This window comes from Bolinopsis microptera, chromosome 13, assembly GCF_026151205.1.
Source record: "Bolinopsis microptera isolate Bmic1 chromosome 13, MBARI_Bmic_1.0, whole genome shotgun sequence".
Lineage (NCBI taxonomy): Eukaryota > Metazoa > Ctenophora > Tentaculata > Lobata > Bolinopsidae > Bolinopsis > Bolinopsis microptera.
This window is the reverse complement of record NC_087084.1, coordinates 15,031,027-15,319,384: the sequence shown is the minus strand read 5'-3', so window position 1 is coordinate 15,319,384 and position 288,358 is coordinate 15,031,027. Positions and strand designations below refer to the sequence as shown.

The 288,358-nt window shown below is 38.8% G+C and overlaps 8 protein-coding genes, 4 long non-coding RNA genes and 4 other non-coding genes across 18 annotated transcripts; 14 read left to right on the top strand and 2 right to left on the bottom strand.

The window, feature by feature from the left end:
• The first annotated feature begins 60,598 nt into the window (after positions 1 to 60,598).
• On the top strand, positions 60,599 to 65,276 carry LOC134824837 (uncharacterized). Its single transcript, XM_063836813.1, has 2 exons — positions 60,599 to 60,830; positions 63,853 to 65,276. Exons 1-2 carry the CDS (start codon positions 60,599 to 60,601, stop codon positions 65,274 to 65,276), a joined length of 1,656 nt encoding a protein of 551 aa, XP_063692883.1.
• A 2,188-nt stretch (positions 65,277 to 67,464) lies between these two features.
• Positions 67,465 to 86,409, bottom strand: LOC134825172 (uncharacterized). The gene is made up of 17 exons (XM_063837323.1): positions 86,330 to 86,409; positions 85,976 to 86,113; positions 85,570 to 85,719; positions 85,257 to 85,398; positions 83,589 to 83,782; positions 83,291 to 83,392; positions 83,008 to 83,088; positions 82,605 to 82,662; positions 70,888 to 71,004; positions 70,626 to 70,762; positions 70,127 to 70,296; positions 69,801 to 69,894; positions 69,517 to 69,594; positions 68,713 to 68,833; positions 68,454 to 68,581; positions 68,252 to 68,333; positions 67,465 to 67,596 (listed from the first exon to the last, which is right to left on the bottom strand). Exons 1-17 carry the CDS (start codon positions 86,378 to 86,380, stop codon positions 67,499 to 67,501), a joined length of 1,941 nt encoding a protein of 646 aa, XP_063693393.1. The 5' UTR covers positions 86,381 to 86,409; the 3' UTR covers positions 67,465 to 67,498.
• Positions 72,260 to 72,378, top strand: LOC134825602 (5S ribosomal RNA). The gene has a single exon (XR_010161582.1). It is a non-coding gene; the product is annotated as a 5S ribosomal RNA (ribosomal RNA).
• Positions 74,519 to 74,637, top strand: LOC134825601 (5S ribosomal RNA). The gene has a single exon (XR_010161581.1). It is a non-coding gene; the product is annotated as a 5S ribosomal RNA (ribosomal RNA).
• LOC134825600 (5S ribosomal RNA) lies at positions 76,778 to 76,896 on the top strand. The gene has a single exon (XR_010161580.1). It is a non-coding gene; the product is annotated as a 5S ribosomal RNA (ribosomal RNA).
• On the top strand, positions 77,299 to 178,573 carry LOC134825173 (uncharacterized). Its single transcript, XR_010161498.1, has 3 exons — positions 77,299 to 77,329; positions 175,701 to 175,839; positions 177,771 to 178,573. It is a non-coding gene; the product is annotated as an uncharacterized LOC134825173 (long non-coding RNA).
• LOC134825599 (5S ribosomal RNA) lies at positions 77,632 to 77,750 on the top strand. The gene has a single exon (XR_010161579.1). It is a non-coding gene; the product is annotated as a 5S ribosomal RNA (ribosomal RNA).
• Positions 124,609 to 125,718, top strand: LOC134825496 (uncharacterized). Its single transcript, XR_010161550.1, has 4 exons — positions 124,609 to 124,631; positions 124,823 to 124,870; positions 125,110 to 125,178; positions 125,342 to 125,718. It is a non-coding gene; the product is annotated as an uncharacterized LOC134825496 (long non-coding RNA).
• Positions 130,820 to 139,237, bottom strand: LOC134825594 (uncharacterized). Its single transcript, XM_063837831.1, has 9 exons — positions 138,519 to 139,237; positions 138,330 to 138,403; positions 137,829 to 137,987; positions 136,441 to 136,532; positions 136,056 to 136,189; positions 135,532 to 135,566; positions 132,242 to 132,353; positions 131,622 to 131,732; positions 130,820 to 131,089 (listed from the first exon to the last, which is right to left on the bottom strand). The coding sequence occupies exons 1-9, from the start codon at positions 139,231 to 139,233 to the stop codon at positions 131,040 to 131,042; spliced, it is 1,482 nt and encodes a 493-aa protein (XP_063693901.1). The 5' UTR covers positions 139,234 to 139,237; the 3' UTR covers positions 130,820 to 131,039.
• A 3,240-nt stretch (positions 178,574 to 181,813) lies between the features above and the next one.
• On the top strand, positions 181,814 to 241,065 carry LOC134825516 (uncharacterized). 2 transcript variants are annotated; one of them, XR_010161557.1, is made up of 5 exons: positions 181,814 to 181,884; positions 184,247 to 184,322; positions 205,018 to 205,091; positions 236,377 to 236,452; positions 241,032 to 241,065. It is a non-coding gene; the product is annotated as an uncharacterized LOC134825516 (long non-coding RNA). The 2 variants fall into 2 exon arrangements; XR_010161558.1 differs by lacking the exons at positions 236,377 to 236,452; positions 241,032 to 241,065 and adding an exon at positions 207,977 to 208,024.
• Positions 193,477 to 197,721, top strand: LOC134825401 (ankyrin-1-like). Its single transcript, XM_063837579.1, has one exon. The coding sequence runs from the start codon at positions 193,477 to 193,479 to the stop codon at positions 197,719 to 197,721; it is 4,245 nt and encodes a 1,414-aa protein (XP_063693649.1).
• Positions 217,833 to 221,096, top strand: LOC134825400 (ankyrin repeat domain-containing protein 42-like). The gene is made up of 2 exons (XM_063837578.1): positions 217,833 to 217,931; positions 218,039 to 221,096. The coding sequence occupies exons 1-2, from the start codon at positions 217,833 to 217,835 to the stop codon at positions 220,262 to 220,264; spliced, it is 2,325 nt and encodes a 774-aa protein (XP_063693648.1). The 3' UTR covers positions 220,265 to 221,096.
• Positions 225,874 to 232,748, top strand: LOC134825399 (tumor necrosis factor ligand superfamily member 6-like; the record flags this gene model as incomplete). The annotated part of the gene is made up of 2 exons (XM_063837577.1): positions 225,874 to 225,939; positions 232,665 to 232,748. Coding segments are annotated over 2 exons (150 nt in total), but the record flags the coding sequence as incomplete, so codon positions are not given.
• Positions 241,066 to 241,890: 825 nt separating the features above from the next.
• On the top strand, positions 241,891 to 243,072 carry LOC134824836 (ankyrin-3-like). Its single transcript, XM_063836812.1, has 3 exons — positions 241,891 to 241,895; positions 242,018 to 242,878; positions 243,018 to 243,072. Exons 1-3 carry the CDS (start codon positions 241,891 to 241,893, stop codon positions 243,070 to 243,072), a joined length of 921 nt encoding a protein of 306 aa, XP_063692882.1.
• A 183-nt stretch (positions 243,073 to 243,255) lies between these two features.
• LOC134825515 (uncharacterized) lies at positions 243,256 to 248,338 on the top strand. Its single transcript, XR_010161556.1, has 5 exons — positions 243,256 to 245,366; positions 245,583 to 245,699; positions 245,921 to 246,033; positions 247,143 to 247,245; positions 247,537 to 248,338. It is a non-coding gene; the product is annotated as an uncharacterized LOC134825515 (long non-coding RNA).
• A 2,635-nt stretch (positions 248,339 to 250,973) lies between these two features.
• On the top strand, positions 250,974 to 284,584 carry LOC134825511 (uncharacterized). Of its 2 annotated transcripts, XR_010161555.1 has the most exons (8): positions 250,974 to 251,863; positions 252,366 to 252,439; positions 253,741 to 253,803; positions 277,600 to 281,517; positions 282,650 to 282,766; positions 282,989 to 283,101; positions 283,404 to 283,506; positions 283,789 to 284,584. XR_010161555.1 is itself a non-coding variant. In XM_063837736.1 (5 exons), exon 1 carries the CDS (start codon positions 277,616 to 277,618, stop codon positions 281,147 to 281,149), a length of 3,534 nt encoding a protein of 1,177 aa, XP_063693806.1. In that variant the 5' UTR covers positions 277,606 to 277,615; the 3' UTR covers positions 281,150 to 281,517; positions 282,650 to 282,766; positions 282,989 to 283,101; positions 283,404 to 283,506; positions 283,789 to 284,584. The 2 variants fall into 2 exon arrangements, 1 of the variants encoding a protein (XP_063693806.1); XM_063837736.1 differs by lacking the exons at positions 250,974 to 251,863; positions 252,366 to 252,439; positions 253,741 to 253,803 and having other exon boundaries at positions 277,606 to 281,517.
• The last annotated feature ends 3,774 nt before the right edge of the window (positions 284,585 to 288,358 follow it).

Genomic DNA, 288,358 nt, shown 5'->3' with positions numbered 1-288,358 from the left:
CTCGAGACTTTAGATCATGTAATGAACTTCTATACCATGATTGGCTTCAATCTCAATATGAGAGGAGTAGGTTTTACTGTCACTTGGCTTAAGTTTGTTGTAAACGAACACAGTTTGACAGGGTTGTAAATTATCTCTCTGTGGAATTTATTGCTTTGATCTTTTCTTCCATTTATATTTGATTATGGACGTTGCTAAAATTAAAAAACTAATCAATCTCTGTTTTAATATTTTTCTCAATTTTATGCCTTCCATTTCAGGTACATTACGCGTCATGTCCATTTTCCAATTTGTGAGACAATGAATCGTTTAGACTTAGATATAGGTCTTTTTGCATGCAAAAAGGCCTAGTACACGGCAAGGAAATGCACTTTATACTATATCAAGTTTATAATAACAGAATTTACCACATATAAGTCTCATACACCCCAACATCAACTACAATTTCAATAATCATATGTTTCTCTTATTCTCTCATCATGATTACTTTCTCCCAATTCTTCTTCTCCACGGTTGGTCCATGAACACCGTTTCACCTAGATTCTAATACTTTAATTCTCTCTAACTTCCTGACAGCCCACGTTATCTTTATACCATTTTTGCTGCTCCCACATTTCAAACTTTTCTTTGAAAATATTTCTCTCATGGTTTAAAGAAATGTTCTTCTCTGGTAAGGATGATTAGAGTCAAAGTATTCCTGCCGCCGCAGGCGTCTAGTATCTTATATATTCTTTGGGTTTTCTCTCTGCTACGTTGTGTTGATAAACTCTGTTAATCCTTCTATGCCTTAATTCTGGTCTCAACTCCCTTTGTGTCTACCTATACCAAATATGTCACAAGGTTCATTCTTTCAGTACCTAGTCCTCCATCACCTTATGATGTATATAAGATTTCAGAACGTCAATCCTTTGCATAACATACGAGGCAGCCTAGACATAATTGACCTAAATGAGGACTTGCTCTAAAAAATATATTTTCTTGCAACGGAAATCGTTCCGTCTTCACTCAATTGGAACTTCCGCATCTGTACGCACGAGAAGATTCATCCTCAAGATCCTATTAACCCTAAAAAGTTTAGGGTAAATGGAGGTTGGTGTGTTCTTTTGGCTGTTCGGTCTGATCTCGACGCAACTAAACCCGACTATACAGTAGCCTAGGTGCCAGAATTGCTTGCCGTTAATAATTTCTTTTCCTAAACAAAGAGATTATTGTATTCTGTACTTGTTCTAGAGTTAGGAACTCTGGGTTACCTATTCATGATGTATAGTTAGTTTTTTTCGATAAGCTAGTTTCAAATAGATAGACTCCCCTAAAATTATGTTATTGGTGTTTTAATCTCCCCTTACAGATGGCTTATCTTCATTCACAGTACCGTACCTATTGAGCAAATCCTTCATAGATTTTTCAGTGATCTTTCTCTTCCCAGTTGTTACTCATCACCCCACCCATAAAATGGTAATTCATTAGACATTTTTCAGTAATTATGTAACACCATCGATTATTGATTTTAGTCTGTGATTACTCATTCGTGTGCAAATTGATCATTTTCACTGTCTCTTTTTCAATTAAAAGATCACTTTTCCGTAGAAAACTCCTAAACTGTAAAATCTATATTTTTAAGAAAGCAACGGTGGACATGATAATCGTGAATTATGGCTCGATTAATTGGCAAGTATAGAAATGCTAGATTGTTCGTCTTGGAAGTTGTTAAAGACTGCATTAGAATTTAGTTGATATACATATCTAAAGTAATTTATTTATTATCGAGTCCTACCCCCGTGGTTCGATAGTGAACTTTTTTACTTTCATGCGGAAAAAGATTGACTCAGAGCTATTTAAAATTTCCTGGATCTATTACTGATGATGTTAAAGTTTGATTACTAGCCGTAAAGTTTATAAGAGGCTCTCATCAGCCAAATAAGAGATAATCTTTTAATAGTGTGATCCAGAGCTTTTAACTAAGATGTTTTGGTAACATGTTAAGTATAAATCTAACTCTCCTGTTTTCTAATGTGTTAGTTATTTGGACAGCTTCGGTCAATCCCAAAGATCAAGCTGAACTTTTCAATTCTTTCTTTTATAACCAGTTTCGGATTCCTTCACTTTTATGACACTGACATCTCTATGTCAATGATGTTGATTTGATATGACTTAGTTCATCGGGATGTTCGTAAGCTTCGCTTCAAATATTAATTCAAATTAAAGCCGGGACAGAATGGCATACACGGTAAAATTCTAAAAAATTTGTTCCGTAGGTTTTGCTTACCCTTAACAGCATTTTTCGTGGATCCTACAAAGCGGTTAACATTCCACAAGGAATGGAAACTTGCAAATGGTTTAGTCCCAATATTTATAGAAAGGTAATGAAAATGTGTAGGTTGAAAACTATAGACCCATATCCTTACTTGTTTAGTCATGGAAGTTTATTGGAGGCATTGTTAAACGTAAAACTGCTTTCTTTGGATACAAGTACCTCTTCTTGATCCAGGCAGCATGGTTTTCTAGGCACAAGTCGATGCACAACCAATATGGCTTGATTTTTATGATTAGCCTCGGGTATTGTCTCTTAACGAAACCATTATCAATCCCTGTTGTGTATTGTGATAGTTTTGATAAGGCACATTGGATTCTGTAAATCATGGATATTTCTGCATAAGCTTAAAGGGATTATATAACATTGTATGGTCACAATTTCAAATTTCTTACACCAATTACCTTCTAGCCGTTACCAAAGAGTGTTCAATTGGTTATGAGATGTCATCTACCCTCTCAGTTAATTCTGGTGTCCACAGGGGGTCTATCCTTGGTCCCATAATTTGTGTATTGTTTATCAATGATAGTCCTTTGGCCTTTCGGATAATACTGATTTTGTTTTGAATGCGAGATACAAATTATGGCCGTAAAAATCCATTCATTTCTCGATAATAACAATTTCAAAAGGATATAGATATCTCTTGGACTGGGGCATTTGAAAAATGCGGATTCATCAGCAAAATGTAAGTGATTATTGTTCAGGAAAACCCATCTTTATCTCCTCAATTCGCATATATTCTTGTTGGCTCTCCTCTTGTGTTGTACGAGTGAGAAAATAGATCTTGGTGTCGATGTTTCTACTATGCTCTGTTGGAATAGTCAGTGCGACAGAATTTATACTAAGCATGCCAACAACTTTGGTATGGTCAGAAGAGATGGCAATATTGTCATTGATCAGAAACGTCGCCGGGCGCTTTACCTCTCCTGGTTCTCGTAGCCAATTCGAAAATTGTTCCATAATTCTGGCGCCTTGTTATAAATACATCTTAGTGAGAAATAGATAGTCCACTAAAAGAGAGTATTAAAATTGATCTGTCTGAGGAGAGCCGCAGTTATCTCTCTGAGCAATTATGTCAAAAAGTGCAGCTTTGTTCGCCCATTCTCCATTGTCTCAAAAGGGTGACGTGAATGATCTTTATTTTTTTCCTACAAGTTTGAACAATTTAATTCTGTATGGCAGCCTCACATATCTCACTTTTACTATAGGGCACTTATCGCACTATGGGACGTTGCCACCTCGAACAGTCTGTCTTATTGTGTCATCAATTTTACTATGTTAAGTCAGAATTCACTCACCTGATGTACCTCAAATAGCCCACTGCAAAATCATTTTTTACAGAAATCCAAATACTGTCTGGAATTGGACTCCCTTTTCAGTATACGTTTGTGTCTACAAGTGTTTTCAAAGTTAGGTCACTAAGCATCTATGGAATGTTTTATTTGGATAGTGAAACAACAGCCTAGGCCTTAAGTTCTCTTTGCTCCATATTATTGTTATTTGTTTTTATGTAATTTTTTTATCTACATTCCACTTTACTTTAACATCACTCACACTGCACCGCACACCTACACATTAATGAACATATCAGACCGTACTATGGTCTGGAATTTGACGTATTGAAATACAAATTTTGTCTATATATCACAGTTATTCACATGGACTTTGTGTGTTATGAAATATTTTTCATTACTTTGTTGGATTTAGATTTATATTCGGGTAATGGGTCAAGTTAATGCGGGGGGAATAGTTACTATGGGTTTTACCGTGTTTGGATTGTTGCCATCAATATTTTAACAAGATGGGGGCAAATGATTTGATCGATTCTATTTTATATTCATCTATTGCTGTACTCTGTTAAATTTGAATGTATTATTAAATAAAAAAATATTTAAAACTGGACCGTCGACGAGTCCCAACTCGCGCGCGTCCTGATTAGGTTTATAAACCTACAAATTCCAAAGTATTCCCAAGTAAATTTTTAAAAATGATAAATGCAGTGTATGACTTTAAATACAATACAATGCTAAATATTGGTTCATCAATTCATGAAGTTTGAAACAAAGTATTTAAAACATGTGCAATTTGAGGAGTGTACTGCATTCTCAGGAAATATAAACCGCGCTTCTTTCAATAATCAGTAATAAGTTTTTTACCTCACTAAAATTTAATCCAGCAGGACGCATGCATGCGAAGTGACGACGTCAGAAGTCTCAATCTTTATTGTCAGTGTTATATTGATACAAGCGCGAGCAACAGAAATTGTCTCTGATTTTGATAATTTGGTACAAAAGTTGCCTCTAAGTAGTGAATAATGCAATTCCACCGGTGTAGCAAAATAACGTCGAGGTGTACAAGGATACAAGGCATACAAGGATACAAATGTGATAAATTATTTTATTGGAATTCACAATTGTTATTATTCTGATATAATTTAAGTTACACGCTTTCTAATCTTTACAATGTGTAGGGATAATATTAGAAATGTTATTATATAATGATATTTTCTTTTAAGTAAATCAATTTGTATGGTTCGCATGCATGCCTCGTGTTATGTGGGCTCCTGTGCATTGCAAGAGTGTAAAGACGGAAAAACATGTAATTTCTTGCTTAATAAATGATTTGATCTAATAGATATCAATATTTTACAGGACAACTATGTGATTGCAAATATTTTATGATTGAATTTAAACTGTATTTTCCATTTCAATTACACACGGACTTGATCTTTTAATTCTGCTTGACATTTGATTCTGGAGATTTATCCAGAAATTTCATATAAAATATGCTTTGGGAAAACCTTGCTGGGAATCGCTGTGAAAAACTTGAACTAAAGAAGATTTACCAACGGAAGCATCACCAAGAACGATCAACTTGGCTCTAAGAACTGTATTTTCCATCTATCTAACTGTAATATAACAGGTTAGCTGAATCCTAAGTGATTTTAATAACCTTTTGATTATTTTAGGTGCAGCCACAGGTACAATGGTGCCAACTATTTGATCCAACAGTATGTCATTTTGAATTATGCTCATTGTTTTAAATGTTATGTTTGTAATGCATACAATATGTCACATCATAGCGGAAGGGGGGGGGGGGGGGGGGGGGGGGCCAAAAGTATGTACACATACGTTGGGGCTTATTTTCACTGTTTTTAGATATTTTTAATGATTGGATCGAGTGATGAGTCAAATTGTAATGCATTGTGTTTGGCCTTTTGATATACACATGTCCTGAAAAACATTTGGTTGACACTAAAACATAGGGTTAATTTTAGCTTGTGTGTTGCTCTCTTATCAGTAGAATCGTTTACTTCAGAGCAGGGGTTTATTACCCGTACATATTATTACGCGCAGGTGCCACTGGTGGCTCGCCGACCAGAGACGCCCGGTGGCAAGCTGATCTGCATATATGACCTCCATATCTGAAAGCAGGTTGGAGTGCACTACGGAAAGCTTAGAAGCTTCTGTCACCTACTACTACTACTACTACTACTACGCTGCGCTCACCGTGTAGCCTTGTGATACAAGTTAAGTATATCATGGACGATATGGAATTATTAGAACGTTTGTCAGCTCGCTCTGTGTATGTGACTGAAGCGCATCATGACTTCCATACTTGGATTACAGAACTTGAAGAAGCCTCAAACTGTGATGAATCAGAGTTCTCAGCAGAACAATTTGAAAAACCAGGGAAACCGACTAAGAAAGTTATGTCAAAGTTATTGTACGGTGTGTACAGAGATATGAAACATTTTGTCAAAGAAGCTATCAAAATGAAAGAAGATGTGGAGGAGTTGAAGAGCTCTCTTATTTGGTCACAAAATTCGGTGATTAAACTGCAGAGTGAACTTCTTGAGGGCAATTGAAATCAGTTGGAATCTGTTCAGACCACCGTAAAATCTGCCAATCAGGAAAGTGTACAAGCTGAGATCAGGTCATACAGTAAAGCTGTTTCAAAGGTCCCGCCAGAAACTGCACTAACAGAGTGCTGTATAGAAAGAGGACTGCAGTAGGAATTTGGTCGTGTTTGGTTTAATGGATACAGATGATGAGAAACTATCTGATAAAGTAGACGAACTGTTTGAACAAATCGAAGTAAAACCACGTTATGAAGCTGTCAGAATTGGAAGGAGATCAGCCGACAAGACCAGACCTGTCAAAATATTGGTCACAAATAGCAACAATGTCCACGAGATATTATTGAAATCGAAGAAACTGAAACTGAGTCAGCACCACAGTTTTCATTTCTCCAGATCGGTCACCTGAGGAGCGAACCAAACACCATCTGCTGGTATTGGAAATGAAACAGAAGGCAAAGGACGATTTGAATAGACGCTATTAAATCAGAAGTGGTATTATTTGTTGTGAGGACAAGATCCTAGACTAATTTAAATTATTAACGACAATGTCATATTCATTTTCATACTAGTCTTTTTCACTCACCCTTTCGAGCCGCTCCGATATGATTAGAAGCTGGAACTTGTGCCGGCTGCTGATCATACGGGCGGGATATAAGCACATTATTTCATTTCATTTCATTTCATTTTACATGACGAGAATCGCCAGAAATTCCACCTTCGGTATCCTAGCCGAGTGAGTACTTGCAGTATATTAATTGACGATGTCAATTCATCTCAGCTCGGCGCGGCACAGTAGCGCATCTTTGTATCACGTTGCGACCCCCACGGTCGTTTCACCCTTTATCGTCCTGACGATACAGGGGAGCCGCGCACTTCGTGCGCGGCGGGTCATACAACGTGTGACAAGCGCATCTCGCCGATCTAGAGAGAAGCCTCATTGAGTGCGCGGCGCGGCACAGTAACGCATCGCGCTACAAGCAGTATACCATTCTGCTCATTTACAGGTCTCAAATAAGCATGGCTACGTTATATATTGATTTAATTTAGGAATTGTATATAATTATCTTTGACCAAGTTTAATTGTCACTGAGAATGCACTCCAGCACTTGGCGCGCGCGGCGGCTTTGATGTTAGCGGCTACAAGCTAGGCAGCTGTTACTGGGCCGCGCTCAGCCTGTCATTCCGCCGAATCTCTATAAACATATTATGTTTATGAACATAATAGCCTGAGGTCCCCAGGTAAGGAATGACAAGCTGATCGCCGCCCAGCAAAATGAATTCAGTCGTTTCCATTAATTTAAAGCCCAGCTACTAGTCTAGTACTTGTATTATTATTAATTGTAATATAATAGATACTCGTAAAATATTTGTTCCAAGACCATCGACGATTCCAATTCAGTTTTAGCTTTGAACTCGGCGCGCGCGTCTTGGTCATTGGTTAACGGGTGATACTCGTAAAATATTTGTTCCATATACCGTCGACGAGTCCAACTCGGCGCGCGTCCTGGTAGGTTGTAAACCTATTATACATTATACAAGGTCGTTGGTAGATTTTTAACATACAAGTGTGATTTGAAGTATTTGTATATGTAGCTTAAGCTAGCTAAAAGTAGTACATATTAATATTTTATATAATTATAATTTCATATGCAGCCGGTGCGGCTTAGTAATTTGTGACAGGCTTGTATAACGTTGTAGCGCGATGCACCACTGGGTCGCGCCGCGCATCAAATAATTCTTCGGTAGATCGGCGAGATGCACCACTGTTGACTGTGCCTCACCAAGCTGCGAAGGATTGACATCGTGAATCAAGTATAACGTTGTAACCCCCATTGTCGTTTCACTTGCACTATAAGTATAAAGTGGTATCGTGGCGAAAGCTACGATACCCAATACCACTTTGACTTAGGTCGACTGCAACGTATGAAAATACCGACCGTGCCTATAGTTTTAGTCGTTGTAAATTAATAACTTACCAAGACGCGAGGTGAGTTGGACTCTTCGACTGTCAATATTTTGTGTTTGGAACAAATGTTTTACGATGACACTGACAGTATCACCAGTTTTTATCAAACCATGCGCCTTCACGTACTACGTGGCACGTTTGTTTCCTTTGCGGGCAGGCACTACTGCGGGCATAAACTGTTCTGTGGTTATACTTGCAGCAGCCTGCAGCAAGAACCACACTGCACACACACCATGCGGCGCGGTGACCGTGGTGTGTGCAATTTGCAATTGCTGATGCTTGTGTGTTGTGTCAAACCGTATTGTGTACTGCACTTCCCGAGTGATGATGCTGCAAGGTATGAAGTTGACATATCATGTCACCTATCTTGACGGCAGTATGCAGTTACAACCAACAACATGAATTCATAATTACCTTATCGGACCTTATTGGAACGGACATTAATTGAACGCTGGAGGCCCTAGCGTTCATTTTAACGTCCGTTCAAATAAAGTCCGTCCGTTTAAGAGCCGTCCAAGTTAATATCTAAACACACCTACCTCGTTCTCCAAAATACCTCTTTTTCTGCAAAAAAGGACCATTGGTAACCTTTCACTTAACATTCTGCTTTGCAAAATGGTGCAGGTGTGAGGTGAACGGAAAAAATACACACTAAGTTATCATACTAAATAATTCGTATTAAACAACTAAACATTCGGTAAAAATAGAAAAAACAACAACGAAAAACTTCAAAAAAAATCAAAAACTGTAACTATCAAGAAGAACTATTAGCAGATTTAGCAGTGCAAGCGGCACAAATCTTAGACAAATGAGCTCTGACAGTCCTGTGCATTAGTCCGTATACCAGCACATTTAGAGCACTGTTCAGAAACAAGAAGCCGTGGGAACTTTTGATAAAGAGGTTGATTTTAGAGTCCGGGTCCTTGTCGTCACACGCGACGCCCCACATAACATAGAGGGTTCCTATCTCGTAGACTAGGTAGCACATGAAGAAGAAGGTGCACACCACCACGGCCGTCCTAGCCACTCTGATCTGGTATTTGTAAACCCTCATCTTCTTAGCAAGTTCCTTCTGTGCTGCCTCAATTGCGTTGTAATGTTTCTCTATAACATTAATACTGCTAGCTAGAATACCAGTTTTAGAGCCAGGTTCGGGACACTCCGCGAACTCGTCATCTTCTCCAGAGGTAAAGAAGTTAAACCTTCTCCTCTGCATGTTAGGATCTATTGAGTAGAGCTGAGGTTCAGTCATGTTGGGCAGGGTCTCCTCGCTACACTCCTCACCTATATTAACCGTGTCTGGGTACAGAGACAGGGTCTTCCTAGTGCTCGGTATTACCTCGCTACACTCCTTGTTACTACACTCGTCATTACACTCGTTGCTAACTCGAGAGCTGTTCGGGTACAGTCCAAATTTAGGTTGTTTGACCGGAGGTGAGCTACTGATATTGAGTTTGTAACCCTGAGGTTTGGTATCTACCGGGTACACAGACTCCTCACTGATCTGATGCTCAGCTGTGTGGTTCATGTTTATCCTGAACCCTGACCTGGATTGTTCTGAGATTCTGCTCTCTTGTTTCTTGTGTTCTCCTTCAGCGCTCTGCTCTTCAGAGGTTATCATGGCGAAGGAGGAGTCCTTCTCTTTAGACTTGTCACTAGGGTTACTGTTACTAGGGTAATTCTCGTTAAACTTGTCTTTACTCGCCCCCTCCTCCGGTGAGGAAGGTTTGCTGTCTTTATTCTTGTCGGACTTGGCCGACTTGAATATCTGTTTCTTACTGAAGTGCCTGCTGATTGTCCGTATTTTCTTTAGGTTAAATATTTTGGAGCAGATAAGGAAGTAGCAGATAGTGATGCAGATAAGAGGTATGAAGAAGGTGACCACCAGTTCAATTAGGAAGTACACCAGGAAGTGTGACATGTGTTTATGTGACCCGCTTCCTTGTTTGTGACAGAAGTCGGGGAAGGGAGTACAGGTTCGGAACTGAAATAGGATGCAAATATTAGAACTCAGTTAATATTGCCAACAAGGGTGCAAATATTAGAACTCAGTTAATGTTGTCAACAGAGTTCTTTTGTTAACTTTAGTCGGATAACTTACGGTGAACAATATTCAGGTAATAATAAATCAGGCTAACATTACCAGAATAATGTTAGAAACGTCTCACTACAACTCTGTAATTAAAACTTCGCACTAATAAACAATTAGTAATTACCCTGTTACCCTGGTAAAGTAACCCTAGTAACAGTAACCCTAGTAACAGTAACCCAAGTAACAGTAACCCTAGTAACAGTAACCCTAGTAACAGTAACCCAAGTAACAGTAACCCTAGTAACAGTAACCCTAGTAACAGTAACCCTAGTAACAGTAACCCTAGTAACAGTAACCCTAGTAACAGTAACCCTAGTAACAGTAACCCTAGTAACAGTAACCCTAGTAACAGTAACCCTAGTAACAGTAACCCTAGTAACAGTAACCCTAGTAACAGTAACCCTAGTAACAGTAACCCTAGTAACAGTAACCCTAGTAACAGTAACCCTAGTAACAGTAACCCTAGTAACGCACTAACAATTACCCTGTGGTCGTAAGAGTAAGGATTGTTGTCAGTAGTGATAACAGTGATAACACCAGGCAAAGCAGCTAAAAGGAAAGAGAGGATCCAGACAATTGTACAAGCTACCTGGGCGTACTGTCTCTTTACAGTCTTTAAATACCTGTGATAGGGTTAACTAATTAGTTAATTGTAGGAGAAAGAGTTGACAAAGAGACGGACAAGAAAATCATATTCATATTAAAACGTAGAATGGAATATAGCAGAAATTATGTTATGTAGCGAGCGAACTTATATTTCAACTGTAATATTGGTTGATACCAGTTTTGGCAATACGAGCCGATGTTAATTTCATCAAAATTAGTTAATTAGTTAATTAATTAATTAGTTAATTAGTTAATTAGTTAATTAGTTAATTAGTTAATTAGTTAATTAGTTAATTAGTTAATTAGTTAATTAGTTAATTAGTTAATTAGTTAATTAGTTAATTAGTTAATTAGTTAATTAGTTAATTAGTTAATTAGTTAATATGAGAAGAGTGGGGGACAGACAAGTAAGAAACCTACGTGGCCGCGTAGCAGGTAGCTACCATCCTGTCGAACCCCATCACCATAACCATGAAGATGTTAGCTTTTATAGTGGTCCAGAGAAGGAAGCTGGAGATACTGCAGAAAACCTTCAGCTGTAAGTGTAAGGGTTACTGTTACTAGGGTTACTATTAGTAACTGTTAGTTACTAAAAACTATTAGCTGTAAGTGTAAAAGTTAGACTACGGGACGGCTAGATAGGTCTGAAATCCAGTTAAAAGAAACATGGAACTTTAACAACGAATCTATTAACAGTTACTATTAGTAACTAACAGTTACTATTAGCAACTAACAGTTACTATTAGCAACTAACAGTTACTATTAGCAACTAACAGTTACTATTAGCAACTAACAGTTACTATCATCAACTAACAGTTACTATCAGCAACTAACAGTTACTATCAGCAACTAACAGTCACTATCAGCAACTAACAGTTACTATCAGCAACTATAGGTCAAAATAGCTTGTTTATGTTAAAAAGTGGTTCCTAACTTATCTAAACACGAGGAAGGGGAATATGGATTGTTTTTTAAATGAAATTATTAGACACGCATACATAAGTATTTTCAAAAAATCGATTTAGATATTTCAAAAAAATTTTAGGGTTTCAACAAATTTATTTTCATATTTAATACGTCCATAATACCGCAAAAATAGGTATTAAATTGTGAAAGAACCTCTATAGCTAACGTCAGAACTAATCGGCCGCGCAAATAATGTTTTTTGCAATCCACAATTTCGGCGTAAGATCGGCGACATGCTATTGCTAACCTGCCGGGTCCTCATGCTATTATTTATTTATATTTCTGTTCATAATCATATGACTAGATATTAGGCGGAATGACAGGTTACTGGGCGGCGCTCAGCCTGTCATTCCGCCAAATATTTATTATGTTTATGAACATAATAGCCTGGGGTCCCCAGGTAAAATTACAGGCTGAGCACGGCCCAGTAACGAAATTCACCACTGGGCCACGCCGCGCCCAGCTGCGAAAGATTGACATCGTGAATATAAAAAATCAACAGGGAGAATATCAATAACATGCCCCGTACCTGTCATGTCCTGCATAAACTAGCTCTTTCACTCTCCACCAGGTTCACCAGTTCTTCCAGTTCTAAAGCGTAAAGGAAATTAGAAATCTAGATCTAAGAAATTTGATGATATTACTACAAGTACAACATACAAATATGCCTATTTTGTCGTACCTAATTTTACCTCGAAAATTAGAAATTTTCAGAAAATGTGTTATTGGTCTGGTTTGGGGAGCGGCCTAGGGCGCTTTAATTATTCTTGCCCATCATCAGCCGCTTCCCCGGTCCCCGAGACTTCATCTTTACTTTCGTCTGGTTTTCCACTCTCTGTTCAATCACCAAGTTACTAGCTAGGTAACATGATAATCGAGCTGAGTTACAGTTTTCAACGTAACAACGATTTCGAGGATGGTTCAGACAAACCCTCGCTCTCACCCATCTGAGCAACAAACCAGTGCACTGCCAACTATGCTACCTCACACTTGCATGTTTATATCCAAGCAAAAGTTATCTTTATACTAACATTGTTTACAAAATATTTACTTGCACGCACGCACGGCTACCCAGCGACACACCGAGAACTAGCTCTACCTGTTGATTATACCGTATAAGGCGTGTAATTAGCTGTGCAAATATCACGTGCTAGATGCAGCTAGTGAAAGTGATAGAGACCGAGCTAGCTGCAGCTCTTAATTACGCCTTATATGGTCCGTAATGGCTCTGCATAATAGCTCAATATCACGCGCTATATATTCAACCAGTAAACGCGCTCAATCGATATCTCGTGACTGTCACGTGACAGCTATCCAAGGAAATTCTCTATATGGCGCCTCCGGTGTAAACTAGGAAAGAGCTAGTTTGAGCAATAAGTAGGCAGGACACTTCTCATTCTGCAGCTGCAGAGTTTGACATCTACCTGCCACTCGCTTTCACTTAAACAGCTCACAGCTGCTTAAGTTATCCGGACCTCGGATCGGATTGTGGAAACACCCTTTGCAGTTTGATAATGTTAGTCGGACTGACAGGAAACTTTTCGAAAATGCAGAAATCAACAAATTTCTCAACATCACGCAACCAGCTCGGTAGCTAAACATCTATAAATTTCAACTATTATAATAACTACATTTACAATTTCATCGTCAAAGATTTGAACTGTGGATTAGTAAATATCTGTCTTAAGCTGTCATAACATCCAAGCGAACATTCTAGAAGACACAGTATACTAGCTGTTTCATATTTGGCGGGAAATCATTATATCAGCTCATGGTTATTTATTACCACAAGTGCCAGTCGGAGCCGCGCACACGTGCACACTCGTACATTGAGCTACCTTACACCCGCTCGGAATCACTTCTTGTATTTTCTCTGTCAGCTGTTTCGTCTGCTCGATTGTCTGCTTGGTGACGGAGCCCCTGTGTCATGTATATAATATCATATGTGCAATTCTGTAAAGTGTAAACCGGCTGCTATTCATTTTCCCCAGGTGACAAGATGGAAACAGCAGTGAACATCTCCCAGTCCTGCAACCATTTCACTGCCTCCATGAAACTACACTTCCTTACAGCCAGGAGAGACGGAGAGTCTTGCAAACAGACTCTCGATAGTCTGTTGAAACTGCTGGAGGGTGAGGGACATTTTTGAACTTTGATGTCTGATTTTGGTTAAATTTGATGATAAAACTATAAAAGATCATCCTCTCGATGTATCTACCAAGAAATATGGCTACCATTACCGATATTCAACAGCCGTAGTTGCTTTCCGATTAATTAATTCATAAGGTAGCATAAAGTAACAATTTAGTGAACCTCCACTAACCGCCCTAGTTCATCTCTTAATTGATCAATTAACAAATTAACTAACTAACAAACTAATTAATAAATTAACAAATTAAATAACAAATTCTCAGGCACCTCACGTGAACGGAACCAGACGTACGGTCTAATAGTAGACGGCACGTCTCTAGCCACGTGTTTTAACACGTGTCCTGAACTGTTCCTCCGGACCACGTTGCTGTGCACCGCTGTTCTCTGCTGCAGACTTTCTCCTCTTCAGAAGGCTAAGGTTGGTGGGGTTGGGGTGGGGTTTATAGTGGGAGGTTGAGTGGGTTTTCACGAAAATAGGTTCAAGTTAAACCATCAAAAATATCGTGGTAGCTTCTTGACTAGATTCCCTTCTCCAGAAATGGACTGGTTTTTATTATCATTTAATTTTACGGTGTTCAAGACAAAATTATATAGTATGCTGGTACATGATCTGATGAAACTGATGAATAAAAATTATGCCCTCCTCTTCCTCCATTCTTATAATTCACCTCTCAGGTAGTAAGAATGGTAAAAGAACACAAAACAAATCCAGTAACACTGGCTATTGGAGATGGAGCTAACGATGTCAGTATGATCCTAGAGGCTAATGTTGGAGTCGGTCCAAGTTAATATCTAAACACACCTACCTCGTTCTCCAAAATACCTCTTTTTCTGCAAAAAAGGACCATTGGTAACCTTTCACTTAACATTCTGCTTTGCAAAATGGTGCAGGTGTGAGGTGAACGGAAAAAATACACACTAAGTTATCATACTAAATAATTCGTATTAAACAACTAAACATTCGGTACAAATAGAAAAAACAACAACGAAAAACTTCAAAAAAAATCAAAAACTGTAACTATCAAGATAAACTATTAGCAGATTTAGCAGTGCAAGCGGCACAAATCTTAGACAAATGAGCTCTGACAGTCCTGTGCATTAGTCCGTATACCAGCACATTCAGAGCACTGTTCAGAAACAAGAAGCCGTGGGAACTTTTGATAAAGAGGTTGATTTTAGAGTCCGGGTCCTTGTCGTCACACGCGACGCCCCACATAACATAGAGGGTTCCTATCTCGTAGACTAGGTAGCACATGAAGAAGAAGGTGCACACCACCACGGCCGTTCTAGCCACCCTGATCTGGTATTTGTAAACCCTCATCTTCTTAGCAAGTTCCTTCTGTGCTGCCTCAATCGCGTTGTAATGTTTCTCTATAACATTAATACTGCTAGCTAGAATACCAGTTTTAGAGCCAGGTTCGGGACACTCCGCTAACTCGTCATCTTCTCCAGAGGTAAAGAAGTTAAACCTTCTCCTCTGCATGTTAGGATCTATTGAGTAGAGCTGAGGTTCAGTCATGTTGGGCAGGGTCTCCTCGCTACACTCCTCACCTATGTTAACCGTGTCTGGGTACAGAGACAGGGTCTTCTTAGTGCTCGGTATTACCTCGCTACACTCCTTGTTACTACACTCGTCATTACACTCGTTGCTAACTCGAGGGCTGTTCGGGTACAGTCCAAATTTAGGTTGTTTGACCGGAGGTGAGCTACTGATATTGAGTTTGTAACCCTGAGGTTTGGTATCTACCGGGTACACAGACTCCTCACTGATCTGGTGCTCAGCTGTGTGGTTCATGTTTATCCTGAACCCTGACCTGGATTGTTCTGGGATCCTGCTCTCTTGTTTCTTGTGTTCTCCTTCAGCGCTCTGCTCTTCAGAGGTTATCATGGCGAAGGAGGAGTCCTTCTCTTTAGACTTGTCACTAGGGTTACTGTTACTAGGGTAATTCTCGTTAAACTTGTCTTTACTCGCCCCCTCCTCCGGTGAGGAAGGTTTGCTGTCTTTATTCTTGTCGGACTTGGCCGACTTGAATATCTGTTTCTTACTGAAGTGCCTGCTGATTGTCCGTATTTTCTTTAGGTTAAATATTTTGGAGCAGATAAGGAAGTAGCAGATAGTGATGCAGATAAGAGGTATGAAGAAGGTGACCACCAGTTCAATTAGGAAGTACACCAGGAAGTGTGACATGTGTTTATGTGACCCGCTTCCTTGTTTGTGACAGAAGTCGGGGAAGGGAGTACAGGTTCGGAACTGAAATAGGATGCAAATATTAGAACTCAGTTAATATTGCCAACAAGGGTGCAAATATTAGAACTCAGTTAATGTTGTCAACAGAGTTCTTTTGTTAACTTTAGTCGGATAACTTACGGTGAACAATATTCAGGTAATAATAAATCAGGCTAACATTACCAGAATAATGTTAGAAACGTCTCACTACAACTCTGTAATTAAAACTTCGCACTAATAAACAATTAGTAATTACCCTGTTACCCTGGTAAAGTAACCCTAGTAACAGTAACCCTAGTAACAGTAACCCAAGTAACAGTAACCCTAGTAACAGTAACCCTAGTAACAGTAACCCAAGTAACAGTAACCCTAGTAACAGTAACCCTAGTAACAGTAACCCTAGTAACAGTAACCCTAGTAACAGTAACCCTAGTAACAGTAACCCTAGTAACAGTAACCCTAGTAACAGTAACCCTAGTAACAGTAACCCTAGTAACAGTAACCCTAGTAACAGTAACCCTAGTAACAGTAACCCTAGTAACAGTAACCCTAGTAACAGTAACCCTAGTAACAGTAACCCTAGTAACAGTAACCCTAGTAACAGTAACCCTAGTAACAGTAACCCTAGTAACAGTAACCCTAGTAACAGTAACCCTAGTAACAGTAACCCTAGTAACGCACTAACAATTACCCTGTGGTCGTAAGAGTAAGGATTGTTGTCAGTAGTGATAACAGTGATAACACCAGGCAAAGCAGCTAAAAGGAAAGAGAGGATCCAGACAATTGTACAAGCTACCTGGGCGTACTGTCTCTTTACAGTCTTTAAATACCTGTGATAGGGTTAACTAATTAGTTAATTGTAGGAGAAAGAGTTGACAAAGAGACGGACAAGAAAATCATATTCATATTAAAACGTAGAATGGAATATAGCAGAAATTATGTTATGTAGCGAGCGAACTTATATTTCAACTGTAATATTGGTTGATACCAGTTTTGGCAATACGAGCCGATGTTAATTTCATCAAAATTAGTTAATTAGTTAATTAATTAATTAGTTAATTAGTTAATTAGTTAATTAGTTAATTAGTTAATTAGTTAATTAGTTAATTAGTTAATTAGTTAATATGAGAAGAGTGGGGGACAGACAAGTAAGAAACCTACGTGGCCGCGTAGCAGGTAGCTACCATCCTGTCGAACCCCATCACCATAACCATGAAGATGTTAGCTTTTATAGTGGTCCAGAGAAGGAAGCTGGAGATACTGCAGAAAACCTTCAGCTGTAAGTGTAAGGGTTACTGTTACTAGGGTTACTATTAGTAACTGTTAGTTACTAAAAACTATTAGCTGTAAGTGTAAAAGTTAGACTACGGGACGGCTAGATAGGTCTGAAATCCAGTTAAAAGAAACATGGAACTTTAACAACGAATCTATTAACAGTTACTATTAGTAACTAACAGTTACTATTAGCAACTAACAGTTACTATTAGCAACTAACAGTTACTATTAGCAACTAACAGTTACTATTAGCAACTAACAGTTACTATCATCAACTAACAGTTACTATCAGCAACTAACAGTTACTATCAGCAACTAACAGTCACTATCAGCAACTAACAGTTACTATCAGCAACTATAGGTCAAAATAGCTTGTTTATGTTAAAAAGTGGTTCCTAACTTATCTAAACACGAGGAAGGGGAATATGGATTGTTTTTTAAATGAAATTATTAGACACGCATACATAAGTATTTTCAAAAAATCGATTTAGATATTTCAAAAAAATTTTAGGGTTTCAACAAATTTATTTTCATATTTAATACGTCCATAATACCGCAAAAATAGGTATTAAATTGTGAAAGAACCTCTATAGCTAACGTCAGAACTAATCGGCCGCGCAAATAATGTTTTTTGCAATCCACAATTTCGGCGTAAGATCGGCGACATGCTATTGCTAACCTGCCGGGTCCTCATGCTATTATTTATTTATATTTCTGTTCATAATCATATGACTAGATATTAGGCGGAATGACAGGTTACTGGGCGGCGCTCAGCCTGTCATTCCGCCAAATATTTATTATGTTTATGAACATAATAGCCTGGGGTCCCCAGGTAAAATTACAGGCTGAGCACGGCCCAGTAACGAAATTCACCACTGAGCCACGCCGCGCCGAGCTGCGAAAGATTAACATCGTGTCGAATATAAAAAATCAACAGGGAGAATATCTCCTGCCATATAAACTAGCTCTTTCACTCTCCACCAGGTTCACCAGTTCTTCCAGTTCTAAAGCGTAAAGGAAATTAGAAATCTAGATCTAAGAAATTTGATGATATTACTACAAGTACAACATACAAATATGCCTATTTTGTCGCTAAAAATGTTTTACCTCAAAAATTAGGAATTTTCAGAAAATGTGTTATTGGTCTGGTTTGGGGAGCGGCCTAGGGCGCTTTAATTATTCTTGCCCATCATCAGCCGCTTCCCCGATCCCCGAGACTTCATCTTTACTTTCGTCTGGTTTTCCACTCTCTGTTCAATCACCAAGTTACTAGCTAGGTAACATGATGATCGAGCTGAGGTACAGTTTTCAACGTAACAACGATTTCGAGGATGGTTCAGACAAATCCTTGCTCTCACCCATCTGAGCAACAAACCAGTGCACTGCCAACTATGCTACCTCACACTTGCATGTTTATATCCAAGCAAAAGTTATCTTTATACTAACATTGTTTACAAAATATTTACTTGCACGCACGCACGGCTACCCAGCGACACACCGAGAACTAGCTCTACCTGTTGATTATACCGTATAAGGCGTGTAATTAGCTGTGCAAATATCACGTGCTAGATGCAGCTAGTGAAAGTGATAGAGACCGAGCTAGCTGCAGCTCTTAATTACGCCTTATATGGTCCGTAATGGCTCTGCATAATAGCTCAATATCACGCGCTATATATTCAACCAGTAAACGCGCTCAATCGATATCTCGTGACTGTCACGTGACAGCTATCCAAGGAAATTCTCTATATGGCGCCTCCGGTGTAAACTAGGAAAGAGCTAGTTTGAGCAATAAGTAGGCAGGACACTTGTCATTCTGCAGCTGCAGAGTTTGACATTTATCTGCCACTCGCTTTCACTTAAACAGCTCACAGCTGCTTAAGTTATCCGGACCTCGGACCGGATTGTGGGAACACTCTTCAGTTTGATAATGTTAGTCGGACTGACAGGAAACTTTTCGAAAATGCAGAAATCAACAAATTTCTCAACATCACGCAACCAGCTCGGTAGCTAAACATCTATAAATTTCAACTATTATAATAACTACATTTACAATTTCATCGTCAAAGATTTGAACTGTGGATTAGTAAATATCTGTCTTAAGCTGTCATAACATCCAAGCGAACATTCTAGAAGACACAGTATACTAGCTGTTTCATATTTGGCGGGAAATCATTATATCAGCTCATGGTTATTTATTACCACAAGTGCCAGTCGGAGCCGCGCACACGTGCACACTCGTACATTGAGCTACCTTACACCCGCTCGGAATCACTTCTTGTATTTTCTCTGTCAGCTGTTTCGTCTGCTCGATTGTCTGCTTGGTGACGGAGCCCCTGTGTCATGTATATAATATCATATGTGCAATTCTGTAAAGTGTAAACCGGCTGCTATTCATTTTCCCCAGGTGACAAGATGGAAACAGCAGTGAACATCTCCCAGTCCTGCAACCATTTCACTGCCTCCATGAAACTACACTTCCTTACAGCCAGGAGAGACGGAGAGTCTTGCAAACAGACTCTCGATAGTCTGTTGAAACTGCTGGAGGGTGAGGGACATTTTTGAACTTTGATGTCTGATTTTGGTTAAATTTGATGATAAAACTATAAAAGATCATCCTCTCGATGTATCTACCAAGAAATATGGCTACCATTACCGATATTCAACAGCCGTAGTTGCTTTCCGATTAATTAATTCATAAGGTAGCATAAAGTAACAATTTAGTGAACCTCCACTAACCGCCCTAGTTCATCTCTTAATTGATCAATTAACAAATTAACTAACTAACAAACTAATTAATAAATTAACAAATTAAATAACAAATTCTCAGGCACCTCACGTGAACGGAACCAGACGTACGGTCTAATAGTAGACGGCACGTCTCTAGCCACGTGTTTTAACACGTGTCCTGAACTGTTCCTCCGGACCACGTTGCTGTGCACCGCTGTTCTCTGCTGCAGACTTTCTCCTCTTCAGAAGGCTAAGGTTGGTGGGGTTGGGGTGGGGTTTATAGTGGGAGGTTGAGTGGGTTTTCACGAAAATAGGTTCAAGTTAAACCATCAAAAATATCGTGGTAGCTTCTTGACTAGATTCCCTTCTCCAGAAATGGACTGGTTTTTATTATCATTTAATTTTACGGTGTTTAAGACAAAATTATATAGTATGCTGGTACATGATCTGATGAAACTGATGAATAAAAATTATGCCCTCCTCTTCCTCCATTCTTATAATTCACCTCTCAGGTAGTAAGAATGGTAAAAGAACACAAAACAAATCCAGTAACACTGGCTATTGGAGATGGAGCTAACGATGTCAGTATGATCCTAGAGGCTAATGTTGGAGTCGGTCCAAGTTAATATCTAAACACACCTACCTCGTTCTCCAAAATACCTCTTTTTCTGCAAAAAAGGACCATTGGTAACCTTTCACTTAACATTCTGCTTTGCAAAATGGTGCAGGTGTGAGGTGAACGGAAAAAATACACACTAAGTTATCATACTAAATAATTCGTATTAAACAACTAAACATTCGGTACAAATAGAAAAAACAACAACGAAAAACTTCAAAAAAAATCAAAAACTGTAACTATCAAGATAAACTATTAGCAGATTTAGCAGTGCAAGCGGCACAAATCTTAGACAAATGAGCTCTGACAGTCCTGTGCATTAGTCCGTATACCAGCACATTCAGAGCACTGTTCAGAAACAAGAAGCCGTGGGAACTTTTGATAAAGAGGTTGATTTTAGAGTCCGGGTCCTTGTCGTCACACGCGACGCCCCACATAACATAGAGGGTTCCTATCTCGTAGACTAGGTAGCACATGAAGAAGAAGGTGCACACCACCACGGCCGTTCTAGCCACCCTGATCTGGTATTTGTAAACCCTCATCTTCTTAGCAAGTTCCTTCTGTGCTGCCTCAATCGCGTTGTAATGTTTCTCTATAACATTAATACTGCTAGCTAGAATACCAGTTTTAGAGCCAGGTTCGGGACACTCCGCTAACTCGTCATCTTCTCCAGAGGTAAAGAAGTTAAACCTTCTCCTCTGCATGTTAGGATCTATTGAGTAGAGCTGAGGTTCAGTCATGTTGGGCAGGGTCTCCTCGCTACACTCCTCACCTATATTAACCGTGTCTGGGTACAGAGACAGGGTCTTCTTAGTGCTCGGTATTACCTCGCTACACTCCTTGTTACTACACTCGTCATTACACTCGTTGCTAACTCGAGGGCTGTTCGGGTACAGTCCAAATTTAGGTTGTTTGACCGGAGGTGAGCTACTGATATTGAGTTTGTAACCCTGAGGTTTGGTATCTACCGGGTACACAGACTCCTCACTGATCTGGTGCTCAGCTGTGTGGTTCATGTTTATCCTGAACCCTGACCTGGATTGTTCTGGGATCCTGCTCTCTTGTTTCTTGTGTTCTCCTTCAGCGCTCTGCTCTTCAGAGGTTATCATGGCGAAGGAGGAGTCCTTCTCTTTAGACTTGTCACTAGGGTTACTGTTACTAGGGTAATTCTCGTTAAACTTGTCTTTACTCGCCCCCTCCTCCGGTGAGGAAGGTTTGCTGTCTTTATTCTTGTCGGACTTGGCCGACTTGAATATCTGTTTTTTACTGAAGTGCCTGCTGATTGTCCGTATTTTCTTTAGGTTAAATATTTTGGAGCAGATAAGGAAGTAGCAGATAGTGATGCAGATAAGAGGTATGAAGAAGGTGACCACCAGTTCAATTAGGAAGTACACCAGGAAGTGTGACATGTGTTTATGTGACCCGCTTCCTTGTTTGTGACAGAAGTCGGGGAAGGGAGTACAGGTTCGGAACTGAAATAGGATGCAAATATTAGAACTCAGTTAATATTGCCAACAAGGGTGCAAATATTAGAACTCAGTTAATGTTGTCAACAGAGTTCTTTTGTTAACTTTAGTCGGATAACTTACGGTGAACAATATTCAGGTAATAATAAATCAGGCTAACATTACCAGAATAATGTTAGAAACGTCTCACTACAACTCTGTAATTAAAACTTCGCACTAATAAACAATTAGTAATTACCCTGTTACCCTGGTAAAGTAACCCTAGTAACAGTAACCCTAGTAACAGTAACCCAAGTAACAGTAACCCTAGTAACAGTAACCCTAGTAACAGTAACCCAAGTAACAGTAACCCTAGTAACAGTAACCCTAGTAACAGTAACCCTAGTAACAGTAACCCTAGTAACAGTAACCCTAGTAACAGTAACCCTAGTAACAGTAACCCTAGTAACAGTAACCCTAGTAACAGTAACCCTAGTAACAGTAACCCTAGTAACAGTAACCCTAGTAACAGTAACCCTAGTAACAGTAACCCTAGTAACAGTAACCCTAGTAACAGTAACCCTAGTAACAGTAACCCTAGTAACAGTAACCCTAGTATCAGTAACCCTAGTAACAGTAACCCTAGTAACAGTAACCCTAGTAACAGTAACCCTAGTAACAGTAACCCTAGTAACGCACTAACAATTACCCTGTGGTCGTAAGAGTAAGGATTGTTGTCAGTAGTGATAACAGTGATAACACCAGGCAAAGCAGCTAAAAGGAAAGAGAGGATCCAGACAATTGTACAAGCTACCTGGGCGTACTGTCTCTTTACAGTCTTTAAATACCTGTGATAGGGTTAACTAATTAGTTAATTGTAGGAGAAAGAGTTGACAAAGAGACGGACAAGAAAATCATATTCATATTAAAACGTAGAATGGAATATAGCAGAAATTATGTTATGTAGCGAGCGAACTTATATTTCAACTGTAATATTGGTTGATACCAGTTTTGGCAATACGAGCCGATGTTAATTTCATCAAAATTAGTTAATTAGTTAATTAATTAATTAGTTAATTAGTTAATTAGTTAATTAGTTAATTAGTTAATTAGTTAATTAGTTAATTAGTTAATTAGTTAATTAGTTAATTAGTTAATTAGTTAATTAGTTAATTAGTTAATATGAGAAGAGTGGGGGACAGACAAGTAAGAAACCTACGTGGCCGCGTAGCAGGTAGCTACCATCCTGTCGAACCCCATCACCATAACCATGAAGATGTTAGCTTTTATAGTGGTCCAGAGAAGGAAGCTGGAGATACTGCAGAAAACCTTCAGCTGTAAGTGTAAGGGTTACTATTACTAGGGTTACTATTAGTAACTGTTAGTTACTAAAAACTATTAGCTGTAAGTGTAAAAGTTAGACTACGGGACGGCTAGATAGGTCTGAAATCCAGTTAAAAGAAACATGGAACTTTAACAACGAATCTATTAACAGTTACTATTAGTAACTAACAGTTACTATTAGCAACTAACAGTTACTATTAGCAACTAACAGTTACTATTAGCAACTAACAGTTACTATTAGCAACTAACAGTTACTATCATCAACTAACAGTTACTATCAGCAACTAACAGTTACTATCAGCAACTAACAGTCACTATCAGCAACTAACAGTTACTATCAGCAACTATAGGTCAAAATAGCTTGTTTATGTTAAAAAGTGGTTCCTAACTTATCTAAACACGAGGAAGGGGAATATGGATTGTTTTTTAAATGAAATTATTAGACACGCATACATAAGTATTTTCAAAAAATCGATTTAGATATTTCAAAAAAATTTTAGGGTTTCAACAAATTTATTTTCATATTTAATACGTCCATAATACCGCAAAAATAGGTATTAAATTGTGAAAGAACCTCTATAGCTAACGTCAGAACTAATCGGCCGCGCAAATAATGTTTTTTGCAATCCACAATTTCGGCGTAAGATCGGCGACATGCTATTGCTAACCTGCCGGGTCCTCATGCTATTATTTATTTATATTTCTGTTCATAATCATATGACTAGATATTAGGCGGAATGACAGGTTACTGGGCGGCGCTCAGCCTGTCATTCCGCCAAATATTTATTATGTTTATGAACATAATAGCCTGGGGTCCCCAGGTAAAATTACAGGCTGAGCACGGCCCAGTAACGAAATTCACCACTGAGCCACGCCGCGCCGAGCTGCGAAAGATTAACATCGTGAATATAAAAAATCAACAGGGAGAATATCTCCTGCCATATAAACTAGCTCTTTCACTCTCCACCAGGTTCACCAGTTCTTCCAGTTCTAAAGCGTAAAGGAAATTAGAAATCTAGATCTAAGAAATTTGATGATATTACTACAAGTACAACATACAAATATGCCTATTTTGTCGCTAAAAATGTTTTACCTCAAAAATTAGGAATTTTCAGAAAATGTGTTATTGGTCTGGTTTGGGGAGCGGCCTAGGGCGCTTTAATTATTCTTGCCCATCATCAGCCGCTTCCCCGGTCCCCGAGACTTCATCTTTACTTTCGTCTGGTTTTCCACTCTCTGTTCAATCACCAAGTTACTAGCTAGGTAACATGATAATCGAGCTGAGTTACAGTTTTCAACGTAACAACGATTTCGAGGATGGTTCAGACAAACCCTCGCTCTCACCCATCTGAGCAACAAACCAGTGCACTGCCAACTATGCTACCTCACACTTGCATGTTTATATCCAAGCAAAAGTTATCTTTATACTAACATTGTTTACAAAATATTTACTTGCACGCACGCACGGCTACCCAGCGACACACCGAGAACTAGCTCTACCTGTTGATTATACCGTATAAGGCGTGTAATTAGCTGTGCAAATATCACGTGCTAGATGCAGCTAGTGAAAGTGATAGAGACCGAGCTAGCTGCAGCTCTTAATTACGCCTTATATGGTCCGTAATGGCTCTGCATAATAGCTCAATATCACGCGCTATATATTCAACCAGTAAACGCGCTCAATCGATATCTCGTGACTGTCACGTGACAGCTATCCAAGGAAATTCTCTATATGGCGCCTCCGGTGTAAACTAGGAAAGAGCTAGTTTGAGCAATAAGTAGGCAGGACACTTGTCATTCTGCAGCTGCAGAGTTTGACATTTATCTGCCACTCGCTTTCACTTAAACAGCTCACAGCTGCTTAAGTTATCCGGACCTCGGACCGGATTGTGGGAACACTCTTCAGTTTGATAATGTTAGTCGGACTGACAGGAAACTTTTCGAAAATGCAGAAATCAACAAATTTCTCAACATCACGCAACCAGCTCGGTAGCTAAACATCTATAAATTTCAACTATTATAATAACTACATTTACAATTTCATCGTCAAAGATTTGAACTGTGGATTAGTAAATATCTGTCTTAAGCTGTCATAACATCCAAGCGAACATTCTAGAAGACACAGTATACTAGCTGTTTCATATTTGGCGGGAAATCATTATATCAGCTCATGGTTATTTATTACCACAAGTGCCAGTCGGAGCCGCGCACACGTGCACACTCGTACATTGAGCTACCTTACACCCGCTCGGAATCACTTCTTGTATTTTCTCTGTCAGCTGTTTCGTCTGCTCGATTGTCTGCTTGGTGACGGAGCCCCTGTGTCATGTATATAATATCATATGTGCAATTCTGTAAAGTGTAAACCGGCTGCTATTCATTTTCCCCAGGTGACAAGATGGAAACAGCAGTGAACATCTCCCAGTCCTGCAACCATTTCACTGCCTCCATGAAACTACACTTCCTTACAGCCAGGAGAGACGGAGAGTCTTGCAAACAGACTCTCGATAGTCTGTTGAAACTGCTGGAGGGTGAGGGACATTTTTGAACTTTGATGTCTGATTTTGGTTAAATTTGATGATAAAACTATAAAAGATCATCCTCTCGATGTATCTACCAAGAAATATGGCTACCATTACCGATATTCAACAGCCGTAGTTGCTTTCCGATTAATTAATTCATAAGGTAGCATAAAGTAACAATTTAGTGAACCTCCACTAACCGCCCTAGTTCATCTCTTAATTGATCAATTAACAAATTAACTAACTAACAAACTAATTAATAAATTAACAAATTAAATAACAAATTCTCAGGCACCTCACGTGAACGGAACCAGACGTACGGTCTAATAGTAGACGGCACGTCTCTAGCCACGTGTTTTAACACGTGTCCTGAACTGTTCCTCCGGACCACGTTGCTGTGCACCGCTGTTCTCTGCTGCAGACTTTCTCCTCTTCAGAAGGCTAAGGTTGGTGGGGTTGGGGTGGGGTTTATAGTGGGAGGTTGAGTGGGTTTTCACGAAAATAGGTTCAAGTTAAACCATCAAAAATATCGTGGTAGCTTCTTGACTAGATTCCCTTCTCCAGAAATGGACTGGTTTTTATTATCATTTAATTTTACGGTGTTCAAGACAAAATTATATAGTATGCTGGTACATGATCTGATGAAACTGATGAATAAAAATTATGCCCTCCTCTTCCTCCATTCTTATAATTCACCTCTCAGGTAGTAAGAATGGTAAAAGAACACAAAACAAATCCAGTAACACTGGCTATTGGAGATGGAGCTAACGATGTCAGTATGATCCTAGAGGCTAATGTTGGAGTCGGTCCAAGTTAATATCTAAACACACCTACCTCGTTCTCCAAAATACCTCTTTTTCTGCAAAAAAGGACCATTGGTAACCTTTCACTTAACATTCTGCTTTGCAAAATGGTGCAGGTGTGAGGTGAACGGAAAAAATACACACTAAGTTATCATACTAAATAATTCGTATTAAACAACTAAACATTCGGTACAAATAGAAAAAACAACAACGAAAAACTTCAAAAAAAATCAAAAACTGTAACTATCAAGATAAACTATTAGCAGATTTAGCAGTGCAAGCGGCACAAATCTTAGACAAATGAGCTCTGACAGTCCTGTGCATTAGTCCGTATACCAGCACATTCAGAGCACTGTTCAGAAACAAGAAGCCGTGGGAACTTTTGATAAAGAGGTTGATTTTAGAGTCCGGGTCCTTGTCGTCACACGCGACGCCCCACATAACATAGAGGGTTCCTATCTCGTAGACTAGGTAGCACATGAAGAAGAAGGTGCACACCACCACGGCCGTTCTAGCCACCCTGATCTGGTATTTGTAAACCCTCATCTTCTTAGCAAGTTCCTTCTGTGCTGCCTCAATCGCGTTGTAATGTTTCTCTATAACATTAATACTGCTAGCTAGAATACCAGTTTTAGAGCCAGGTTCGGGACACTCCGCGAACTCGTCATCTTCTCCAGAGGTAAAGAAGTTAAACCTTCTCCTCTGCATGTTAGGATCTATTGAGTAGAGCTGAGGTTCAGTCATGTTGGGCAGGGTCTCCTCGCTACACTCCTCACCTATGTTAACCGTGTCTGGGTACAGAGACAGGGTCTTCTTAGTGCTCGGTATTACCTCGCTACACTCCTTGTTACTACACTCGTCATTACACTCGTTGCTAACTCGAGAGCTGTTCGGGTACAGTCCAAATTTAGGTTGTTTGACCGGAGGTGAGCTACTGATATTGAGTTTGTAACCCTGAGGTTTGGTATCTACCGGGTACACAGACTCCTCACTGATCTGATGCTCAGCTGTGTGGTTCATGTTTATCCTGAACCCTGACCTGGATTGTTCTGAGATCCTGCTCTCTTGTTTCTTGTGTTCTCCCTCAGTGCTCTGCTCTTCAGAGGTTATCATGGCGAAGGAGGAGTCCTTCTCTTTAGACTTGTCACTAGGTTTACTGTTACTAGGGTAATTCTCGTTAAACTTGTCTTTACTCGCCCCCTCCTCCGGTGAGGAAGGTTTGCTGTCTTTATTCTTGTCGGACTTGGCCGACTTGAATATCTGTTTCTTACTGAAGTGCCTGCTGATTGTCCGTATTTTCTTTAGGTTGAATATTTTGGAGCAGATAAGGAAGTAGCAGATAGTGATGCAGATAAGAGGTATGAAGAAGGTGACCACCAGTTCAATTAGGAAGTACACCAGGAAGTGTGACATGTGTTTATGTGTCCCACTTCCTTGTTTGTGACAGAAGTCAGGGAAGGGAGTGCAGGTTCGGAACTGAAATAGGGTGCAAATATTAGAACTCAGTTAATATTGTCAACATATATATATATATATAAACAAAAGCTCTAAGAAACAGATAGTAAACAAAGTAAACATTTCTGTCCCCTAATCTTTCTCAAACAAAAGTCATGCAATTTGCATACTTCTCCATTTAACTCTATTCTGAGCAATTAACGTTAAATAGTCCAAATCACATAAATTATTTAACGATAATTTTCGGACACTAAGGTCGTGTAGAATCAGTGAGAAAAGGTTTGACTGCGGTCTTCCACGCCGCCCTTGAAGCTGTAAGGTGTTGACAGCAAAAACAAGCGACGAATAGGCTGGGCCATCTGTAGGCCCACGCAGTACATGTCCGAGCATCCTCCACCGACTACGAGCCACTTTAGCTGACAATGGTTCACTATTGCAGCGTTTATACAAGTTCTTGTTGGAGATGATGTGAGGGTATTTGTAATTCAAAATTGATCGCAGATGACGTCTGTGAGCAATATCTAGTTTTTCCAATACTGATTTAGGGGCAGCCCAGCAAGATGAATTGTACATTAAAACGGATACTACCAGAGCCTCATACAACAGAAGCCTCTTGCTCAGAGGGATCTTATGGTTCCAAGCTTTCTTGTATTTGTTAAACGCGGCATATCCCAGACATATCCTTCTAGAGATGTCCTCCTTACTACAAAGCATGGAGCCAAGCGTGATACTCTTTCTCCAGAGCTCGTTCCCTGCAATTGGCTTACCCTGATCGTCTTTAGCTCCCTTTTCAGCTAAGTACACATGAGTGAAATCAGTTTTGTCTTCGTTAACGAAGAGATTCCAATCTTTAAGGACTTCTGTTGCAATAGGCAACAGCTCCCTCAAATTGTCTTCATCTTCATCATTGAAGTCGATATCATCAGCATACTCACTGTCAAGTGGAAGACCAATATCGGTGATAGGTGGGTTAGGCCTATTCGTTGCAGTTTCAAGCCTGTTACGGAGGTCACGCAAGGCACCCGCTAAGACAAGTGTGAACAAGCATCCAGACAGACAGTCACCTTGGAATGCACCGAGAAAACTCTGGAATTCAGCAGACAGTGTACCGTTGATGTTGACTTTGAGCTTGGTGTTGGAAAGCAAAAGTCTTACCAAACGGACTTCGTCATCATCACAGCCACACTCAACAAGAAGATCGAGGATGGTAGATCGTCGTATAGTGTCAAAGGCACTAGACATGTCGATCCCCATACGATGGTATTCCCACCTCTTCCTCTGGACAACTGATAACATCACACGCTGGCACCATACAATGTCAGCACATGATCTACCCTGCTTGTAAGCACATTGCCATGGACCAGTGAAGGCATTGACTTTATTCTCAATTCTCTTCAAGGTTGCCATTGAAAGAATCTTTCTAACAGCATTTGAGAGAGTGAGGGGTCGTAGATTCTTCACTGGACCAATGGGCTTATTTGGCTTCTGTAAGGGGGTAATGTTTGCCTGTCCAATGGGGTCAAGGTAGGAATTGGTCTCGAAGCTTCTATTGATAATGTCTGCAAAACGTCTGTGTACTGATCCAGTAGAATACTTGAGAAGCTCATTAGGAATCCCATCTGGGCCGTTAGCTCGACCATTTTTGAGACTTCTAGCAGCTGATCCGATTTCTTCACTAGTGAATGGCTTAACTAGTGGGCGAGGAGGTCCTACAAAAGGTTCTAAAGGTGCTTCATCACGAGTAAGTTGTTGCTCAAGGTACTTAGCAACTACGTCAGCTTTACCAGTGTCTGTTGCAATATTGCACCCTTGCTCATCATGAACACCAATACTAGAAGGGGCTTTACTTTTAGGTAAGTTCAGGGTTCGAACAGCTTCAAACATTTTCTTACTATCTGTTGTTGAACTGATGGTATTACAGATAGCATCAGCAGCAGCTGATCGTATGTTAGAAAGTCTCTGCTTGATCTGATTGGTGAGGCAGTTAATAGATGATCTAAGTGAGGTTCTGTCTAAAGACTGGTTATCATTAAGCTGCTGTCTCAACAAGTAACGCTGGCTAGATAAGTTTTTCACCTCATCATCGTCGCTGCGATTACGTTTCCTGTGTCTGATGACACCAATTGACGATTTTGCAGCATCCTTTATGGACTCAAGTAAGCCATTCAAGTCTGAATTTGGATCCAGAGCAGAAACAGTGTTACTTAAGTTATCATCTAAGGATTGACGATATTTCACCTGAATGGTGGGGTTCGAGGTGAGTTCAGAGGTGTTGAACTTTAAGGATGACTTGGAGTTGCGTTTATAGCAAAGACAGATGTCCTTAAAGTCTACTCTAGTGACAACAAATCTGTGATCAGAGTATGTCAAGGTGCCTGCATAAGATCTAGAATCTTGTAGCATTGGCTTCGACCTACTTCGACACAGGATGAAATCGATCTGAGAATAGACCGGGATCGTCTTTTTACTATTTCGCCCGGCACTCCAGTCCTTCCTCCAGCCAGTGTAGGTGGTCGTATGTCGAGCAGGATGATAAAAACCAGTGTTGGAGGCAAAGAGGTCAAATTCTGATAACAAGTCTAACAAGTTTTCTCCCATATCGTTGCGCAAACCCATACCATGTTTACCCATGAAACGACCAAAACCAAAGTCCTTATCTGAAGCAGTCATTTTTCCCAACTTTGAATTAAAATCTCCCAAAACAAATATCTCAACATTAGCAGGGACGTTTAGAGCGTCCCTAACTTGGCCGTAAAAATTAATCAACAGTTGTTGATCATTTTCTGCAAGTTTCTTGTGTGGCCCATATACATTGACCACCCTACATTTGATAAATTTTCCAGATTTTGTAGGGAGTTCTAGGTCCAAAAAGCTTACTCGATCACTGATACTGTTCCAGCATACCACATAGTCAATAAATCGGGGACTGATAACAAAACCGAGTCCATAGTGCCGGCCATTTTTCTGCTCAAACAATAATAGTTTGTATCCGTTGCTAAGACTGCAAGAATCCGGTTTTACAACCTTAGTCTCCTGAATAGCGCAGATATCTATGCCGTACCGTAGACAATCGGTACCCAGTTGCTCCCGTTTGCTGTGGATGTCGTCTGGATCATCACAAGAACCGAGGCCACGTATGTTAAAGGTGGCGAAGCTGATGAGGAGTGTAGCAAACAGGGATCGTCCTGTAGCTGAGGTAAACATTACGGAGGGCGATGTTGTCGTCTCTCCGCCGCTGGCGTTACCCATACGGTCCATCTAAAAGTCAACAAAGTTATTTAATAGTCGGATATAATAAATCAGGCTAACATTACCAGAATAATGTTAGAAACGTCTCAATACAACTCTGTAATTAAAACTTCGCGCTAATAAACAGTAACCCTGGTAACAGTAACCCTAGTAACAGTAACCCTAGTAACAGTAACCCTAGTAACAGTAATCCTAGTAACAGTAACCCTAGTAACAGTAACCCTAGTAACAGTAACCCTAGTAACAGTAACCCTAGTAACAGTAACCCTAGTACCAGTAACCCTAGTAACAGTAACCCTAGTAACAGTAACCCTAGTAACAGTAACCCTAGTAACAGTAACCCTAGTACCAGTAACCCTAGTAACAGTAACCCTAGTAACAGTAACCCTAGTAACAGTAACCCTAGTAACAGTAACCCTAGTAACAGTAACCCTAGTAACAGTAACCCTAGTAACAGTAACCCTAGTAACAGTAACCCTAGTAACAATAACCATAGTAACAGTAACCCTAGTAACAATAACCATAGTAACAGTAACCTTAGTAACAGTAACCCTAGTAACAGTAACCCTAGTAACAATAACCATAGTAACAGTAACCTTAGTAACAGTAACCTTAGTAACAGTAACCCTAGTAACAGTAACCCTAGTAACAGTAACCCTAGTAACAGTAACCCTAGTAACAGTAACCCTAGTAACAGTAACCCTAGTAACAGTAACCCTAGTAACAGTAACCCTAGTAACAGTAACCCTAGTAACAGTAACCCTAGTAACAGTAACCCTAGTAACAGTAACCATAGTAACAGTAACCCTAGTAACAGTAACCCTAGTAACAGTAACCCTAGTAACAGTAACCCTAGTAACAGTAACCCTAGTAACAGTAACCCTAGTAACAGTAACCCTAGTAACAGTAACCCTAGTAACAGTAACCCTAGTAACAGTAACCCTAAGTAGATGGTAAGTTGTGAAAGCCCGTCATCAAGTAGCCCCCAGCCACTCACAGCACGCCCTCAGGTCACGTGACAGCACGTCACAAGGGTCACGTGACAGATCACATGTCATGTAACCATGTGACAAGCTCGTTAATTAAATGTCAAGGTCACGTGACAAGATAATTGACCAATAAGGAGTCAGAACGTCATGATGAATAAATTAATAATCTCGACTAAAGGATCTAAAGTCTGATTAAACGGTTGCCAAGCAGGTTCCTGTTATTTGATTACTGGTCACGTGTTTAGCTTAAGCATCATTTGACATGAATGTTATTTGAACCTCGAGATCACGTGACAGGAGTCACTTGATTACCCGTCAGAACGTCATGATGAATAATTCAATAATCCTGTCTAAAGGATCTAAAGTCAGATTAAACGGTTGCCAAGCAGGTTCCTGTTATTTGATTACTGGTCAAATGATTCTTCACGATTTACCCCGGTCCAGTCACCACTCCAAATAAGCAGAGGGTGACATAACGAAATGTGGTGTAGGGTTACCATCGCTCGACCTCCTGGAAATTACAAGTCTTATCATCAATTTTCTGACATTTAAGCAATAGCTACAGTATCTGAACCACATTTTCACCCTTTAAGATATAACAACTGTTAGGTAGCCTAATGGTTAGAACATCCGTCTTCTGCACAAAAGGTTCAGGGTTCAAAGTCGAGTCTAGGGAGTAGCTAAGGCTCCATACCATTCACTATTATTAACTATTAAATTTGCTTGTTATAAATTTGATAAATTTCGAGAGACAAATAAAACTACCGTTTAATTGATAATTTGTTGTTGTCAACATTATAATCATAAATTGAAATCATCAAGAGTAAGATTGGGTACATAAATCATTGTATAACAGTTGCACGTTAATGGTGTTCTAGTACAGGTAGTTAGTTCCACCAACTACTTATTCAGATAAAGTTTGAGAATCTTATCGACAATAGTTGTGTTTTCGTTCATCAGTTTGTTTACATCAGATAGACTTGTAGTGGTGATAACTGCATCCAATAGAGATCGTTCTTCCAAACTTAAAATATCTGTTAGGTCTTCTCCGCTGTCAATTAAACGCTGCTTCAAGACAACAAACAATTCGGTTTTCATCATGTATGAGAATAAAATGTCAAAACATTTATTTTGCTCTTTACACAATTTACTTTGTAACAGGACGTCTAGAGATTTAAGTAAACTCGATATCTTTTTACTGTTTGGTTGTTTGATTGGTACTCCTTTCCGCTTGCCTACGTGTTGCCAGTCAGTATCAGATTCTAACTCTTTAGCACTATATTCTTTGTTGGACTCATCATCGCTACTTGTTACACCACTAAATTCATCATCACCACTACCTGGTACATCAGAGTTAGAACCACCTTGCTGAGATTCTTCAGAAACTATTGTATCAGCATCTGAACATACAGAATCAGGACCCTCCATTTTAACATCAGTCACATCTGAGTTAGCTTTTGACAGCGGCAGTAGAATTGCAGAACTTTCATCTGACTCTCGGTTCTCTCGATGATACCTACTAATGTGTGAGGACAGACTATATTTATTGGCAAAAGACTTGTCACAGAATGAGCAGGTTACAGAATTCATAACTGCAGTACAAACGTTTTATAATGCTATGCAACAACCATTATATAGCAATAATCGCATAAAATCGCAAATAATCGCAAAATAATCGCATATAATCGCATATAATAGCATATAATAGCATATAATGGCATAAAATTGCAAATAATCGCATATAATTGCAAAATAATTCCACAAAATAGCATATAATAGCATATAATAGCATATAATCACATTTAATCACATATATAATCACGTATATTATCTCTTAAAATCACATTTTATTATTTATACTCGCAAATAATTGCATATAATTGCAAATAATCGCATATAGTAGCAGGGTGAATATGATCCAACTTACGCATTCAACCTATTAAAGATCTTTTCAAAGATTTATTTTCATGCTGATTGCCAAGCATCATCCTGGAGATGGAACTGTAACTCTTGAGTCTACCAAAGACTGCACCCAACATGTAGGAATACTTCCTAGTGGGGACTTTAAAGGACCACACCAGACAGGACAAGGAGATCATGGTAAATTCTACGTCAACTAGTCAGACGGAGATCATCTTCGAGATCTATCACTTTCTGGATTATCATTCATAACCAGTAGTCGGCGCACCATTGATTTCTGCTTTCAAATGATAACTGCTAATACTCTTGTCGATTTTATTGCACAGAAACCAGCATTTGACCGGGACCGGGACCGGGAATAGCTCAAAATTGTCAATCCCCGTCGATTACTGGTGCATGCAACTGGCCAGGTTTAGGTATCAGGTGATTTTTCCTGCAATTTGGTAGTTGTGAAACATCACCTTGGATTTCTGTTGTCACAAAACGTACCTTTTTAGACCTTTTCTCAAAGCATATAATAGCATATAATAGCATATAATCACATATAATAGCATATAATAGCATATAATAGCATATAATAGCATATAATCGCATATAATCGCATGTAATAGCATTCGATCACATATATAATCAATTGGGTGAGCGAAAATTGCCCCCCGACAATTGACCCCCCGATAATTGACCCCTCGACAATTGACCCCCCCGACAATGTAACTCAATACAACATCACCTCATACCATACTCCTCACGGTTCTCTTGATCTAGGAAGAATGCACCTTTGTTGTGGTGTGCCACACTCCACATGAATAGATTCTTGGAAAATTCAGATGCTCTCCCCATAGCTAGTGGCACAGACGGGAATCGAACCCGGGACCCTGTGAATGCGAGACATTTCACAAGCAGGCAGACTAACGAACTGTGCCACATAGCCATTTATAACTATAATGTATTATTTTAAACTGACAAGCTCGTAAATGAAATGTCAAGGTTACGTGACAAGTTAATTGACCAATAAGAAGCAAGTACGTTATAATAGCATCCGTCACGTGATATTCGTAACGATCTTGTTAAACATGTTCATATTTTCATTTTAACAGCGGTCCATCTGGAGCCTCAGGTTAGTGAGTTAACGGCAACTTTCCTATGCAGGACAATGCGGGTTCAAATCCCGCCTAGCCTACTTCTCCAGATGGATCGCTCTTTTAAAACATTTAATTTTATCTATTTAAACGTAACGACCATTGGTATTCATTTAAATGCGATTATAAAATATTATATGCTATTATATGCGATTATATGAATATATGTTGGAGATGGAACTATAACTCTTGAGTCTACCGAATGCGATTATATATGCTATTATATGCTATTATAAGCTATCATATGCGATTATATGATATTATATAATGCTATTATATGCGATTATATGATATTATATGCTATTATATGCAATTATATGCTGGCGATTGAACTGTAATTCTTGAGTCTACCGAATGCGATTGTATGTTATTATTATATGCTATTATATGCAATTATATGCTATTATATGCTATTATATGCTATTATATGCTATTATATGATATTATATGATATTATATGCTATTATTTGCGATTATTTTCAGTATTCATTCAGTATTCATTCAGTATTCATTCAGTATTCATTCAGTATTCATTCAGTATTCATTCAGTATTCATTCAGTATTTATTCAGTATTCATTCAGTATTCATTCAGTATTCATTCAGTATTCATTCAGTATTCATTCAGTATTCATTCAGTATCCATTCAGTATTCATTTAGTATTCATTCAGTATTCATTCAGTATTCGGCATTTATTCAGTATTTAGCGGATTTGTTCATGTGGAGTGTGGCACATCACAACAAAAGTACCTCCTTCCTAGATCAAGAGTATCGTGAGATTTGTCCATGTGGAGTGCGGCACACCACAACAAAAGTGCATTCTTCCTAGATCAAGAGAACCGTGAGGAGTATGGTATGAGGTGATGTTGTATTGAGTTACATTGTCGGGGGGGGGTCAATTGTCGAGGGGTCAATTATCGGGGGGTCAATTGTCGGGGGACAATTTTCGCCCACCCAATGGATTATATATGTGATCGAATGATATTACATGCGATTATATGCGATTATATGCTATTATATGCTATTATATGCTATTATATGCTATTATATGTGATTATATGCTATTATATGCTATTATATGCTTTGAGAAAAGGTCTAAAAAGGTACGTTTTGTGACAACAGAAACCCAAGGTGATGTTTCACAACTACCAAATTGCAGGAAAAATCACCTGATACCTAAACCTGGCCAGTTGCATGCACCAGTAATCGACCGGGATTGACAATTTTGAGCTATTCCCGGTCCCGGTCCCGGTCAAATGCTGGTTTCTGTGCAATAAAATCGACAAGAGTATTAGCAGTTATCATTTGAAAGCAGAAATCAATGGTGCGCCGACTACTGGTTATGAATGATAATCCAGAAAGTGATAGATCTCGAAGATGATCTCCGTCTGACTAGTTGACGTAGAATTTACCATGATCTCCTTGTCCTGTCTGGTGTGGTCCTTTAAAGTCCCCACTAGGAAGTATTCCTACATGTTGGGTGCAGTCTTTGGTAGACTCAAGAGTTACAGTTCCATCTCCAGGATGATGCTTGGCAATCAGCATGAAAATAAATCTTTGAAAAGATCTTTAATAGGTTGAATGCGTAAGTTGGATCATATTCACCCTGCTACTATATGCGATTATTTGCAATTATATGCAATTATTTGCGAGTATAAATAATAAAATGTGATTTTAAGAGATAATATACGTGATTATATATGTGATTAAATGTGATTATATGCTATTATATGCTATTATATGCTATTTTGTGGAATTATTTTGCAATTATATGCGATTATTTGCAATTTTATGCCATTATATGCTATTATATGCTATTATATGCGATTATATGCGATTATTTTGCGATTATTTGCGATTTTATGCGATTATTGCTATATAATGGTTGTTGCATAGCATTATAAAACGTTTGTACTGCAGTTATGAATTCTGTAACCTGCTCATTCTGTGACAAGTCTTTTGCCAATAAATATAGTCTGTCCTCACACATTAGTAGGTATCATCGAGAGAACCGAGAGTCAGATGAAAGTTCTGCAATTCTACTGCCGCTGTCAAAAGCTAACTCAGATGTGACTGATGTTAAAATGGAGGGTCCTGATTCTGTATGTTCAGATGCTGATACAATAGTTTCTGAAGAATCTCAGCAAGGTGGTTCTAACTCTGATGTACCAGGTAGTGGTGATGATGAATTTAGTGGTGTAACAAGTAGCGATGATGAGTCCAACAAAGAATATAGTGCTAAAGAGTTAGAATCTGATACTGACTGGCAACACGTAGGCAAGCGGAAAGGAGTACCAATCAAACAACCAAACAGTAAAAAGATATCGAGTTTACTTAAATCTCTAGACGTCCTGTTACAAAGTAAATTGTGTAAAGAGCAAAATAAATGTTTTGACATTTTATTCTCATACATGATGAAAACCGAATTGTTTGTTGTCTTGAAGCAGCGTTTAATTGACAGCGGAGAAGACCTAACAGATATTTTAAGTTTGGAAGAACGATCTCTATTGGATGCAGTTATCACCACTACAAGTCTATCTGATGTAAACAAACTGATGAACGAAAACACAACTATTGTCGATAAGATTCTCAAACTTTATCTGAATAAGTAGTTGGTGGAACTAACTACCTGTACTAGAACACCATTAACGTGCAACTGTTATACAATGATTTATGTACCCAATCTTACTCTTGATGATTTCAATTTATGATTATAATGTTGACAACAACAAATTATCAATTAAACGGTAGTTTTATTTGTCTCTCGAAATTTATCAAATTTATAACAAGCAAATTTAATAGTTAATAATAGTGAATGGTATGGAGCCTTAGCTACTCCCTAGACTCGACTTTGAACCCTGAACCTTTTGTGCAGAAGACGGATGTTCTAACCACTAGGCTACCTAACAGTTGTTATATCTTAAAGGGTGAAAATGTGGTTCAGATACTGTAGCTATTGCTTAAATGTCAGAAAATTGATGATAAGACTTGTAATTTCCAGGAGGTCGAGCGATGGTAACCCTACACCACATTTCGTTATGTCACCCTCTGCTTATTTGGAGTGGTGACTGGACCGGGGTAAATCGTGAAGAATCATTTGACCAGTAATCAAATAACAGGAACCTGCTTGGCAACCGTTTAATCTGACTTTAGATCCTTTAGACAGGATTATTGAATTATTCATCATGACGTTCTGACGGGTAATCAAGTGACTCCTGTCACGTGATCTCGAGGTTCAAATAACATTCATGTCAAATGATGCTTAAGCTAAACACGTGACCAGTAATCAAATAACAGGAACCTGCTTGGCAACCGTTTAATCAGACTTTAGATCCTTTAGTCGAGATTATTAATTTATTCATCATGACGTTCTGACTCCTTATTGGTCAATTATCTTGTCACGTGACCTTGACATTTAATTAACGAGCTTGTCACATGGTTACATGACATGTGATCTGTCACGTGACCCTTGTGACGTGCTGTCACGTGACCTGAGGGCGTGCTGTGAGTGGCTGGGGGCTACTTGATGACGGGCCTTCACAACTTACCATCTACTACCCTAGTAACAGTAACCCTAGTAACAGTAACCCTAGTAACAGTAACCCTAGTAACAGTAACCCTAGTAACAGTAACCCTAGTAACAGTAACCCTAGTAACAGTAACCCTAGTAACAGTAACCCTAGTTACAGTAACCCTAGTAACAGTAACCCTAGTAACAGTAACCCTAGTAACAGTAACCCTAGTAACAGTAACCCTAGTAACAGTAACCCTAGTAACAGTAACCCTAGTAACAGTAACCCTAGTAACAGTAACCCTAGTAACAGTAACCCTAGTAACAGTAACCCTAGTAACAGTAACCCTAGTAACAGTAACCCTAGTAACGCACTAACAATTACCCTGTGGTCGTAAGAGTAAGGATTGTTATCAGTAGTGATAACAGTAATAACACCAGGCAAAGCAGCTAAAAGGAAAGAGAGGATCCAGACAATTGTACAAGCTACCTGGGCGTACTGTCTTTTTACAGTCTTTAAATACCTGTGATAGGGTTAACTAATTAGTTAATTGTAGGAGAAAGAGTTGACAAAGAGACGGACAAGAAAATCATATTCATATTAAAACGTAGAATGGAATATATCAGAAATTATGTTATGTTTATGTAGCGAGCAAACTTATATTTCAACTGTAATATAATACGAGCCGATGTTAATTTCATCAAAATTAGTTAGTTAGTCAATTAGTTAATTAGTTAATTAGTTAATTAGTTAATTAGTTAATTAGTTAATTAGTTAATTAGTTAATTAGTTAGTTAGTCAATTAGTTAATTAGTTAATTAGATGATTAGTTAATTAGTTAATTAGTTAATTAGTTAATATGAGAAGAATGGGGGACAGACAAGTAAGAAACCTACGTGGCCGCGTAGCAGGTAGCTACCATCCTGTCGAACCCCATCACCATAACCATGAAGATGTTAGCTTTTATAGTGGTCCAGAGAAGGAAGCTGGAGATACTGCAGAAAACCTTCAGCTGTAAGTGTAAGGGTTACTATTACTAGGGTTACTATTAGTAACTGTTAGTTACTATAAACTGTAAGTGTAAGGGTTACTATTACTAGGGTTACTATTAGTAACTGTTAGTTACTATTAGCTGTAAGTGTAAGGGTTACTATTACTAGGATTACTATTAGTAACTGTTAGTTACTTTTAGCTGTAAGTGTAAGGGTTACTATTACTAGGATTACTATTAGTAACTGTTAGTTACTTTTAGCTGTAAGTGTAAGGGATGAAAGTTAGTCTTGAGAATGATCTCAAGAGCTAGATAGATAAAACCAGTTAAAAGAAACATGGAACTATTAACAGTTACTATCAGCAACTAACAGTTACTATTAGTACCTAACAGTTACTATTAGTAACTTACCGTAGTAGAAGGTTCAGCAGTAGGGTTGCCAGGGGTTTCACCCACTTGTGGAAAGTACCCCCACTCCTCATTCTGCAGTCCCAGAATGTAGAAGGGAACTTGTAGACTCAGTATTATATCAGCCACTGAGAGACTTATCAGGAATATCTGGGAGGGAGGTGGTCAAACTTAGTGAAATTTAGTGAAATTTAGCGAAATTTGGTGAAATTTGGTGAAATTTAGTGAAATTTAGTATAATTTAGTTATATCCTGAATCTCAAGAGAAGTGTCTGAGTTAGCTAACTTTAAGTTTAACACACTACTATATAACTTTAACACGCTACCTGTGTCACGTGATGCCCATATAAGGGTATACCTGTGTCAAGTTCTTGGGATGAGCGGGGAGCTTTAAACCCACTAAAGTTATCAAGACATTCCCCACAAGAGCAAGCAAGGCAACAATAGCCACTAATGTAGTGGAAGTGTCTGACATGGTCCAGTCTGCAGCGGGGTTGCTGTGTTATTGCACGTGCTGTGTTATTGCACGTGCTGTGTTATTGCACGTGCTGTGTTATTGCACGTGCTGTGTTGTTGCAAGGGTCATCAGCTGAGGGGGTGTGGCTTCGAACAACCTTTTATCTATTAATTAGAGGTTAATTAGCAATTAATTAGTGGTTATTTGCATTAACAAAACTAATAGAATAACTAATTTACATTAGAGTGAATATAGCAATGTGCTTTTAAAATAAATAGAATAACACAATACAAAATGATAAGAAACATAAATGTAATGCCACTACAAGCGTTATCTCATTAACCCAGCACTTCAGAAACTCAGAATATACGCCCGCAAACATTAATTATGCCTGTAGATCCGACGAGTACATTACCTAGGATCGCCGAATACATTACATAGACTTCAATGAGACTAAGGGACCCCATTAGTAATACACTAGCTACAAGCTGAACTCAATGAGTCTACAGCACCACTAGTAATACACTAGCTACAAGCTGAACTCAATGAGTCTACAGCACCACTAGTAATACACTAGCTACAAGTAGTAGTAAACCCGCGATGGGGTGGCATGTGCCTCAATAAAAATATTACAATCATTTATTATTATATCAATTTATCGTTAAATATTTCAAAAATATCAATAACGTATGGTTGATCCTTCACACTTGGTAAAATATATAAAAATAAAGTTAATCTACACTAAAGAATAAATAATCTATATTATATAAATCAACAATATTAACTCCCCATCTTCTTGTAGTCATTTATCAAAGCGGTAGAAATCCAAGTAATTTTAGTACGCGGTGCGCAAGGAATTTCGTTTTAAAAAATGTGTAGGCAAGATAAGCCTAAGTGTGGCAGTGAAAATTGAAAAATAAGTTGCAGAATAAATTGCAGTGACTGACTGTCAAATGCATTATCGCAGTTCATTTATTTGACTGCACTAACGTTTAGGATTCTTACAGCTGTTATATTTTGCTAATATTTTGTTTAAAAGTTGTAAAGGACAAAGTTCTTGTCCGTCCACGAAAGGTTTTCTAGGTCAAGTTTTTGTTTGTCCTGTAAGTAACGTACAATGTTGTCCTTGTATGAATTAATAAACTTATCTTGTAACTTAGGTACGTTGAAGGGAAGGATTTTATTTATTTCGTTTATCGTGTTGTTATATAATCGTGGTCCTACGTTAGAGATGCTATAATCGGTGATCCGTAATCTGTTGAACTTAATTTCAAAATACTTTGGATTTCTCCTTTCCGTTTGTCTAAGCGGTGATTTTTCAAATATACTACAGATACTCGATGGTGCTACTCCCATATAAACCTTGTGCATCAAAGTTAGACAGCTTTTAGCAATGAGATTAGGAAGAGCCAAAATTCCTATTTTGTTGAAGATGGATTTTGTGTGAGATGGTAGTTTACGTTTTTCTTTGTCGTAAAAATAGTTATGATATTCTGAATCAGTGGCGCGAATAGCTTTCTTTTGAGCAGAGAATAAAGACTGAATGGAATTTAAAGATTTAGTACCCCAAACAGTAGCGCAGTAATACAGGTGAGATTGAATTAAACTATTGTATAGCATTTTTTGAGCTTTATTCGGAATGGAACTTTTAAGTTTCATCATTACGCCTGCGTTTCTGGATATTTTAGTCTTTAACTGTTTAATGTGCTGGCTCCAGCTAAGTTTTGAGTCAATAATGACACCTAAAAATCGTTCATGTTCACTTTTCACTAGTCGCTGTCCTTCTATACTAATATTTATATCCTCTGGTAATCTGTTAGTGAATATCATGTATTTAGTTTTTCCTACATTAAGTTTAAGACCGTTGTTTTTAACCCATGTCTGTACAGTATTTAAAACTCTGTTTGCACGCATGTTCAGTTCAGTGTACGTGTCGGCAGAAACGATGATGTTTGCATCATCAGCGAAGAAAATATAATGGGCTATATCGCTTACATTTGCAAGGTCGTTTATGTAAATAATGAACAATATAGGACCAAGAATGGACCCTTGAGGAACTCCATGTTCCAATCCCATTTTTTCTGAACTGCAACCGTTGACGTGAACATACTGTTTCCGGTTAGTTAGATAAGACTCAAACCAGGATAAGCTAAGGCCTCTTACACCATAGTGCTCCAGCTTATGTAGCAGTATCTCACTGTCTACTAGGTCAAACGCCTTGGAGAAGTCAAGAAGCAGTAATGCTGACACTTGCTTCCTTTCTAGAGCTTTATGTAAGTTAAACTGAGCTTCAAGCAACGCATGTTCACAACTGTGACCCGATCTAAAACCAAATTGCGACGCATATAGAATATTACGTGATTTTAGGTGCTTTACTAAACGTGCATGCATTATTTTTTCGAATATCTTTGAGAAGCAGGACAAAAGTGAGATTGGTCTGTAGTTTGTAATTTCGCTGCGCGATCCTCCTCAAGCTGAACTCAATGAGTCTACAGCACCACTAGTAATACACTAGCTACAAGCTGAACTCAATGAGTCTACAGCACCACTAGTAATACACTAGCTACAAGCTGAACTCAATGAGTCTACAACACCACTTATAGTAATACACTAGCTACAAGCTGAACTCAATGAGTCTACAACACCACTTATAGTAATACACTAGCTACAAGCTGAACTCAATGAGTCTACAGCACCACTAGTAATACACTAGCTACAAGCTGAACTCAATGAGTCTACAGCACCACTAGTAATACACTAGCTACAAGCTGAACTCAATGAGTCTACAGCACCACTAGTAATACACTAGCTACAAGTTAAATTCCACTAGAGCACTAGAAATACACTAGTCTGGTTACCATGGTAACCACTATTCTGTTCTTAACGTTGTTAATATTCATGAGTTGTACGATTGTGAGGCCCATATTCAGATCAGCTATCCTATTATTAGACTGATATACTCGCTATGTATATAATACTGACTGCTCTCATTCGCCAAGATTACAGTTTTTAAGAGGCTCCCTGCTTACATTCATACTTTGGTTTGAGAATTTCAGACACCTGGCTGTATCCGCTGTAAGCATGTTAATGTCGACCAGTTCTTGACTGTCAGTCACTACTGGTACATGCTGGTCTGGTAACCATGGTAACTATAGTAACCCTAGTAACACTGGTACATGCTGGTCTGGTAACCATGGTAACCATGGTAACTATAGTAACCCTAGTAACACTGGTACATGCTGGTCTGGTAACCATGGTAACCATGGTAACTATAGTAACCCTAGTAACACTGGTACATGCTGGTCTGGTAACCATAGTAACCATGGTAACTATAGTAACCCTAGTAACACTGGTACATGCTGGTCTGGTAACCATGGTAACCATGGTAACTATAGTAACCCTAGTAACACTGGTACATGCTGGTCATGAATTAATCATAGTGGTCATTATTCAACTGTACCATCTACACTATGTAGTCTGGTAACCATGGTAACTATGGTAATGTAGTGCATTAAAATATATTATCTATGACAAGTAATATAATGCTACGCTCCAAATGAACAAACTAGCAGGTTGCATAATAAATGGGCGGTAGCTGGAGCTTTATATTTGCTCCTTCATCAACATTAGCGTCTCATATTTGTGTTTCTAAAGAGAGCCACACAGAGAGAGAGGTCACAGCTGTTACATACGAAAGCCTTGCGTCATGTCCGAGAGGTGAATCACCACCAACAAATTAAATTTCGGGTTGGTTGATTAAAAAATACTGAAAAACACTGAACAATACTGCAGAGTGCGCCTAGGAGAGACCTTCATTTGATAAAGTTTTAATTTAATCTGTAGGCCTAGTATTCAGCGAGGCCCTTTGTTATGCCACTGGATATGCCACCCTCGGTCCCTCTGAAGTTCTTTGAAAATGTCTGGAATTTAATTAATTCTCCAACTCTCTGTCTTTGTCTAATTTGTTGTTACAAATGAAAGCTTAGAAGAAGATTACCTTCATATGTGGCATAAATCCGTGATTACTAATCCCGCAGAAACCAACATTATTAAATAATTCCTATATCGTTATAGTAGTGTGTACTATAGTAGTTAAAGTTAAAGTTTTAAAGTAGAACAAAACCTTAACATTAGTTCCACCTCTTCTAATTCTAGTTCAGTAACCTCCGCAAGCAACCGTCTCTTCAATAAAGGTTATTTTGTGAGGAACAAATATAACGATCTAGAACAAATATAACGAGGCTGCAAGTGTAAAAATAAAGGAACCTCCGCAAGCATTCAGAACCTTCATCTCGTTCACATTTATCAGAGAAAGATACAATTCTAGTTCAATACCTCCGCAAGCAATCAGAGAAAGATAAAAAGCCACTGACGCTACAAATATTCGGAGTGTAAATTAAACTGACAGTGAAAATTGTAAAATAAGACTAGCCTTATCAGGAAACCATGGTAACTGCACCCTCAGTAACCATGGTAACTGCACCCTCAGTAACCAACAGTGTCATCGTACACTGTGTACTGCACCATCAGCCTACTGTGAGCATGTTACTTTCTTACCAACTGAATTATATGACAAATATTATTATTTAAGCTAAGTGCGTGCAGTCTACACAGTCTACACTGTCTACACTGTCTACAGTGTAGACTATGTCTAGAGTGATGCTCCATTAGTCAATACGAAACAAATCTCAGTCAACAGATCAAAATAATTTGCAGTTCTAATATTACATGACCAGTAGACCAGTAGAGAAGGAAGGGTTGAGAAATGTTATTTGACCTGTATAATTAACTATCAGCTGTGTGAGAGTAGTATAAAGGAGTGTGTAAAATGGTTAAAATCTATCAAAGAGATGTGATATAATACTAATAGCTTTATGTGCTCCTAGAAGCACTTTCACTTAACTGAGCCAGTACTACAGGGCATCTCATAATTGTAATTATACCGATTATTACAGAGGCAATGATAAGAGACAATTCTATAGAGAATTAATGATAATAATAGTGAGCCGTTTGGTGAAATATTCAATTCATTGAGGATATCGCTTTATAAGATTAAAGGGTCGTATATAATGCGTGTGCATTAGCACTTAGCAATATAGCTATAAATACCGCTAGAGCATATTTGATAAATATAATAACTGGGACGAGGCTTTTAACTCGCGAATAATATCCACAAGCGGGCTATATATAGGGTTATATATAGGGCTACATAATATAGCTTACATATAAAGGCTATAATATATGCCACCTATAAAAACACTGTATTTATCTCACAGACCATGTGTTTACACAGAAATGACCCTAATCAACCAGTGTTAAAAGAAGGACACGATATAGCGCTGAATAAAGAGCACAGGGGGAGGGGCCGGGGGGGGGGCCGGGGGGGAGGGGCCGGGGGGGGGAGGGGCCGGGGGGGGGGGGGGGGGGGGGGGGGGGGGGAGGGGCCGGGGGGGGGGGGGGGGCGGGGGGGGGGGGGGGGGCATGTTAAATAGGAGCCCCAGTGTACATTTACTCAACAGCTGTTTACTATTATACAGCAACTCTTTCGTAAAAATAGGACCACCAGTATATTGAAAACTCCGTTATTAATACCGCAATTAGAAAATGTCCTTACAATCAAATGATAATAATGATGAGCGGTTTCCCGGATAGCTCCTCATTTAACAACTGAAAGAGAAAGAGAAAGTGAAAGTGAAAGTTTCCTCCTCTGAGCGTATAACCTCCACCAAACAAAAAGCTACAATCTCAGACTGGGTCGTGATAAACGTTAAACCTGCTATATACGTACCGGTGTAATAATTTGAGACAAAATTTAGCGAGGTGGCTGAAAAGTGAGGTGCAACAGGTGGGGCCCGCCAGATCCCCCTTCTGTCGTGATCTAGGCAGGATATTTATTTCATCTTCTCCCTTATTTACCCCCCTCTTCATCTGACGGACATGTCAAGCCTCCCCCATTAAGCTATTAAGGTAAATTAGCAGCAGAGTTATAAAGCAGTCCGGAAAGATAACTTTGCGGAGGAGGAGATAACTTTGCGGAGGAGCAGGACACCTGACCCTGTGAAGTAGCTTGGGTGGAGTAACCACGCGTTATGCAGCCTTAATAAGTGGAACAAAGAGTGATACGGCACATTCGAGACACATCAGGATAAAGCTTTGCAGAGGGAGGGGGATATAACTTTGCAGAGGGGGATATAGCGGGTTTGGTGGCAGATGTTCGGAGAGACTGTCTTATAGAACTGTGTAAACAATAAACATGCTGTTTCAAGTTATGAGTCTCTTCACAGCTTAGCACACAAATTAGAAAATATACGAGTTGAACGTTTCTAGAACACATTAAATGATCAGACAGCAGTTTCACCGACTATTATTAGAGTCTCTATTACTAGGTGTGACGTCATGACACGTGGTGTGACGTCATGACACGTGGTGTGACGTCATGACACGTGGTCTATTACTAGGTGTTACAGCAGTTTCACCGACTATTTTGGGAGACCAGGTGCAGGATCATGAACGAATGAAAACTTGAATAAGATTTTGTCTCACTATTGCGAAATATTATTTCGTAAATCTTCAAAACATGGTGATCATTAATGTGACGAATAACTCTTAATGGGGGTTTTTATAAAAAATTTTAAAAAATTTTAAAAAAAGAAGAAGAATATACTTATATATACCACACAACTGTAAAACCCCTTGTAAATCCAAGCTCTATTGGCCAGCATTTCACAGTCGTGCTATTAATACAGTTGGGTTGTGCTAATGCTATAAATACAGCAACTACTTTAAGTTCAGAAATAACCTTATATTTTGGGAGTTACTATAAAGAAACTTTAACAAACTTGAATTGTATCCTCAACACTGGCTTATTCTAGGTAAACTATAGGTAAAAATATAATATTAATCATAAGCTCAAATGTACTAATCTTTGTATTCTAAATGGGGAAAAAGAAGAAACATTGTCAGTCAGTCGAGAAAATTGTCAGTCAGGCTATATGGCAGCTTTGTAGATGTTGTGACTATGCTAGTAGTGGTCCCAGGCTTGCGACTGGAATTGCGGTGTTAAATCGATTTAATGGTACCAACGATCCACCTCCCACTTGTTGTTTGGTACTTAGCATTAATAGTGTTAGCTGTAGCCATTTATAGCAAGAATCTTAAAACTAAAGGGGATGACAAGGAAAAGAGGAAGGAAAAAGAATAACGGAACAAACAATTAATTAAAGTATTTATAGGAGCATTAGATATTGTAATTACAAGCTTCAATAATATCTGATGATCTAGATTGTAACGATCTGGTTTTAACGATCTGCTAAGCGTTAAACTATAGTAATGTTATTCGCAGGGGTGTAGGAATGATTTTCTTCATGGGGGGGCCAAATTCTAAATTTTTTGGCGCTTCGCGCCAATGCCTGAATTTCGAGGGTAAGGAAAAAAGGAAATTGCAGCATGTGCGGTATCGCGATTTTTCACGTTTGCCGCGACAAATCGCAATTTTTCAGATCCTGGCCTCACGACAAATCGCGATTTTTTCAGTTCTCCACGTCAAATTGCACATTTTCCTTTAAATCTGAGGACCAAATTCGCGTATTTTCCTTCATATCTGTGGGCAAAATATCACGTTTTCTATAATTAGTATATGTAGGGGGTGCACGATAAAAATAAACTTGCCCGGATTTTCAAAATTTTTGTACTACTGTTTTCTAGAGACTGTGAGAATTTTCACAGTACCAAATTTGTCATACCTTTTTGGAATGATCAGTGAGTTTCGCCTAGGTGCCATATTTGATGGTGCGCGGCTTTAGCAAGCAAAATTAGGTGTAAAATTCGCGTAATTTGGCGAAATTCGTTGATTTTTGTCGTATTATTCTGTCATATCTTCGGTTCCTGGACATGAATCATGCTGAAAATTTGTCAGAACCTTTTAATCATACTTAACTACCGAACCTAATTTAGTTTGGAGAGATTGGCCTTGATTAAGAGGTCTAAAAATGATAAAATAGGTATAAATTCGTTGATAACTCAAATTCTGACCATCGAAATTGCTCAAACTAATTTAGGTTCAGTAGAACATAAGTGTTTACGTAAGCTGACCAAATTTCAACAAAATTGTTATATGGGAAGTATTATAACTTTTTGATTGTTTCCGAAATAATGTGCTGGCCGAAATACGAGCTAAAAAACCATTCAATGGTCAGCGCGCGCGTCTTACGGTCGATGGCACACTGCCTAGTATATGAAACCAATCAGTATCACATCCACAACCTTCCGAATGTAGGTGTACGGACTTCAAAAAACCGAAAAAAATATTTTTGGCTCAGAATGATCAGGGTAGCATGAAACATGAACAAAAGTAATTTCCAGAAAAACTTTGAAAAATTTTTACTTAGAAAATTTTCGGTCCGAGTCATTCTCGATATACGTACCTCTGAAAGCAGAGCTCCCGCTTCCGAGCTCGTATTGCGAAGGGGAGGCCTGCCTTCCGAGATCGCATGACAAAGGGGAACCCTCGAGTCCAAAATCGTATATCGAAGGGTAGGTGCGGACTTCGAAAACCGAAAAAAATATTTTCGGCTCAGAATGATCAGGGTAGCATGAAACATGAACAAAAGTAGTTTCCAAGAAAACTTTGAACATTTTTGACTTAGAAAATGTTCAGTCCGAGTCATTCTCGATACGTACCTCTGAAAGTAGAGCTCCTGCTTCCGAGCTCGTATTGCGAAGGGGAGGCCTGCCTTCCGAGATCGCATGACAAAGGGGAACCCTCGAGTCCAAAATCGTATATCGAACTTCGAAAACCGAACAAAATATTTTTAGCTCATAATGATCAGGGTAGTATGAAACATGAACAAAAGTAGTTTCTAAGAAAACTTTGAAAATTTTTGACTGAGAAAATGTTCAGTCCGAGTCATTCTCGATACGTACCTCTGAAAGTAGAGCTCCTGCTTCCGAGCTCGTATTGCGAAGGGGAGGCCTGCCTTCCGAGATCGCATGACAAAGGGGAACCCTCGAGTCCAAAATCGTATATCAAAGGGTAGGTGCGGACTTCGAAAACCGAAAAAAATATTTTCGGCTCAGAATGATCAGGGTAGCATGAAACATGAACAAAAGTAGTTTCCAAGAAAACTTTGAAAATTTTGGACATAGAAAATGTTCAGTCCGAGTCATTCTCGATACGTACCTCTGAAAGCAGAGCTCCCGCTTCTGAGCTTGTATTGCGAAGGGGAGGCCTGCCTTCCGAGATCGCATGACAAAGGGGAACCCTCGAGTCCAAAATCGTATATCGAAAGGTAGGTGCGGACTTCAAAAACCGAAAAAAAAATTTTCGGCTCAGAATGATCAGGGTAGCATGAAACATGAACAAAAGTAGTTTCCAAGAAAACTTTGAAAATTTTTGACATAGAAAATGTTCAGTCCGAGTCATTCTCGATACGTACCTCTGAAAGCAGAGCTCCCGCTTCTGAGCTTGTATTGCGAAGGGGAGGCCTGCCTTCCGAGATCGCATGACAAAGGGGAACCCTCGAGTCCAAAATCGTATATCGAAAGGTAGGTGCGGACTTCAAAAACCGAAAAAAAAATTTTCGGCTCAGAATGATCAGGGTAGCATGAAACATGAACAAAAGTAGTTTCCAAGAAAACTTTGAAAATTTTTGACATAGAAAATGTTCAGTCCGAGTCATTCTCGATACGTACCTCTGAAAGCAGAGCTCCCGCTTCCGAGCTCGTATTGCGAAGGGGAGGCCTGCCTTCCGAGATCGCATGACAAAGGGGAACCCTCGAGTCGCGTCGAAAATCGTATATCGAACTTCGAAAACCGAAAAAAATATTTTTTGCTCATAATGATCAGGGTAGTATGAAACATGAACAAAAGTAGTTTCCAAGAAAACTTAGAAAATTTTTGACTTCACTTAAAAAATTTTCGGGAAAAATTTTTTCCCAAAAATTTTTAGAAACCTAAACTAAAAAATTGGCCCTTTTTGGCCCCTTGCCCAGATTTCATGGGGGGGGCGATGGCCCCCCCTGCCCCCCCGCTTCCTACACCCCTGGTTATTCGGTGATAATGCGGCAAAATAACCATGCGAAATCACGCGAAAAATGGCAAACAACAAATAAATAGTGGACTGCTTCAACTAAACGTAGCCCTAAAAGACTAACCCACACAAAAGAAGCTAGTGGTTTACTGCACTCTCCAAATACACTAAAACCAGGACATTTTCTCCAGCTCCGAGAGAAAGAGAGAGAGAGAGAGAGAGAGAGAGAGAGAGAGAGAGAGAGAGAGAGAGAGAGAGAGAGAGAGAGAGAGAGAGAGAGAGAGAAAGAGAGAGAGAGAGAGAGAGAGAGAGAGAGAGAGAGAGAGAGAGAGAGAGAGAGAGAGAGAGAGAGAGAGAGAGAGAGAGAGAGAGAGAGAGAGAGAGAGAGAGAGAGAGAGAGAGAGAGAGATAGAAAGAGAGAGAGAGAGAGAGAAAGAGAGAGAGAGAGAGAGAGAGAGAGAGAGAGAGAGAGAGAGAGAGAGAGAGAGAGAGAGAGAGAGAGAGAGAGAGAGAAAGAGAGAGAGAGAGAGAAAGAGAAAGAGAACTCCAGGAGAGGGGAGAACCCCAGGATAGGGGGGGGGGGGATTGTTCATTGTTATAGTAGCTGAGAGAGAGAGAGAGAGAAAGAGAGCTACATATTAGCATTAACACACTGCTAAAGATGTGAGCAATGTTTATTTCCCCCTCCTCCACAACAATGCTTGTGTTATACAGATTATACAGGTGATATGCAGGTGTGGTGTGTTGTATAGACATGTTGAATGAAACCCTTTTCTGCCCAGAGAGGTGTAAAGAACAAAGCAGTGGACATTAACAACTAACAACGGCCCGTATATAACAGCAGCAAGATTTCGTAGCTTTTACACCCCCTTCTCTGTCACTGATATTGCAAAAGCTATTGTGTAGAAATTACATTAGCACCATTATATTTTGTCAGCCCTATCTCTAGAGGGCACAGCTGGGACTATGAAAGCTGGGACTATGAAAGCTGGGACTATGAAAGCTGGGACTATGAAAGCTGGGACTATGAAAGCTGGGACTATGAAAGCTGGGACTACGAAAGCTGGGACTATGAAAGCTGGGACTATGAAAGCTGGGACTATGAAAGCTGGGACCATGAAAGCTGGGACTATGAAAGCTGGGACTATGAAAGCTGGGACTATGAAAGCTGGGACTATGAAAGCTGGGACCATGAAAGCTGGGACTATGAAAGCTGGGACTATGAAAGCTGGGACTATGAAAGCTGGGACTATGAAAGATAGGACTATGAAAGCTGGGACTATGAAAGCTGGGACTATGAAAGCTGGGACTATGAAAGCTGGGACTATGAAAGCTGGGACTATGAAAGCTGGGACTATGAAAGCTGGGACTATGAAAGCTGGGACTATGAAAGCTGGGACTATGAAGGGGTGGAGGGGTGGAGGGGTGGAAGGGGTGGAGGGGTGGAAGGGGTGGAGGGGGTGGAGGTGGTGGAGGGGTGGAAGGGGTGGAGGGGTGGAAAGGGTGGAGGGGGTGGAGGGGTGGAGGGGTGGAGGGGTGGAGGTGGTGGAGGTGGTGGAGGTGGTGGAGTGGTGGAGGTGGCGGGGGGGGGGGGGGGTGGAGGTGGTGAAGGGGTGGAGGTGGTGGAGGTGGTGGAGGTGGTGGAGGGGTGGAAGTGGTGGAGGTGGCGGGGGTGGAGTGGGTGCAGGGGGGGGGAGGGGGTGGAGGGGTGGAGGGGGGAGGGGGGTGGAATGGGTGGAGGGGGGGATCTGAACAACTGGTTGGAAAATTCAAGGTGGCGCAATTATACTGCTAGTTATAGTAGTTAGTAGTAGTATTACTGCTTGTAGTAATGCTAGTAGTAGGAGTACATTATTAATATTAGTTGGGGTTGTATCAGTTTTAGATACTTTTAATTTAATTATGATAAAAGTATCATTAAGTATAATTCCCAAGTTATATTGATCATATGTACCTATTAATAAACTACACATTATTAAACACCTTATATTGAGATTGATTTAAGAGAGAGAGATTGATGTAAAGTGTAAACTAACGATGCTTAAATTGATTTTTCGAACGAACATTATTCATTATTAAATATTCCGCACTAAATCACTGATATTTCCTATAAAGCTATAACATTACACCACTTGGCAACAGCAACAGTAAACTATGTAAATATTACAAATCAGCTTACTGACGTCTCCTATAATAAGAAACCCATACATCCCCCGATAGAATACCAGGAATAATATTGTACCTGATATAACCAGGTTTCTGTCAGTGCGAGAAGTTTTAACATGGTAACCCTGGGAACCTATTAACAGGGACATTATGATTCTGACTATCTGCAGACGGCACCCTACAAATACACGGCACCCAACAGACGGCATCTTTCAAGTTAACAGCACCCTGCAGACGGCATCTTACAAGTTAACAGCACCCTGCAGACGGCATCTTACAAGTAAATGGCACCCAACAGACGGCATCCTACAAGTAAATGGCACCCAACAGACGGCATCCTACAAGTTAACGGCACCCTGCAGACGGCACCCTACAAGTAAACTGCACCCTGCAGACGGCATCCTACAAGTTAACGGCACCCTGCAGACGGCATCTTACAACAAATACACGGCACCCAACAAGTAAACGGCACCCTGCAGACGGCATCTTACAACAAATGTACACGGCACCCAACAGGCGGCATCTTACAACAAATACACGGCACCCAACAGACGGCATCTTACAACAAATACACGGCACCCAACAAGTAAACGGCACCCTGCAGACGGCATCTTACAAGTTAACGGCACCCTGCAGACGGCATCATACAACAAATACACGGCACCAACAGACGGCATCTTACAACAAATACACGGCACCAACAGACGGCATCATACAACAAATACACGGCACCAACAGACGGCATCATACAACAAATACACGGCACCAACAAATACACGGCACCAACAGACAGCATCATACAACAAATACACGGCACCAACAGACGGCATCTTACAACAAATACATGGCACCAACAGACGGCATGTCACAACAAATACACGGCACCCAGCAGACGGCATCTTACAACAAATATACGGCACCAACAGACGGCATCTTACAAGTACACGGTACCTGGTTTAGTGGGATCTGTTTTAGATTTGATGAATCAAAACTTAAGGGGCCGGTCAAATAAATGTATCGATGGGTGGCTCATTTCTAACTAAGTAACTAGAGCGAGAACAGCTCCACAATTACATTACAGATAACTAACTCCGCAAGCATTACAGATCAGCAGCGATAGGAGCACTTGAGGAACTATTTTTAGGTATTATTTTCAAAACAACAACTGAGTACAGGGTACACTGCATCTGTAGTCTATTTTTCGAGTTCAAATAGCAATTTATGCTCTTTTTGTGGTAAACATGCTGTAGTAGTATAGGTTTTGGTAAATAATAATCACGCTGGTGAGTGACTACTGACTAATCACGCTGGTGAGTGACTAATCACGCTGGTGAGTGACTAATCACGCTGGTGAGTGACTAATCACGCTGGTGAGTGACTAATCACGCTGGTGAGTGACTAATCACGCTGGTGAGTGACTAATCACGCTGGTGAGTGACTAATCACACTGGTGAGTGACTACAAAACTAGGAATATTATACTGATAATTGTGCTACAATCTTAGAAAAGAAAACGAAAGATTAATATTTTCACAGAAATATGGCTTCTTAGAAACGAGTTGCTACTCTTTTTTACATTTGGTGTAATAATCCAGCACCATTATTTGGAGAAACAGTTAATATCTCATAGTCACGTGATGGTTATTAGCATAGTCACGTGATGGTTATTAGCATAGTCACGTGATGGTTATTAGCATAGTCACGTGATGGTTGTTAGCATAGTCAGGTGATGGTTATTAGCATAGTCACGTGATGGTTGTTACCATAGTCACGTGATGGTTGTTAGCATAGTCACGTGATGGTTGTTAGCATAGTCACGTGATGGTTGTTACCATAGTCACGTGATGGTTGTTAGCATGGTCACGTGATGGTTGTTAGCATAATCACGTGATGGTTGTTAGCATGGTCACGTGATTGTTGTTAGCATAGTCACGTGATGGTTGTTACCATAGTCACGTGATGGTTGTTACCATAGTCACGTGATGGTTGTTACCATAGTCACGTGATGGTTGTTACCATAGTCACGTGATGGTTGTTACCATAGTCACGTGATGGTTGCTAGCATAGTCACGTGATGGTTGTTACCATAGTCACGTGATGGTTGTTAACATAGTCACGTGATGGTTGTTACCATAGTAACGTGATGGTTGTTACCATAGTCACGTGATGGTTTTTACCATAGTCACGTGATGGTTGTTACCATAATCACGTGATGGTTGTTACCATAGTCACGTGATGGTTGTTACCATAGTCACGTGATGGTTGTTACCATAGTCACGTGATGGTTGTTACCATAGTTACGTGATGGTTGTTACCATAGTCACGTGATGGTTGTTAGCATAGTCACGTGATGGTTGTTACCATAGTCACGTGATGGTTGTTAGCATAGTCACGTGATGGTTGTTACCATAGTCACGTGATGGTTGTTAGCATAGTCACGTGATGGTTGTTACCATAGTCACGTGATGGTTGTTAGCATGGTCACGTGATGGTTGTTAGCATAATCACGTGATGGTTGTTAGCATGGTCACGTGATTGTTGTTAGCATAGTCACGTGATGGTTGTTACCATAGTCACGTGATGGTTGTTACCATAGTCACGTGATGGTTGTTACCATAGTCACGTGATGGTTGTTACCATAGTCACGTGATGGTTGTTACCATAGTCACGTGATGGTTGCTAGCATAGTCACGTGATGGTTGTTACCATAGTCACGTGATGGTTGTTAACATAGTCACGTGATGGTTGTTACCATAGTAACGTGATGGTTGTTACCATAGTCACGTGATGGTTTTTACCATAGTCACGTGATGGTTGTTACCATAATCACGTGATGGTTGTTACCATAGTCACGTGATGGTTGTTACCATAGTCACGTGATGGTTGTTACCATAGTCACGTGATGGTTGTTACCATAGTTACGTGATGGTTGTTACCATAGTCACGTGATGGTTGCTAGCATAGTCAGGTGATGGTTGTTAGCATAGTCACGTGATGGTTGTTAGCATAGTCACGTGATGGTTGTTACCATAGTCACGTGATGGTTGTTACCATAGTCGCGTGATGGTTGTTACCATAGTCACGTGATGGTTGCTAGCATAGTCAGGTGATGGTTGTTAGCATAGTCACGTGATGGTTGTTACCATAGTCACCTGATGGTTGTTACCATATTCACGTGATGGTTGTTACCATAGTTACGTGATGGTTGTTAGCATAGTTACGTGATGGTTGTTATCATAGTCACGTGATGGTTGCTAGCATAGTCAGGTGATGGTTGTTACCATAGTCACGTGATGGTTGCTAGCATAGTCAGGTGATGGTTGTTACCATAGTTACGTGATGGTTGCTAGCATAGTCAGGTGATGGTTGTTAGCATAGTCACGTGATGGTTGTTACCATAGTCACGTGATGGTTGTTACCATAGTCACGTGATGGTTGTTACCATAGTCACGTGATGGTTGTTACCATAGTCACTGGTGATCCACCATCTCTCCCCCTCCTCCCGCCACTATCCTTCTATGTTAATATATAAAACTTGGAGCTGTCCTCTAGACGTTGTTTTAATACCTCTGCGACAAAGGACATTAACTGTCATGTGTAAAGAATAGAAAGACAAAAGGAGGGCAGGGACCTGCCGGGAGGGGGCTTTGTCTCTCGGACACTATATTATAATGTACATAATATAATTCTTACTTAGGGCACACATTCTATCAGCTTATACGTACGTGTGCTGGCAGAGGGGGGGGGGGGGGGGGTGAGGGGAGGGGAGGTGAGGGGAGGGGAGGGGAGGGGAGGTGAGGTGAGGTGAGGGGAGGGGAGGGGAAGTGAGGGGAAGGGAGGGGAAGGGAGGGGGGGGGGGGAGGGGAGGGGAGGGGAGGGGAGGGGAGGTGAGGTGAGGTGAGGTGAGGGGAGGTGAGGGGAGGGGAGGGGAGGGGAGGGGAGGGGAGGGGAGGGGAGGGGAGGGGAGGGGAGGGGAGGGGAGGGGAGGGGAGGGGAGGGGAGGAGAGGAGAAGTAAAAGTACCTAGATCAGTATGGTACGTACAAGTAAAGGTACTATACTAGTTGAGTAGTACTCTAGGAATTATAACAGGAGATTTAGCTGAGGCAAAATAACAAAGTTACTGAGAAGATCACTGAGCCTGTGGTCAGTGTGTAAATTTAGTTGCCCTCAAATTTTATTTTCTTATTTATTTAGGAAGGTTATCATAGATCGAGGTTATATATAACCTCGATTAATTAGTATAATATAATATATATATATATATATTATATATATATATATAATATATATATATATATATATATTATATTATACTAATTATAATTATAATTATACAGGATAGCTTGTCACATAACCATGACAACAATGTCAGAGTAACTGTGATTCCCACTAATTGTGGTAATGTTACTAAATTATGGATTTGTGTTCACAATGGTCACTAAAAGGATGAGTATCAGGGTGTACCACATAAAGTGTATAAAGTGTTACACGATATAAATATTACAATAGTCATTTATTCAATTTCAAACAACTCAACAATCCAACACTGAACCGATTGAACTGTTATTTTGAACAAGGAAAGGACAGTAGCGATCACGTACTGACCTCCTATTGGATGAGAGCCAAGACGCAGCTGCTCCAAACATAGTTTCTAGACTAGTAGGAGCTTTAAAATAGTCCATTACATAACACGTGACCATGAAAACATATCACGTGATAGTGAAACACGTGGTCCATAACCATGGCAACATATCACGTGATAGTGAAACACGTGGTCCGTAACCATGGCAACTGGGACGCTGCATCCTGAGCCAGACACAGGATCCTCTGTACAGGTTCTCAAGGCTAATGACAACATAAAAAGATGAAACGGCAAACTTACTTTATTAGGCGTAAATATAGCCAGCTGTATAGTGGTGATATGTGTAACATTTTATTTTCAGATAATTTGTTCTACACCTGCATGTCCTGAAGTTTACCATGGATAACAATATGCAATATACCAGGTAACTAAAGTATGACATATGCTTTATACATAATTATACATAATTATACATAATTATACATAATTAATATTCGAAAAGGGTATTATGACTAATGACCAATACAGGCTCGCCTTGGGGCACTGTGCTTCTGATCATTTTTTGCCTCGACTGTGCCCCAACTGTATTTGCCCCGACTATGCCCGAAGTAACTGTGACCCAGGAATTTCAATATTGTGCCCCAGGTGTGCCTAGCTAGATTACCAACTGGCCATCAAGTGCGTTAAAAATCTGACGCCAGAAATGCAATCATATAAATCATTTACTGATAACAGGAACAGAATAAAGCAAAACACGGAAACCAAGCTGATGTAAATATTGGCTGAAGTTGGCTACGTCTTGGTTACACACATACGGTTAATATCATAGTAGAAATAAGGGAACTTATTGCATTTCGTAGTACAATATTCATTGCACATAATACCAATTAGCCCATTCTCTCTGTCTACACGTGACGTTTATGGCCCACTGAGAGCCCGGATCGTCGTGCAGCGCGCACGTGCGATGATTTGACTTCCGGTAAACGTGGTATGCATACATTGTACATTTAATAGACACTGTGTGGGACATGGAACAGAAACAACCGGATATGTACCACGAACTTTTAGAATTTAATATTTATACTTATAAAGTATACTTATGAATTCATGTTGTTGGTTGTACTACCGGCCGTAAAAATAGGCGACATGATATGTTAACTTCATAACTTGCAGCATTATCACGCGGGAAGTGTACACAATACGGTTTGACACTTGCAGGTTTATTACCTACCAAGACGCGCGCCGAGTTGGACTCGTCGACAGTCTTGTATTTGGTCTAATATTTGAACAAATATTCTAAACAATGTATAGAACTAGAAATGATGAAGAAAATAAAGTCAATATTTTTATCAAACTATCGTGAATGAAAATTTAATAAAATCACATTCATAATCATCAGTATCTTCAGTAAAACTTCAAATCAACTCAAAACTTAATGAAACTTAAAAGCACTCCATCATTATAACATAGTTATACTCCTTCATAATATTATAACATAGTTTTAAAGTTTTAAAAACTGTATATATTTCCCCATAATTACAAACATAGGGGGGGGGGGGGGGGGGGTCCACGTTAAAAAAAGTTAAAAAAGTTAAACTAATTAATGTTAAATTTCAAAATTCAGACTTAGAAAGTTTAACTTTTTTAACATAAATTCAAATTTGGGTTGAAATTGCAATGGAGTGAATATTCTAGACTAGTTTACTTTTAGGTCATGCGTTGGTATTTTTGTTCATTAGTCATTACATGTAGGAATATAGGAATGCCCATGACAAGAGTAAAACAGTCATATAACATAGGTACAACCGATAAATAATTGATACATTTGATCATTACAATAATAAATTATAATTCATAGAAATATAAACAGCTGATTCATAAATAATTTTTAAAAAACAACAGATTCCATTCACAGTGTCAACACTGAAAATAGGGCTATGATAATCTATGTCATTAAATCTAGTGATACTAATCGTAATGAATTAATAACTGAATAAAATTCTAATGATGTTTCATAAAAGTTATCGCTTAAACAAAGAGTCACTGTGTCACGATATTATATTACAAAATTTAAAATAGTGTCTAATGATATTTCATAAAAGTTATCGCTCAAACAATGAGTCAATTTGTCACGATATTATATTACAAAGTTAAAAAGAGTCACGTCTAATGATGTTTCAATGTAAAAGTTATCGTTCAAACAATTTGTCAATATATTATATTACAAAATTAAAAAACAGTGTCAATGAAGTAAAAATTTTACAGGTGTTACTGTAATAACGTTAGGGGGGGTACCAATGGCATAAAATGGCATAAATGGCATACGTTTTATGGCATAAATGGAAATTTTTATTGGCCAATTCTCCATTATGCCATTTATGCCATTGGTACCCCCCCCCCTAACGTTAATAAAAGAACTTGAGGTTCTAATTTGAAGTTACTTATATCATTTAACCTGAATATAAAAGTCTATCATTAAAATAATTTTCACTATAGTGCAGCCGAGTCCTTATCGTCGTTCATATATTTTAGAACTTCACTTGTAATACGATTAACATCATATAATAATACGGTTGAGGAATCTTCATTATATCACGACATACATCATTATTCAGTAATGAAAATAGATGTTCCTCAATAATCTCTTCCTCGGACATTCCTGATGTCCCAAGACTAGGGAGGCTACCTCTTATGGCCAAACAACTGGCTAAAAAAAGCACAAATCCTTCAGTACTGATCCTGAGATCGCTGAACTGTCACTTGAACGCAAGCAGCTGATGATTGCGAATATGCAGAGAAAATTCCCGACCAACAGGAAGCATGTCAAGACCAACATCAACCAGCTGAGACGTAAGATTACAAAGAGACTCAGAGATATCAACAACCGCAGTGCTGACACACTCGTCGAAGAGGTAAACAACACAGACGACGCCCGGAGATACTTTGGAGCCTCTAAGATACTCGCCAAAGGATATGTTAGACCAGCTCTAACCGTCCACAACCCTGCTGGGAATATCGCAGGTACTAATTAGGAGAAAGCGAGGATTATTAAGGAGTACTTTGAAGCTGAGTTCAACGACGCTGATGAGCCTACCCTTTCTGCCTTCCTTGACCCCCCATCTAGCCTTAACAGTCCCATCACCGTTGGGGGGGGGGTCCAACCCGATCCATTCCGATCATTCCGATCCCGATTTTGGCCTCATCAACCCTCATATCGGAAAAATCGGGAAAATTTAAATCTTCCCTCTGAGGTTTCTAGGCGATATAGGTAGCTATTTCTGTACTTAAATATGACAAGAAATCGATTGGTGGTGGTCCCAGAACTCCAAAATGGTATCTTGTTCCAAACAAGAATCGTTTCGTCCGAAAAACAACACAATGTCGAATCAACTCTTGTTTGACAGAAACATCCACCCCGGTCCACAATTGAAAGAGGTACGGTTGGTAATAACAATCGTAACAAATAGCGAACGCTTTAGTAACTTTTGATTTAAATTGTCTCCACAATTTGTCTCCACAATTTGTAACAGGCTATCTGCAGAAATGGGTAGCACGGTTAATGACTATGGTCCTTTCTCAAACTTCCAATCCTCAGTTAGATACAAAGAATAGTCTACACAATTTTCAATAACATTAAAAGGGATGAAAATCACTTTATTTATCAAAATCTTTATTTATCATGTAACAACTTTTCCATAGTACTGGAGAGTAAAACTCTATTAAACAAAAAAATTCTCGAGCACATTTTGAGTCAGTAACAGTAACATGTCAATATGTTACAGACTCAAATGCGTTTAAAAACATTTTAGTAACAATAAATTGTGTAAACTGATGAGGAGGAGGAGGACTGAGGAGAAGGAGGACTGAGGAGGACAGAGGAGGAAGACTGAGGAGGACCAGGACGAGCACTAGGAGGATGAGGACGAGGACTAAGGACGAGGACTAGGAGGATAAGGAAGAGGACTAAGGACGATGAGGACGAGGAGGAGGACGACTGAGGAAGAGGACTGATTAGGAGGAGGACTGATTAGGAGGAGAAGGAAGAGAAGAAGGAGGAGAATGAGGAAGAGAACTGAGGAGGAGGAGGAGAAGGAGGAAGACTGAGGAGAAAGAGGAGGACCGAGAAGGACTGAGGAGGAGGACTGAAGAGGAGAGGGAGGACTGAGGAAGAGGAGCATGATTGGTGGAGGAAGACGAGAATGAGGAGAAGGAGGAGGACGAGAGCGAGGACGAGGAGGAAGACTGAGGAGGAGGACTGTTAAAAAGGAGAAGGACGAGGACTGAGGAGGAGGACTGAGGATGAGGAGAAGGAGGACTGGGGGAGGACTAAGGACGAGGAGGACTGAGGAGGAGGACTGAGGATGAGGAGGAGGACTGAGGATGAGGAGGAGGAGAAGGAGGACTGGGGAGGACTGAGGAAGAGGAGGACTGAGGAGGAGGACTGAGGATGAGGAGGAGGACTGAGGATGAGGAGGAGGAGAAGGAGGACTGGGGAGGACTGAGGAAGAGGAGGACTTAGGGAGGACTGAGGAGGAGGAGGACTGAGGAGAATGATGAGGAGGAGGACTGAGGATGAGGAGGAGGAGAAGGAGGACTGGGGAAGGACTGATGAGGAGGAGGACTGGGGGAGGACTGAGGAGCAGGAGGATGACTTAGGAGTAGGAGGAGAAGGAGGAGAAGGAGGAAAAGGATGAGAGGGAGGAGGAGGACTGAGGAGGAGGAGGAGGAGGACTTAGGAGTAGGAGGAGAAGAAGGAGAAGGAGGACTGGCGAGGAGGACTGACGAGTAGGAGGAAGAGGAGGACTGAGGAGGAACAAGATGAGGACTGAAGAGGATGAGGAGGATGAGAAGGAGGACTGGGGGAGGACTGAGGAAGAGGAGGACTTGGGGAGGAGGATGAGGAGGAGAAGACTGATGAGGACGAGGAGGACTGAGGAGGAAGACTGAGGAGGATGAGGACGAGGACTAAGGACGAGGACTAGGAGGATGAGGACAAGGGCTAATGAAGAGGAGGAGGACGACTGAGGAGGAGGACTGATTAGGAGGAGAATGAAAAGGAGAAGGAGGAGGAGGATGAGGAGGAGGACTGGGGGAGGACTCAGGAGGAAGAGGATGATGACTGAGGAGGAGGATGAGGACTCAGGAGGAGGACTCAGGAGGTGGACTCAGGAGGTGGAGGAGGATGAGAAGGACTCAGGAGGAGGAGGACGACTATGAGGAGGACTGAGGAGGACTGATGGGGAGGAGAAGGAGGATCAGGAGGAGAAATGAGGATCAGGAGGAGGAGAAGGAGAAGGAGAAGGAGGAGGACTGGGAGTAGGACTGAGGAGGAGAAGGGGATTGAGGAGGAAGGTGAGGAGGACTGAGGAGAAGGACGAGGACGAGGAGTCAGGAAGAGGACTGAAGAGGACTCAGGAGGAGAAGGACTCAGGAGGAGGAAGACTTAGGAGGAGGAGGAGGACATCTAAATGTTTTGTCTGTTTTTGTCCGTTTTTGTCCACCCTACTTTTTGTCTGTTTTGAAAATACAGGGTACCGAACGGACACAAAACATGATCCCCCAGCCAAGCATGTGTTACGATACAAATGTACTTGACTATACATTTAAGGTGCAGTGTACTAGTGATATTATGGTATGTTTAAAGACCGGACCACAAAATATAACCCGGTACCTAGTGTTGTACTAATACATAATAACAAGTAACAGGGATAAAATTAATGAGCAGAAACAATCGATCTCACGTCAAGAGGCCAAAGCACTCGGGTCTGGGAGTACATGACAACTCCAACTAGTAGTGAGCATACTAGCCCCTGCAGTGGAAAAACACATAAAACATACTATTGGAATGTCCAATTAGTTCGTTTTCTCATAACAATATAGCATATGTAGGGGTTCTGGTTGAATTATATCACTTCTGAGAGGTTTTAGAGATCGATTCTCTAAAATTTCTCAATTTTCCGATTTTTCCGATTTTTCCGATTCCGATTTTGGCCTCATCAACCCTCATATCGGACATCGGGTTGGACCCCCCCCACCGTTGCAGAGATAGAGAGAGCCATCAGTAAACTCAAGTCTGGTAAAGCAGTGGGTATTGATAAAGTTCCTGGCGAGGTCATGAAAGCCCTGAACAACCCCCTCCTTCATGAAGAGCTGGCTAATGTGTTCAACGAGTCTTTCGAGAAAAACATTCACATTGAAGCAATAGGAGCAGGCATCCTCACACCACTGGCTAAGCCTGGTAAAACTCATGGCCCAGTTAAGTCGATACGACCATTGCAATTGACCCTGCTGAATGTTTCTAGAAAGATCCTGTCACTGATAGTGCTAAACAGAATAGAGAGAGCTGTGGACAACTTCACCGGACCGTTCCAAGCTGCCTACAAAGCTGGCAGGAGCTGTGCCGACCTAGTTTGGGCACAGAGCATGCTCATATCTGTAGTAATGAAGAAGGAGTTTGAATGGAACAAAGTGAGTATCGACATGTTAGCTGCCTTCAATACCATCCGCAGAGGTACAACAATCAGACTACTAGAAGCTGCAGGATGCTCCAGAGACGACCTGAGGCTTGTACAATACCTCATGGCTAACACCACTCTAGTAGTCAGAGTGTGTTCTACTGACTCAGAGATGTTCTCTTTCAACATAGGAGCCTCCCAAGGAGACAGCACAGCTGGTAAATTGTTTACCCTCAATCTAGCTGGAGCTGTAGTGCACATAAGAGCAGTCCTCCCCTCAAGACCCAACCCTCCGATAGCCGATAACCACATGCCTCTTGAGTCCGGCTATTCAGACGATTTAGAGGAGATTGGTGAAGATATGGAGGAGTTACAGGATATCTTTCAGATCTCCAAGAATATTCTCAGTGAATGGAGTCTCTTTGTCAATGACACAAAGACAAAGTTTACCAGAGTGTATTTAGAAGAAGTTGGTGCCTGTGACGAGTGGGATAATGAACTAAGAGGAAAAGAGGAGTGGAGAAACGAGACGCTTCTTGGTACTAAGCTTGGATCAGAGCAGGATGTTACTAATAGAATAAATAAAGCTAACTCTGCCTTCTGGTCATTTGACAAGCTGTGGTGCCAGGGATCAGAGAGGAGTCAGATAACTGAGAAGAGAAAGATCAAACTCTACGACTCACTAGTAGTATCAGTGCTCCTGTACAACTGCTGCTGCTGGGCCGTACCTCAGCATGTTCTAGAGTCTGTAGATGTTCTTCAGAGGAAGCACCTCAAGCGCATCCTACACATATATTGGCCTAGCTCAATATCTAACAAGGCCCTCTACGCTCGTACCCAGACCAGGCCCCTTTCCGAGAGAGTGGAAAAGGCACGGTGGACAATGCTAGGTCATGTTCTACGCAGTGACAACGACACACCTGCCTACCAGTCTCTGTTATTTGCTACACTAGGATGTCAAACAGTGGACGAGTGGGTAGACACAGGACTAATTTGTATGATATTATTGTGAAAAAGGACCTATTTAAGAGACAAATTTATTTAAAAAATGAAGATGATTTTACCAACTTAGTGAACTTAGTAAGAGATAGAGTAGGATGGAGGAGTTTATTTACTTTGAGACATATTGAACGAATGAGTCTTCGTAAGCGTAAATAGGCCAGCACTTTGCTGAGCCTCTTTAGGTGCTCTTTTGTTTATAGATGTTATTATATTATATAACTGGCTAAATGGCTCTTTAGATTATGAGAGCATCTATGTTTTGAAACAGAACTTCGATCTGGTTGTTTCACTTTCACACACCCCAATAGGTTCTTTACCTGCTTTAAGACTTCAGGGACTTCATTTTCAATATCTTCCGCGCTATCAATTACATTTAGATATTTATTTGAATCCTGATTATTTTTTATTTCATTCAACGATCTATGCACAAGTTCCTCATCGTCACAACTTTTCAAATTGCTTGGACCTAGTGATCTAGTTAACTCTAGCATTACCGCAATGTGGGAAATAAAGGCAAAAGAATGCTTCACTGTCACATTTGCATGGACATAATTAGTAGACAGCTTTCCTTGTATTTTTGGAATAGATTGAATAGTTTCCGATGACAAGATTGGTTTCACTCTAGCTATTGGGCATGGCTGATGCACAGTATTCTGCACCACATCATCTGTACTCTTTGTTCCATTCTGACATTCCGGGGTAGGTAAAATACTCATCATCCGACGACGTCTTTTCTTAGATTTTAGTCTTAATACCCGCTCCATGGATCGCACAATTGATAACGTAGGACACCTGGATTTTTTTCCTCCGAAAATATTGTATATATTCTGTAGGCAAGCTTCCTCTAAAGAACACCCAAGTCTGAATAAAACCCGTTGAATTGCTTTGGCCTTGATAATCTGGCCAGGTACCATGTCGTTACACTTCCACAATTCAATTTCAAAATTCGTCCTGACCGTGCATCTATCTTTAATCGTTTCGGCATCGAGCGCCTTTCTTCCGGATTTCTCCTTACAAAGTTTGTTTTTCGGCGTGGAAGTGCCATCTTCTGTGGCGAATCTTGTAGAAAGTTTGTTTAAAACAGTCTCTTTCTTCGCAATCACAGGCTTATCACCTTTTCCATCGTGTACTGGCACTTGGCAGTCTAATTGTACTCAGAGAACTTGTTGGAGGAGCATTTCTAGAGTTCAATTTGTCCCGATTTCCCTGCTGATTCTCATTCTTGATTGCAGTTCCACCTTCAATGAGTCGTGTAGACAACTTGTTAAGTGCTGTTTCCTTCTTTGAATTTAACACTTTCTTGCTGCTGTTTATCTTATCAACATCAATTGGTCGTCCAATTGTGGATTTAGAATTGTCTACTGTGGGAGTTCTCGTGGTTAAATTATCAGTGTTAGCCCGCAAATGCTCCTTCTTCTTCAGACCCGTCGATGAAGATTTATCCATAATCGTCAATTTGCTTTGCACCGTCGGTTTCTTATCTTTGGAATCCTAAAAGTAGGGACAGCTCTCCTCTTGAATGAGTTGCTTGTTATTATCGCAGTAGTGATAACATCAGCAGATGATTCGTCTTCAGAATCATATTGAGTTCTAGGTTTTGATGAATCAGCAGCCCTTTTTGAAGTGTTGACAACAACTGATACGTCCTCAGTAGATGGTTCGGGTACAGGGATTACAGCTGGAGGAAGCTCCGGAGTATCAATACCTGATGATGTGTCCTCAGTAGATGGTTCGGGTACAGGGATTACAGCTACAGGAACCCTTCAAGCGAATGAGCGACTCTCCTGATGCCTTCGCTAAATTGCAACGTAAACATCTGTCGTATGTGAGACTTTCCATAACCCTTCCGCACTTACACCGCCAAGCCATATTCTTTTTTCGTATTATATGAATGATTATATTAGTAAATTATACAATTATGTGTATATATAGATACAAGGTGTTTTTTTTGTAGAGTTATCAAATCAGTTACAACTACAGAAAACAATTGCAAGAGCGAGGTACTACTAGTACTAAAGGTCAACACTCATAATTGAGTTTAATTTGGGTAATTATGTTAAAATTTGAACCGATTAGTCAGCCAAAATCTGATTTTTAATTTATGTTAAAAAAGTTTAAAAAGTTAAAGTAATTAATGTTAAATTCCAAAATCTCGATCTTAGAATTTAACTTTTTTAACGTGGACCCCCCCCAACATAAATGATCTTCAAATTAAAAACTTAAAATCGAAACTCAAAAGGGGCGGAGTTCCAGATCTCGTTTGAGTCTCAGAACTTTCTGGCACATCTCGCTATACGTACTCTTGTAGGTGGAGCATGTCTTCTCCAGACCTGAAGTAACCATGGTAACTAATTACTACAGACCTGAAGTAACCATGGTAACTAATAACTACAGACCTGAAGTAACCATGGTAACTAAATACTACAGACCTGAAGTAACCTTGGTAACTAATTACTACAGACCTGAAGTAACCATGCAATGGTAACTAATTACTACAGACCTAAAGTAACCATGGTAACTAATAACTACAGACCTGAAGTAACCATGGTAACCAATTACTATAGACCTGAAGTAACCATGGTAACCAATTACTATAGACCTGAAGTAACCATGGTAACTAATTACTACAGACCTGAAGTAACCGTGGTAACTAATTATTACAGACCTGGGGTAACAATGGTAACTAATTATTACAGACCTGAAGTAACCATGGTAACTAATTACTACAGACCTGAAGCAATATCTGAACCATTTAATTCTTGCTATTATGATTAGAGATTTCTACCAAAAATAGCGAATAATACCCGTGTATGTACTCTTATCTCTAAGTATGACAGACGTACAAATTACATGTAACATAATGAATGATTACTACAAGATGTAACCATGGTAACGATGGATAATTACCAGGGTTACCAGGGTTACCATGGTTACCAGGGTTACCAGGTTACCAGGGTTACCATGGTAACACAGCTGCTAACTAACCGGAGTACTTCTGTTCCCAGAAGTTAGTAGTCTTCTCAGTTAGATTCTTCTGTTTCGCAAGCTTTTCTTTCATCGCTGTAATCTGTACGAAGAAACATTAATGTTTATATGTCTATAAACCGTGTGAGGTGGTATATTTAAACTAAAGTGGAAAATACCAACCAACTATCAAATCAATAAAATCCAACAGATCTTAACTAACCTCTTCCTCCATCCGGGAGTTCTTACTCCGCAAACGTTTCACTTCGTTCTCGGTGTTCTCGAACTTTCGTTGTGTTTCACTGGCTAACTTGGTCAAGTTTGCAATATCTGGGGTTTTTTTTGTGGGACCTTGAGGTGGAAGAGAGTTAATTAACATCTTAAACAGAACAAATAACGCAAAAAAGTAGCAAAAAGGATAAAAACAAAAATGGTATCATTATTTTGAGAAGAGTTACGACCATGTAAAGCTATATACGTACTTCTGTACGGGTTGTTGCTGTTTTTAGTTTTGTAACAGAACGGTTTTAACGCATTCAAAGCATCGCACTGAAAGGAACGTATCTCGTTGATAACAAACACTTGGTTCTGTAGTTGTTTCACCTGGAGCAATGTATAATGTATATTGTATACATAATGTATAATGTATACATTAGGTATATCATTAGTGGCGTAACGTTGTCTGTTGGCGCCCCCCCCCCCCCCCCCCCCGCCGAAAAAAGCGCTCCCCTGTTGGCGCCCCCTCCCCTTTTGGTGCCCCTCCCTAAAATTGAACAAATTAGGTGATTTTAGAGAATACGCCAGTAAAATCTCTAAAAAAGTGTGTATCTAGAGCAAAACGCGCAGTTTTGCTAGTACTTTAGTTAAGTTTTCGAAATTGTCCCACATTCAAACCACGATTTGGCGCCCCCCTAAGACGGCGCCCCCCCCCCCCCCCCCCCCCGCACAGCAGGGTCAGCGGGGGCCTTCGTTACGCCACTGTATATCATATAGTATATTTACAGTTAACAGTAGGAAATCATATTCTTGAGGAGCGACTGTTTGATTGCACATAGAAAAGGGAAAAATAATTATAAAAAAATCAAAATAAAGTGCCGGCCAATGCAGCTGAAATATCGATGATCAATATCATTGATTTATCATGAACGAATGGCATAATGAAGGTACTGTTCCATTCCTTTACCCCGATACCCACGTAACCTAGGTAACCTACCTTGTTACCTAGTTACAAGGTAACCTAGGTAACCTAGGTAACCTAGGTAACCTAGGTAACTTAGGTAACCTACCTTGTTAATCAAGGTCTTATTGTGCTCCGCTACCACAAATAATTCCTTCTGTTTCTCTGCCATCAGTCCGCTGACGCCCTGTAGTATTCAATAAATAAGAAATAAAATGATAAATTTGATTCAAAATATAATAGATGGTAAAAAATAATAATCCTTAAACTTAAATAACCCAGGTAGTTACGTAGCTTCCTTAAGATGCCTTTAACCGATAAGAAGTAGTAAATGAACAATTAGAAAAATAAAAAACCTCCAGATCTAATCATCTAATTGTTTAATTATCTAACCTCGAGGTCAAAGAGACGTCGCGCCTTGTCGTCTAGTTTCTTTTGCAGTTCCTCTACTTTAGAACTGTTCTCTTTCTCGTTCCTTTCCAGCTCACTAGATATGGGTAGTCTCATTAACAAATCATAACTGAGACACAAATGGTTCATTTATAGTCACTGATCTAGTTTTCCTTTGAGTACAACCATGGTCAGCCCCCCCCCCCCCCCTTTTGCTCCTTTTGGTACACATTGAAGTCCAGCAACCCCACTCCGTTTCTTACGAAGCTCAGCATATGCTCTAAAAATTCCAAAGAATATTTATCAATTAATGAGCTTAATAATATTACATGTTGCGTCGTGACAGAACTGCCATCTTCTCGTTCAGCCTCTTCTCGATCTCAAACAGCTGTTTCTGAGAATCCCTGCGTTCCTCCTCACATCTCAGAGTTAAATCAGCTACTTTGGTTTCTGCAGCAGCTAGCTCCAGCTTCTGCCGCTCCCACTCGTCTCTGTATACCTGGGATAGGGTCATGAGTATTTTTGAATCTGAGAATTTGACCATCTTCGCCAGAAATACTCAAAAATGTCTCAAAAATCATTTTTGAACCTGAGAAATTCAGCATGGATTCCTCATTTTCTCAAAAATTTTCCACTCAAAAATAGTGATATACCAAATTATTCTTCAATATTCATATTAGTGCGATGTGGTCCAAAAATACTCAAATCAATTTTTGAGACTGAGTTTTTGCTTCTCCTGGAAACTTTTTTCAAAATACTAAAAAACTCCTCATGTCTGGGAATGTTCTAGTAGGGGGGGGGGGGGGGGGGGGGTCTTATAAAACTGACCTGATTATAAGACCGCTCGTTCTGACACTGCCTAACTTGACTCAGATATCTTCTGTTCCGCCTCTCGTGCTGGAATCTCAGGTATTTCTCCAGCATCAGCTCCCCTTCCAGTACCACTACTGCTGATTGGTTACTCTCTGCAAAAAGGTTGTTAAAGTAATACCACGTTTCTGTTACCCCCTTTATTTAAGAATTGTAAGTCCCTAAAAAGCTTTTCTACAAATCTTTTCTACAGCTTCCTCAAGAGAATTATCGTACCTACCAAAACTATCATTTTCAAATCGGTGGCTGTTTTTTCTGCGGTGGACCATTCCAGGAGAAGATACTAATGTCTTGTCCAAATATGTTGATATCAGACCGTCGCTTATCGTGTTAACTTCTGAAATTTTGAGGAGTTATAGATTCGAACATATCACACGGATAAACTTAAGAAAATCCAACGAACAATAATTCGTTTTCGAACATGGTAAGATCAATGAATCGAGGCTTAAGCATACCTTACAGAATCAGACAGATGATAATATGAGTAAACTGTGACCGACCGCACAAGGCACGCAGCAAGTCGGCCGCGCGCGCGGCGTGGGAAATGTTTATATTAGCTGTAAGTATTTACAATTTCAAAATGTTGCCGCGTCTTACGAATATGTTGACAATATTAATGTCCCACTGAGACCATTGGTCCGTTTTGCCAGAATGAAAATGAAGAACTTTAACTGAACTAAAAAGAAGAAATAGGTTCAGTTCTGCCAACAACATTTTAAATTCAGATTTTTCAATGGGATAAAATTGATTCATAATTCTTGTTCAAAATAGATCTTTTGAAATACTAAAATACTGAATGATTCGGCAAATCCTGCTAGAATGTGAAACACAAGCAAACATCTTTAGAAGAGAAATTTATAAATTCCGCTCCATTAGGGAGTTTTTTGAGAGGGTGACCCTTTTTTGGGCAACGTGACCCCTAAAATGGGCCCCCCATTTTATGGCCGGCCAAACTTGAGAAGAGGTCGGAACAGTGTGAAGAGCACTGTGATGAAGTGTGGGCAGCATCGAGCTGCATCTCCAACACGTCCAATTACATCCCTTTTAAGGTGGCTAATGGGAAAGCCATTATGGGTAACTGGTAACATGAGATGGTCAGGTGACCACTTTGGCGTTAAATCATGCTATCTTGTGACCTCACGTGTCTCATTACTTGCCGCTCTGGAGGGTAGCAAGGAAATATTCTACAGATCCGAGCAAGGAAAGAGCTAGGTTGACATACAAGTAGGCCTGGGACCACTCAATGGGCAGTTTTAATACTTTCAACACTACTATATAACAAATAATTTGAGGTAAGATTAAGTTCCAATGTGTAACTGGTTCTCTCCGGAGACCAGACCTCACATCTTTTGGTAAGCCTTCCACAAGGAGGGCTCTAATAAACGATGCAATGATAAAGATAAACAGAGCTCCCGATGTATCCCGACAGCCAGCTCCGAGTCAGGTCCTCTTAGCATGGTTTTGTGATCACAACCAAAAAGTAGCCAGCAATGTTGTTACAATCAAAGTGCTAATCGCCAGCCATAAACCTAATATTCGCAGGAACTGGGGAATTAATTATTAAATGTAGTGGCCGTAATTTCATAACTTTCGGATACGGCCATACTCGGTTGAATACACCCCATCTCGTTCGATCTGGGAAGTTAAGCAACTGCAGGCCGGGTTAGTACTTGGATGGGTGACCGCCTGGGAATTCCCGGTGCCGTATCCTTTTGCAAATGATTTGTTAATTTCCTCATTTTTTGAGAGGGTGACCCTTTTTTGGGCAACGTGACCCCTAAAATGGGCCCCCCATTTTATGGCCGGCCAAACTTGAGAAGAGGTCGGAACAGTGTGAAGAGCACTGTGATGAAGTGTGGGCAGCATCGAGCTGCATCTCCAACACGTCCAATTACATCCCTTTTAAGGTGGCTAATGGGAAAGCCATTATGGGTAACATGAGATGGTCAGGTGACCACTTTGGCGTTAAATCATGCTATCTTGTGACCTCACGTGTCTCATTACTTGCCGCTCTGGAGGGTAGCAAGGAAATATTCTACAGATCCGAGCAAGGAAAGAGCTAGGTTGACATACAAGTAGGCCTGGGACCACTCAATGGGCAGTTTTAATACTTTCAACACTACTATATAACAAATAATTTGAGGTAAGATTAAGTTCCAATGTGTAACTGGTTCTCTCCGGAGACCAGACTTCACATCTTTTGGTAAGCCTTCCACAAGGAGGGCTCTAATAAACGATGCAATAATATAGATACACAGAGCCTTCCCGATGTGTCCCGACAGCCAGCTCCGAGTCAGATCCTCTTAGCATGGTTTTGTGATCACAACCAAAAAGTAGCCAGCAATGTTGTTACAATCAAAGTGCTAATCGCCAGCCATAAACCTAATATTCGCAGGAACTGGGGAATTAATTATTAAATGTAGTGGCCGTAATTTCATGACTTTTTTTGAGAGGGTGACCCTTTTTTGGGCAACGTGACCCCTAAAATGGGCCCCCCATTTTAAGGCCGGCCAAACTTGAGAAGAGGTCGGAACAGTGTGAAGAGCACTGTGATGAAGTGTGGGCAGCATCGAGCTGCATCTCCAACACGTCCAATTACATCCCTTTTAAGGTGGCTAATGGGAAAGCCATTATGGGCAACATGAGATGGTCAGGTGACCACTTTGGCGTTAAATCATGCTATCTTGTGACCTCACGTGTCTCATTACTTGCCGCTCTGGAGGGTAGCAAGGAAACATTCTACAGATCCGAGCAAGGAAAGAGCTAGGTTGACATATAAGTAGGCCTGGGACCACTCAATGGGCAGTTTTAATACTTTCAACACTACTATATAACAAATAATTTGAGGTAAGATTAAGTTCCAATGTGTAACTGGTTCTCTCCGGAGACCAGACCTCACATCTTTTGGTAAGCCTTCCACAAGGAGGGCTCTAATAAACGATGCAATGATAAAGATAAACAGAGCTCCCGATGTATCCCGACAGCCAGCTCCGAGTCAGATCCTCTTAGCATGGTTTTGTGATCACAACCAAAAAGTAGCCAGCAATGTTGTTACAATCAAAGTGCTAATCGCCAGCCATAAACCTAATATTCGCAGGAACTGGGGAATTAATTATTAAATGTAGTGGCCGTAATTTCATGACTTTTTTTGAGAGGGTGACCCTTTTTTGGGCAACGTGACCCCTAAAATGGGCCCCCCATTTTAAGGCCGGCCAAACTTGAGAAGAGGTCGGAACAGTGTGAAGAGCACTGTGATGAAGTGTGGGCAGCATCGAGCTGCATCTCCAACACGTCCAATTACATCCCTTTTAAGGTGGCTAATGGGAAAGCCATTATGGGCAACATGAGATGGTCAGGTGACCACTTTGGCGTTAAATCATGCTATCTTGTGACCTCACGTGTCTCATTACTTGCCGCTCTGGAGGGTAGCAAGGAAACATTCTACAGATCCGAGCAAGGAAAGAGCTAGGTTGACATATAAGTAGGCCTGGGACCACTCAATGGGCAGTTTTAATACTTTCAACACTACTATATAACAAATAATTTGAGGTAAGATTAAGTTCCAATGTGTAACTGGTTCTCTCCGGAGACCAGACTTCACATCTTTTGGTAAGCCTTCCACAAGGAGGGCTCTAATAAACGATGCAATAATATAGATACACAGAGCCTTCCCGATGTGTCCCGACAGCCAGCTCCGAGTCAGATCCTCTTAGCATGGTTTTGTGATCACAACCAAAAAGTAGCCAGCAATGTTGTTACAATCAAAGTGCTAATCGCCAGCCATAAACCTAATATTCGCAGGAACTGGGGAATTAATTATTAAATGTAGTGGCCGTAATTTCATAACTTTCGGATACGGCCATACTCGGTTGAATACACCCCATCTCGTTCGATCTGGGAAGTTAAGCAACTGCAGGCCGGGTTAGTACTTGGATGGGTGACCGCCTGGGAATTCCCGGTGCCGTATCCTTTTGCAAATGATTTGTTAATTTCCTCATTTTTTGAGAGGGTGACCCTTTTTTGGGCAACGTGACCCCTAAAATGGGCCCCCCATTTTATGGCCGGCCAAACTTGAGAAGAGGTCGGAACAGTGTGAAGAGCACTGTGATGAAGTGTGGGCAGCATCGAGCTGCATCTCCAACACGTCCAATTACATCCCTTTTAAGGTGGCTAATGGGAAAGCCATTATGGGTAACATGAGATGGTCAGGTGACCACTTTGGCGTTAAATCATGCTATCTTGTGACCTCACGTGTCTCATTACTTGCCGCTCTGGAGGGTAGCAAGGAAATATTCTACAGATCCGAGCAAGGAAAGAGCTAGGTTGACATACAAGTAGGCCTGGGACCACTCAATGGGCAGTTTTAATACTTTCAACACTACTATATAACAAATAATTTGAGGTAAGATTAAGTTCCAATGTGTAACTGGTTCTCTCCGGAGACCAGACCTCACATCTTTTGGTAAGCCTTCCACAAGGAGGGCTCTAATAAACGATGCAATGATAAAGATAAACAGAGCTCCCGATGTATCCCGACAGCCAGCTCCGAGTCAGATCCTCTTAGCATGGTTTTGTGATCACAACCAAAAAGTAGCCAGCAATGTTGTTACAATCAAAGTGCTAATCGCCAGCCATAAACCTAATATTCGCAGGAACTGGGGAATTAATTATTAAATGTAGTGGCCGTAATTTCATGACTTTTTTTGAGAGGGTGACCCTTTTTTGGGCAACGTGACCCCTAAAATGGGCCCCCCATTTTAAGGCCGGCCAAACTTGAGAAGAGGTCGGAACAGTGTGAAGAGCACTGTGATGAAGTGTGGGCAGCATCGGGCTGCATCTCCAACACGTCCAATTACATCCCTTTTAAGGTGGCTAATGGGAAAGCCATTATGGGCAACATGAGATGGTCAGGTGACCACTTTGGCGTTAAATCATGCTATCTTGTGACCTCACGTGTCTCATTACTTGCCGCTCTGGAGGGTAGCAAGGAAACATTCTACAGATCCGAGCAAGGAAAGAGCTAGGTTGACATATAAGTAGGCCTGGGACCACTCAATGGGCAGTTTTAATACTTTCAACACTACTATATAACAAATAATTTGAGGTAAGATTAAGTTCCAATGTGTAACTGGTTCTCTCCGGAGACCAGACTTCACATCTTTTGGTAAGCCTTCCACAAGGAGGGCTCTAATAAACGATGCAATAATATAGATACACAGAGCCTTCCCGATGTGTCCCGACAGCCAGCTCCGAGTCAGATCCTCTTAGCATGGTTTTGTGATCACAACCAAAAAGTAGCCAGCAATGTTGTTACAATCAAAGTGCTAATCGCCAGCCATAAACCTAATATTCGCAGGAACTGGGGAATTAATTATTAAATGTAGTGGCCGTAATTTCATGACTTTTTTTGAGAGGGTGACCCTTTTTTGGGCAACGTGACCCCTAAAATGGGCCCCCCATTTTAAGGCCGGCCAAACTTGAGAAGAGGTCGGAACAGTGTGAAGAGCACTGTGATGAAGTGTGGGCAGCATCGAGCTGCATCTCCAACACGTCCAATTACATCCCTTTTAAGGTGGCTAATGGGAAAGCCATTATGGGCAACATGAGATGGTCAGGTGACCACTTTGGCGTTAAATCATGCTATCTTGTGACCTCACGTGTCTCATTACTTGCCGCTCTGGAGGGTAGCAAGGAAACATTCTACAGATCCGAGCAAGGAAAGAGCTAGGTTGACATATAAGTAGGCCTGGGACCACTCAATGGGCAGTTTTAATACTTTCAACACTACTATATAACAAATAATTTGAGGTAAGATTAAGTTCCAATGTGTAACTGGTTCTCTCCGGAGACCAGACTTCACATCTTTTGGTAAGCCTTCCACAAGGAGGGCTCTAATAAACGATGCAATAATATAGATACACAGAGCCTTCCCGATGTATCCCGACAGCCAGCTCCGAGTCAGGTCCTCTTAGCATGGTTTTGTGATCACAACCAAAAAGTAGCCAGCAATGTTGTTACAATCAAAGTGCTAATCGCCAGCCATAAACCTAATATTCGCAGGAACTGGGGAATTAATTATTAAATGTAGTGGCCGTAATTTCATAACTTTCGGATACGGCCATACTCGGTTGAATACACCCCATCTCGTTCGATCTGGGAAGTTAAGCAACTGCAGGCCGGGTTAGTACTTGGATGGGTGACCGCCTGGGAATTCCCGGTGCCGTATCCTTTTGCAAATGATTTGTTAATTTCCTAATTTTTTGAGAGGGTGACCCTTTTTTGGACAATGTGACCCCTAAAATGGGCCCCCCCATTCTATGGCCGGCTAAACTTGAGAAGAGGTCGGAACAGTGTGAAGAGCACTGTGATGAAGTGTGGGCAGCATCGAGCTGCATCTCCAACACGTCCAATTACATCCCTTTTAAGGTGGCTAATGGGAAAGCCATTATGGGCAACATGAGATGGTCAGGTGACCACTTTGGCGTTAAATCATGCTATCTTGTGACCTCACGTGTCTCATTACTTGCCGCTCTGGAGGGTAGCAAGGAAACATTCTACAGATCCGAGCAAGGAAAGAGCTAGGTTGACATATAAGTAGGCCTGGGACCACTCATTGGGCAGTTTTAAAACTTTCAACACTACTATATAACAAATAATTTGAGGTAAGATTAAGTTCCAATGTGTAAATGGTTCTCTCCGGAGACCAGACCTCACATCTTTTGGTAAGCCTTCCACAAGGAGGGCTCTAATAAACGATGCAATAATATAGATACACAGAGCCTTCCCGATGTATCCCGACAGCCAGCTCCGAGTCAGGTCCTCTTAGCATGGTTTTGTGATCACAACCAAAAAGTAGCCAGCAATGTTGTTACAATCAAAGTGCTAATCGCCAGCCATAAACCTAATATTCGCAGGAACTGGGGAATTAATTATTAAATGTAGTGGCCGTAATTTCATAACTTTCGGATACGGCCATACTCGGTTGAATACACCCCATCTCGTTCGATCTGGGAAGTTAAGCAACTGCAGGCCGGGTTAGTACTTGGATGGGTGACCGCCTGGGAATTCCCGGTGCCGTATCCTTTTGCAAATGATTTGTTAATTTCCTCATTTTTTGAGAGGGTGACCCTTTTTTGGGCAACGTGACCCCTAAAATGGGCCCCCCATTTTATGGCCGGCCAAACTTGAGAAGAGGTCGGAACAGTGTGAAGAGCACTGTGATGAAGTGTGGGCAGCATCGAGCTGCATCTCCAACACGTCCAATTACATCCCAAGAAAGTGAAACTCATTTTATATTTCTGCCTTTGGATTCATCACCTGACTCAGCAAGCCCACGGTAACATTCAGTTCCTCTTTCTTTATCCTGTTTTGAAACTGTCACTCTAATTTTATTCTGCGGCGCCGTAACTCAAGATTTCATCATCACCTGACTAAACAGTAAACAAGCTCAGTATCTCTTTCTTTATGCTCAGTTTCTCTTTCTTTATGCAGCCCTCTATTCGGAGGGGCAGATTAAGAAAGAGGAACTATGATTCTGCTGTTGTTCGAGGCGAGACATTACGGACGATTAGCAGATAGCAGCTCTGCAATGTCACGTGTTGCACACTGCACAGTGCACACGGTGAGAGTCAAGCACGTCACGTGGTGCACACGGTGAGAGTCAAGCACGTCACGTGGTGTGACGTCACGATTAGGGTTGTGCAGCAGATTAAGAAAGAGAAACTATTACCTTCATCGTGCATCAGGCATCTATATTCTATATTATATAAGATTAAGAAAGAGAAACATCAGGCGTCTATATTCTATATTATATAAGATTAAGAAAGAGAAACATCAGGCGTCTATATTCTATATTATATAAGATTAAGAAAGAGAAACATCAGGCGTCTATATTCTATATATAAGAAGGTTCAATCTGGTCAGTTTTATAAGTTCTCTCATATGTCATTGCCTGTCTTGCCTTACACAAGTTACAGGCCTTGTTACAGGTCTTATTATCTGTACACTCTTCTTTCACACACCATTTTATTTTCTTTTATGGAATGATTAAGGTTTTTATGCAATGGAGATTCGGAGAATGGTTTAATCGGTGGTTTTTATTTATCCTTAGTGATACTAGAGTACTAGACTAAAATAGCCTTTTGTCATTATTTATCATTAATTATAGCGGCGGGTTCTATCTGAAATACATACGTAATACTAATTATATCACAAAATGTTGCTCCCGGACAGAGTGTATTGAGGGAGGGAGTGTGGGAGGGAGCATATTGGCCTTCTTGCCATTTACCGGTCGCCCTGACATCATGCTTGGTGCTAACTGTCGGGACGCGGTGCTTTATACTTTTATAGGAAGTTCAATTGTGATACGTTAAAGTATGTTTAATGTTAAGTATGTTTAATATTAAGTGTGTTTAATGTTAAGTATGTTTAATGGTTAGGGTTAAGGTTAGTCTAAATTGTCTAAATTGGGTTCATTTGCCGATACACTAGTACTAGAATATTAGTCGTTACCAGTTTGCTAGATAGTATCATTTACTCATTTAGTGTTACTTACTTATGTTACTTATGTGATGCTTTAGCTGCGCTGCAGCAGGGCCATCAACTGAAATGACCACCCTTATGCTTTACTTCGGACAACCATGGCTTTATAGTCACGGCATGTAACCGGCACTTACAGGAAACCGAAGGATCAAGTCTAACGCCAGCGACGGTTAAGGTATTATACCACACTTTCTTCGCCCGAAGCTTCGCTGTATTGATCATGTACAGCTCCTCATTTAACCCTCACACACGATTTCTCGAGCATTCGGCTGAGTAGACCGGGGGGCTGCATAGGTCCAACGGAACCCTTAGCAGAGCGTCAACGACGCTCACCCCATGGCTAGCGGCACAGACGGGAATCGAACCTGGGACCCTGTGAATGCGAGGCATTTCACAAGCAAGCTGACTAACGAACTGCGCCACATAGCCATCATAGTGTCTGTGATGTTAGATGTACACCAAAACAACAAAATGCAATGTGTTGTTCAGCATATTTCCCACAATTAATCCAATCGTTACTACAATATTAAGTTCATTATAAATTAGAACTTAAGTTTATGCTGATTAACTTTAATAAGATAATGAATAATCATGTTAATGATTACCTAATAACTATAAAATACATATAACATATACATATAATTCTAGCAACAGCTTCAACCCAATCCAAGATGAGATCTATGCTTATTGCGCTATGCCTGGTTCTCACCGAAGGTAGCTAACTTAATGTGCTTTATTTTTCAGTTTATACAACATATTACTATCAATAACACTTGCTAATTGAGATAATAGTATCACTTATTTTATTATTAACTCGTCTGAACTTGATGAATGATTATCTCCAATTCCAACTAATCTACCTTGCAATGTTCCTCAAGCAACCAGCAAGAGCTTCATGTGCTACGATTTCTCATTTGACTCAAAAACGAGGGTGTTCGCCCAAGCAGTCAACCCCACAACTTGCCCAATAGAAACCGATCCTGTTTGCAACATGTTAGTTTATCATAATTGAATTTAAACTTGTTTTGAGATCTAATCTAAATTACACTAAAATCAGGGTGGACCAAAATTAACTCAATCTCTTCAGTCTAGTAGAAGTATTCTCACAGTATTCTCACAGTATTCTCACAGTATTCTCACAGTATTCTCACAGTATTCTCACAGTATTCTCACAGTATTCTCACAGTATTCTGACAGTATTCTCACAGTATTCTGACAGTATTCTCACAGTATTCTCACAGTATTCTCACAGTATTCTCACAGTATTCTCACAGTATTCTCACAGTATTCTCACAGTATTCTCACAGTATTCTCACAGTATTCTCACAGTATTCTCACAGTATTCTCACAGTATTCTCACAGCATTCTCACAGCATTCTCACAACTTATTCTCACAGTATTCTCACAGTATTCTCACAGTATTCTCACAGTATTCTCACAGTATTTTCACAGTCAGCTCAGGACAGTCTGTACAGTTTGTCATTGTTCACGATGAGACTGAATTTTATCAATATTCGTGATATGATAGATATCGCCGAAGTAACGTCTATGAATAGTAATTTTTCAAATTTCCATTAAGTTTAACATACTTGATACTGCACAATTTCAGTCCCGACATCACTGCCATGAACGACTATATCAGCCCCAACGCTGGATGTGGCCCCTGTGCAGCTAACAGCACATGTCATGAGTGTAAAGGAGATGGATGTAACTCTGCCACTACCATCACTACCTTCTTCCCCCTCCCCCTCTCCCTCGTCACTCTTATCTACAATCTTATCTACACTCTGGTATAAGGAGGACTCTATTATGATTCCGTTTGATTCAGCAATTTATAAATTTTTAATACGTACTTCTTTTAAGGCATAATGCCAATTGGCATAATGCCAATTGACAGTTTTATTAGCTTTAAAAGAGCTTTTTATCTGACTGATGGAATTCTTTTAATATTACAGAGAGATTGAGATAATTCTTTCTGTTATGACTGTAGAATCAAATTAGTGCTAGGATTAGAATTGATTTTGAAACTGAAATTGTGTTTGCTAAGTGACATATTGGTTTTTAATAAAGAGTTTGAATTGTTAAAATCCGATTACATTCCTTTTAAGGTGACTTATAAAAATTCCAATGTGAGCATCAATCAACATGAGATGGTCAGGTGACTACTTTGGCGTCTCACGTGTCAAACAGCTCCAAATGTATCCCCCGACAGCCGTGTCTTGATCAGTATGTGGTAGTTTCTCTTATATTATTAGGAGGTTTAGTTTTCTCTTATATTATTAGGAGGTTTAGTTTTCTCTTATATTATTAGGAGGTTTAGTTTTCTCTTATATTATTAGGAGGTTTAGTTTTCTCTTATATTATTAGGAGGTTTAGTTTTCTCTTATATTATTAGGAGGTTTAGTTTTCTCTTATATTATTAGGAGGTTTAGTTCTCTCTTATATTATTAGGAGGTTTAGTTTTCTCTTATATTATTAGGAGGTTTAGTTTTCTCTTATATTATTAGGAGGTTTAGTTTTCTCTTATATTATTAGGAGGTTTAGTTTTCTCTTATATTATTAGGAGGTTTAGTTTTCTCTTATATTATTAGGAGGTTTAGTTTTCTCTTATATTATTAGGAGGTTTAGTTTTCTCTTATTTTATTAGGAGGTTTAGTTTTCTCTTATATTATTAGGAGGTTTAGTTTTCTCTTATTTTATTAGGAGGTTTAGTTTTCTCTTATATTATTAGGAGGTTTAGTTTTCTCTTATATTATTAGGAGGTTTAGTTTTCTCTTATTTTATTAGGAGGTTTAGTTTTCTCTTATATTATTAGGAGGTTTAGTTCTCTCTTATATTATTAGGAGGGTCGCCGCTCTACACTCAGCAGGCTTAGTCCTACAGGTAGGGCTACATCCTGAACTGTATCTATGATAGTATGGTAACCTACACTTGTGTCCTACACTTGTGTCCTACACTTGTGTCCTACACTTGTGTCATACACTTGTGTCCTACACTTGTGTCCTACACTTGTGTCTAACACTTGTGTCCTATACTTGTGTCCTACACTAAACACTTGTGTCCTACACTTGTGTCCTACACTTGTGTCCTCCACTTGTGTCCTACACTTGTGTCCTACACTTGTGTCCTACACTTGTGTCCTACACTTGTGTCCTACACTTGTGTCCTACACTTGTGTCCTACACTTGTGTCCTACACCGGGGGAACTGTTGAGACCTCAGTAGACTTCACCTTTTGATGTGGCCTCAATGAAGGTAGGGTGGGCGCCAAAACGTCAGGATATGGTTATTGGTTACCGAATAGTTTGATTAATACTAATTACTAGGGCCCAATATTCGGCATTTGATAATAGAATATCTAACTAACCGGAATTTCAAGTTAAATGTAAGTTCTTACCGCTATTATTCTTAGAACTTGAAACTTCAGAGGTCTGACTAGCTATACTCCTATTCGCCTGAAATTATCAAACAGTAACAAAACTACACACTACACGTGCTACTACTACTATCAAACAGTTACCTAACAACAGTAATAGTACAACTACTATCAAACAGTAGTGTTACCCGGCCCAAACAGTTAGCAACAGGTATGTAACCATAGCAACAGGAATGTAACCATAGCAAACAGTTAGGTGAAAATTGAGAATTGAGATCCTGAATGAAAGCAGAACATTATTTTTGATACATTTATTTTCATTAAGTCTTTCTCTCAAATCATTTTTTGAATATTCTAAGTCCAATATTCTGAAGCAAGCAAAATGTTATTAAAAATACACTAAATTAAGTTAATTTTAACATACACTGTTACTATCGACAGATTCCCAACTTATATCGTGCATTTCCGTCACCTCGCCCTCTTTAACCCCGGCTATCATCCTCGCCTGAATAAAAAATAATAACAATGAAGGGCACACAATAACTAGAACCTTATTATTTTAATCTCTTTATATAGAGACTCTAGGTTATAGATTCGTTCTAGTATGTCATACTAGAACGAATCTATATGCTAGAGTGAGTAACAAGTAGGGTAACTAGTAGGGTAACTAGTAGGGTAACTATGGTAATTATGGTAACTATGGTAACCTCGTACAGGAGATCCAGTGTTTCTGTGTAGCAGCTCACCTCCCAGATTATATCATGTGATTCCCAGTCGGACATTGAGTGGGGACACTTCATGCCTTCCTCCTGCAACACAAATATTTCAAATACCTGCACATTCCGAAAACTAGGTATACAATTTACGGGTTCCAATATTGGAAGGTTTTAGATATTTGTCCCATCTGCAGGACTGGTTAGTTCTCTGGGATGTTTATTAAACTGTCGGAGAGCTACAGGAGGGGGGGGGTGTAGATTAACAGTGTTATATAACGAAATAACTGACACTAGCTTGAGTAGGAGGCTGCAAGAGGGCTGCATGCAGTTTCAGCATTGTCCCGTAAGTTAACACAAAGTGTCCAGTAGGAGTTCCCTCTTCCAGAGTCTGAGCCCAGGTCACTAGTTGTACTGGGTAGAGGCTGTACAGTGTTACCATGTAGTGGAAACAGATCCGCTGTATCAGCTCCCACGGTTTACCTCCTGGGGGAAACATGTTACCTCCTGGGGGAAACATTTATAGTGTAAAGCCGTAGTACATACATATTACATTACACTGAATCGAACTTACACAGTGTAATTTCCTCCAGTCTGCACCGCGCGCCTATATAAACGTACTCGGCGCAGACTGGAGGAAATTACACTGTGTAAGGCGTAAGCTCTAGTGTAATGTAATAAGTATGTACTACGGCTTAATTCATCATGTGATATGAATTTTGCTCTAAAGAAGTAGCCTAGCATTGTTTCCCTTCGTCCAAAATGCAATACACATGGTTTATAGTATGTAAGTATGTAAGTAGTGTATGTAATGCTATTTCTGTATTATGCATTATATCTTTTAAAACTCATATGAAATTTGACACTCGTCTTAATGAACCATTGTTGAAGCTTATCACAGCATATATATCACACTGATTATTCTAATTGTACATTACCTTTCTTCTGATAGGTAATGTATAGGAAAACAAATAAAACATTACCTTTCTTCTGATAGGTAATGTATAGGAAAACATTACCTTTCTTCTGATAGGTAATGTATAGGAAAACAAATAAAACATTACCTTTCTTCTGATAGGTAATGCATAGGAAAAAAAAAAACATTACCTTTCTTCTGATAGGTAATGTATAGGAAAACAAATAAAACATTACCTTTCTTCTGATAGGTAATGTAAAGGAAAACAAATAAAACATTACCTTTCTTCTGATAGGTAATGTATAGGAAAACAAATACAACATTACCTTTCTTCTGATAGGTAATGTATAGGAAAACATTACCTTTCTTCTGATAGGTAATGTATAGGAAAACAAATAAAACATTACCTTTCTTCTTCTGATAGGTAATGTATAGGAAAACAAATAAAACATTACCTTTCTTCTTCAATATGTAATGTATAGGAAAACAAATAAAACATTACCTTTCTTTTGATAGGTAATGTATAGTAAAACAAATAAAACATTACCTTTCTTCTTCAATATGTAATGCATAGGAAAACAAATAAAACATTACCTTTCTTCTGATAGGTAATGTATAGGAAAACATTACCTTTCTTCTGATAGGTAATGTATAGGAAAACAAATAAAACATTACCTTTCTTCTTCTGATAGGTAATGTATAGGAAAACAAATAAAACATTACCTTTCTTCTTCAATATGTAATGTATAGGAAAACAAATAAAACATTACCTTTCTTTTGATAGGTAATGTATAGTAAAACAAATAAAACATTACCTTTCTTCTTCAATATGTAATGCATAGGAAAACAAATAAAACATTACCTTTCTTCTGATAGGTAATGTATAGTAAAACAAATAAAACATTACCTTTCTTCTTCAATATGTAATGCATAGGAAAACAAATAAAACATTACCTTTCTTCTGATAGGTAATGTATAGGAAAACAAATAAAACATTACCTTTCTTCTGATAGGTAATGTATAGGAAAACAAATAAAACATTACCTTTCTTCTGATAAACAGTGAGAACTTGGTCTAGAAGAGAGAACAGTTCGTTTAGAGAGGCCTCCAGTCGCACAGGAGAAAGAGGGAGTAACATGGAAACAAACACCAGTCCTAGTGGCATACACTCCGCACTGTCTTCTGACTGAGGATATCTCAAACTTACATAGCTTGGAAATTTGCACAAATGTCTATCTATAAACTTTAGGACTTGGAAGCGTTTTGTAACTAACTTTACATGTTAGCCGATAGAATATGAATATAATAGGTTTACACAAGTTACACCCTTAATAATAACCCTGATAAACTAAAATACCTTGAAAGCAGCTAGCATATCATTGAGCATTGGGTGGCCGACAAATAGATACATCCAAGAAGGCTCCGGGTCACACCTCAGTAGAGTGGTGAGAAGAACCAGAGTAGGTTTCAGATTGTGAGAGGGTAACCGGACAAACTCAAGATACAACTGAAAACACGGTTATTTATTTATTATCGTCGTGTTATGTGGGATGTTGGTTCTACAGAACATCTTATCACATGATGTGTCAAACACCTACTGTCAATATTTTTATGATTGTTTTTAATTCTAAATATTGTATAATAAGATCCAAACTATCAGCACTGTTTATAATTTACCCAGTGTTTATAATTTACCCACACTCCACAGGCAGTAATCAGTTTAGTTCATTATTGTTATATAAAATTGCTGTGCTGTTTCTTACCGAATCATAAAGAAGCTGTGCTCTGCTTTCAGTGGCAAGAGATATGATGATGTGCATCACATTCTCAGAAAACGAAACATAATACTGCTCAATCAGCAAGATCAAAACTTGATCATTTTCTGATATGCTGCTATTAACCTGGAATACAGAAATATTTCAACCTAAATCATTTCTAAATATCCTGAGTTTCACTCACTAATGGTTGACCCAAAAATGAAACATTGTTAGTTAGAATTTGATATAATAACGTAACTACTCCCTGCTACTAGAGTGATGGGATCATATAACTACCATGATTATATAATATATAATTTTAGTACTTTAAAACATACAATACATGTAGGTAAAACATACAATCTGAATTGCAGCGTTTCTCTCCTTGATGTCCCTACTATCCAGCTGCATGATTATCTCATCTATTGGTAACTTCTCCATTTCCTGTTTGATGTTCACTTGTTGTCACCTTCAATTTTATTTGTACAATTACGAATTAGCTAAATAAACTAATCAGTTTGTGTATCTTTATGTGATGTTAGGAGAAGGGTAAGTTACATTTAGGTATGTTGTGTAAAAGATATACACTGGTAAAATCTCTAAAAAAGTGTGTTTTTAAATCAAAACGGGTAGTTTCGCAACATCAATAATAATCAGTTAAACAAAATATTTCAGTTAAACAAAAATTTCAATTTTATGCCATTTATTACAGAATAAACAAGTTAACAATAAATCGATTTGATATTTAAAGGACTCCTAATTCAATGTGTAGTATGGTTGTCACTCTGAATAGATTAGAATAGATTAGATATAGGTTGACGGGGCAAAGGAGTGTGCGTGCTGTTCGCTATTGCTCACACCAAACGGCAACCTAGTAAATGTTTTGTATGGACACTGGTCTCCATCACGATACAAAATTAGGATAGTAGAATTTATTGTAAAACAATTAGGAGTGGAGGTAGCGGTGTGGTGACAGCCCACTGATTTAGAGTTGTTTTTAAATGAGCATAATGGGTATATTTTTGGACCTAAAGCAAAGGCGCAGGCTGCAGTATGGCAACTTTAAAATTGGTTCTTTTCTAATAATTTATTAAATATCAGTTTAAAAATATATGAATCTGGGATCTGTTCAGTGTCCAGTCCTATACAAATTTGAAAAAGCCTCCTAAATTAAATATTATAAACGTCTCAATAATGGAAATAGTCACACAATTAAGAAATTTACCAAATTCTTAATATCTACCTAAGAGAAAAATACCTACCTAAATTAATTGCTACCTGTAATACACTAAATATTAGGTTAAATACATAGGTGGTGGAGTCAGCACAAATTTACCAAAATCAAATTGTTTAATAGGAGGAACCTGTGGGCCGAGAACACTGGATTAAATTTGTTGAAGGGGATTGTTTTCAAATGACAGCTGCATTATGTTATGTCACTTGAGGTCCATGCTGAATCATTATAAGCATGTTGCAGCTTTAGAAGTGCCTTTTTCAGGCAACTTTTAGCAAGGCTAATCTTGTAGGAGTAGTCAAAAAGCTTAAGTTTAGGTGCAATTGTGCTCCAAATTTTGGTGGATCTTGATACAAAGTCATTAGATGGGAGTTGTGAGATGAGAGTGGTTTCCTTTCTAGAAGATAGCTGATTATGCTGTTGCAGTGATGTTGAGCATCTGAGTTTTAGTACTTTCAAAACTTCCATAAATGTGTGATATGTATATAAATTTTTGAAAACCAGGATGTTTTGTTGCTTGAAAAGTGGTTTAAAGTGCTCTAGTTGGGAGAATGTATGGTCAAGTGCCTGGTTGTCAAACTGTCTTGTTCTTGCACATGTTAGGAACTTGTTTAGGTATGCCTCTTTATCACCAAAGAGGACACGTACCCAGTGCTTCTGAGGCAGCCAGATACTTGCTGTCCTAAAGAGTGCTGCATCACCCCAAACTGAGATACAATACAGTGTGTTGCTACACACTGTATAGCATGTGGATCAAGCGCGGTGCCGCGCCTAAGCAGCAAAAGAGTTATTTATTTTAAAATTTATTTTTGTATCTCAAAAATGATGTAAAGTTTTTAATATGACGTAGAATTAAAGCTATTTCCGTACAGCCTAAGTGCTAAGCATGCTCGTTAGAAAAACTATGAACAATGAACATAACATGCTAGCTTTCTTTATTTTTGTAAGTCGCGTCGGCTGACATCTTGGGTTGTACTGGATGTAACAAGTTTATTATCGGATGTCTACTTATATTTATTATGATATCATTATTCATTGTAATGGCAATAAAATTTAAATTTTGTTTTACTTAAAATTTTGTTTTACTTAATATGTAAGGTGGGATTCAATTAGTGTGTGGTAGAGGTCTTTATGGAGTTCCTTCGGTACAGAGTCCCTAATTCTATTTAAGGTTGCAGAGGCATAGTTTAATTTACGTTTAAGTGCTGTTATATGAGCCATGAGGCCACCGGGAAAGCTTTTTTTTTTTTTTTTTTTTTTTTTTTTTTTTTGTCGCGACACCCACTGACCACCGTCATATAGAGGTGGCGACCCTCCACTTGGGGAGCGTACTACTGGAGTCCATCCAGCTGCAATAAGCCCCTTCCCTGAGGGCCACTGGATGATAATACCTGTTAAGGTATCAGCCGAATCGGGGTTGCACCTCCGGAGATTTACTAACTTGGTCCCTAGGGAAGTTCTGGGTGGTTACCCTGGCCGCTCAACACCATGAAAGGATGACGCCCGTGCTGAGTACTGCTGGCTCTTGAGACTCGGTGAGACGTAGGTTGCTAATGGCGGTTGCGGGTGTGCTAACGATTGGATAGTGTGTTAGGTGGTGGGGAACTGTATTGATACTATCTGCCTTTTGGTGGCTGAGCTAAAACGTGAGGGTTTGTGGACACAGGAAATACAGGTTCTGATCCAGGGTCCATTTATGCCATTACACACATTACACACGTTTGGTGTGGTAACTACTATACAATACTCCCATTACACTCCCATATTGTAGCGATACTCCCATTACACTCCCACATTGTAGCGATACTCCCATTACACATTGTAGCGATACTCCCATTACACTCCCATATTGTAGCGATACTCCCATTCAGTGGCGTAACGTTACTTTGTGCCGCCCCCCTGCTAATTGAAATTTGCCGCCCCTATCCGGAGCCGGCTCGCTTCGCTTGCCGAGATTTGTCCGTCGCGTGAGGTTACAGTGTAGTGTGTATATTGTGTAATCAGTAATGTTTACCAACACGACGTCTAAGAAAACAAAGCAAATTAAATTTTGACCAAGACGCGCGCGTGTTAAACCCACGAAATATTAAAATCGAGCCGCGCATAGGCAGCAAAAATATACCATTATATCGACCTCTATTAATTTTGTGCGCGTTCGCGTTGGATAAAATTTATTCACGTGGTCTGCTGCTTGCCTTGTGATTGGAGGAAATTGCATGTCAGTCGATGATATCAATGCGAGACACCGATACACGACGCACGTGTAGTTATCAGAATGCTAATCGTTTGTTATCTTGGTTTTACCGTATGGCGTGTGCCCTAGAATGTACTTTACTACGTCTTGCGTCTACCGTCTGGGCTCTGGCGAGTGGCGTCTACGTCATACGTGTACATTGTTGATTGTTGATTGTTGATAATTGATTGTTGATTGTAATTGTGTAAACTGTAGGCTTGTTGTCACTTGTGACTTCTGAAATCTGAGTTCTGACTGCTCACTGCTGACTGCTGAGTGCAGAAACTAAGCCGTTATCTGATAAGTTCCATGCCTATGAGCTATCAGTTGACAGTAAACAGTTATCATTTATCGTTATCTGCTATCACTTAAAAGTTATCAATCTTAATCTTGAATCTTAAGTTTTAATTTAAGTAAATTGTTGATCAATTCTATATTAAGTATTTCAACAGCTCATTTAGATCTCGTATTATTAACGGTATAGTAAAGTGTAAACGGTTGTTAATCTTATAGATCAATAATCAATTCAATTGACTCCATTGTTAACCTGCTGCCTGCAGTGTGCAGATTGCCACGACTAACTGCTATGACTAGTTTTTAGTAATGAATTGCAATATTGTGAACTCGACCGTCGACGTTCAATTTTGTTGATTGATCATTGATCATTGATCGGAATTGCCTAAGGTCAGCGGTGCTTTCGCCTTTCAGCTTTGCGCTGGCCGGTTCACGAGTCACAGTATTAATGATGTTTTTGTATGACGTTTGTTGATAAGTTAGGTCTTAGCCCTTAGGATTTAATCCCTGAGGGCTGATTTGCATTTTGCATAGAATCTTACTGTCGCATGGATATTTTCAGAGTCCGCCGTCCGGTCAAATGGGAAACTGGAAGGACTGCAAGCGCTACTGTATTCTTGGTCACGTACCCACTTGGGCCACCCGACTTTCGTCTTCCAACGTGAACTTCGTAAGTTAATATTAGTAATAACGTTTATTCCTGTACTGATGTGCAATATCCTACCCTCGTACCCCTACTGAAGCATGTGTTAAAGTTAGCTTTAATGTAGTTGACTCATCACTTGACATAGATTTTTAAAGCATGTTGCATGACTGTTGTCCACCAATTTAATCTACATGTGTCATATGCGTACATTTTTGTTATAGTCTGTGATTTTCCGCGATAGCCAACATTCCGTCACTCATCACTCATGTGATATGTCCATTGTCCTACCGCCCGAGAGCCACTCTTTTTAGGTTTGAAAATTAGCAATACTATTATTATAAATTATTATAGTTTTCTCTTTGTTAGGAGAGCCGCTCTGACATTAGTAGCTAGTACCATTCTTGGTTATATAATAATTTGTTATTATTATTATTATTATTAACATGATAATAAGCTGCAGGCTGCTCACTACTCATCATCATGTATACAATATATCTAATTCGACAATCAATCGCATTGCAATTTGTAATTGACGACGACCAACCTCTTGATTGATTATTTTTTCACAACAGTTAACATGAAGCGTACTAAAGAATCTGGGGCAGCGTACAGAAACAAGAAGAAGAAGAAGGAGGAGTTTATGAAGTCCTATCCCAAGATAACAAGCTTCACTGCAACTGCAGGACCAGCGTTCCCTACTGCCGCAGAAGCCCGAGTAGCAGCACAAGACGTGTATTGGCGGGAGGAGAGCCGTCCCGATCCAGTCGAGGAACCAGATGAAGAGTTGGACTCTCTCCTATTTGAATCGGACGACGAAACAGGTAAGAAAATTACTGGAGGAACCCCAAAATAATAGGTCTTTACTAATTTACTGAAATAGTGACATGATTCTCTAAAACTCCTGTTAGTGCAAGATAGTACATATAATTGACTTGTTATCATAACTCATAACTAATTACTAACAAATAGTAATACGGAGTATGATACGATAATCAGTCTATTATCTCGTCGTGAATGGTGTGATCTTAGATATTACATCATAGATTGACTGCCACATCCTTAAATTTCTTTTCACAGAAACATCTTCATTTTTAGCTTGCTTTTTACAGTTGATCATGAAATCTGCGCCAGGTGAAGGAAGCAACGAAGTCGATGCTGTAGTGGAAGCTGCAGCTGCTCTATCACTGGAGGTGAACTGGCCGAGCGACAAGGAGCTGTTCAAAGACAGACAATGTCTCAGCATCGCTGACAAGCGGGCGATACTGCAACACGGACCTTGTCAACCCTCAACGTTGTCGAACTACTATGTTAGTAAGCAACAGAATGGACTCGAACTGCGAAGAAAATGGCTCTGCTATTCACCACTAGGCAAATATGCCTACTGCGAGACATGCTGGCTGTTCGGGGATAAAGCCAAATCACCGTGGGCAGACAAGATTCTTCCCAGTAAGAAGTATGGCATCTCCAAGAAGATGAAGACACATGAGACGTCCGAGAGCCACGCAGAGGCGCATAAAAATCGACTGCACTTCATCAAAAGCCCAGTCGATCTTCAAGAGCTGAAGATCATCGAGGAGAACGAAAAAAAGTGGACTCTGGTCGTCGAGCGGGTTATTGCCATCATAATAGCTGCTGCCTCTATGAACATTGGATTACGTGGACACAGAGAGGTTGTGGGGGATGGAGTTTGTGAGGGATCCAACTTCCTAGAGTTGGTCAAACTGCTTGCCCAGTTTGACGGTCTCCTGAAGCAAGTGATCGCCACGCCCAAGGGGAAGACTAAATATCTGAGCCCTGCGATCCAAAACGAGCTGATCTCCCTTATCGCCGAGGAAATGCGGATCTCCTTGGTATCGGATATCCTAAAGAGCCCCTACTTTTCGATTATCCTTGATTCGACAGTTGATCTGGGAAAGGTTCGTTCCATCTTTTGGTCAAATACATTTTGATTTCAAATTTGTTTATGTAATATGATTATGTCTGTACAGTGGACAATGGTTAAAAAAATACCGTTGCACCTTCCCTTTTCACTATGTTGTACATTTATTTCTTCCATCGGATGTGTATTAGAATCTAGAAGCTATTTTATTGACATATTTCCCTCACAGGTAGACCAATTAAGTTTGGTGGTGCGCTGGGTTTCCGTTCGAGACTCTCAAGTACAGGTGCATGAGACCTTCCTCGGATTCATCGCAATGTCATCTGGAAAAGCAGAGGCTATTGCTAATCTCGCTATTGAAGAACTCCAGAAGCTGGGAATCACGCTGGACAAACTTAGAGGACAGGGATTTGACGGAGCCAGTGTTATGTCGGGAGTTTATGGGGGAGTACAGACGATACTGAAGAACAGAACCACGAACCCTGTTCCCTTCGTGCACTGTTCGACCCACAATCTGTGTTTGGTGATAAAAGATGTTGTGGCTGCTACCAACCACACCAGTGATTTCTTCGACTGTCTGGGCCAGGTTTTTACGTTTGTTGGATCGAGCTCATTACGCTGGGAGGAGCTGAAGATGAACTCTCCGGGCTTAGACCTAAAAAAACTTTGCCCAACGAGGTGGTCGTCTCGTCATGAAAGCGTTCGGGCCATCAAGAATCGGCAGCCAGATATCATCAGACTTCTGACGAAGCTATCACTCACCAACTGCCGAACATCTGCGGGACTTTTGAGTAGAGTTAGAACTTTCGAGTTCACCATTACTCTGGTGTTTTGGGAGAAGCTGCTCTCCAAGGCACAGACTATTACTAACATGCTTCAGGCTAAAAACCTGGACATTGGAGTTGTGCCAGCTGCTCTCAGCAGCTTTACAAGATTTCTCCGAAATCTAGAGGGAAATTGGGATACTCTCATCGTAGAAGCTCAGCAGCAAGCCATCTATGCTGGGGCCGAGCAGTCATTCCAGCTCACCATGGCCCGGAACCTCTACAGATATTCTGGTCAACTTCGTGGCCAGAACTTACCAGAACCATCGAAGAAGGATTTGTTCAAGGTACAGATATTTCTTCCCACACTGAAGACATGTCGGGAACAAATCCTTCTTCGATTTGAGGGACACAACTCGATAGTGAGCAAGTTCGCGTGTTTGCAGCCCAAACACATACTGACGAAGAGTTGCACGGACCTCCGAATTGCTGCGAATGAGTTGGTAAAGATCTACCACAAGGACTTGCAGCCATCATTGGCAGACGAGTTAATTGACCTGAAGGAAGATTACGGGAGTGAGCTAAGGACCGAAGATGTGACAAGTCCTCTCCAGTTGGTCAACTTTATCTTCGAGAGAGACCTTCCGCTGTTGTGTCCGCAGTTGGTAGCAGCTTTGATGCTTTTCATAGCTATACCAGTCACTGTTGCATCGGCGGAACGGTCCTTCTCGAAGTTAAAGTTGATAAAAACCTATCTAAGGTCGACTATGTCACAATCTAGACTTAAGGATTTAGCTCTCATCTCAATTGAGAACAGTGAGGTTGACAAACTTGATCGCTCGAAGCTGGTACAAAAATTTGCCAGTGCAAAAGCAGGGCGCATCAAGCGTTTCCACTGAACATTTATTTATTTTTTTGTATTTTGTAAATTGTTGTAATTGGGTTGACTTGATCTGTGATCATGATGTTTATTTTACTTAACATAATTTATAAGTATGTTTCTATTTGTTCTACTACGATAACTAACATGGCCAGAGCTCAGGAGCCGGATTTAAAATTATTGAAAAGTCGCAAACTGCAAACCTCGAAGGTTAGAGTTCACACAATTACCGTCGTATAAACTTTAGTCACAACGCGCATCATTAGAAATTGGCCTCCGCGCTAAAGTTAAAACAATGAAAGTGTGGTATCGTTATCACTTTTTGCGCAACTTTCAGCGCGTGGTTAAGTTGCGCTATAAATTCGTGTGGAATTTTGGAGTAGTAGACACGTTCAACTAATTTCTTTACTTTTTTTTACTTCGGTATGAAGAGTCACGGGTCATCACCGGCTACAGGGGGCGGCAAAATTGTGTAATGGGGCGGAAAAATGCCGCCCCCCTAAGGTGCCGCCCCCCTGCTAGCAGGGTTAGCAGGGGCGGTCGTTACGCCACTGCTCCCATTACACATTGTAGCGATACTCCCATTACACATTGTAGCGATACTCCCATTACACATTGTGGCGATACTCCCATTACACTCCCATACTGTAGCGATACTCCCATTACACATAGTAGCGATACTCCCATTACACATTGTAGCGATACTCCCATTACACATTGTAGCGATACTCCCATTACACATTGTAGCGATACTCCCATTACACATTGTAGCGATATTCCAATTACACATTGTAGCGATACTCCCATTACACTCCCATATTGTAGCGATACTCCCATTACACATTGTAGCGATACTCCCATTACACATTGTAGCGATACTCCCATTACACAATGTAGCGATACTCCCATTACACTCTTCGAGGGGGCGGAAAATTTGCAAACAGGGGGGCAGCATAACCCAGCGGGCTAATTAATGTAGAGACTGGCAAGCAGAACGTCTACATTAACAAATGGTTTAATCCGGTTTGGCTTGTCATGATCGAATTACCGCACCGCGGCGTGAGGTTAGTGTCACGTGGGATTCAGGTGAGTGTTATTGGCGCTAGCGGGAAACAGTTCTGTGCGCGCACCCGCTGTTTATGACTGCGCGCCAATATTTGCTTATATCTGGGGCGTTAGTCGATCGCTGCCGGTAGGGTACTGGTACATAAGGGGGCCCACTAGCGCTGTCGGCTCTATAGTAACCCGAGGAGCTGGTGTATTCAAGGCCCACCATGGCTTTTGCGAGTTGCCTCGTGAGTTACCGGGAAAGCTGTTCGTCAATAACAACTTGAAGAAACTTTGTTGTTTTGGTTTTTTAATTAAGTAAAACAAAAATCTGAGAGGGGTGTGATGAGTGTAGGTGTACTGAGAGGTACCTTTACAAGATAAGATAACCAAACCTAGAATCTAGAACCAAACCAAACCTGCGCAAAAGTTTGAAACACGGTACTAATTACATAATTAGGAACAGCTCAATGAATTGATATTAAATCGATAAGTTATCACTTTATATGCACTTAAATCTTTTAAAATTGGCGAGTTTGCCTGAATATGGGCATACTATTATTCAAAAACATTTTTCATATGATATGGAGCAATTTAAATTTACCTAATTGTTTATATTTGACAATATAATCCAAAATACATAGCATAGATCCCAGCCTCAAAAATTTAGTATATAAGGCTTTCTACTTAGACTTACTTCCTATGCTTTGATTATATGTCCTTAGAAGGGTATTCTTCTAACAGTTTTTGACTGACTTGAATGTCCTGCACAGCAATGTGAAGCTTCTTTAAATTATTTTTATCCTTATTGTATTGCTGTGTAAATTTAATTATAATTCTAATCCTAATTTCTACTGATAGAGTAGGAAGTAAGTCACATTTTTCTCAAAAAAGGAAGTAAGTCCATCCAGTATAAAAAATAAACTCAATTATTTGGCAAATAGATCTTAAGGCTGAGCGTGACGAATTTAGCTTAAAACAGATTACTTAGTTCCTTGTTTCACTTTGTTATATGAATGACATATGCTATAGTGACGTAACATATATAGTGCAAAGAATTAGTAACTTGCGAGATGTGATTTAGTGATAATCGACGTTAACATTTTGCAGTTTACAGTTGCACAATGTTGGCGTCGATTGTTACTAACATTTATCTGAATTTAATACAAGTACATGTCACATATAAATTGGGTAGCTGAATGAAACTCGTGCCTCAAAATTTTCCGTTATTAGCATTGCAGTGTCCACGCCCTATACTGCGTTAACGACCGAAATTTTCCCAATATGCAATTATTATTTTGCTTCTAAAATTCTCTGATAATTATGGAAGCGCATGTGTGTCAAAAAAAATAATGATACACATGCGCTTCCTAGGTAGCGTATGTGTGTCAAAAAAATTTTTGATACACATGCGCTAGCAGGTTTATCATGTATATCATTAGGTGGCCCATGTGTGTCATTTTTGTAAAATTGCTGTAAAATCTCTATTTAATATTCTAATCGCTATCTTTATCTATTTATATATGTATTTTATCCTTATCTCTATTTTATCTTTAAACTCCTCTCCGCTCGCCTCCCGTGTGAAACGAGCGCGCCTGCACGCTGCAGTAGCGCGAAAGCACATGGTTAGGTTAAAGCGCGTGTACTGTTGCTGCACAGGCTATAATGTTAATTGACGATGTCAATTCATCGCATCTCGGCGAGGCACAGTAGCGCATTTCACCGATTTAGCGTTGCAAGAAGCATAATCAATAATTGAATGCGCGGCGCGGCACAGTAACGCATCGTGCTACAAGCTATAATATTTATAAACATACTCATTGGAGAATGTTGACCATTGTTAATGATCTGGCCCGGCGCGCGCTACTTCGTATCTCGTGCCGTCGGGCCATAACATTTCGAGAAGAAAGCGGCGCGCGCTAATTCGAAGAAATTTAGACGAGTAACATCCGTCAATGGAGAATGGAGCTATGGAGGAATGAAGCTGCCTGCTGCGCGTGCGGTAGAATGACAGGCTGAGCGCCGCCAAGTATTGCAAATTGAAGCGTGTACGCCGACGAATGACAGGCGAGCTCCTGTGTCCTGGGATCGTGCGCGAAGATCGAAATTAAATGCAATTCATGTATCAAGCCAACTGCCAAGTGCCAACAACAATGTGTTTATTGTTATAAATGATAATGGACTAACCCGTTTCGGGATACTTCGTAGCAACTAGCAAGCTTGCCGCGCATCGATCCAATAATGCTTTTCGTCGTAAGTGGTAAGGCCACCTTGTTTGTCGTTAGATATAGGCAAAATGCACCCAGCACCCCTGCGGACCTCGCTGCGCTGCTATGCAAAGTGAAAAAGCAACAACTCAATGGATGGTTAGTGGTTACCCGTACCGTAATGGGTGCTACATGCCTAGCATGAAATATTTACTTACTAACTTGTGCACTTAATTTGGCTTGAGGCTGAGCGCGGCCGAGTAAACTTCGAATCGAAAAAATTAAACGAGTAACATCCGTCAACTAATAGTTATATGTAATAATTAAAAACAAACTTTGCTTGTTTACCTGAACTTAGAATTTTATACAATTAATGTAAGATTAAAGTCGTGTTTTTACCAATTTCCCTGCACCATCCGGTAAATTTATTACCCTCAGCCCTTCGTTGTGGGCTGCGCGGTCGTATCGTGGCTTTCGCCACGGTATAGCGGGGGCGAAATGAAATACAAATGAGGATCGCGACGCGTGACTTGTAGGTTTATAACCTACCAGGACGCGCGCCGAGTTGGACTCGTCGACGGTCCTGATTAATATTTGAAGCAAATTGAAATATTTTACGACTACAAGTATCACCCGTTAAAGAAAGGATTGGAAATTGAACTCGCCGGTACGTCGACGGATGATGCTTGTCTAAATTTGTTCGAAGTAACACGAAAAACTTTCTTTTCGAAGCGAAATGTCTGAGTTACTGGGCGGCGCTCACAGCTCAGCCTGTGCCTTTTCAAATTCAATGTCATTCCGCAACCGTTTATCATTTACGAACGAATAAAAACAACGTCAATATTTTACATGTCACAGTTAGCTGCCAGTACGGCCCAGTTAATAAATTGTAAATTGTGCATCGCGCCGATCTAGCAAAAAACATTATTTGATGCGCTGATCAGTCTTCTAAGACTAATAATATAAAACATTGTTTCTTTTGTCCGTAATTGCCTGTACTGCGTGAGAATTACAAAATAATTACAGAACATTTACAAAATAAGAATAATGAAAAAGTAAACGTGTTTTCTCGGTTATAATTCATAATTATTTTTAGAATAACGCTTTATTGTTAATGCAATCATAGTGGTCAGCTTGTGATATGGCTATGACGCCTTTTTCTTACATGGTTATGAAATGGTTATGACATGGTTATGACATGGTTATGAGATGGTTATGACATGGTTATGACATGGTTATGATATGGTTATGACATGGTTATGACATGGTTATGACATAGTTATGACATGGTTATGACATGGTTATGACATGGTTATGACATGGTTATGACATGGTTATGACATGGTTATGACATGGTTATGACATGGTTATGACATGGTTATGACATGGTTATGACATGGTTATGACATGGTTACAACCAAAACTCCTTCAGACCAATTTTGAACCATTATGAGCACTTTCAGGATACAATTCATTTCCGTTCATTTCCGTTCATTCTATGAACCTGGGTCATTTTGTGCGACTTTCGATGACCTCTAGGCCTAGCTTATGACACTATCTATCATAGAAAACCGAATTGGGGTTTCCCAGCCCTTACGTAATAAGTTGTAAATTTAAATGACACACATGCGCCACCTATTGATTTACATGATAAACCTGCTAGCGCATGTGTGTCAAAAACAAAAGTGACAGACATGCGCTAGCAGGTTTATCATGTAAATCAATAGGTGGCGCATGTGTGTCATTTAAATTTGAGACTTATTACGTAAGGGCTGGGAACCCCCAATTCGGTTTTCTATGATAGATAGTGTCATAAGCTAGGCCTAGAGGTCATCGAAAGTAGCACAAAATGACCCAGGTTCATAGAATGAACGGAAATGAACGGAAATGAATTGTATCCTGAAAGTGCTCATAATGGTTCAAAATTGGTCTGAAGGAGTTTTGGTTGTAACCATGTCATAACCATGTCATAACCATGTCATAACCATGTCATAACCATGTCATAACAATGTCATAACCAATTTTGAACCATTATGAGCAATTTTGGGATACAATTCATTTCCGTTCATTTCCGTTCATTTCCGTTCATTTCCGTTCATTCTATGAACCTGGGTCATTTTGTGCGACTTTCGATGACCTCTAGTATATGGTATAGGCCTAACTTATGACACTATCTATCATAGAAAACCGAATTAGGGGTTCCCAGCCCTTACGTAATAAGTCTCAAATTGAAATGACACACATGCGCCACCTATTGATTTACATGATAAACCTGCTAGCGCATGTCTGTCACTTTTGTTTTTGACACACATGCGCTAGCAGGTTTATCATGTAAATCAATAGGTGGCGCATGTGTGTCATTTAAATTTGAGACTTATTACGTAAGGGCTGGGAACCCCCAATTCGGTTTTCTATGATAGATAGTGTCATAAGCTAGGCCTAGAGGTCATCGAAAGTCGCACAAAGTGACCCAGGTTCATAGAATGAACGGAAATGAACGGAAATGAACGGAAATGAACGGAAATGAATTGTATCCCAAAATTGCTCATAATGGTTCAAAATTGGTTATGACATTGTTATGACATGGTTATGAAATGGTTATGACATGGTTATGACATGGTTACAACCAAAACTCCTTCAGACCAATTTTGAAACATTATGAGCACTTTCAGGATACAATTCATTTCCGTTCATTTCCGTTCATTCTATGAACCTGGGTCATTTGGTGCGACTTTCGATGACCTCTAGGCCTAGCTTATGACACTATCTATCATAGAAAACCGAATTGGGGGTTCCCAGCCCTTACGTAATAAGTTTCAAATTGAAATGACACACATGCGCCACCTATTGATTTACATGATAAACCTGCTAGCGCATGTCTGTCACTTTTGTTTTTGACACATGTCATAACCATGTCATAACCATGTCATAACCATGTCATAACCATGTCATAACCATATCATAACCATGTCATAACCATGTCATAACCATGTCATAACCATGTCATAACCATGTAAGAAAAAGGCGTCATAGCCATGTCACAAGCTGACCACTATGATTGCATTATTAATAAAGCGTTATTCTAAAAATAATAATGAATTATAACCGAGAAAACACGTTTACTTTTTCATTATTCTTATTTTGTAAATGTGCTGTAATTATTTTGTAATTCTCACGCAGTACAGGCAATTACGGACAAAAGAAACAATGTTTTATATTATTAGTCTTAGAAGACTGATCAGCGCATCAAATAATGTTTTTTGCTAGATCGGCGCGATGCACAATTTATTAACTGGGCCGTACTGCCAGCTAACTGTGACATGTAAAATATTGACGTTGTTTTTATTCGTTCGTAAATGATAAACGGTTGCGGAATGACATTGAATTTGAAAAGGCACAGGCTGAGCTGTGAGCGCCGCCCAGTAACTCAGACATTTCGCTTCGAAAAGAAAGTTTTTCGTGTTACTTCGAACAAATTTAGACAAGCATCATCCGTCGACGTACCGGCGAGTTCAATTTCCAATCCTTTCTTTAACGGGTGATACTTGTAGTCGTAAAATATTTCAATTTGCTTCAAATATTAATCAGGACCGTCGACGAGTCCAACTCGGCGCGCGTCCTGGTAGGTTATAAACCTACAAGTCACGCGTCGCGATCCTCATTTGTATTTCATTTCGCCCCCGCTATACCGTGGCGAAAGCCACGATACGACCGCGCAGCCCACAACGAAGGGCTGAGGGTAATAAATTTACCGGATGGTGCAGGGAAATTGGTAAAAACACTACTTTAATCTTACATTAATTGTATAAAATTCTAAGTTCAGGAAAACAAGCAAAGTTTGTTTTTAATTATTACATATAACTATTAGTTTGTAGTTGACGGATGTTATTGTTACTCGTTTAATTTTTTCGATTCGAAGTTTACTCGGCCGCGCTCAGCCTCAAGCCAAATTAAGTGCACAAGTAAGTAAGTAAATATTTCATGCTAGGCATGTAGCACCTATTACGGTACGGGTAACCACTAACCATCCATTGAGTTGTTGCTTTTTCACTTTGCATAGCAGCGCAGCGAGGTCCGCAGGGGTGCTGGGTGCATTTTGCCTATATCTAACGACAAACAAGGTGGCCTTACCACTTACGACGAAAAGCATTATTGGATCGATGCGCGGCAAGCTTGCTAGTTGCTACGAAGTATCCCGAAACGGGTTAGTCCATTATCATTTATAAAAATAAACACATTGTTGTTGGCACTTGGCAGTTGGCTTGATACATGAATTGCATTTCGATCTTCGCGCACGATCCCAGGACACAAGAGCTCGCCTGTCATTCGTCGGCGTACACGCTTCAATATGCAATACTTGGCGGCGCTCAGCCTGTCATTCTACCGCACGCGCAGCAGGCAGCTTCATTCCTCCATAGCTCCATTCTCCAATGAGTATGTTTATAAATATTATAGCTTGTAGCACGATGCGTTACTGTGCCGCGCCGCGCATTCAATTATTGATTATGCTTCTTGCAACGCTAAATCGGTGAAATGCGCTACTGTGCCTCGCCGAGCTGCGATGAATTGACATCGTCAATTAACATTATAGCCTGTGCAGCAACAGTACACGCGCTTTAACCTAACCATGTGCTTTCGCGCCACTGCAGCGTGCAGGCGCGCTCGTTTCACACGGGAGGCGAGCGGAGAGGAGTTTAAAGATAAAATAGAGATAAGGATAAAATACATATATAAATAGATAAAGATAGCGATTAGAATATTAAATAGAGATTTTACAGCAATTTTACAAAAATGACACACATGGGCCACCTAATGATATACATGATAAACCTGCTAGCGCATGTGTATCAAAAAATTTTTTGACACACATACGCTACCTAGGAAGCGCATGTGTATCATTATTTTTTTTGACACACATGCGCTTCCATAGATAATTAATAATATATCGTGACATGTAATTGTAAGATAACAAACCTCGCGCGCGCGGCGCTTACATCTGCACCTGAGATTGTAGCGCGATGCACTACTGGGTCGCGCGCGCATCAAATAATGCTTCTCGGTAGATCGGCGAGATGCACCACTGTGCCTCACCGAGCTGCGAAGGATTGACATCGTGAATCAACACCTGAGAATCTCTCAGCAATGTGTGGCTGTCTGCGCGGCGGGCTGTGTATTGTGTATATAGCTGAATTTAAATTTATTTGTAAATGTATAATAATATTAAATATGTATTGATTGTTTTGTGGTAAATAAAAATTTTGTTTTACTAAAAAATTTTGTTTTACTGTTCGCAGTTTTATTTCGGGAGACGTGAAGTCTAAAATGAAAGCTAAATTCGTCAATTATTTGGCATAAAATGGTTATTTCTAAGCATATGGAAGGCAGAACGCTTTAATTTTTCTAACAAATTGAAATTTGACTAATTATTGATAAATCAACGTGTTTACTTTCACTATAGTGGTAGTATAGTTAAAATATCAGATTTAGATATTTATTTAGATAGAGCCAACAAATTGAATTGGCTACTTTTTGCTTTTACTACTACTACAAAAGTTTTTTATGGAATTTTCTAAGATTTTTTCCCTTCTCTTGCCGAAGGCAAAAAGATCGTAGGGAATAAGTAATCGGGTTTGGATATATGAGGTGGCCCGACGGTCCTGCGATGTCGACAAAAGTCTGCTCCTTCGCAATATAGACCACTCCCCCGACGCTCGGCATGTGTTAGTTAATTGCAGTATCCAACGCGAATTTCAACTGTCAAACGATGCCGTTCAAATTAAATTAGCCCAAAATTTGTGCGCGGCGTACTAAATATTCGATTACATGCAATCCTGTATGCTGTACGCGCGCAATGACAAATTACGATGAAAATATTGCAACTTTTTAACAACAAAATAATCCAATATCTAATTTTTATTAATCGATAAAATTAACTTTTCGTTGCAAATATTAATGGTTTAAGCAGGGAAAATTAATCGTGCGTAGTGTAACCGCGGCGAAATTCTTGTTATTGAATTTTATATTGAATTTTTATACAGGGTCATTGCTATATCATGAGTATATTGTTTGAATTTCTTTCTCGTTTACTTTCAATCTTACAACAACAAAAAAGCGGAGAAAAAACAAAAACGCAAAAGTCGTAATATCTCGAAATGGTGAATATGGACTTTCTGAGGAAACGGCAGGTTAGTCTAAAATCACTAGGTCACCAGCTTATATTCATAATTTTATATTATTCACTTGACTATTAATTGTTAATGGCAAATTGGACTGACCCGGTGCGCGCTAATTCGCGCCATATCTTAAACAATTATTTCAGAATGTGTGTTTTCTGTTTGTCTGTCTGCGTGTAATTTCCTTGACGGATGTTACTCGTCTAAATTTCTTCGAAGTAGCGCGCGCCGCTTTCTTCTCGAAATATTCTTCTCGAAATATGGCCCGATGGCAAGTGCTACGAAGTAGCGCGCGCCGGGCCAGACCATTAACAATGGTCAATGGTCAAGTAATTTCCTAGTGGCTTTATCAAGAAAACGATAAAGTTACGGGACTGGTTTTTTTCGGTATAGTGCCGAGAAAACTTTGATGAAGCTAAATGAAAAAGAAAGCTAAATGAATGAATAAAACTGGCCCTACTGCACTTCTAACATTTTATAAAAATCTCTTCTAAAATAAGTACGTATAAAGATGCATAACACAAAACACACAAACAAAATGTTTATAATCCATATATAATAAATTTCTATAGAACTTTTAAATTTCTATAAAACTAATAAACCTATATACATATATATTAATTTTGCACTTTCAACTGCTACTAACTGCTGCAATCGCGCGCAAGCATTGCGCGCGCCGTTTGCAGCAGTTAGTAGCAGTTAGTAGCAGTAAGCAGCAGTTAGCAGCAGTAAGTAGCAGTTAGTATCAGTTAGCAGCAGTTTCTTTGCACTTTGGTCCTCCTGTGCATTAACGGGTGATACTCATTACTCGTAAACAGTAAAATATTTGTTCCAAATATTACAAACAGGACTGTCGACGAGTCCAACTCAGCGCGCGTCCTGGTACGTAGGTTATAAACCTACAACCTGTGCACTAATGCGACATAATTTCCGAGCGGTTATAATTAAAAAACGGTAAGAGTTACGGGACTGGTTTTTTCGGTATAACTATAATGCCGAAAAAATTCTGACGAAGCCAATAAACAAATTTTTTAAAAATCAGCCGGTGGTAAATGGTTTAATTAATGGTTTTGTATCACTAATGCGACATAAAATGGCTCACTTTTTTCCCTCGTTGCTTTCTCTTTCATTTTTGTATGGTATATCATGTAGCGTTGGTACATGAATCATTTGCTCTAACCAGAGCCCTCTCGCTTGCAGTAGCGCGCGTCACGCCGTCACGCAGTACGCGTAGAATCATGTGTCATGGCTAGGCGAAATGAATTATAATTAAGTTAGCCCCGCAAGTAATACTTTAAGCTTATTAGGGGTGGAGGGCACTGATCGCGGTCTGTTTGTAGTTGTACTGTAGAGAGAGTTCATACTTTCATACGACATATGACAATGCATGTTTTCAAATATAATAGGTGGGTGTGGTACTACGGAGTTAGTAAGGGTTAATTTCTAAAACTATTTAAATATAAATGACCGGAAGCGGTTCAAGACGGGAGCTTGATGAGGTGTAATAGTCGTGGTACAGAGTGTACGGCCCTTATGATCATGGTATGACCTTTCAATATAGGGCTTTCACAACTGTCCGAAAAATTTGGTGGATATCGGAGTTGACATAGTTATCAAAATGGAGCAAAATACGCTGCTTTCAGCTGTAACATAATGTCTGATGGTTGGATATGCTTTGCTTTAAATTTTTCGGACACTTTCCTTGTAAGTCTATCAGTAAGCTAACCAATTTTTGTTAAAATTGGATCAAGGGAAGGTTACTCAATATGCATTTGTTTCAAGAATTTTGTGCTGGCCGAAATTAGCGCTAAAAAACCATCCTAGTACAGTCGGCACGCGCGGGTCACTGGCGCACTACTAGTACTATACCTAGTATTGGAACCCTCTAAAACTGCGATTTTACAATTTGTAACTTAGCGCGCGGCTTTTGTAGCGTATACGAATATACGTCACTTTTTTACAATGGGTATGTCATATGTAGTAATTAATAAAACAAATATTAATAAAACAAATATTTATTTTTACGGCACAATCAAACAATATCAATAATAAATAAATCAGGGGAGGTTTGAAGAGGTTTCAAGTGCCGAAGGCCACTGCTTATCTTTAGGATTTGAGAGTGACCTGTGCTTGAAACCCCCTCAACCATCCACTACGTCAATATACTTGTTATACAAATATAGAAAAATATAATAATCTAAAATTACTTATTGGTTTAGTTTGGTGACATAGGAGAGCCCAGTTGAGTTTTTGTTTATGTTTAGGTTTTAAATCATAGTTTAAAAGGTTAGCCATGTTTCATGGCAGAGAGAGATACCATGTGTGCAGAGCCGTACCGGATTTAGAATTTGAGATATAATATAAAGTAGTTACCATGTATTAGGGTCATCTCGATTTTGGAGGGATAGCAAGTGCTTTTTAAGGTTAGATTTAATAATACCTGACGAGGCTGACAAGTCTGAATTCTTGGAAGAACCCGGGATTATTATCCCATCTTCATTAGCATCACATATTTCGAATACATAGGGGCTGAGGTCATTCCAAATTTTCGTAGAGGTGTACAAATTAGCGTGACGTGCACTTGTCATACGTTGTATGACCCGTGCGTGGCTCCCCCTGTATCGTTGAAACTCTGTACTATAGTGTTACGACAGAATCCGCATAAAGTTAAAGTTGCAAACTAATATTTTGTATTCGGCCCAAAATGTTTTTACGAGGCGAACATTAATTGCTTTGAAAATAGATCCAGCCGGTAAGGTTTAATTGGGGGGGGGGGGGGGGGGGGGGGGGGGTTGAGAGAGAGAGCATGCTTGGGCATTTTCTTGTTCGACTGAGTCACAACTACAATTGTGAACGCCGAACGCCGCAAGTTTTGACCTCGCCGCCGCCGATTATGACAAAACGCGGCGGCGTGCATCACTGCTCTGATCTTTAACCAATTAGGGTTCACTTCACACGCCGGAGCCGGAGGTATCATAGTCTATTCTCCGTCACAAACACTTAAACACAAGGTCCTTGGCCAGGTAAGATTATTGGAAATGGAATCGCGCAGCTAGTACGCCTACACTGAATCAAGGGCAGTAAAGCTTTATGTTTCGTGAAAAATCATACTCATAGTCATAGTCAAGAGTGAAATGCGCGGCGCCGAATCTTAGTCCCAACAATTCACAGTTATTGTTATGGAGAGAGAGAGAGAGAGAGAGAGAGAGAGAGAGAGAGAGAGAGAGAGAGAGAGAGAAAGAGAGAGAGAGAGAGAGAGAGAGAGAGAGAGAGAGAGAGAGAGAGAGAGAGATAGATAGAGAGAGAGAGAGAGAGAGAGAGAGAGAGAGAGAGAGAGAGAGAGAGAGAGAGAGAGAGAGAGAGAGAGAGAGAGAGAGAGAGAGAGAGAGAGAGAGAGAGAGAGAGAGAGAGAGAGAGAGAGAGAGAGAGAGAGAGAGAGAGAGAGAGAGAGAGAGAGTACATTACTAACATGATATAGTTACAGAAACTCTACGTAAACAGTGACACGAGGATCAAAGTTCATGTCAGGGTGTCAGAATTATTGGGGTGTTTGAAATGTTATGTTTATTTTATGATGAAATCAATATTTTTCAACGGGTCATAACGGTACCTCTGAATATCGAAATTACAAAATACGCAAAATACATGCCAATCTTACTATGTATAAAGCGAAATGATATAGCTTAGCTTCATTTCATTTTGACACTGAACTGTTGATATTCGGTTACTAATTCATATCATCATATCATATCATTATGGAACATGCTCATGGGAATTAAATTATTTTATTCGCACTTGTTTCTCTTTCGACAAAGATGTGACGAAGTTAAATTTTAATAATTTTTTACATTTTTATTTTAAGAACACTCTTGCATATTATTTATTTATTTATTGTAAGATATTCCGACCAGAGCGCCAAAAATTCATCTTTTGATAAAACATAGAAATGGAGTAGAATCTTGCCGTCAACAGTCACATTATAGCGATATTTTTCTAAATGTATACTCATTCTCAATTTTGATGAAATATGAGTGCTGAGTTATATCATAACAGTGATTCCATTTTGAGAATACGGATGGTTTAAATTTTGAGTAAAACGACACCAAATTTCTCTGGTGAGTAGATAAACATTCCAATGATATTGATCCCAACGCGGCAATTGCACTTTTTACAAGTCACAGCTTTAGGAGAATCACATCATCATACCTATATGCTGTGAGATAACTTATATCAAACTGTATTTAAGACTGATCAGAGTCAGAATAATCATATTTCTTATCAGTTGCTTTTTTTTGTTAGGGAGTGTTCATACATTACGTTAGCAAAAAGATATATGTCGCCTAGCTATTATATGGTAGAATTAAACATTTATCAGATTTTGAGTAATTTATCACGTTTTTTCTTCTAAGTCGTTTTTCTTTTCTGATCTCTTCGAAAACGGCTGAACAGCTGTTGTTGCTGTTTACAAATGAACATGAATCATTATAAATATATATAATTTTACCAAAACCCATAATCATGGGTAGAGTGGACCGCTGCCAGTGTCTCTCTTTCCCAAACAAAAGGAAATGATATTAATTTGATTGACCGTTCTCAAATGCAAAATGATACCGAGAATGAAATCGGTCGCTCGCTTTTCCCATTCATTCACGGCTTACGAATTGTATAAATAAGTTTCGATTGATTACATCAATCAGATGCTGTAAAAATCTCTTTGGGCTGCGTTCGGGTCGATACCTAGTATTTCGGGGTAAGGGACAAGGGTGGTAGTTATAACTTATTGAATAAGCTGAAGTTTATTGAATCTTTATTGCCGAGTACAGCTGCCTTTGGGCAGTTCTTCTTAATCTATTACAATTGTAAATGAATGGGAAAAGCGAGCGACCGATTTCATTCTCGGTATCATTTTGCATTTGAGAACGGTCAATCAAATTAATATCATTTCCTTTTGTTTGGGAAAGAGAGACACTGGCAGCGGTCCACTCTACCCATGATTATGGGTTTTGGTAAAATATCATCTCTTTTTGATTATAATGTCAGGGTACTTTATAAAGTCGAAATATAAACTGATATCTTCATTAATAAGGAGGAAGTTTCAACGATTTCGAAATTTTTCCTTTAAAAACATTTCCTTGTGTTTAGGGAAGCATATTGGTCGATCACTGACTGAATATGCCACTTAATACTCATTCAAGTTGGCATTAAATTCATATATAATGATATTAAACTGTCGTGGCAAAGCAGAGTTTGTTGGAAATCACGAATGAGCAAAATTCTCACCTTTCGCACGTGCAAACTTTGAGCGGACGTTGCGTGCGCATCCAATATTGAATCGCCGTAAATTTTTGCATGCAATTGTTTTATATATAGTTTGATAAGCATGCAAAGTTTCAAAGTATTTCAAGAAGAACTGTAATCACAACGGCACTCTAAAGTTGACAGAAAATGACGAAAACAGCAATTTTCAGTAATTTTAGCAATTTTCTATCAATTTGGGCGTGTCCCCACGTGTGCAACTTTTCGATTTTCAACTTTAAAACTAGCCTAATGCACAATTTATACCTATAGGAAGCAGAAATGAGCTCCACAACTCAAGGCATGGCCCAACACCAGAGAATACTAAATCGCAAAATTGACGTTTTTATAAAATAATTCTTCAAAAAAGCACAAACTTCAATGACGAATATCTTTATGAAGGAGCAAGCTAGAAAAACTTTCCGGTAGATTTTCAGAATGCTTGAACAATTATCTAAGGTAAAAATTTCCTCAGATTTTGAATAAAATTACTCCTTAATGGTGTAAAATTAATTTTGAAAATTATTACTTTATCAAAAATCAAGTTTTAAAAACGGTTAACTTGATGACGTCATCAAGGGGTGTTTATGACGTCAAATAATTTTTTTATACAATGTAAACTAAAGTGTAAACAATTATTTGCAAGACCTGTGGTCGGAAATGGCTGTATCTTTTATACTTTTGAATCTATGGACACTTAAATACAGGTTACAATTGACTGGCAAAGCGTCTATCCCTGAATATATATATATATGTATGTATGTATGTATGTATGTATATATGTATATATGTATATATGTATGTATATATGTATCACGACAATCTATCGTAAAACAGGGGTTCTAGAAAACCCATTTCCCGATGCTCCTGAAACCTGAAACTTTTTTTGCAGTCGCTTTGGTCAACGTCTAGACGCCCTGAAAAATTTCAGATCTCTAACTCAATTTTAACATGGTTTTTAAGGCACCTGAATATGGCGATTTTGGGTTTTTTACCGAATTTCGTATAACAGTGCTGGCGAGTATTTTATGCAAATTTCTTAAAAATCTCAACATAACTATTTTTTATTCCTGTCATCTTTGACATCAAATTAGAATGTTTTGAACTAAAAATAAATCTGCTGAACGACTTCCGATTAGTCTTAATGCCTGGAAAACTCCTGCCGGGGGCGGCGGCCTTCGGCCGCCGCCTCCGGCCGGAGTGCACGCTTCGCGTGCACGAAAGAGGCTTCCAACGTGTACCAAAGGGGGTATAATAGTAAAGGGGGTACAATAGTAAAGGGGGTACATAGTACACCCCAAATAAAGACACCGCTCGTGCTTGCCAGCACTGTGATAACCATTTTGCTTTGTAACTTATAACGACGTATTTTTCAAGTTGAAGCTCTGAGTATCTTATTGTTGAATCCCTTAAGTTTATTGTTAATTTCTAGCCAACACCCTAGACCAAAAATTCTAGAAAGTAGAAATTTTAAACTTTTCACTTATACAACAGAGATAAAAAGTGCCGTAAAGTTTACATCCATGGTAAGTAGTGAACGGTTACGTATTAATATTGGGGAAAACTCATTAATTCATTGATGACGATTTTTCACTAAAATCATAATATGCAAGCGAGAGCGACTTTGAGTTTGCATGCTTTGTATCAAAGTTTAGTTAATTAGGAGTCCCACGGACTCAATGAATTGATGATACAAAATCTTATAGTTACACGTTAATTGTTGTAAAAAAACTTTAATGTTATATAATGATAATGTTCTATTTGTATTTGTTTAATTAAACTTAAATTGTCTGGTGAGCTCAGTAATTATCATTGTTGTGGGTAGAGGTCATTTTGTTGGTCTTGATTGATTGAGGATGTGAAAATATGACCAGGGGATAGTTTTACGTACTAATAGATTTGTTTTGGTCACGTGACACTGACAGGCTGATAAAACACGAATTCGATTGTGTAGTATAGGGCTCGGGTTAGGGTTAAGGTTTTGGTTAGGGTTATGGATAGCTTCGGGGTCATGATTAGAGTAAGGATTAGGGTTTATGTAAAGTGTAAACCATATTGTTCGGCTGCAAAACCACAAAAATCACAGTCACGTAATAATCTTTGGGCGAGCGAATTAGTAAGAGCCTATCAATCGATAACCATTAGATAAGGTACAAATACCTTACTGGGCCGCGCTCAGCCTGTCATTCCGCCTAATCTCTATGTTAATGAACATAATAGCCTGGGGTCCCCAGGTAACAAATACCTAGTTTAACCATTTCGGTCCCTTGAATGGAACAAATATCAACAGAGTATCGCAGTACACAGTCTATTCCCAGTTGTTCCCGCTGCTTAATATGCAAAAGAGTCATTTTGTTGGGCTCCGAACCCTCTGGTTGCCAGGCTAACTAGCAAGTAGCAACGTCAAAAAAACTCGTACCACCTAAAAAAGTAAAGTCACAATAAAACTTCAAAAAAAATAAAAACGTCAAAAAAAATAAAAATAAAAACGTAAAAAAAAACAAAACTCGTACGAACCACCTAAATTAAAAAAATAAAACTTCAGCGCAAAAGAAAGAGTTACTGGGGTAAAACACCAAACCGTGACCAGACTTCGCTATGTCTGTATAAGTGTGGTTGTAGTAGCCGTCGCGTAGGGCCATTATGATGCCAGCTATGTTTCCTTGCTTGTATGCTGGTATGCCCGTTATATATCGTTTCAAATTCCATCCAAGCTATACTCTGTTCCTCAATATACTCTGTTCCTCGATGCTCGATAAGTCGATATATTCTGTTATCGAAATACTACAACATTCAAGTAGAAGCGACAAAAGATGGTAATCTACTTAAAATTAGATATACATGATAGGCATCATAATTCCTTATTTCGTTTACGCTTTTACCATTAAATAAAAGAAGGTGATTTTGATGACGAATGATTCGCGAGGTCTTTGCTTCATGCTTAGTCTTACATTCATAAGAAACGGTTTTTGGATTGTTCATGTTCAATTGTTGAAGCTAATTTAACAAATTGTTTATATAAAATTTCCGATAAAGTTTTGGTGAAGGTAGTACTAGTATTAAGTAACAATCTTTACTTACATATTATATTTAGGAAAACTCTTTAAATTTACATCCAAGAGAACAAAAATTGGCAAATTTTGCCAGAGACATCGCAATCATTAAACTTAAAGTTTACTTATACTACCACCCCAAATTTTAAAACAATTATCAGTCTTCAACAAGATTACGCCTCAAGCACACCCCGTCCTGCAGTGGCGTACATTGGCGCCCCCTCCCCCGTTGAAAAAGCGCCCTCCACCTATGGCTATTGGCGCCCCCTCCCCCGCTGAAAAAGCGCCCCCGACCTATTGGCGCCCCCTCCCCTTTTGTCGTCCCTCCCTAAAATTGGACAAATTAGATGATTTTAGAGGATACGCCTGTAAAATCTCTAAACAATCTTGTTTCTAGAATTAAACGCGCAGTTTTGTTAGTACCGTAGTTTAGCTTAGTAGTTTAAATTGTCCCACATTCAAACGACGATTTGTCGACGGTGCCCTTCGTTACGCCACTGCCATTTTGAACTAGATAACGCCTCAAGCTCGACACAACCCAAGACCGTATTGTGGCAATTTAGTGTATTATATGACAAATTATCCCTCAACGTGACTCACGAGCTAACCGTGACCAGGGTTCCTCCATCACACTCTCAATTTATAATCGTCTTAACTTCTTAACCACTGATATATCAAGGTTTATCCCGGACTCATTGCTCATTTTGTCACGTGATACCGAAGCTGCGCTGTGTCTGAAAGACATGTCTGTATACTGAATACCAAGGTAGTGACCGAGACATAATATAATTCCTTTCAACTCCTGTTGTGCTCCCTACTACACCTTAACCTAACAGTAACACTACCAGGGTCCCAGCCAATCGATAAAACTTTAGTAATCAGCACTGCCGCTCACTTCACATAATCTGATAACCCTCCAATAAACCGCTTCAACCCGGGTACCGGACGTTGCTGTCACGTGACCTCCCAGCTGTGCTTTGATTGGACGTCAGATGAATTTAGGTTCTTCTACTAATCTCTTCCTAAAATAAACCAAACCTCCATGTTACTGCATAACATTTAGTCATCAAATATTATTCTGATAACATTTTCCGTGAGCCAGAAACAATTCTTGAACTGAAAGATAGCACCCTCGGTTCTTTAACCAAAATACCTTTCTGTGCGTATACTCCGTTTATGTTTTTTTGTTACAGTGTTCCCGGTCTGATATAATACACCTAAGAAAATGTTACTACCTTATCTCTCCTCTTACTCTCAGTCACTTTAGTTTAAGTTATATTGATATAATAAATTTAAATCTCATGATATTGTTATTATCTTAACAGTTACTATTGTAACTTAAGATTTTAAATTTGTATTCCTTGTATTCCTAAGATCGTTTCCTGCTCCTGAGAGTGTACAGAGCATCACGTGATTTGCTTTAACACGTTCTTTAGGTGGGTGACTATTTAAAACACAAACCCTCTACTCTGACCCCAACCCTAACCCTATCCCAATATCTAACCGATGATTTTATTTTTAGTCTGCATTTCTTATTATTATGTACAAAATGGCTGATCATCACAACAAAGTTTTCGCTGCACATCATATTGGAAAAAGTTTAATACAATGTTTTAGATGATCACGTACTCAGGACCAGTGGCGTAATGAAGGGCCCCGCTGATCCCGCTGTGCGGGGGGGGGGGGGGGGGGGGGGGGCGGGGGGTTGGGGGGGGGGGGGGGGGGGGGGGGGGGGGCGGGGGGCGCCGTCTTAGGGGGGCGCCAAATCGTCGTTTGAATGTTGGACAATTTCGAAAACTTAACTTAAGTACTAGCAAAACTGCGCGTTTTGCTCTAGAAACACACTTCTTTAGAGATTTTACCGGCGTATCCTCTAAAATCACCTAATTTGTTCAATTTTTTGGGAGGGGCACCAAAAGGGGAGGGGGCGCCAACAGGGGGGCGCTTTTTCGGCGGGGGGGGGGGGGGGCGCCAACAGGCAACGTTACGCCACTGCTCAGGACGTCACGTCTAGCTAAAACAAAAACACCATCACATGACGCATCATGTACCGTCTAGCTAGGGTCTTATTAGACTTCAATCCTTGACATGCCTATTATTACTCAATTCCAAATGAACAACATCTCATCGTAGAATATGATGCTGATCGCGTAAAGAGAATGCTTCCCGGAATCAGAATATTGAACAGACATTTTTTAAGGATTTCTTCGGATGTTGTAGATTTTTTAACAGATTTCGGCCTATTTATTTTGAACACTGAACAATCGGCCACATTTTTAACTTAATTTAATTTTAACCCGCCCATTGCACCTGCATGTTGCATATTTTGTTAAAATATAATTGTTTCACGAGTAGGTCCGCAAAAACTTAAGGATCTGCATTTTCGGACCTTATCAGTGTAGTGTAATATGGTAAGCTGGTTGCAGCAGGGTTTAGGCTTTTTAGATCTTGATTGATTGAGGAGCACTACCCGAAGGCATTACTCGGCACTAACGCCTTAAAATCTTTAATTACAATCAAATATAAATATATGCACACAATGTATAAAATATTAATAATGTATAAAATATGATTATGCTATTAGCAAATTTAAATAGTGCCATTAAGAATTTTAAATAACTCTTATCTCTTGACATAAATTTAGAACAGCGACACAGGGTCTGAAGAATGCGCGGTGATATTTTTAATATTTTAGAAGTTGTAAATGACAGTGAAATTGCGCGGTATCGATAGCATTGTAAAAAATGCTCGAAGCTATAGTCATAGTTCGTTATGAGGTTAAAGTTTTGTTGCTCGTTATTATGATCAACGTATGTTGTACCAAATTATTTAAATTTCTAAAAGTACGAAATTTGAGTTGTTCCAGTCCTTGTCATCCGGGTTAATATAAGTGCTTGTGCAGTAAGCACATGCTTGCTGACTGTAGACTTGAATGAATTTAGGAATTTGTCTTGTTGGCAAGTGGTGACGTATTTTATGTCCTTGTTAATAATGTTGACTGTTTGTTATATAACTTATATAAACGGTTAAATGGTACTGCAAAGAACTCAGGTTCTCTTCTAGGTGCGTTTAAGTTTGAAACAGTGAACATTCCTATAATATTTGGTGGCGCAGTGTTAGAATAAACTTTGTGCATTAAGCATAATATACATTTAGCTATCACGTTCGGTAAAGCTAATATTTCTAGTTTATTGAAAATTTCCTTTGTGTGTGAAGGTGTATTATTCAGATCTTTGTCATAAAAATAGCGGTGGTATTGGTTATCTTTTAGAATATTCTAGTATAAGTGTTAAATAACCGTTAGGATTAGTGTAAGATTAGATTAGATTAGTGTAATAGATTATGGATGGTTTTGCGGAGGTAGACACGTGTTAGTCAGGTTAGCTAGTTAAGTTAGGTTATTGGACAAACTGGGCCGCGCGGTGTCACGTGGTTCGCCATGTGATGTCACGTGACCCAGTGCTGTTAGTGTTTGCTTGCCCCGTTAGCGGCAGTTCTTCGAGGAGCATTTAACGGTAAGGTTGTAAAAGTTACCGCTTCCGAGAACAGTGTAGCGTGGCCTTCGGGTCACTAGTCTTGGTATATTGATCAAATAGTAATTTATTGCCATTCGAGACTTATTGTTCGAACACCCTGTTTCCTTTATTCTTACCTAACTTAGGACTCGATCAAGTCATTCGATCTTTTAAAGTCATACGGCACTCAGTAGCCAGTAAGAGCTAAAGTGAAATTGCAGAGCTTGAGAGCTAGAGATTTGCAGGTATTCGATATCGTACCCGTATATTTCTTTAAGTACCGTGTACGACACTTCTCTATCGTACCCTTGTACATTTTAATTACCCGTGTACGCCACTTCGTTACCGTACCTTTGTGAGCAGGCAGTGTTGACCATTGATACGCCCCAGGAGGACTGATCTGGTTGCCAACCTTATTTTACACTAAGTGGGCCATCCTATATTTCTGAAAATAGAAGAGACGTCGACTTTATTTTATATAAAAATATCTCAGTTATTTTGTAGGAAACGGTATAGAATGAACCTGGTATCTAGAAAATAGGATGGTGATGTAATTATATCGAAGTACCTGGTATATAGAGATGTTTCACTTTACGTTATATAAACACTGGGTACTGATATCTGGATATTATCCGGTTGGAAGAGACAAGGACAAGTGAAACAAGGAAGTTAGGAGTAAGGGCAAATTTTCGGCGTCAACGCCATCTTCAGGCTCAAATTATTTGTTATATAGTAGTGTTGAAAGTATTAAAAAAAGTTTTAATACTTTCAACACTACTATATAACAAATAATTTGAGCCTGAAGATGGCGTTGACGCCGAAAATTTGCCCTTACTCCTAACTTCCTTGTTTCACTTGTCCTTGTCTCTTCCAACCGGATAATATCCAGATATCAGTATTTCAATCATGAGACTAATAAACAGCGAACTACTCCGTTATTTGATATTTCTTAAACACTGGGTATTTACTAACTAAAATCACAGTGCTGGCAAGCACGACCGTTGCATTTATTGTGGGTATACTATGTACCCCATTTACTATTATACCCCCTTTACTATTATACCCCCTTTGGTACACGTTACAAGCCTCTTTCGTGCACGCGAAGCGTGCACTCCGGCCGGAGGCGGCGGCCGAAGGCCGCCGCCTCCGGCAGGAGTTTTTCAGGCATTAAGACTCATCGGAAGTCGTTCAGCAGATTTATTTTTAGTTCAAAACATTCTAATTTGATGTCAAAGATGACAGGAATAAAAAATAGTTATGTTGAGATTTTTAAGAAATTTGCATAAAATACTCGCCAGCACTGTTATACGAAATTCGGTAAAAAACCCAAAATCGCCATATTCAGGTGCCTTAAAAACCAGGTTAAAATTGAGTTAGAGATCTGAAATTTTTCAGGGCATCTAGACGTTGACTAAATCGACTGCAAAAAAAGTTTCAGGTTTCAGGAGCATCGGGAAATGGGTTTTCTAGAACCCCTGTTTTACGATAGATTGTCGTGATACATATATACATATATATATTCAGGGATAGACGCTTTGCCAGTCAATTGTAGCCTGTATTTAATTGTCCATAGATTCAAAAGTATAAAAGATACAGCCATTTCCGACCACAGGTCTTGAAAATAATTGTTTACACTTTAGTTTACATTGTATAAACAAATTATTTGACGTCATGAACACCCCTTGATGACGTCATCAAGTTAACAGTTTTTAAAACTTGATTTTTGACAAAGTAATAACTTTAAAAAATGATTTTACACCATTAAAAAGTAATTGTATTCAAAATCTGAGGAAATTTTTATCTTAGATAATTGTTCAAGCATTCTGAAAATCTACCGGAAAGTTTTTCTAGCTTGCTCCTTCATAAAGATATTCGTCGTTGAAGTTTGTGCTTTTTTAAAGAATTATTTTATAAAAAAGTCAATTTTGCGATTTAGTATTCTCTGGTGTTGGGCCATGCCTTGGGTTGTGGAGCTCAGTTCTGCTTCCTATAGGTATAAATTGTGCATTAGGCTTGTTTTAAAGTTGAAAATCAAAAAGTTGCACACGTGGGGACACGCCCAAATTAATAGAAAATTGCTAAAATCACTGAAAATTGCTGTTTTCGTCATTTTCTGTCAACTTTAGAGTGCCGTTGTGATTACAGTTCTTCTTGAAATACTTTGAAACTTTGCATGCTTATCAAACTATATATAAAACAATTACATGCAAAAATTTACGGCGATTCAATATTGGATGCGCACACAACGTTCGCTCAAAGTTTGCACGTGCGAAAGGTGAGAATTTTGCTCATTCGTGATTTCCAACAACTTCTGCTTTGCCACGACAGTTTAATGTCATTATATATGAATTTAATGCCAACTTGAATGAGTATTAAGTGGCATATTCAGTCAGTGATCGACCGATATGCTTACCTAAACACAAGGAAATATGTTTAAAGGAAAAAATTTCGAAATCGTTGAAACTTCCTCCTTATATTAATGAAGATATCAGTTTATATTTCGACTTTATAAAGTACCCTGACATTATAATCAAAAAGAGATGATATTTGACCAAAACCCATAATCATGGGTAGAGTGGACCGCTGCCAGTGTCTCTCTTTCCCAAACAAAAGGAAATGATATTAATTTGATTGACCGTTCTCAAATGCAAAATGATACCGAGAATGAAATCGGTCGCTCGCTTTTCCCATTCATTTACAATTGTAATAGATTAAGAAGAACTACCCAAAGGCAGCTGTACTCGGCAATAAAGATCCAATAAACTTCAGCTAATTCAATAAGTAATAACTACCACCCTTACCCCGAAATACTAGGTATCGACCCGAACGCAACCCAAAGAGATTTTTACAGCATCTGATTGATGTAATCAATCGAAACTTATTACAATTCGTAAGCCGTGAATGAATGGGAAAAGCGAGCGACCGATTTCATTCTCGGTATCATTTTGCATTTGAGAACGGTCAATCAAATTAATATCATTTCCTTTTGTTTGGGAAAGAGAGACACTGGCAGCGGTCCACTCTACCCATGATTATGGGTTTTGGTCAAATATGTGTATACTAATAATCACGACACATTTTTATTATCATACTTAATCTTAAAGTCGCTATGAGTTTTATGTTTCATTTAATCAAAACTTACCATTCAGGCTGGAAAATGTTATGAAAACTTATACATCGAAAACAGTGGACAAGTTTGCCAGCTGACTATTTTTTACATATTGTGAGTAGTAGAAAATGTATACCTTTTTAATTAAACATTCCTCATGTGCAATAAAACACATGCATTATTTGTCTACTATTTCATATTTCCAAAAGGAGATTTCTCAGTATCCTTTTAAAATGGTAATTATAGTGCGGTCCAGACTCTAGAGCTTGAGACTCTGGGGCAGCGCCCTACGAATTTAAGTATCGAGGGAAGGTTACCCAATTACAATATGCATTTTTTTCCAAGAATTTTGTGCTGGCCGAAATTAGCGCTAAAAAATCATCTTACCGTCGGCTTACTGTAAATGGCGCACTACCATTACCTACCTAGACCAAAAATTCTAGAAGGTAGACATTTTAAACTTTTCACTTAAACAACAAAGTTAAGTCATACGAAGTGCCGTAAAGTTTACATCCATGGTAATTCGTGAACGGTTGCTAATATCGGGGAAAATTTTGTAGTTTATAACCTACCGTACCAAAACGCGTGCCGAGTTGGACTCGTTGACGGAAGATGATTAATCACTCTACACTCGACTGTCACGTGACTTCTTCAACCCGTTCTCTAGCTGGCCCTGAACGACTATTCAAAACCCTGACCCTCTAATCTGATCCCAACGTGATCGAGACAGTTTTTCGCCAATATCTCGCCAGAGAGCATTTTTACCCTATGTCATGGGGGTGATTCAGAATCAGCGTCCGAAAATACATCGATTCAAGTTGGTTTCAACTGTCGGGGGCCCTTTTAGAACAATCTCGAAGATCGACTGTAGAGTGATTTAGCACGCTCGCTCGTTGACGGTCTAAATCTAATATTTGGAACAAATATTTTATTTTTACGAGTATATCTCACCCGTTAAGAAAAACTGCCAGTCACTTTTGGAAATAAATGTTGCTTTTTAAAGAATTATAAAAGACACTATTTGAGGCAACGAAAAATTCGCAACTTGTTTTAAAAGTACATTAAGTGCGTACTAACGAACTATGGCCGTTCGTATATCAAGGACCGCGAAGATCCTTGGTATATAAGCAACATTTGACAGAGCATTGTGTGGAGTGAGCTATGTGCCCATCCTTGGAGAACCCGGCGAATGTCCTTGCTGTACGGCAGTGTTCAACAAGGAACTGAAACCGAGGGGTTCCGTTCAGGCCCTTCGCACTTTGTTTCTGTCTAGTTCTAATGTACCGTCACAATAGTGACTTTAAATATATATATATTAATTTGAATAACCGTCCGCAAATGCAATATGATACTGATAATGAATCCGGTCGCCTTCTTTTTCCATTCATTTACAATTGTAATAGAAAACCCACTTCCCAATACACGACTTCCGATGAGACTTAATGCCTGGAAAATAGTAAAGGGGGTATAATAGTATAGAATGTATAACTTTTATAAGAGCCGCGGTCATCATGTCATGCTTGCCAGAATGACTGTGATAACCATGACATGATTTTATTATTATAATTATAGTCGCTATGACTTATGAGTTTTATGTTTCATCTAATCTCAACCAACAATTCAGGGTGGAAAACAGCTGCAGTGAAAAACAGTAGACAAATTTGCCAGCTCACTGTTTCAACATATTGTGAGTACCTATAGTAGAAGATTTATAATTTTTTAATTATACATTTCTCATGTGCAATAAAACCCATTTTATGCATTATTCGTCTACTATTTCCAAAAATATATTTCGCTGTGTCCTTTTGAAATGGTTATTCAAGTGCGGTCCAAACTCTAGAACCCGAGACTCTAGGGAAGCGACCTACAATCCAGGGCTCTAGGGCGTGGAGACTTGAATTGATAAATACATAAATACACATTAGTAACACAAGTATCAAGAGTAATTAGAATTTTTGAATTGTAGTCACATTTCTTAGTAGAAAGCCTGGTAACACAGTCAAATAGCTTTAAGTTTAAACAAACCGTGTTAATTAAAATCATTAATGGGACACATTGCACTGCACTATGAAAAGCAACACTGAACTGCAAAACACAGCTAGTGTAAAATAGAAGGCGGCAACCAGACTAGTCCTCCCGGGGCGTGCCAATGATAAACTTCGCCTGCTCACAAGTACTAGGTACACACTACACACTGCACTAATTTTTTTTTTTTTCCGAAGGTACCGCTCCCAACGGTCAAAGTGTAAAATTATTATATACAATACAATTTGAAAATATAAAGATAATATCAACACATATTACTAGTCCATCCTGGTATGAGGTTGATGTCGCTGTTCGTGTCGTCGCACCATTGGACTGCTCTTCCTCTGTGTCCTCGGATGGCGGCGAGGGTTGTGCGGAGGATTGAGAAGCGGAGTTTTCGGCGCACTGCACTAATTTAGTCGTTTAGCGACTAAAAACTATGATTACTCACGTATATTAAGTATCGAACACTAGTCTAACACGATAGATACAATATCTTAGTATCGTATGCGTAAATAGAAAGGGTACAATATCAAGTATTGTATAATAATGTGAATTACGAAGGTACAATAATTGGTATCGTACATGCAAATATAACCGCAAACCTCTACATTGTACAATGTACAAGCAGTACTTGCTGTGAAGGGGCGTAGGATACGATAACACAAGTAGGTATCATACATACATGTTACATGGCGAGATCTCCATCCAAAAGGATTAGTCTGCGTCGACTGCGTCATTACTTTGTATTATACAACTTCGGCGGGTAACATTTCTCCATCCCTTTCGGTCTGCAGCTAATCTTCTCATACAATCAATCGTGAGTCCATTACGATCCAATCTCTGCTCAGCATCCTCAATGAATACATCATTTAAGCTCTTCCTAGGCCTGCCTCTTGATCTCTTCCCATGCTTGGGTTTCCATTCAAGTAAATAGTTGGGCAACCGATCTTCAGGCATTCTACTGACATGTCCAAACACAAGTATCGCTCTACTCTAAATCTTATACACTTAGGTGTAGTATTACTTTCAATCGGTGACCGACAACTAGGAACCTCTCATTCCGGGCTCCCACAGGTATCACATCACATGGCCCAATCAGTGACGTATAATTTGTGATGTAATCCATATTATAACTATCCTAACAGCCGGACAACCAAGAACCTGGGTAGGGTTCAAATGACAGTTAAGAAGCTGTGTATTATGAAGTATATTAAGAAGTGTTTGAGCTTTCAATTCGATCTTACACGCAATTTAGTGCTGTAATGTACTTTCAATACGATCCAATGACTAGAATTCAATTACTAAACTACAGGGTGGCCCAAAAGTAACTGCCCACACGCAACCCTTTATTAACTCACGTAATTCTTCTTAGAATTGTACAGAAATTTCAGAGATTATAGATATGGGTCAAACTTAGAGTTAGATATCCTAAAAGTCCCGTCAAATTTAATTAAGGAAAACAAAATTTAAGTAAAACAAAATTTAAATTTTATTGCCATATTACAATGAATAATAATATCATAATAAACATACCTTACTCGGGAATATTATGACAGGGATAAAGTGGTGGGTTTTGGAAAATTCCGCCATATTTTTCCCGGTCAAAAATTTTACCGCAGTCATAATAAAACCCGCCGAGTCAGATTATGGGGTTCCAAGGGGGTGGTGATCATCATATTTTACCTGAAGTCTCATATTATGTGCTAGAGAAGACTTTTGAAGCAGTGGATGGAGGGCTGTAACTTTATTGGCTGTTGCTACCATAATTTCGTTATAAAAATCACAATTTGGTTATAGAAATCAGATTTCAGGATGGACCGTGATTCTCATTTCTCTTGTCCATGAATCAGTAAATCGTAGAGAATAAAACAGAAGAAGAAAACGAAAATAATAATAATATATGTATATATATTATAATAATAATATAACTGGTTAAAATTAATTAAAAAACAAACAAATGATATCAATAATGATAATGGAGGGGACATTAGCGATAATGAGAATGAGAATACGCTTTAATGAAGATTTGACTTATTATTACTTAGATTTATTTTCCTTTAAATAGACGTGTCTTTTTTTCTATTTCTGAGTAATATCAATAACTGTTAATTGAAATAACTTCTTTAACAAGTAACAAAAAACAGAAATTTCGGTTGAAAATTTGTTGACCTCTGAAAAAAAACTTGAAAGGTCGGCCACCGGTAAATTCATGACCGGGATAATTTGGCGGGTTTTGGGAAAGTCCGCTATATTTTTCCCCGTTTGTTTAATAAGTGTTGATAAATAAGTCAACCAAAGAATATTCTTTCCGCTTTTGTACCCCAACCTTAGTGCCTCAGCTCAACAAACACTTCACAAAGGGTTCACATAGTGTCTTGTCAGTACAACAGTTCGTTCCGCTGCGCAAGGGTCTGAATTCTGAATAAATTGTTTTTAACAAAAATTGAGGCTTTTCGTTGTAAATACAAAACTAGGTCTCCATGTTAAAATAACGTAATAACATAACGTAAACATTTGTATTAAAAAACTTTTTTAAATCTTTGATTAGCGAAATTCAATTTGCTTTACAAATGACCTAATAAGAAAATAGGTTGTTACTGTTCCCTGTGTTTAGATCTATCAGGGCAGGTTACCTCGATAACTCTATGGAGGCTTCAGGAGACTGAAGTTCAGGTCGTCATACATATTCACTAAGGGAAGCACGACTAGTCACTATTGAGATTTATTTATTAGATATCTAAGTTAAATGCCGTATCATCCATTAAGAGTCATTTAGCTGTAGTTTTGTTATTTAATTAGGCTTCAACTATAGTAATGACTCTTCCCTATTTTATTTCCCCCTTTAGCTTTCTGTCGGTCTGAATGAGAACTTTAGCCTGGCTGTATAAAATATAAAGGGTTTAGTAAATCCTTTGTGGTGATGCTATGGTTATTTAGCAACTTTTACTGTTTTCAAAACTGAGTAAACACCGGGTTCTTTAAATTGGAAAAATAAATCCCGTTCCTGAGTTGCAGTCACCCTCGCTGCTCCCGTTTGTAGAGAGCTCCTGCCTGAGTCCGAGCAAGTTCCTTTTCCACCACAGTTCCTTGAATTACTGGAAAGTGTTTGTTGTTTCTGATTGCAGTTGACCACTCATCTTTCGTCCCGTGCAGCTCACTGTAATATATCATATGAATCACGTGACCTGAGTAATTTTGGATTGTGTGATACAATAATTAATAACCGTTATTTTAACATTCTATCCTAACCCGAACCCTTCCAAGCAGACCAGCATCTAACATAATAAAAACCATTGCTATGCTCGGTGGACCCGAGTCTCAAATAATGAGTAACAATAGTATAAAGCTTCTACGTTATCTACCACGGCAGTTTTGTCAGGTTTGATGTCATCCTGCGTCACAACTACACACTTGTCAAATCATTGTTCTTGTAGCTTCCAGCTGGACACTCAGCTGAAAAATAAAGAAGTAGTAAGAAAATAATGTGATATAAAATATAGAAATGTGAATGATACCGAATGCCCTGAATTTATCCCCTGGTCCTAAAGTATAAAATCCTTACCACAAACCATCCCTCCCTGAGTTTCGTTCCTGGCCAGGGTCACAAGTTGTACACAAAGCTGCCCTTCTGAACGATCATATTATCAGGAACATCTTCACACGTGTTCATATCAAATTCTTGTAGCTTCCAGTGGACATGATTCGGAAAAATTGGAAGTCTTTAAACAGCAAATCGTTTGAATCACATATTGAAAAGTTATTTTAAAGTACAATTTATACCCTCGTTTTTTAAACAAGTGAAGCTCGTACTATTCTTTAACATTACGCACAATCATAATTGGTTAAAGGGGTCACAATTTGAGTATGTAAATAATCATAATTGAACAATGTAGCGAACAAGTTTTAACTAACCCTTCAAGCAACCAGCACTAATATAACTAAAACATTGCTTGCTCGGCAACTAAAGGCAGCTACACAATTTTAAAGGATGAGGAACGATTATTTCTCTTTACCTTACTCGGGATTATTACGACGGGTTTATTAACGACCGGGTTAAAATATGGTTCGGAAAAATATGGCGAAATTGCTCAAAACCCACCACATTTTCCGGTCGCCCATTTTACGGTGTCCAACCTTTCAATTTTAGATTCAAAAAATTTGTCTCAGATGTAAATTTCCTTATTAGAGATAAGCAAGTTTAGAAATTTTCGCATTGCTAAACTTGTGAAACAAGTCGAATTATCAATAATTGTTGAAAGTAGACAGAAATAATGACTCGTGGTTAATCACAGAGGACGTGGCTAAGTGAGTATTGTTTTGATTAAAACAATTGTTTTGATGAAGGAGTATCCAAGCAGCTCATATATAATGTTGACCTAGTACTTATGTTTGCTGGATAGTTTTCTGGGGACTGAGATTGTTTAACTGCAATAAATTGATCTTTGTTTTTCTGACTGATAGATGAATTTGCTCGATTAAATCAAACGTTTTTTCAGAGAAAAGGATGTTCAAGAGGAATGGTGTAAACGAATTATTGATTCTGAGTGAGTTTCCTTTTAAAAGAAGTTCATATCAACTCCCAACTAATATCAGATCTATTGAACTGAACTCGGGGGGGGGGGGAGGGGGGGTGGGGGTTACTTTTGTTGTGGGGGGGGGGGGGGCGGGGGGTTACTTCTGTTGTTGGGGGGGGGGGGCCGGGGGTTACATCTGCTTGTTGATAATATTACTCTCACGTTCAACACTTGTTTAAAAAACTCTATTTATATATCTTTACTTGCAGGTTTGCTCCCTTCTCAAGGATGAAATACGATTATATGCCATCACTTCACAACAATACTCAGTTTTCTAAGTGAGTATCATTTCCTAAGGTTGCTAAGGTTACCGGCCTAGGAGTTCGTAATATGAACGAGTTCCTGTTTTTATTAATTGTAGATGAAAAGGTCGAGTAAATTATTCACTGGCGAAAGGTGCAACATCATTTAAATTATTTGTTAACATCATATCACTTTCAGTGTGGACTATGGAACCAAATCGTTCAGAGAAAAGCCTGACGAGTTATTAGTTTCATCTCAGTTTAAAACTGTGTTCAAATCTATTCCGGAGTTCGACAACATTGGAGAGGCTTACAGCTGAATTACAAAATTATAAAATAGATGCTCTCAAATTATGTTTCTGCTGAGCTGATTTTCTTTAGTTTATTTCGCTGAAAAATTATCAGACTTAGTTTGTAAATAACTAAAATACAGTAATTTGAAAGATATTTTACATAAAAAAGCTCCATTGTCAAATTGTCTGAGAAGGACTTGATTGATGATTCCAAATTTGTAACAATTTTAACAGTGGATACTAAAGCTATATCAAGAAGAGATTTTTATGTACTGATACAATTAAAATGATTATTTCTTCTTCTTAAAGAATTCTGGTTGATTCGAAGATTAAAACTATCAAAAAGATGTCTTTGTGACAAAGTGGCAATTTCCGTAGCATCTGATTAAAATATCATAAACGTAAGACGCGATGATGAAATTTGTGAATATTGTGCGCGCTGTCATGACAACCGGCCGGATCAATGAATTAAATATATATTATGGTCCGTGAGGTGAACGATAATAAATCACTCTGCTGCACTATAACGTGATTAGTTTAACACGTTCCTTAAATATCTGTAATGAGCAGTTAATAACCATACCCTGTACTCTAACCCTAATCAGTTAAACTCTAGCATGTTATAAAATCTCGACTACACAATCGCATTTCGTCCGTGTAGTGGACTGCGCAGAACAAGTTCGCATTTTCGAAATGATTTGTGGGGCAACTTTTGGTCGAGCCGTAAAGTAAACCCCTTACCCTGACGAAAAATAGATAGAACATAATTTGGTTAAGTGTAGTTAAAAGTGTAAAAATGTATAATAAAGTGTACCTTTTTACTACACTTTATACTACTATACACCAAAAAAGGCAAAAGTGCACTGAAATTTAAAATCAGGATAACTGCATCTTGGTGACAGGTATAATATTGGGGGGGGGGGGGGGGGTGTCACGTCCGTCTATGTCCGCTTGTCTCATAGAATCCCAAAAAGGACTGGACATAGGCGGACATAGACGGACATAGGCGGACATAGACTATATAGACACAGTATTAATTAATATGAGTCGCATAGTTGAAATGTTTTCTTGGATAATTTCTAATGATCCGAACTGTCCCCATTCTCAGTTCGGATCAATACAGTGGCGTACATCTTCAAAAACTGAAAATGGGACAGAGATTGGGACAATATTATTTTGCAATTTTATTCGGGATTCTGACTCCCAGTACCTCATTTTGGTTTCATACCATCATCAACTAACTAACTAATTGGTTTCTGGCAAAAAGTTCATCCAATCTGTCAAATTTGGGTTCAGAAAATTTCATATTTGAAAATGGGACAACATTTTGAAAATACAACTTTTCGTTTTGTTAAGCTTTCTGCTGTAGGCTTCCTCCGACCGAAATCAAACTTCCACCACCTCAAACGTGTCATTTGCCATCTATAGTTGACTTAATAATTGGTTGCAGGTGAAAAAATCAGTCAAAATTATAAAATTTCGGTCCTGGAAATTTCATCTACAAAAACTGAAAATGGGACAGAGATTGGGACAATATGATTTTGCAATTTTATTCGGGATTTTAACTCCCAGTACCTCAATTTGGTTTTTATACCATCATCAATTAACTAACTAACTGGTTTCTGGGCAAAAAGTTCATCCAATCTGTCAAATTTGGGTTCAGAAAATATCATATTTGAAAATGGGACAGCATTTAGAAAATACAACTTTTCGTTTTGTTAAGCTTTCTGCTGTGGGCTTCCTCCGACCGAAATCAAACTTCCATCACCTCAATCGTGTCATTTGCCATCTATAGTTGACTTAATAATTGGTTGCAGGTGAAAAAATCAGTCAAAACTGTAAAATTTCGGTCCTGGAAATTTCATCTACAAAAAATGAAAATGGGACAGAGATTGGGACAATATGATTTTGCAATTTTATTCGGGATTTTGACTCCCAGTACCTCAATTTGGTTTCATACCATCATCAATTAACTAACTAACTGGTTTCTGGGCAAAAGATTCATCCAATCTGTCAAATTTGGGTTCAGAAAATTTCATATTTGAAATTGGGACAGCATTTTGAAAATACAACTTTTCGTTTTGTTAAGCTTTCTACTGTGGGCTTCCTCCGACCAAAATCAAACTTTCACCACCTCAATCGTGTCATTTGCCATCTATAGTTGACTTACTAATTGGTTGCAGGTGAAAAAATCAGTCAAAACTGTAAAATTTCGGTCCTGGAAATTTCATCTTCAAAAACTGAAAATGGGACAGAGATTGGGACAATATGATTTTGCAATTTTATTCGGGATTTTAACTCCCAGTACCTCAATTTGGTTTTTATACCATCATCAATTAACTAACTAACTGGTTTCTGGGCAAAAAGTTCATCCAATCTGTCAAATTTGGGTTCAGAAAATATCATATTTGAAATGGGACAGCATTTAGAAAATACAACTTTTCGTTTTGTTAAGCTTTCTGCTGTGGGCTTCCTCCGACCGAAATCAAACTTCCATCACCTCAATCGTGTCATTTGCCATCTATAGTTGACTTAATAATTGGTTGCAGGTGAAAAAATCAGTCAAACTGTAAAATTTCGGTCCTGGAAATTTCATCTACAAAAAATGAAAATGGGACAGAGATTGGGACAATATGATTTTGCAATTTTATTCGGGATTTTGACTCCCAGTACCTCAATTTGGTTTCATACCATCATCAATTAACTAACTAACTGGTTTTCTGGGCAAAAGATTCATCCAATCTGTCAAATTTGGGTTCAGAAAATTTCATATTTGAAATTGGGACAGCATTTTGAAAATACAACTTTTCGTTTTGTTAAGCTTTCTGCTGTGGGCTTCCTCCGACCGAAATCAAACTTCCACCACCTCAATCGTGTCATTTGCCATCTATAATTGACTTACTAATTGGTTGCAGGTGAAAAAATCAGTCAAAACTGTAAAATTTCGGTCCTGGAAATTTCATCTACAAAAAATGAAAATGGGACAGAGATTGGGACAATATGATTTTGCAATTTTATTCGGGATTTCGACTCCCAGTACCTCAATTTGGTTTCATACCATCATCAATTAACTAACTAACTGGTTTCTGGGCAAAAAGTTCATCCAATCTGTCAAATTTGGTTTCAGAAAATTTCATATTTGAAATTGAGACAGCATTTTGAAAATACAACTTTTCGTTTTGTTAAGCTTTCTGCTGTGGGCTTCCTCCGACCAAAATCAAACTTCCACCACCTCAATCGTGTCATTTGCCATCTATAGTTGACTTACTAATTGGTTGAAGGTGAAAAAATCAGTCAAAACTGTAAAATTTCGGTCCTGGAAATTTCATCTTCAAAAACTGAAAATGGGACAGAGATTGGGACAATATGATTTTGCAATTTTATTCGGGATTTCGACTCCCAGTACCTCAATTTGGTTTCATACCATCATCAATTAACTAACTAACTGGTTTCTAGACTAAAAGTTCATCCAATCTGTCAAATTTTGGTTCAGAAAATTTCATATTTGAAAATGGGACAGCATTTTGAAAATACAACTTTTCGTTTTGTTAAGCTTTCTGCTGTGGGCTTCCTTCGACCGGAAGCAAACTTCCACCACCTCAATCGTGTCTTTTGCCATCTATAGTTGACTTACTAATTGGTTGAAGGTGAAAAAATCAGTCAAAACTGTAAAATTTCGGTCCTGGAAATTTCATCTTCAAAAACTGAAATGGGACAGAGATTGGGACAATATGATTTTGCAATTTTATTCGGGATTTCGACTCCCAGTACCTCAATTTGGTTTCATACCATCATCAATTAACTAACTAACTGGTTTCTGGGCAAAAAGTTCATCCAATCTGTCAAATTTGGTTTCAGAAAATTTCATATTTGAAATTGAGACAGCATTTTGAAAATACAACTTTTCGTTTTGTTAAGCTTTCTGCTGTGGGCTTCCTCCGACCAAAATCAAACTTCCACCACCTCAATCGTGTCATTTGCCATCTATAGTTGACTTACTAATTGGTTGAAGGTGAAAAATCAGTCAAAACTGTAAAATTTCGGTCCTGGAAATTTCATCTTCAAAACTGAAAATGGGACAGAGATTGGGACAATATGATTTTGCAATTTTATTCGGGATTTCGACTCCCAGTACCTCAATTTGGTTTCATACCATCATCAATTAACTAACTAACTGGTTTCTAGACTAAAAGTTCATCCAATCTGTCAAATTTTGGTTCAGAAAATTTCATATTTGAAAATGGGACAGCATTTTGAAAATACAACTTTTCGTTTTGTTAAGCTTTCTGCTGTGGGCTTCCTTCGACCGGAAGCAAACTTCCACCACCTCAATCGTGTCTTTTGCCATCTATAGTTGACTTACTAATTGGTTGCAGGTGAAAAAATCAGTCACAAATGTAAAATTTCGGTCCTGGAAATTTCATCTTCAAAAACTGAAAATGGGACAGAGATTGGGACAATATGATTTTGCAATTTTATTCGGGATTTTGACTCCCAGTACCTCAATTTGGTTTCATACCATCATCAATTAACTAACTAACTGGTTTCTGGGCAAAAAGTTCATCCAATCTGTAAAATTTGGGTTCAGAAAATTTCATATTTGAAAATGGGACAGCATTTTGAAAATACAACTTTTCTTTTTGTTAAGCTTTCTGCTGTGGGCTTCCTCCGACCGAAATCAAACTTCCACCACCTCAATCGTGTCAATTGCCATCTATAATTGACTTACTAATTGGTTGCAGGTGAAAAAATCAGTCAAAACTGTAAAATTTCGGTCCTGGAAATTTCATCTTCAAAAACTGAAAATGGGACAGAGATTGGGACAATATGATTTTGCAATTATATTCGGGATTTTGACTCCCAGTACCTCAATTTGTTTCATACCATCATTTCGGACAAATCCGGCAAGGGGAGGGGGTGGTTTCTGAAAATCCGGACGCCCTGAAATTTTCGCAGAAAATAACGATAAAGTCCCATTTATTGCAACTCTTTGAATTTTACTTCAACTCTTTGAATTATATTAACAATGAATTTGAGTTGGTTTTATTTTTACTCTTAAAAGTAGCTGGAAATCCGGACGTCCGGGGGAGGGGGGATTGTTTTGAAAATTCGGACACACCCGGACAGGGGGAGGGGGGTGTCTTGAAAATCTGTGATTTTGGCGGACGTCCTAAAGTAGATGGCCCCTTACCTCATTAGTAAATACCAAAAACAACTGTGATAGAGCTACAAAACAATTTACTTCAATACTTTTACACGACATATTGTATGAACATGACCATCTATCTTAGTTACTAACTTAGTAAGCAGTAGTGATAATTAGAGGATATTTAGGAAGTAAAACAGGGTACATTGGTACAAGTAAGTAAGTAAAACCCTTGGGAGAAGAAAAAAGTTGTTTAAACGTATCATATAAAAACAAATAACTTAAAATTTACAAATTAAAAATGTACTAACGCTTGAACGGTTTTTAACTACAAATATTTAAGTTCTTTTAATTAAATAAACTTATTGGCAAACCCGGCCCTTTAAATTCCTCGCTATGACTAGTCCGCCCTAATAGTTGTTTCTATGGTAACCACTGTTGTTTGTTAACATTTCCCGTTATCTGAGGGGTATCTCGTGTAGAAACGTGACAACGACCACCGTGGTACCTGAGGTTGCTATGGTAACTAACTGAGGTTGCTATGGTAACTAACTGAGGTTGCTATGGTAACTAACTGAGGTTGCTATGGTAACTAACTGAGGTTGCTATGGTAACTAACTGAGGTTGCTATGGTAACTAACTGAGGTTGCTATGGTTACTATAAACTAACGGAGGTTGCTATGGTAACTAACTGAGGTTGCTATGGTAACTAACTGAGGTTGCTATGGTAACTAACTGAGGTTGCTATGGTAACTAACTGAGGTTGCTATGGTAACTAACTGAGGTTGCTATGGTAACTAACTGAGGTTGCTATGGTAACTAACTGAGGTTGCTATGGTAACTAACTGAGGTTTATATGGTAACTAACGGAGGTTGCTATGGTAACTAACTGAGGTTGCTATGGTAACTAACTGAGGTTGCTATGGTAACTAACTGAGGTTGCTATGGTAACTAACTGAGGTTTATATGGTAACTTGATTCATATGGGGTGATGATGCACAGATCACGTGACATATATAGTAAGGAGTAAGATAACTAACAGGGTGCTGTAACGTTAAAGTGTAGAGTGTGGTTCCCCGAGAAGGCGTATTGTTCCCACAGTTTGGGGGAGGTTTCCGCGTGCAGCATAAAGTTCTCCGCTATCTTCTCTCCTGAAATAGGGTATTATATAGTACTAATTACATCAGACACAATCAACCTGCTTAAATGGGGTTTCAATTGTAATATCTTCAAGATGACATGTCAGTCAGGGGTCGTTCAAATATTACGTTATCAGCCGAGGGGGGGGGTTACCATAGAGGGGGGGGGGGTTTCCATAGCAACCTCAGTTAGGGGGAGGGGGAGGTGGGTGGTTTCCAAATTAATACGCTAGTGTGAAATCGGGGGGGGGGGGGGGGGGGGTGGGTTTCCAAATGATTACGATAATTTAATTTTGACACAATAGCTATGTGAAAAAATGATTACGGGGGGGGGGGCGGGGGGTCAAATGGGCCAAAAATTAATATGTGAACGACCCCTCGTTGGAGAATAGAACAATTCACAGGTAAATGTTAAAACATCCAATATTGCACTAATCTGTAAATCAATGCAGTTTTAGTTGGTATTCCCGGATGTATACTAAGGCAGCCATACGTTGGTTGTTATGGTAACGATAACTCACCCTCTTCATTACATAGGTCCGCTGTCATGGTAAAACTATCTTCAGAGCGCACACTAACTATCCTCAAGTTGTCAGATACATGTAACGTAAATACTATACTACCAGGCGTCTTCTGAAAATATACCCACATTTCAATACGGTTAGTTCCCAGGCAACCCGGCCAAAACTTTCAGTCGAAATTGATTTGTTACAAATCTTCAGACAATTTGTTTCAAGGAAGATTATTATAAACTCCTTCCCTTGTAAATAACGCAGGGCAGGGAGTGGCAGGGCAGGGAGTGGCAGGGAATTGAGTGTACGTGCATTTCATGCTCCTCAAACGTCAAATTCGCGCAACATATGCATTAAACAGAGGTTCGCGCGTGAGTAGAACCTTTACGATGCGACAGTGTGACAAAAAGTCCCTAACCTACTTCTAACTATACCTTTAGGGAGTGTAGAATAAAAATTATAAGATAATTCTCAGTTGCGTTAGTTCCACAGTTCCACATAATATGTACTAACTAAATAAATCGAATAAAATCAAATAGATTAAAGGAATATCTGTTGGGCATATTTATATGTTTATAAACAACATAATGGTTCACATACTCCAGTAGCAGGGAGGTGTTGAGTGTGCACTTCACTGCATAGAGTTTTTTGCTACTGAATCGGGTTAAATAGGTCATTGGTAACTCAAATCACCGAGGGGGGAATTTTGTGTCGCTAGTCCCAACCCTGTGGAGCCACGCCCATATTTCATACCAGGTGCGTATATGGGAAATATGTATCTCAGCTTCTGAAGGTCTTAGAGACTCAAACTTGAGTTTAAAATGACCGCAATGCACATGTTTATATTGGTACTATGAAGGTCATGAAAGCCCAAAATGCTTATTTTTGGAAAAAATTCAGAAAAACCGATTTTCACTTGAGCATGAGTAAAAAATCTACTCTAGAAATTTTGTGAAAATCGAGTAAGCAGTTCACTGTCTACAAGATTTCTAAACACAGGGTCCTCTGTTAGGTCATTCTGAATCAGAATTGATAAAGTAAGCAAATTCTATAGGTAGTTTAAACCTTGTGTAGCCACGCCCATATTTCATATCATGTGCGTATATGGGAAATTTTTATCTCAGCTTCTGAAGGTCTTAGAGACTCAAAGTTGAGTTTAAAATGACCGCAATGCACATGTTTATATTGGTACTATGAAGGTCACGAAAGACCAAAATGCTTATTTTTGGAAAAAATTCAGAAAAACTGATTTTCACAAGCTAAAAATCTACTCTAGAAGTGAAATCGAGTGTGAAGTTCAGTGTCTACAACACAGGATCCTTTGTAAGATCATTCTGAATCAGAATTGATAAGGTACGCAAATTCTATTAGTAGTTTCAACCCTAGGGTGTAAAACTCCTAAATTACCCCCAGGCGCAAATATATGACTTTTCTATCTCGGCTTCTGAACGTTGTAGGGGCCTCTCTTTGAGCTCAAACTAACTACAATGGCCAAATTTATATACCGACTATATAGCAACATAAGGTCTATAGAGCTTAGTTTTTAGAAATTCATTAAAAACTGTTTTAACCTTCATGCATCATAAGATAGTAACATGATCAAACATGTACTTAATAATGATATCTCGGGCTAAAAAAGTCTTAGAGATATTTGCAGCACAGTAAAACGTTCAACAAGAACACATTCGGATAACATTTATGGATCAGCACATACCACCTAACTTTAATTTTGGTATAACTGCGAAAATACTCAGTTTCAGAAGCTCCTTCCAGCTATCTTAGGCTGCCTTGAGCCTTCAGCTCCCTCTCTGGGGCTCTCTCCAGTACTGCTCGGCTATTATGGCTAATCAACTTGAATCCAACCTCATGTAGCAGAATCTACTTCTAGCTACTTTCTGCTAACTCCATGTCAACTCTACCCAGCTACCACCATAAGTTATAATAATTTTAGATCTTGTAACCTCTGATATGAGTGCTACCTCCGCTGCATCCAACAATTTCCAGCTCATTAAGGAAGAGGAAATTTGCTGTTTCTGATGGTTGCTAGATAGGGCAAGAAGTAGTCCACTAGCCTAAGCTAAGATTGCTAGAAATAGTAGAAGTTGGAGGATTCTTGGTAGTAACTAAATAGAGGTAGCCGAAGTAGGTGAAAACAGCTGGAATTGGTGGTATAGTAGCTGGATAGAGGAAGAGGTAGCATTCATATCAGAGGTTGCTAGAAAGATCTAAAATTATAACGTACTGGTGGTAGCTGGGTAGAGACTTGAGATGATGCAATGAAGGTTAAAATAGTTTTTAATGAATTTCTAAAAACTAAGCTCTATAGACCCTAAGTTGCTTTGTGCTTTATAGTCGGTATATAAATGTGGCCATTGTAGTTAGTTTAAGCTCAAAGAGAGGCCCCTACTACGTCCAGAAGCCGAGATAGAAAAGTCATATATTTGCGCCTGGGGTAATTTAGGAGTCTTGCACCCTAGGGTTGAAACTACTAATAGAATTTGCGTACCTTATCAATTCTGATTCAGAATGATCTTACAAAGGATCCTGTGTTTATAAACGTTGTAGACACTGAACTTCACACTCGATTTCACTTAACTTCTAAAGTAGATTTTTCGCTTGTGAAAATCAGTTTTTCTGAATTTTTTCCAAAAATAAGCATTTTGGGCTTTCATGACCTTCATAGTACCAATATAAACATGTGCATTGCGGTCATTTTAAACTCAACTTTGAGTCTCTATGACCTTTAAAAGCTGAGATACATATTTCCCATATACGCACATGATATGAAATATGGGCGTGGCTCCACAAGGTTGAAACTACCTATAGAATTTGCTTACTTTATCAATTCTGATTCAGAATGACCTAACAGAGGACCCTGTGTTTAGAAATCTTGTAGACAGTGAACTGCTTACTCGATTTTCACAAAATTTCTAGAGTAGATTTTTTACTCATGCTCAAGTGAAAATCGGTTTTTCTGAATTTTTTCCAAAAATAAGCATTTTGGGCTTTCATGACCTTCATAGTACTAATATAAACATGTGCATTGCGGTCATTTTAAACTCAAGTTTGAGTCTCTAAGACCTTCAGAAGCTGAGATACATATTACCCATATACGCACCTGATATGAAATATGGGCGTGGCTCCACAGGGTTGGGACTAGCGACACAAAATCCCCCCCTCGATGATTTGAGTTACCAATGACCTATTTAACCCGATTCAGTAGCAAAAAACTCTATGCAGTGAAGTGCACACTCAACACCTCCCTGCTACTGGAGTAACATATATCTTAATAAACTCACAGCACTTCTTGTGATGTATCTCTTGTGCAGTGCAGCTGAAATTGTGAAAAATGTAACTTCTCTTTAATACCTCTCAGGGTTGTTGGAAGAAGTAACAAAGGTTTATATTCACTTAAACAAATTTCTAGAGAGAGATACACTGTAGATAGAGCGAGAGAGAGAGAGAGAGAGAGAGAGAGAGAGAGAGAGAGAGAGAGACAGAGAGAGAGAGAGAGAGAGAGAGAGAGAGAGAGAGAGAGAGAGAGAGAGAGAGAGAGAGAGAGAGAGAGAGAGAGAGAGAGAGAGAGAGAGAGAGAGAGAGAGAGAGAGAGAGAGAGAGAGAGAGAGAGAGAGAGAGAGAGCGAGAGAGAGAGAGCGAGAGAGAGAGAGAGAGAGAGAGAGAGAGAGAGAGAGAGAGAGAGAGAGAGAGAGAGAGAGAGAGAGAGAGAGAGAGAGAGAGAGAGAGAGAGAGAGAGAGAGAGAGAGAGAGAGAGAGAGAGAGAGAGAGAGAGAGAGAGAGAGAGAGAGAGAGAGAAGTTAAATACCGTTATCACAAGGAGGCGGGAGGGAAGGTGCATTAGCAAGACGCTGTACAGGAGGCGGGGGGACTGGGTGATGATAGTTCCACAATGCCGCGTAGTAGTAGGCAGGGTGCGGGGGCATCGCGGGTGGCATATACCTGGGCAGTGGACAAGATCATTATCAAAACAACAGTATTTAAAGGGAGGACCTATCTTATTGCCAGTCATACACTCTACAGATATGATCGGAGTATCAAGCGGTACAACTACTATATTTTTAAGAGAACAAGTTTTCGTAGTTCCATGTATTCTGAACTTTATTATCATTTAACCACAATGAATAAAATAGTTGTGATAAAATAGTTGTGATAAAATAGTACAATATATTAGTTATTAGAATAAATATTACCCATGAGGGTAGTAAGGAGGACAGCAGTTGCCATGACAACAGGGCATTGAACGTATCTCCTCACTAGATATCTCACTTGACTTACTCGACTCCTAAAAAGGGTTTGGTTTATATTAAAGTTAATAAGGACGTTCCATTAAAACATAGTATCAGGTTAGGATTACGGGGAATATTCCACTGTAGAATATTATTGGGGCACTGTAGAATTCCTCAGAGTTGTGTTATTGGAGCCGCAATTATTGGGGCCGCAATTATTGGGACAAGTTGTTCTCCCTCTCCTCAGCTTACCTGTAACACAGTTTCTGTAGAAGGAGCACTAGTAGCCCACTTACCTGTAACACAGTTTCTGTAGAAGGAGCACTAGTAGCCCACTTACCTGTAACACAGTTCCTGTAGAAGGAGCACTAGTAGCCCACTTACCTGTAACACAGTTTCTGTAGAAGGAGCACTAGTAGCCCACTTACCTGTAACACAGTTTCTGTAGAAGGAGCACTAGTAGCCCACTTACCTGTAACACAGTTTCTGTAGAAGGAGCACTAGTAGCCCACTTACCTGTAACACAGTGTCTGTAGAAGGAGCACTAGTAGCCCACTTACCTGTAACACAGTTTCTGTAGAAGGAGCACTAGTAGCCCACTTACCTGTAACACAGTTTCTGTAGAAGGAGCACTAGTAGCCCACTTACCTGTAACACAGTTTCTGTAGAAGGAGCACTAGTAGCCCACTTACCTGTAACACAGTTTCTGTAGAAGGAGCACTAGTAGCCCACTTACCTGTAACACAGTTTCTGTAGAAGGAGCACTAGTAGCCCACTTACCTGTAACACAGTTCCTGTAGAAGGAGCACTAGTAGCCCACTTACCTGTAACACAGTTTCTGTAGAAGGAGCACTAGTAGCCCACTTACCTGTAACACAGTGTCTGTAGAAGGAGCACTAGTAGCCCACTTACCTGTAACACAGTTCCTGTAGAAGGAGCACTAGTAGCCCACTTACCTGTAACACAGTTTCTGTAGAAGGAGCACTAGTAGCCCACTTACCTGTAGCACAGTTCCTGTAGAAGGAGCACTAGTAGCCCACTTACCTGTAACACAGTTTCTGTAGAAGGAGCACTAGTAGCCCACTTACCTGTAACACAGTTCCTGTAGAAGGAGCACTAGTAGCCCACTTACCTGTAACACAGTTTCTGTAGAAGGAGCACTAGTAGCCCACTTACCTGTAACACAGTTCCTGTAGAAGGAGCACTAGTAGCCCACTTACCTGTAACACAGTTTCTGTAGAAGGAGCACTAGTAGCCCACTTACCTGTAACACAGTTTCTGTAGAAGGAGCACTAGTAGCCCACTTACCTGTAACACAGTTTCTGTAGAAGGAGCACTAGTAGCCCACTTACCTGTAACACAGTTTCTGTAGAAGGAGCACTAGTAGCCCACTCCTCAGTCTCCTTTATAATCTCAGTTTTAGTTATGTCTGGTATTTTGTCGTACAGTTGTTTCAAATTCTCCAGCTCCACTCCCTCCCCACTTTTCAACTTAGCAAATACGTCCTCAGACTGAAAAAGGAAATGTCTTACGTAAAGCACAAACAGACAATCTCAAAGACAGAGATCATTTCATTGCAGCTTAGGGTAGAACATTTTTTATATAAAAGATGAAAATTAATACTTACTAGGTGGTAACTAGTGGTAACTAGGTGGTAACTAGGTGGTGACTAGTGCAGTGGTAACTAGGTGGTGACTAGGTGGTAACTAGGTGGTAACTAGTGGTAACTAGGTGGTGTCTTGTGGTAACTAGGTGGTAACTAGGTGGTAACTAGGTGGTAACTAGGTGGTAACTAGGTGGTAACTAGGTGGTAACTAGGTGGTAACTAGTAGTGTTAAAATTGGACTACTCACTTTGGGATTGTTAAGCTCCTGACTAATAACTTTCAGCTGGTCAATTAGCGGCGCATCTCTCACATGGTGCAAGTCTGAAATATTGAGTTGGGAGACATATTATTTTAACATTATTTCATAATCCATCTAACACTCTGGGGACATGTCATTTTTTAGAAATAATTATAGACTCAAAACTAAAGTTAATACCATTGGGATCATCTCCAGAATTGGAAGTAGCATTAGAGTCAGGTATCTTTCTATCTGTAATCAGTACGGTAGGTTCTGTTTTAACTTCAGATTCCTTGTTCCCAACTAGTCCCCCACTACCAGTTTTGGGATCTTTACCATTTTCAGAGAATATCTTAGAAAACCTAGGTTTATTAGAGTTCTTATGATGGTAGTGGCCATGAAACGGCTTCGATTTAGCAGTCTGGGAGTGATTTGATTGAGATTCCTTGGAGAGAAGCAAATTACCAGATGTAGGTTCTTGTAAAACAGCGGCTTTCTCTTTGATAACAGTTTCCCCATTATTTTGAGGGGGAACAAGACTAAGTTTTTGCAAATTCTCTGGTTGGATAACATCTGATTCCCCTTTCCTTGTTTGTTTTGCTTTTGAAGCATGGTTTTTTCTGGTACCAGAATGATACCTTGGTTCTCTATACTTAGGGGCCTGGTTAAATCGCTCACGATCGTTGCTTCTTTTATCTCTGCTGCGATCGCTAGAATAGCTGTCTTTGTCGGACCTGCGATCGCTAGAATAGCTGTCTTTGTCTGACCGATAAAAAGATTGTCTGTGGTTGCCCTGGTTACGGTTGCCCTGGTTACGGTCTACCCTGTTTGTCCTAGTTTGACCTTCACCCCTAGGCTCTTTTGCTTGCTTCATTTCTTGAAAATGGGATTCTGTTGCGTTGCCGTTAGACATAGTCACTAGTGAAAGAGTATGTTAATATCAAGGCAAAACCAATGGGATATCTCAAAAAATCAACATTATTCTCTGCAAAATGTGAAATAGAAAGGATTTATAAAGCAATAGCAGCAATAACAATAAAGTAATTTTGTATTAAAAGCTTTTCAGGTTCTGTACAGACAAGTATTATCAGTATAATATATTTGAAAGTCCTTCGACCAACAGACTACAATAACTGAGGTAGTATTTCTGATAAAAACTAGAGATTTTAGAGATTCTAGTATTTCTGATAAAAACTAGAGATTCTAGAGATTCTAGTATTTCTTATAAAAACTAGAGATACTAGATAAAAACGGGGGTGCTCAGCGGTAAGTGGTTGGGGCATTACATGATCACCAATTGGTATTCGGAGTAATGATTTAATTGATTTATTTGTTTAATTGAATGGTAAAAAATGGTGTAAAATGGTGAAAAATTGTGACTGATTTTTATGGTTAATCAGGTTTCCAAATTGTAAGATTTCGCCATTTTTCACCATTTTTTCGATGAGTATATTTGCCTTCTAGTTTTAGTTTTGACCTGGTGTTATCACTCTAAAACATTATTTCGTTATTAACTCAGATTTTAAGGATATAAAGAAACATGTGTTTCATTGTATTTAAAGTACGTCTAGGTTTTACAATTCGGAAACTCGATTCACAAAAACTATCAATCACCATTTTTCATCAAAACTAGTGCACATGGTGAGAAAGGTACATTGAAACTGGTAACTGTAAGTGAAAATGGCGAGAAAGATACATTGAAACTGGTAACATTTAGTGAATATGGCGAGAAAGGTACATCAATACTGGTAACTTTTAGTGAACACTGAACATGGTGAAACTGGTAACTATAAGTGAATATGGTGAGAAAGGTACATTGAAACTGGTAACTGTAAGTGAAAATGGCGAGAAAGATACATTGAAACTGGTAACATTTAGTGAATATGGCGAGAAAGGTACATCAATACTGGTAACTTTTAGTGAACACTGAACATGGTGAAACTGGTAACTATAAGTGAATATGGTGAGAAAGGTACATTGAAACTGGTAACTGTAAGTGAAAATGGCGAGAAAGATACATTGAAACTGGTAACATTTAGTGAATATGGCGAGAAAGGTACATTGATACTGGTAACTTTTGGTGAATTTGGCTAGTAAGGTACATCAAAAATAGTAACTTTTGGTGAATTTGGCTAGTAAGGTACATCAAAAATAGTAACTTTTGGTGAACTTGGCGAGTAAGGTACATCAAAACTAGTAACTTTTATTAAACTTGGCGAGTAAGATACATCAAAACTAGTAACTTTTGGTGAGCATGGAGAGTAAGTTACATCGAAACTGGTAACTTTTGGTGAACATGGCGAGTAAGATAAATAAAAACTAGTAATTTTTGGTGATCATGGTGAGAAAAGTACATCAATTTAGTACCTTTTGTGTGATCATGATGAGAAATGTACATCCAAACTGGTTACTTTTAGTGAACATGGCGAGTAAGGTACATCGGAACTGGTAATTTTTGGTGAACATGGCGAGTGAGATAAATATTTTAAACTTGTAATTAAACTTGATGATCATGGTGAGAAAAGTACACCAAAACTGGTTACTTATAGTGAACATGGCGATTAAGGTTCTTCAAAACTGAGCTCTTGGTATTGTCGTATAGTACCAGAAAACACATTATATAATATTTCAATTTGATATTTTGGAAAAAAACTAGAATGGGTGTAAAATGGTGTAAAATGGTGAAAAATTGTGACTGACCTTTAAGGTGAATCGGGTTACCAAATTGTTAAATTTCACCACTTTTCACCATTGGATACACCCCATGCTGTGAGTGTGCTTTGTAGCAGATCAAACCTGAATCGTGTTCTGATGTGATTTTTGACCTGGCTCTTAGCTTCTTTATTGTGGTCAGCTAGCCTAAGTGCTAAGTATGCTCGTTAGAAAAACTATGAACAATGAACATAACATGCTAGCTTTCTTTATTTTTGTAAGTCGCGTCGGCTGACATCTTGGGTTGTACTGGATGTAACAAGTTTATTATCAATGAAAAATGAAACAATAAGTTTTATTTTACATTCCTTTCATAAATAAAATAAGAGCTTAAACCACGAATTAGTTAACTAGAAATAAACTTGAGGAAATATTCTTTAGTGGTTGTATATAATTATTTTAAAAACTTTATTTGTTAGTAATTTTATTATGGAAAGTGGTTGAATTTAGTGAGACAAGGTCAGTTTCTCTATTGTCTCAGAAAAATTTCTACTTTACAGTAGGCAATGCTGAGTGGCAGGAATGACGGACCAAAACGCTTGGGGCTAACAATGGCCCATTTACAAACCACTTCAGACATGGCAATGATGTTATTTATGCTTAATACGTCTGAAACTGACCCTACTCAACTTCTAACATTCTATAAAAATCTCTTCTAAAATAGGTATGAAAATGCATAACACAAAACACACAAACAAAATGTTCATAATCCTTCTATAAAAAAATTCTATAGAACTTTTAAATTTCTATAAAACTAATAAACCTATATTATATATTCATTTTGCACCCAGAGAAAGATGTGATTACAGAGGTAGTTTCGATATTATGTTCATGACAAGGTATGGGGCTGCTGCAAGTTATATTTTGCTAAGATATTACCGCTTTTTCAAGCTTAAGTAATCTAGGCAAGGTCAATTTTAAAGTTTTTGAATTTTGTCGAACGCTGTTTAAGGCTAAGTTCCAGTCATTTGGTTCTCCTTCCTTTTGAGTGTGAGTGATGGTGATTCTTATGGATGATTTGAGGTGATTGGGCTTATAACAGGTGAATGTAGTTAGCATGAGATTTTGTCGTACTGTATTCCATATTGTCCCTGCTCTGTATATATATATTTTTAAAAAATTCTAACATCCTTACACCTTGCCTCTTGAAGGAATGAAGCTGCAGTGTTTCTTATGGCATTGTGGCGCATGAAAACGTATCCACCTAATTTACAATCAAGTGCGTGGTAGACACTGTTCATATTTCCGCAGGCACATTTAGAGGGCCCTCCTTGGATCTTCCAACCGTAGCGTATGCATATATATGCTGTCTTGGAACTCTTGCTTGTTTAGAACATAGTTGAGGTCCTTTAGAGGTAATGCTGTGAGCCATGTTGATGCTGCCTTTTCTCTTGCTTGGTTTAAGCGGTTCTTAAGATGATCTGACCCATTATAGAGCATCTTGAACCTTTGGGATAAAAAACTCTTCTTTCTGTTTCCTCAGTTCTTCTTTCTTTTCTTTCATCTTGCCCATATCCAGCTTGGTCATTGGTGATATCCTGGTCACTGAGTATGCATATTCACAAGATGCTATCCTGACGGTATTCAATGAAACTAATAAAATCAATGAAACTAATAAAATCAATGTTTTAGCTCATTTTACAAAGTCAAATATTTAAAACAATTAAAATTGTATAGTGCTCAATTTGTAAATGACTAGTTGATCTTTGCTATTGGAAGTTTGCCAAGGACTGGCAGCTAGCGGGGCAAGGAATGCACGGGCTTAGGGGCTTTTGTGCACACCAGAACACTAGCTCGGTACATTTTTGGAAACTAGAAGGACTGAAAACTAAAATTGTTTTTGATGGAGGTTGAGGCATGTTTTTGAGAGGGACTGTATAATAGCATGTGGTAACAACAGGCCTTTACTTTAATAGGATGAAGTTTTGGTTTTAGGACAGGGAGAAGGCATTAAGAAAATTTGCTCTTTGTTAACAAGGCAGAGGATAAGCAATGTTGGTTATAATATGTATCAATATCTAGATCTTCGTTTATCAATTTTCACTAAATATTTTTTAAATTTTAATAGGGAGGGTAATTCATCAACTTTATTAAGTACCTATCAAAAATAAATCTTATCAATGTAATAGTTCAAAAATCATAAATCATAATCCTAAGTTAAAAACACTTTCTCACTACACTGCGCTCACACACGTTAGTAAGGCAAAGGAAAATGCCACCCAGCTAATTTTCAATTTCAAGATAATCATTTTGGATGTGTGGACCCTAGGGTAGACTTGGTGTCAAAATTTAAATTAGAGCATTCGAAATCTTTGTTTGTCCAATCAAGATCAGCATGGTTATGCTGGTTGAAGAGCAGTGATTGCTTCATCCTATTGATGATACCTAGGCCTCCACATCGAACAGGGAGTTAAAGAGTTCAAGGATATCTTTGTCATGCTGGTTGAGAGGGCAACCGAGGAGGGCTGGAATGAGCACATGATCTTGCTCTCAAGTGGGACAAAGTGCTCTCCAATGTCTGTTATAGTAGGGAAAAAAATAACTTTTTTTACTTTACTTTGTGGTTTTTCGGTTGCTACATCTGCTAGTTGTTCAATATATAATATAAACTATCCATTTTTCGACTTTTCCTTTGATGTAATCTTCCCTGAATTCTTTTGAGCCTACAACAGCACCAAGATGGTGTTCTCCGGATGTCGTGATCTTAACTCCCATGTTTTCAAATAGTGTCTAAGCTTCGTTTAGTTCTTCGGGATTTTTGACAATCAGAATTGTCTTTTTAGCGTTGGAATGGTACCCATATCTTGGGCCTATTTCACAAAGTCTATTCCACCAATAAAGCAATTGGATGAAGCTTCCACATGAAGAGCTGTTGTCAATCCAAACAATTTGAATTGCAGTAAAAAAAAAGAAAAAAAAGGGGGGACCCCCGACCCATGTAGCTGAGACACCTCACAGCAAGTAGACCAAAGTGGCTCTTGCTTGTGATCGGTGCATCAACGACCCGCCGAAGCGGTGGGTTGGGAGTCCCCCCTGGGATCATTTTGGGATCATTTAAATTGCAGCAATCTAATCAAATTGCAGCGGCACACACTTACTATATAATAATAATAATAATTATTGTAGTAGTGTAGGATTGTTTGAATTTCTTTTTGCTAGGTTTTATAATATTTATTTGTATAATTTGTGATTGTTTCTCCCGGTTTTCTTCCCTTGCGTAGCAAGCCCTGTCTCTTGTAAAAACAACCTCGAAAGATTTGTAGATACACATAGTCTCTACACCTTTACCCTCTGGTCCCTAGGGTCAGCTGATCCCGGGCCAGAGGAAAACTACCGACTGCCAAGGTTTGACGCCTATGCAGTCGAGACCTCTTATTGAGACCCTTTATAATAATAATTTGTTTGCTTTCTTTTTGCTTTCTTTTTGCTAGGTTTTATAATATTTATTTGTATAATTTGTGATTGTTTCTCCCGGTTTTCTTCCCTTGCGTAGCAAGCCCTGTCTCTTGTAAAAACAACCTCGAAAGATTTGTAGATACACATAGTCTCTACACCTTTACCCTCTGGTCCCTAGGGTCAGCTGATCCCGGGCCAGAGGAAAACTACCGACTGCCAAGGTTTGACGCCTAGGCAGTCGAGACCTCTTATTGAGACCCTTTATAATAATAAATACAACATTTATAAACCGCCTTATAGCTAAATCATATAACTCGATATAATTTAATCCTGGAGATAAACTCCAGTGCTTTCTAAAGCGGCTCTTACATTAACTGAGCTTAGTTTAATTGAAAATTAGACATGACAAGTTCATTTTACCTATGTAAATGCAAAATCAATCAAATGCTAGAGAAAAGAAGTATGTTTTAAGTTTGGTCTTGAAAGATGTAACTGACTCAGCTGATCTTATGTCGTATGGCAAGGAATTAAATACTTTAACTGCACAGTGACTAAAAGCTTTCTCTGTGTTTACATAGTTAGGAGAGGGCGGAAAACTAAGGTAAAAACAATCATTATCAAGACGTACATTTTTAAAACTTTGCTGCCTAGGAGATATCAACTCTTTTAAGTAAGGAGGAGCTATATTATTTAAACACTTGTAGGCAAGTAGGGCAATCTTAAAATCCATTCTAAATCTAACTGGTAGAAAATGAACTTTCTTAAGTAGTGGAGTAGTGTGTGCCTTTCTTCCTCTCTCGAAAATAAATCTTACAGCAGAATTTTGCACCTTCTGTAAACGACTTAAATCATAAGAGCTCAGTCCAAAATATACGCTATTGCAATAATCAATTCTAGAGAGTACTAGAGCATGAACAAGCTGAATCTTAAGGTTAAAAGACAGTTTTGATGCAATAAACCACAAATTTCTGATCTGAATATTACATGCTTGAACCACTGACGTAATCTGATCACTCATTGAAAGATAACTGTCCAAATACAGCCCAAGACTCTTCACAGTTCCACTAACAACATGTGGCTCTTGATCCTTAACAATCTGTAGAGAGGCTGGAATATTTTTTGAGTCAAATTTAGAGGATATAACGATGACTTCAGTCTTAGAAGAATTCAGTTGAAGGAAATTGTTTGTCATCCATTTCTTGATATCAGACATACAGTGTTCCATATTGTGCTCTAGCTGTGATGGGTCATCAGAATCAAGAGTGAAATACAGCTGGGTGTCATCAGCATACAAATGAATACAGCACCCATGCATACTTGCAATGTTCTCAAGATCTTTGGTGTACAATATGAATAGCAGGGGGCCAAGGATTGAACCTTGTGGCACACCTATCTCAAGAACAGTTGATGAGGAAGACGAATCCTTGACTTTGACACAAAATGAACGGTTAGCCAAGTAGGACCTGATCCATGTAAGAGCAATGCCTGTAATGCCATAAGCAGATCTTAGCTTCTTGATTAATCTTGGGTGATTGACAGTATCAAAGGCAGCACTCAAATCTAGAAGTAAAAGAACAACTTTAGTTTTCTTGTCAATAGTTATCAAGATGTCGTTATGGATTCTGGTTGTTGCAGTTTCACAGCTATGAAACTTCCTATAGCCGGACTGAACTTTAGAAAGCAAGTTGTTATCCTCAAGATAACTGGTGAGCTGTATAGATACACACTTCTCAATGATTTTTGACAAGAAGGAGAGATTGCTAATAGGCCTATAGTTAGATAGAGATTCACCGTCAAGGCCACGTTTCTTCAAACTTGGACGAATGAGAGCCTCCTTAAGTTTTATAGGAAACTCACCTTTAACTAATGATTCATTGACTATAAATGAGATCAGAGGAAGGAGTTCTGGGAGACACTTGATGAGAATCTTTGTAGGTATGGGGTCAAGATCACAGAATTTGTTAGACATATTCTTTATGATGCTTACTAGTTCTTCATCAGACACATGACGGAATTGTACTATCTTTGGGCTATTAGAAAGAGGAACAAATTCATCTGAGTTAGGAGAATCTTGGAATTGTTGTTCTAAATAAATGTTGTTGTATAAACAGGATTAAACAGGATTAAACAGGATTAAACATAAATTTGTCAATGAGAGCCCTAACACTCACGTCTTGACTATACATCAATATAATAGAAATAAATAAATAAATAAATAATGTGCAAGAGTTTTCTTAAAATAAAAATTTAAAAATCATAAAAATTTAACTTCGTCACATCTTTTGTTGAAAGAGAAACAAGTGCAAATAAAATAATTTAATTCCCATGAACATGTTCCAAAATGATATGATATGGTGATCGTGATATAAAATGAAATGAAGCTCGACTTGACCGTCACGTGTCCGCAGAGGAGTTCTGTTGAGGTGTAGCGGGGACTTTACAGCTGGACTTCAGCAGATCCTTCTTAGTGACTTCCTTCTTCGGGAAACGCCTGTTGTTTGCTCTCACCAAGAACCTCGCTGTCTCTCTTATGAGGCTGGCATCTGTGAATAGCCCCTCTAAGTTAGCGAAAAGACAGGTTTTGGCTCTCTGACTAAAGCGGTGTCGGTAGTCTTCATACAGGGAGCAGGTCCGGGGGACGTGTACCTCATCTTCGATGATGGGGTCGAAGAATGGCATTTCTGCGAAATTTTCGAGCATGTCCATGTCCTCTGTTGAGCAAGCTTTACATATCCGAGGTACGATCTGGTTTCTTTTGTGGGTTCCATGACGTCCTGTCTCAATATTGAAATTGTGTGAGCTTGATCTGAATTGAGCCAGCTTTTTGGATTCAGCGTGCGACAGATTCATATTGAGGTACTGCTCATAGCCAAAACTCATCTTTATGTAGTCGACCTTTGATTTAAAGAACTGTGCAAAGTTGTTAGCACTCTCAAGATTTGAAGAGCAAGAAGGTGTAGTAGTACTAACTTTTTCTTTATTGAGCAACTTATTAACGATGGAATAAGTCTTTTTAGCATCACCTGCACTATCTTGTAACCTTGTTTTGTAGAAGTGATCTCTTGTGGATACAATGACTGAGGATGCTCTCTCTGATGCTTTATATTACTACCGTGATTGTACTATAGACTGAAAATCTCTCAAATCGATTTTGGGCGCTTTTAACCATTTGTTGTAATGTTGTAGAGCGATTTCTAGAGAAGTGGTCCACATAACAGGGGTCCGAAAAAGCCGTACAGGCATTTGGGTCCTCATCCTTGTCACTAGTCTCAATTGGATTCAGTTTACACAAAACATGAACATTTACAATTTAGACGTACACATTGACACGATATTTATTGAAAAGCAATTAAAAGTATTAAATAGTGAAACAAATTTTTTAGTGAAACAAATTCAAAATTTTATCCTTTATTTTACAATCATAATACAATAAAATTTATAAGCCTCCGTTTTGAAAGTTTTAAATTTTAATATATTCACATTTCTATTTAAAATTCAATTTTATGTATAAGTCAATAACTGGCCGCTTGTAGGTTTACAACCTACCAGGACGCCGCGCGCGCCGAGTTGGACTCGTCGACGGTCCAATGGAACAAATATTTTACGACTATCACCCGTTAACTGGCCGCCAATACGAGCGTGCGCAGCTTGGGCCGCGCCGCAAAGGAATTGATGCGTGTAGGGGCTGGAGTACGCTTGTTTATAAATTAATTAAATATTTAGAATATTGACGATATATTATGATCTAATAATACATTTTATAAAGCTGGCTTTGGATTTGGGTAAAATTATATTTTATTTTTAAAAACCACGGATAGTTTTTAATTTACTTTGTCGTATAACTATAAACAAGTTAATCCTGTTTTCAAGAATGCGCGGCTTTGGTGGCCAGTTATTGATTTATACATAAAATTGAATTTTAAAATTAAATAGAAATATGGATATATTAAAATTTAAAACTGTCAAACATTATAATATTATAAAATTAAAAATATTATTATATTATGATTGTAAAGATAACATTTTTAATTTTGAATTTGTTCCACTAAAATTTGTTTCACTTTTTAAATACTAAATATCTCGATTTAATTTAATTTATAAATTTTTTAATCGGAACGAATTAATTAATATTTAATAATTTATTCGGTAGTTTAGTCTGATATTGATATTGATATTGATTATATTGATATTGTATTTATTGAATGAAGCTTCCTTTAGCTCTTATCTAGACACATATAATATTACTTCTTTTAATTTAACAAAGGGACTTGGAGTATAAACGACTAATTTAGCATAAATTTCTATCCAACCAAGAATTCAGAGGCAAAGGTGGGTGCGTAAACTTTATGGTCTGCACTCTCCGATCCTGTATCACCCTGGAATCTTTTCGACGTATCTTTGTAAAAGGTATATACCTTCTAGTCAATCTCTTGCTACTCCAAGTCCCCTAGGATATCTGATCTAAAGTTTGTGCTAGTTATATATATGAATATTTTTTATTGAATTTCGTATTGAATTTGTATATAGGGTCACTGCTATATTATGTGTATATTGTTTGAATTTTTGATAACATGTTATATATATGAATTGCTTCTGCATAGGCATCTGCATCAAGCATACTCTTAAAATATACTCGAATGGAGTAAATGCTTATCATGCTAGCAGCACTGCGTATGCTCCACAGAAGAATCAATACATATTGAATTATAAATATCCGATAATTCCATTGAGTTTTAAACTATTTTCACAACTACAATTAAATACATTTATTGAGGACCCCTAGTGGGAATTAACACCTCAATCAAATGTAGCAACCATTACAGGTTGTATGTCGATGTAAATGGTTGTTGCATGATAGTTTATTTTAAAGTAAATGTGCAGGAGCTGCATTTGCACTCAATATCTGTGTTTTGGTGACCCTCAGGTCCTTTGGTTACATACATTTTGTCCGAGACAATTTCAACTTTGACAATCCATGCTTAGAGGACAATATTATATTTAACTAATTCATTGTGTAAACTTGTATGTAATTGACTGATTTGAAAGATTTCAATAAAAAAAAGACATCCTAAAGACTATCAGACATCGTTTTTAAGAGCTGTTAACTCCCATCTATCACCTATCACCCATCTATCACCTAAAGAATATCAGACACCACTCATTCCCATCTTCTGAATTGCTGCAAAGGTACTGTAATCAACAACTAAATAACTATAAACAGTAGCATCGGTTTTAGACTCTATCCTGAATTCTTTGCATTATTGTGTTTATTTGAACTATGTCCGGTATCCCAATCAGAAATTACAGCCTTCGTGACAGACCTAACAGTGCAAAAGCAAAATGTTCTACCTGTGTATCACTAAGTCTTGAAAACGACAATTTGAGGAGACAAATTGCTCGTCTAACCAAACTTACCCAAGGCTCAGGCCATGACAAAATTGCGGTTCCATTCTCTTGCGGGGACAATGTTCTTATCTCTGAACATGAATCAGAAACTCAAAACTGTGAAGTTAGCAGTGTGACTGAACTTAATAGCAACCCATCTCTTGTGAATTCTTCTGATGTTAACAAACAATCTTCAACCAGTGTTAACGTTGTGGGTAAGTCCATCAATCCATATCATGATTTGAGTCGAGGTGTATTCAGGTTTGTCGATACTCTCAAGTTGGATATGGAAACACAATACACACAAACGTTCAACAATAGGGCTGTAGCATACTATGGGGATTTCCCATATGCCTACAATGGAGGCTTCCATAACACAAGGCCGTTAAATGACAATCCCTTATTAAAGTCTATTTTAGAACGTTTACGCTCACAGTTCCCAAGTCTTAAATTTAACAGCGCCATGATCACCAAGTATGAAAATGGCAAGCAAGGAATACCATTCCATTCAGATGATGAGAGGTCCATATCACCAGGCTCCATGATTTCCACCATATCGTTAGGAGCAACAAGAGTCCTCAGTTTTAGGTCTAAAAGCAAAGTCCACGTTGCCAATCTTACTCTCTCCCATGGCGACATAATGATTATGACCAGAAAATCTCAGGACAGCTTTGAACACAGCCTTATTCAGGACCATACTGATGACATGAGAATTAGCATTACTCTGCGCCAGATTGATGGCAGTGCAACCTTGTCTGCTCCACCCGATACCTCAAGTAAGCCTTTCGTTACTGTAAGAGAAACTGAACCCTCAATCAAAGGGAAATCATCACCCAACAAAATCACTCATAAGAGCACCGTACCCCCTGCTTCAGTCAAAAGCAAATCCCTTGCTGTGTATGTTAGCTCAAGCATGTTCTCCAAGTTAGATGCTACAAAACTATCCTCTGCTCATCAAGAAGCACATGTATTTCACTATCCTAGTGGCATTGCAAACGGTATCAATGAACGCTTCCACTCAGATGAAAGAAAGAGGTCAATTGATGCAAATAATGTGAAGACCATCGTACTCATGTGTGGAACTAATGATGTGGACTTAATCCTAGAGAGTCCTCGACACATGAGGAATAGATTATTGTCACCCGATGAGTTCACAGGAAAAGCAAAGGCCCTTGATAACACCAATCGCTCTATTGATAATCTGATCCAGTCACTTCACTCGTGGGCTCCAGCTGCAAAAATTAAGATCATAAACATTTTACCAAGAGAAAGTTTTGCTAGAAATAAAGTGATAAATGACATCAATATCTTTTTATCTAAGATTCCTTCCAAATACTCGTTTGTTAGCTTTATACCCACAGAGATTAATCGATTTTTGTTTAGTGATAGATCTGGATTTAGGAAATCATCTTGTTTTAGTAGATTTGGGGAAGACAATGTGCATCTAAACAGCGATGGTATCTTTAAACTAGCAAAGCACATCAAGTACCATGCCCACCATTGAAATCGACATGACATTTCCACCTGAATATTTATTTTGATTTCAAGTTTAAAACTTTTCTATTGAAAATATTTACAGGCGGATAATTTTCACCTGATTTTAGTTTAATCAGACACAACGACTAACACGTTTTGTGAAATGACAAATATTCACAACTCAGCTGACAAATTTCATAACCTTTGCATTGGTCACTGTAACATTCAAGGTGGTCTCCTAAATTTAGCTAAAAGTAATGAACTTACTCAACTCATTCGAGATCATAAGCTAGACATACTGTCCCTAAATGAGATGAATCTTAATGATACTATTGACACAGACACCATAAATATTCCTTCCTCCTTCAACATTATGCGATGCGACAGGCCAAACAGTTCTAGGGGTGGTTGTGGCTTAATGATAAACAAAAAACTAGCTTACACAGAATTAGTTATGGATAGTAAGCTTGATAACATTGAAGCATTATGGGTGAAGCTTAAGAATAGCAAGATCAATGTTTGCTGCTTCTATCGCTCTGGAAATTATTGCAGTGTTGATAACTTTATTGAGTACATTCATTTTTGCATTATTAAAGTCTATTTTAGAACGTTTACGCTCACAGTTCCCAAGTCTTAAATTTAACAGCGCCATGATCACCAAGTATGAAAATGGCAAGCAAGGAATACCATTCCATTCAGATGATGAGAGGTCCATATCACCAGGCTCCATGATTTCCACCATATCGTTAGGAGCAACAAGAGTCCTCAGTTTTAGGTCTAAAAGCAAAGTCCACGTTGCCAATCTTACTCTCTCCCATGGCGACATAATGATTATGACCAGAAAATCTCAGGACAGCTTTGAACACAGCCTTATTCAGGACCATACTGATGACATGAGAATTAGCATTACTCTGCGCCAGATTGATGGCAGTGCAACCTTGTCTGCTCCACCCGATACCTCAAGTAAGCCTTTCGTTACTGTAAGAGAAACTGAACCCTCAATCAAAGGGAAATCATCACCCAACAAAATCACTCATAAGAGCACCGTACCCCCTGCTTCAGTCAAAAGCAAATCCCTTGCTGTGTATGTTAGCTCAAGCATGTTCTCCAAGTTAGATGCTACAAAACTATCCTCTGCTCATCAAGAAGCACATGTATTTCACTATCCTAGTGGCATTGCAAACGGTATCAATGAACGCTTCCACTCAGATGAAAGAAAGAGGTCAATTGATGCAAATAATGTGAAGACCATCGTACTCATGTGTGGAACTAATGATGTGGACTTAATCCTAGAGAGTCCTCGACACATGAGGAATAGATTATTGTCACCCGATGAGTTCACAGGAAAAGCAAAGGCCCTTGATAACACCAATCGCTCTATTGATAATCTGATCCAGTCACTTCACTCGTGGGCTCCAGCTGCAAAAATTAAGATCATAAACATTTTACCAAGAGAAAGTTTTGCTAGAAATAAAGTGATAAATGACATCAATATCTTTTTATCTAAGATTCCTTCCAAATACTCGTTTGTTAGCTTTATACCCACAGAGATTAATCGATTTTTGTTTAGTGATAGATCTGGATTTAGGAAATCATCTTGTTTTAGTAGATTTGGGGAAGACAATGTGCATCTAAACAGCGATGGTATCTTTAAACTAGCAAAGCACATCAAGTACCATGCCCACCATTGAAATCGACATGACATTTCCACCTGAATATTTATTTTGATTTCAAGTTTAAAACTTTTCTATTGAAAATATTTACAGGCGGATAATTTTCACCTGATTTTAGTTTAATCAGACACAACGACTAACACGTTTTGTGAAATGACAAATATTCACAACTCAGCTGACAAATTTCATAACCTTTGCATTGGTCACTGTAACATTCAAGGTGGTCTCCTAAATTTAGCTAAAAGTAATGAACTTACTCAACTCATTCGAGATCATAAGCTAGACATACTGTCCCTAAATGAGATGAATCTTAATGATACTATTGACACAGACACCATAAATATTCCTTCCTCCTTCAACATTATGCGATGCGACAGGCCAAACAGTTCTAGGGGTGGTTGTGGCTTAATGATAAACAAAAAACTAGCTTACACAGAATTAGTTATGGATAGTAAGCTTGATAACATTGAAGCATTATGGGTGAAGCTTAAGAATAGCAAGATCAATGTTTGCTGCTTCTATCGCTCTGGAAATTATTGCAGTGTTGATAACTTTATTGAGTACATTCATTTTTGCATGAAAAAATTGAACGGGAAAAAGGTTATCTGGATTGGGGATATAAACATTGACCAGAATAATATCTCATCCACCCAGTACAAAAAATTAGATATGACCTTGAGATGTTACAATCTAGTTCAAACCATTCAAGGGATAACTAGAGTTGCTAAACGTGGAGACAATTTTACCCAGACTACTATTGATGTAATATTCACTAACTGTTATGCAGATTTTGTTCAATCTTCTGTTCTTGATGAACGTATTGGGGATCATCAAGCTATTATGTGTGAGATAGATTGTAAAGTACCTATAGCTCCTAAATTTGAAAAAGTTGAAATTAGAAATCATTGTAAACGTAATGTTAAACAATTCTTAGACTATCTAGATACCTGTTCTGATTACAGTCCACTATTGGAAAGTACAGATGTTGAAGCTATCACTGCTGGCCTTTGTCATCATATTGAACAGGCATATGCAACCTTCTTCCCTTGCAAGACCATAGAAAGGCATGAAAAGTTCATACATAAACCTTCTACTGAACTTTTAAATGCCATTAATCATACACATTTTCTTCTAAAGAAATTCCGTAAAAAGAAGGATAAGAGGGACAATGGAAATTGCAATAAATGTGGTACATGTAGCAAATGTATAAAGTGTAATGAGGCCTGGGATTGCTACAAGATTCAGAGAAATATTAGAAATAAATTAGCTAAAACCTGCAAAAAGGCTAATGTAATCGATGATCTACAAGTTAAAAGTGCCAAGAATGATCTTAAAGGGGTATGGAAAACTATCAAACTGGCATCAAATATGACCCCTGGTACAACTAATTGTCAAACTATCAATGAGAATGATCCTGAGCTATTTAACTTTCATTTTGCAAATGTTGGATCAAGATTACAAAATCAGGCCCCCAATATTGAAAGAGTTAGTTTTACTGATTTTTTACCTCCTAGAACTTCTAACATCTCATTTGATAGATTCCAAGAAATAAATGAAACTGATATCCTAATGTATGTCGAAACACTCAAGAATGACAAGGCCTCATACGACGATGTGCCTCTATTTTTACTTAAGCAAGCTGTACCACACATAGTTGAGCCACTGACCCATATTGTCAATTTGAGCCTTAATACAGGTGTTGTACCAACCCTTTGTAAAAAAGCTAGAGTAACTCCCATCCATAAGGCAGGAATGAAAGATGATCCTAATAATTACAGGCCAATATCCATCCTTCCACTTGTAGGAAAACTTATAGAATACTTTGTCGGCAAGCAACTCACCGATTACATGGAAGAGAACAAACTTTTCATCCGGCATCAATATGGCTTTCGGAAAAATCACTCCACAACTTATTTGATGTACGATCTGATGGACGAAATATATATGAGTAAATCTAAGTCTTATAAACCAGGAATCATCTTTCTTGATCTTAAGAAGGCCTTTGACACAGTGAATCATGAAATATTGCTTCAAAAATTGGCATATTATGGAATTGGTGGCATTGCTTTAACCTGGTTTAAGAACTTCTTATCTTGTAGATATCAATGCACAAGGATCAATGGCAAAATAAGCTCATTTTTAGAAGTTCTGAGTGGTGTACCACAAGGAAGCATCATTGGGCCTATATTATTTAGTATCTTCATAAATGACATCATTTATGCCTGTAACCTATCTAAGCCCTTTCTATTTGCAGATGATGGTGCACTATTCTTTGATCAAACCTGCAGAAGCACATTTATAAACATGAAAATAGAACTTATGACAATCTTTAAATGGCTCAGTGTAAATAAATTATCACTCAATGAAACGAAGACTGAATTCCTATTGTTTGACTCTGTTGATCAACATGATGAATTAACCATTGAATGTAATGAGGTAACTTTCACAATCAAGGAGTGCAAAGAGACAAAATATCTTGGCCTCATTCTAGATAGTAAATTAAACTTCAAAAGCCATGTAGATTATATTATTAAGAAGGTCATGAAGAGAATTGGTGCCATGTATAGAAGTAAAGCACTGCTACCCATTAAATATAGGAAAATGTTTGCCAATGCACTCATGTTGCCACAATTCGATTATTTAGACACGATCTATTGTAGAGCTGGCAAGACAAAACTTGCTGAACTTGACACTCTGTACAAAAAGGTAGCCAAAATAGCTCTCAACGTTCCACAAACAGAGAGCAGCCTTAATGTTTATAGAGACATGAAATGGTTACCACTCCATCTTAGACGACGACTCCATCTGTCAAATTATATGTTTAGAATCATCCATGACAATTGTCCTACAAACTTTATGAACAAATTTAGTTACATATCAGGAGGTAGTAGGAGCGGCGAAAGCTGCAACTTATATGTTAATAGATCAACATCACATAAAAACTTTCAATACTTGGGGGCAAAATGTTGGAATAATGTTCCAACAGATCTACGAAATCTGCCCGATGTTAAAAGCTTAAGTGATTCGTATAAGAAACAGCTACTCTCATCTATAACAACAGACCCTAATTATACCGTCGACAATTCATATGACAAATTTTACACTGCAATCATAGTCGACGATAACTAAGTATCTTCTAATTCTTTTAAATCTGAGGCATATATAATTGATGTATCGAAAGGATTTTCCCTTTTTTTACCACCTTACCATTTTGATTGATTTTGCACATGACTGACATGTTTTAACTGGAGGAAGGGTTCGCACAGTGGTAGTTTTATAAACCACTTTTAATTTATTGACCTATTATACCTAGTGGTAGTTTATAGACCACATTTAATTTATTTACTTATTATACTTAGTATTTATTTTTGGTGACTGTATCACCCAGTTTTAACATTTGATAATTGTACAGTTTATTGACGACACATTGACTGAATGTTATTTTATATTCTAATTTATATTCTAGATATTTTATTTATTTTTCAACAGACGACAACTTCCTGTTTTTTCTTCTATATTAGTTACTCATATCTCTTTTACAGACTTTTTTACAAGGACATTGACAGATGATACTCACATTAGGCATTCATTATTGCATCTAAATTATTTCACTTGCATTAGGTTTAAAAATTTATTCTCTGGTTAACAGATTTCAAATGTTTAATTAATTTGTAGTATGACAGTAAGGTATATAAGAAGTTATTTAATTTTGCTTGGGCTATTATATTGACTATTGAGGTTTAATGATGATATGGAATTTGAATTCTATATTAATTTACACTATGTGGTTGGGGCATTTTGCATAGTAAATATGGTTACTACTCCTATATATCATATTATTTGATTGGTATTCGATTTCTGATTATTTCTCTAGGAATATGATTATTATATCTCAATTTGGCTTTAGGTAGGGTGCCCCGCTAAAAGAACTGGATTCTTCCAGGAAGCATCCCGTGCACAGACCTTGGTCTACATATATATTAAATTATTAACCATTCATTCTGTATGTGCACGAAAATTTATTTCAATTCAATTAATAATCATTAAAAGTTGCTTTGTAAAATCAAAAACGAAAAGCCGTACACTGAAAGTTGTATGCTGAACGCGCGCGGTCTCATAACCAGTTCTTTCTTGTGGATAATAAAGTCATTATTAGCCATTAGGCACCACATTCCATGATCAATGATCATAAGGTCTGAACACCGACTATTAACCCTCATCACACCCTTCTCGAACCACTTTCCATTTTTATTTAAATCTTTATAGAAATTAACCCTTGTTAACTCCGCAGCACACCCGCCAATTATATTTGAAAACACGCACAACATTGTCGTATGAACTCTCTCTCTCTGCAGTCCAAACAGTCCCCAAACACTATCAGTCCCCCCTCTAGCTCTCCTAATAAGCTTATGGTATAACGTTACAGCGAATCTTCCCGGGCTAACCCAATTATGAGAGACGAGCCCCGTAACTCTTGCCGTTCTGCTCAAGCCATTTTATGTAACATTTGTGGTACAAAACCATCAATTAAACCACTTACCACCTGCCGATTTTAAAAAAATTCACCATTTGACTTCCTCATAGTTTTGTCGGCACTATACCGAAAAAACCGGCCCCATAACTCTTACCGTTTTTTGATTAAGCCGCTCGGAAATTACACAGACGAACAGAAAACACACATTCTGGGATTATTAAGGTGATGTATGACTTTTTAGTGAACCAACTTTGCTGGTAGCGTGGCTGGCGTGAACCCATATAGGGGGGGGGGGGGGTGTCACGTCCGTCTATGTCCGCTTGTCTGATAGAATCCAAAAAGGACAGGACATAGGCGGACATAGGCGGACATAGGCGGACATAGGCGGACATAGGCGGACATAGACGGACATAGGCGGACATAGACGGACATATACGGACATTAGCGGACATTAATGGACACCTAAATTGCTAAACAAAATGTTCAATTTTTGCTGTTATATGGGGGATCATGTTTTTTGTCCGGTACCCTATATTTTCAAAACGGACAAAAAATAGAGCGGACAAAAACGGACAAAAATGGAAATAACATTTAGATGCTGAGGAGGACTGAGGAGGACTGAGGACTGAGGAGGAAGAGGAGGAGGATGAAGAGGAGGAGGGAGGAGGAGGATGAGGACCCTCCTGGGTCCTCCTCCTCCTCTTCATCCTCCTCCTCTTCCTCCTCGGTCCTCAGTCCTCCTCCTCAGTCCTCCTCCTCATCCTTCTCATCAGTCCTCCTCCTCCTCAGTCCTCTCCCAGTCCCCCTCCTTCTCCTCCTCCTCCTCCTCAGTTCTCCTCAGTCCTCCTTCTCATTTCTCCTAAGTCCTCCTGAGTCCTCCTCCTCCTCTTCCTCAGTGGCGTAACGTTGCCTGTTGGCGCCCCCCTGCCGAAAAAAGCGCCCCCCTGTTGGCGCCCCCTCCCCTTTTGGTGCCCCTCCCTAAAATTGAACAAATTAGGCGATTATAAAGAATACGCCGGTAAAATCTCTTAAAAAGTGTGTATCTAGAGCAAAACGCGCAGTTTTGCTAGTACTTTAGTTAAGTTTTCGAAATTGTCCCACATTCAAACGACGATTTGGCGCCCCCCTAAGACTGCGCCCCCCTGCACAGCGGGGTCAGCAGGGCCTTTCGTTACGCCACTGCTCTTCCTCCTGAGTCCTCCTCCTGAGTCCTCCTCCTGAGTCCTCCTCCTGAGTCCTCCTCCTCCTCCCTCTCAGTCATCCTCCTCAGTCATTCTCCTCAGCCATCCTCCTCAGCCATCCTCCTCAGCCATCCTCCTCAGCCATCCTCCTCAGTACTCCTCAGTCCTCCTCCTTCTCAGGCATCGTCAGTCCTCCTCCTCAGTCCTCCTCAGTCCTCCTCCTCCTCCTGGGTCCTCCTCCTCCTGGGTCCTCCTCCTGGGTCTTCCTGATCCTCCCCAGTCCTCTTCCTCCTCCCCTCCTCAGTCCTCCTCCTACTCCTCCTCCTCCTTCTCAGTCCTCCTCATCAGTCCTTAACAGTCCTCCTCCCCAGTCCTCCTCCTCCTCCTGAGTCCTCCTCCTGGGTCCTCCTCCTGGGTCCTCCTCCTCCTCTTCATCCTCCTCCTCTTCCTCCTCAGTCCTCAGTCCTCCTCAGTCCTCCTCAGTCCTCCTCCTCATCCTTCTCCTCAGTCCTCCATCCTCCTCCTCAGTCCTCCCCCAGTCCCCCTCCTCCTCCTCCTGTTCAGTTCTCCTCCTCCTCCTCAGTCCTCCTCCTTCTCAGTCTTTCTCAGTCCTCCTCCTCCTGAGTCCTCCTCCTCTTCCCTCTCAGTCATCCTCCTCAGCCATCATCCTCAGTCCTCCTCCTCAGTCCTCCTCCTCAGTCCTCCTCCTCCTGGGTCCTCCTCCTCCTCTTCATCCTCCTCCTCTTCCTCCTCGGTCCTCAGTCCTCCTCCTCAGTCCTCCTCCTCATCCTTCTCATCAGTCCTCCTCCTCCTCAGTCCTCTCCCAGTCCCCCTCCTTCTCCTCCTCCTCCTCCTCAGTTCTCCTCAGTCCTCCTTCTCATTTCTCCTAAGTCCTCCTGAGTCCTCCTCCTCCTCTTCCTCCTGAGTCCTCCTCCTGAGTCCTCCTCCTGAGTCCTCCTCCTCCTCCCTCTCAGTCATCCTCCTCAGTCATTCTCCTCAGCCATCCTCCTCAGCCATCCTCCTCAGCCATCCTCCTCAGTACTCCTCAGTCCTCCTCCTTCTCAGGCATCGTCAGTCCTCCTCCTCAGTCCTCCTCAGTCCTCCTCCTCCTCCTGGGTCCTCCTCCTCCTGGGTCCTCCTCCTGGGTCTTCCTGATCCTCCCCAGTCCTCTTCCTCCTCCCCTCCTCAGTCCTCCTCCTACTCCTCCTCCTCCTTCTCAGTCCTCCTCATCAGTCCTTAACAGTCCTCCTCCCCAGTCCTCCTCCTCCTCCTGAGTCCTCCTCCTGGGTCCTCCTCCTGGGTCCTCCTCCTCCTCTTCATCCTCCTCCTCTTCCTCCTCAGTCCTCAGTCCTCCTCAGTCCTCCTCCTCATCCTTCTCCTCAGTCCTCCATCCTCCTCCTCAGTCCTCCCCCAGTCCCCCTCCTCCTCCTCCTGTTCAGTTCTCCTCCTCCTCCTCAGTCCTCCTCCTTCTCAGTCTTTCTCAGTCCTCCTCCTCCTCCTGAGTCCTCCTCCTCTTCCCTCTCAGTCATCCTCCTCAGCCATCATCCTCAGTCCTCCTCCTCAGTCCTCCTCCTCAGTCCTCCTCCTCCTGGGTCCTCCTCCTCCTCTTCATCCTCCTCCTCTTCCTCCTCGGTCCTCAGTCCTCCTCCTCAGTCCTCCTCCTCATCCTTCTCATCAGTCCTCCTCCTCCTCAGTCCTCTCCCAGTCCCCCTCCTTCTCCTCCTCCTCCTCAGTTCTCCTCAGTCCTCCTTCTCATTTCTCCTAAGTCCTCCTGAGTCCTCCTCCTCCTCTTCCTCCTGAGTCCTCCTCCTGAGTCCTCCTCCTGAGTCCTCCTCCTCCTCCCTCTCAGTCATCCTCCTCAGTCATTCTCCTCAGCCATCCTCCTCAGCCATCCTCCTCAGCCATCCTCCTCAGTACTCCTCAGTCCTCCTCCTTCTCAGGCATCGTCAGTCCTCCTCCTCAGTCCTCCTCAGTCCTCCTCCTCCTGGGTCCTCCTCCTCGGACATAGACGGACATAGGCGGACATAGACGGACATATACGGACATTAGCGGACATTAATGGACACCTAAATTGCTAAATAAAATGTTCAATTTTTGCTGTTATATGGGGGATCATGTTTTTTGTCCGGTACCCTATATTTTCAAAACGGACAAAAAATAGAGCGGACAAAAACGGACAAAAATGGAAATAACATTTAGATGCTTCCTCCTCCTACTCTTCCTCCTCCTCCTCCTGGGTCTTCCTGATCTTCCTCAGTCCTCTTCCTCCTCCCCTCCTCAGTCCTCCTCCTACTCCTCCTCCTCCTCCTCAGTCCTCCTCATCAGTCCTTAACAGTCCTCCTCCCCAGTCCTCCTCCTCCTCCTGAGTCCTCCTCCTGGGTCCTCCTCCTGGGTCCTCCTCCTCCTCTTCATCCTCCTCCTCTTCCTCCTCAGTCCTCAGTCCTCCTCAGTCCTCCTCAGTCCTCCTCCTCATCCTTCTCCTCAGTCCTCCATCCTCCTCCTCAGTCCTCCCCCAGTCCCCCTCCTCCTCCTCCTGTTCAGTTCTCCTCCTCCTCCTCAGTCCTCCTCCTTCTCAGTCTTTCTCAGTCCTCCTCCTCCTCCTGAGTCCTCCTCCTCTTCCCTCTCAGTCATCCTCCTCAGCCATCATCCTCAGTCCTCCTCCTCAGTCCTCCTCCTCAGTCCTCCTCCTCCTGGGTCCTCCTCCTCCTCTTCATCCTCCTCCTCTTCCTCCTCGGTCCTCAGTCCTCCTCCTCAGTCCTCCTCCTCATCCTTCTCATCAGTCCTCCTCCTCCTCAGTCCTCTCCCAGTCCCCCTCCTTCTCCTCCTCCTCCTCCTCAGTTCTCCTCAGTCCTCCTTCTCATTTCTCCTAAGTCCTCCTGAGTCCTCCTCCTCCTCTTCCTCCTGAGTCCTCCTCCTGAGTCCTCCTCCTGAGTCCTCCTCCTCCTCCCTCTCAGTCATCCTCCTCAGTCATTCTCCTCAGCCATCCTCCTCAGCCATCCTCCTCAGCCATCCTCCTCAGTACTCCTCAGTCCTCCTCCTTCTCAGGCATCGTCAGTCCTCCTCCTCAGTCCTCCTCAGTCCTCCTCCTCCTCCTGGGTCCTCCTCCTCCTGGGTCCTCCTCCTGTGTCTTCCTGATCCTCCCCAGTCCTCTTCCTCCTCCCCTCCTCAGTCCTCCTCCTACTCCTCCTCCTCGTCCTCAGTTCTCCTCATCAGTCCTCAACAGTCCTTCTCCTCCTCAGTCCTTCTCCTCCTCCTCCTCCCTCTCAGTCATCCTCCTCAGCAATCCTCCTCAGCCATCCTCCTCAGTCCTCCTCCTTCTCAGTCCTCCTCAGTCCTCCTCCTGAGTCCTCTTCCTCCTGAGTCATCCTCCTCAGTTCTCCTCCTCCTCCTCCTAGGTCCTCCTTCTGGGTCCTCCTCCTCCTCCTGGGTCTTCCTGATCCTCCTCCTCCCTCTCAGTCATCCTCCTCAGTCATCCTCCTCAGCCATCCTCCTCAGCCATCCTCCTCAGTACTCTTCAGTCTTCCTCCTTCTCAGTCCTCCTCAGTCCTCCTCCTGAGTCCTCCTCCTCCTGAGTCATCCTCTTGAGTCCTCCTACTCTTCCTCCTGGGTCCTCCTCCTGGGTCTTCCTGATCTTCCTCAGTCCTCTTCCTCCTCCCCTCCTCAGTCCTCCTCCTACTCCTCCTCCTCCTCCTCAGTCCTCCTCATCAGTTCTCAACAGTCCTGCTCCTCCCCAGTCCTCCTCCTCCTCCTCCGCCTCCTGGGGCCTTTTCCTGGGTCCCTATATAATTTGATATAATAAGTTAAAGCTATTAATAGCTTTAGTGTGATTAATAAGTCGTTTGTTTTGTACAAAATTATAATACATAGAAGTTGCGAAAAATTCTCAAAATGTTTGTCCGCTAATGTCCACCAATGTCCACTAATGTCCACCAATGTCCGTACGAGTCCGCCAATGTCCGTCTGGGTCCGCAAATGTCCCGCCTCCGAGTCCGCCAATGTCCGTCCGAGTCCGCCAATGTCCGTCCGTGTCCGCCAATGTCCGCCAATGTCCGTCCGAGTCCGCCAATGTCCGTCCGTGTCCGCCAATGTCCAAAAAAACACGTCCGTTGTCTCATAGAATCCAAAAAGGACAGGACATAGGCGGACATAGACGGACATGACACCCCCCCCCCCCCCCCCCCCCATATACTGTGGAATGGACTCCCTTTACAGGTAAGACAGATTGTGTCTACTAGTCTTTTCAAAGCTGAGGTCACTAAGCATCTCTGGAAATGTTTATTGGATAGTGAAACAACAGTCTAGCCTAGTCTCTTTGCTCCCCATATAATTATTATTTTTGTTTTATTAATTTTTTTAATCTACCTTCCTATACTTTCAACATCATATCACACTTCACCCGCACACCTTCTCACACATTAATGACCATTTCAGACCTGTATCTAATGTATCTGGAATTTGACGTATTGAAATACCAATTTTGACTCTATATCCACAGTTATTCACCATGGATTTGTTTGTTATTAAATAGTTTTTCATAAATTTTTGGATTTAGATTAATTCGATGTAATGGGTCCAAGTTACTGCGGACATAGTTCACTATGTGTTTACCGTGTTTGGGTGCCCATCATATTTTACAGATGGGGGCGATATTTTGAACGATTCTATTTTATATTCATCTATTGCTGTACTCTGTAAAATTTGAAAAGTATTTAATAAAAAAAATTCATTGAACCATGTCAGACCCCCTTAAAAAAATTTTATTTTGGTTAAAAAAATTTATAATTATTTTTCAGAACCGACACGTATTGTAAAAGTAAACTAAACTTTTTTGACCCGCGGCGAAACCCGTGTTCTAACTAAAAATGTGTTTTATTTTTACAATTTTTTTAAAGCGTATTTTTATTACTACCCCCATCCTACCACAAACAAACCAACTACTAACAATACCAAGAAAACATACAACACCAAACCTAACACCAACACAAGTACTCCAACTAAAACAACCAACAAACCCTAAACAAACAAGCACCCTACAAGAGTCAACACCTACAACAACAACACACACCGAACACACCAACACCTACCAAACCTAACAACTACAACACACACCCAATACCAAACACCCAACCAACACAACCCCCACAACATCACACCCCAAGGACCTAAACACAACATTAACAACAACAAAGACCTAAACACTAACAAAACAACACGGGCCTAGCCAACAACAAACACAAGAAACTACAACACGCAAAACACCTACACAACCACAAACTACCACACACAACTAAACTACAAAACCCCACCCAAACCACAAACCATCACCCCAAACAAATTACAACCTACACACAAACAAGACAACAAAAACAACAACTTAACCTACACACAACCAAGGCCTACACACTACCCAAGGCCCCCACCTAAACCAAACACACACACACACTATCAACACCACAACGCACCCATACACAAACGCAAACCCACAACCAGACACACCTACCAAAACACAACAGTCACACATTACAACCAAATACCACATAGGGGCACCAAAAACACAACCACACACAAGCACCTATACCCAACAACAAACACTACCACAACACCACACAAAACAACCAACCAACCACATAACTACAGCCTACCACAACCAAACACACACAACCCATTAACCAACACCACCACACACAGCACAACGAACAAACAAATAAACCCAACCACCCCACAAAACCAATACAAACAAATAGCATAATACCACACACCCCACCACAAAACACCAACAACAGCACCCACTACCACAACTACAACCATACACAAACCCACTTACCAAAAGCCACGCCAATATGAGCAAGAAGTACAAAAATACCCACCCTACCAACCCCCAACCACTAAACAACACCCACATACCTACAACCACACACAAAGCACAACACAACAACACAAATACCCGCAACCAAACCATAAACCACACTACCAACACCCCATCAACAAACCATACCACACCACACCACGCAAAACGACATTACATACACACAAAACTAACAAATCCCCAAACACCTATACAACCCTTAACCCTGAAAACCAACACTAACCTTACCAACACCCCACATCACACCACCACCAAAACCACAACCAACTAACCCCCAAAAAACACCACACCCATAAACAAACCTACCACTTAACAACCCACCACAACCAAACAACACACCACCTAAACAAACCAAACACAACATACTAAAAAACCAGCACAACAAACACACACCACACAAACAACATTACACCCCAACCAGCACAACACAAAAACACACCAACAAACCACTACTAAATACCACCCCCAACACCCAACAAACACAAACACAACTACCTAACCACTACCCAACTACACAAAAAACGCCCCACACAAGCCTTAAAAACCAAAAACAACCAACCCACACACCCACCAAAAACCAAATACCCCAACACCCACAAAACACCACACAACACCACACAACCACACCCTACAACCCCCACAACACCCCACAACCAACCACCCATACAAACCACCAAATAACAAACACCCTACTACAACAGGGCCCGAACACACAAAGCACAACCACTACCCACCACAACAATTAAAATTACCACCATCACACAACAACACACACAACACCACACACACAAAAACAACCAAACACCTACACACAGCGACAACAAACACACCCCACACAGACAAGACACAACTCCCAAAACACCACACCCACAACTTAAAAACTAAATAACACCACCACACACAACCAACCACACCCACAATACCTAAACCAACCCCCCACACCACTACACCACATAAACAAACACACACCAAAACAATACTACAAAGACAAAACTAAACACTATACTACAACAAACAGCAAACACTACCATACCACAGAGCACACCAACCATTAACACCACGTACACACACACACACCTAACTAGAACACCAACACCCTCACAAACAAAACAGACACAAAACACACACAACCACCACCACTATAAACTACCCCAACACGCACAATAAACAACAAAACAACCACTACCTAACAACTAACACAGGCCAACCACAAACACCGACACACAACACTAACCCCTTAACACAAACCCACAATACCTTAACCCAACACAACTAAACACCAAAACACAACAAACCAACAACCACACCTCACTAAAACTCCCCCCCACAAAACAAACCTAACAACACACAACAAACAACCCACACAACAACCAGTAACCCTAAACACATACACTAAAACATACCCATACCACACAAACTAACACCAGAACCAGCAACATACCCCTACAGAAACAATACAGCAGCACCACTTATAACCACCCCCCACCCATACAGACTAACAACTACCAACCTCAGCCCACAACAACACACCCACACACCGCCTAAACCCAATAATACAACCACCCCACAAAAAAAAAAAAAAAAAACCAAAACAACGCAACCGATAAACACATACACACGAACAAACCAACCACACCCACCCTACCACACAACCAAACCCACAAGCCAATTAACAAGCAAGTCCCACTACACCCAACCACAGACACAACCAAACAAAACACTTACACAACAACCACAACCACACCAACAACACCACACACAACGCAGCCAAAAACGCCAAAACCACACCAACACCCAGCCACACACAACCACCAACTACACCAACACCACCAACACCACACACCACAACAAAGACCCAATACCAACCAAACCGAAACCTAACCCACACGAGCTTACCCACAACCCAAACCACATCCACACAACACACGCATAAAAACGCAGCGAATAATAAACCGTACCTAAAACCCTAAAAAACCTACCCACAACACACACCACTACCTACAACCAACACTAGCCCAAACCCAACAAATACCCACCGACCACCCAACAAAAACACAGACGCATTACACAAAACTCTTAACAACAACAAACATAACCCTACCCATCAAAACACACACCACCGAATAAAACACAAGCAGTAAGCGGACACAAAACAACAAAAAACACTTACAGAACACCCCAACCCCCACAAACAACCACATACACAACAACCACCAACAACACCAACTCCAATACAAAAGCACACGAAACCCACAATACCAACCAACACACCAGACCACTAAACCACACACACCCCCAACGACACAACAACACCCAACCCCCCAACTAACCACCCAGACACATAAACATTAGACACACAAAAACTCTACCTGACTAACCCACCAAACAAAGCCTAACCACCACAGATACCAAAACCCCAACCACCAAACAACACATTAACCAAACCAACAAAAAACACAACCTAATATAAAACCGACACAAACCACAACTCCAACCTATACACCCACACAAACATACACCAAACAACCCACTACATATACTAACCAACCAAACACACTACCCTAAATTAACCCACAAAACAAAACCTTACACTAACCCACACACACCTACCCAAGCTACCAGCAACCCTAAACACCACCCCACCAGGGTAACTAAACCCCGAACAAACCCCGCAAAAGACAACAAACCACAACCAAAACACACCAACACAACACCCGCGACCCCAACCAACCACCACAACTAACCACAACAAACAAGCAAACCAACAATTAATAACCCAACCACACCATATAACACCCCTACAAACACCACACCCACAAACACTACACAAACAACATAACAACAACTACACAACAAACACACACAAAGACCCCAGAACACCCAAACCCTAAAACAAAACCACCCACGAAAAAACACCCACCTACCACCCCAAACACACCACCATAACAACCCCCTAACCCCAACACCCCACCCTACCAACCACAATTACTTAAAACCACCACCACCCAACAACCCTAACCACCCAACTACTTACCCATAATTACACACCACAACCCCCAACATTACACCTACCTACACTACCAACATTACACAAAAACACAACACAACACAACAACACAACAACACAAAACAATTCCACATAACACCAAATACTTACCACAAGCCTACACAAACCATTGAAATTTTTTATACACCAAATTGACCAAACATACACCACCACACTAACCACACACACACACCAACCCAAATCCTAAAACAACAAAAACAACAAACAAGTACCGTTACCACACACAAACCTATAACTACACCACAAACCCCCACCCTAAAACACAAAAAACCCCAACATAAACCATACACACCAAACAAAAAAAAAAAACAAACACATATGCAGCCCCAAACACCCCACACCAACCCCCATTACACCTACCAAACCACCTACTAATTAAACACAACAAAACCCAACACAGCCCACAACAACCCATAGAAACCCCCCACAACATACAACCCACCACCAACCCATAACACACCAACAACAACCTACACACACATTACAACAACGCGAAAACCACCACCCCCGCACCCCTACCACTAACAACAGACCCACTACCATCGACAAACACCAACACAAAACTACAACCCAACACCCTACACAAAAAACAACACCCACAAACCCATAAATTAACCACCAATAGCCACACACACACACCCAAGAACACCACATACAACACACCACCAACATAAACAGTACGCTAACTCCAACCAACACACACAAACCCACTACCCAAAATGGTAATCTGTAGTTCGATCACCTGTGGTCGACTACCTGTGATCACGTGACACCGCCAACTAGTCAACCAGATTCACAAAAACGAATATAAATCACGTGACACTGCCTTAATGACCAATCAGAGGCTCTCTTTTACACCACGTGACAACTGTGTAGAATAGATATTTTTTGCAGCAATATAAATCACGTGACACTGTCTTAATGACCAATCAGAGGCTCTCTTTTACACCACGTGACAACTGTGCAGAATAGATATTTTTTGCAGCCAAATCAGCACATACATTACTACTGCGGCTTTATCAAGAAAACGATAAAGTTACGGGACTGGTTTTTTTCGGTATAGTGCCAAGAAAACTCTGATGAAGCTAAATGAAAAAGAAAGCTGAATGAATGAATAAAACTGACCCTACTGCACTTCTAACATTTTATAAAAATCTCTTCTAAAATAGGTATAAAGATGCATAACGAACACAAAACACACAAACAAAATTGTATTTCACTTATAATCCATATATAATAAATTTCTATAGAACTTTTAAATTTCTATAAAACTAATAAACCTATATACATATATATTAATTTTGCACTTTCAACTGCTACTAACTGCTGCAATCGCGCGCAAGCATTGCGCGCGCCGTTTGCAGCAGTTAGTAGCAGTTAGTAGCAGTTAGTAGCAGTAAGCAGCAGTTAGCAGCAGTTAGTATCAGTTAGCAGCAGTTTCTTTGCACTTTGGTCCTCCTGTGCATTAACGGGTGATACTCATTACTCGTAAAATATTTGTTCCAAATATTACAAACAGGACTGTCGACGAGTCCAACTCAGCGCGCGTCCTGGTCACAGGGGGAGCTAAAACCAGGTTTATGAAAGCCAAGCTTTGCATACGAATATATGTAATTCAATTATGCATAATGGCAGGCAAAATGCAGCGATTTAATTGGACGAGAGCAACTGTTGGCGACGTTTGACTACAAATGGCAGCGTTTGATCGAAAACCTTGTTCCAGCCCCCCTGTGTGGTAGGTTATAAACCTACAACCTGTGCACTAATGCGACATAATTTCCGAGCGGTTATAATTAAAAAACGGTAAGAGTTACGGGACTGGTTTTCTCGGTACAACTTTGTCATACGTTGTATGACCCGCCGCGCACGAAGTGCGCGGCTCCCCCTGTGAAACGACCGTGGGGGTCGCAACGTGATACAAGTACAACTATAATGCCGAAAAAATTCTGACGAAGCCAATAAACAAATTTTTAAAAAATCAGCCGGTGGTAAATGGTTTAATTAATGGTTTTGTATCACTAATGCAACATAAAATGGCTCACTTTTTTCCCTCGTTGCTTTCTCTTTCATTTCTGTATGGTATATCATGTAGCGTTGGTACATGAATCATTTGCTCTAACCAGTAGGGAGTGCACGATAAAAATAAACTTGCTCGGATTTTCAAAATTTTTGTACCATTGTTTTTAGAGACTGTGAGAATTTTCACAGTACCAAATTTTGTATACCTTTTTGGAATGTTCAGTGAGTTTTGCCTAAGTGCCATATTTGATGGTGCGCGGCTTTAGCCAGCAAAATTAGGTGTAAAAGTCGCGTAATTTGACGAAATTCGTTGATTTTTGTCGTATTATTCTGTCATATCTTCGCTTCCTGATCATGAATCATGCTGAAAATTTGTCAGAACCTTCCAATCATACTTACCTACCGAACCTAATTTAGTTGGGAGAGATTGGTCTTGATGAAGAGGTCTCAAAATGACAAAATAGGTATAAATTCGTTGATAACTCGAATTCTGACCATCAAAATTGCTCAAACTAAATTAGGTTCAGTAGAACATAAGTGTTTACGTAAGCTGACCAAATTTCAACAAAATTGTTATATGGGAAGTATTATAACTTTTCGATTGTTTCCAAAATAATGTGCTGGCCGAAATAAGAGCTAAAAAACCATTCAATGGTCAGCGCGCGCGTCTTACTGTCGATGGCGCACCGCCTATAACCAGAGCCCTCTCGCTTGCAGTAGCGCGCGTCACGCAGTACGCGTAGAATCATGGCTAGGTGAAATGAATTATAATTAAGTTAGCCCCGCAAGTAATACTAAGCTTATTAGGGGTGGAGTTGTATCACGTGGTGACCCCCACTGTCGCTTCACTATAGTATCGTCTTCGACGATACAGGGGGAGCCGCGCACTTCGTGCGCGGCGGGTCATACAACGTATGACAAGGGTGGAGGGCACTGATCGCGGTTTGTTTGTAGTTGTACTGTAGAGAGAGTTGATCATACTTTCATACGACATATGACAATGCATGTTTTCAAATATAATAGGTGGGTGTGGTACTACGGAGTTAGTAAGGGTTAATTTCTAAAACTATTTAAATATAAATGGCCGGAAGCGGTTCAAGACGGGAGCTTGATGAGGTGTAATAGTCGTTGTACAGAGTGTACGGCCCTTATGATCATGGTATGACCTTTCAATAGGGCTTTCACAACTGTCCGAAAAATTTGGTGGATATCGGAGTTGACATAGTTATCAAAATGGGGCAAAATACGCTGCTTTCAGCTGTAACATAATGACATAATGTCTGATGGTTGGATATGCTTTAAATTTTTCGGACACTTTCCTTGTAAGTCTATCAGTAAGCTAACCAATTTTTGTTAAAATTGGATCAAGGGAAGGTTACTCAATATGCATTTGTTTCAAGAATTTTGTGCTGGCCGAAATTAGCGCTAAAAAACCATCCTACAGTCGGCACGCGCGGGTCACTGTCGATGGCGCACTACTAGTACTATACCTAGTATATATTGGAACCCTCTAAAACTGCGATTTTACAATTTGTAACTTAGCGCGCGGCTTTTGTAGCGTATACGAATATACGTCACTTTTTTACAATGGGTATGTTGCATATGTAGTAATTAATAAAACAAATATTAATAAAACAAATATTTATTTTTACGGCACAATCAAACAATATCAATAATAAATAAATCAGGGGAGGTTTGAAAAGGTTTCAAGTGCCGAAGGCCACTACTTATTTTTAGGATTTGAGAGTGACCTGTGCTTGAAACCCCCTCAACCATCCACTACGTCAATATACTTGTTATACAAATTGAAATATAGAAAAATATAATAATCTAAAATTACTTATTGGTTTAGTTTGGTGACATAGGAGAGCCCAGTTGAGTTTTAGTTTATGTTTAGGTTTTAAATCATAGTTTAAAAGGTTAGCCATGTTTCATGGCAGAGAGAGATATCATGTGTGCAGAGCCGTACCGGATTTAGAATTTGAGATATAATATAAAGTAGTTACCATGTATTAGGGTCATCTCGATTTTGGAGGGATAGCAAGTGCTTTTTAAGGTTAGATTTAATAATACCTGACGAGGCTGACAAGTCTGAATTCTTGGAAGAACCCGGGATTATTATCCCATCTTCATTAGCATCACATATTTCGAATACATAGGGGCTGAGGTCATTCCAAATTTTCGTAGAGGTGTACAAATTAGCGTGACGTGCACTTGTCATACGTTGTATGACCCGTGCGTGGCTCCCCCTGTAGTAGAGGCTCTTACGGGCATTGTCTGCTCGATACGCTAGGGACCCCAGATACACCTTACTAGACGTATTTTTGACCGTAGAATCGATTGAAAGTGGTTTTAAAATGATTGGACTGATTGTTCTGGGGTAAAATTGCAAAAAACCGATTTTTGGGCCAAAAATAGGCCAAAAAAACCATGTTTTTTGATATTTTGAGCAAGTTAATTTTGTTGGTATGTCGGCAAAACTTGCATGAAGATAGCTAAAAGACAGCCGCACAAGATTGTGTAAAAATAAAACAAATCCCTCTATTTGTTCTGAGGTAAAAATCCAAAAAAGTGGTAAAAATTTTGACTTTTTTGCGCGCAATTTATTTTTGGTACTTATATGCTATATTTTGAAAATTTTTAAACTTATATCTTGTAATAACAATTAATTAAAGTATATTTAATATAATTTTGACCAAAAAATTCATGTTTAATGGAACCAAAATTTTAGGTGCGCCGCGCATATTTTCGAATATTTACACCGTGGTATGAAAATCGAGCGCTAAACCAAATAATGTCATATTTTCACAATAATATTTAGGTTGTTTTTTAGTGTTATCGTCGCATTTCGAAGCTCCTTTTCACCCTATTTGGTTATCTTTTTAATGTGTAATTTGATTACTAACTATGTTTTCATGTATTCTCTTTGATGTGGAGTACCCATTCATACTATTTCCTATCGTTTTTATCATATGCTTTTTTCTCTAGAGTCGGCTCTATTTGTGACATACCTCTTATCTTCTACATAGTTTATCGTGGTTTGTTGATACTGAATTGGTTTAATTGATACTATACGATTACTCTGTTAGAAATGTATAGTAAGATGTGACGGAATAAGAGGAACTAAAATATTTAAATGGGTTGTGGCCATTTCAAAATATTCGATGAGGTTATATTTTTTAAATTGAAGGTCTTTCACCAAATATGACTTGAATAGTTTTTCGACAAAGTTTTTAGAAGAGCTTTAATGATTTCAAAGAATTAGCAAATTGATTGTACGTCTTAGAAGCTACTACAGAGAGGCTACCTACACCAAACATAAATCCGACATATCTTGCAGATAAGTTGGAGCCAATCCTAGTATGGATTTGTGAGATTTTGTAGTGAGATTTTGAATTCAATCCTCTTCTCTATATCCATTATCCAACCAGTAAAGATTGATCAGTTCATCCTCAAGATGGTAATGTTTATATTGCCTATCAACAGCTTTGGCTACGGCATTTTGTAGTAACTGGACCTGATAGGATACAAGGATACAAGGATACATTTATCCTGAAATAAACATTGACATCATCGGCAAGTAATGGCCTCAAAAATTATGGTCCCTTCAAGATCAAAATCAACAATAATGTTTAAATTTATAAGATAAGTAGGAATAATAATTTTAGCCAGTCTCGCCTCTAGTTATACTCTCTACAAGCTGACTATCTTATTGTTCCTAATACTATGAAACTTGTCAGGCCCTGTAGTTCGTTTCAGTCTCAGTTCTTCTACAAGCTTTTTATAAGCTTTTCGTTCCGTGGCAGTCCTATCAGGGCAGATGTAAACTGAGCTGTTCCCCTCCTTTGAGCGTAGTGTACTGGTGTTTCTGATCACTGGTGTTGCATGGTCAGAACTGCTCAATGTGAACTTTACTGGTCTGGATACATTTTCTTTCGGAGCTCCAATACAGCAGCAGTCCCTGACTAAAGGCTTCTCACTAATTTCATTCAGAACCTCCTCAACATTACTCAGCAGTTGCTCGTTCTCTGATTCTGATAGACCATAAATGATTACGTTCTTGCTTCACTCAATCTGGTTTTCTACTTTTTTAACTGCAGCGTGGATCTTCTTCGGGGCGAAAGCAGCATTGATGCTTTTTCTAACGACTGAAGAGTAGCTTTTTACTCCGTTTGCACGGTATTCTGCATTGATTTGAGCTGTTTGTTGCTTTTTTCAATAGCCTTATTCTGAAGATCGATGATAATACTCTGATCTGAAATCTTCTCACTTTTCAACTTGTCAATTTCTTCTGCAAGAGGTATCGCCTTCCTTAGCCAGGTGATACTGAACTGGTCCAATATACAACAAACAGTTTCCAAGCATTCGCATGGTTTCTCTTTCGTTACTGATCTCTTGTTCATCAAATTGCAAGATTGAATTTCCTCGTACATTTTCTTGTTGATTTCACTACAAATCTCGTCTAAAACACTCCCTGGCTTTTAATAGTAGGCACAAACATTACTAATGTTTTATGAGCGATTTCCACACCATCTCATTGAGCAATACTATATTACTATTAGACCGAAAGACTTTAATTTGAGTTTTAGAATTATTTATATTAGTTTTAGAATCATGTACATTAGCTGCAGATAGTATTTAAACGGGTGGGCAACAATTGACCCCCCGACAATTGACCCCCGACAATTTTCCCCCGACAATTGACCCCCCAACAATTATCCCCCCGACAATTGACCCCCGACAATTAGCCCCCCTAACCCTAACCCTGACCCTGACCCTGACCCTGACCCTGACCCTGACCCTGACCCTGACCCTGACCCTGACCCTGACCCTGACCCTGACCCTGACCCTGACCCTGACCCTGACCCTGACCCTGACCCTGACCCTGACCCTGACCCTAACCCGATCAATTGATCCCTGTGTAATTACATGGGGGGTCAATTGTCAGGGGGTCACTTGTCGGGGGGTCAATTTTCGGGCGGTCAATTGTTGGGGGGTCAATTGTCGGGCGGTCAATTGTCGTACTAAGCCCTAGATTTCGTGACAATTGACCCCAGTGTAATTACATAGGGGGTCAATTGTCGGGGGTCAATTGTCGTACTAAACCCTAGATTTCGAGACAATTGACCCCAGTTTAACTACATAGGGGGTCAATTGTCGGGAAGTCAATTGTCAGGGGGTCAATTGTCGCGGTACCTATTTAAACATCCAGTTCTTTGTCCTCAAGAAACAATTTCTCGGTTGATTGACGAAGGTTTTGACTTAATCTGAAGAACAGAAATATGTTCATATTTTCATCAGCTGCTATGAAGATATCATGAACACTATCTTAATAACAAGTGAAATATGATCTCTTTTGTAAGCATATTGTCCAGGACAATTGAGGTCATCATTACATGCTCATTGCTCCTGTAGCCTTCTCTTTTAATTAGTTTTCCCAAGGTTTGACACTGGTCTGTAGTTTTTCAAGACATCTGGAAAATGATCTTCATCGATTGGGGATAACTGGTGTGATGTAAAAAAATAATTGTGGCTTATGATACCAGGGAAATGTAGGTGTCAGCTAAACCCTCGATTTTATGTTTAAATACATTGTATTTATCATAAATATCATATCATATATATATACAGTTACACTGTGTAGTGTTATCCTTTATTAAATAATTGTGGACACTGGCTGATAATCAGTGAAGGCAGAATCGTGGATTATACCTGATAACTACTGGTGGTGTTATGGCTATTAGAGGGTTGTTAGAGGACTGGGCTATTACCGTAACAGCTGCCTACTAGCCTGGTGTTAGAGGGTTGTTAAGATTTTTGGGAGCACAGATACTTAATAGTAATATATCTTGTTTGGATGTTTGAACTTTTCGATTTGTATCTCGAAAGTTATGTTTAACTTCCCCACGCAGTGTTTTAAATGTATGATATTGTAAGATGTATAATGTCATTATTTTATAGCTCCTCAAAGGATATTGTTCTTATCCACGTAGGAATCAAGTGCTCATTTTGATTGAGGTGGCAATTTGAAGTTGCAGCCCAAGATTTTATTGATTTTAATGTGGTCTATTCTTGATAAAAATATATTGCGCTACTCTTCGTTTAAACTACTTTAGCTTTAAACTGTTTAGGAGATGATTTGAAGCGGTGCTACAATCTACAGTGGTCGGTGGACAAGTGTGATGGACACCAGAGCCAGATGCTTTAGTTCACACTATGACTGTGACTGATGTACCTCTGCAACAAACTGACTGTCTTACTTGTAACCTGGTTAGTTAATATTAGTTATTCTTAATTGTGTACCTTCAAGCTTTCCTCCACAATTACAACCAACTTAGAAGCAATGATTTATTGTCAGTATTTTTTATTATTGAACAGACTGAGCCTTGTGCTCGTATTACCTTAGGGCCAATAAATTTGGTTGACAATAAATTTGGTTACCATAATTTTGAAAATTTTTAGTCTACAACAATTTTAGTCACATTTTTCGACTTTTTGAAACCATTTTCCATTCCATTTATTTGATTTTTCCATTATTCACAATTAAGAATGATTTCACAAACGTCGTAAGCATTACTTTAAAGTACAGGGGATCTTCGATATTAAGCAGGTTTGGTGGGATTAAATTCTAAAATCAAGGTCTTATAACTCGATAACACGTTGCCATGGCCCCATAGCAACCACAATCAGTGCCCTAGCAACCGAGGCAAATTTGGTTGATTTACCTAACTAATCCTTGGTACTGTTTCACAATTTTAACTTCAATCATCGTCAATTCACTAGCTCACTGTTCATGCAGGTCTCTCCAAAGTAAATTCCAAGGAAAAAGTTATGGTTTGGTGTGCCATCAGCCATATAGGACCATGGAATAAATTGCCCATATTTCTTCGAGAAAAATATAACTCAAAATTAGCCATTAAACCTTAGAACTACCAATAACTTTTCACAAAATCAAGTTTAGACAAGTCATTTGTCTAAACTGCAGTTTACTTTTGTAGTAGCTGATCCTAGTCGGCAATCCTAGCTCTAGTGGATAAAGAGTTATTCAAAAGTACATCCTTGCAATATTTTTGAACACCCTGTAGTCTGTACGCTCCGAAATCTGATTTAATACTTCAACTCTGATATCATCTAGTGCAATGCGATATGCTAATATTTGATTGTAGGAGACTCTCACTTCGTCCCCAAAAATGAAATATGATGGACCCACTCACAAGAGCGAAAAAAGATACACATTACTGTAATGTTTATAAAACACTTTTATGTGCTCGTGCAATGTGTTTATTTTCAAAAACTGTAACATCGCTCAATCAAAGCCTTATCAGCACAACACGCACAATCACATAATATATCATCAACTTGATCTCAGCGCATCATAATAACAACCACTCGCAAGGACTGTTACCGCTCACTTCAGACACACACACACACACCCACTACACAGTACCACACACAGTCTGCACAGAGCTCACTGAGCTTTTCCGCAGTATTTTAAAAGTACTTACTTGTACGATACTTTGAAAAGTACGTATGATACATACTTCTCATCTTAGGAGCTCAGCAATCAATTCTAAACGGCTAGCTGATTTTGATAAAATAACATCGTGATCCGGCGTGATCAATTATTTTAATTGAAGTACAACGGCTGCACCCCTGACTTTTTAACTAAAGATAAGAGACGTATATATTAGGACATTTGTAATCTGATAAAATTTAAAGTTTTGGTGTGTGAATTAAAGCTTGGTGTGAGAATTAGTGTGGAAATAAAAGAGATATTTATTTTATTACCTATATCATATATCTTAATTAAGTGACAGTATTATTATTTTAACTACAGATTATATTATTTCAGTTAGTATCGACATGAATGTTACGATTGCAGTTTTATTTATTTTTATATTATATTGTATTCAATAAACCGGTTTCAAAGCCCTTTAGTGTGGCCCTCGGGTCTTTAAAACATAATAGGTGAGGTCACGTGGTACCGACATGCTTCAGAGGACAGAAAGAGACTCAGAATTTTAACCACAAGTCTAGATTCTTTTCATAAATATAGACTTGTGGTTACAATTCTGAGTGTTTCATACTATTATATCACAGAATTATCCTGCTGTTGAAATATTGACAGAAAGGAAAGGTGTTTAGAAGTCGAATTGCTACAACTTCAGAATTCAGATTGCATAACAATTGTATAACTTCAGATTGGAGGACGGTCTAGGGAAGGATATAGGAATTAAGCTTACTTCACAGCTATACTCTACAAAAGTACCTTCAGCGAATAGGACGTCAACATCCATCTTGTTTATATCAATGATTGTGGACATTACTTTTGTATTCTTTGTAATTTAATTCTCTGACGTTGTATTCTCTTAATACATTGCGTTTGCTAGAATTCTTGTGTGTAAGCTTTAGAACTCTAGATGTCAAACACAGATTTACGGCCAAGTGTCAACCCGGGGTTTGAAGCACGTTATACCAGTTTCAACTTTTATCAGACTGATCCATCGATTCAGCTATGACATTTTTAGTTCTGATTAAACAAATGGTTTTTATTACATTGTTAATTACATTAAAATACAGTTTGATGTTTAAAACGGGGCATATGAAAGTTTTTTATCTTGTAAAACCTCGCCTAATCGACGAAGTTACAGTCAGATCGAAAATTAGAAATAGCTTATTTTTAAAAGCAGCTGAAAGATTCGTTGGAATTTATTACACTGACCATGACATAAGATCCAAATTCCAAACTGGGTGTTAGGGAAATGCAGCGGACTAAATGTTATTTTACATCTTCCCCGTCACTGATCACTGTCACATTTAAAGCTGCAAATGGTGTATTTGTTATGCCAACTAACACCAGAACAAACAGAGAACTTGTTAAAGTTCAAATTTAGCCCCGTAAAACTCAATGTATGTTATGTAACGGCTAATGTAATGTTCTTACAGGATCGTTGACATATTACGTAATCACGTCCTGAACAACGTTTAATTTGACCCCCCCCCCCCCCCCCCCCCCTCTCGGTGATTCCGTATTATGTGAACGACCGCTAATATGCTTACATCGAGGTAGTTCTTACTGATTTATAGCAACATTTATCATAGCAGCTTGTTTTTAAATCACTGTTTCTTATGATACAAGTTCCGTTACCATTCGTATCACACATAGTAATAAATGACGTATAGTAGTATTACTCGTCGGGAAAACCCTGGTTCTTTTTGTAGTAATTGTGCGGAACGCGCTTGCGCCGAATCAAAAATATGTGTGAAAGTTTTTCTTGCGCGCATTTACTGTGACATAATGTGTCACGTGATAATCTGAAACTTTGAATAGTCATAACACCAAGAGATAGGCAACAGAGGTAAATCTGGCTCCGTAATATCGTCAAGTAGGTATCTAGGAGTTTTGTGAATATTTTGAAATCAAATTCGAGCGGGTATTTTGTGATTTAGCGAGGTGCGCGGAAAAAAAGCAAATAACCGTCAGCACATGGCCATACAGCCTCCATAGTGGCATCTGAGATCGGCTATCGATGCGGCACTACTTACTAGTCCATAAATCAATCATCCCAGGAGCCTAGGGGCTCCAGCAGAAGAGTGCCTTATTTGCCCGTAAGAGCCTCTACTACTGTATCGTTGAAACTCTGTACTATAGTGTTACGACAGAATCCGCATAAAGTTAAAGTTGCAAACTTATATTTTGTATTCGGCCCAAAATGTTTTTACGAGGCGAACATTAATTGCTTTTAAAATAGATCCAGCCGGTAAGGTTTAATTGGGGGGGGGGGGGGGGGGGGGGGGGGGGGGGGGGGGGGGGGGGGGAGAGCATGCTTGGGCATTTTCTTGTTAGACTGAGTCACAACTACAATTGTGAACGCCGAACGCCGCAAGTTTTGGCCTCGCCGCCGCCGATTATGACAAAACGCGGCGGCGTGCATCACTGCTCTGATCTTTAACCAATTAGGGTTAACTTCACACGCCGGAGCCGGAGGTATCATAGTCTATTCTCCGTCACAAACACTTAAACACAAGGTCCAATGTCCATCCAATATCCAATATCAGTATTGTACGTCTGACTATTCGTATATAGGAATGTAAAATTGGCCAGGTAAGATTATTGGAAATGGAATCGCGCAGCTAGTACGCCTACACTGAATCAAGGGCAGTAAAGCCTTATGTTTCGTGAAAATCATACTCATAGTCAAGAGTGAAATGCGCGGCGCCGAATCTTAGTCCAAACAATTCACAGTTATTGTTATGGAATTTGACCAAAACCATAATCATATGTCTCTCTTAGAGAGAGAGAGAGAGAGAGAGAGAGAGAGAGAGAGAGAGAGAGAGAGAGAGAGAGAGAGAGAGAGAGAGAGAGAGAGAGAGAGAGAGAGAGAGAGAGAGAGAGAGAGAGAGAGAGGAGAGAGAGAGAGAGAGAGAGAGAGAGAGAGAGAGAGAGAGAGAGAGAGAGAGAGAGAGAGAGAGAGAGAGAGAGAGAGAGAGAGAGAGAGAGAGAGAGAGAGAGAGAGAGAGAGAGAGGAGAGAGAGAGAGAGAGAGAGAGAGAGAGAGAGAGAGAGAGAGAGAGAGAGAGAGAGAGAGAGGAGAGAGAGAGAGAGAGAGAGAGGAGAGAGAGAGAGAGAGAGAGAGAGAGAGAGAGAGGAGAGAGAGAGAGAGAGAGAGAGAGAGAGAGAGAGAGAGAGAGAGAGAGGAGAGAGAGAGAGAGAGAGAGAGAGAGAGAGAGAGAGAGAGAGAGAGAGAGAGAGAGAGAGAGAGAGAGAGAGAGAGAGAGAGAGAGAGAGAGAGAGAGAGAGAGAGAGAGAGAGAGAGAGAGAGAGAGAGAGAGAGAGAGAGAGAGAGAGAGAGAGAGAGAGAGAGAGAGAGGAGAGAGAGAGAGAGAGAGAGAGAGAGAGAGAGAGAGAGAGAGAGAGAGAGAGAGAGAGAGAGAGAGGAGAGAGAGAGAGAGAGAGAGAGAGAGAGGAGAGAGAGAGGAGAGAGAGAGAGAGAGAGAGAGAGAGAGAGAGAGATCTTTATATTACTTTATTAGGAATAATGACTCCCACGTGGCACAAGGATGATTCCCACGTGCTACATTTCTTCCCATTCACAGTGACGCAATACCAAAACGTGTCACAGATATTTGCCCACGTGCCACATTAAATTTATATATTCTCGTTCCTATAATGCACATGACTTGTCGTGGGTCGGTGACCCTCTCTTTGTCACTCCGTTATTTTCTGTTTTTTCTTTTCCGTTATATAGTCCGATCTATAACGTCACTAGTTACATTAAGACAATAATTATAGCTGTACCATGTTTTCATTGTATTTTTTACGATTTAATGAGTTGAGCACACGTTCCGTATGTTAGCTGCAGTTCAGGGCTCGATCAGTTAAACTAAATTATCTGCGCCGGATAGGTATCTCATATCTAATTTTTGGAAAGTGGTCCGGTTTCCAAAAATGTGGTCGGATATTTAAGTAATAATCATTATATATTACAATTACCAATTAACATTAACATAAATGAAATATTGTCTCTGTCTTGTCTCCGAAATTATAGCGCTAGAAACCAGGCAGCAGCTAAGCCTAAACTAGAGCGGTATTTGGAAACCTGTTTATCTGTTAGTTATTTCTAGTGACGATTGGGTTAATCAGTTGTCGTTTCAAAGTTAATTAGGTAGACTATGATTGGGTTTTAAATTATTTTCCCGAGCTACCATGTCTAGGAAAAGTCCAAGTTGGGTTCATTCATCCGGTATTATAGGACAAATTATCCCTCAACTTGACTCACGAGCTAACCGTGACCAGGGTTCCTCCATCACACTCTCAATTCTTGGTTGACGATGTCAACCCATCGAGATGGTTGCTCTGCGAAGCAGAGCAACGATCGGCGAAGCAAGAATGCTAGTTCGCGCGGCGCGTCGAAGCGGCGAAGTCCTCCAATCTCAATTCATGATCCTCGTAACCACTGAACTTCATTCAGTAACCCGATGTTAATCAAGGTTTATCCTGGACTCATTTTGTCACGTGATACCGAAGCTGCGCTGTGTTTGAAACACGTGTCTGTATACTGAGTACCAAGGCCTAGTGACCGAGACATAATATAATTCCTTTCGACGTGTCTCTTGTTTTGCTCCCTATCTACCAGGGTCCCAGCCAATTGATAAAACTTTAGTAATCATTAATATAATAATATGATATCTTAAAGTCGCTATGAGTTTTATGTTTCATTTAATCAAAACTTACCATTCAGGGGGGAAAATGTTATGAAAACTTATACAGCGAAAACAGTGGACAAGTTTGCCAGCTGACTATTTTTTACATATTGTGAGTAGTAGAAATGTATATCTTTTTAATTAAACATTCCTCATGTGCAATAAAACACATGCATTATTTGTCTACTATTTCATATTTCCAAAAAGATATTTCTCGCTCAGTATCCTTTTAAAATAATAATCTTACTATATATAATTATAAAGCGAGACGATATATATGGATGGATCCGTACCATTTTACTGACACCAGAGCATCAACTTTAACGCGACTTTCCGCAAAAACCGTAAAAGATAGGATTTTAGAGCCCAAAATTTGGACCCCCAAGTGGTGTTAAAAACGCGAATTAAATAGGCAATAATTATTTTAGTCTATTGAGTCTTGACACCATTTTATGGTTAAACGGGTTCCTTCTAGTAACACTAAAGGGTGGAGCGAAACAAGGGTAGTTACTAGGGTAGTTACTAGGGTAGTTACTAGGGTAGTTACTAGGGTAGTCACTAGGGTGGTTACTAGGGTAGTTACTAGGGTAGTTACTGGGGTAGTTACTAGGGTGGTTACTAGGGTAGTTACTAGGGTAGTTACTAGGGTAGTTACTAGGGTAGTTACTAGGGTGGTTACTAGGGTAGTTACTAGGGTAGTTACTGGGATAGTTACTAGGGTTGTTACTAGGGTAGTTACTGGGGTAGTTACTAGGGTAGTTACTAGGGTGGTTACTAGGGTAGTTACTGGGGTAGTTACTAGGGTAGTTACTGGGGTAATTACTAGGGTGGTTACTAGGGTAGTTACTAGGGTGGTTACTAGGGTAGTTACTGGGGCAGTTACTAGGGTAGTTACTAGGGTGGTTGCTAGGGCTGTTACTACTTTACTAGGGTATCCAACAGCCTCAGCAGCAATAACACTAAAGTTTTCTCCTTCCTAAAAGCTTATTGTGGCGTATCTATCAGTGCTTGTCGTGTCAGAGTATTTGGAGGCCCTGAAATCTGTAAATACGTACATAATTTATATAATTACATGTGTTTTAGGCTCCCGTTTGCAAAAACATGGATCTTGTCGATCTCCCCTTACTCTCTCTCCCACACTCCCTTTCTTTACACACATGCTGACCACACCCTCTTTTAGTGTAGTACTGACTAGAGACTCTAGAAGTAGAGCAGCGCCCTACGAATTAATATGGTTACCCAATTACAATATGCTGGCAGAAATTAGCGCTAAAAATTCATCTTACAGTCGGTTTACTGTTAATGGCGCACTACCATTACCTACCTAGACCAAAACTTCTAGAAGGTAGACATTTTAAACTTTTCACTTAAACAACAAAGTTAAGTCATATCATACGAGGTGCCGTAAAGTTTACATCCATGGTAATTCGTGAACGGTTGCTAATATCGGGGAAAATTTTGTAGTTTATAACCTACCGTAACAGAACGCATGCCGAGTTAGACTCGTTGACGGATGATGATTAATCACTTTACACTCGACTGTCACGTGACTTCTTCAACCCGTTCTCTAGCTGGCCCTGAACGACTATTCAAAACCCTGACCCTCTAATCTGATCCCAACCCTAACCCTAACCCAATCCTTAACAAAAGCATATGCTGAAACCTTAACAGTTAACCCTAACGAGAAATTAGACTAACTTCCTTTTACGGTCATATCACGTGATCGAGACAGTTTTTCGCCAATATCTGTCCAGGGAGCATTTTAACCCAAGTCAGGGGGGTGATTCGGAATCAGGGTCCGAAAATACATCGATTCAAGTTGGTTTCAACTGTCGGGGGCACTTTTAGAACAATCTCGAAGATCGACTGTAGAGTGATTTAGCACGCTCGCTCGTTGACGGTCTAAATCTAATATTTGGAACAAATATTTTACGAGTATATCACCCGTTTAGGGAAACTGCCAGCTAGTCAATTTTGGAAATAAATGTTGCTTTTTAAAGATTTATAAAAGACACTATTTGAGGCGACGAAAAGTTCGCAATTTGCTTTAAAAGTACGTAACGTGCGTACTAACCAACTATGGCCGTTCGTATATCAAGGACCGCGAAGATATATATATATATAATATATATATATATATATATATATATATATATATATATATTAATTTGAATAACCGTCCGCAAATGCAATATGATACTGATAATGAATCCGGTCGCTCGCTTTTTCCATTCATTTACAATTGTAATAGAAAACCCACTTCCCAATACACGACTTCCGATGAGACTTAATGCCTGGAAAATAGTAAAGGGGGTATAATAGTATAGAATGTATAACTATTATAAGAGCCGCGGTCATCAGGTCATGCTTGCCAGAATGACTGTGATAACCATGACATGATTTTATTATTATAATTATAGTCGCTATGACTTATGAGTTTTATGTTTCATCTAATCTCAACTAACATGATTCAGGGTGGACATCCTATGAAAACAGCTGCAGTGAAAAACAGTAGACAAATTTGCCAGCTCAGTACGGTTTTAACAAATTGTGAGTAGTAGAAGATTTATAATTTTTTAATTATACATTCCTCATGTGCAATAAAACCAATTTTATGCATTATTCGTCTACTATTTCCAAAAATATATTTTCCTTTTGAAATGGTAATTTAAGTGCGGTCCAAACTCTATAGAACCCGAGACTCTAGGGAAGCGACCTACAAACCAGGGCTCTAGGGCGTGGAGACTTGAATTGATAAATACATAAATACACATTAGTTATACAAGTATCAAGAGTAATTAGAATTTTTGAATTGAAATCATATCTCTTGGTAGAACTAGAAAGCCTGGTAACACAGTCAAATAGCTTTAAGTTTAAACAAACCGTGTTCATTCTCATCATTTTACTTTACATTACGCATCAACATTTTTGCTCTCTAATCTTTTCACAAGTGCACTGACTTGCTGATAAGAAACTGCTTGATTTTATCATGTCCGGCCATCTTAACAAGTCGACCTCTGCTGCTAACAAGACTCCTGCTTCTAAGAAGACTCCTGCTAGGAAGAACAGTATCACTAAACCCGCTGCCTCCGGGTCACCCTCAGACACGGAGGCACCCTCCCTCGGTATGTTGGGCTTTGGTGTGCCATCAATTTACACGTTTTGCGCTAAGACATGTTTAAACGTTTTACCTACCCTCTCCAAAGAAGATATTGATTTCGAGTACAACAGGCTCCGTCTTATTGACTCCACATTTAATGGCAAGGCCACTAAGCCTGACACCAAACAAGCCGCCATTAAACAGTATCTAACACGTCAAATAGTCGTTGATTTAGATCAATCCATGAATAGTCTAACTGCGGCTGCCAACTTACTTTCATGTACTGTTCAAAATTCTTAGCGATGTCTTAGTAAAATGGGTAGATAACAACGGATTAGCTCTAAATCTTAAAAAAACGAATTATATGATCTTTTCTCGGCAAAGAAACCTTATTTATCGCGATGTAGTAATTTCTGGTGTCACAATCGAAAGAAAAACAGAAGCCCGTTTCTTAGGAGTTATAATAGATAACAAACTGAACTGGTCGCAACATATTTCTGCCATGAAAATGAAAATGGCCAGATACATTGGAGTCATGTACAAACTTAAAAAATATTTGCCTCTGGAAGCACGTTTACAAATATATCACAGCTTTGTGCAGTCTCACCTTAATTACTGCTCCCTCGTCTGGGGTTTTGCTGCCAAATCCCATATAGAAACACTATTTGTAAAACAAAAAATGGGTCTTAGAGCAATACTACCAGGTTTTGTTAATTACTGGTACAAAGATGGTACACCACCAGCAAGTACCAAGTCTGGTTTCTATGTACACAAAATATTGACAGTTCATAGTATCATCGTAAAGAACGCATTAGTTTTTATACATAAGCTGAAAAACTTTCCAAGTTTAGTGCCTCCCTCTATAAAGAAAACAATACCTAACAGTGCACCAATATTTAACGTCGCCAATCCGGATTCAAGTCTTACAACTACATGGTCAGATGAATATGGTAAATACCCTTACAATAATTCAGTATTCTACAAAGGTCCACTACTAGCAATAAACAGATATAGTGTCGCAGCAACTTCCTTGCCAAGTCTATTCAACCTTAACATCTACAAAAGGTGCATAAAAAACATGCTCATTGATCAACAAAACGAGGGCATTGCAGACGAATGGCCCAACTTTATGTTATACAATATAACGGGACTAAGGAAATCAGAGCGCAACATCAACCGCAATGCTAATAATATCTCTGTCTCATAAGCACGCCATCACAGAATCAATTTCACTGCATACCATCTCAGTTACACTGCCATCAATTCGCCAGCAATAACGGCATGACGCTATGCGAATATGATAATTTTAACTAAAGGCAACTTTATATGTGCTCAGCTATGCTTTGTTCGACAAGCTCCATGATATACATATTAATCGTTTTAATGAGATCTAATCTTTAGTGAGTTTTGAGTTTGAATTGATAACACTTATTATATATATTATTTTTTGAGTAAACATTGGCTGGTACTTCGGGCCGGTCCCCAACAAAAAAAAAAAATTAAAATCATTAATGGGACACATTGCACTGCACTATGAAAAGCAACACTGAACTGCAAAACACAGCTAGTGTAAAATAGAAGGCGGCAACCAGAGTCCAGACTATTCCTTCCGGGGCGTGCCAATGATAAACTTTGCCTGCTCACAAGTACTACACACTACACACTGCACTAATTTAGTCTTTAAGCGACTAAAAACTATAATTACTCACGATAATTAAGTATCGAACACTAGTCTAACACGATAGATACAATATCGTAGTGTAAATAGTAGTATCGTATGCGTAAATAGAAAGGGTACAATATCAAGTATTGTATAATAATGTGAATTACGAAGGTACAATAATTGGTATTTGGTATCGTACACAAATATAACCGCAAACATCTACAAGCAGTACTTGCTGTGAAGGGGCGTAGGATACGATAACACAAGTATCGCTCTACTCTAAATCTTATACACAATTAGGTGTAGTATTACTTTCAATTCGATCTTACACGCAATTTAGTGCTGTAATACTTTCAATACGATCCAATGAATTATATCGAATTCGATTCCTAAACTACAGGGTGGCCCAAAAGTAACTGCCCACACGCAACCCTTTATTAACTCACGTAATTCTTCTTAGAATTGCACAGAAATTTCAGAGATTAGATAGGTACTAGTAGGAACCCGTATTATAATATAACCCTAAACGGTGTCAAGACTCAAGATACTAAAATAATTATTACCTATTTAATTGGCGTTTTTGGCACCACTTGGGGGTCCAAATTTTCGGCTCTAAAATCATTATTCCTTGGCCAATTTTTTATTTTTTCATGCTGATTTCGAGGCCATTAAAGCATTTGACCCAGCCAAAAAAGTTTCAGTTGTACCTATATCTTTTACGGTTTTTGCAGAAAGTCGCGTTAAAGTTGATGCCGTGGTGTCAGTAAAATGGCACAGATATATATTGTCTCGCTTTATATATAGTAAGATGGGTCAAACTTAGATTTCCTGAAAGTTTCGTCAAATTTGATAAATTACAGTGGGTGTGGCACGCCACTCCCTTTTTTTCACTATTGTCACCATAACGTGGAAAACGCTTCAGCTAGGAACTTCAAAATTTCTAGACACATTTAGCTTGATAATTGAAGTGCTTTCCCGAAATTTCAAGTTAGTTGTTCACAATTTAATCAAGTTATGACCCTTTTAAGAACTTGTAGATACGTGATCCAGCACTAAATCAGTGATATCTTAACTCAATCAATGCCCTGATTGGCACTGCTTATAGGACAGCAACCGAAGTAAAGCGCTATAAGTATAACGCAAATTTCTTCGGTTTTAAGGAACGTCAATATCAGTATTCACTCAAATTGATCAGATCGTCATCCACCAACAGGCTCGTTACCGCCTAATGAGTCTCATTGTTGCTCGCTAGCGAATAGTCCCGATGAGATTACTGATTAAAGTTATTAAAGGGTTGCATGTGGGCAGTTACACAACACTGAACTGTAAAACACAACACTAAACTATAAAACACAACACTGAACTGTAAATCACAACACTGAACTAAAAACACAACACTGAACTGTAAATCACAACACTGAACTATAAAACACAACACTGAACTGTAAATCACAACACTTAACTGTAAAACACAACACTGAACTGTAAAACACAACACTGAACTGTAAAACACAACACTAAACTATAAAACACAGCACTGAACTGTAAATCATAGCACTGAACTGTAAATCATAACACTGAACTGTAAAACACAACACTGAACTGTAAAACACAACACTGAACTGTATAACACAACACTTAACTGTAAATCACAACACTGAACTGTAAAACACAACACTGAACTGTAAAACACAACACTGAACTGTAAAACACAACACTGAACTGTAAAACACAACACTGAACTGTAAAACACAACACTTAACTGTAAATCACAACACTGAACTGTAAAACACAACACTGAACTGTAAAACACAACACTGAACTGTAAATCACAACACTGAACTGTAAAACACGACACTGAACTGTAAAACACAACACTGAACTGTAAAACACAACACTGCACTGTAAACACAACACTGAACAGTAAAACACAACACTGAACTGTGAAACACAACACTGAACTGTAAAACACAACACTTAACTGCAAATCACAACACTGAACTGAAAAACACAACACTGAACTGTAAATCACAACACTAAACTATAAAACACAGCACTGAACTGTAAATCATAGCACTGAACTGTAAATCATAACGCTGAACTGTAAAACACAGCACTGAAATGTAAAACACAACACTGAACTGTAAAACACAGCACTGAACTGTAAAACACAACACTGAACTGTAAAACACAACACTGAACTGTAAAACACAGCACTGAACTGCAAATCACAACACTGAACTGTAAAACACAACACTGAACTATAAAACACAACACTAAACTATACAGGCATGGATCCAGCTGAGAATTTTTGGGGGGTTGAAGTGGCGCGAAGCGCCACCGAAGCAGCCACGGCAGGGGTTCGGGGGCGCAGCCCCCGAAAATTTTTGGGGTTTTTTCGCGCTATATATGTCGATTGCTGTTTCCATTAAGGGATTTCTTCTGTAATCTGTTTCTAGAGTAAAACAACAATGTTAATTAACAGTTCAATCTCAACCATTTTAGAATATAGGGTTACAAAAAAAAAACAGTTAAATTATTTCAAAACCACTCTTCTGGGTTTTTCTGCAAATTTGTCTATAACTTTACTAATGTCTATTTCCTTCGTCAAAACCTTTTCATGGCTAAGTAGGACCAGGTCACTTGTTCTACCATCTGAGAGTTTGGATCTCTTAGCTGTCTTCACTCTATTCATAGTGCTGAAAGACCTCTCAGCTTCGCAGCTCGTGGGGGCAATGGTTCTCTTCAGATCCATAAGCTTCATGATGTTAGGGGTGCTGGCAGGATTTGGTAGAATGTCTGCCATTTGCATTTTCAAGCACTCAGCCCTTAGTATCGAGGGCCTGATCCCTAGAACGCTATAGTGCTCAATCAAGGCATTCAAGATGTCAAAATTGAGCCAATCAGATGAAGAAGGGTCAAGTCCGCTCAGTCCTTTCAATAACTCCATGTTGCTAGCACTGAACCTCTCGGAGAGGTATCTGCCCACGATCCCGCACACCTGCTTTGTCTTCTTCTTAATCCTAGTTTGGGTTGTCTCTGAGTCAGCAGTTGATTTTGCACAGAAGTCAGTGAGAAAACATGCTCTAAAATGCTCTAAAATGCTTTCCTCAATTTTGTTTTTAGAAAATTCTGGGGGGGTGATCACCCCCCTTCACACCCCCCCTGGATCCATGCCTGAAACTATAAAACACAGCACTGAACTGTAAATCATAGCACTGAACTGTAAATCATAACACTGAACTGTAAAACACAGCACTGAACTGTAAAACACAACACTGAACTGTAAAACATAACACTGAACTGTAAAACACAACACGGAACTGTAAAACACAACACTGAACTGTAAATCACAACACTAAACTATAAAACACAGCACTGAACTGTAAATCATAGCACTGAACTGTAAATCATAACACTGAACTGTAAAACACAGCACTGAAATGTAAAACACAACACTGAACTGTAAAACACAGCACTGAACTGTAAAACACAACACTGAACTGTAAAACACAACACTGAACTGTAAAACACAACACTGAACTGTAAATCACAACACTAAACTATAAAACACAGCACTGAACTGTAAAACACAGCACTGAACTGTAAAACACAACACTGAACTGAAAAACACAACACTGAACTGTAAATCACAACACTAAACTATAAAACACAGCACTGAACTGTAAATCATAGCACTGAACTGTAAATCATAACACTGAACTGTAAAACACAGCACTGAAATGTAAAACACAACACTGAACTGTAAAACACAACACTGAACTGTAAAACACAACACTGAACTGTAAAACACAACACTGAACTGTATAACACAACACTGAACTGTAAAACACAGCACTGAACTGTAAATCATAACACTGAACTGTAAAACACAGCACTGAACTGTAAAACACAACACTGAACTGTAAAACACAACACTGAACTGTAAAACACAACACTGAACTGTAAAACACAACACGGAACTGTAAAACACAACACTGAACTGTAAAACACAGCACTGAACTGTAAATCATAGCACTGAACTGTAAAACACAACACTGAACTGTAAAACACAACACTGAACTGTAAACACAACACTGAACTGTAAATCACAACACTAAACTGTATAACACAACACTGAACTGTAAAACACAACACTGAACTGTAAAACATAGCACTGAACTGTAAAACACAACACTGAACTGTAAAACACAGCACTAAACTGTAAAACACAACACTGAACTGTAAAACACAACACTGAACTGTAAATCACAACACTGAACTGTAAAACACAACACTGAACTGTAAAACACAACACTGAACTGTAAATCACAACACTGAACTGTTTAACACAACACTGAACTGTAAAACACAACACTGAACTGTAAAACACAACACTGAATTGTAAAACACAACACTGAATTGTAAAACACAACACTGCACTGTAAAACACAACACTGAACTGTAAAACACAACACTGAACTGTAAAACACAACACTGAACTGTAAAACACAACACTTAACTGCAAATCACAACACTGAACTGAAAAACACAACACTGAACTGTAAATCACAACACTAAACTATAAAACACAGCACTGAACTGTAAATCATAGCACTGAACTGTAAATCATAACACTGAACTGTAAAACACAGCACTGAAATGTAAAACACAACACTGAACTGTAAAACACAACACTGAACTGTAAAACACAACACGGAACTGTAAAACACAACACTTAACTGTAAAACACAACACTGAACTATAAAACACAGCACTGAACTGTAAAACACAACACTGAACTATAAAACACAGCACTGAACTGTAAAACATAGCACTGAACTGTAAAACACAGCACTGAACTGTAAAACACAACACTAAACTATAAAACACAGCACTGAACTGTAAATCATAGCACTGAACTGTAAAACACAACACGGAACTGTAAAACACAACACTGAACTGTAAAACACAACACTGAACTGTAAAACACAACACTGAACTGTAAATCATAGCACTGAACTGTAAAACACAACACTGAACTGTAAAACACAACACTGAACTGCAAATCACAACACTAAACTATAAAACACAGCACTGAACTGTAAATCATAGCACTGAACTGTAAATCATAACACTGAACTGTAAAACACAACACGGAACTGTAAAACACAACACTGAACTGTATAACACAACACTGAACTGTAAACACAGCACTGAACTGTAAATCACAACACTGAACTGTAAAACACAACACTGAACTGTAAATCATAGCACTGAACTGTAAATCATAACACTGAACTGTAAAACACAGCACTGAACTGTAAAACACAACACTGAACTGTAAATCACAACACTGAACTGTAAAACACAGCACTGAACTGTAAAACACAGCACTAAACTATAAAACACAGCACTGAACTGTAAATCATAGCACTGAACTGTAAATCATAACACTGAACTGTAAAACACAGCACTGAAATGTAAAACACAACACTGAACTGTAAAACACAGCACTGAACTGTAAAACACAACACTGAACTGTAAAACACAACACTGAACTGTAAAACACAACACTGAACTGTAAACACAGCACTGAACTGTAAAACACAGCACTAAACTATAAAACACAGCACTGAACTGTAAAACACAACACTGAACTGTAAAACACAGCACTGGACTGTAAAACACAACACTGAACTGTAAATCACAACACTGAACTGTAAATCACAACACTGAACTGTAAAACACAACACTGCACTGTAAAACACAACACTTAACTGCAAATCACAACACTGAACTGAAAAACACAACACTGAACTGTAAATCACAACACTAAACTATAAAACACAGCACTGAACTGTAAATCATAGCACTGAACTGTAAATCATAACACTGAACTGTAAAACACAGCACTGAAATGTAAAACACAACACTGAACTGTAAAACACAACACTGAACTGTAAAACACAACACGGAACTGTAAAACACAACACTTAACTGTAAAACACAACACTGAACTATAAAACACAGCACTGAACTGTAAAACACAACACTGAACTATAAAACACAGCACTGAACTGTAAAACATAGCACTGAACTGTAAAACACAGCACTGAACTGTAAAACACAACACTAAACTATAAAACACAGCACTGAACTGTAAATCATAGCACTGAACTGTAAAACACAACACGGAACTGTAAAACACAACACTGAACTGTAAAACACAACACTGAACTGTAAAACACAACACTGAACTGTAAATCATAGCACTGAACTGTAAAACACAACACTGAACTGTAAAACACAACACTGAACTGCAAATCACAACACTAAACTATAAAACACAGCACTGAACTGTAAATCATAGCACTGAACTGTAAATCATAACACTGAACTGTAAAACACAACACGGAACTGTAAAACACAACACTGAACTGTATAACACAACACTGAACTGTAAACACAGCACTGAACTGTAAATCACAACACTGAACTGTAAAACACAACACTGAACTGTAAATCATAGCACTGAACTGTAAATCATAACACTGAACTGTAAAACACAGCACTGAACTGTAAAACACAACACTGAACTGTAAATCAGTAAATCACAACACTGAACTGTAAAACACAGCACTGAACTGTAAAACACAGCACTAAACTATAAAACACAGCACTGAACTGTAAATCATAGCACTGAACTGTAAATCATAACACTGAACTGTAAAACACAGCACTGAAATGTAAAACACAACACTGAACTGTAAAACACAGCACTGAACTGTAAAACACAACACTGAACTGTAAAACACAACACTGAACTGTAAAACACAACACTGAACTGTAAAACATAGCACTTAACTGTAAAACATAGCACTGAACTGTACAACACAGTTACTGACTACTAACATTTCTCTAGGTAACTACCAGTAAAGATGTTTTACCAGAGCACTGAACTGTACGTAGCAGCTAAGCAGGGTAACACAGATGTTGTAAAAGAGCTGTTAACACACCCTGATATTGATGTTAATAAGGGGGGTGAGTCAGGTACACCACTGTACATAGCAGCTAAGCAGGGTAACACAGATGTTGTAAAAGAGCTGTTAACACACCCTGATATTGATGTTAATAAGGGGGGTGAGTTAGGTACACCACTGTACATAGCAGCTAAGCAGGGTAACACAGATGTTGTAAAAGAGCTGTTAACACACCCTGATATTGATGTTAATAAGGGTGGTGAGTTAGGTACACCACTGTACATAGCAGCTAAGCAGGGTAACACAGATGTTGTAAAAGAGCTGTTAACACACCCTGATATTGATGTTAATAAGGGGGGTGAGTCAGGTACACCACTGTACATAGCAGCTAAGCAGGGTAACACAGATGTTGTAAGAGAGCTGTTAACACACAGTGATATTGATGTTAATGAGGGGGATGAGTCAGGTACACCACTGTACAGAGCAGCTGATTGGGGTCGCACAGAGGTTGTAAAAGAGCTGTTAACACACCGTGATATTGATGTTAATAAGGGGGATGAGTCAAGTACACCACTGTACAGAGCAGCTAAGTGGGGTTGCACAGAGGTTGTAAAAGAGCTGTTAACACACAGTAATATTGATGTTAACAAGGGTGGTGAGTTAGGTACAGCACTGTACGGAGCAGCTGAGAAGGGTCACACAGATGTTGTAAAAGAGCTGTTAACACACCGTAATATTGATGTTAATAAGGGTGGTGAGTTAGGTACACCACTGTACATAGCAGCTCTGCTGGGTCACACAGACGTTGTAAAAGAGCTGTTAACACACCGTGATATTGATGTTAACGAGGAGGGTGAGTGGGGTACACCACTGTGTATAGCAGCTGAGAAGGGTCGCACAGATGTTGTAAAAGAGCTGTTAACACACCGTGATATTGATGTTAATAAGGAGGGTGAGTTAGGTACACCACTGTACATAGCAGCTGATCAGGGTCACACAGTAATTGTAAAAGAGCTGTTAACACACCGTGATATTGATGTTAATAAGGGGGATGAGTTAGGTACACCACTGTACAGAGCAGCTAAGTGGGGTTGCACAGAGGTTGTAAAAGAGCTGTTAACACACAGTAATATTGATGTTAACAAGGGTGGTGAGTTAGGTACAGCACTGTACGGAGCAGCTGAGAAGGGTCACACAGATGTTGTAAAAGAGCTGTTAACACACCGTAATATTGATGTTAATAAGGGGGATGAGTCAAGTACACCACTGTACATAGCAGCTAAGCAGGGTAACACAGATGTTGTAAAAGAGCTGTTAACACACCGTGATATTGATGTTAACGAGGAGGGTGAGTTAGGTACACCACTGTACATAGCAGCTGCTAGGCGTAACAAAGACGTTGTAAAACAGCTGTTAACACACCGTGATATTGATGTTAATAAGGGTGGTGAGTTAGGTACACCACTGTACATAACAGCTAGAGAGGGTCACGCAGAAGTTGTGGAAGAGCTGTTAACACACCGTGATATTGATGTTAATAAGGAGGATGCGTCAGGTACACCACTGTCCATAGCAGCTGAGAAGGGTCACACAGAGGTTGTAAAAGAGCTGTTAACACACCGTGATATTGCTGTTAACGAGGAGGGTGAGTTAGGTACACCACTGTACATAGCAGCTGCTAGGCGTAACAAAGACGTTGTAAAACAGCTGTTAACACACCGTGATATTGATGTTAATAAGGGTGGTGAGTTAGGTACACCACTGTACATAACAGCTAGAGAGGGTCACGCAGAAGTTGTGAAAGAGCTGTTAACACACCGTGATATTGATGTTAATAAGGAGGATGCGTCAGGTACACCACTGTCCATAGCAGCTGAGAAGGGTCACACAGAGGTTGTAAAAGAGCTGTTAACACACCGTGATATTGATGTTAATAAGGGTGGTGAGTTAGGTACACCACTGTACATAACAGCTAGAGAGGGTCACACAGAGGTTGTAAAAGAGCTGTTAACACACAGTGATATTGATGTTAATAAGGAGGATGCGTCAGGTACACCACTGTACATAGCAGCTGATCGGGGTCACACAGAGGTTGTAAAAGAGCTGTTAACACACAGTAATATTGCTGTTAACAAGGTGGGTAAATATGGTACACCACTGTACAGAGCAGCTGTAAAGTATCACACAGAGGTTGTAAAAGAGCTGTTAACACACAATAAAATTGATGTTAACGAGGAGGGTAAGTGGGGTACACCACTGTGTGTAGCAGCTGAGAAGGGTAACGCAGATGTTGTAAAAGAGCTGTTAACACACAGTAATATTGATGTTAAATTGGAGAATAAGGAAGGTGACACTCCCCTCCTGAAAGCTGCTAGGATGGGTTATTTGGACATTGTGAAACAAATGTGCCAAGTCGATGGCGTGGATAAGAACCACGTTAATAATTTAGGTTATACCCCCTTTCTCGCTGCTGCTGAGCAAGGTCATGCTTATATAGTTAAATACCTTCACCAATTAGGCTGTGTCAATATGGAGCAAGTGGATAACAACCTGGCAATATATGTGTTCTGTAAAAGCTCCGTATTCAAAACACTTGTTGAAATCTTCATAAATCCAGACGTTCATGACACACAGTTATCAAGTTTATTGAATGTATTGTACGTAAGTTTGCAGGCTAACATCAAATGTGACTGTGGTGAGGTCGAGTCTCCAGATCCCATCTATGTAAGCCTTCCAAATGAGGTCGAGTCTCCAGACAGTCCAAAGAAATCCAAAGAAGCAAAGAAGTCTAAAGAAGCGATCGAAAAAGACGCTTTTAAAAAGTTTCTTCGAGAAACATTGGGAGGGGCTGTTTTCGAAAGATTTTCCGCCAAAATAGATAGAATTTCAGATGAAGGATATGAAGGAGACATTGATGCAAAACTTGTAGCAAAAAGTATTGCTAAAACCTATTCGAAGAAGAACGATCAAGGATGCTGCGCTCCCATAGAAAATGTTAAAGAGGACATCGAAAAGTGTCTGTTTTCTGCATGCATAAGCAAGTTTTCGCACAAGTGTAGAGTTCGAGGAAGCTTTGACTATTTTACTTGCTTATTTGCAATATTTATTTATATCTCCGACATTGCTTCTGATGTTTATGTAGGCTTCAAAACGCTAAAAGGTTTTTCTTCCAGATTAGGGATACTAATGCTAGTCCTTGTTTTTGTGACGTTGTTCCACGAGAATATCCGCTCATCAATTTCAACATTTGCTACTGGGATAGAGCAACTCCGAACAAATCTTGGAAAATTCACATTAACAACAGAAGATTGGAAAGGTTCTGAACTAAACTATGAATGGTCGTGGCCATTTAAATATCTAGGACGATTCTTTTGGCCGTTCAAAGTAAAAGGACGTACATCAATATTAACATCTGTTAGAGCCGCATTTCTCAACGTACTCTCGATATTTTGGCTCCGTCCAGTTGTTGATCGTCTGCAATTTCTCACGCACTCACCTTCTAAATTACGAGTCATCTATAGGCAGCAGGCCAAAGACAAATCTCTTGCCCAATACTATATGATAACGGAACAGATTCCTGAGCTTCTTATCCAGTTTTACATTTTTCAGATCTACTTCAACATTTTGATGAAAGATGGGGATATCACAAGCTCTGGATGTACGGACTATCATAGTTTCGATTACGATTCAAGGGATTTTGAGTGTGTCGAAAACCTACTGAGATTAAAGATATGCGCGTCATGGGTGGAAGTATATTCAATGATAGTGCCGTTTGTGAAGATTCCCAACAGCGTGATCGGTTTGGAAGTGATACTCCATCCAGCAACACCAAAGATGTCTACTGTTGCTCTCGTGCTATTGTATATAGCTTACGTTCTGATGATTCCTGCTAGACTCTTCCTATTTGCAGCAGTAATGCACTCAGTCCCCAATCACTTCTATTTTGTTGGATATCTTGGATTGTCAACTTTAGTTTGGTTTGTTGTTAATAAGATCACGATAAGTAGAGCAAGCAAGCCTGAGAAAAGACCAAGTTCAAAGGATAAAGAAGAAGATCTTACGATACTACGACGTATTGGTGATATGTGGTCTCTCCTGCTATTCAGTTTTAGAGATGTTATTGTCATTTCGCTACGTCGACCGAATGCATATCTTATTTCCCCCTCAGAAGTAGGCTACAAAACTTTAAGGAACCAGGAATAGAATAAAAGGAGGTTGATGTCCTCATATCTATCACTACATGTTTTTTGTCGAGGGAGTTGTTATAGGCGCGGTTTATGTTGGAGAATAAACTTCCCCTGCGGAGAAAAGACAATACTGATATCTTCAAATACCCGGGATGGGCTCTACCTTATACTACTAATTATTTCAAATCTACCCTTCATAACTTTGCTTTTCTACATTTTCCAGGGTCATTATAACGAAATTTAAAAAAACTTCCGAATGAAGTCAAGCTTTATGGTGGATATGGGTTAATAATTGTCGGTTACATGGCATGGGTTCTTTATTCTCCAGGGGCATGATATAGGCCTGATGGAGCCGTAAATGGGTGCATCATCGTTTTTGTGGATCTTGATGATTATATTTCTTGTAGAAGCTATTATTGGTTTTAAGATATGTTTAGAGAATGCAAAGCTTCCGAAAAACATGGGCGAGTATGGAAGAAGGAACAGCTTCCGCCTGGCTGTCCGAATCTCTTATTTCAAAAAGTCCTTGCTCTCTAAATCTTTATGGTTGCAGATGTGTATAGGACTACTTTGATCCCTTGGTTCAACCCACTGCCACTATTCAAAACTCATGTACTCATCGTGTTGTGGTAAAATGTAACGGAATACGCCAGCATACTTATAGCCAAACATTACGCAGGACAGAGGAAAATACATGTGATATTTGAAGTCAGAGCAGAATGTAGAAGCTGACATTACACCAGCAGAAGACGAACACGCGGGGTATTCAAGACTCGCATGTATAGTTTAAAAGCTTTATTATGTATTTTATTTATGTCTGTTATAGGTATTTTTGGTAAGTATTTAATGGATGCCTATCGTTTATCATTCAAATGTTTCAAGATCCCACCTTGAAGAAGACACAACCTGTCTTATATAAGGTTGAGAACCCGGTGTTCACTTCTTTCAATCAGAAGTGCTTTCTATATATGGAAACCAATTTTATTACTTTTTCACGGATACAAAGATTATATTTTTATCCTTTCACCTTAATTTATTATCATTAGTCTCTTTTATACACTTTCTTTTATACCTTCTCAAACTCATACACTATCCATACACGGGACTTCTTTAAAGACAACAACCTCCGCAAAGAACTCCAAGAATCGCTACATTTGAGTTGCAAAGGAACAGGTTAATTTTAATTTTCGATGTTTAATGATCCTAAGATTCGTTACAAATTGCACTTTTAAGGATAGTTACTTTGTTTCAGTTCTTCAAAATGTTACGAGTTCATCGTAGGGTTTTTTTAATTTTAAGTATTCTATAAATACGGGGTTTTCACTAAATAGCAAAAGGGGACTAGCCCGTAGAAGTCAGGAAATAACCTTGTTTGATCGATTGTTGTTTCTCACTGGCGAGGAGCAGTGAAAAGCAGTGATGAGGAGCAGTTTACTTGTGGTTAGTTTGGTCGCTATGGTTAACCCTAGACACTCACGTTTAATTGAGAATCCTGTTGAGACACCTGCACTAATTTGGTAAATTGAGATTAAAGTGGGTGATCATGTGACACGTATATATCGACTGTTTTAAATATTTTAAAATAAGTGTCCAGTACAAGGGTTTATCTAGAAACGTTTGTTATCCTCTTGTAAATTGGAAACCATGTCGTCATAAGAGATTTCTATTATTATCTGAATGATTATAAAGACATTTGCCTATGCATAAATATAGCTTAATATGTATCTATACAATAACATCTCAGGAGATGTGACTGAAAGACACGTGATGCCCATATAAGGACACTTATCTTCCAAATCAGCTCCATCATTATCTCCTGTACTCCTTCACTGATACTGCAGGTTGAAATTATGGTTATGTTGAATTAATCAGCATCTACGTATTGCTTTCAATGATATTACATTCAGTGAAAAATCAATTTGGTACTCGGGATACAATATATCCCTGTATGGGCATCACGTGCCAGTGGGATACATGAGATCGCTATATAGGGTTAACCATGGTTACCATGGTTTACTGTTGTTGTTCCAATACGAGCACCACCACCATGTTGCACTTTTAAAATTAATGTTTGATAAAGCCTAAGTGTTTGTAATAGGAGATGGTCGATAATTTACCCGTATAATATATTATACCCTTACTGTTTCAGAGAAGAAAGCGGTGTGTTTATATCCCTATATGGGCATCAAAGTGTTTGTGAGTCAAGAACTTCTTTTTGTGTTGGAGCTAACTTCACTTCCTCATTAAACAAAAGGTGAGTTTCAATTTTAGCGGATTATACTTGATACAACCGCACAGAAAAACTAATGCTATAAAGTCATCATTGTAATCATTTTAACTTTAATAAAATTCTTCATTTTAATCAATGCAATCAATGAATGTAATAAGTTAAATTCCTTTCAATTTTTCAATTTAATTTTTAGCCGTTCTGATGAAAACTTCGTATTGTGGCAAAATAACGATTTTTGCCGAAAACTCGCGACGTTGAGGTTTGTCCGATCATTTACCTATATAAAAAATACCTAACTTCCCTTACTTTTTCAGAGAAGAAAGCGGTGTTTGCGAGTCAAGAACTTTTTTTGTGTTGGAGCTAACTTCACTTTCTCATTGAACAAAAGGTGAGTTTTCAATTTTAGCAGTATTTTACTTGATACAACCACCACAGAAAGCTATTCTATATATCATCTTTCTAATTATTTAAACTTTAATCAATGTCATCATCAACATTTAATCAATTAAATGCAATCAATGAATGTAATAGGTTAAATCCTTTTCAATTTCATTTTTAGCCTTTCTGGTGAAAAACTTTACATCGTGGCAAAATAATAATTTTCTGTCTGAAAATGTTGAGTTTGTCCAGATTAGTACTGTAGTTTTGAACAACAAACCTGTTAAACTTTATTTTCCTCAGGTTATGAGCGCTGCCAACTCTAACATCCTTCCAAAGAATACACTGCCACCCTTTCCACTCCTCTTCATCATCCCTTCCGTTCCCTCCTAAGTAGATTAACCTCTGTGAAAAAGACAGTTGTTCCTGGTTCCATCATCTTAAGTAAAATATATCTGCATTAGCTGATTGGGCGATTTATTATATATTCCGTCCTGGTTACACGATCTTAAAAATTAAAATGTGGGGGTAAATCATAATAGTTGAGAATTGAGGTTAGTCTAGAACAATGATCATTTTGCTATACGTTTTTATTGTAGCTGTAAGTCTAGATGTGAGTTTAACATATATTCTATGTTTTTATAATCCAGCCTGCATGCTGTAGTCATATGTACGCCCAGTAAAAAATGTTACTTTTTACTATTAATAATCACTCTGATTATGTTCGTAATTTCTACGCTTTCAGCTGTGTTTCAGCTATGGTTATGTAACCTCAAATTACTTTCGTCAAATTATGACCTCAATGAATGTATTATTGCCAAACTATCCCTATAGGGTTTTATTGGAAAAACTTCCGTACTAGTTTGCCTTAAAATAAACCTTTTAGTTATGTGAGGGAAATTCTTTTTCTGATATGTTAGTAAAAGTGGTTGTGTGTTTCATTTTATTAACCGTTTTTTAAATTTGACGATCATAATCAGACTATATCAGGGCATTTTAAAAAACAGCGATTCAGTTGTTTATTAGTAATTTTATTTGCAAAGCTATTTTAATTTTGCGGTTTTTGATAATGTGTTAAAATCCACAGGGTTGTTATAAATTTAACTACTTCAACGTTGTTTTTTTTTATGGCTTGGTATAATGACCTTCAGAACTAATATACATAATAGTTTTCTTTGTAATACAAACTTAAATTACTAGAGCGAGATAATAACGAAAATTAAGTATTTCCGAGAATTTTTCAAAATAATACGTTAATTGCTTTGAGCCATCAGAATGTTTTAAAGACTAAGCGGTATGCAAAATATTATGAATAAAAATTATAATATGATTACAAATCACTTGGAAGTTCTTTTTTCAAATGTGAAATAACAAACCAAAAAACATACAATGTCTTCTGGCTGCTCTTGGGAACCATAACACTAAGGGGCGTTGTTTTCACGGAAATTTTATTAACCCCCTTGCCCCTCCGCTATTATTTTTGAACACATAGCTATATTGTGTCCAAAATTACACTGAGCTGTATTCAATTTTGGGAAACCACTCCCCTGGGCTGATTACGTAGGATGTGTGAAGTCGTTTGTGAGCAGTGGTACGACCAACGGACTTATGCGTGGTTTTCTAGATCTGTTGGTTTAGCGTTCGTTCTGTTGGACGTGGTCTAGGTTGTACGTAACGATGTGTCTTGGTTTATTGGTGTATTGTTGGCATATGATTTGTGTTTATCTTTGGGTGAGGGGCAATCACAATTACATGAGAGTCTGATGAAATGGAGGCCAGATGTGATGGGCCCGTAGCGGGCGGGGGATATGAATTGTGGGGGTCAGGCGGGATAGGGTTTCCTTGAGGAGAGAAGAGACGAAGAGAGAAGAGCAGAGAGAGAGGAGGAGCAAGGTTGCGCGCAGGAGAGCAGCGAGAGAGGAGAGAGAGAAGGCAAGAGGGAAGGAAGAGAGAGAGAGGCGAAGAGAGTCCAGAAAAGCGAAAGAACGAAAGAAAGAAAGAAAGAAAGAAAAAAAGCAAGAAACGAAAAAGAAACAGAACAGACAAGAAATAGCAGCAAAGAAAGAACAGAAAGAAAAAGAAGAGAAAGAAAGAAACGAAAGAAAGAAGCACGGAAAGGAAGAATAACGAACAAGAAAGAAAGCAGCAAGAAATCAAAAGAACGAAGATAGATTAGGACCGACCGACGAGAACGAAGGAAAACGAACGAACCTAAAAGAACAGAAAAGACAAAGAAAAAGCAAGAAAGAAATGTAACGCCCTACCCGGCAGCTAACTGCACACGCGCCTCCCAGACAGCACGCATAGAAAGTAAGCGAACGAGACTCAGACAAGCCAGAGAAAGAGCAACGAGAGCGCGAGGAGCGCGCCGCGAGCGTGGAGAACGAGCGAGAAGGGAAAGCGAAGAAAGACGGCGACAACGCGTGAGCGAGAGAGAGATCGAGAGCGGCTATGCGAGAGGCGCTCGCGAGCTAGCTCGCGCGCGCGACGAAGCCGGATCTAGAACGAGCTCTCTCCTCCTCTCTCTCTCTCTCTCTCTCTCTCTCTCTCTCTCTCTCTCTCTCTCTCTCTCTCTCTCTCTCTCTCTCTCTCTCTCTCTCTCTCTCTCTCTCTCTCTCTCTCTCTCTCTCTCTCTCTCTCTCTCTCTCTCTCTCTCTCTCTCTCTCTCTCTCTCTCTCTCTCTCTCTCTCTCTCTCTCTCTCTCTCTCTCTCTCTCTCTCTCTCTCTCTCTCTCTCTCTCTCCTCTCTCTCTCTCTCTCTCTCTCTCTCTCTCTCTCTCTCTCTCTCTCTCTCTCTCTCTCTCTCTCTCTCTCTCTCTCTCTCTCTCTCTCTCTCTCTCTCTCTCTCTCTCTCTCTCTCTCTCTCTCTCTCTCTCTCTCTCTCTCTCTCTCTCTCTCTCTCTCTCTCTCTCTCTCTCTCTCTCCTCTCTCTCTCTCTCTCTCTCTCTCTCTCTCTCTCTCTCTCTCTCTCTCTCTCTCTCTCTCTCTCTCTCTCTCTCTCTCTCTCTCTCTCTCTCTCTCTCTCTCTCTCTCTCTCTCTCTCTCTCTCTCTCTCTCTCTCTCTCTCTCTCTCTCTCTCTCTCTCTCTCTCTCTCTCTCTCTCTCTCTCTCTCTCTCTCTCTCTCTCTCTCTCTCTCTCTCTCTCTCTCTCTCTCTCTCTCTCTCTCTCTCTCTCTCTCTCTCTCTCTCTTTGAATATGCTCGTTATTATGATCAACGTATGTTGTACCAAATTATTTAAATTTCTAAAAGTACGAAATTTGAGTTGTTCCAGTCCTTGTCATCCGGGTTAATATATATAAGTGCTTGTGCAGTAAGCACATGCTTGCTGACTGTAGACTTGAATGAATTTAGGAATTTGTCTTGTAGGCAAGTGGTGACGTATTTTATGTCCTTGTTAATAATGTTGACTGTTTTGTTATATAACTTAGGCCCAATGTAAGAAATGCTCTTGTCTGAATTACATAAACGGTTAAATGGTACTGCAAAGAACTCAGGTTCTCTTCTAGGTGCGTTTAAGTTTGAAACAGTGAACATTCCTATAATATTTGGTGGTGCAGTGTTAGAATAAACTTTGTGTATTAAGCATAATATACATTTAGCTATGATCACGTTCGGTAAAGCTAATATTTCTAGTTTATTGAAAATTTCCTTTGTGTGTGAAGGTGTACTATTCAGATCTTTGTCATAAAAATAGCGGTGGTATTGGTTATCTTTTAGAATATTCTAGTATAAGTGTTTAATAACCGTAAGGATTAGTGTAAGATTAGATTAGATTAGTGTAATAGATTATGGATGGTTTTGCGGAGGTAGACACGTGTTAGTCAGGTTAGCTAGTTAAGTTAGGTTATTGGACAGACTGGGCCGCGCGGTGTCACCTGGTTCGCCATGTGATGTCACGTGACCCAGTGCTGTTAGTGTTTGCTTGCCCCGTTAGCGGCAGTTCTTTGAGGAGCATTTAACGGTAAGGTTGTAAAAGTTACCGCTTCCGAGAACAGTGTAGCGTGGCCTTCGAGTCACTAGTCTTGGTATATTGATCAAATAGTAATTTATTGCCATTCGAGACTTATTGTTCGAACACCCTGTTTCCTTTGTTCTTACCTAACTTAGGACTCGATCAAGTCATTCGATCTTTTAAAGTCATACGGCACTCAGTAGCCAGTAAGAGCTAAAGTGAAATTGCAGAGCTTGAGAGCTAGAGATTTGCAGGTATTCGTGTACGAGACTTCGATATCGTACCCGTATATTTCTTTAAGTACCGTGTACGACACTTCTCTATCGTACCCTTGTACATTTTAATTACCCGTGTACGCCACTTCGTTACCGTACCTTTGTGAGCAGGCAGTGTTGACCATTGGTACGCCCCAGGAGGACTGATCTGGTTGCCAACCTTATTTTACACTAAGTGGGCAATCCTATATTTCTGAAAATAGAAGAGACGTCGACTTTATTTTATATAAAAATATCTCAGTTATTTTGTAGGAAACGGTATAGAATGAACCTGGTATCTAGAAAATAGGATGGTGATGTAATTATATCGAAGTACCTGGTTATATAGAGATGTTTCACTTTACGTTATATAAACACTGGGTATTTACTAAATAAAATATGTGTATACTAATAATCACGACACATTTTTATTATCATACTTAATCATAAAGTCGCTAGGAGTTTTATGTTTCATTTAATCAAAACTTACCATTCAGGGAGGAAAATGTTATGAAAACTTATACAGCGAAAACAGTGGACAAGTTTGCCAGCTGACTATTTTTTACATATTGTGAGTAGTAGAAAATGTATACCTTTTTAATTAAACATTCCTCATGTGCAATAAAACACATGCATTATTTGTCTACTATTTCATATTTCCAAAAGGAGATTTCTCAGTATCCTTTTAAAATGGTAATTATAGTGCAGTCCAGACTCTAGAGCTTGAGACTCTGCGGCAGCGCCCTACGAATTTAAGTATCGAGGGAAGGTTACCCAATTACAATATGCATTTTTTTCCAAGAATTTTGTGCTGGCCGAAATTAGCGCTAAAAAATCATCTTACCGTCGGCTTACTGTAAATGGCGCACTACCATTACCTACCTAGACCAAAAATTCTAGAAGGTAGACATTTTAAACTTTTCACTTAAACAACAAAGTTAAGTCATACGAAGTGCCGTAAAGTTTACATCCATGGTAATTCGTGAACGGTTGCTAATATCGGGGAACATTTTGTAGTTTATAACCTACCGTACCAAAACGCATGCCGAGTTGGACTCGTTGACGGAAGATGATTAATCACTCTACACTCGACTGTCACGTGACTTCTTCAACCCGTTCTCTAGCTGGCCCTGAACGACTATTCAAAACCCTGACCCTCTAATCTGATCCCAACGTGATCGAGACAGTTTTTCGCCAATATCTCGCCAGAGAGCATTTTAACCCTATGTCATGGGGGTGATTCGGAATCAGCGTCCGAAAATACATCGATTCAAGTTGGTTTCAACTGTCGGGGGCCCTTTTAGAACAATCTCGAAGATCGACTGTAGAGTGATTCAGCACGCTCGCTCGTTGACGGTCTAAATCTAATATTGGGAACAAATATTTTATTTTTACGAGTATATCTCACCCGTTAAGAAAAACTGCCAGTCACTTTTGGAAATGAATGTTGCTTTTTAAAGAATTATAAAAGACACTATTTGAAGCAACGAAAAATTCGCAACTTGCTTTAAGGGGGGGGGACAATGGATATTTTTTTGTGAAACTTGATTTCGAGATAGCAGTTGACCAACAAACTAGGACCAGTGACCGAACTTTTGAGGGGGTCCCGGACCCCAACCGCCAAACGGTGCCCGCGGGGCAGCCACGCCCATATTTGGTCCAAATTAGGCCCAATTTAGCCAAATACCCTGAACATGCCCAAAACCCAGATTTTAGGTGCTCTACTTGTAGCTAGTGGTCTCTTGAACTCGTATATTAAATTTCATCAAGATTGGACAAAAAATGACTGAGTTATGAGCCAAAAACCATATGCCCATATTTGGGCATATGCACCAAATTTGGTAGATTTCGTCCCATAAATTGGTCAAATATCAATATTTTTGAATGAAACTTACTTTATATGAAAGGTAAGCCTAAACTACATATTCTCTATAAGTTATAGCTTTATATCTGTTTAAATGTGGATACTAAGGCGAAAAAACCACAAAAAAATGAACTAAATTGCCCGTATCTTGGTTCGCGATATTCGCGGAATTGATCTCATTAAAATTGTAACAACTCAATCAGTTTTCAAAATTTTTCCATGATATTCTTGGAATCGACTCGAAATCGCATTTCCACCTTATTTTGAGAACAGATTTTTGATTTAGGCCTCAAAAAAAATTTGGCGGCCAAATTCTGAATTTTTCCGGGAAAATTTTGGAATTTGGCCGCCAAATTTTTTTGGAGGCCTAAATCAAAAATCTGTTCTCAAAATAAGGTGGAAATGCGATTTCGAGTCGATTCCGAAAATTTCATGGAAAAATTTTGAAAACTGATTGAGTTGTTACAATTTTAATGAGATCAATTCCGCGAATATCGCGAACCAAGATACGGGCAATTTAGTTCTTTTTTTGTGGTTTTTTCGCCTTAATATCCACATTTAAACAGATATAAAGCTATAACTTATAGAGAATATGTAGTTTAGGCTTACCTTTCATATAAAGTAAGTTTCATTCAAAAATATTGATATTTGACCAATTTATGGGACGAAATCTACCAAATTTGGTGCGTTTGACCAAATATGGGCATATGGTTTTTGGCTCATAACTCAGTCATTTTTTGTCCAATCTTGATGAAATTTAATATACGAGTTCAAGAGACCACTAGCTACAAGTAGAGCACCTAAAATCTGGGTTTTGGGCATGTTCAGGGTATTTGGCTAAATTGGGCCTAATTTGGACCAAATATGGGCGTGGCTGCCCCGCGGGCACCGTTTGGCGGTTGGGGTCCGGGACCACCTCAAAAGTTCGGTCACTGGTCCTAGTTTGTTGGTCAACTGCTATCTCGAAATCAAGTTTCACAAAAAAATATCCATTGTCCCCCCCCCTTAAAAGTACATTAAGTGCGTTAAGTGCCATATTACTAACGAACTATGGCCGTTCGTATATCAAGGACCGCGAAGATCCTTGGTATATAAGCAACATTTGACAGAGCATTGTGTGGAGTGAGCTATGTGCCCATCCTTGGAGAACCCGGCGAATGTCCTTGCTGTACGGCAGTGTTAAACAAGGAACTGAAACCGAGGGGTTCCGTTCAGGCCCTTCACACTTTGTTTCTGTCTAGTTCTAATGTACCGTCACAATAGTGACTTTAAATATATATATATTAATTTGAATAACCGTCCGCAAATGCAATATGATACTGATAATGAATCCGGTCGCTCGCTTTTTCCATTCATTTACAATTGTAATAGAAAACCCACTTCCCAATACACGACTTCCGATGAGACTTAATGCCTGGAAAATAGTAAAGGGGGTATAATAGTATAGAATGTATAACTATTATAAGAGCCGCGGTCATCAGGTCATGCTTGCCAGAATGACTGTGATAACCATGACATGATTTTATTATTTTAATTATAGTCGCTATGACTTATGAGTTTTATGTTTCATCTAATCTCAACCAACAATTCAGGGTGGAAAACAGCTGCAGTGAAAAACAGTAGACAAATTTGCCAGCTCACTGTTTTAACATATTGTGAGTAGTAGAAGATTTATAATTTTTTAATTATACATTTCTCATGTGCAATAAAACCCATTTTATGCATTATTCGTCAACTATTTCCAAAAATATATTTCGCTGTGTCCTTTTGAAATGGTTATTTAAGTGCGGTCCAAACTCTAGAACCCGAGACTCTAGGGAAGCGACCTACAAACCAGGGCTCTAGGGCGTGGAGACTTGAATTGATAAATACATAAATACACATTAGTTATACAAGTATCAAGAGTAATTAGAATTTTTGAATTGTAGTCACATTTCTTAGTAGAAAGCCTGGTAACACAGTCAAATAGCTTTAAGTTTAAACAAACCAGAGTTGAAAAATACGTATTTTACGAATTTTATAAAATATCAAAAATACGTTAAATACGGCGTATTTTATTTTCGTTGAATAAAATACGTAAAAAGTGTTATTGTACCATTGATAGCTCCAATAAAGTAATAAGTACTATTGCTTTATATAAATTTACGATTTTATCAAAACTCGCGTAGCTCTGTCGTTTTTCACCTCGCATATGACTTCAGAGTACTGGGCACGTGCTATACCAAAGCATTAAAGCGTTGAAGTTAAATAGAAATGTGTCTGAAAAAAATGCAAACGAATGACATAACTTTAGTCTTTGAATGAAATTTCAAGAAAAACGTATTCTAACGTATTTTTGACGTATTTTATTTCTAAGCAAAAATACGCAAAATACGGCGTATTTAAAAAAAATTTCTCACGTATTTTTCAACTCTGAAACAAACCGTGTTAATTGAAATCATTAATGGGACATATTGCACTGCACTATGAAAAGCAACACTGAACTGCAAAACACAGCTAGTGTAAAATAGAAGGCGGCAACCAGACTAGTCCTCCCGGGGCGTGCCAATGATAAACTTTGCCTGCTCACAAGTACTACACACTACACACTGCACTAATTTAGTCGTTTAGCGACTAAAAACTATAATTACTCACGTATATTAAGTATCGAACACTAGTCTAACACGATAGATACAATATCTTAGTATCGTATGCGTAAATAGAAAGGGTACAATATCAAGTATTGTATAATAATGTGAATTACGAAGGTACAATAATTGGTATCGTACACAAATATAACCGCAAACCTCTACATTGTACAATGTACAAGCAGTACTTGCTGTGAAGGGGCGTAGGATACGATAACACAAGTATCGCTCTACTCTAAATCTTATACACTTAGGTGTAGTATTACTTTCAATCGGTGACCGACAACTAGGAACCTCTCATTCCGGGCTCCCACAGGTATCACATCACATGGCCCAATCAGTGACGTATCATTTGTGATGTGATCCATATTATAACCATCCTAATTACAGCCGGACAACCAAGAACCTGGGTAGGGTTCAAATGACAGTTAAGAAGCTGTGTATTATGAAGTATATTAAGAAGTGTTTGAGCTTTCAATTCGATCTTACACGCAATTTAGTGCTGTAATGTACTTTCAATACGATCCAATGACTAGAATTCGATTACTAAACTACAGGGTGGCCCAAAAGTAACTGCCCACACGCAACCCTTTATTAACTCACGTAATTCTTCTTAGAATTGTACAGAAATTTCAGAGATTATAGATATGGGTCAAACTTAGAGTTAGATATCCTAAAAGTCCCGTCAAATTTAATTAAGTAAAACAAAATTTAAGTAAAACAAAATTTAAATTTTATTGCCATATTACAATGAATAATAATATCATAATAAACATAGTTAAACTTAAACATCCGATAATAAACTCATGAATATTGGATATGCTAACGAAATGTAAAATAAGCTTTTTACTATATGGACACGTTCATTTGAGTTTGAGGATATTGGTATACAAAAATAATAGCGTTTTCGACGATAGTGGCTTAATTTTGACATCTATTAACCTAGCACGTTCAGAAGTTCTGAACATTAGCCACGTAACACATACTCCCATATGCACTGCTCAGAAAGAAAATCTATTGTTGTTAAGCACTATAATGTTTCAAATGTCACATTTTGTGTGACTTAGTTAACTGTAGTTGTCTACAGTCTAATTATCATTCCTTGGTCTGAAATATAGTAGATTAGGTCAATCTAACAATTATGATACAACATTGGTTAAAGGGCATGGATCGAACGGTAACAAGGCAATATTTGGGTAACTTTGTCACAGTCAGAATACCATACCTCTATTCTACTGTGAGGTGTCCTCAAAACCCTTTTATTTTTTAACTCATTATTTGATGGTTGATGTACCCATCATATCGCTAAAATATGTTGTTTTGAATAGTTAGCTAATACAGGCACTTGGTTATTGGGAAATGAGGTTAATCCTGTCACAATATATGGAATTTTAAATTTTGGGCGAATTATTTATATCTGATTTTGATTTGAAAGGCGGGAAAACTTTATATGATGACAATGCAGTTGATGCAAGTTAAGATCAGTTGATGTTTACATTGTCACAAAAAATGATACGAAATCGTAAATAGGTTAAAAACAATGATTATAGAATGAAATAGTCTCTTATAATAACTCTTATAATAACTGATGTGACAAAGTAAACATTTCTTGCCCCTATTTTGAAGATCTATATATTCTGTAACTCTATTAGAATTCAACATTCTTTCAGAACAAATTGTTAGAATATTGTTCAGAACATCAGAGCTCAAGTTTAACAATTTTAGGTTAAATTTGTCAAAGTCACTAAAAATGTGACAAAATTAACTTTTCCTGCCCCAACAATTTCAAGATAGTGTGTAAAAATTAGCATAAGCTGATTTATTGCCTATATTAATCGATCCAAACTACGAAAAAGATCTGTTAATGTGATGACGATTACCTAACTCTAATAATAACTGATGTGACAAAGTAAACATGTCTTGTCCCTATTTTGAAGAACTATACCTCTATTAAAATACTATGTAACTTTATCATCAAAACAATTTCGATAAACTAGTTATTTTGCCAGCAAGGAGCTAACAGAGTTATAATACTGAGTGGAGTTGGGTTAGAAACATATAAGAGATACGATGATTTAACTTGTAGAAGCTTTCAATAAACATGTGTTAATCGTCGTCAGCTGAATGTGATGGGGTGGACAATGCTTATATGTGATTGAGTGGTGTCAGGGATGGAGGGTGGGGGAGGTGTGGGTGGGAAAGTGAAAATTACAGTACAATGTCAATAAAAATTTAGTCTTCTGTTGAGGTTGAGAAGGAAATGCCAGATGGTCTGGAATTTAAGGATTTGGCAATTATAGGAAGAATGGGGTCCCAGAGGGAACTACATTTGGGTGCGCGGTCTGTTCTGTTCATGGCTGGTTGTCGTATTTGTATAGCTGCGTGTTCTGTGAGGTCAAGTTGGGAGCGTGAGGTGAGGGATTTGAGGACTTCGATGTTGTTCCAGGAGATGGTGTGGCCGGTGGTCAGGGCATGATGTGCAGGGGCTGATTTGATTCTGTCTGTGGATTCGTCGATGGCGTTGTTGAGTCTGTAACATCGTTCGTGTTCTTTCATGCGGTGAATCAAAGGTCTGTAGGTCTGTCCGGTGTATTTGGAGGGGCACTGTGAGCAGGAAATTTCGTAGATGGTGTTGGGAGTGAGGTGAGTAGGGGGTGTGGTCTTCGTTTTGGTGAGGAGGTTGCGGAGGGAGGTGGCAGAGGAGTGGGTGACTTTGATGTCGTGTTGTCCGAGTATCTTGGAGATGGGTTTGGATAGGGAGGGATGGAAGGGAAGAGAAACACTAAGGGCATGTTCACGGGTCTGTCGGTTGAATGAGGCTAGGGATTGGTGGCGAGAGGGGTTGGTGAATTTCCGTTGTACTTCGTCCATGATGGTGGTGATGCGGTGAGGAGGGAAGCCGTTCTGGAGGCAAACGTGTCGTACACTCGTACTGTCTGGAGTTCGTCGTCAAGGTGTTGGGGTGAGCAGATGTTGTGGGCTCTTCTGGTCAGTGATCGGATGACTGCGTTCTTAGATGAGTTGGTGGTGCAGGAGGAGTACTTGGTGTAGAGGTTGGTGTGGGTGGGTTTTCTGTAGACTGATGTGGATTTGTCAGGGTGGATGAGAACGTCAAGGAAGGGTATAGTTCCGTCTGTAGAGGGATGTTCTTGGGTAAAGTTGAGGTCTTCAGTAAGGGAATTAAGGAATGTAAGGAAGGATTCTGCGTGGTTTCTGTCTCTGAAAGATCCAAGGCCGTCGTCGACGAAGTGGGAGTAAGTGTTCGGAGGGTCAGGACATGAGGATAAAGCTAAGGTCTCGATTTCAGCTAGGCGGATTTCAGCAAGTTCAACAATGAGGGGGGATCCCATTGTGCCACCTTCGTCTTGGGAGTAGAAGGAGCCGTTGAATTCAAGGTATGAGTTGTCAAGGCAAAAGTTGATTAGGGAACCTATGGTGGTGGTGGTGAGTTATAATAATTTTTTTGTGACGAAATTACCCTAATTTTGACCATGTTGCGGTAGTTTAATTGTGACACTGTTAACATATTACACCCGATAATGATTTATGTGACTGGCGCATGGTACTAGCAGTGTTGTTTGATCCATAGTACGTAATATAAGGGGTTTAAGCTGGTATATCATTATTTGTTCAATTTCACACATGTTCAGATATCATCAAGATTATGTGACAAAGTAAACTTGTTTGTGCCTTCTGTGTTTTAATTCCTTACGACTATATGCAATATAATAACAATTCCTAGCACTTCCAGGCCATCAAATAAACCTACACTACTCAGCATTGCTTATCAGGGTGCCCTAAACATTCTTCACATATTTTCTTAAATGTGTGACAGAGTAAACCTGAGTGCACCATCTAACGAAAAAAGTCGTCAAATAAGTAGGTAATGGTCATATGTAGTATGTACCCATCCAATCAACTGGACACTCAAAAATTTGGTCAAAAACGGCAGCAAGGGGTCCATATTTACTCCGTCACATGTTTATAGTGTGACAATGTAACCATTCCCGTGCCGGCCGTATTTAAGCGATATCTTATCACCTGATTAAGATATCGTTATGTGACAAAGTTAGCCTAGAGGATGAGGAGATTATCCTAACCATCAAGGGTTTGTGTAATTTCATAGTGTGACAAATTCAACTACACTGTGCCTTTTAATAGGGTCACTTATATTTACCAATATCCTCAAACTCAAATGAACGTGTCCATATAGTAGTGAACTACTTAACTCGAAGATTCGTCTCAATCATACATTTTTATCAGCGCAATTCAAAATTTAAATAAAAATTCTAAAGCAGAAGTGAACGTTATTCAAAAAATATATTTCCTCAACTGATTTGTTTTTTAAATGTTTAAATTTTATAAATAAATAGTCCATAATGTCTTGTTTCACTTATACCCGAAATACTATTTCTAAAGCACCACCCCAAGCCTGATAGCAGCTGCAAGCACAAACATATAAATTGTTTAAAGATTTTCACACCATATTATTGAATAAATTGCATATTAGGATGTAAAAGTTTTAATATGTAATACATAACACATAATATATAATATAATACACGTTAATTAAAAGTAAAATGTCTAGTATTTGTGTTTGATTGTTATTATTAACTATTGATTAAGTTACGTTAGATTGAAATATTTGCTTAAAACATTTGCCTTAACCGTCGCTGGCCTTAGGAACGATCCTTCGGCTTCTTGTAAAGCTCTTCCTTGAAAGTGCTGGTTTACATTGTAATGCAGGTACCTAATGCCGAAGTAAAATAACAAAGGTGGTCGACTCATTCGATGGCCTTGTTGCGTCGCAACGAATCCTCATAAGATAAGATAAGATAGTTTGTGTGTTCTTATAGGCACATGTCATTTCCATCAAAGTTGAGTTCTGACCATTCATCAGTGTTTCCAGCTTTTTGAGCATTGAGTAGCATATTTTTAATGCGACCTTTAACAAGTGCAATTGGGGACGAGAAGTCAATCTTACTAGAAGGTTTAAGGAATTTATTCCACATATTCGAGGATTTATATACAAACAAATTGGTTGCAGCGGGGTTAATAAAGTAGTTATCACGTCGGGGTGACTTTTGAAATAAATTGTACATCAGTATTGGAGTGTGAAGTTTGAATATTTTAAACATTTCAAGTAGACAGTGGTACTTATACAAATTATGCACGCAGAGTATTTTGTTTCTGCTGAGAAGGGGTTTACTTGATTCTCGTTTATAGAAGTCGGCTCCAAGTTTTTGGGATCCAATTGGGCGGGTTCTAGCACATGTTTTGAACTTATTACTGTACGCCTCTTGATCACCAAATAGAATATGAGTGCACTTTTTTTGAATTTTAAATATTGGTTCAAGCCTATTGTTCGATATGCCTCCCCACACTGAGATCCCATATCCTAGATGAGATTCGAAGAGGGTGTGGTAGAGGTCATTATACAGCTCTTTAGGTATACATCTTCTCATACGGCAGAGTTTACCGACTTCACACTTTAATTTAGAACTAAGATATGCAGTATGAGGTTTCCAGTTAAGGTTTTTATCTATAATAACGCCGAGGAATTTAGTTTCATCAACACGTTTAATGACTGTGTTATTCAACGTTAAAATAAGATCATTACTACTACTACTACTACTAGTTACATCCTTCTTTCCTGGTGTAAAGTGAATGTAACAGCATTTCTTGATGTTAATGTGGAGAAGATTGCATTTCATATAATTGTAAACAAAATTCATTATAGTATTAGCTTTTTGGTAGAGATTCTGGACAGATTTGTCGACTACAAATATATTGGTGTCATCAGCGAAAAGTATAAATTTTCCTAGGTCTGATGAGTTATAGATATCGTTTATACTTTATGTAAATTATAAACAGTAGCGGTCCTAAAACACATTTGTGGTACTCCACAAATAACAGGTAGTTTATCAGATTCCTCACCTAAAACTGAAACGTACTGCTGTCTGTTAGACTTCCAATAAGCTCGTTTGCGTTACCTCTTATACCATATTTGTCAAGTTTTATGAGGAGTTTATCGTGACTGATAGTGTCAAATCCCTTTGATAAGTCGATAAAGATACCTAAAACATGTTGCTTTTCCTTTATATGGGAGTTTACATAGTCAACTGAGTAATTAAGGGCGTGGTTAGTTGAGTGACTCTTCCTAAAACCAAACTGGTTCTCAAACAAAACGTTCTGCGACACAAGAAAAAATGTACAAACGGGAATAGATTACTTTCTCAAACAACTTTCCGAACACAGCTAGGGTAGATACTGGCCTATAGTTTTCGAGATATTCTGTACCGTATTTTTTTGTATATAGGGCTAATTTTACCAATTTTCAGTCGGTCTGGAAAAGTTCCATTTCTCATGTGTTCATTAAATAATACTGACAGGAGTGGGCTTATAATCTTAGACGTTCGTTTGATGACGTGAATAGGGTTAGGGATGTCACTAACTTTTCCATTTTTGAGTTCGCTAATGATTTTCTCTATTTCTTCTGGTGTACAATCGCTGAGAAATATAATTGAGGTATTTGGCCTTGGTAAGTAGTCCGTAAAGCATTGAATTGGATTTAGTCTAATTTGACCGGTTGTACTGTATGATTCATTCAACTTAATTAATTACAGTGGGTGTGGCACGCCACTCCCTTTTTTTCATCATTGTCGCCATAAAGTGGGAACGTTTCCAGCTAAGAACTTCAAAATTTCTAGACACATTTGGCTTGATAATTGAAGTGCTTTCCCGAAATTTCAAGTTAGTTGTTCACAATTTAACCGAGTTGTGACCCTTTTAAGAACTTGATTAAAGTTATTAAAGGGTTGCATGTGGGCAGTTACACAACACTGAACTGTAAAACACAACACTGAACTGTAAAACAGAACACTGAACTGTAAATCACAACACTGAACTGAAAAACACAACACTGAACTGTAAAACACAACACAGAACTGTAAATCACAACACTGAACTGAAAAACACAACACTGAACTGTAAATCACAACACTGAACTATAAAACACAACACTGAACTGTATAACACAACACTGAACTGTAAATCATAACACTGAACTGTAAATCACAACACTGAACTGTGAAACACAACACTGAACTGTAAATCCCAACACTGAACTGTAAAACACAACACTTAACTGTAAATCACAACACTGAACTGTAAAACACAACACTGAACTGTAAAACACAACACTGAACTGTAAAACACAACACTGAACTGTAAATCACAACACTGAACTGAAAAACACAACACTTAACTGTAAATCACAACACTAAACTGTATAACACAACACTGAACTGTATAACACAACACTGAACTGTAAATCATAACACTGAACTGTAAAACACAACACTGAACTGTATAACACAACACTGAACTGTATAACACAACACTGAACTGTAAAACACAAAACTGAACTGTAAAACACAGCACTGAACTGTAAATCATAGCACTGAACTGTAAAACACAACACTGAACTGTACATCACAACACTGAACTGTAAAACACAACACTTAACTGTAAATCACAACACTGAACTGTAAATCACAGCACTTAACTGCAAATCACAACACTGAACTGTAAAACACAACACTGAAATGTAAAACACAACACTGAACTGTAAAACACTACACTGAACTGTAAAACACAACACTGAACTGTAAAACACAACACTGCACTGTAAATCACAACACTGAACTGTAAAACACAGCACTTAACTGTGAAACAAAACACTGAAATGTAAAACACAACACTGAACTGTAAAACATAACACTGAACTGTAAAACACAACACTGAACTGTAAATCACAGCACTGAACTGTAAAACACAACACTGAACCGTAAAACAAAACACTGAACTGTAAAACACAACACTTAACTGTAAAACACAACACTGAACTGTAAAACACAACACTGAACTGTAAAACACAACACTGCACTGTAAATCACAACACTGCATTGTAAAACACAACACTGAACTGTAAAACACAACAATGAACTGTAAAACACAACACTGAACTGTATAACACAACACTGAACTGTATAACACAACACTGAACTGTAAATCACAACACTGCACTGTAAAACACAACACTGAACTGTAAAACATAACACTGAACTGTAAAATACAACACTGAACTGTAAATCACAACACTGAACTGTAAAACACAACACTGAACTGTAAAACATAACACTGAACTGTAAATCACAACACTTAACTGTAAAACACAACACTGAACTGTAAAACACAACACTGAACTGTAAAACACAACACTGAACTGTATAACACAACACTTAACTGTAAAACACAACACTGAACTGTAAAACACAACACTGAACTGTAAAACACAATACTGCACTGTAAATCACAACACTGAACTATAAAACACAACACTGAACTGTATAACACAACACTTAACTGTAAATCACAACACTGAACTGTAAAACACAACACTGAAATGTAAAACACAACACTGAACTGTAAAACATAGCACTGAACTGTAAAACACAACACTGAACTGTAAATCACAGCACTGAACTGTAAAACACAACACTGAACTGTATAACACAACACTGAAATGTAAAACACAACACTGAACTGTAAAACATAACACTGAACTGTAAAACACAACACTGAACTGTAAATCACAGCACTGAACTGTAAAACACAACACTGAACTGTAAAACACAACACTGAACTGTAAAACACTACACTGAACTGTAAAACACAATACTTATCTGTAAAACATAGCACTGAACTGTACAACACAGTTACTGACTACTAACATTTCTCTAGGTAACTACCAGTAAAGATGTCTGACCAGAGCACTGAACTGTACATAGCAGCTTGGCAGGGTCACACAGACGTTGTAAAAGAGCTGTTAACACACAGTGATATTGCTGTTAACAAGGTGGGTAAGTATGGTACACCACTGTACATACTTACATAGCAGCTAGAGAGGGGCACACAGAGGTTGTAAAAGAGCTGTTAACACACCGTGATATTGATGTTAATAAGAGGGGTGAGTTAGGTACACCACTGTACATAGCAGCTGATCAGGGTCGCACAGAGGTTGTAAAAGAGCTGTTAACACACCGTGATATTGCTGTTAATAAGGCGGATGAGTCAAGTACACCACTGTACAGAGCAGCTCAGTGGGGTCACACAGAGGTTGTAAAAGAGCTGTTATCACAACGTGATATTGCTGTTAATAAGGGGGATGAGTCATGTACACCACTGTACATAGCAGCTCAGCAGGGTCACACAGACGTTGTAAAAGAGCTGTTATCACACCGTGATATTGCTGTTAATAAGGGGGATGAGTCAAGTACACCACTGTACAAAGCAGCTAAGAAGGGGCACACAGAGGTTGTAAAAGAGCTGTTAACACACCGTGATATTGATGTTAATAAGAGGGGTGAGTTAGGTACACCACTGTACATAGCAGCTGATCAGGGTCGCACAGAGGTTGTAAAAGAGCTGTTAACACACCGTGATATTGCTGTTAATAAGGTGGATGCGTCAGGTACACCACTGTCCATAGCAGCTGAGAAGGGTAACACAGAGGTTGTAAAAGAGCTGTTAAAACACAGTGATATTGATGTTAACTGGGAGGGTAAGTTAGGTACACCACTGTATGTAGCAGACGAGGAGGGTCACACAGATGTTGTAAAAGAACTGTTAACACACAGTAATATTAATGTTAAATTGGAGAATAAGAAAGGTGATACTCCTCTCCTGATAGCTGCTAGGATGGGTTATTTGGACATTGTGAAACAAATGTGCCAAGTCGATGGCGTGGATAAGAACCACGTTAATAATTTAGGTTATACCCCCTTTCTCGCTGCTGCTGAGCAAGGTCATGCTTATATAGTTAAATACCTTCACGAATTAGGCTGTGTCAATATGGAGCAAGTGGATAACAACCAGGCAATATATGTGTTCTGTAAAAGTTCAGTCTTCAAAACACTTGTTGACATCTTCGTAGATCTACACGATAATGACACAAAGATATCAAGTTTATTGAATGTATTGTACGTAAGTTTGCAGGCTAACATCAAATGTGACTGTGGTGCGGTCGAGTCTCCAGACAGTCCAAAGAAATCCAAAGAAGCAAAGAAGTCTAAAGAAGCGTTCGAAAAGGACGCTTTTAAAAAGGTTCTTCGAGAAACATTGGGAGAGGCTGTTTTCGAAAGATTTTCCGCCCAAATAGATAGAATTTCTGATGAAAGATATGAAGGAGACATTGACGCAAAACTTGTAGCAAAATGTATTGCTAAAACCTATTTGAAGGAGAACGATCAAGGATGCTGCGCTCCCATAGAAAATATTAAAGAGGACATCGAAAAGTGTCTGTTTTCTGCATGCATTAGCAAGTTTTCGCACAAGTGTACTGTTCGAGGAAGCTTTGACTATTTTACCTGCTTATTTGCAATATTAATTCATATCTCCGACATTGCTTCTGATGTTTATGTAGGCTTCAAAACGCTAAAAGGTTTTTCTTCCAGATTAGGGATACTAATGCTAGTCATTGTTTTTGTGACGTTGTTCCACGAGAATATCCGCTCTTCAATTTCAACATTTGCTACTGGGATAGAGCAACTCCGGACAAATCTTGGAAAAGTCACATTTACACCAGAAGATTGGAAAGGTTCTGAACTAAACTATGGGCATGAATTGTGGGTGCCATTTAAATATCTAGGACGATTCTTTTGGCCGTTCAAAGTAATAGGACATTCATCAATATCAACATCTGTTAGAGCCGGATTTTTCAACGTACTCTCGATATTTTGGCTCCGTCCAGTTGTTGATCGTCTGCAATTTCTCACGCACTCACCTTCTAAATTACGAGTCATCTATAGGCAGCAGGCCAAAGACAAATCTCTTGCCCAATACTATATGATAACGGAACAGATTCCTGAGCTTCTTATCCAGTTTTACATTTTTCAGATCTACTTCAACATTTTGAGGAAAGATGGGGACTTCAGAAGCTCTGGATGTACGGACTATCATAGTTTCGATTACGATTCAGGGGATTTTGTGTGTGTCGAAAACCTACTGAGATTAAACGATATGCGCGTCATGGGTGGAAGTATATTCAATGATAGTACCGTTTGTGAAGATTCCCAACAGCGTGATCGGTTTGGAAGTGATACTTCGGAAACTCCATCCAGCAACACCAAAGATGTCTACTGTTGCTCTCGTGCTATTGTATATAGCTTATGTTCTGATGATCCCTTCTAGACTCTTCCTATTTGCAGCAGTAATGCACTCAGTCCCCAATCACTTCTATTTTGTTGGATATCTTGGACTAATAACTTTGATTTGGCTTGTTGTTAATAAGATCACGATAAGTAGAGCAAGCAAGCCTGAGAAAAGACCAAGTTCAAAGGATAAAGAAGAAGATCTTACGATATTACGACGTATAGAAATGGTGACGTATAGTATCGGTGATATGTGGTCTCTCCTGCTATTCAGTTTTAGAGATGTTATTGTCATTTCGCTACGTCGACCGAATGCATATCTTATTTCCCCCTCAGAAGTAGGCTACACAACTTTAAGGACCTGGAAAGAGATGATGGTCATATCAACCTACATGTTTGTCGAGGGAGTTATAGGTGCGGTTTATGTTGAGAATAACTACCCCTGCGGTAGGAATACTGATATCTTCAAATACCAGGGATGGCTCTACCTAACACTACTAATTATTTCAACTACCCTCATAACTTTGCTTTCTTACATTTTCCAGGTCAATAAAACGAACTTTAAAAACTTCCGAATGAAGTCAGCCTTTATCTGTGGATATGGGTTAATAATGTGGTACATGGCAGGTTCTTTAATCTCCAGGACAAGATTTAGCCTGATGGAGCCGAAATGGGTGATCATCGTATTAGTGATCCTGATGATTATCTTTCTTGTAGCAGCTATATTGTTTAAGACAGTTTAGCGAAGCAAAGCTTCCGAAAAATGGGCAGTATGAAGAACAAGCTTCCGCCTGCTGTCCAATCTCTTATTTCAAAAAGTCTTGCTTTAAATCTATCTGTTGCAGATGTAAGACTACTTCTGATCCCTTGTCAACCCTGCCACTATCAACTCAGACTCATCGTTGTGAAAATGAAATGGAACGTAGCACACTTCTAGCAAATATACAGGAAGAGGAAATCAGTGATATTGAAGCTCAGAATGTAGAAGCTGACATTACACCAGCAGAAGACGAACACGGGGTATTCCAAGACTCGCATGTATAGTTTAAAAGCTTTATTATGTATTTTATTATTATGTTTTATTTATTATTTGTAATTATTAAATGATGCCTATCGTATCATTCAAAAGTTTCAAGAACCCACCTGAAGAAGACACAACAGATCTAATCTAAGGATGAGAACCGGTGTTCACAACTTTCATCAGAAGTGCTTTCTCTATAAAGGAAACAATTCCATACTTTTCACGGATACAAAGATGATATTTTTATCCTTTCACCTTAATCTTATTATCATTAATTCTCTTTTTATACTTTCTTTATCCTTCTCAACTCAACACTATCCAACCCGACTCTTTAAAGACAAAAACCTCCGCAAGCAACTCAAGAATCGCTACATTTGAGTTCTCAAATAACAGGTAATTTTAATTTTCGTTCATTACCACTTGCTTTTAATGATCCTAAGATTCGTTACAAATTGCGCTTTAGGTTACTTACTTTGTTTCGTTTTTCAAAATGATACGTGTTCACGTAGGGTTTTTTAAGTATTCTATAATTCCGGTATTTACTAAATAGCAAAAGGGACAAGCCAGTAGAATGTCAGGAAATAACCTTGTTTTATCTAATTTGTTTCTCACTAGGCGAGGATCAGTGAAATGCAGTGATCAGGAGCAGTTTACTTGGGGTTTAGTTGGTCGCTATGGTAACCCTAGACACTCACGTTTAATTGATCCTGTTGAGACACCTGCTACTAATTTGGTAAAGTGAGATTAAGTGGGTGATCACGTGTATACTATATATCGACTGTTTTAAATAATTTAAAATAAGTTCCTGTACAAGTTATCTAGAAACGTTTTGTTAGCCCTTGTAAATTGGAAACATGCTTTCATAAAGATTTCTATTATTATCATGATTATAAAGACATTTCCTATTGCATAAATATAGCTTAATTATGGTATCTATACAATAACATCTCAGAGATGTGACTGAAAGGCGACTGAAAGACACGTGGATGCCCATATAGGACACTTATCTTCCAAATCACCTCCACAGTATCTCCTGTACTCCTCACTGATACTTCGAGGTTGAAATTATTGGTTATGTTGAATTAATCACATCTACATATTGCTTCAATGTATTAGATTCAGTGAAAAAACAATATGGTAGATACAATAGTGTCACCCCTGGGATATGGGCAATTCACGTGCCATTAGTATACCATGAGAACCTCTATATAGTAACCAATTGTACCATGGTTACTGTTGTTGTTCCAATACGGGAGCACACACCACCATGTTGCCCTTTTCCATTAATGATTTGGAAACGCCTAAGGTGTTTGTAATAGGAGATGGTCCGATCATTTACTCCTTATACACATATCTACCCTTACAGTTACAGGAGCAGACCCGCGTGATATTACGACTCCCTATAAGTGTCTCACGTGATAGTTAGTCAAGACCTTCTTTATATTGTAGTTTGGCGCTAGACTAGTGCACATCCCTCAATGAACAACAGGTAGTTTCAATTTTAGCGGTCTAAACACTAGATCCAACCGCAAGTAAAAACTAATTGTATAGAAAACCTCATAGTACTCCATATTACCTATATCCTCCCCATCTTCTTTTTACTCCATACAGATCAATTGAATTTGATAAGTTTACATATCCTTATCAATTTTTCAATTTACTTTTTAAGCCGTTCTGAGGACAACTTCGTCATAGTAGGCAAAAAAACTACTAGTTGCCGAAAAACCGGTCGCGACATTTGCTTTGTCCCTGAACATTACCTATATAAAAAATACCCTAACTTCCCTTACTTTTCAGAGAACCAGCGGTGTTTGCCCGATGTCAAGAACTTCTTTTTTGTGTTAGAGCTAACTCACTTCCTCATTTAACAAAAGGTGAGGTTACAATTTTTAGCAGATTAACGTTGCCTCACCCACAACTAGAAAAAACTAATGCAACATAAAATCAACTTTCTACTTATTTAAACTTGTAATCAATGTACCTCATCACCATTAATCAAGTTCAATGCCATCAATAATTAATAATTCAAGATCACTTTTCAAATTCATTTTTTAAGCCTTATCAGTTGAAGAACCTTATAACACTCGTTGCAACATCAAAATTTTCTCTGTTCTTAAAGAATGTTTAGTTTGTCCAGATTAGTACTGTAGTTTTTGAACAACAACCTGTTAAACTTTATTTTCCTCAGTTATGAGCGCTGCCAACTTTAACATCCTTCCAAAGAATACACTGCCACCCTTTCCACTCCTCTTCATCATCCCTTCCGTTCCCTCCTAAGAAGATTAACCTCTGTGAAAAAGACAGTTGTTCCTGGTTCCATCATCTTAAGTAAAATATATCTGCATTAGCTGATTGTGCGATATATTCCGTCTGGTTACACGATATTAAAAATTAAATGTGGGGTAAATCAATAATAGTCTGAGAATTGAGTTGTCAGAACAATGAACATTTAGCTATACGTTTTTATTGTAAGTCTAGCTGTGAGTTAACAAATCTTACTAAGTTTTTAAATCCAGCTGCACTGCTGTAGTCAGTAGTTACCGTCCAGTAAAAATTTCAAACTTTTTATTCAATATCACGTCAGATATTGTGTTCCGTCTATCAACTTTTATCAGCTGATTCATCTAGGTTAAAAAAAAAAAAAAAAAAAAAAAAAAACAAAAAATGTAACCGTCGAATTAACTATGCGTCAAATTACCTAATTCCGTTATTAATTGGCCCGCAAGCTATCCTATAGGGTTATATTGGAAACTTCCAGTCACTATTTTGCCTTTAAATTCAACACTATTCGTCAATGTTAGAAAATTTTCTAACTGATAAGTTAGTTAAAAAGTGTTAAACCGATTTCAAAATAGACGCGCTCATAATCAGACTATGATTCATGTGCAATTATAAACAACAAGCGATTCAGTTTATTATTAATTTTATTTGCAAAGCTATTTTAAGTTTTGCGGTTTAGATAATTTTTTAAACCACGCGTGTGTGTTATAAAATTTAAACTACATCAACGTTGTTTTTTAATTGCTTGGAAATCATGCCCATCAGGACTAATAAACATAATAGTTTTCTTTGTATATACAAACTTAAAATTACTAGAGCGAGGAGTAATAACGAAAAATTTAAGTATTTTCCGCGAATTATTTCAAAATAATACTTTAATTGCATTGAGCCCTCAGAATTTATAAAGCCTAAGGCGGTATGCAAATAAATTACTGAATCCCACCCTAATATTCCTACAAATCACTTGGAAATACATTACCAATCGACGGACTAACAAACCCAAAACACAAGATGTCTACATTCTTTCTCTTTAGAAACCAAACACCCCTAATGGTGCCGTTCACTGTAACAAATAACCCGGGGACCGCGCATTCCCCACTCGCACTTAATTTTTGACCCAGCTCTCTATATCACAACACAATACCCTACGCTGTCCTCATATGGTCACACCCCCACCCCCGAACGTGCGCTTACGTTTAAGTGAAGCGTGACCGACCCCTTACAGTGACTCTTTTGAAACTATAACGAATTACACTTACATTAGAATTCACTATTCCTGTGTTACTTTTATAATTATTATCTTTTTTAGAGTTCAATCTCAGACCTAATTGAGTCTATCTGGCTAAAACACTAGTTGACTAGTTTCACTGTAAGTAGACCCTCTCGTCTCTCTCTCTCGTTCTCTCTGGACGAGTTCGGGGTCTCGGTCCCTCCGGGTCTCGGGGTCTCTCGGACTCCCGGGGGGCGTGTCGTCGGTCGTCCGGACTCTGTCGTTTTGCTCTCTGTCGGGTCGGGGGTACGTCGAACGAATCCTTCGTCTCCGGTCGATACTCTCGTCTAGGCTCTCTCTGTCGTATCTCTCCACCCTCCCTCCCGTCCCTCCTCCCGTGCCCTCCCTCCCTCCCTCCCTCCCTCACCTCCCTCCCTCCGTTTTATCTTGTCCTCCCTCTCCTCCCCTCCCTCCCTCCTCCCTCCCTCCTCCCTCCCGCCTCCCGGCTCCTCCCTTCCCCCCTCCTCCCCTCCTTTCCCCCCTCCCTTTCCCTCCGTCCCTCCCTCCCTCCCTTCCCTCCCCCTCCTTTTCCTCCCTTTCCCTCCTCCTTCCCTCCCCCCTTCCCTCCCTCCCCCCCCCTCCCCCCCTCCCTCCCTCCCCCTCTTCTCTCCCCCCTCCCTCCCTCCCTCCCCTCCCTCGCCTCCCTCCTCCTCCTCCTCCTCCCTCCCCCTTCCCTCCTCCTCTTCCCTCCTCCCTCCTTCTGTCCCCTTTTCCCTTCCCTCTCCCCCCTCGCCTCTCCCCACCGCCCCCTCCTCCTCCTTCCCCCCCATCCCTTCCTCTCCTTCCCCCGGTTCCTCCTTCCCTCATTTCTTTCCGTAAGTCCTCCCTGTTCCCTTCCTTCCCTTCTCTCCTCCTCTTCCCTCCCTTTTCCCCCCTCCCTCCTTCCCCCTTCCCTCTTTTCCCCCCCTCCCCCCCTCCCTCCCGTTCCTCTCCCTCCCGCCCTCCCCCTCCCTCCCCTTCCTTCCCCCCCTCCCTCCCTCCCTCCTCCTCCTCCCCCTCCCTCCTCCCTTTCCCCCCCCCTCCCTCCCTCCCTTCCCTCACCTCCTCCCTTCCCTCCCTCCTTCCCCCCCTCCTCCCGCCCTCCTCCCCCCCTCCCCCCCCCCCCCTCCCTCCCTCCTCCCTCCCTCCTCCCTGCCCCCCTTTTCCCCTTTCCTCCCTCCCTCCCTTTCCTCCTCCCTCTCCCTCCTCTCCCTCCCCCCCCCTTTCCTCCCTTCCCTCCCTCCCTCCCTCCCTCCTCCCTCCCTTTTCCCTCCCCTCCCTCCCCCTCCCCCTCTCCTCCCCTCCCCCTCCTCCTCCCTTCCCCCCCCTTCCCTCCCCTCCCCCCCCTTCTCCCTCCCTTTTCCCTCCTCTCCTCCCCTCCCTCCCCCTCCCTCCCCCCCCTCCCGCCTCCCTCCCCCTTTCCCTCCCCTTCCCTTCCCTCTCCCCCCTCCTTCTCCTCCCTCCCTCCCTTCCTCCCCCATCCCTCCCTCCCTTTCCTCAACTCCTCTCTCTCTTCCTTCCCCTCTCTCCTCTCTCTCTTCTCTTCTTTCCCCGGTCCCTCCCCTTCCTCTCCTTTTCTCCCCCTCTTCTCTCCTCTCTCTCCCTTTTCGTCTCTCCTCTCTCTTCCTTTCTTTCTTCTCCCCTCCTCTCTCTCCTCCTTCGGCCCCTCTTCTTCCCCTCCCTCTCTCTCTCTCCCTCTTCCTCTCTCTCTCTCTCTCCTCTCATCTCCTCTCTCCTCTTCCCTCCTTTTCTCTCTCTCCCTCTCATCCTTCTCCCCCTTCCCCTTTCCCCCTTTTTTTCTTTCCCCTTTTTTTTCCTTTTCCCCCCTTTCTCCCCCCTTTCCCCCCCCCTTTTCCCCCCCTTTTTCCCCTCCCTTTTTCCCCCCTTTCCCCCCCCCCTTTTCCGGTGGGCCCCTTTTTTTTTCCCCTTTTTTTTCCCTTTTTCCCCCCCCCCTCCCCTTCTTTTCTCCCCCTTTTTTCCCTCTCTCTTCTTCTCTCTCTCTCTCTCTCTCTCTTCTCTCTCTCTCTCTTTCTCTCTCTCCTTCTCTTCTTTCTCTCTCTCTCTCTCTCTCTCCCCCTTCCCTCTCCCTCTCCCTCTCCCTCTCCCTTCCCTCTCCCTCTCCCCTCTCCCTCTCCCTCTCCTCTTCCCTTCTCCCTCTCGCTCTCTCTCACTCTCTCTCTCTCTCTCTCCTCTCCTCTCTTATCTCTCTCTCTCTCTCTCTCTCTCTCTCCCTCTCCCTCTCCCTCTCCCTCTCCCTATCCCTCTCCCTCTCCTCTCCCTCTCCCTCTCCCTCTCCCTCTCCCTTCCCTCTCCCTCTCCCTCTCCCTCACTGCCTCCTTCCTCACCCCTCCCCTCTACGACTCTATCCTCTACGATCTCTCTCTCTCTCTCTCTCTGCTTACAGCCTCCTCTCTCTGCTCTCTTCTCACTCACCGTCGCCCTCTCTCTGTCACGTCCCGACGCATCTCATCCTACTCTCGAATACTTCTTCTCTCTCTCTTCTCCTCTCTCCTCTCTCTCTCTCTCTCTCTCTCTTCTCTCTCTTCTCTCCTCTCGCTCTCTCTCTCGCTCTCTCTATCTCTCTTCTCTCTCTCTCTCTCTCTTCTCTCTCTCTCTCTCTCTCTCTCTCTCTCTCTCTCTCTCTCTCTCTCTCTCTCTCTCTCCCTCTCCTCTCCCTCTCCTCTCCCTCTCCCTCTCCTCTCTCCGCTCTCTCTCTCTCTCTCTCTCCCTCTCCCTCTCCCTCCCCCGGATACTAGTGTGACTACTAGTACTGAACCTTCTTTTACCAAATCAGATGATAAAATACTCATGTAATGGAGTAAAACATCCCTCCAATCTCGGCAGTCAATTAAACCAAAATTTAACGAATTTATAATTGACCAGAGGTTAACGGGTGATACTCGTAAAATATCTGTTCCATATATTGTCGAGTCCAACTCGGCGCGCGTCCTGGTAGGTTGTAAACCTACAATACTATAGTGAAACGACAGAATCCGCATAAAGTTAAAGTTGCAAACTTATATTTTGTATTTGACCAAAACCCATAATTATGGGTAGAGTGGAGCGCTGTCAGTGTCTCTCTTTCCCAAACAAAAGGCAATGATATCAATTTGAATGACCGTTATCAAATACAAAATGAAACCGAGAATGAAATCGGACGCTCGTTTTCCCACTCATTCATGGCTTACGAATTGTAATAAGTTTCGATTTATAACATGTAATCTATTTCAATTGTAAATGAATGGGGAAAACGAGCGTCCGATTTCATTCTCGGTTTCATTTTGTATTTGATAACGGTCATTCAAATTGATATCATTGCCTTTTGTTTGGGAAAGAGAGACACTGACAGCGCTCCACTCTACCCATAATTATGGGTTTTGGTCAAATATCATCTCTTTTTGATTATAAATATAATGTAAGGGTACTTTACAAAGCCGAAATGTAAACTCATAACTTCATTAATATTATTAAAGAGGTGATTTCAACGATTTCGGAATTTAACCTTTGAAAACATTTCCTTGTGTTTAGGTAGGCATATCTGTTGATAACTGACTGAATATGACACTTTTTACTCAATCAAGTCGGTATTAAATTCATATATATAATGCCATTTAAATGTCGTGGGAAAGAATTTATTCGAAATAAGAAATGAGAAAAATTCTCACCTTTCGCACGTGCAAACTTTGAGCGAACGTTGCGTGCGCATCCAATATAAAATCACCGTAAAATTTTATTATCTTCGTATTTTATATCTAGTTCAATAAGTGTGGAAAGTTTCAGAATATTTCAGGAAGAACTCTCATCACAACGGGACTCCAAAGCTGATAAAAATCGTGAAAATACCAATTTTCAGTGATTTTAGCAATTTTCTATCATTTTGGGCGTGTCCTCACGTGTGCAACTTTTTTATTTTCAACTTTAAAACTAGCCTATGACACAATTTAGACCATTAGAAAGCAAAATTGAGCTTCACAACTCAAGGGATGGCTCAACACCAGAGAATACTAGAACGTAAAATTAGCGTTTTTATAAAATTATTCTTTAAAAAAGCATAAACTTCAATAGCGAATATCTTTATGAAGGAGCAAGCTAGAAAAACTTTCCGGTAGATTTTCAGAATGCTTAAACAATTATCTAACTTCAATAGGTCCTCAAATTTTGAATAAAATTACTCCTTATTGGCGTAAAATCAATTTTAAAAGTGATTACTTTGTCAAAAATAAAGTTTTTTAAATGGTTAACTTGATGACGTCATCAAGTGGTGATGATGATGTTAAATTACTTTTTAATGTAATGTAAACTAAATTCTAAACAATTATCTTCAAGACCTGTGGTCCGAGATGGCTGTATCTTTAAAGCTTCTGAATCTACGGACACCTAAATATAGCCTATAATTGACTGGCAAAGCGTCTATCCCTGAATCACAGTGCTGGCAAGCACGACCGTTGCATTTATTGTGGGTATACTATGTACCCCATTTACTATTATACCCCCTTTACTATTATACCCCCTTTACTATTAAACCCCCTTTACTATTATACCCCCTTTGGTACACGTTACAAGTCTCTTTCGTGCACGCGAAGCGTGCACTCCGGCCGGAGGCGGCGGCCGAAGGCCGCCGCCTCCGGCAGGAGTTTTTCAGGCATTAAGACTCATCGGAAGTCGTTCAGCAGATTTATTTTTAGTTCAAAACATTCTAATTTGATGTCAAAGATGACAGGAATAAAAATAGTTATGTTGAGATTTTCAAGAAATTTGCATAAAATACTCGCCAGCACTGTTATACGAAATTCGGTAAAAAACCCAAAATCGCCATATTCAGGTGCCTTAAAAACCATGTTAAAATTGAGTTACAGATCTGAAATTTTTCAGGGCGTCTAGACGTTGACCAAATCGACTGCAAAAAAAGTTTCAGGTCTCAGGATCATCGGGAAATGGGTTTTCTAGAACCCCTGTTTTACGATAGATTGTCGTGATACATACATACCTATATACATATATTCAGGGATAGACGCTTTGCCAGTCAATTGTAGCCTGTATTTAATTGTCCATAGATTCAAAAGTATAAAAGATACAGCCATTTCCGACCACAGGTCTTGAAAATAATTGTTTACACTTTAGTTTACATTGTATAAAAAAATTATTTGACGTCATGAACACCCCTTGATGACGTCATCAAGTTAACCGTTTTTAAAACTTGATTTTTGACAAAGTAATAACTTTTAAGATTAATTTTAAACCATTAAGGAGTAATTTTATTCAAAATCTGAGGAAATTTTCGTCTTAGATAATTGTTCAAGCATTCTGAAAATCTACCGGAAAGTTTTTCTAGCTTGCTCCTTCATAAAGATATTCGTCATTGAAGTTTGTGCTTTTTTGAAGAATTATTTTATAAAAACGTCAATTTTGCGATTTAGTATTCTCTGGTGTTGGGCCATGCCTTGGGTCGTGGAGCTCAGTTCTGCTTCCTATAGGTATAAATTGTGCATTAGGCTAGTTTTAAAGTTGAAAATAGAAAATTTGCACACGTGGGGACACGCCCAAATTGATAGAAAATTGCTAAAATCACTGAAAATTGCTGTTTTCGTCATTTTCTGTCAACTTTAGAGTGCCGTTGTGATTACAGTTCTTGTTGAAATACTTTGAAACTTTGCATGCTTATCAAACTATATATAAAACAATTACATGCAAAAATTTACGGCGATTCAATATTGGATGCGCACGCAACGTCCGCTCCAAGTTTGCACGTGCGAAAGGTGAGAATTTTGCTCATTCGTGATTTCCAACAAATTCTGCTTTTTAATGTCATTATGTATGAATTTAATGCCAACTTGAATGAGTATAAAGTGGCATATTCAGTCAGTGATCGACCGATATGCTTACCTAAACACAAGGAAATGTTTTAAAAGGAAAAATTTCGAAATCGTTGAAACTTCCTCCTTATTAATATTAATGAAGATATCAGTTTATATTTCGACTTTATAAAGTACCCTGACATTATAATCAAAAAGAGATGATATTTTACCAAAACCCATAATCATGGGTAGAGTGGACCGCTGCCAGTGTCTCTCTTTACCAAACAAAAGGAAATGATATTAATTTGATTGACCGTTCTCAAATGCAAAATGATACCGAGAATGAAATCGGTCCCTCGCTTTTCCCATTCATTTACAATTGTAATAGATTAAGAAGAACTACCCAAAGGCATCTGTGGGGGAAAAGCGAGCGACCGATTTCATTCTCGGTATCATTTTGCATTTGAGAACGGTCAATCAAATTAATATCATTTCCTTTTGTTTGGTAAAGAGAGACACTGGCAGCGGTCCACTCTACCCATGATTATGGGTTTTGGTAAAATATATTAATATATATGTATGTATCCCGACAATCTGTCGTAAAACAGGGGTTCTACTAGAAAACTCATTTCCCGATGCTCCTGAAACTTGAAACTTTTTTTGCAGTCGATTTGGTCAACGTCTAGACGCCTTGCAAAGTTTCAGATCTCTAACTCAATTTTAACGTGGTTTTTAAGGCACCTGAATATGGCGATTTCGGGTTTTTTACCGAATTTCGTATAAGTATAACAGTGCTGGCGCGTATTTTATGCAAATTTCTTAAAAATCTCCACATAACTATTTCTTATTTCTGTCATCTTTGACATCAAATTAGAATGTTTTGAACTAAAAATAAATCTGCAAAACGACTTCCGTTGGAGGACTTCGCCGCTTCGACGCGCCGCGCAAACTAGCATTCTTGCTTCGCATCGAAGCAAGCATCGTCCGTCGACGATCGTTGCTCTGCTTCGCAGAGCAACGATCTCGACGGATTGACATCGTCAATCAACGACTTCCAATGAGTCTTAATGCCTGAAAAACTCCTGCCGGAGGCGGCGGCCTTTGGCCGCCGCCTCCGGCCGGAGTGCACGCTTCGCGTGCACGAAGGAGGCTTCCAACGTGTACCAAAGGGGGTGTAATAGTAAAGGAGTTATAATAGTAAAGGGGGTATAATAGTATACCCCCAATAAAGACAACGCTCGTGCTTGCCAGCACTGTGATTCGGCCCAAAATGTTTTTACGAGGCGAACATTAATTGCAAAAAACCGTAAGTCTCTATCTGTTTTACTTTTGAAAATAGATCCAGCCGGTAGGTTTAACTTGTCATACGTTGTATGACCCGCCGCGCACGAAGTGCGCGGCTCCCCCTGTATCGTCACTATAGTGAAACTTGTCATACGTTGTATGACCCACCGCGCACGAAGTGCGCGGCTCCCCCTGTATCGTCAGGACGTGGGGGTCGCAACGTGATACAAAGTGAAACGACCGTGGGGGTCGCAACGTGATACAAGGTTTAACGGGGGGGGGGGGGGGGGGGGGGGGGGGGGGGGGAGAGAGCATGCTTGGGAATTTTCCTGTTCGACTGAGTCATAACTACAATTGTGAACGCCGAACGCCGCAAGTTTTGGCCTCGCCGCCGCCGATTATGACAAAACGCGGCGGTGTGCATCACTGCTCTGATCTTTAACCAATTAGGGTTCACTTCACACGCCGGAGCCGGAGGTATCATAGTCTATTCTCCGTCACAAACACTTAAACACAAGGTCCTTGGCCAGGTAAGATTATTGGAAATGGAATCGCGCAGCTAGTACGCCTACACTGAATCAAGGGCAGTAAAGCTTTATGTTTCGTGAAAAATCATACTCATAGTCAAGAGTGAAATGCGCGGCGCCGAATCTTAGTCCCAACAATTCACAGTTATTGTTATGGAATTTGACCAAAACCATAATCATATGTCTCTCTTAGAGAGAGAGAGAGAGAGAGAGAGAAAGAGAGAGAGAGAGAGAGAGAGAGAGAGAGAGAGAGAGAGAGAGAGAGAGAGAGAGAGAGAGAGAGAGAGAGAGAGAGAGAGAGAGAGAGAGAGAGAGAGAGAGAGAGAGAGAGAGAGAGGGGGAGAGATCTCTTTATATTACTTTATTAGGAATAATGACTCCCACGTGACACAAGGATGATTCCCACGTGCTACATTTCTTCCCATTCACAGTGACGCAATACCAAAACGTGTCACAGATATTTGCCCACGTGCCACATTAAATTTATATATTCTCGTTCCTATAATGCACATGACTTGTCGTGGGTCGGTGACCCTCTCTTTGTCACTCCGTTATTTTCTGTTTTTTCTTTTCCGTTATATAGTCCGATCTATAACGTCACTAGTTACATTAAGACAAAAATTATAGCTGTACCATGTTTTCATTGTATTTTTTACGATTTAATGAGTTGAGCACACGTTCCGTATGTTAGCTGCAGTTCAGGGCTCGATCAGTTAAACTTAATTATCTGCGCCGGATAGGTATCTCATATCTAATTTTTGGAAAGTGGTCCGGTTTCCAAAAATGTGGTCGGATATTTAAGTAATAATCATTATATATTACAATTACCAATTAACATTAACATAAATGAAATATTGTCTCTGTCTTGTCTCCGAAATTATAGCGCTAGAAACCAGGCAGCAGCTAAGCCTAAACTAGAGCGGTATTTGGAAACCTGTTTATCTGTTAGTTATTTCTAGTGACGATTGGGTTAATCAGTTGTCGTTTCAAAGTAAATTAGGTAGACTATGATTGGGTTTAAAATTATTTTCCCGAGCTACCATGTCTAGGAAAAGTCCAAGTTGGGTTCATTCATCCGGTATTATAGGACAAATTATCCCTCAACTTGACTCACGAGCTAACCGTGACCAGGGTTCCTCCATCACACTCTCAATTCTTGGTTGACGATGTCAACCCATCGAGATGGTTGCTCTGCGAAGCAGAGCAACGATCGGCGAAGCAAGAATGCTAGTTCGCGCGGCGCGTCGAAGCGGCGAAGTCCTCCAATCTCAATTCATGATCCTCGTAACCACTGAACTTCATTCAGTAACCCGATGTTAATCAAGGTTTATCCTGGACTCATTTTGTCACGTGATACCGAAGCTGCGCTGTGGTTGAAACACGTGTCTGTATACTGTGATACTGAGTACCAAGGCCTAGTGACCGAGACATAATATAATTCCTTTCGACTCTTGTTTTGCTCCCTATCTACCAGAATCCCAGCCAATTGATAAAACTTTAGTAATCATTAATATAATAATATGATATCTTAAAGTCGCTATGAGTTTTATGTTTCATTTAATCAAAACTTACCATTCAGGGAGGAAAATGTTATGAAAACTTATACAGCGAAAACAGTGGACAAATTTGCCAGCTGACTATTTTTTACATATTGTGAGTAGTAGAAATGTATACCTTTTTAATTAAACATTCCTCATGTGCAATAAAACACATGCATTATTTGTCTACTATTTCATATTTCCAAAAAGATATTTCTCGCTCAGTATCCTTTTAAAATAATAATCTTACTATATATAATTATAAAGCGAGACGATATATATGGATGGATCCGTACCATTTTACTGACACCAGAGCATCAACTTTAACGCGACTTTCCGCAAAAACCGTAAAAGATAGGATTTTAGAGCCCAAAATTTGGACCCCCAAGTGGTGTTAAAAACGCGAATTAAATAGGTAATAATTATTTTAGTCTATTGAGTCTTGACACCATTTTATGGTTAAACGGGTTCCTTCTAGTAACACTAAAGGGTGGAGCGAAACAAGGGTAGTTACTAGGGTAGTTACTAGGGTAGTTACTAGGGTAGTTACTAGGGTAGTCACTAGAGTGGTTACTAGAGTAGTTACTAGGGTAGTTACTGGGGTAGTTACTAGGGTGGTTACTAGGGTAGTTACTAGGGTAGTTACTAGGGTAGTTACTAGGGTGGTTACTAGGGTAGTTACTAGGGTAGTTACTGGGGTAGTTACTAGGGTGGTTACTGGGGTAGTTACTAGGGTGGTTACTAGGGTAGTTACTGGGGTAGTTACTATGGTAGTTACTAGGGTGGTTACTAGGGTAGTTACTGGGGTAGTTACTAGGGTAGTTACTGGGGTAGTTACTAGGGTGGTTACTAGGGTAGTTACTAGGGTAGTTACTAGGGTGGTTACTAGGGTAGTTACTAGGGTAGTTACTAGGGTGGTTACTAGGGTGGTTACTAGGGTAGTTACTAGGGTAGTTACTAGGATGGTTACTAGGGTGGTTACTAGGGTAGTTACTAGGGTGGTTACTAGGGTAGTTACTGGGGCAGTTACTAGGGTAGTTACTAGAGTGGTTGCTAGGGCTGTTACTACTTTACTAGGGTATCCAACAGCCTCAGCAGCAATAACACTAAAGTTTTCTCCTTCCTAAAAGCTTATTGTGGCGTATCTATCAGTGCTTGTCGTGTCAGAGTATTTGGAGGCCCTGAAATCTGTAAATACGTACATAATTTATATAATTACATGTGTTTTAGGCTCCCGTTTGCAAAAACATGGATCTTGTCGATCTCCCCTTACTCTCTCTCCCACACTCCCTTTCTTTACACACATGCTGACCACACCCTCTTTTAGTGTAGTACTGACTAGAGACTCTAGAAGTAGAGCAGCGCCCTACGAATTAATATGGTTACCCAATTACAATATGCGGGCAGAAATTAGCGCTAAAAATTCATCTTACAGTTACAGTCGGTTTACTGTTAATGGCGCACTACCATTGCCTACCTAGACTAAAACTTCTAGAAGGTAGACATTTTAAACTTTTCACTTAAACAACAAAGTTAAGTCATACGAAGTGCCGTTAAGTTTACATCCATGGTAATTCGTGAACGGTTGCTAATATCGGGGAAAATTTTGTAGTTTATAACCTACCGTACCAAAACGCGTGCCGAGTTGGACTCGTTGACGGAAGATGATTAATCACTCTACACTCGACTGTCACGTGACTTCTTCAACCCGTTCTCTAGCTGGCCCTGAACGACTATTCAAAACCCTGACCCTCTAATCTGATCCCAACGTGATCGAGACAGTTTTTCGCCAATATCTCGCCAGAGAGCATTTTGACCCTATGTCATGGGGGTGATTCGGAATCAGCGTCCGAAAATACATCGATTCAAGTTGAATTCAACTGTCGGGGGCCCTTTTAGAACAATCTCGAAGATCGACTGTAGAGTGATTTAGCACGCTCGCTCGTTGACGGTCTAAATCTAATATTTGGAACAAATATTTTATTTTTACGAGTATATCTCACCCGTTAAGAAAAACTGCCAGTCACTTTTGGAAATAAATGTTGCTTTTTAAAGAATTATAAAAGACACTATTTGAGGCAACGAAAAATTCGCAACTTGCTTTAAAAGTACGTAACGTGCGTACTAACCAACTATGGCCGTTCGTATATCAAGGACCGCGAATATATATCTATATTAATTTGAATAACTGTCCGCAAATGCAATATGATACTGATAATGAATCCGGTCGCTCGCTTTTTCCATTCATTTACAATTGTAATAGAAAACCCACTTCCCAATACACGACTTCCGATGAGATAGATATAATAGTATAAAATATATAACTATAAGAGCCACGGTCATGCTTGCCAGTGCATGACTGTGATAACCATAAACCATGACATGATTTTATTATTATAATTATAGTCGCTATGACTTATGAGTTTTATGTTTCATCTAATCTCAACCAACAATTCAGGGTGGAAATCCTATGAAAACAGCTGCAGTGAAATACAGTCGAAAAATTTGCCAGCTCAGTACGGTTTTAACAAATTGTGAGTAGTAGAAGATTTATAATGTTTTAATTATACATTCCTCATGTGCAATAAAACACATTTTGTGCATTATTTGTCTACTATTTCCAAAAATATATTTCGCTGTGTCCTTTTGAAATGGTAATTTAAGTGCGGTCCAAACTCTAGAACCCGAGACTCTAGGGAAGCGACCTACAAACCAGGGCTCTAGGGCGTGGAGACTTGAATTGATAATTACATAGATACACATTAGTAACACAAGTATCAAGAGTAATTAGAATTTTAGAATTGTAGTCACATTTCTTAGTAGAAAGCCTGGTAACACAGTCAAATAGCTTTAAGTTTAAACAAACCGTGTTAATTAAAATCATTAATGGGACACATTGCACTGCACCTTGAAAAGCAACACTGTACTGCAAAACACAGCTAGTGTGAAATAGAAGGCGGCAACCAGACTAGTCCTCCCGGGGCGTGCCAATGATAAACTTTGCCTGCTCACAAGTACTAGGTACACACTACGCACTAATTTAGTCGTTCAGCGACTAAAGACTATAAAGTATAATTACTCACGATAATTAAGTATCGTACACTAGTCTAACACGATAGATACGACATCTTAGTATCGTATGCGTAAATAGAAAGGGTACAATATCAAGTACCTATTGTATAATAATGACAGTTAAGTAGCTGTGTATTATGGAGTATATTAAAGTATTAAGAAGTGTTTGAGCTTTCAATTCGATCTTACACGCAATTTAGTGCTGTTATACTTTCAATACGATCCAATGACTAGAATTCGATTACTAAACTACAGGGTGGCCCAAAAGTAACTGCCCACACGCAACCCTTTATTTACTCACGTAATTCTTCTTAGAATTGTACAGAAATTTCAGAGATTATAGATATGGGTCAAACTTAGATATCCTAAAAGTCCCGTCAAATTTAATTAATTACAGTGGGTGTGGCACGCCACTCCCTTTTTTCACTATTGTCGCCATAAAGTGGGAACGTTTCCAGCTAGGAACTTCAAAATTTCTAGACACATTTGGCTTGATAATTGAAGTGCTTTCCCGAAATTTCAAGTTAGTTGTTCACAATTTAACCGAGTTGTGACTCTTTTAAGAACTTGTAGATACGTGATCCAGCACTTAATCAGTGTTATCTTCACTCAATCAATGATCTGATTGGTTGTAAACTGCTTATAGGACAGCAACCGAAGTAAAGCGCTATGAGTATAACGCAAATTTCTTCAGTTTTAAGGAACGTCAATATCAGTATTCACTCAAATTGATCAGATCGTCATCCATCAACAGGCTGAAAAAACACAACACTGAACTGTAAAACACAACACTGAACTGTAAAACATAGCACTGAACTGTAAAACACAACACTGCACTGTAAAACACAACACTGAACTGTAAAACACAACAATGAACTGTAAAACACAACACTGAACTGTAAAACACAACACTGAACTGTAAAACATAGCACTGAACTGTAAAACACAACACTGCACTGTAAAACACAACACTGAACTGTACAACACAACACTGAACTGTAAAACACAACACTGAACTGTAAAACACAACACTGCACTGTAAAACACAACACTGAACTGTAAAACACAACACTGCACTGTAAAACACAACACTGAACTGTAAAACACAACACTGCACTGTAAATCACAACACTGAACTGTAAAACACAACAATGAACTGTAAAACACAACACTGAACTGTAAAACACAACACTGAACTGTAAAACATAGCACTGAACTGTAAAACACAACACTGCACTGTAAAACACAACACTGAACTGTACAACACAACACTGAACTGTAAAACACAACACTGAACTGTAAAACACAACACTGCACTGTAAAACACAACACTGAACTGTAAAACACAACAATGAACTGTAAAACACAATACTGAACTGTAAAACACAACACTGAACTGTAAAACACAACACTGAACTGTAAAACACAACACTGAACTGTAAAACACAACACTGAACTGTAAAACACAACACTGAACTGTAAAACACAACACTGAACTGTAAAACACAACACTGAACTGTAAAACACAACACTGAACTGTAAAACATAGCACTGAACTGTAAAACACAACACTGCACTGTAAAACACAACACTGAACTGTACAACACAACACTGAACTGTAAAACACAACACTGAACTGTAAAACACAACACTGCACTGTAAAACACAACACTGAACTGTAAAACACAACACTGCACTGTAAATCACAACACTGAACTGTAAAACACAACAATGAACTGTAAAACACAATACTGAACTGTAAAACACAACACTGAACTGTAAAACACAACACTGAACTGTAAAACACAACACTGAACTGTAAAACACAACACTGAACTGTAAAACACAACACTGAACTGTAAAACACAACACTGAACTGTAAAACACAATGCTGAACTGTAAAACACAACGCTGAACTGTAAAACACAACACTGAACTGTAAAACACAACAATGAACTGTAAAACACAACACTGAACTGTAAAACACAACAATGAACTGTAAAACACAATACTAAACTGTAAAACACAACACTGAACTGTAAAACACAACACTGAACTGTAAAACACAACACTGAACTGTGAAACATAGCACTTAACTGTGAAACATAGCACTTAACTGTGAACAGCACTGAACTGTAAAACACAGCAATGAACTGTAAAACACAACACTGAACTGTAAAACACAGCATTGAACTGTAAAACACAGCATTGAACTGTAAAACACAACACTGAACTGTGAAACACAACACTGAACTGTAAAACACAGCATTGAACTGTAAAACACAACACTGAACTGTAAAACACAACACTGAACTGTAAAACACAACACTGAACTGTAAAACACAACACTGAACTGTAAAACACAACACTGAACTGTAAAACACAACACTGAACTGTAAAACACAATACTGAACTGTAAAACACAATCTAGGTAAACTATAGGTAAAAATATAATATTAATCATAAGCTAAAATGTACTAATCTTTGTATTCTAAATGGGGAAAAAGAAGAAACATTGTCAGTCAGTCGAGAAAATTGTCAGTCAGGCTATATGGCAGCTTTGTAACTGTAAAACACAACACTGAACTGTAAATCATAACACTGAACTGTAAAACACAACACTGAACTGTGAAACACAACACTGAACTGTGAAACACAACACTAAACTGTAAAACACAGCACTGAACTGTAAATCACAACACTGAACTGTAAAACACAACACTGAACTGTAAAACACAGCATTGAACTGTATAACACAACACTGATGACTGAACTGTAAAACACAGCACTGAACTGTAAATCACAACACTGAACTGTAAATCACAACACTGAACTGTAAATCATAACACTGAACTGTAAAACACAACACTGAACTGTAAAACACAACACTGAACTGTAAAACACAACACTGAACTGTAAAACACAACACTGAGCTGTAAATCACAACACTGAACTGTAAAACACAACACTAAACTGTAAAACACAACACTGAACTGTAAAACACAACACTGAACTGTAAAACACAACACTAAACTGTAAAACACAACACTGAACTGTAAAACACAACACTGAACTGTAAAACACAACACTGAACTGTAAATCACAACACTGAACTGTAAAACACAACACTGAACTGTAAAACACAACACTGAACTGTAAAACACAACACTGAACTGTAAATCACAACACTGAACTGTAAAACACAACACTGAACTGTAAAACACAACACTGAACTGTAAAACACAACACTGAACTGTAAAACACAACACTGAACTGTAAAACACAACACTAAACTGTAAAACACAACAATGAACTGTAAAACACAACACTGAACTGTAAAACAGAACACTGAACTGTAAAACACAACACTGAACTGTAAATCACAACACTGAACTGTATAGATGATTTTTTTTAGATTTGAAAAATTTTCAAAACGGTATATACAAATCAACAGGATTATAAAACATAAAAATAAAAACCGCTTTGTCGGCAAATGCCAGGATATATATAACACAACACTGAACTGTAAAATACAACACTGAACTGTAAAACACAGCACTGAACTGTAAATCACAGCACTTAACTGTAAATCACAACACTGAACTGTAAAACACAACACTGAACTGTACAACACAACACTGAACTGTTTAACAGAACACAGAACTGTAAAACACAACACTGAACTGTAAAACACAACACAGAACTGTAAAACACAACACTGAACTGTATAACACAACAATGCACTGTGAAACACAACACTGAACTGTAAAACACAACACTGAACTGTAAAACACAACACTGAACTGTAAAACACAACACTGAACTGTATAACTCATCACTGAACTGTAAAACACAACGCTGAACTGTAAAACACAACACAGAACTGTAAAACACAACACTGAACTGTATAACACAACACTGAACTGTAAAACACAACACTGAACTGTAAAACACTACACTGAACTGTAAAACACAACACTTAACTGTAAAACATAGCACTGAACTGTACAACACAGTTACTGACTACTAACATTTCTCTAGGTAACTACCAGTAAAGATGTCTGACCAGAGCACTGAACTGTACGTAGCAGCTGAGAAGGGTAACACAGAGGTTGTAAAAGAGCTGTTAACACACAGTGATATTGCTGTTAACAAGGTGGGTAAGTATGGTACACCACTGTACAGAGCAGCTGGTGAGGGTCGCACAGATGTTGTAAAAGAGCTGTTAACACACAATAATATTGATGTTAACACGGGGAGTAAGGGGAGTTCACCACTGTACAGAGCAGCTAGAAGGGGCACACAGACGTTGTAAAAGAGCTGTTAACACACAGTAATATTGCTGTTAACAAGGTGGGTAAGTATGGTACACCACTGTACATAGCAGCTATAGAGGGTCACACAGACGTTGTAAAAGAGCTGTTAACACACAGTGATATTGATGTTAACAAGGGGAGTAAGTTGGGTACACCACTGTCCATAGCAGCTTATAGGGGTCACACAGATGTTGTAAGAGAGCTGTTAACACACAGTAATATTGCTGTTAACGAGGAGGGTTTGTTAGGTACACCACTGTACAGAGCAGCTGAGAAGGGTCGCACAGACGTTGTAAAACAGCTGTTAGCACACCGTGATATTGATGTTAATAAGGGGGGTGTGTTAGGTACACCACTGTACAGAGCAGCTCAGTGGGGTCACACAGAGGTTGTAAAAGAGCTGTTAACACACAGTGATATTGATGTTAATAAGGAGGATAAGTTAGATACACCACTGTACATAGCAGCTAAGCAGGGTAACACAGAGATTGTAAAACAGCTGTTAACACACCGTGATATTGATGTTAATAAGGGGGGTGAGTTAGGTCCACCACTGTCCATAGCAGCTCTGCAGGGTCACACAGATGTTGTAAAAGAGCTGTTAACACACCGTGATATTGATGTTAATAAGGGGGGTAAGTCAGGTACACCACTGTCCATAGCAGCTACACGGGGTCACACAGATGTTGTAAAAGAGCTGTTAACACACAGTGATATTGATGTTAATAAGGAAGATGCGTCAGGTACACCACTGTACGTAGCAGCTAAGTGGGGTCACACAGAGGTTGTAAAAGAGCTGTTAACACACAGTAATATTGATGTTAATAAGGGGGATGAGTCAGTTACACCACTGTACAGAGCAGCTGAGAATGGTCACACAGATGTTGTAAAAGAGCTGTTAACACACCCTGATATTGATGTTAATAAGGGGGATGAGTTAGGTACACCACTGTACAGAGCAGCTGATCAGGGTCACACAGAGGTTGTAAAAGAGCTGTTAACACACAATAAAATTGATGTTAACCAGGAGGGTAAGTGGGGTACACCACTGTGTATAGCAGCTGAGAAGGGTAACGCAGATGTTGTAAAAGAGCTGTTAACACACAGTAATATTGATGTTAAATTGGAGAATAAGGAAGGTGACACTCTCCTCCTGAAAGCTGCTAGGATGGGTTATTTGGACATTGTGAAACAAATGTGCCAAGTTAATGGCGTGGATAAGAACCACGTTAATAATTTAGGTTATACCCCCTTTCTCGCTGCTGCTGAGGAAGGTCATGCTGATATAGTTAAATACCTTCACCAATTAGGCTGTGTCAATATGGAGCAAGTGGATAACAGCCAGGCAATATATGTGTTCTGTAAAAGTTCCGTCTTCAAAACACTTGTTGACATCTTCGTAGATCCAGACGTTCATGACACCCAGTTATCAAGTTTATTGAATGTATTGTACGTAAGTTTGCAGGCTAACATCAAATGTGACTGTGGTGAGGTCAAGTCTCCAGACAGTCCAAAGAAATCCAAAGAAGCAAAGAAGTCTAAAGAAGCCATCGAAAAAGACGCTTTTAAAAAGTTTCTTCGAGAAACATTGGGAGAGGCTGTTTTCGAAAGATTTTCCGCCCAAATAAATAGAATTTCTGATGAAGGATATGAAGGAGACATTGACGCAAAACTTGTAGCAAAAAGTATCGCTAAAACCTATTTGACGGAGAACGATCAAGAATCGATCAATGTTAAAGAGGATCAAGGATGCTGCGCTCCCATAGAAAATGTTAAAGAGGACATTGAAAAGTGTCTGTTTTCTGCATGCATTAGGAGGTTTTCGCACAAGTGTAGTGTTCGGGGAAGCTTTGACTATTTTACTTGCTTATTTGCAATATTAATTCATATTTCCGACATTGCTTCTGATGCTTATGTAGGCTTCAAAACGCTAAAAGGTTTTTCTTCAAGATTAGGGATACTAATGCTAGTCATTGTTTTTGTGACTTTGTTCCACGAGAATATCCGCTCTTCAATTTCAACATTTGCTACTGGAATAGAGCAACTCCGGACAAATCTTGGAAAAGTCACATTTACACCAGAAGATTGGAAAGGTTCTGAACTAAACTATGGGCATGAATTGTGGGTGCCATTTAAATATCTAGGACGATTCTTTTGGCCGTTCAAAGTAAAAGGACATACATCAATATCAACATCTGTTAAAGCCGTATTTTTCAACGTACTCTCGATATTTTGGCTCCGTCCAGTTGTTGATCGTCTGCAATTTCTCACGCACTCACCTTCTAAATTACGAGTCATCTATAGACAGCAGGCCAAAGACAAATCTCTTGCCCAATACTATATGATAATGGAACAGATTCCTGAGCTTCTCATCCAGTTTTACATTTTTCAAATCTACTTCAACATTTTGAGGGAAGATGGGGATTTAAGAAGTTCTGGATGTACGGACTATCATAGTTTCGATTACGATTCTGGGGATTTTGAGTGTGTCGAAAACCTACTGAGATTAAAGATATGCGCGTCATGGGTGGAAGTATATTCAATGATAGTGCCGTTTGTGAAGATTCCCAACAGCGTGATCGGTTTGGAAGTGATACTTCGGAAACTCCATCCAGCAACACCAAAGATGTCTACTGTTGCTCTCGTGCTATTGTATATAGCTTATGTTCTGATGATTCCTTCTAGACTCTTCCTAATTGCAGCAGTTATGCACTCAGTCCCCAATCACTTCTATGTTGCTGGATATCTTGGATTATCAACTTTAGTTTGGTTTGTTGTTAATAAGATCACGATAAGTATAGCCAGCAAGAAAATACCAAGTTCAAAGGATAAAGAAGAAGAACTTACGATACTACGACGTATTGGTGATATGTGGTCTCTCCTGCTATTCAGTTTTAGAGATGTTATTGTCATTTCGCTACGTCGACCGAATGCATATCTTATTTCCCCCTCAGAAGTAGGCTACAAAACTTTACGGACCTGGAAAGAGATGATGCTCATATCAACCTACATGTTTGTCGAGGGAGTTATAGGCGCAGTTTATGTTGAGAATAACTACCCCTGCGGTAGGAATACTGATATCTTCAAATACCAGGGATGGCTCTACCTAACACTACTAATTATTTCAACTACCCTCATAACTTTGCTTTCTTACATTCTCCAGGTCAATAAAACGAACTTTAAAAACTTCCGAATGAAGTCAGCCTTTATCTGCGGATATGGGTTAATAATGTGGTTAATAGTATCTTTGACGTTGTTTATCTCGAGAACAAGACATGGCCTGATTGAGCTAATATTGGTGATCATCGTATTAGTGATCCTGATGATTATCTTTCTTGTAGCAGCTATATTGTTAAGAAAGTTTAGTGAAGCAAAACTACCGAAAAAAGGGAAGGATGAAGAACAAGAAAAACAAGCTTCCGCCTGCTGTCCAATCTCTTATTTCAAAAAGTCTTGCTCTAAATCTATCTGTTGCAGATGTAAGACTACTTCAGATGAACTTTCTTTGTCAACCCTGCCACTATCAACTCAGACTCATCGTTGTGAAACTGAAACGGAACGCAGCACACTTTTAGCAAACATACAGGAAGAGGAAATCAGTGATATTGAAGCTCAGAATGTAGAAGCTGACATTACACCAGCAGAAGACGAACACGGGGTATTCCAAGACTCGCATGTATAGTTTAAAAGCTTTATTATATTTTTTATTATTATGTTTTATTTATTATTTGTAAGTTTTAAATGATGCCTATCGTATCATTCAAATGTTTCAAGAACCCACCTTGAAGAAGACACAACACATATTGATAGATCTAATATAAGGATGAGAACCGGAGTTCACAACTTTCATCAGAAGTGCTTCCTCTATAAGGGAAACAATTTCATACTTTTCACGGATACAAAGATGATATTTTTATCCTTTCACCTTAATCTTATTATCATTAGTTCTCTTTTACTTTCTTTATCCTTCTCAACTCAACACTATCCAACCCGACTCTTTAAAGACAAAAACCTCCGCAAGCAACTCAAGAATCGCTACATTTGAGTTCTCAAATAACAGGTAATTTTCATTTTCGTTCATTACCATTTGCTTTTAATGATCCTAAGATTTGTTACAAATTGCACTTTAGGTTACTTACTTTGTTTCGTTCTTCAAAATGATACGTGTTCACGTAGGTTTTTTAAGTATTCTATAATTCCGGTATTTACTAAATAGCAAAAGGGACAAGCCCGTAGAAAGTCAGGAAATAACCTTGTTTTATTTGTTTCTCACTAGGCGAGGATCAGTGAAAAGCAGTGATCAGGAGCAGTTTACTTGTGGTTTAGTTGGTCGCTATGGTAACCCTAGACACTCACGTTTAACTGATCCTGTTGAGACACCTGCACTAATTTGGTAAATTGAGATTAAAGTGGGTGGATCACGTATATATGAACTGTTTTAAATAATTTTAAAATAAGTTTCCAGTACAAGTTATCTAGAAACGTTTTGTTATCCCTTGTAAATTGGAAACATGTCTTTCATAAAGATTTCTATTATTACCATGATTATAAAACATTTCCTATTGTATAAATATAGCTTAATTATGTATATAATTCTATACAATTACATCTCAGGAGATAGTAATGTGACTGAAAGGCGACTGAAAGACACGTGATGCCCATATAAGGACACTTATCTTCCAAATCACGCCCACAGTACCTCCTGTACTCCTTCACTGATACTGCAGGTTGAAATTATGGTTATGTTGAATTAATCACATCTACGTATTGCTTTCAATGATATTATATTCAGTGAAAAATCAATTTGGTACTCGGGATACAATATATCCCTTATATGGGCATCACGTGCCATTAGTATACCATGAGATCGCTATATAGGTAACCATGGTTACCATGGTTACTGTTGTTGTTCCAATACGAGCACCACCACCATGTTGAACTTTTCAATTACCTTACTCGGGATTATTACGACGGGTTTATTAACGACCGGTTAAAATATGGTTCGGGAAAAATATGGCGAAATTGCTCAAAACCCACCACATTTTCCCGGTCGCCATTTTACCGGTGTCCAACCTTTCAATTTTAGATTCAAAAATTTTGTCTCAGATGTAAATTTCCTTATTAGAGATAAGCAAGTTTAGAAATTTTCGCATTGCTAAAACTTGTGAAACAAGTCGAATTATCAATAATTGTTGAAAGTAGACAGAAATAATGACTCGTGGTTAATCAAACTACATGGAAAATAATTTTTAACATTTGAAGCGTAACACCCAGATCGATATTAAGATAAAGGGAGAGCTGTTTAGTCTTCCAATAAGTTGTAATCATCTTCGTTATCTTCATCTGGATCATCCCTTTCATCAGTTTCAATTAATTCAAGTTTTAATTTAACTGTTACTTTTACTTTGAGTCCTATTTCATTATGTAGAGATAGTCAATACCTAAGAAATTAAAAATTGGCCTATTTAAATCAAATTTGACAATAAGGATATATGACAAGAATTGGGCAAAAAGGTGAATTTTTTGCAATTTTAGCCAAATGAAGTCGAAAAACCTACAACAAGTGTCCCAATAGTCTTCTTTAGTGAATATAAGACAACGATTAAAATATGAGCACCCATACCCCTTGGGAACCCTAAAAGCTGAGTAGGCGGGTTTATTAACGACCGGTGAAAATGTGGTTCGGGAAAAATATGGCGAAATTACCCTAAACCCACCACTTTATCCCGGTCATAATAATCCCGAGTAAGGTAATGTTTGATAAAGCCTAAGGTGTTTGTAATAGGAGATGGTCGATAATTTACCCGTATAATATATTATACCCTTACTGTTTCAGAGAAGAAAGCGGTGTTTATATCCCTTATATGGGTATCACGTGTTTGTGAGTCAAGAACTTCTTTTTGTGTTAGAGCTAACTTCACTTCCTCATTGAACAAAAGGTGAGTTTCAATTTTAGCGGATTATACTTGATACAACCACACAGAAACGCTAATGCTATAAAATCATCTTTCTAATTATTTAAACTTTAATAAAATTCTTCTTTTTAATCAATTAAATGCAATCAATGAATGTAATTATAAGTTCAATCCTTTTCAATTTCATTTTTAGCCTTTCTGGTGAAAACTTTACATCGTGGCAAAATAATAATTTTCTGTCTGAAAATGTTGAGTTTGTCCAGATTAGTACTGTAGTTTTTGAACAACAAACCTGTTAAACTTTATTTTCCTCAGGTTATGAGCGCTGCCAACTTTAACATCCTTCCAAAGAATACACTGCCACCCTTTCCACTCCTCTTCATCATCCCTTCCGTTCCCTCCTAAGAAGATTAACCTCTGTGAAAAAGACAGTTGTTCCTGGTTCCATCATCTTAAGTAAAATATATCTACATTCGCTGATTGTGCGATATATTCTGTCTGGTTACACGATATTAAAAATGTGGGGTAAATCAATAATTATGTCTAAGAATTGAGTTGTCAGAAAAATGAACATTTAGCTATAGGTTTTTATTGTAAGTATAGTTGTGAGTTAACAAATCTTACTAAGTTTTTAAATCCAGCTGCACTGCTGTAGTCAGTAGTTACCGTCCAGTAAAAATGTAAACTTTTTATTAATATCACTCAGATATTGTTCCGTATATCTACGTTTTCAGCTGTTTTAGCTAGGTTATGTAACCTCAATTAACTTTCGTCAAATTACCTAATTAAATTATTATTGCCCAACTATCCTATAGGGTTTTATTGGAAACTTCCAGTACTATTTTGCCTTAAAATAACACTTTTAGTCTATGTGAGAAATTTTCTAACTGATATGTTAGTAAAAGTGTTAAACTGTTTTAAATTTGACCGATCATAATCAGACTATTATATATCAGGGCATTTTAAAAACAGCGATTCAGTTGTTTATTATTAATTTTATTTGCAAAGCTACTTTAATTTTGCGGTTTTGATAATGTGTTAAATCCACAGGGTTGTTATAAATTTAACTACTTCAACGTTGTTTTTTATGGCTTGGTATAATGACCTTCAGAACTAATATACATAATAGTTTTCTTTGTAATACAAACTTAAATTACTAGAGCGAGGATAATAACGAAAATTAAGTATTTTCCGAGAATTTTTCAAAATAATACTTTAATTGCTTTGAGCCATCAGAATGTTTAAAGACTAAGCGGTATACAAATATTATGAATAAAAATATAATATTAATACAAATTACTTGGAATACTTTTCCAATAGAGAATAACAAACCCAAAACGCCCTCGGCTGATTACGTAAATTATGTGAAGTGTGAACGACCCCTTACTTCTCTTTGAAACTATAACAGTATTACTATTAGTATTCACTATTACTAGTTAATTTTATATTATTATCTTTTTAGAGTTCAATCCAAACAGAATTGAGTCTATCTGGCGAAAAGCAATAGTTGACTGTAACAAACCCACGATCAGGAGGCGGATAATAACTCTTTGATCTCTCTCTCTCTCTCTCTCTCTCTCTCTCTCTCTCTCTCTCTCTCTCTCTCTCTCTCTCTCTCTCTCTCTCTCCTCTCTCTCTCTCTCTCTCTCTCTCTCTCTCTCTCTCTCTCTCTCTCTCTCTCTCTCTCTCTCTCTCTCTCTCTCTCTCTCTCTCTCTCTCTCTCTCTCTCTCTCTCTCTCTTATTAGTATCGGGTATTATCTGTAGCTCTAAAATTGACTCGTGTCAAAATCGCCAGTTTCGGGGTCTGCGAGACTCATTGTGCCTGGTTCGCCTCCCACTGAAGGTGAAGCTGACCCTTCAGGAAGATATATTTGCACTGAAGCATCTCCTAATTCGTAGGCGAGGGTTCAGAAGCAGAGATGGACAGCAATTTACCCTTTGATTCAACACTTTAGGATCTCGGTCTTTTCCGTTTGCAATTAGTGCTGCTCGTGAGAGGGAAGTTTCAAGCTTGGAGAGGAGTGACCCCTGGGGCCAATTTGCCGTTAATTTTGACTTCTCTGCTTGGTAATCCTGACCATGAGTGGATGTCTGCTGATGAATCTATCAGTGACACGCTTCTGGTTGGTAATAAAGTTGATGACCATTCTGAACTCTGCTCTTACAAAACAAACCAAATTTATTGACAACAAGCCTGAAGGAACAGTTGACGAAGTATTTTCGGGACCAGAAAACGTAAAATCGGTTATCAGAAAACCTCATGAAACACAAGTTGGTCGATCAAAACTTCCCAACTCTCAGTCTAAATCTGAGTCACTGAGAAGACTCCCAGCACACCTCAGCTTGATGATATGAGAAATAGGAATTCTTCAAAGTTTTATAGCTGAGAAGCAGTTCCAAAATCTTGAAAGGCAATCCCCACTTCCGACTCTGAACACAGTGATTCTCTTGCTAGACCGGATACTAGTGTGACTACTAGTACTGAACCTTCGTTTACCAAATCAGATGATAAAATAGTCATGAGTAAACATACCTCCAATCCTCGGCAGTCATCCAAACCAAAATCTAACGAATTTATAATTGACCAGAGGAGTCTCTTTGATACATGTTGCATGCAACGTATGGCAAGAGTCTCTCAGTCTAGTAACAATACTAAACTTGACAACACAACTGAAATACGGCCTCTCACTCTCAGTAGCAATACTAAACTTGACAGCACAACTAAAATTATACAGCTCTTCTCAGTAGCAATTCTGAACTTGACTGTTGACTTGATTGACGATGTCAACCCTTCCAGATCGTTGCTCCGCGAAGCTCAGAGCAACGATCTCGTCATCTTGCTTCGATGCCAAATCGTCGTTTGAATGTTGGACAATTTCGAAAACTTAACTTAAGTACTAGCAAAACTGCGCGTTTTGCTCTAGAAACACACTTTTTTAGAGATTTTACCGGCGTACCCTCTAAAATCACCATCTCATCGTAGAATATGATGCTGATCGCGTACAGAGAATGCTTCCCGGAATCAGAATATTGAACAGACATTTTTTTAGGATTTCTTCGGATGCTGTAGATTTTTTAACAGATTTCGGCCTATTTATTTTGAACACTGAACAATCGGCCACATTTTTAACTTAATTTAATTTTAACCCGCCCATTGCACCTGCATGTTGCATATTTTGTTGAAATATAATTGTTTCACGAGTAGGTCCGCAAAAACTTAAGGATCTGCATTTTCGGACCTTATCAGTGTAGTGTAATATGGTAAGCTGGTTGCAGCAGGGTTTAGGCTTTTTAGATCTTGATTGATTGAGGAGCACTACCCGAAGGCATTACTCGGCACTAACGCCTTAAAATCTTTAATTACAATCAAATATAAATATATGCACACAATGTATAAAATATTAATAATGTATAAAATATGATTATGCTATTAGCAAATTTAAATAGTGCTATTAAGAATTTTAAATAACTCTTATCTCTTGACATAAATTTAGAACAGCGACACAGGGTCTGAAGAATGCGCGGTGATATTTTTATCTTTTAAAAGTTGTAAATGACAGTGAAATTGCGCGGTATCGATAGCATTGTAAAAAATGCTCGAAGATAGTCATAATTCGTTATGAGGTTAAAGTTTTGTTGCTCGTTATTATGATCATCGTATGTTGTACCAAATTATTTAAATTTCTAAAGTACGAAATTTGAGTTGTTCCAGTCCTTGTCATCCGGGTTAATATATAAGTGCTTGTGCAGTAAGCACATGCTTGCTGACTGTAGACTTGAATGAATTTAGGAATTTGTCTTGTAGGCAAGTGGTGACGTATTTTATGTCCTTGTTAATAATGTTGACTGTTTGTTATATAACTTAGGCCCAATGTAAGAAATGCTCTTGTCTGAATTACATAAACGGTTAAATGGTACTGCAAAGAACTCAGGTTCTCTTCTAGGTGCGTTTAAGTTTGAAACAGTGAACATTCCTATAATATTTGGTGGTGCAGTGTTAGAATAAACTTTGTGCATTAAGCATAATATACATTTAGCTATCACGTTCGGTAAAGCTAATATTTCTAGTTTATTGAAAATTTCCTTTGTGTGTGAAGGTGTACTATTCAGATCTTTGTCATAAAAATAGCGGTGGTATTGGTTATCTTTTAGAATATTCTAGTATAAGTGTTAAATAACCGTTAGGATTAGTGTAAGATTAGATTAGATTAGTGTAATAGATTATGGATGGTTTTGCGGAGGTAGACACGTGTTAGTCAGGTTAGCTAGTTAAGTTAGGTTATTGGACAGACTGGGCCGCGCGGTGTCACGTGGTTCGCCATGTGATGTCACGTGACCCAGTGCTGTTAGTGTTTGCTTGCCCCGTTAGCGGCAGTTCTTCGAGGAGCATTTAACGGTAAGGTTGTAAAAGTTACCGCTTCCGAGAACAGTGTAGCGTGGCCTTCGGGTCACTAGTCTTGGTTTATTGATCAAATAGTAATTTATTGCCATTCGAGACTTATTGTTCGAACACCCTGTTTCCTTTGTTCTTACCTAACTTAGGACTCGATCAAGTCATTCGATCTTTTAAAGTCATACGGCACTCAGTAGCCAGTAAGAGCTAAAGTGAAATTGCAGAGCTTGAGAGCTAGAGATTTGCAGGTATTCGTGTACGAGACTTCGATATCGTACCCGTATATTTCTTTAAGTACCGTGTACGACACTTCTCTATCGTACCCTTGTACATTTTAATTACCCGTGTACGCCACTTCGTTACCGTACCTTTGTGAGCAGGCAGTGTTGTCCATTGGTTCGCCCCAGGAGGATCGATCTGGTTGCCAACCTTATTTTACACTAAGTGGGCCATCCTATATTTCTGAAAATAGAAGAGACGTCGACTTTATTTTATATAAAAATATCTCAGTTATTTTGTAGGAAACGGTATAGAATGAACCTGGTATCTAGAAAATAGGATGGTGATGTAATTATATCGAAGTACCTGGTATATAGAGATGTTTCACTTTGTCTTTACGTTATATAAACACTGGGTATTTACTAAATAAAATATGTGTATACTAATAATCACGACACATTTTTATTATCATACTTAATCTTAAAGTCGCTATGAGTTTTATGTTTCATTTAATCAAAACTTACCATTCAGGCTGGAAAATGTTATGAAAACTTATACAGCGAAAACAGTGGACAAGTTTGCCAGCTGACTATTTTTTACATATTGTGAGTAGTAGAAAATGTATACCTTTTTAATTAAACATTCCTCATGTGCAATAAAACACATGCATTATTTGTCTACTATTTCATATTTCCAAAAGGAGATTTCTCAGTATCCTTTTAAAATGGTAATTATAGTGCGGTCCGGACTCTAGAGCTTGAGACTCTGGGGCAGCGCCCTACGAATTTAAGTATCGAGGGAAGGTTACCCAATTACAATATGCTTTTTTTTTCCAAGAATTTTGTTGCGGCCGAAATTAGCGCTAAAAAATCATCTTACCGTCGGCTTACTGTAAATGGCGCACTACCATTACCTACCTAGACCAAAAATTCTAGAAGGTAGACATTTTAAACTTTTCACTTAAAACAACAAAGTTAAGTCATACGAAGTGCCGTAAAGTTTACATCCATGGTAATTCGTGAACGGTTGCTAATATCGGGGAAAATTTTGTAGTTTATAACCTACCGTACCAAAACGCGTGCCGAGTTGGACTCGTTGACGGAAGATGATTAATCACTCTACACTCGACTGTCACGTGACTTCTTCAACCCGTTCTCTAGCTGGCCCTGAACGACTATTCAAAACCCTGACCCTCTAATCTGATCCCAACGTGATCGAGACAGTTTTTCGCCAATATCTCGCCAGAGAGCATTTTAACCCTATGTCATGGGGGTGATTCGGAATCAGCGTCCGAAAATACATCGATTCAAGTTGGTTTCAACTGTCGGGGGCCCTTTTAGAACAATCTCGAAGATCGACTGTAGAGTGATTTAGCACGCTCGCTCGTTGACGGTCTAAATCTAATAGGGTTTGGAACAAATATTTTATTTTTACGAGTATATCTCACCCGTTAAGAAAAACTGCCAGTCACTTTTGGAAATAAATGTTGTGTTTTAAAGAATTATAAAAGACACTATTTGAGGCAACGAAAAATTCGCAACTTGCTTTAAAATTACGTAACGTCCGTACTAACCAACTATGGCCGTTCGTATATCAAGGACCGTGAATATATATCTATATTAATTTGAATAACTGTCCGCAAATGCAATATGATACTGATAATGAATCCGGTCGCTCGCTTTTTCCATTCATTTACAATTGTAATAGAAAACCCACTTCCCAATACACGACTTCCGATGAGATAGATATATTTATAATAGTATAAAATATATAACTATAAGAGCCACGGTCATGCTTGCCAGCATGACTGTGATAACCATAAACCATGACATGATTTTATTATTATAATTATAGTCGCTATGACTTATGAGTTTTATGTTTCATCTAATCTCAACCAACAATTCAGGGTGGAAAACAGCTGCAGTGAAAAACAGTAGACAAATTTGCCAGCTCACGGTTTTAACAAATTGTGAGTAGTAGAAGATTTATAATTTTTTAATTATACATTCCTCATGTGCAATAAAACCCATTTTATGCATTATTCGTCTACTATTTCCAAAAATATATTTCGCTGTGTCCTTTTGAAATGGTAATTTAAGTGCGGTCCAAACTCTAGAACCCGAGACTCTAGGGAAGCGACCTACAAACCAGGGCTCTAGGGCGTGGAGACTTGAATTGATAATTACATAAATACACATTAGTAACACAAGTATCAAGAGTAATTAGAATTTTTGAATTGTAGTCACATTTCTTAGTAGAAAGCCTGGTAACACAGTCAAATAGCTTTAAGTTTAAACAAACCGTGTTAATTAAAATCATTAATGGGACACATTGCACTGCACTATGAAAAGCAACACTGTACTGCAAAACACAGCTAGTGTGAAATAGAAGGCGGCAACCAGACTAGTCCTCCCGGGGCGTGCCAATGATAAACTTTGCCTGCTCACAAGTACTACACACTACACACTGCACTAATTTAGTCGTTTAGCGACTAAAAACTATAATTACTCACGATAATTAAGTATCGAACACTAGTCTAACACGATAGATACAATATCTTAGTATCGTATGCGTAAATAGAAAGGGTACAATATCAAGTATTGTATAATAATGTGAATTACGAAGGTACAATAATTGGTATCGTACACAAATATAACCGCAAACCTCTACATTGTACAATGTACAAGCAGTACTTGCTGTGAAGGGGCGTAGGATACGATAACACAAGTATCGCTCTACTCTAAATCTTATACACTTAGGTGTAGTATTACTTTCAATCGGTGACCGACAACTAGGAACCTCTCATTCCCGGCTCCCACAGGTATCACATCACATGGCCCAATCAGTGACGTATAATTTGTGATGTGATCCATATTATAACCATCCTAACAGCCGGACAACCAAGAACCTGGGTAGGGTTCAAATGACAGTTAAGAAGCTGTGTATTATGAAGTATATTAAGAAGTGTTTGAGCTTTCAATTCGATCTTACACGCAATTTAGTGCTGTAATGTACTTTCAATACGATCCAATGACTAGAATTCGATTACTAAACTACAGGGTGGCCCAAAAGTAACTGCCCACACGCAACCCTTTATTAACTCACGTAATTCTTCTTAGGGGGGAGCCAAGTGGATATTTGTAGATATTTGGATAATGTCATCCACTTTTTTCGTGAATTATCCATTACAATAATCTACAAATATCTACATTTATCTACAAAAAATGTATATCTCAAATATGTGCCCAGAAATTCTACTGAATTTTTGGAGATAAATGTATAAATTTGTAGAATTTTCGTGAATTATCCATTGACAATAATCTACAAATATCTACATTTATCTACAAAAAATGTAATCTCAAATATGTGCCCAGAAATTCTACTGAATTTTTGGAGATAAATGTATAAATTTGTAGAATGTCATCCACTTTTTTCGTGGATTATCCATTTTACATTAATCTACAAATATCTACAAATATCCACTTGTCTCCCCCCCTTCTTAGAATTGCACAGAAATTTCAGAGATTATAGATATGGGTCAAACTTAGAGTTAGATATCCTAAAAGTCCCGTCAAATTTAATTAAGTAAAACAAAATTTAAGTAAAACAAAATTTAAATTTTATTGCCATATTGCAATGAATAATAATATCATAATAAACATAGTTAAACTTAAACATCCGATAATAAACTCATGAATATTGGATATGCTAACGAAATGTAAAATAAGCTTTTTACTATACGGACACGTTTATTCGAGTTTGAGGATATTGGTAAACAAAAATAATAGCGTTTTCGACGATAGTGGCTTAATTTTGACATCTATTAACCTAGCACGTTCAGAAGTTCTGAACATTAGCCACGTAACACATACTCCCATATGCACTGCGCAGAAAGAAAATCTATTGTTGTTAAGCACTATAATGTTTCAAATGTCACATTTTGTGTGACTTAGTTAACTGTAGTTGTCTACAGTCTAATTATCATTCCTTGGTCTGAAATATAGTAGATTAGGTCAATCTAACAATTACCTTAATTCCCAAAAATTTGGGCGACAAAAAATTTGAGCGGGCCTCTCGCCCAAATTTTTTGCAGACCAAATTAATTGCATACATTTTTTCCGTCTGCTAAATTTTTTGCTAACCAAACTTTTGGCATTTGGCCTGTGGCCCTGAAATCTATAGAAAGATGGCTTTTTCTTCATATCCAAGTGAAATAATATTTGAAATTTTAGTTTTCTAATCTGTCATTCATGGCTTGACCAAGTAAAAAGGCTTATATTTTAAATGAATAGAAATAACTGGAATAGCTAACAGCTACTAATAAAACAAATGGCTAGAGGTACGGATAGCTAGAGATTTAAACAAGATCTGCAAATGGATTATCATCCACCGTAAAGTCTGATCTACAAGCATCAGTTATACCCGACTTCTCAAAGCCTTTCCTTATGTCATCTTGCCTCCCTTTTAAATATACAAAAAGTTCGTTGATCCAACGAGCGTGTACTTCACGGATCACTGTCAAGCGGGTATCAATTTTCACATTGTCTGATGAAACTGATGATAATTGTATGTGAAAGGGGTATGATAAGATATGCTGAGTGTAAGTAGACTAAACTATCTGATTGAGAGACTAAATATCACTATTGTATATCTATCATTTTGTACTGTGCCATCATCACTGTATTTTTTAGTAGTTACTGGGCAGATCGTAAATTTCATAATGTGAAACAACTCATACTACCACCTACATGCTTAAAATTGAAAGCAAAATGACTGGAATAATAAGGAATAATAATGAACTAAGGCAAATATCTAACTGAAATTTTAGTGGAAAATCGTTCATTTTTCAAAGAATTTGTGCCCAAATTTTCGGTCGCCCAAATGAGTTCAAATTTTCTGCCCAAATTTTTCGGGCTCAAATAAATTGTGCTCAATATAATGGCACACAAATTTTTGGGAACTAAGGTACGATACAACATTGGTTAAAGGGCATGGATCGAACGGTTACAAGGCAATATTTGGGTAACTTTGTCACAGTCAGAATACCATACCTCTATTCTACTGTGAGGTGTCCTCAAAACCCTTTTATTTTTTAACTCATTATTTGATGGTTGATGTACCCATCATAGCGCTAAAATATGTTGTTTTGAATAGTTAGCTAATACAGGCACTTGGTTATTGGGAAATGAGGTTAATCCTGTCACAATATATGGAATTTTAAATTTTGGGCGAATTATTTATATCTGATTTTGATTTGAAAGGCGGGAAAACTTTATATGATGACAATGCAGTTGATGCAAGTTAAGATCAGTTGATGTTTACATTGTCACAAAAAATGATACGAAATCGTAAATAGGTTAAAAACAATGATTATAGAATGAAATAGTCTCTTATAATAACTCTTATAATAACTGATGTGACAAAGTAAACATTTCTTGCCCCTATTTTGAAGATCTATATATTCTGTAACTCTATTAGAATTCAACATTCTTTCAGAAAAAATTGGTAGAATATTGTTCAGAACATCAGAGCTCAAGTTTAACAATTTTAGGTTAAATTTGTCAAAGTCACTAAAAATGTGACAAAATTAACTTTTCCTGCCCCAACAATTTCAAGATAGTGTGTAAAAATTAGCATAAGCTGCTTTATTGCCTATATTAATCGATCCAAACTACGAAAAAGATCTGTTAATGTGATGACGATTACCTAACTCTAATAATAACTGATGTGACAAAGTAAACATGTCTTGTCCCTATTTTGAAGAACTATACCTCTATTAAAATACTATGTAACTTTATCATCAAAACAATTTCGATAAACTAGTTATTTTGCCAGCAAGGAGCTAACAGAGTTATAATAATTTGTTTGTGACGAAATTACCCTATTTTTGACCATGTTGCGGTAGTTTAATTGTGACACTGTTAACATATTACACCCGATAATGATTTATGTGACTGGCGCATGGTACTAGCAGTGTTGTTTGATCCATAGTACGTAATATAAGGGGTTTAAGCTGGTATATCATTATTTGTTCAATTTCACACATGTTCAGATATCATCAAGATTATGTGACAAAGTAAACTTGTTTGTGCCTTCTGTGTTTTAATTCCTTACGACTATATGCAATATAATAACAATTCCTAGCACTTCCAGGCCATCAAATAAACCTACACTACTCAGCATTGCTTATCAGGGTGCCCTAAACATTCTTCACATATTTTCTTAAATGTGTGACAGAGTAAACCTGAGTGCACCATCTAACGAAAAAAGTCGTCAAATAAGTAGGTAATGGTCATATGTAGTATGTACCCATCCAATCAACTGGACACTCAAAAATTTGGTCAAAAACGGCAGCAAGGGGTCCATATTTACTCCGTCACATGTTTATAGTGTGACAATGTAACCATTCCCGTGCCGGCCGTATTTAAGCGATATCTTATCACCTGATTAAGATATCGTTATGTGACAAAGTTAGCCTAGAGGATGAGGAGATTATCCTAACCATCAAGGGTTTGTGTAATTTCATAGTGTGACAAATTCAACTACACTGTGCCTTTTAATAGGGTCACTTATATTTACCAATATCCTCAAACTCAAATGAACGTGTCCATATAGTAGTGAACTACTTAACTCGAAGATTCGTCTCAATCATACATTTTTATCAGCGCAATTCAAAATTTAAATAAAAATTCTAAAGCAGAAGTGAACGTTATTCAAAAAATATATTTCCTCAACTGACTTGTTTTCTAAATGTTTAAATTTTATAAATAAATAGTCCATAATGTCTTGTTTCACTTATACCCGAAATACCATTTCTAAAGCACCACCCCAAGCCTGATATCAGCTGCAAGCACAAACATATAAATTGTTTAAAGATTTTCACACCATATTATTGAATAAATTGCATATTAGGATGTAAAAAGTTTAATATGTAATACATAACACATAATATATAATATAATACACGTTAATTAAAAGTAAAATGTCTAGTATTTGTGTTTGATTGTTATTATTAACTATTGATTAAGTTACGTTAGATTGAAATATTTGCTTAAAACATTTGCCTTAACCGTCGCTGGCCTTAGGAACGATCCTTCGGCTTCTTGTAAAGCTCTTCCTTGAAAGTGCTGGTTTACATTGTAATGCAGGTAATGCCGAAGTAAAATAACAAAGGTGGTCGACTCATTCGATGGCCTTGTTGCGTCGCAACGAATCCTCATAAGATAAGATAAGATAGTTTGTGTGTCCTTATAGGCACATGTCATTTCCATCAAAGTTGAGTTCTGACCATTCATCAGTGTTTCCAGCTTTTTGAGCATTGAGTAGCATATTTTTAATGCGACCTTTAACAAGTGCAATTGGGGACGAGAAGTCAATCTTACTAGAAGGTTTAAGGAATTTATTCCACATATTCGAGGATTTATATACAAACAAATTGGTTGCATCGGGGTTAATAAAGTAGTTATCACGTCGGGGTGACTTTTGAAATAAATTGTACATCAGTATTGGAGTGTGAAGTTTGATTATTTTAAACATTTCAAGTAGACAGTGGTACTTATACAAATTATGCACGCAGAGTATTTTGTTTCTGCTGAGAAGGGGTTTACTTGATTCTCGTTTATAGAAGTCGGCTCCAAGTTTTTGGGATCCAATTGGGCGGGTTCTAGCACATGTTTTGAACTTATTACTGTACGCCTCTTGATCACCAAATAGAATACGAGTGCACTTTTTTTGAATTTTAAATATTGGTTCAAGCCTATTGTTCGATATGCCTCCCCACACTGAGATCCCATATCCTAGATGAGATTCGAAGAGGGTGTGGTAGAGGTCATTATACAGCTCTTTAGGTATACATCTTCTCATACGGCAGAGTTTACCGACTTCACACTTTAATTTAGAACTAAGATATGCAGTATGAGGTTTCCAGTTAAGGTTTTTATCTATAATAACGCCGAGGAATTTAGTTTCATCAACACGTTTAATGACTGTGTTATTCAACGTTAAAATAAGATCATTACTACTACTACTACTACTAGTTACATCCTTCTTTCCTGGTGTAAAGTGAATGTAACAGCATTTCTTGATGTTAATGTGGAGAAGATTGCATTTCATATAATTGTAAACAGAATTCATTATAGTATTAGCTTTTTGGTAGAGATTCTGGACAGATTTGTCGACTACAAATATATTGGTGTCATCAGCGAAAAGTATAAATTTTCCTAGGTCTGATGAGTTATAGATATCGTTTATGTAAATTATAAACAGTAGCGGTCCTAAAACACATTTGTGGTACTCCACAAATAACAGGTAGTTTATCAGATTCCTCACCTAAAACTGAAACGTACTGCTGTCTGTTAGATAGGTAACTTCCAATAAGCTCGTTTGCGTTACCTCTTATACCATATTTGTCAAGTTTTATGAGGAGTTTATCGTGACTGATAGTGTCAAATGCCTTTGATAAGTCGATAAAGATACCTAAAACATGTTGCTTTTCCTTTATATGGGAGTTTACATAGTCAACTGAGTAATTAAGGGCGTGGTTAGTTGAGTGACTCTTCCTAAAACCAAACTGGTTCTCAAACAAAACGTTCTGCGACACAAGAAAAAATGTACAAACGGGAATAGATTACTTTCTCAAATAACTTTCCGAACACAGCTAGGGTAGATACTGGCCTATAGTTTTCGAGATATTCTGTACCGTCTTTTTTGTATATAGGGCTAATTTTACCAATTTTCAGTCGGTCTGGAAAAGTTCCATTTCTCATGTGTTCATTAAATAATACTGACAGGAGTGGGCTTATAATCTTAGACGTTCGTTTGATGACGTGAATAGGGATGTCACTAGCTTTTCCATTTTTGAGTTCGCTAATGATTTTCTCTATTTCTTCTGGTGTACAATCGCTGAGAAATATAATTGAGGTATTTGGCCTTGGTAAGTAGTCCGTAAAGCATTGAATTGGACTTAGTCTAATTTGACCGGTTGTACTGTATGATTCATTCAACTTAATTAATTACAGTGGGTGTGGCACGCCACTCCCTTTTTTCACTATTGTCGCCATAAAGTGGGAACGCTTCCAGCTAGGAACTTCAAAATTTCTAGACACATTTGGCTTGATAATTGAAGTGCTTTCCCGAAATTTCAAGTTAGTTGTTCACAATTTAACCGAGTTGTGACCCTTTTAAGAACTTGTAGATACGTGATCCAGCACTTAATCAGTGATATCTTCACTCAATCAATGATCTGATTGGTTGTAAACTGCTTATAGGACAGTAACCGAAGTAAAGCGCTATAAGTATAACGCAAATTTCTTCGGTTTTAAGGAACGTCAATTAAATATCAGTATTCACTCAAATTGATCAGATCGTCATCCACCAACAGGCTCGTTACCGCCTAATGAGTCTCATTGTTGCTCGCTAGCGAATAGTCCCGATGAGATTACTGATTAAAGTTATTAAAGGGTTGCATGTGGGCAGTTACACAACACTGAACTGTAAAACACAACACTGAACTGTAAATCACAACACTGAACTGTGAAACAAAACACAGAACTGTAAAACACAACACTGAACTGTAAAACACAACACTGAACTGTAAAACACAACACTGAACTGTAAAACACAACACTGAACTGTAAATCACAACACTGAACTATAAAACACAACACTGAACTGTATAACACAACACTTAACTGTAAATCACAACACTGAACTGTAAATCACAGCACTTAACTGTAAATCACAACACTGAACTGTAAAACACAACACTGAACTGTAAAACACAACACTGAACTGTGAAACACAACACTGAACTGTAAATCACAACACTGAACTGTAAAACACAACACTTAACTGTAAATCACAACACTGAACTGTAAAACACAACACTGAACTGTAAAAGACAACACTGAACTGTAAAACACAACACTGAACTGTAAATCACAACACTGAACTGAAAAACACAACACTGAAATGTAAATCACAACACTGAACTATAAAACACAACACTGAACTGTATAACAAAACACTGAACTGTAAATCACAACACTGAACTGAAAAACACAACACTGAACTGTAAATCACAACACTGAACTATAAAACACAACACTGAACTGTATAACACAACACTTAACTGTAAATCACAACACTGAACTATAAAACACAACACTTAACTGTAAAACACAACACTGAACTGTAAATCACAACACTGAACTGTAAAACACAACACTGAACTATAAATCACAACACTGAACTATAAAACACAACACTGAACTGTAAAAGACAACACTGAACTGTAAAACATAACACTGAACTGTAAATCACAACACTGAACTGTAAAACACAACACTGAACTGTAAATCACAGCACTTAACTGTAAATCACAACACTGAACTGTAAAACACAACACTGAACTGTAAAACACAACACTGAACTGTGAAACACAACACTGAACTGTAAATCACAACACTGAACTGTAAAACACAACACTGAACTGTAAAACACAACACTGAACTGTAAAAGACAACACTGAACTGTAAAAGACAACACTGAACTGTAAAACACAACACTGAACTGTAAATCACAACACTGAACTGAAAAACACAACACTGAAATGTAAATCACAACACTGAACTATAAAACACAACACTGAACTGTATATCATATTTGTATTTTACATTACGCATGAAATATTTGTATTTTACATTACGCATGAAATTCGTTTGCTGATAAGAAAATTTACCATGGTCGACGCCGCGCTCAACTTATTGGATCAGCCAACCACCCACCCATCTCACGAGACGAATCCTTCATCAGATGACAAGGGGCTACCAGGTAGTGACCCACTCACTACCTCTTCAAAGACCTGCCTGGTACCCCCACAACAAGACGGTACGTACGATAAAACTTTTAGGACGGCACTATTATCTCCTAAAACAAGTTTAGAGCTCTTCTCAACCCTGACAGAAGAACAACTTAAACATGAATCGGAATACCATTCAACAATCTGTGGTTTTACAGATCATACAATAGGAGTAGGGATGCTAACTAGGGATAGAAAGGCACATGCCTATGAACATTTAAAGCAACACCTAGAGCAACACCTAACTAGCAATGTAGATGATATTTCTAAAAATTCGCATCAGTTCACTTCCGTAACCTCCCTCATTTCCGAGAAACTTCAAGAAGCAGAAAGCCATCATGCGAGGATTATTGAACAACTAACAGAGTCGATAGCGGCAGCGAAACAGTGTATCACGGACATGTTAGCTTATGAAAGCGCCGCCAACTCTAGAAGAACTCCTCCATCAACCCCACCGCCACCACCAGCACCAGCACAGCTCAACACGGTGACGTTACCAACTATACCAGGTGCTGTTGAACCGTGTGATATAAACTTTGACCATTTAGACCTGGAGACAGTTTGCCACGGAGTACATTTTACTAAGATAGGGCATCGACAGACAGCATTTTTTGGTAGAACAGAGTATCGTTATGGCAGAACAGTACACAAACCACTTGATATTCCCACGAATCACCCACTCCTTGAAATCATAGACTCAATCGCTCATCACACAGAAGACCCAACATTCACCACAGACAACATAACTTGCCTTCTTACTCGTTATGAGAACGGTAAATCTTCAATTCCCATGCACAGTGACAACGAAGCTTGCATCGTCAATCCCAGTAACATAATCACAGTCAGTCTCGGTGCTACCCGAACAATTGACTTCCGCAGCAAAATAGGACCTCTCACGACACAATCCATACACCTCAAACACGGGCAGACTTATTGCATGTCAAGGTCCTCCCAGGACTTTTGGGAACATGGTATTAAAGCAGATCCCACAGCACAAGGCGAGAGACTATCACTAACTTTTCGCAGACTCTCAGCTCCCACCACACCACAGCATATACCACCAATCCGCCAATCTAGTAGACCAGAAACAGACCCGACTCCGATTCCAACGGAACGTGTTCTGCTATTGACGGATTCAATTCATTCAACCACACCCGTCAGCTTGTTTCCTACTCACTTGCCATGCACCAAGGAGACAATGTACAAAATCACTGATCTTCACAAGTTTGAGCACCTATTCCCTCACATGAGTTACGTGGTGATTTCGGCAGGCATCAACGATTTGTCCAGGTATAATCACCGTTCTTACTCGTTGTTTGATGTCGTGGCGAATGATCTGCGTACTTATTGTGAGAGATACCCAAACACCACATTCATCTTTAACTCCATAACACTAACCACTTATCACTGGCTAAATCCAGAAATTCGTAGGTTTAACGAGTCTTTATTTATTTTAACCACGAAGGTTGAAAATCTATTGATGTTTGACTCGCATCAAATATGCTTTGAGCTGGTGAGGAAAAGGTGCACTATACTAGATCCAAATGGGAACGGTATTCATCTAACCTTAGCAGCCAAGAAAGGGATCGTTTCGCGTCTCTTGGACTGCATCATTGAACTGGCCAGGCGAAGACCGACAGTAATCGAAGAGGTGTGGCCTTTAAGGGATGAGTTCCGATCTCTTTTGCCAATGCAGTAGAAATTCTTAAATCAAATTTTTCGTCGCGAATACATAATCGTTTACAACACAATTTTGAACAAATTTAATTTTTCAAAGCTAAACGTATAGTAACGTTCACAGAAAGTACCTAAGTTCAAATTTTTCAAAAAAACAGCAAGTCCCTTATCTTCTTTTTTCTTTTCTAATCATAAATTATTTTTTATTGCGATGGCTTATAGACCATGGTAAATGTATCACAGTAAATTTTAAACGGTTTTTTTACTCTTTCTTATCTTATCTGAACCGGTTATAAGCAAAATTGCAGATAACAACAACATAAATCCGGACCGAACTAATTTCAACACAACACAAGCGTAGAATTACTGGAGTAAATTCAGTGTATTTATATTTAAATATTTTAACTATTTAATCAATTATTTAACCTTTACAGATTTTGACTGATTTTGGAACTAGGAGTCAAACATAAAACTTAACCCGTTTTCTTGACCCACAGTTCCTGTATAAATCTCTTTAGATCTTTAATTTTATATTGATAATCAGTAATCTATCGTATATCATATAACCAGTAATCTATAGTTATACTTGCAAATTAAAGATGTGCAAAGAGTCTTGTAGATGTAGATTATGTTCTAAAAAATGTTTAGAACGTAAAGATCCGCTAAAATGCAGCCTTTGTAACGGTATTTTTCATCGTAAATGTGCTAATCTTGAACCAAATGACGTAAATCGAATGAAATTAGACAATAGTTTCATAAACTGGTATTGTTTGGCATGTACTACTGACATATTTCCGTTTACTAATACTGATATTACCACTCTAACTAATGAAAATTCGTGTAACACTTACATACCCTGTAGTACAGAAACAAAAGCTAAATCTAAAGTATGTTTTGCCAGGGTGAGTTGCAAAACTTGTAAAAAGCTAGGAAACAAATCAAAAATGGCGGTTTGCTGGATATGCGACGCTTATTCGCACAATAAATGCTCAGCGGGCGAGTTAGGATGCAAAAGCTGCACACGTGAATTGTTTCCTGGTTTCGAGGTATCACCTAGACAATTATACACCGTACACGGTAATTACGAGAATAGCGCAAAATTTAACCCATACCATAGAAACCATGACTCTAATTATATAGGTAATACTTTTGAAGAAAACAATGACTTAAACTTTAATCCATGGGATAACTGCTCAGATGTACTAAATAGCTGTAAATACTACGAACCACGGCAAATCAACACGAGTAGGCCTTATGAATTTAAAGTTCAATCTCTTAATATTCGATCTTTGAGCAAAGCAATCTCTAATATACGTGATGAAATTGAACAGCACCTAAAATTTGATGTTCTGTGTTTCAACGAAACAAACTGCACGGTTGTAAGTATGGCATTTCAAGGAAAAGAATTAGAGTTAGAAGGCTTTCATCCCCCCTTTATTCAGGCTCCCGCAAGGGACTCTGGTAAGGGCGGTGGTCTAGTAACCTATGTAAACAAGAATCTCTGTGAATTATCTGATGTCACTGCACGATCTGAATTATCTTATAGAGATGATCCAAACGTTGGCGAATTTCAGTTAATAGAGATAGCTCAAAATGGCCACAAAAACGTCATACTATGCAATATGTATCGGTCTCCCAGTGGTAATGTCCCCAGTTACTTAGAAAAATTGGAAAACACCCTAAAAGATTTGGCGCGACATAGCAACAAAAACGTATTATTTCTAGGTGATACCAATATTAATCTATTAGAATACGGCGTAAATGACCATACTACTAAATATGTTGATATTTTTGCAGAGTATGGATTCGCACCAACGATATCACGACCAACTCGTATTACTTGTCACAGTGCTACACTTATTGATCACATTTTCGTAAACCAATGCCATGCTATAACAAAGTCAGGCATTATAACTGAATCGCTATCTGATCACCTTGCCACATTTACCGGCATACTTCTCGACACTAATAGAATAGGAAATAAATTGAAAAATGAAACTTGTGAATCATCAAACCGAGTAATAAATGAAGAGAAAATCGCTCGTTTTGAGGAGAAAATAGCGTCTATTGATTGGAATTTTTTACACAACGTTGACGGGACAAATACAAAATTTGAAGCTTTTCACACTAAATATGAAGAAGTCTATAATGAGTGTTTTCCAGTTAAAAAGAAAAAATCAAACCACAGAAAAAACTCTAAACCGTGGATATTAGATTGGCTTCAATGTGCATGCAATCGAAAGAACCAACTATATAAATCCTTTGTTAAAGAGCCTACTGAAAAAAATGAAAAAACTTATAAGCATATGAAAAAGTTTGTTGAAAAACAAGTAGATATTGCGAAAAAGAAGTATTACGCATCATATTTTAAAAAGCATGCGAGCAATAGCAAATTACAATGGCAAATGATTAATCAAATATTAAACAAGAAATCAAAAGAAAAAATAAAAATAAGTAAGATTAACTATAAAAATAGAGTTATAACCGACTCACAAGATATAGCTGACAGTTTTAATGATTATTTTACTAATATAGCTGAGAACCTAAAGAGCGAAAACAATCTGGTTCGCGGTGCAGGATCAGTAGGACATTCTCTTCCCCAATCAAGTCGATGTGATTTTGATATGGAGCTGGAGGACTCCTCGCCCTCCGAAATTGCTGAAATCATACATGATCTTAAGAACAAATCGACTTCAGATATGAATATACAGCCTCTTAAAAAGGTTTGCAATGTGCTGTCTCCAGTAGTTAATCACCTGATCTCACACTCCCTTCACGAAGGAGTATTCCCCGAAAAGCTCAAACTTGCTAAGGTTATCCCACTCCATAAAGGAGGATCGCGCAGCGAAATTACAAACTACAGACCAATCTCACTTTTGTCCTGCTTCTCAAAGATATTCGAAAAAATAATGCATGCACGTTTAGTAAAGCACCTAAAATCACGTAATATTCTATATGCGTCGCAATTTGGTTTTAGATCGGGTCACAGTTGTGAACATGCGTTGCTTGAAGCTCAGTTTAACATACATAAAGCTCTAGAAAGGAAGCAAGTGTCAGCATTACTGCTTCTTGACTTCTCCAAGGCGTTTGACCTAGTAGACAGTGAGATACTGCTACATAAGCTGGAGCACTATGGTGTAAGAGGCCTTAGCTTATCCTGGTTTGAGTCTTATCTAACTAACCGGAAACAGTATGTTCACGTCAACGGTTGCAGTTCAGAAAAAATGGGATTGGAACATGGAGTTCCTCAAGGGTCCATTCTTGGTCCTATATTGTTCATTATTTACATAAACGACCTTGCAAATGTAAGCGATATAGCCCATTATATTTTCTTCGCTGATGATGCAAACATCATCGTTTCTGCCGACACGTACACTGAACTGAACATGCGTGCAAACAGAGTATTAAATACTGTACAGACATGGGTTAAAAACAACGGTCTTAAACTCAATATAGGAAAAACTAAATACATGATATTCACTAACAGATTACCAGAGGATATAAATATTAGTATAGAAGGACAGCGACTAGTGAAAAGTGAACATGAACGATTTTTAGGTGTCATTATTGACTCAAAACTTAGCTGGAGCCAGCACATTAAACAGTTAAAGACTAAAATATCCAGAAATGCAGGCGTAATGATGAAACTTAAAAGTTCCATTCCGAATAAAGCTCAAAAAATGCTATACAATAGTTTAATTCAATCTCACCTGTATTACTGCGCTACTGTTTGGGGTACTAAATCTTTAAATTCCATTCAGTCTTTATTCTCTGCTCAAAAGAAAGCTATTCGCGCCACTGATTCAGATTATCATAACTATTTTTACGACAAAGAAAAACGTAAACTACCATCTCACACAAAATCCATCTTCAACAAAATAGGAATTTTGGCTCTTCCTAACCTCATTGCTAAAAGCTGTCTAACTTTGATGCACAAGGTTTATATGGGAGTAGCACCATCGAGTATCTGTAGTATATTTGAAAAATCACCGCTTAGACAAACGGAAAGGAGAAATCCAAAGTATTTTGAAATTAAGTTCAACAGATTACGGATCACCGATTATAGCATCTCTAACGTAGGACCACGATTATATAACAACACGATAAACGAAATAAACAAAATCCTTCCCTTCAACGTACCTAAGTTACAAGATAAGTTTATTAATTCATACAAGGACAACATTGTACGTTACTTACTGGACAAACAAAAACTTGACCTAGAAAACCTTTCGTGGACGGACAAGAACTTTGTCCTTTACAACTTTTAAACAAAATATTAGCAAAATATAACAGCTGTAAGAATCCTAAACGTTAGTGCAGTCAAATAAATGAACTGCGATAATGCATTTGACAGTCAGTCACTGCAATTTATTCTGCAACTTATTTTTCAATTTTCACTGCCACACTTAGGCTTATCTTGCCTACACATTTTAAAAAAAAAACGAAATTCCTTGCGCACCGCGTACTAAAATTACTTGGATTTCTACCGCTTTGATAAATGACTACATGAAGATGGGGAGTTAATATTGTTGATTTATATAATATAGATTATTTATTCTTTAGTGTAGATTAACTTTATTTTTATATATTTTACCAAGTGTGAAGGATCAACCATACGTTATTGATATTTTTGAAATATTTAATGATACATTGATATAATAATAAATGATTGTAATATTTTTATTGAGGCACATGCCACCCCATCGCGGGTTTACTACTACTATAACAAAACACTTAACTGTAAATCACAACACTGAACTGTAAATCACAGCACTTAACTGTAAATCACAACACTGAACTGTAAAACACAACACTGAACTGTAAAACACAACACTGAACTGTGAAACACAACACTGAACTGTAAATCACAACACTGAACTGTAAAACACAACACTTAACTGTAAATCACAACACTGAACTGTAAAACACAACACTGAACTGTAAAACACAACACTGAACTGTAAATCACAACACTGAACTGAAAAACACAACACTGAACTGTAAATCACAACACTGAACTAAAAAACACAACACTGAACTGTATAACACAACACTGAACTGTAAATCACAACACTGAACTGTAAAACACAACACTGAACTGTAAATCACAACACTGAACTGTAAAACACAACACTTAACTGTAAAACACAACACTGAACTATAAAACACAACACTGAACTGTATAACAAAACACTTAACTGTAAATCACAACACTGAACTGTAAATCACAGCACTTAACTGTAAATCACAACACTGAACTGTAAAACACAACACTGAACTGTGAAACACAACACTGAACTGTAAATCACAACACTGAACTGTAAAACACAACACTTAACTGTAAATCACAACACTGAACTGTAAAACACAACACTGAACTGTAAAACACAACACTGAACTGTAAATCACAACACTGAACTGAAAAACACAACACTGAACTGTAAATCACAACACTGAACTATAAAACACAACACTGAACTGTATAACACAACACTTAACTGTAAATCACAACACTGAACTGTAAAAAGCAATACTTAACTGTAAAACACAACACTGAACTGTAAATCACAACACTGAACTGTAAAACACAACACTGAACTGTAAATCACAACACTGAACTATAAAACACAACACTGAACTGTATAACACAACACTTAACTGTAAATCATAACACTGAACTGTAAATAACAGCACTTAACTGTAAATCACAACACTGAACTGTAAAACACAACACTGAACTGTAAAACGCAACACTGAACTGTGAAACACAACACTGAACTGTAAATCACAACACTGAACTGTAAAACACAACACTGAACTGTAAAACACAGCACTGAACTGTAAATCATAGCACTACACTGTAAAACACAACACTGAACTGTAAAACACAACACTGAACTGTAAACACAACACTGAACTGTAAATCACAACACTGAACTGTAAAACATAGCACTGAACTGTATAACACAACACTGAACTGTTTAACACAACACTGCACTGTAAACACAACAGCGAACTGTATAACACAACACTGAACTGTAAAACACAACACTGAACTGTGAAACACAACACTGGACTGTGAAACACAACACTGAACTGTAAAACACAACACTGAACTGTAAAACACAACACTGAACTGTAAAACACAGCACTGAACTGTAAATCATAGCACTGAACTGTAAATCATAACACTGAACTGTAAAACACAGCACTGAACTGTAAAACACAACACTGAACTGTAAAACACAACACGGAACTGTAAAACACAACACTGAACTGTAAAACACAGCACTGAACTGTAAATCATAGCACTGAACTGTAAATCATAACACTGAACTGTAAAACACAGCACTGAACTGTAAAACACAACACTGAACTGTAAAACACAACACTGCACTGTAAACACAACACTGAACTGTAAAACACAACACTGCACTTTAAACACAACACTGAACTGTAAAACACAACACTGAACTGTAAAACACAACACTGAACTGTAAAACACAACACTGAACTGTAAAACACAACACTGAACTGTAAATCACAACACTGAACTGTAAAAGACAACACTGCACTGTAAACACAACACTGAACTGTAAAACACAACACTGAACTGTAAAACACAACACTGAACTGTAAAACACAACACTGAACTGTAAAACACAACACTGAACTGTAAATCACAACACTGAACTGTAAAAGACAACACTGAACTGTAAAACACAACACTGAACTGTGAAACACAACACTGAACTGTAAAACACAACACTGAACTGTATAACACAACACTGAACTGTAAAACACAACACTGAACTGTAAAACACAACACTGAACTGTAAAACACAACACTGAACTGTAAAACACAACACTGAACTGTATAACACAACACTGAACTGTAAAACACAACACTGAACTGTAAAACACAACACTGAACTGTAAAACACAACACTGAACTGTAAAACACAGCACTGAACTGTAAAACACAACACTGAACTGTAAATCACAACACTGAACTGTAAAACACAAGCACTGAACTGTATAACACAACACTGAACTGTTAAACACAACACTGCACTGTAAACACAACAGCTGAACTGTATAACACAACACTGAACTGTAAAACACAACACTGAACTGTAAACACAACACTGACTGTAAACACAACACTGAACTGTAAATCACAACACTGAACTGTAAAACACAACACTGAACTGTAAAACACAACACTGAACTGTAAAACACAGCACTGAACTGTAAATCACAACACTGAACTGTAAATCACAACACTGAACTGTAAAACACAGCACTGAACTGTAAAACACAACACTGAACTGTAAAACACAGCACTGAACTGTAAAACACAACACTGAACTGTAAAACACAACACTGAACTGTAAAACACAACACTGAACTGTAAAACACAACACTGAACTGTAAATCACAACACTGAACTGTAAAACACAACACTGAACTGTAAAACACAACACTGAACTGTGAAACACAACACTGAACTGTAAAACACAACACTGAACTGTATAACACAACACTGAACTGTAAAACACAACACTGAACTGTAAAACACAACACTGAACTGTAAAACACAACACTGAACTGTAAAACACAACACTGAACTGTAAAACACAACACTGAACTGTAAACACAACACTGAACTGTAAAACACAACACTGAACTGTAAAACACAACACTGAACTGTAAAACACAGCACTGAACTGTAAAACACAACACTGAACTGTAAAACACAACACTGAACTGTAAAACATAGCACTGAACTGTATAACACAACACTGAACTGTTTAACACAACACTGCACTGTAAACACAACAGCGAACTGTATAACACAACACTGAACTGTAAAACACAACACTGAACTGTGAAACACAACACTGAACTGTGAAACACAACACTGAACTGTAAAACACAACACTGAACTGTAAAACACAACACGGAACTGTAAAACACAACACTGAACTGTAAAACATAGCACTTAACTGTAAATCATAGCACTGAACTGTAAATCACAACACTGAACTGTAAAACACAGCACTGAACTGTAAAACACAACACTGAACTGTAAAACACAGCACTGAACTGTAAAACACAACACTGAACTGTAAAACACAACACTGAACTGTAAAACACAGCACTGAACTGTAAAACACAACACTGAACTGTAAAACACAACACTGAACTGTATAACACAACACTGAACTGTAAAACACAGCACTGAACTGTTTAACACAACACTGCACTGTAAACACAACAGCGAACTGTATAACACAACACTAAACTGTATAACACAACACTGAACTGTAAAACACAACACTGAACTGTAAAACACAACACTGAACTGTAAAACACAACACGGAACTGTAAAAGACAACACTGAACTGTAAAACACAACACTGAACTGTGAAACACAACACTGAACTGTAAAACACAACACTAAACTGTATAACACAACACTGAACTGTAAAACACAACACTGAACTGTAAAACACAACACTGAACTGTAAAACACAACACTGAACTGTAAAACACAACACTGAACTGTATAACAAAACACTGAACTGTGAAACACAACACTGAACTGTAAAACACAACACTGAACTGTAAAACACAACACTGAACTGTAAAACACAGCACTGAACTGTAAAACACAACACTGAACTGTAAATCACAACACTGAACTGTAAAACATAGCACTGAACTGTATAACACAACACTGAACTGTTTAACACAACACTGCACTGTAAACACAACAGCGAACTGTATAACACAACACTGAACTGTAAAACACAACACTGAACTGTGAAACACAACATTGGACTGTGAAACACAACACTGAACTGTAAAACACAACACTGAACTGTAAAACACAACACGGAACTGTAAAACACAACACTGAACTGTAAAACACAGCACTGAACTGTAAATCATAGCACTGAACTGTAAATCATAACACTGAACTGTAAAACACAGCACTGAACTGTAAAACACAACACTGAACTGTAAAACACAGCACTGAACTGTAAAACACAACACTGAACTGTAAAACACAACACTGAACTGTAAAACACAGCACTGAACTGTAAAACACAACACTGAACTGTAAAACACAACACTGAACTGTATAACACAACACTGAACTGTAAAACACAGCACTGAACTGTAAAACACAACACTGAACAGTAAAACACAGCACTGAACTGTAAAACACAACACTGAACTGTAAAACACAACACTGAACTGTAAACACAACACTGAACTGTAAATCATAGCACTTAACTATAAATCACAACACTGAACTGTAAAACACAACACTGAACTGTAAAACACAACACTGCACTGTAAACACAACACTGAACTGTAAAACACAACACTGCACTTTAAACACAACACTGAACTGTAAAACACAACACTGAACTGTAAAACACAACACTGAACTGTAAAACACAACACTGAACTGTAAAACACAACACTGAACTGTAAATCACAACACTGAACTGTAAAACACAACACTGCACTGTAAACACAACACTGAACTGTAAAACACAACACTGAACTGTAAAACACAACACTGAACTGTAAAACACAACACTGAACTGTAAAACACAACACTGAACTGTAAATCACAACACTGAACTGTAAAAGACAACACTGAACTGTAAAACACAACACTGAACTGTGAAACACAACACTGAACTGTAAAACACAACACTGAACTGTATAACACAACACTGAACTGTAAAACACAACACTGAACTGTAAAACACAACACTGAACTGTAAAACACAACACTGAACTGTAAAACACAACACTGAACTGTATAACACAACACTGAACTGTGAAACACAACACTGAACTGTAAAACACAACACTGAACTGTAAAACACAACACTGAACTGTAAAACACAACACTGAACTGTAAATCACAACACTGAACTGTAAAACACAACACTGAACTGTAAATCACAACACTGAACTGTAAAACACAACACTGAACTGTATAACACAACACTGAACTGTAAATCACAACACTGAACTGTAAAACACAGCACTGAACTGTAAATCACAACACTGAACTGTAAAACACAACACTGAACTGTAAAACACAACACTGAACTGTAAACACAACACTGAACTGTAAATCACAACACTGAACTGTAAAACACAACACTGAACTGTAAAACACAGCACTGAACTGTAAATCATAGCACTACACTGTAAAACACAACACTGAACTGTAAAACACAACACTGAACTGTAAACACAACACTGAACTGTAAATCACAACACTGAACTGTAAAACATAGCACTGAACTGTATAACACAACACTGAACTGTTTAACACAACACTGCACTGTAAACACAACACTGAACTGTTTAACACAACACTGAACTGTTTAACACAACACTGCACTGTAAACACAACAGCGAACTGTATAACACAACACTGAACTGTAAAACACAACACTGAACTGTGAAACACAACACTGGACTGTGAAACACAACACTGAACTGTTTAACACAACACTGCACTGTAAACACAACAGCGAACTGTATAACACAACACTGAACTGTAAAACACAACACTGAACTGTGAAACACAACACTGGACTGTGAAACACAACACTGAACTGTAAAACACAACACTGAACTGTAAAACACAACACTGAACTGTAAAACACAACACTGAACTGTAAAACACAGCACTGAACTGTAAATCACTAGCACTGAACTGTAAATCATAACACTGAACTGTAAAACACAGCACTGAACTGTAAAACACAACACTGAACTGTAAAACACAACACGGAACTGTAAAACACAACACTGAACTGTAAAACACAGCACTGAACTGTAAATCATAGCACTGAACTGTAAATCATAACACTGAACTGTAAAACACAGCACTGAACTGTAAAACACAACACTGAACTGTAAAACACAACACTGCACTGTAAACACAACACTGAACTGTAAAACACAACACTGCACTTTAAACACAACACTGAACTGTAAAACACAACACTGAACTGTAAAACACAACACTGAACTGTAAAACACAACACTGAACTGTAAAACACAACACTGAACTGTAAATCACAACACTGAACTGTAAAAGACAACACTGCACTGTAAACACAACACTGAGCTGTAAAACACAACACTGAACTGTAAAACACAACACTGAACTGTAAAACACAACACTGAACTGTAAAACACAACACTGAACTGTAAATCACAACACTGAACTGTAAAAGACAACACTGAACTGTAAAACACAACACTGAACTGTGAAACACAACACTGAACTGTAAAACACAACACTAAACTGTATAACACAACACTGAACTGTAAAACACAACACTGAACTGTAAAACACAACACTGAACTGTAAAACACAACACGGAACTGTAAAACACAACACTGAACTGTATAACACAACACTGAACTGTGAAACACAACACTGAACTGTAAAACACAACACTGAACTGTAAAACACAACACTGAACTGTAAAACACAGCACTGAACTGTAAAACACAACACTGAACTGTAAATCACAACACTGAACTGTAAAACATAGCACTGAACTGTATAACACAACACTGAACTGTTTAACACAACACTGCACTGTAAACACAACAGCGAACTGTATAACACAACACTGAACTGTAAAACACAACACTGAACTGTGAAACACAACACTGGACTGTGAAACACAACACTGAACTGTAAAACACAACACTGAACTGTAAAACACAACACGGAACTGTAAAACACAACACTGAACTGTAAAACACAGCACTGAACTGTAAATCATAGCACTGAACTGTAAATCATAACACTGAACTGTAAAACACAGCACTGAACTGTAAAACACAACACTGAACTGTAAAACACAGCACTGAACTGTAAAACACAACACTGAACTGTAAAACACAACACTGAACTGTAAAACACAGCACTGAACTGTAAAACACAACACTGAACTGTAAAACACAACACTGAACTGTATAACACAGCACTGAACTGTAAAACACAACACTGAACAGTAAAACACAGCACTGAACTGTAAAACACAACACTGAACTGTAAAACACAACACTGAACTGTAAAACATAACACTGAACTGTAAATCATAACACTTAACTGTAAATCACAACACTGAACTGTAAAACACAACACTGAACTGTAAAACACAACACTGCACTGTAAACACAACACTGAACTGTAAAACACAACACTGCACTTTAAACACAACACTGAACTGTAAAACACAACACTGAACTGTAAAACACAACACTGAACTGTAAAACACAACACTGAACTGTAAAACACAACACTGAACTGTAAATCACAACACTGAACTGTAAAAGACAACACTGCACTGTAAACACAACACTGAACTGTAAAACACAACACTGAACTGTAAAACACAACACTGAACTGTAAAACACAACACTGAACTGTAAAACACAACACTGAACTGTAAATCACAACACTGAACTGTAAAAGACAACACTGAACTGTAAAACACAACACTGAACTGTGAAACACAACACTGAACTGTAAAACACAACACTGAACTGTATAACACAACACTGAACTGTAAAACACAACACTGAACTGTAAAACACAACACTGAACTGTAAAACACAACACGGAACTGTAAAACACAACACTGAACTGTATAACACAACACTGAACTGTGAAACACAACACTGAACTGTAAAACACAACACTGAACTGTAAAACACAACACTGAACTGTATAACACAACACTGAACTGTGAAACACAACACTGAACTGTAAAACACAACACTGAACTGTAAAACACAACACTGAACTGTAAAACACAGCACTGAACTGTAAAACACAACACTGAACTGTAAATCACAACACTGAACTGTGAAACACAACACTGAACTGTAAAACACAACACTGAACTGTAAAACACAACACTGAACTGTAAAACACAACACTGAACTGTGAAACACAACACTGAACTGTAAAACACAACACTGAACTGTATAACACAACACTGAACTGTAAAACACAACACAGAACTGTAAAACACAACACTGAACTGTATAACACAACACTGAACTGTAAAACACAACACTGAACTGTAAATCACAACACTGAACTGTAAAACACAACACTGAACTGTACAACACAGTTACTGACTACTAACATTTCTCTAGGTAACTACCAGTAAAGATGTCTGACCAGAGCACTGAACTGTACATAGCAGCTTGGCAGGGTAACAAAGAGGTTGTAAAAGAGCTGTTAACACACCGTGATATTAATGTTAACAGGGAGGGTGAGTTAGGTACACCACTGTACATAGCAGCTAAGGAGGGTAACATAGAGGTTGTAAAAGAGCTGTTAACACACCGTGATATTAATGTTAACAGGGAGGGTGAGTCAGGTACACCACTGTACATAGCAGCCTTAAAGGGTCACACAGACGTTGTAAAAGAGCTGTTAACACACATTAATATTAATGTTAACTGGGAGGGTGTGTCAGGTACACCACTGTACAGAGCAGCTGATTATGGTAAAACAGAGGTTGTAAAAGAGCTGTTAACACACCGTGATATTGATGTTAATAAGGGGAGTAAGTGGGGTACACCACTGTACATAGCAGCTTATTATGGTAAAACAGAGGTTGTAAAAGAGCTGTTAACACACCGTGATATTACTGTTAATAAGGGGGATAAGTCAAGTACACCACTGTACGTAGCAGCTTATCAGGGTCACACAGATGTTGTAAAACAGCTGTTAACACACCGTGATATTGCTGTTAACAAGGTGGGTATGTTAGGCACACCACTGTACAGAGCAGCTGAGAAGGGTCGCACAGAGGTTGTAAAAGAGCTGTTAACACACCCTGATATTGATGTTAATAAGGGGGATGAGTCAAGTACACCACTGTACGTAGCAGCTAAGCAGGGTAACATAGAGGTTGTAAAAGAGCTGTTAACACACCGTGATATTGATGTTAATAAGGGGGTTGAGTTAGGTACACCACTGTACGTAGCAGCTGAGAAGGGTCACACAGACGTTGTAAAAGAGCTGTTAAAACAAAGTGATATTGATGTGAACAAGGGGAGTAAGGTTGATACACCACTGTGTGCAGCACTAGCTAGAGAGGGTAACATAGATGTTGTAAAAGAGCTACTAGCACACATTAATATCGATGTTAAGAAGGAGGGTAAGGAGGGTAACACTCCCCTCCTGATAGCTGCTAGGATGGGTTATTTGGACATTGTGGAACAAATGTGCCAAGTTAATGGCGTGGATAAGAACCACGTTAATAATTTAGGTTATACCCCCTTTCTTGCTGCTGCTGAGCAAGGTCATGCTTATATAGTTAAATACCTTCACCAATTAGGCTGTGTCAATATGGAGCAAGTGGATAACAACCAGGCAATATATGTGTTCTGTAAAAGTTCCGTCTTCAAAACACTTGTTGACATCTTCGTAGATCCAGACGTTCATGACACCCAGTTATCAAGTTTATTGAATGTATTGTACGTAAGTTTGCAGGCTAACATCAAATGTGACTGTGGTGAGGTCAAGTCTCCAGACAGTCCAAAGAAATCCAAAGAAGCAAAGAAGTCTAAAGAAGCGATCGAAAAAGACGCTTTTAAAAAGTTTCTTCGAGAAACATTGGGAGAGGCTGTTTTCGAAAGATTTTCCGCCCAAATAAATAGAATTTCAGATGAAGGATATGAAGGAGACATTGACGCAAAACTTGTAGCAAAAAGTATCGCTAAAACCTATTTGACGGAGAACGAACAAGAATCGATCAATGTTAAAGAGGATCAAGGATGCTGCGCTCCCATAGAAAATGTTAAAGAGGACATTGAAAAGTGTCTTTTTTCTGCATGCATTAGGAGGTTTTCGCACAAGTGTAGTGTTCGGGGAAGCTTTGACTATTTTACTTGCTTATTTGCAATATTAATTCATATTTCCGACATTGCTTCTGATGCTTATGTAGGCTTCAAAACGCTAAAAGGTTTTTCTTCAAGATTAGGGATACTAATGCTAGTCATTGTTTTTGTGACTTTGTTCCACGAGAATATCCGCTCTTCAATTTCAACATTTGCTACTGGAATAGAGCAACTCCGGACAAATCTTGGAAAAGTCACATTTACACCAGAAGATTGGAAAGGTTCTGAACTAAACTATGGGCATGAATTGTGGGTGCCATTTAAATATCTAGGACGATTCTTTTGGCCGTTCAAAGTAAAAGGACATTCATCAATATCAACATCTGTTAGAGCCGTATTTTTCAACGTACTCTCGATATTTTGGCTCCGTCCAGTTGTTGATCGTCTGCAATTTCTCACGCACTCACCTTCTAAATTACGAGTCATCTATAGACAGCAGGCCAAAGACAAATCTCTTGCCCAATACTATATGATGATGGAACAGATTCCTGAGCTCCTTATCCAGTTTTACATTTTTCAAATCTACTTCAACATTTTGAGGGAAGATGGGGATTTTAGAAGTTCTGGATGTACGGACTATCATAGTTTCGATTACGATTCTGGGGATTTTGAGTGTGTCGAAAACCTACTGAGATTAAAGATATGCGCGTCATGGGTGGAAGTATATTCAATGATAGTGCCGTTTGTGAAGATTCCCAACAGCGTGATCGGTTTGGAAGTGATACTTCGGAAGCTCCATCCAGCAACACCAAAGATGTCTACTGTTGCTCTCGTGCTATTGTATATAGCTTATGTTCTGATGATTCCTTCTAGACTCTTCCTAATTGCAGCAGTTATGCACTCAGTCCCCAATCACTTCTATGTTGCTGGATATCTTGGATTATCAACTTTAGTTTGGTTTGTTGTTAATAAGATCACGATAAGTATAGCCAGCAAGAAAATACCAACTTCAAAGGATAAAGAAGAAGAACTTACGATACTACGACGTATTGGTGATATGTGGTCTCTCCTGCTATTCAGTTTTAGAGATGTTATTGTCATTTCGCTACGTCGACCGAATGCATATCTTATTTCCCCCTCAGAAGTAGGCTACACAACTTTAAGGACCTGGAAAGAGATGATGGTCATAACAACCTACATGTTTGTCGAGGGAGTTATAGGCGCGGTTTATGTTGAGAATAACTACCCCTGCGGTAGGAATACTGATATCTTCAAATACCAGGGATGGCTCTACCTAACACTACTTATCATTTCAACTACCCTCATAACTTTGCTTTCTTATATTTTCCAGGTCAATAAAACGAACTTTAAAAACTTCCGAATGAAGTCAGCCTTTATCTGTGGATATGGGTTAATAATGTGGTACATGGCAGGTTCTTTAATCTCCAGGACAAGATTTAGCCTGATGGAGCCGAAATGGGTGATCATCGTATTAGTGATCCTGATGATTATCTTTCTTGCAGCAGCTATATTGTTAAGACAGTTTAGCGAAGCAAAGCTTCCGAAAAATGGGCAGTATGAAGAACAAGCTTCCGCCTGCTGTCCAATCTCTTATTTCAAAAAGTCTTGCTCTAAATCTATCTGTTGCAGATGTAAGACTACTTCAGATGAACTTTCTTTGTCAACCCTGCCACTATCAACTCAGACTCATCGTTATGAAACTGAAACGGAACGTAGCACACTTCTAGCAAACATACAGGAAGAGGAAATCAGTGATATTGAAGCTCAGAATGTAGAAGCTGACATTACACCAGCAGAAGACGAACACGGGGTATTCCAAGACTCGCATGTATAGTTTAAAAGCTTTATTGTGTATTTTATTATTATGTTTTATTTATTATTTGTAAGTATTAAATGATGCCTATCGTATCATTCAAAAGTTTCAAGAACCCACCTTGAAGAAGACACAACAGATCTAATCTAAGGATGAAAACCGGTGTTCACAACTTTAATCAGAAGTGCTTTCTCTATAAAGGAAACAATTTCATACTTTTCACGGATACAATGATGATATTTTTATCCTTTAACCTTAATCTTATTATCATTAATTCTCTTTTACTTTCTTTATCCTTCTCAACTTAACACTATCCAACCCGACTCTTTAAAGACAAAAACCTCCGCAAGCAACTCAAGAATCGCTACATTTGAGTTCTCAAATAACAGGTAATTTTAATTTTCGTTCATTACCACTTGCTTTTAATGATCCTAAGATTTGTTACAAATTGCACTTTAGGTTACCTTACAAGACATATTTATGTGGATCATAATTCTGGGGATCGGAATTATGGGGGAACGAAAATATGGGGATTTTTTTCAGAAATCCCCAAATTTCGTACCCCAAATTAAATTGTCGCATTTTCACGCTAAATTATTTCAGAGAAATCAATTTTTAAAAATCGTGAAAAACTAAATTAATTAAAAATCATTCTCTTCGTTTAAATCGTCTTCATCGTCGTCTCTTTCACCTTGAGTCTGCTCACCGGTGTAGTCCCAGGTGTATGCCTCCCTCAACAGGAGTTTGAGCTTGTCAATTAAGTCTCCCTAATCTTGAATGTGAGACTAAGTTTGACTTCTAACCCTCCAGAGGGTATCAGCGATCGGCGTGGTTTTGAATCCTCGACAGTTCCAGATATCTCACCACCATGGTTGATAAAATAGTGACATATCTTGCTGATTTCCAATGGCACGTGTCCAACAGTTATCAGTCTTGCCAATAGCACTCCACGCCCTTCCTTTATCCTTTTTACAAAGCAAGCATACCTATCATGCTGGAGAGAATCTGGGTCTGTTTCACGGACTACAGTTACCATCTCACCGTTATAGATGTCCGGCCAAGTCGTCACTCAGTATTTTCTATTCAGTTTTCTGTTCAGTTTTCTGTTCAGTTTTCAGATATTTTCTATTCAATTATTATACTAAGTAACTTTCTATTTACCTGAGAAATGCGTATCCTTGTCTTACAAAACACGTAAAACAACTTATTTGACAAATTCACCTCAAATTAGCCCTATTTAAGCCAATTACATAAAAATTAATGTGTGGGATTTTGAAATGGCGGCCACAATTTTGGTAGTACGAAAATATGGGGATTTTTTCCAAAAATCCCCAAATTTCGTACCATATAAATATGTCTCGTAAGGTACTTACTTTGTGTCGTTCATCAAAATGATACGAGTTCATGTTGATGTAGGTTTTTTAAGTATTCTATAATTCCGGTATTTACTAAATAGTAAAAGGGACAAGCCCGTAGAAAGTCAGGTAATACCCTTGTTTTATCTAATTTGTTTCTCACTAGTCGAGGATCAGTGAAAAGCAGTGATCAGGAGCAGTTTACTTGTGGTTTAGTTGGTCGCTATGGTAACCCTAGACACTCACGTTTAATTGATCCTGTTGAGACACCTGCACTAATTTGGTAAATTGAGATTAAAGTGGGTGGATCACGTATATATGAACTGTTTTAAATAATTTTAAAATAAGTTTCCAGTACAAGTTATCTAGAAACGTTTTGTTATCCCTTGTAAATTGGAAACATGTCTTTCATAAAGATTTCTATTATTACCATGATTATAAAGACATTTCCTATTGCATAAATATAGCTTAATTATGTATATAATTCTATTCAATTACATCTCAGGAGATAGTAATGTGACTGAAAGGCGACTGAAAGACACGTGATGCCCATATAAGGACACTTATCTTCCAAGTCACACCCACATTATCTCCTGTACTCCTTCACTGATACTGCAGGTTGAAATTATGGTTATGTTGAATTACATCTACGTATTGCTATCAATGATATTATATTCAGTGAAAAATCAATTTGGTAGTCAGGATTCAATATATCCCTTGTATGGGCATCACGTGCCATTAGTATACCATAAGATCTCTATATAGGTAACCATGGTTACCAAGGTTACTGTTGTTGTTCCAATACGAGCACCACTACCATGTTGCACTTTTAAATTAATGTTTGATAAAGCCTAAGGTGTTTGTAATAGGAGATGGTCGATAATTTACCCGTATAATATATTATACCCTTACTGTTTCAGAGAAGAAAGCGGTGTTTATATCCCTTATATGGGCATCAAGTGTTTGTGAGTCAAGAACTTCTTTTTGTGTTAGAGCTAACTTCACTTCCTCATTAAACAAAAGGTGAGTTTCAATTTTAGCGGATTATACTTGATACAACCGCACAGAAAAACTAATTCTACATAATCATCTTTCTAATTATTTAAACTGTAATCAATGTCATCATCATCATTAATCAATTAAATGCAATCAATGAATGTTATAAGTTAAATCCTTTTCAATTTCATTTTTAGCCTTTCTGGTGAAAACTTTACATCGTGGAAAAATAATAATTTTCTGTCTGAAAAGTCTAGATTAGTTCTGTAGTTTTAGAACAAAAAACCTGTTAAACTTTATTTTCCTCAGGTTATGAGCGCTGCCAACTTTAACATCCTTCCAAAGAATGCACTGCCACCCTTTCCACTCCTCTTCATCATATCTTCCGTTCCTTCCTAAGAAGATTGACCTCTGTGAAAAAGACAGTTGTTCCTGGTTCCATCATCTTAAGTAAAATATATCTGCATTCGCTGATTGTGCGATATATTCCGTCTGGTTACATGATATTAAAAATGTGGGGTAAATCAATATTTATGTCTAAGAATTGAGTTGTCAGAACAATGAACATTTAGCTATAGGTTTTTATTGTAAGTCTAGCTGTGAGTTAATAAATTTTACTAAGTTTTTAAATCCAGCTGCACTGCTATAGTCAATAGTCACCGTCCAGTAAAAATGTAAACTTTTTATTAATATCATTCAGATATGATATTGTTCCGTATATCTACGGTTTCAGCTGTTTCAGCTAGGTTATGTAACCTCAATTAACTTTCGTCAAATTACCTAATTAAATTATTATTGCCTAACTATCCTATAGGGTGTTATTGAATTCTTCCAATACTATTTTGCCTTAAAATAACACTTTTAGTCTATGTTAGAAATTTTCTAACTGATATGTTTGTAAAAGTGTTAAACTGTTTTATATTTGACCGATCATAATCAGACTATATCAGGGTATTTTTAAACAGTTGTTTATTATTAATTTTATTTGTAAAGCTACTTTAATTTTGCGGTTTTGATAATGTGGTTAGTCCACAGGGTTGTTATAAATTTAACAACTTCAACGTTGTTTTTATGGCTTGGTATAATAACCTTCAGAACTAATATACATAATAGTTTTCTTTGTAATATAAACTTAAATTACTAGAGCGAGGATAATAACGAAAATTAAGTATTTTCCGAGAATTTTCAAAATAATATGTACTTTAATTGCTTTGAGCCATCAGAATATTTTAAGACTAAGCGGTATACAAATATTATGAATAAAAATATAATATGAATACAAATCACTTGGAATACTTTTCCATTATAGAGAATAATAACCCCAAAACGCTAATGTCTTGTTTCTCTTTGAAGCCATAACACTAAGGGGCCGTTCACATACCACTTGGAATACTTTTCCATTAGAGAATAATAACCCCAAAACGCTAATGTCTTGTTTCTCTTTGAAACCTTGACACACGCTGCAACCCCTTTTGATCGCGCGCGGCCGGCCGGCGTGCACGCTTCGCGTGCACGAGAGGTATACAACGTGTAGCAATTGAAACCATAACACTAAGGGGCCGTTCACATATTACGTAATCACTTTTTGGCCAATTCTTAACCCCCTCTCCCCTCCGCAATCATTTTTAAACATATTCATTGTGTCAAAATTACACTAGCGTAATCATTTGGAACCCCCCCTCCCCCTCGGCTGATTACGTATTATGTGAAGTGTGAACGACCCCTAACTCCATAAATTCTCTTTGAAACTATAAAAGTATTACTATTACTATTAGTATTCACTATTACGTTACCAATTACTTGTTGATTTTATATTATCTTTTTAGAGTTCGATCCAAACAGAATTGAGTCTATCTGGCGAAAAGCAATAGTTGACTGTAACAAACCCACGATCAGGAGGCAGATAATAACTCTTTGACCTCTCTCTTTCTCTCTTTGGCCTGTCAGGAAGTGAACTTATTAGTATCAGGAATGATCTGTAGCTCTAAAATTGAATCGTGTCAAAATCGCCAGTTTCAGGGTCTGAGGGTGAAGCTGACCTTTCAGAAAAATTTATTCGATCTTCATTAGACTCGATTGGATTCACTTTCAAGCTTGGATCATTATTGTTGTGTTGTAATGGAAGTGGTGTATCTGCGAGGGAGTGTCTTCTTTGATTAAATTTTGGAGAGGGGGAGTCTCCTTAGGCGAGGGTTCAGAAGCAGAGATTACCCTTTGATTCCAGATTCACCACTAGAGGATTTCGGTTTTTTCTGTTTGCTGCTCCTGAGATCATCACATATTGATTTTTATAGGGAAGTTTCAAGCTTGGACTTGGAGAGGAGTTTGACCCTTGGGGCCAATTAATTTGCTGTTAATTCTAACTTCTCTGCTATGTAATCGGCCTGACCATGTGTGGACTGTGGATGTCTGCTCATGATGAATCTATTAGTAACACGCTTCTTATCTGGTTGGAAATCAAGTTGATGACCATCCTGAACTCTGCTTTTACAAAACAAACCAAATTTATTGACAACAAGCCTGAATAGAAAAAAAACATTTGACGGAGTATTTTCTGGACCAGAAAACGTAAAATCGGTTATCAGAAAACCTCATGAAACACAAGTTGGTCGATCAAAACTCCTTTGACATACGTTGCATGCTACTTTTCGCGCGCGAAGCGCACGCCGCCGAAAGTGGAAAAAGTTAAGGGGCATACCATGCACCATGAAGGAAATCGGACTTTTTAGAGGGACTCATATTCTGCGTCCCTATTATCCTGTTTGACCAAATATGGGAGTAATTGACTGAGATGGCGCGCGCGCGCGCGCCACCAAAACAGTTAAATGCATTGTTTTTAACCAAGTTGCAATATTTGTGAGTTTACTTGGTATCTTTGTAATATTTTTATTATCTAAACGACTATATTAAGTCATTAGAACCGAATACAGAATACGAAACATGTATCAAAAACTTCTCAACTCTCAATTTAAATCTGAGTTGATGTGTGATAGTTTGGCCCGGCGCGCGCTACTTCGTAGCACTTGCCATCGGGCCAGCATTTCGAAAAGAAAGAGCGGCGGAGGGCGCTACTTCGCACTTCGAAGAAATTTAGACGCGTACAGCGTAACATCTTCACATAGCCATGTGTCTACGCGTACTGCGTGACGCGCGTACTGCGTGATGCGCGTATATACTGCGTGACGCGCGTACTGCGCGTGCGTGACGCGCGCTACTGCAAGCGAGAGGGCTCTGGTTAGAGCAACGTAACATCCGTCAAAATTATGGCCCAGTAGTGCATGATCGCGCTACAAATCAACGGCCCATCTAAAATTCGATAATCAACTTTATATTATTAGTGCTGCGTGCTGATAATATTCTGAGAATCAATCCACCCAATTGTAGTAATAACATATTAATTTGTGCCCGCGCGCTCGGCCGGTATTATTATTAGGTTTGAGTTTGTGCTCCAAAAGTGGTAAATCGGGTGCTAGTAAAGCTCTTGAGGGACTTCGCCGCTTCGACGCGCCGCACAAACTAGCATTCTTGCACTATTAATACAATCACAAGCTGCTGACTTAAAAGAGACTTGGACTCCAAACAATTTTAAGTTACAGTAATTTAATCTAATTGCAGCGGCACATAACATAATTTAAACTATTGCTATCATTATTGTACTACAGACTGGAAATATCTCAGATCTATTTTGGGCGTTTTTAACAACTTGTAGTTGTAATTCTTAAATATTAGATATCCTAATTTATAACTTTTTAATCAGAGTGAATTAATAATTGATATTTGATAATTTATTTATTTGATAGTTTAGTCTGATATTGATATTAATATTGATTATATTGATATTGTTATTATTGAATGAAGCTAACTCCAGACATAAATAATACTACTTCTATTAACAAAGGGACTTGGAGTATAAACGACCAATTTTGCATAATTGTCTTTCCAACCAAGAATTCAGGAGGCAAGGGTGGGTGCGTAAACTTTATGGTCTGCACTCTCAGATCATGTATCACCCTGGATTCATTTCGACGTATTTTTGGTAAAAGTATACATATACTTTCTGGTCACTCTCTTGCTACTCCAAGTCCCCTAAGATATATGGTCTAAAGTTTGCACTAGTTATACAAGGATACAAGGATACAAGGATACAAGGATACAAAAGTGATAATTATTTTATTGAGTTCACAATAGTTATAATTCTGAAATAATTTAAGTTACACACTTCTAATCATTTACAAATGTGTAGGGATAAAATAGAAATGTTATAATATAATGCTATTTTCTTTAAGTAAATCAAATTTGTATGGTTCATGAGTTTATTTTGAGTTCCTAGAGCATTATGCACTTGCCAGTATTTGAGTGGAAATCTGGGCTCTTATAATAGGCTGTATATTGTTCGTTCACAGAGAGAATTGAATGGATTGCTCTTGCTGTGGCAGTAAATTTGGTAGGATCTAGATTTTTGTTGGAGAGCAGACCGGCTAGGTCAGTGATGTTTTGGGGATAAAAGTTGAATTTTTCCCTAACTGAGGAGTAAAGCAAACAGTCAATTAATACATGGCTTTCGTCCTCGATAGGTTTGAGCCCTTTACTGAAAAAGCAGTAAGTGCACCAACGTTCTTCTCTTGGTACAAGAGGGGTTTCGTATCTGCCCCTTTCAACGTAGAGGTTGTGGCAGCTGATACGAAACCTTGTCAAGCTTTTTCGAAAATCAGGTACTTTGATTATTCGTAGGTATGCCTCTGGTTCAAAATCATGTTTAATTAAGTTATAGAATTCTAGTTTTGGTGAGGAGGCCTTGGCAGATTTCCAGGTATTCACGAATTCTTCCCTCATATTATGACTGATTTGGGTGGAGAGCTTAGATTTTGATGAAGATGAG

Excerpts from the sequence above, each read along its gene's own strand:
- LOC134825400 (XM_063837578.1), top strand. The coding sequence starts at position 217,833 with ATGTCTGACCAGAGCACTGAACTGTACATAGCAGCTTGGCAGGGTCAC. Across the intron at positions 217,932-218,038 it reads GTGATATTGCTGTTAACAAG|AGGGGTGAGTTAGGTACACC; the intron begins GTGGGTAAGTAT and ends GATGTTAATAAG.
- LOC134825511 (XM_063837736.1), top strand. The coding sequence starts at position 277,616 with ATGTCTGACCAGAGCACTGAACTGTACATAGCAGCTTGGCAGGGTAAC.
- LOC134825401 (XM_063837579.1), top strand. The coding sequence starts at position 193,477 with ATGTTTTACCAGAGCACTGAACTGTACGTAGCAGCTAAGCAGGGTAAC.
- LOC134825594 (XM_063837831.1), bottom strand. The coding sequence starts at position 139,233 with ATGTCTAACGGCAACGCAACAGAATCCCATTTTCAAGAAATGAAGCAA. Across the intron at positions 138,404-138,518 it reads TTCTGGAGATGATCCCAATG|ACTTGCACCATGTGAGAGAT; the intron begins GTATTAACTTTA and ends TCAATATTTCAG. Across the intron at positions 137,988-138,329 it reads AGGAGCTTAACAATCCCAAA|TCTGAGGACGTATTTGCTAA; the intron begins GTGAGTAGTCCA and ends TTCCTTTTTCAG.
- LOC134824837 (XM_063836813.1), top strand. The coding sequence starts at position 60,599 with ATGCAGAGAAAATTCCCGACCAACAGGAAGCATGTCAAGACCAACATC. Across the intron at positions 60,831-63,852 it reads CCCTGCTGGGAATATCGCAG|AGATAGAGAGAGCCATCAGT; the intron begins GTACTAATTAGG and ends CCACCGTTGCAG.
- LOC134825172 (XM_063837323.1), bottom strand. The coding sequence starts at position 86,380 with ATGCAGCTGGATAGTAGGGACATCAAGGAGAGAAACGCTGCAATTCAG. Across the intron at positions 82,663-83,007 it reads AATCTGTCGATAGTAACAGT|GCGAATAGGAGTATAGCTAG; the intron begins GTATGTTAAAAT and ends TGATAATTTCAG. Across the intron at positions 71,005-82,604 it reads AAGTTCTAAGAATAATAGCG|AAGTTAACACGATAAGCGAC; the intron begins GTAAGAACTTAC and ends TCAAAATTTCAG.
- LOC134824836 (XM_063836812.1), top strand. Across the intron at positions 242,879-243,017 it reads GAAAAAGACGCTTTTAAAAA|AACGATCAAGAATCGATCAA; the intron begins GTTTCTTCGAGA and ends TATTTGACGGAG.